The sequence below is a fragment of the Onychostoma macrolepis genome, chromosome 22 (assembly GCF_012432095.1).
Source record: "Onychostoma macrolepis isolate SWU-2019 chromosome 22, ASM1243209v1, whole genome shotgun sequence".
Taxonomy (NCBI): domain Eukaryota; kingdom Metazoa; phylum Chordata; class Actinopteri; order Cypriniformes; family Cyprinidae; genus Onychostoma; species Onychostoma macrolepis.
In genome coordinates, this window is record NC_081176.1 from 11,257,329 (window position 1) to 11,496,428 (window position 239,100).

Genomic DNA, 239,100 nt, shown 5'->3' on the forward strand with positions numbered 1-239,100 from the left:
AAAATTACACCTTTCTAGTGGTCAAACTTTGGTAAACTTTTAGTATGTTATTAAGGACACCTAATACTACAAAAAACAGCTGAGAAACCTTTTGTTAGAATTTTTTTAGGGTTAGGTGTTTTTTTTTCATATATGCAGCCGCCTAATATAGGAGATTCTAATGATAAGATTATTTTTTGACTGATGTTAATGGTACTACACTGAACAAAATTATAAATGCAATGCTTATGTTTTTGCCCCCATTTTTCATGAGCTGAACTCAAAAATCTAAGACTTTTTCTATGTACACAAAAGGCCTATTTCTCTCAAATATTGTTCACAAATCTGTCTAAATCTGTGTTAGTGAGTACTTCTCCTTTGCCGAGATACTCCATCCACCTCACAGGTGCGGCATATCAAGATGCTGATTAGACAGCATGATTACCAAACCTAAAGGTTAAAGTAAGTTTTAATACTTTGATTTTTAGTTGTTTTTTCTGCAAGAAAGTATATGTGTCATGTAGGCGATGTAAGGGTCAATTAGGTCCAATATGCCTGTTCCTGAAGTAGCATATAACGGACGATCAAGAAGTAGCAACAAATTTATCAGACAAACTGTTTGAAAATGACGAGTGCTAAAACAGAAAGATTCAAGTTTTTCTCCACTCTTCTTCCATACAATATTTGTATGTAGCTAGGTTTATTTTTTTACAGTTTGTTAACACAGTGTTCTTCATTTTTATTATTCGTCCTGTTCGTCTTTGTAATATACAGTCATTCTGATTGTCTTCGCCAACACAAATAGTGCTAAAATGTTTGGACTGACTGACTTTGCTGCCAAAATGTCAGAGGAGGAAGGCAAGGACTCTCTGTCTGAGATGAGTCTTTCAGAGGAACAAAGGTAAGACCGTCTGTTTTCGGAGAACCATTTTAAACACAACTGAAATATCTTTTTTTGTTTGTTTGTTTTTTCTGTTAAGTGTGTGTGTGTGGGTATCACAACTGAAATATAAATATTTTCTGTTAAGTGTGTGTGTATATTTATGTATTAATTTCTTTATAAAATGAAAAGAAAGAAAAAAATGCTGACCCCAAACTTTTGAATATCATTGTATATTGTAACACAACATTTCTTTTTTAAATAAATGCTATTCTTTTTAACTTTTTATTAATCAAAGAATCCTAAAATAAAATAAAAATATCACAGGTCCCCAAAAAAATATGAAGCAGGACAATGGTTTCCAACATTGATTATAAATCGGCATATTAGAATGATTTCTGAAGGATCCTGACACTGAAGACTGGAGTAATGATGCTGAAAATTCAGCTTTGATCACAGAAATAAATGATATTTTAAAGTATATTAATATAGAAAACTGTTATTTAGAATATTTCACAAAATAACAGTTTTTTTTCTGTATTTTTGATCAAATAAATACAGCCTTGTTGAGCAGAAGAAACTTCTTTAAAACATATTAAAAATCTTACTGATCCCAAACTTTTGGGTGGCAGTATATCTCTGATTACCCCAAAGAGCAAGATCACAGCTGAGTCTGAAATTGCTGCCTTTACCCTTAAATAGCTAGCTAGCACTATTTAAGGGAAAAGCCAATTGTAGTGGTTTCCAAAACGATAGCAGACATTATTGAGTGCACTTATTCAATCTCAACATGCACCGCAATAATGAGTGTACAACCGACGTAGACTCAGCTGCTAGAGAATACTCATAATGCACTGTGAGGGTTGTGCGAATGAAATCCCCCATCTCTCTAGATTCTAGATAGATGGACGATTTAGCTGCAGGCACCATCTTCTAGAGTTTGTCCAGTACAGACATTGCGGTTTATTGCTCTGGCAACATCTGCACTCCTCATGCCTCCCTGCAGCTGGACTATGACATGTTCAAGCAGGTGATCAGTGAGCCTGGGCATCAGGTTAATTCAGGTGTTTTTCAGAGTCAGTATTAAGGTCTCTTTAATGTCCTAAGATATTGTCACTGTGACCTTAATTATCTTTAAAATACAATATCCTGAAAAAGTGGCTTTTCTTTCTTTTTTTTCTTTATTTGCGGAGTTTAGTATATGATTCCATAAGTCAGAATATGTGGTATTAAGATGAAACATACCTAGATGACCTACTACCTGAGCTCAAATTGAGCGGGGATGTGGGGGAATGGCATATCCCTTGTTGAAAAAATGTATAACAAACATCCTCTCTGTAAAACCACCATCCCCTCTTACCGTCCCCTTTAGATTAATAATGTTGTGTAAAACTTATCATGCAAATTAAATATTAAAATGATCTAATTTAGTTTGTAAATGATCATATGTAATGTTTTTGAATTAATCAAGTGAGCCAATGATTAATAATCGATTCATAAAGACGGTCACTTGCTTTGTTTCTAACTTAATCAGCCGTTTTGAACGAATGATGGAATGATTCAGTGAATCATTTATTAAAAAAGGGACTTGCTGCCACCTACTGGCAGTTTGTTATATTTATTCATCCATGACAGCCCTAAATCAGTCAAGGTACCAGCACAAAAACACATACAGCAATATATTGATTAATTATTGACAAAAAAATCCTCCCATTTAAGGCCCCAGAAGAAAAACAGCTTATAAATCATAGTTCATTTAAGAAAGCTTATTTTTTGTTACATAAAATGTATGACATGCTGCTTTTTGGATGCTTTTATATAGGCCTAAGTGGTCTAAGTCTCTTTCCCAAAATTCAGCTTTGTTGCAGAATTTCAGCCACTACGAGCCAGTCCCACAATGACCTTTCATTAGGACGTGCCATTTCTGTGTCTGTAGCTTTAAATGCTAATGAGGAGGAGAGAGGCGGGGCAGGGTGGAAGACATAAAGGGAAGATTACAAATTGGGTTATCTAAGCTTTCATTTTCTCAAAGGCGAAGCAGGATACCCAGGGCTCGGTTTACACCTATCACCATTTCTAGCCACTGGGGGGGACCATAGGCAGGCTAGGGGAACTCATATTTATGTTAAAAAACCTCATAAAGTGAAATTTTCATGCCATGGGACCTTTAAAGATTAGGCAAATTTTGTAAAACATTGTGTAAAGTTGGCTACAGGACCCCTGCCCCACCATCCCCCCTGAATTTTTTTTTACAATTCAACCACAGCCTACTACTTTTGTTAAAATTCTGAAGTGTTTAGCCTGTGGATATGTGGTGGGGAACAGTGGCATGTCTGATATCTTTGGTAACGTGATAATGCCAATATGGCAGATTTATTGTGTCCAGATTGCATTTATACTAGACACATACATCATTATAGAGTATTTATGTAAGTGAAGAAAGCTCTTAACAAAAGGATTTTGAACATTATTTCAGACAAGGTAAATATGTGGAAATACAAAACTGTTTACAAGTTTGAAGGAGGATGTATTGAGGTTGAGGCATGATCTTATAAGCCACTATGGTTCCCAAAAAGCAATCGGAGAGAAGGAAGTATACCAAGAAAAAAACAAATTTGCCTAGTATACTCTTAAGTTTTAAGACTCTAGGACAGTTTGCAGGGCTCGCAAATTTTCAAAATCCCTGGTAGCCCTTCGGGCAGGTACTCTTCAGGTTTTGGTAGCCCGAAAATTTATTTAACTAGCCCAAATAAAAATAAAAAAAATACCTTTTTTTTTTTTTTAATAGAAAATCAGATAGGAGTATTGTCAATCAGAAATATTTTCAATACACAAATATCAACAAATATGAAGGAAGGAAATGTATTTCACTATTTACAAAGTATCTGCAGATAATTTAAGGCATTTTAAGAGCTGCAGAAGTAAAATGAACACAGTGTGAGCGGGGTTGGACCATGTCTATAGTAACATACAGTATTAAGCCATAAAATTACATGATTTACAGTTCAGATACAGGTTTTCACAAAACAAAAATGTTATACAACAGCATTTCAGATTTAGACCATTTTTATGAAAAGGGATAAATCAAGCATATAAATTATTATATAAAATTAAACATAAATATTAATGTCTAATTGTTGAGATTTTTAGAAAGCACATTAACTTCTTTCTCATTTACAACTCTGTGTTTGCTGCTTAAAAACATGGATCGATATTTGCATTGATCTGACCATAAACAGCAAGAAAGGCTTATTGGAAATGCAAATTCATTCTCTGCCACGAGGTGGCACTTTAGGTGCGGCTTAATATAGCGGTTTCCCCGTTAGAGACTGAACACAAAGCAGCACCATCCGCGCTCATAAACGCTGCTTTAACAGGCATTCTAGGTAAGATGAAATAAAAATGCCAACGACACGTTTCTGAGGACAGTCGGTTACCTTCACATACATTCCCATAAAGACATCTGCGCCGCGTTTTGACTTGAAACTCATATTTATTCAATTGCATTTTGAAGTTTAATCCAGCTGTATCGCCATTCTTGTCTTTCCGTCCCCAACTGTAAGACCTCTAGAAATGATAATTAAGACATTTCTTATACCATTTAACGTATTTAAAACGTTTTATGGCCTTAAGTTTGATAGAACTAAATTGAAGAGTTTTTAAGGACCTGCGGGAGCCCTGTATTTTAAGATAGCCCGTCGAGCAGGGTGGTGAAACATTTTGGTAGCCCGATTGGAAAACACAATAGTCCCAGGACGTCGGGCTAGCGATTTTGCGAGCCCTGGTTTGGTGGTGGTAATGTCAAAGTTTCATTTTAGACAAAGCTACTCGTGGCCTCTAAACCAATATCAAACATGTTGAGATAACAAATGTGACCCTCTCTGTGATATCCAGGCTAAAGTCTCAAAATCTAATTATGAGATAACAAGCGTCAAAGTTGGATTTCAACCATTAATTTCACTATAATTTCAATCTTTCAGCCTTACTCAGTCAATATTAAAGATATGGAGGTTAAATTTTCACAGAATGTTCTTTACCTTATGAAGGATGATTTTGTGTAGAAAACAGTAAATCACAAAAAAAAAAAAAGACTTTAGCTGGGTCACAAAGGGTCACAAATGTGTACAATGCCAAAATTAGCATTATATTGCTGTTTGCTAGTTTCTTCTTCAACTGTTGGAATAAAAATAATACACGATTGTAGTTTAGTAAAACTGTATTTAATTACCATTTGCAACATTAATCTCTTAACTTAGTGGGTACCTCAGTTATTTTATTTTATTTTATTTTTCTCTCTCTGTTCTTTGTGTCTTTAGTGTAAGATCAGGCTCACGTGTGTTCAGCTCTGTGTCTGTGAAGAGTGAAGGACCAAACTTCAGTGAGAAAAAACCAAGGTAGTTAATGTGTTTTGCATTAGTATTGCATTAGCTAATTTCTCTACTGTGTAATCTGCAATAGAATTTAACTAAATGAAACGCAGTGCTAAGTGCTATATTGTATTTAATTACTATTTGCCCCACTAAACCTTATGCAATGGGACTAAACCTTTAATAACATGTTTATTTGTTTCTTTCTGTTCTGTGTGTCTTTAGTGTAAGATCAGGCTCACGTGTGTTCAGCTCTGTGTCTGTGAAGAGTGAAGGACCAAACTTCAGTGAGAGAAAACCATCATCTACCAAAAGGTAGTTAATGTGTTTTGCATTAGCTAATTTATCTACTGTGTAATCTGCAATAGAACTTAAGTTTCAAGTTTAATTTATTTATGTAGCACTATTTACAACAGCAGCAGCTGACCAATGTGCTTTACAGCATCAAATAAAATTAGTAAATAGAACATAAATAAATAAAAAATGGAAAAATGAAAAAGCAAATAAATAAAATCACAGCTAAAAACCAAATTATATCAACATTTAAAATATATAACAAAACATAAGAAATAAAACCAGAATTGTCATCAAAAATCAAATACAGAGATGGAACATCAAGGGACATTGAAAGGGATGGAGAAGTAATGCGTTTTGAGTAGAGAAAAACCTGTAAAGTAGGAGCAGATCTAACATGAACTGGTAGGCTATTCCAGAGTTTAGGGCCTACAACAGCGAAGGTACATTCACCCCTTTTCTTTAATTTAACTCTAGGAACAGTGAGCAATCTAAGAGCTCGAGAGGGGTTATGTAAGGAAAGCAGTTCGGATAAATATGAGGGAGCTAAGTTGTTTAAAGACTTAACCCTTTAACGCGCATGATCACACCGGTGTGATCAGTCTTGGCTGGTCCTTGAAGCATACGATCACACCGGTGTGATTAGAACGTTCAGTGCGTCACGTCATCAACTGCTGAATTCAAATCTGCTTTCTCCAATGGCTGGCGCGAAGCCAGATCGGACCATAGGACGCGCTGAGCGTCATATTATCACAAATATTCAGTGTTTTCAACCATATAATGCTTATTTTAGGTTCCAGACAGTTAAATACACATAAGTACTAGCAAAACCATACATTTATAGTTTGTAAAATATGCGCTGATGTCTATGGAAGCAGCAATAACGATCCTTACAAATATAATCTGACGACATGTTTTATTGATATCATATAAAGATTGTGTAGATAACTTTTAAATTTACTCTGCTCTTCTCCCAGTTTACTGGAGACTTACTTTAACGTGTTTCGGGAGGAGAGGATGAATTTGCGTGTTGTAAATCTCAAAGCTCGGATTCAGTGCGGACAAACATGGCGGCGCCATATCTCCCGCTATAGATCAACTAACACGGTCATTATAAAAGTGTTTAAACTACCCAATACATTTACTTGCACATATTTCAGAATCGGAATATCAGATATTTCATGATATAGTGATTATGTTTGTGAATAATAATAAAAAAAAAAAAAGGAAAAACTAAATAAAAGCGATCCATGTGTCATACAGCGTTATTGTGGCTGTGGTGTGTCACATGACAAGCATGACACGTTGCCATGGAAACAAGGGCATACATTCTAAAATAATGGTCGCCTGAAACTCACGCTGGGGGCTTAGCTAGAATATTTTAAACTCACGTGTGAAAAGGTTAAAGACAAAAACAAGGATTTTAAACTCCACTCTAAAATGCACAGGCAGCCAATGCAGAGAAGCTAAGACAGGAGTGATATGGGTAAATTTACATAGGCCCATTAAGAGTCTTGCTGATGCATTTTGGGCCAAGGTAGTGGCATTCATTCTTCTCGGTTCGGTACACTTTCACAATGCAACATTGCAAAGCGTACTGAACTTTGCTTATGCAAGTGACGGGAGTAGAACTGTGCTCTTATTGGTCAGAGTTCACCGGTTTACGTTTCTCTGCATAATTCATCAAGATGGATTGACAAGTTTGCTCCCTGGGCTTATTGTGGCTTTACGTGAAGAGGTCCTGACATACACAAGCCGTTATTGTCAGATCTGCAAGAAATGGGACCCAGATGCAAATGAGCAGACAAGGGCGTTTTATTAACAAGACAGACTAGAACAGCAGGGAAGAATGGAGGTGTGAAACAGTCCAAAAAGAGGGGCAGGGCAGACGGCACAATACGGGCAGGAGGGATGACCACTGAGACAGTCCGAGATGGCAACAGACTCGAGCATGGGGGAGGCAGCTCCAGACGACGGACTAGGCAGGAACACAGGGAACCTGTAGCTTGAAGTAAAACTCAATGGCCGCACCAGTCTAGCCAGGCAGGTTGGTAGCTGCAGTCTAGCTCTGGGATGACTGGAGAGACTCAGGGATAACTGGAACGGACCTAGGATCCTCTGCAGTGATCGCTTCTACACTGACTGCAGTTAACTCCGTGGACTCGGAAACAGATACGGCAGTCTTAGCTGCTCTCTTCCTCAGTCTACGCTTTAACATAGGGGACTGAAGAGGGTCTTGAACTTGACTCGACATGAGGGGGGAGGGTGACATAGTCTCTGCAGGCTGACTCTGGCGGTGTAAGGACCTGCCAGTCCTTGCGATGGTGCAAATACTTGGAAAAGGTCCAATAATCTAGGCCTCTTAGTTGCTCCATTTCCCATTATGGTAGGGGCCATCCAAGCAGAGATTAAAAGCCTCTTTTAGAGTTGAGTCTGGGTACTCCAAGCCCTTTGCCATGGTCCAGAAGAACTGGGCAAATGAGCCCACCTCCCAGCCCTGCTGGCAGAGCGATGCCACTGCCCGTTGGAGTGCCAGTCTCTCCTTGGAGGTACTGGGAGGAACAATACGGATGCTCATTGCTGGGTCCTGAGTCGGCTGGTTTGTTATGTCAGGGATCTGCAAGAAATGGGACTCAGATGCAAATGAGCAGACAAGGGCATTTTATTAAAAAGACGTAGATTAGAACAGCAGGGAGAATGGAGGTGTGAAATGATCCAAAAAGAGGGGCAGGGCAGATGGCACAATACGGGCAGGAGGGATGACCACTGAGACAGCAACGGACTCGAGCACGGGGGAGGAAGCTCCAGAGGACGGACTAGGCAGGAACACAAGGAACCCGTAACTTGAAGTAAAACTCAATGGTCGCACCAATCTAGCCACCAAGTAAGGATTCACAGAACCAGAGACTTGACACGTGAGAATGGAGAGCTGCTTCCAGGCAGTAGGGGTCAGAGGCCAGGGAATCTGGGTAAGGGCAGGACAGGACAAATCATGATAACAAACAAGACGAGACTAAAGACAACACGACACAAGACAGACAATTGAAAACAAAAGAGAACAAAAGCAGAAGCAATAAATAACCAAAACTAGCCAAAGAAATAAACAGGAAAAACAAAACACCAAGATACAAAAAGGAACTGGAACTGCAGAAAACTGCGGGTAAATTAAAAGAGAAACAAAACTAGATTACAATACACAAAATCAAAAACAAGAACTAGACAGAACTAGAGAAGACAAAAAGAAAACGAGGTTATGAAATAACTAGATAAGAGATTAAAAAAACAACTAGATAAGAGATTACAATAGCTAGAGCAAGATCAAAGGATAAATTCTGGAGCAAGAAACGGGCAAACATCAAAACGAACCAGCAAAGACACAAGGGAAAGGAGCACAATATAAAGGAGCAGAGCACATGAGGATCAGGTGAACACAATCAAGCAAATGAGGACTAGACAAGGACTAAACAAGGGGGCGTGACTGGGGAAACAAGGAGGTGGGACAAGAGGAGCACATGGCAAACACAAACAGAGACAGAGCCATGTGCTCAGACACAAAACAAGCAAAGAAACATTGAACAGGGACAAGACAGACAAGACTGGGTTAACCTAAAATGCAGTTAGGTACCATGTGATATCATCTTTTCTTCTGTGATTTAGTGACAAGGGACAGAAGACCACAGTAAATATCGGTGCAGAATTTACACGGTGGCAGACTCTGAAAGCACAGAAGGGAATGAAGAGTGATGTGGAACTGGCATCTTTTCTTCTCAACAGGTAGGAACATAATATACCACAGTTTACCTTTAACTGTTTAATTCACAATGTATCGAAAATACAACGTCAAGATGTATAATTGACTGAATATGCCATAACAGGCATCTTGGTTTTTAACTATGATGTACATGTGCCTTTGGACGCAAACAATGAAAATGTCATATCGACTGAATTCATTGAAAATAAAATTCACCGCCTTGTAAAAGTGTAATTATAGTAATTCAATATATGTTTGAGCATTTCTATAATTAAATATTAATAGTTAAACTATTAATCATGCTTGGTACCACATTAGCAAAAAGATTCAAGAGGATGGCATGTGTTATTTGATTTCTCATAAGAGTGGGGAAAATTGACTTTGGCTATTGGACATTCTCTTTCCAAAAGATCTCTATAGTAAATTTCTGGAAACATTATAATTTATTTAAATTTACTTTGAACAGTGGCCAAATGTATTTTTCTAACAGGGTTCCATATAACAAATCTGGCTCAGACTTCCAGAATTACCGCTTCCGCAAGAATTTCAATGAAAATCTCCTATGGATCTTCAAGGTAGGGAAAATCATTTATACTATTATTAGTAGTATTATTAGTATCGTTTATTATAGTAAAACAAATAGGTTATTAAATGTTCATTTTTATTTATTTATTTTTTTTAAATGACAGTTAATCAATATTTGCAATGTTTTCCTTTGGAATTTGCTGTTATCAAATAGGGACAGATGTAATCGCTTGTAACCCCATAAATTACCTCAGAAACTATCAAGTAACACCTTTAACTGTGTAATTAGCTACATAATGATTTTTGATATTGTCAATCAGCATCTGTTTGAGTGTCATAGTTGGCTTCAGGGTCTAGTTGCATTCTGAAGTGTTCACGTTTATCTACCACATTTCTGGTAATAGTCGACTTCTTAGACAAAGACAGTAGAATGTAACAAAGTAAAGGCTTTCATCTAAAAGAGGCTCTACCTTGAGTGCCCAGCTTATTTGTTGTGTAGCCTTTATTGGACTGCTATATGAATAGCCTTATTTGGACTGTCAGCAAGTCTGTGTATGAGGTGGGGTCCTTTCATTTCATAACAGTCTTTTCAGAGTAGAAAGCATGCAGCTGACTGTGACTAGCAAGCATTACATTGAGTCCAGAGTAATTATGAAATTTAAACAGTGGTGTTTAATCCTTAGTGTTCAATACATATAGGAAAAAAACACTGGTTAGTCATTTAACTAGGTTAATAATTTTACTTACTGTGTATAAATACGTTTTAGTTCATGCTGGTGTTCTAGAATTTTCAACTGTTGACAGTGGTTAACTTGCACTTGAGCGACCTTCATTTTAGGACCCTACACCAAAAATGAAATACACAAAGTATAGTGGTATAGTGTACAAGTTTATTTATGTACATAATGTATACATGTAATCAGGGTTTGAATTTAACTTTTTCATCCACCTGCCAATTTGGCTACTATATTTAAGTTACCGGCCATTCATAACTTCTACTAGCCAAAAAAAATGTATAAATAACAACAACAACAACAACAACAAAAGGCTGGAGGTAGGGGCGGTTCTAGGATGAGTAGATATCCAGGGCTTAGCCCAGGAGAAATTTTTTTTTTTATAATAATAATTAATTAATTAAAATTAATTTGACTCTGAAAATACCCACAAAAGATTATTTAAAGCTATTTTTGTGTTGAATGATAAAGTATCAAGTTGCAAATTGTAGCTTTAGAAATAAATATTTTATTTGATTCAACATAGAATTTATTACACAAACATTTAGGCTGCAGCTGCCTATCATAAACTATGGAACATAAAATAAAATCATTTTAGAAACATCTAAGTATTTTTGTTCATACAATGAAAGTAATTGGTAACAAAAAAAAAAAACAATTTCGTTACCAACAGTCTTCAAAATACCTTCTTTAATGTTCCACAAAATAAAGGTTTGAAACAACATGAGGGTGAGTAAATGATGACAGAATATATTTTATATATATTTATTTATTTTGGTGAACTATCCCTTTAATGTTTTTATTTTTCTTCTTCTTTTTTTTATAACTGAATATTGGCCTTCAGATGTGTTAAGGCCAGGACTCTTATCAAATATGTCAAGTTTGGGGCAGATCAGACATTGTGTGTTTAAGTTAGTGTGAAACAAGTCATTTCCTGTCACCAGCAGGTGGCGCTATAATTTTAACTGAATATTGGCCTTTTGATGTGTTTAGGCCAGGGCTATTATAAAAGGTGTGAAGTTTGGGGCAGATAAGACATTGTATGCATGAGTTACAACAACTTCCTGTGTCATGGTATTAATAACATGCTTTAGTACTTAGTAAGTGTTACTAGCATGTTTGACCATTATTCTAGCATGTTTAGCACACAATGGCATAATTTACAGTGTTGCTAAAACTACAAACTAGTTTAAGGAAACAGAACCTTTCACACTTCCGCCAGGTATGAGACATAATCCTTATTCTTTTATCATTATTATTTTGTTTTTATTCAGCCATTATCAGCCTTTAAACTGGCAATAAAACGTTTACCAAGCCACATCGCTTCAATCCCATGATACATTTTCCCAACTATTATCAAAAGTATTTCTAAATAAATACAACAAACATTTCTTGCGACCTTACGTGAAGTATTATGACAAAATGCATTATAAAGAAGAATTGGACCTGTTCTGCAGCTGCATTAGAGCTAATATTAGCATCATGCTTCATAAGACAATTTATGAGATTAATAGTACACTTTTACTCGAACTCACTTCAAACCACCATCGAGTGTTTGTAATAACGTGCTTTTACGATCACATGTGGAATTTGGTCGTTTACTGTTGTTAAAATATGCTATTTATAGCTTTTTATATCGCTGCACAAATTAGCATTTCAGATGTACACATTAATCTAAAAAAAAATCATATACAGACCATATCCTATCGTAATCGTGTGTTTATTATCTTATATAATCTATAGTGGCTGTTGTCATGTTTATTTCTGCTGTGTAAAAGCCATGTATGCTGTGGCTGAAACTCACGTTGTTTGTGATGTTACAACCGCCTCTCCGTTCTTAAGTTGCCAGGGATACATTCCAAGTATAATACACATTAGTAAAAGGATCTTTTTCATTTTTATTTGTCTATATACACTTTGGGCGGCTGCGGTAAATTAAAAAAGTAGCTCAAAACGGCTCTGTAATTTTTCCCGCATCTGTATTTTCAAAATAGCCCACTTGTGCCGTCACCCTGGCAACACTGGTTCACTGTACCCTCATCACACAATGGCCGTTTCTCAAACAGAAGGCTGCATCCTTCGGAGGCCGCATTTGTAGGCTGCATACGTCATAAAAAAGATCTTATTTTAGAATATTAATAGTTATAAATTTGACCATTATTCTTAGTTAAGTGTAAATTATTGTAATATGCTTATGACTCGCAAATGTAATGCTCAGTTAACTGAAATAAACCAGGCTTGATGATGTATGCAGCCTACAAATGCGACCTCCGGAGGATGCAGCCTTCTGTTTGAGAAACGGCCAATGATAGATAACTTTCCGCGCTGTGAAGACGGGAAGAAGTTGGGGTCAAACCTTATCAAGCGATTAATTTGCGTTAATTTTTTGATTAATCGCATGCGTTAACGCGTTAACGTTGACACCCCTAGTTTTAACACAGCTAGCACTGTCAGGTGCTTTGATAGATATTTGTTCAATGTGTTAATGCAGTTGAGACATGTTTTCAAAACTTGCCTTTTACAGTTATATATTTTATCTGATTTATTCTTGTAGGTTAAATGATTGTAACTTAACAGACAAAAGCTGTTCAGCTCTGGCTGCTGTTCTTGGATCAGATACCAATCTGAAAGAACTGAACATGAACAATAATAATCTGCAGGATTCAGGAGTGAAGCTGCTTTGCATTGGACTGAAGAATATACAGTGTGAATTGGAGATACCTTGTCGCTCCGTCCCACCGGCTCAGTTGGGCTCCTTCCTCCCGCCAACTCCACCTTGGTCCTCAGTCGCTCCGGCTCCGCCGCGGATCTCCGGAGCTCCGCCTTCGCCTCGGTCGCCAGAGCACTCGGCTCCACCTTAGCCCCCCGGATCCTCGGCATCCCCCTGGCTCGTCGGCTCTCCGTCTCCGCCTCGGGCTCCTCCACCACCTGCTCCGCCGCCGTTGATCGGCCCCCTGGAGTCGGAGGCCATTCCTCCTCCATGGCTCCTCCCTCCGTCGGCTCCACCGTGGGCCATCATCGTGGCTGTGGCCTGGGTCCTGCCAGGCTCCTCCTGCTCCGGGTCCCTCCTGTCACTTCCCTGGCTCCTCCCTCCTTCGTTGCCTCCTTGGTCTCTGTCTGCCGACCTCCTCCCGGTGGTCCGTCCTCCTCCTGAACCTCCGCCATGGTTCCCCAGGTTGTTCCACGGTGCGAGGACGCACCTTCCGGGAGGGGGGAGTAATGTCACGCCCCTGGACTGTCTTGTGTGTTTTGCTCCCCATGTGTGCCCTGTGACCAGTTTCTGTCTCCCTTTGATTGTTTAATTTGATTCCAGGTGTGTCTCCCTAGTCCCTTGATTGTCTTGTCTTTATAAGCCCCAGTCCTTTCAGTTAGTGTTTGTCGGTCTTTAAGTGTCAACCCTACCTGTGATCTGTGTTCCTGTCTGATTATTAAACTCCCGTATTACTAATTCCTCGTCTTCTTGTTCCTGGTTCCCGTGCTCCCCTGTGAAATGTGACAGATGAATACAATCAACACTTTGTTGATTTACAATTAAAGTTGTAACATTGTATAGTTTTTAATGCTAACATTATATTAGATAATTGTGTAGTTAATATTTCTCACTAGAAAACACATTGGATTTTTGTGATTTTAATGTTTTAAAAGTAATAATTCTAGGATCAATGCACTCAATTCATGGAAAATGCCTGCAATATATAATTAAAACATCATCTAAATTTGTATAGCAAATGTCCTTTCCCTTCTCATGTTTGTCTATAACTTTTTTTTTTTTTTTCATTTTAGATCTGATGGAAGAGAATGAGGAGAATGAAGAACTGAAAGAAGTGAACATGTCAAAACTGAAGAAAAGTCTCTCGCAGAATGAAAGTACATTTTTATTGAGAAGAAGAGCAAACAAAAAATGTACTTGCCCTCAGCAGTGTTGGGCAATAACTAGTTACTAGTAATTTAGTTACTGTTATAATATTATTTTTGCAGTAACTAGTAGTGTAACTAATTACTAATAAGATTTCAGTAATAATATTACAGTTACTTTCCATAAAACAGCTTAGTTACTTAGTTACTTTTGATGCCTCAACCCGCTGATTTAAAATCTAACAATCAAATAATTCCTAGATTTACTTTCATAATTTTCATGACTTGCACATGCATGTGATGTCCCCAGTGCAGCAGGCAAGCTTGGAATATGGAAACTTCATACTTTACATGCATTACATCCCTCTGATCAGCATGTGGTACATTATATTAATATATTAAAATATTTTTGGAAAATTAAACAGTTTCTCACAAACTCATGTGATTTGATAAAATACATAAAGAAATTGAATCGCATATGGCTACACATAACAATTAATGAGATGAATACAACACTTCTACTTGAATGCCATTATCAATCACTATTGAGTGTTTCTAATAACATTTGTTCTTTGTGTGGGAAGAATTTTTTATGGCTGGATGTTTTAAAATTACACCAGAAAAGACACAGTGGTGTGAAGAATCATGTTTGCTTTGAGTGTGAGAAGATCTTTATTACAGATGCTGAACTGAAACAGCACCAGAGAATTCACACTGGAGATTCTTAGACTGGTGAACAAACTGTGTTAGTGTAAACTGTGATGAGATTAAATGAGTCGAGTTAAATTTTTTCCAACTGAATCTGCTTGTACTAACAGTAATTTCATGATTTTTGTTATATCTGAGCAATGATTATATCTTTATCATAATTGCTTTTTGGATCTTTCATGTTTTAAACCTTTTAATCCCTAATAAATTCTGTTCTGCCCCAAACTTGACTGAGAATGAATGAGATTTCTGGGTCTGTAGTATTATCGTCTGTCTAATTAACTGTCCCTCAAAAAAGTGAACTGAATTCAGGATCCCAAAATCCTTTGAAACGTACTGATACATTGAAGGCTAAATTGGGTGATAATTGAACATGCAAAACTGATGGAAGTCTGCAAGTATTTTGCAGAGATGGCAATCAATGTGACTTGGCTTTACGATTAAAACTGAAAACAGTTAAAAGTGTCAGTGGTGCGGTAAGTGGAGCAATTTTATATTCCATATCTCAGCTACACTCTTAAAAATAAAGGTGCTTCACGATGCCATAGAAGAACCTTTTTGTCTAAATGGTTCCATAAAAAACCTTTAACATCTGTTTCACAAAAGGTTCTTTGTGGTGAAAGAAGGTTCTTCAGATTATAAAAAGGTAAGGAAGAGATGGTTCTTCAAAGAACCTTTGACTGAATGGTTCTTTGTGGAACCAAAAAAGTTTCTTCTATGGCATCGCTTGAAGAACCTTTTGAAGCACCTTTACTTTTAAGAGTGTAGCACACATCACAGAGATGTATATTTGATGTCTACATTTACATCTGTAAGATGCATTTTTTTAGAGTGTTTGCTCATCTGCATGACAACTAGATGTTTCCCACTAGATGTTATATACAGTGGGTACGGAAAATATTCAGACCCCCTTAAATTTTTCACTCTTTGTTATATTGCAGCCATTTGCTAAAATCATTCAAGTTCATTTTTTTTCCTCATTAATGTACACACAGCACCCCATATTGACAGAAAAACAGAATTGTTGACATTTTTGCAGATTTATTAAAAAAGAAACTGAAATATCACATGGTCCTAAGTATTCAGACCCTTTGCTCAGTATTTAGTAGAAGCACCCTTTTGATCTAATACAGCCATGAGTCTTTTTGGGAAGTCAGAGCTAGGTTTTTCACACCTGGATTTGGGGATCCTCTGCCATTCCTTCTTGCAGATCCTCTCCAGTTCTGTCAGGTTGGATGGTAAACGTTGGTGGACAGCCATTTTTAGGTCTCTCCAGAGATGCTCAATTGGGTTTAAGTCAGGGCTCTGGCTGGGCCATTCAAGAACAGTCACGGAGTTGTTGTGAAGCCACTCCTTCGTTATTTTAGCTGTGTGCTTAGGATTGTCTTGTTGGAAGGTAAACCTTCGGCCCAGTCTGAGGTCCTGAGCACTCTGGAGAAGGTTTTCGTCCAGGATATCCCTGTACTTGGCCGCATTCATCTTTCCCTCGATTGCAACCAGTCGTCCTGTCCCTGCAGCTGAAAAACACCCCCACAGCATGATGCTGCCACCACCATGCTTCACTGTTGGGACTGTATTGGACAGGTGATGAGCAGTGCCTAATTTTCTCCACACATACCGCTTAGAATTGAGGCCAAAAAGTTCTATCTTGGTCTCATCAGACCAGAGAATCTTATTCAGGTGTTTTTTAGCAAACTCCATGCGGGTTTTCATGTGTCTTGCACTGAGGAGAGGCTTCCGTCGGGCCACTCTGCCATAAAGGCCCGACTGGTGGAGGGCTGCAGTGATGGTTGACTTTCTACAACTTTCTACAACTTTCTCCCATCTCCCGACTGCATCTCTGGAGCTCAGCCACAGTGATCTTTGGGTTCTTCTTTACCTCTCTCACCAAGGCTCTTCTCCCCCGATAGCTCAGTTTGGCCGGACGGCCAGCTCTAGGAAGGGTTCTGGTCGTCCCAAACGTCTTCCATTTAAGGATTATGGAGGCCACTGTGCTCTTAGGAACCTTAAGTGCAGCAGAAATTTTTTTGTAACCTTGGCCAGATCTGTGCCTTGCCACAGTTCTGTCTCTGAGCTCTTCAGGCAGTTCCTTTGACCTCATGATTCTCATTTGCTCTGACATGCACTGTGAGCTGTAAGGTCTTATATAGACAGGTGTGTGGCTTTCCTAATCAAATCCAATCAGTATAATCAAACACAGCTGGACTCAAATGAAGGTGTAGAACCATCTCAAGGATGATCAAAAGAAATGGACAGCACCTGAGTTAAATATATGAGTGTCACAGCAAAGGGTCTGAATACTTAGGACCATGTGATATTTCAGTTTTTCTTTTTTAATAAATCTGCAAAAATGTCAACAATTCTGTGTTTGTCTGTCAATATGGGGTGCTGTGTGTACATTAATGAGGAAAAAAAAAAGAACTTAAATGATTTTAGCAAATGGCTGCAATATAACAAAGAGTGAAAAATTTAAGGGGGTCTGGATACTTTCCATACCCACTGTACATAGATGTTTGTAAAATGTTTGAGTTATAATGGGTTCGGTGCCTTGCTCAAGGGACTCACCTCAGTCGTGGTATTAAGGGTGGAAGAGGGCGCTGGTCAATCCCTGCCAGTACCGAGACTCAAACCCACAACCTTTTGGTTACAAGTCAGACTCTCTAACTATTAGGCAACGACTGCCCCGAAAAATACATTAAAAAGACGTGTGTGCTGCGATAATAAACTCAGAAAAGAGACACTTGAAAATATAGGAGATTCTAAAGATAAAAATTAGTTTTGACTGATTTTAATGGTACTAATTGAGGAAATATAATGTGTAATCTGTTAAATGCAATCTTCAAACCATCAAACACAATTAAATCAGAATCAGAAAGAGCTTTATTGCCAAGTGTGTTTACACACCCAAGGAATTTGTCACTGACCCAAATGCAGTGGTTGAATTGTAAAAAAACTTTCAGGGGGGTTGGTGTGGTCAAGTATTTCCTTGCTGGGGGCGGGTGGTCCTGTAGCTAACTTTAAACAATGCTTATGTAGCAGGGTCAGAGGTGGGTAGTAACGAGTTACATTTACTTCGTTACATTTACTTGAGTAATTTTTTTGGGTAACTAATACTTTTAGAGTACATTTAAAAATGGGTACATTTACTCTTACTCAAGTACATTTTTAGTGAAAAAACGGTACTTTTACTTCGTTACTGTGGGCGACGCTCCTCTCGTTACTTTATCTTAATGCAATACAAGTTAAAAATCCTTCAATTTATTCCAAGCGCGCCGTCTACTTTTTTTTCTGGGCAATGAGCGATGCCCGTTCGCGAATGATTCATTCTTTTGAGTCAATTCTGTTCGAAGGCTTGATCAAACCAGTTGGCAGACCAATGAATCGGTTCGCGAATCAGTTTGAATGATTCGTTCAGTTCCCTGCCGCACGCGCTGAGTCGTCTGAATCGGTTCTCACTCAGAGTTGTAACATCAAGAGCGTTGAAGACGTGGCTTTGGATCAACAGTCAGTTGAAAGCAAAGGCTATGGTTTGCTAGCTACGAAGATCTTTATTAGATGAACACGGCGTATGCTGTCGGTTCCACAGGTATAGATTCGATTGCAGTACACGATACCATGACATTACCAGTTTGTTGTACATGTACCTTACACATTAAATACATTGTATAATTTATTCATTAAATAAGCTGTCACAGAGTATGAAATAAACACCCGCCAAACCCGCGTTAGTTCCAGGAGGAATGCCTTTGCCTAGACACAATTAATATTGATATTTTCACAATATTTACGCTTGCAGAAATAAAGGCTACATTTGTTTACATTTTGCAGAACAGACGGAAGAAGATCCGTCAATGTGCATATATTTCGTTATGTTCAGATGTTCTGTAGCGGTCATGTAAGGAGTTTTCACTCTTCTCTGAGGTTATATACATTTATAATACAATTAAACTTTAAAATATAATTTAATTTAACTCAGTGATGCAAATCAGAATTTGTATCAGCTGTTACTTCAGTTTTCAGAGTCATATGGTCCTTCAGAAATCATTCAAATATATTGATTTATTACCAGTGTTGTTGGAAAAAAAAAAAAAAAAAAAAACAGCATATGCTGGTTAGGTATGTTTTGAGGCTGGGATGCTGGTTTATGCTGGTCTATATATCTAAATAAAATCAGCAGTATATAGTATAATCAGTATATGATCCAAAGTAACTAGTAACTAACTACTTGAGTAGTTTTTTTATCCAATACTTTTTTACTCTTACTCAAGTAACTATTCAGACTATTACTTTTACTTTTACTTGAGTAAATATTTCTTCAAGTACTTTTACTTTTACTTGAGTACAGTTTTTGGGTACTCTACCCACCTCTGAGCAGGGTGGTATAACACTTATTGCTATTGGCTGGTGTCATGCTAAAGCATTAAACCTATCAGAGCTCATTCTGGGGATTATAAAAATGAGTGTTCTGTGGCTTGGGATGCGCCATCAGTGGTACCGCTCCCTTTTTGTGGACCTTTCCAGTTGTGAAATGACAGTAGGTGTAGTGGCTGGAAGCTGCAAGTTTGTGAAGCTTTTCGAAGCACAGAGGCTTTCCCCTCAACTGTATCGTAAAAAAGTCTCTTGTAATCTTTGGTTAACATTCTTTTATCACTGAATTTATGTTCAAATGTAGACACCCACTTCATTCTGCTACATTAATCATGTATGTGTATATGTGATATTACTTAAAAAGCAGCTCGGGAGGAACAAAACATCAACATTTTTGGTCCATGGATTAATCCCATTGAAAACTTGTCAATCTGCAGGTGCAAACAAAAACCCAGAAATTCTGACAAATTCCAAGCACTGATTATGCAAGAATGGACTGCCATCAGTCAGGATGTGGCCCATAGGTGATTGACAGCACGACAGGGCAAATTGCAGAGGTCTTGAAAAAGAAGGGTCAACACTGCAAATACTGCGTCTTGACATAAACTTAATGTGAAAAGCAGTCTCTGCGAAAATGAATATTGTGTCATTCTCAAAACCTTTGGCCACGGCTGTATTTGAACATCATAGCCCTATACTGATTCAATATTCTGTTGAAATCATAACCTTGTTTCAGCATTAGTTTCAGGTGCCAAAGTGATTTTGAACCAACATCACTTTGTAACATTAATTCAATGCAATTAGCATTTACGCATTAACACTGACTTAATGTTTCAATGATTTCTCGCTATCTGGGAGCGTTTTGAGCCACCTTTCAGCAGGAGCGGAATAGAGATTGCATTGCATAAAATAAAGCATTAAGATGAAGAGAGAATTTAAAAAAAATAATAATAATAATAATTCAATCCCTGTCCCTGGAATTGCACTACTGGAACCAGCTGTGTTTAAGTGAATACTTGGCAAGCAGGAATTTTGACTTTTTTTTCTTTTTTCTATAGTCAAACTTTTTTATATAGGCACAGTGGAAAATACTGCATATACAAATAAAAAAAATAAAATAAAATAAATCCGACAGCAGTATATGGATTAAACTATATGCTCAAGTGTCATAAACACCACTGTAAGAAAAAGTGATGAGAATGTTGAAGATATTGATGAAGATGTTTATTGCAGCATAGCAGTGACATGGTACGTTGGGTCTCTTACACCACTGTATAAAACCTTGATACTGACCAAAAGTAAATGGAACAAATGAATTCTGGCCAAATAATAGATTACTTGATAGATTACACTAGATTACAAGACATGGCTCATACCCTATTGGTGTATCAGAAAAGGAGAAGACTTGAACCTTCCTTATTTTGTGGTGTAACTTGGTTTCAAAAAGCTTTGAAGAGCAAACAGTGCAGAACTTTTTTATTTATACATTCATACAAATGTATGATATGTTGGTCTTTACCATTCAAATTTTAGTTTTCTGTATTGTATAATACACTCCATTTTTCTGTTAATATATAATTCCAAATCCTTCCAAAATAATCTTGAGTAAACACAATAAAAAAGAGATGCAAAATAGTTTCTTTTTCTTGACCACAAAATTCACAGGTATATGAAATAATAAGCTTAAATCTTTCCAAAACATGCTTAGCAGGATAAATTCTATGAAGTATTTTGTAAGACACTTCCTTAATTTTGTTATTGATACAAAACTCATTTGGCAATTTGCATGTTTTAACTCAAGAGATATTATCAAATAAAGAAGACCAAATCTTGCTGCAGGTAATGACACAGAAGCACAAAGAGCATTCCTAATCTTATTGCTACAATGTTGTTTTAGTACATCAGCATTTTCAATGAAAATGTTTCCACAAGAATTCTTTCTGAAATACAGTTTTTTAAAATATATTAAATTAAATTTGACCGCACCGATGTCAGCACATGACGTCATGCGCTTGCACGCGGAGGGTAATCTGATTCTGGCACGGAGTCGAAATTCAACACCTGTGTCCAATCAGAAAACCCGTAATCAAGCACACCTGAACAGCGCTAATCACGGTCTTCAATATTAGGCTTCAAACCTGCAGACAGGCGAGTATCGGGGTTGGAGTTGCGTCAGACCTTCTTGGATCTCTGAACTACCAATTTAGTGTGTTTCCCCTGTGAGAGAAGGTCGAGAGGATGACAGCTCGGGTGTGCTGCTCGTTGACTGCGGTTTTGTTGTGTCTCTCTGTGTACTTGAGCACAATAGACGCCCAAAGACGTGTCATAAGTGAGGTCTTAATTTACTTACACAGCGCTAAGGAATAGCTTATGTATAGGTACACATTAAAGTGACTAGGCACATGTCAGAACATTATAAATGCACAGCATCTGTATTTAAATTACACCAATATACAAAGTTTAACTTCAGCTGGACCTCTATTGTATGTTGGTGTAGTTTAAATCTAAATCCTAAATTCTTGTGTACTTTTCTATACAAGGAAAACACAATAACTTTTAATTTTTTTTTTTTTAATTTTTTTTTTTTTTTATATAAATTCAGTGACTATGGTTTTTCTTACGTTTTGTACATCAGCAAAGCCAGGAGTGTGTCCAAGCAACAACCTCAGATATTGTGTTATGAGTAAGAGTCACTGTTTCCATGACAGTAACTGTCCTGATGATCAGAAATGCTGCAACGATGGATGTGGACGACAACAGTGTATGGCTCCATATAGAGGTATTTAAGGTGGTTGTTGTTGTTGAAATGCAGTGTGGCATTCAGTGATCTGGGTTCTTTATCATGTGTTTTATAGCAGAGAAGCCAGGAGTGTGTCCAAGCAGCAACCCCCGATATTGTGTTATGAGTAAGAGTCACTGTTTCCATGACAGTAACTGTCCTGATGATCAGAAATGCTGCAACGATGGATGTGGACGACAACAGTGTATGGCTCCATATAGAGGTATTTAAGGTGGTTGTTGTTGAAATGCAGTGTGGCATTCAGTGATCTGGGTTCTTTACCATGTGTTTTATAGCAGAGAAGCCAGGAGTGTGTCCAAGCAACAACCCCCGATATTGTGTTATGAGTAAGAGTCACTGTTTCCATGACAGTAACTGTCCTGATGATCAGAAATGCTGCAACGATGGATGTGGACGACAACAGTGTATGGCTCCATATAGAGGTATTTAAGGTTGTTGTTGTTGTTGAAATGCAGTGTGGCATTCAGTGATCTGGGTTCTTTATCATGTGTTTTATAGCAGAGAAGCCAGGAGTGTGTCCAAGCAGCAACCCCGATATTGTGTTATGAGTAAGAGTAACTGTTTCCATGACAGTAACTGTCCTGATGATCAGAAATGCTGCAACGATGGATGTGGACGACGTCAGTGTATGGCTCCATATAGAGGTATTTAAATGATGTTAGTGTCATTATTTATCTTCACATGCAGTGAGTCATTCAGTGATCTGGGTTCTTTACCATGTGTTTTTATAGCAGAGAAGCCAGGAGTGTGTCCAAGCAACAACCTCAGATATTGTGTTATGAGTAAGAGTAACTGTTTCCATGACAGTAACTGTCCTGATGATCAGAAATGCTGCAACGATGGATGTGGACGACAACAGTGTATGGCTCCATATAGAGGTATTTTTGTTGTTTGAATGCCTCACTGCATTTCAACGTGATCTGGGTTCTTTACCATGTGTTTTTATAGCAGAAAAGCGGGGAATGTGTCCTACAAATAATGAAGCAATGTTAGGAGTTTGCGCAGAGATGCGTTTCCATGATATTAACTGTCCAAATGATGAGAAATGCTGCAGCAATGGATGTGGCCATCAGTGTATGGCTCCATATAGAGGCATTTATGATATTAAGGCTTTTTCTTTTTTTCCCTCAGGCTAATGGAAAGAAAACATCCCAAATACACCTTTTAGTATTTGTTTTATTGCACTTTTTCTGTCTATAGATTTCTATTACAGTACATATCTTTTGAAGGCTGTCTTCTCAAATTAGTCTTTCCTCCTGCACCGAGCCATAAAACTCCACTTAAGTACACAAACTTTACAGTTTTGCCATCTATATTCTGAAGGCTTTTACCGAGTGTGTATGTGCCTGGTTTTATACAACGTATTTAATTTTTTTTTTTTTTTTTTAATGGAGTGATTTAAATATCCCAAATCCACTGTCTAAAAATGCTGGAGTCTAATGTCAATAGAATGAAACAAGAATTTTGAACCTGGCTTCATCCAAAAAATAATAATTTTCTAGAAACGTATCCAGATTAGTGCACGTTTAATTAGATTACACCTAATTTGCCTATTTCAACAGCAATTCAGAAAACATTTAATATACAGTTTTTTTTTTTTTCTTAATGTCAACTTTATTTTATTTTTAAACCCTATTCACTGGGGGTGTCTCACCTTAATGTGTGGGTCTATTTATTTCCTTTTCAAATGCAGTGAGGGGTTTATTTGAGGTTTGTCATGTTTGTATAGCAGAAAAGCCAGGAGTGTGTCCAATGAGTTTCGTTGGTGGAGTAGGATTCTGTCCTGATTTGTGTTCCCATGATAGTGACTGTCCGAACTATGATAAATGCTGCAGCTCTATATGTGGAGGACGTGTATGTACACCTGTGCATAAAGGTATTTGTTATATTGATGCTTGGATCCCGAACAGACACATGAGTATTATAATTGTCAATGCCAAAGTACCTGAATTTGGCCCATAGCACCATTTCAAGCACATGGCTTTTCAAAATAAAGATTAATAATACTTTGAATACTCTCTCTAAAATAAAACTTGTGGTTCATGCTCTGTTTTGTAATGTTTGAATGCCTCTAAACGAACCGACTAATTATCTATCCATGCAGTGTAGCCTGGTCTGTCTCCAACCAAATGTGTTCTGACAACTCTTCCCGTGATGATCAACATCCTGCCAGACTGACGTGTTGCCCAACCACCTGTGGACATGCATGCAGCTAACCATGCCGATTTAACCATTGGGGGAAAGTCCTTGTTTTTTGCGTACCATACTTGAGGTCTTCTACTGTCATCAAATAAATCTCATAGTTTGGCAAAACTTCTGTTGAGTGTTATTTACAAGTGCTTTCTCCAGGAGCTTGGCTGCAAAAGTAGTGGGAAGTCCTTGAACTGAAATGAAATCAAGAACACGGGTTAACATTGATGTGAGAGACATTTATGTGTAGATTTTAGTTTAATATAGCTTTGAAAAACGTTCAGTATTTAGCGAGTCAGTATGTCTCTAAAGACTCCCGATTTGGTGATCTGTTTTTGGAATCTAGTCCTAATGATTAATGTAGAACAACTGATACTTTTGACTCCTCCCTTTTCTTAAATGCGGTTTAAACTGAAATGTAGAATTTCTTAAAACTGTTTTTGTGAACCTGTATTGGAACTTGCAAGCAATGGGCTACTGACTAAAAAGGTAAAGGCTAATCCTGCACCCTCCGACTAAAAGCAGACTGATAAATTTGTGCTCGTGAGATCGGTGTAAATTGGCCCAAGTGTAAATACATTGTGTCCCTGATGAAATGGTAACTGAAATTAAGGCTTGCCCAGAAAGATCAAATATCCAAATTGTTAACGCACAACTAGTCTTATGATCTGCTATAAATTTAAATATTAATTGAAATTGGATTTAGAATAAATTACCAATGGAGTCAGATTTTAAACTGGGAAACTAAATTAAGTGACTTTTACAGAAGCAGACAAGACACACACCGAATCTTTCACCCCACTCCATTGGATTCTGTCGTTGGGCCGGTGGGTGGTCATTATAGTGGTCTGGCTGGCTAATAAAGGCAGATATGTTCTCGTATGTACAGTATACTGAAAGGGACTGTTCCCCTTTGACATTTTGAGATGTCTTTGTTATGGGCTAGGTTAGGTAAAATAATGTCGTTGTTGCATTAAAAATTACATAACTGAGTGAATTGCACTTAATGACAGTTGTCGTAAACATGCATAAAATCTCCTTCATATTCATGACGTGTCATGATTATGAAGGTGTCATGTCAGTCTTATGCACACCCCTTCAAATAAAGTGTATTTGAGAACAGGAAAGAGGATTGTTTTAATTTCAAGAATGTGTATCGGACCTTGATCTTTAAATATCTGAATAGAATAGGGAAACATGAAACTGGAAATTATGACAAATGTGGACAAGTAGAAACTGTAGAACAAATACTTATGAAATGTGATGCATGTAAAAAAGCAATATTTCAACTAATTCAAGCTTTAAGCTCTTTGGGAATAAATAACTTGTCACTTCAGGTTTATTTATTACAAGAGCAATCTTTTAACATCACTTATTGTTTCCCAACTTCCCAGTATCAACTCCACACTCCTGTCCACTTTAAGGTAAACTGACCCGATTCCCTCACACATTCAAGTTAAATCAAGACTGAACACTGTATGGAGGAATCAAGCTCTAAATATAACAAAAAGATAATCATAACTAAAGGAGACACGGAACCTAATAAGTAACCAAGAGAACAGATAAGAACAGATAAACTAATGCAAAGCAAGACCATTTTTTATAATAACGTTATATCTATTTATTTTTATTCATTATAATAAAGTGCAATTATGAGTAAATATTTAAATGTATTTTTTTCAAAATTCTCTCCATTTTTCTCACAAGTTTATGGACACTGAATGTATCTTCTGCTATTATGTGACAGTGTTTGCTAGCTGCTGTCTTTCCGTGGTTGAAACACCCATTGAGTGATTACATGGGACACTATACATTAAGTTGTAGTGTATCTTTCAACATGGATCGGATGTGCATTCAGTGTTTACTTCATGCTAATAAGAATGCACTCCTGCTTCACTTGAACTTAAGCAAAGCGGGAGCACGCATGATCCGTCACGCCACTAAAAAGCTCCAAAACTGTATTTATCGTTCAAAATTCTTAATAAAACTAACAGAATTTGAATGCTGAGACTTTGTTTCCTATTGTCAAAAGTGACCTGCTCTGTCGTGTCTGTCAGCTCGTTGTCTGTGTCCTCTCTGCTCTGAGATGTTTTTCACTCCTTAAATGAACGTGTGGCGCGAGAGGCTGGAAATGGACGAGATGAAGCACCATGCGGAACACCAGAGCGCCATTTACAAAATCTCTCTCTCAGTCTAAACTTGAATAGAATCCACTGCAGAACTGACTTGACTCAAATTTGCACATTGTTTGTGCCTGATTTTATTTTATGTATTTTTGTGTGACTTTGAGCTCTATTGACCATGTTGAGTTGTTTGACATTATCTCACCAGACTCAAATTGACCCTTAACATTGTTGTTGTGCATTTAGAGAGATTTTAAAGTTCGGACTGTGTATTTATTCCCTACTAGTATTAAATTAATCACTTATGTCATGATATTCTGCACTTTTTTTTTTTTTCTACAAAACTAGTAACCTATCTGTTCATATATGGAATGTTAAATACAATTGAAGATGCAAAAGCCTCTAAGTGCCGTCTGAAATTTCCTTCTAAAATGAGCATTTTTATCAGGCTCCTATGTTTAGGTTCAGTAATTTTACTCTAATAGCTATGTATAGGTCCTTTTCTATGCGATTAAAGTGAAATAACTAAACATAAATATAGGAGCCTGATAAAAATGCTAATTTTAGAAGAAAATTTCAGATGGCACTTTGAGGCTTTTGCATCTGAACTCTTCAATTATATAACAGAAATATTATATTATTTTAAATAATTTATTTTTAAAAAATGTCAGATTTCTGGCAGCAACAATAATAACCATGTAATAAAGTCAAAAATGTAAAGATAGCAAAATAATTTCATAATTTTAAAAAATATGAAAAATTTGGAACATGGAATGCCTTTAAAACTGTTATTAAACTTCTAATATTAAACTTCTTTTTTCAGAAGCTTGTGTTAAGCAAATTGTAATGGTAAAAACAATTCATAACAGAAATAAGCAGCTCTGGCCAGTCATGGACTCATCACGGTTCAGGATCCCATTGTCCTCTAGTCTCTAAATTTTGAATCTTAAAACAAATGATATAGCCCCATTATAAGCTCAAAAATTAACAAAAATACATATATTTAACTTTCTTAATGCACATTTTATCAATTGAATAACACAGTATATTTGACTGTCCCACATTAGTCAAAACATGCTGTCCCACTTTTGAAAACATCCATTTCTAAAGTGGGACGACAAGGATTGCTTCAAATAGAAAATATTCTTAACACATTTTAACAATATTATTGCAAACTTTGATGTACAAATACATCACAAAAATAATCTGATAACAATTTAGAACATTGTTTTATTTATAACAGATTTATATCCTTAACATTAATTTTGTCTAAATCCTATGTCACTGTCACTTCAGTGAACCTTACAAGAGGTACTTCCTGTTTGATGATTTTCATGGCCACACTCTAAAAAGGCTGGGTTAAAAAATAACCCAACCTTAACCCAGCCGCTGGGTAACTATGGGACAGAACACGCGCTGGGTTGTTTTGACCCAAGTGCTGGGTTTAACCATTTGACCCAGAATGCTGGGTTGTTTATTTAACCCAACCAGTGGGTCAGATTAACTGTGTTGCTGGGTTAAACATTACCCAAACATTGGGTTATTTGTTGTCTCATTGCCTTGCTACGTTTATATTTACCAATATTACTAATAATAATAAATAATCACAAAGGAATGTAAAATTATTATTTTTCTGTAATACAATTACACAATACAAAAAAATGCAACTGTAAATATAAATTTAATGAGTTTTTACATTTCTTTTAAAAAATTTTTTTAAATGGGTGCTACTGTTATACATTACATCCAACCCCTACAGACACAAATAAAATTAAAACATTACAAGTGGCCAGAAAAAACAGTTGCCCTCAAATACTTCACACATGAAGACTCATGTCCATCAGTATGATATACTGCATGCTGGAGAAATTCCCAGGAAGGAAGATGTTAGTGTAGCTAACATCAAGCACAAAAAAAGGACTTGAAAAAGATAAACAGCCTCAAGCAACAATGGCACGGCCCGAAACAATGGCGAAGGTGTGGTATGTCGTTGTCTCGTCACCAAGGCACAAAATGTACAGGAATGCATCACCATGTTGGTCCCCACCTGCTAATTACACGACACTTAGTCTTGCAACATAACTTACATTTTTACAAGTTGTAACATTTAAGTTTACTTAAATAAATAACATTTAAGTGTATTTTATGGAAATCAGCCAAACCATCAGGGTTTTCCTGTGAACTGGGTCTGGTAAAGGTTGGTAAATATTTATTGCGTTACTGATTTAGGTTTCTTTCTGCTTACTGGCACTTCTTGGTTGTCTATCTAAATTTCATCCAACCAACATGGCATAAATTATGGGGTATTTAAAGCCCCCAATATATATATATATATACATACATATATATATACATACATACACACACACACACACACTCATGTTTGTTTTTGTGAAAAGTGGGGACATTCCATAGGCGTAATGGTTTTTATACTGTACTTACTGTATGTGCTATTGTCCTACACCAACCCTACACCTAAACCTACCCCTTACAGGAGACTGTGCATTTCAACTTTTTTGAAAAAAACTTAATTCTGAGTGATTTATAAGCGTTTTGAAAAGTGGGGACATGGGTCAATGTCCTGAGATGTCACCTTCACCTTGTAATACCTATGTCATACCTTTGTCATTATACAAATCTATGTCCTGATTTTTCACAAAAGCAGCACACATATACATATACATATATATATATATATATATATATATATATATATGTGTGTGTGTGTGTGTGTGTGTGTGTGTTTATATATATATATATATACACACAGTACTGTGCAAAAGTTTTAGGCCACTAGTATTTTAGCCAGCTAAATAAAAAAAATGGTTTGAAGTCAGTTATTTCTATCTTTTGCTGTAATGTGTCTGTAGAAAATATCAGTTTACATTTCCAAACATTCATTTTGCAATTAATTGTAATAATCCAGTGAGATTTTTGTCTGATCTGATCTGGTCATCATCCAGTCTGTCTGGATTGGAATGACATGAAGAAACAGAATAAACTGAGACAGACTAAATCCAGAAGAACTGTGGCAAAATGCTTCAAGAAACCTCCTGCAAAGCTCCTGAGAAACTCTACTCAAGTGCACCGAGGGCAAAAGCTGCTTTAAATTTAAAGGATGATCACACCAAATGTTGATTTAATTTAGTTAATAGAAGTTAATTGATAAAGAAAATCTATTTATTACATTATTTTTGACAGCATCCTCATTTTACAGCATTTTTTCACAAGTGTCTAAAACTTTTAACAGTACTGTAGGTTTGCAGGTAGGTTCTTGAAGCGTCTTGGAGACGTTGCCATAGTTCTTCTGGATTTAGTTTGTCTCAGTTTCTTCATGTCATTCCAGACAGACTGGATGATGATCAGATCCGATCTGTGTGGAGCACTGGCTGTTGTCAGACATTCACTGGATTATTACAATTAATGACAAAATTAATGTTTGGAAATGTAAACTGATATTTCCTACTGACACACTACAGCAAAAGATAGAAATAACTGACTTCAAACCATTTTTAACTGATGAAAATACTAGTGGCCTAAAACTTTTGCACAATAGGGTACAACGGGGCTAAAGGCGCCCCGGGGTAAAAGGCACCTTTGATATTATTTTCATCTACACCACTAGATGGCACAAAAACGTGGCGTAGCACTTTGCAAAACATTCGCTTTTCAACATGCACTATTTTATTTGTCTGATCTTTGACGCGATCATGCGCAGCAGTGCAAAGTTGATTCTGTGCTTACTTGATCTTATATTTTATGTTTTTTAAAATGTTGTAGATTTAAGTAGCAAATGAGAATCGCTAAAATAATGCAAATATTTTGAGACAAAGGCCTTCTTTATGATTTTCAGTTTTGCTTAAGATAATTAAAGCAACAGTTTTTAAATAAAGAAAGAATATGTAAAAGTATGTATTTGGGGTAAAAAGCGCCTCTGCTGTTGGGGCTAAAGGCGCAGTAATTAACATGATAATTAATAGATGGCTGCCTTTACCATTTGTTCATATGACATGGTTAGATTTAGATGGTAAATATCTATTACGTTGTTATAAATATATATTATGTATGTGTTCATATTAGAGATAATCACAATGTTTAGAATTAAACCATCATATTTAAAAACATGATATTTATCATATGATAAAATATCACTTGTTGTTAGCCTACTACTGTAAATATAGTTTCAATTATTAATGAATCTCCTTCAATACTTTCAGAATCTTTACTTATTAAAATGACTTTATTTCTGCATTTTAAAATATATTTTTATATTAACATATTTTAATGACAGTAGGCCTATATTTATTTTTTTTTTTTTTAAATTAAGCAGAAAACAGTACAAACTTTGCTAAAGTGATTGTTTTTAACAAGTATTAACTTAAACATTATATATATAAAAAAACATTATTTTAGCAGAAGTATTTGTATCAATACTGTGTGTGTGGGGTAAAAGGCCCCCTTTGTCACCTCATACATTTATAAGATTTTTAAACAAAATAAACAACTTGAATGATTTATTTTCACACAAAATCTGTTGCTCCATTAATGTATATACAACGTATATATTGTTTCGGCAATTATACATTTTAATTGCGCAGCGCAGTGAATACCACATTTTTTCTTAAGGTGGGCCTTTAGCCCCGTTGTACCCTACTGTGTATAGAGTAGAAAAAGTAAAAGAAACTTACAGGTTGTACGCAGGGCCACATTAAGACCTCACTGGGCCCCGGGGCTATGACTTACTGCAGGGCCCCCCCATCACAAAAATTATATATAGCTTCAAAATAAGATTTTTATCCTATCAACATTTTTGATGCACTGAAATTTCATAATTCTTGTTACTAATTACAATATCACAAAAAATAATACTAGCCTAAGTAAAACCAAGCTTACTTAAGACAAGTAAACAGTCATGAATGACAAAAGAACAAAGATACATAAATCGACCTACTTGAAAAACTTAAAGCACTGAATAAAAAAACATTATATTGTGTAAAGTAAATGTACAAATAGACTGAATGGTCTTCACTGTATAAATTCAATATAGATTCATTCTTATTTTACAAAAGTGATTCAGTCAAGGACATGGAGTGATGTTTGATTCACATTATTGACACAAATGGCAACAGCAGCTATATCAGGCTGCTTTCGAGGAATAGTTCACCCAAAAATTAAAATTCTGTTGTTTTTCTTAACCTGAATGAGTTTCCTTCTGCTGTTGAAGGCAAAAGAATATATTGGGAACAATGCTGGTAACCAAACAGCTGCTGCATGACTTTCATAGTATGAAAAAAAAAAGTCAATGGGGCCCAGAAACCTTCTTGTTATGAACATTCTTCAAAATATCTTCTTTTATGTTGAGGTGAACAAAGAAATTCATAAAGGTTCAGAATAACTCGAGGCTGAGTAAATGATGACAGTATTTTAATTTTTGGGTGATCTATCCCTTTAAAATCTCATCATACAATGCCAGGAACTCACATAGCCTACTACACTTCACATGCATGCTTTATCTTTAACTATAATGTTCATGAAAGACACAAATGACTGTTTACGAGGATACTCGCATATTGACACGTATGCTTAACCATATTTGAACGCTCAAGGCGCGAAAAAGAACTCAAGTTTAGGAAGGTGCTTAGCACCGCACGTTTTAGGCTGTAACGCGTGCATTTGCCAAAATAAATTCTGCCCGCTTCTTAATGTCCCTGAACAGTTACATTTGTTTTAAACCACAAAGTTTAAAATGAGTTTAAATGATAAGCTAACATCATGACGCGATAAACGATTGACATATTTCTACCGGATTATTTCTCAACCCAAAAGCGAATATAGGCCTATAGAGGTTGTTCAAATACAACAAGCAATAAACATCCATCAAGTTAATAATCAAACTAACCTAAAATCTGTGGCAACGATGACGCTATGTTTTTATCTACTCCATGTGTCTGGTCCACTTGCTGTTCCACAACTTCCACTCCATCATCAGCTTTAGTAAAATAGTCTGATAGCTGGGAATTTTACTGACTAACTCGTGTTTTTCCCCTCTCTCCTTATTTTAATTTTATTTTATTTTTTGAATAGTTGACATTTTTACTTTTTGAAGATTGTTCTTTGCATGAGATTAAGCCAGAAGGAAGCGAAGAGAGAGAGATGAGTGCGCACGCAGCGGTCACCTCATAGATAGGCTACACAGGTCTTTCAAAAGCAATATATAAAATAAATGCATTTGATTGGTAAAACAAATTCAAACGTGACGTTTCAATTTCTAATGTTACTGCAATGAAATTTATGGAAAAGCTCCACTAAATAATAGCGCTAATAAGTGGGGGGCGTGGTGGGGCTTTGGCAATCGGCGCTACCAATGACCAGTCAATCTTCTCCACAGCCAATCACGGGCCCCCTCCTTGCTCGGGCCCCGTGGCTTCAGCCCCGCCTTATTGCGCCCTGACTGCGTTTATTTCACTCATCTCCTCACTGCAGCCCACTCTCACCTACATTTCAGGCGAGGCGCATCTCAAACAAGCCTAATCTGTTCTCTAGTCTGTCATCATTGCTCTTAGGTCTCTGCTGGATGGAGGAGACGGCTGTCAATCATCATTAAGGGCGTCGTCTCTGTAGCCAATCCGGTGTCATCCTGCTGTTTAAAGGTCTACCGCATGTCATGCTGAAGAAGCTCAGTGTGTGTGTTCAGGTGTTTTGAGTTGAAGCCTGTATTAGAGTTAGTAGTCTTTTTGGTTGTTGCTGTGTTATTGAGATTCTGAGTGGAGTGTTGATAAGAGTTAACTGATCTTTCTTTTGACTGGAGAAATGAGGAACAGGTTAGCGTATCGTGCGCCCTAGGATACATTCTGCCCGCGGTTAACAAGTGTTAGACACACCAGGTAAGAGGTGAGCGCCTTTTCTGTACTTTTGTTTGTAGTTCAGTTGTGGCATCGCATACGCCGAAGATTTCGAGTTTGCTTTCTACATTTTTCTTTGGTTAGTTAGGTTAGCGGGTTCTGGGAACTCGGTTTAGAACGATTTGTGTTTTATTCTTTTTGTTGATTTGGCGTCACCTTCGTTCCTCAGTTTTCTTAGTTTAATGTATTCTTATTCTTGCTTTCTAAATGATGCATACACATAGCTCACACATTGTTTAGTGGCTTTTGGCTTAAAGAAATTAAAACATTCAATTGAATTAAACGTACTTTGTGCCTGTTTTTTTTTCTACAGCCTGTACCCTCACAGCAATATTAAAGACTAAATCTTAAATAAACTCCTTTATTCATGTTCTTCCTGATGGTCTGAATGCAGGTCTTTCTATGGAAGCCCGTTTCTGCCACTGAATAAAAAATAAAACAAGGTAATTGCGACTCTCACAATTCTGAGATATAAACTCGCAATTCTGAGACATAAACTCGCAATTGCGACTTTTTATCTCACAATTCTGACTTTTTCCTCGCAGTTGCGAGTTTATATCTCACAACCAGGGCCGTAGCTAGTGGGGTGAAAGGTGGTGACAACTCTAGGGGCCCCCACCGCCCAGGGGGCCCCACAAAATCCAGGAATTATACTATATAGGCCCATGTTCTGTGAATAATTCTAATATTTTGTATTAGAATATATACTGAGATATTATGAAAACCACAAAAAAGCATGCAATTGGGTTAAATAAATTTTCTAATATCTGCTCCTCTACCTAGGCCTGTCACGATAACAACTTTTTGTTGTGCGATATATTGCCCCAGAAATAATTGCGATTAAGCGATATTATTGTCATTTTAAAGACCATTTTATGTCACTGAATATATAATCATAATGTAACAGCATAATAATGCAAGAAGGCCTACACACTTCCAAATGCCAACAAACGTTTAATTCTAAAGAATATTTAGATCATGGAAATTAAGTATCAAAATATTACATACCTTTAAAATCTTGAATAAATAGTAAATAATCATTTAACAATAAGTGCAAAGTAACAAGTAGAAAAAAAGAAAAATGCACAAAGAACTTGTATGGAGATTTTTCCATCTACAGACTTTTCCCTGACTCTTTTCTCTGTAAATTAAGGGTGCACACTATTGCTGAAAAACACAATCACTACTTAGCTGTCAGATAACTGTATGCACAAAGGCACAGATTCCTAAACAAGACCATATCTGCAGATGAAACTTTTTTTGTAGAAGCAGTTTTTAAATTTGAACTAGCAACTTGACTACGTTATGTACGAGAAGCTGCAAAAGACACAGGCGCAAGTGGAATGTACAAAACATGGTGACATTAATTTTTAAGTAAATATAATGGGCGATATATTGCGTCACCAAAAATTATTGAGGTTATGTACATATACTGCGCGATGAGTCGATATATTGATTATTGCGACAGGCCTACCTCTACCCTCCCGAAAAATGGTTTAGTCTGATACGAAGTATCCTCAGAAGTCCCACCCCAGATTGTGAACAAGACAACCAATCAGAGTTGAGACGTCAGATGAAGTTAGCGATGTACATTAGTGATGGGAAGTTCGGATCATTTTACTGACTTGGACCTTTGAGTCTCGTTCAGCAAAATGAACGAATCTTTTTTCGAGTCATTTCGTTCATTTTAGCAAAATATAATTAAAATGTTACGTGCTACTTCCCTAACACATCTACTACTTATGCAAATGTTGATCACACTACAAACAGTACAAAACTAATGCTATAAGAAACAGAAAAGATTAATTCATTGTTTACCTGGGTCTTCTATTATTAGCTCACCTCTTATCTGACAAGTCTTCGGGTTTGAGTCGTTCGTTCATCACGTGACAGCCTCATAAGCTAAACCTATGCAGTCAGAATAAAACTGATCGTGCAGCCCAAATCGTAAGAGTTAGAGAGCTGAAACTTGGTCAGATGGTTGTAGTCTGGCTCACTACTCAGGCGCAAAGGCTTTAGACATTAGGTTTAGTAAAAACACATCAATATTTTTTCAGGGGGCCCCCAATCCTCTAGCTACGGCCCTGCTCACAACTCTGACTTTCTCGCACAAAAGGAAACCACTCTCCGTGTAAGGCTTTGCAGTGCTTTGTTCAGTTTGCACTATCAAAATGAACTAGATGAATGCTGCGTCCGAATATGATTTTTGAACAAACATACAAATGACTAATTATTCTCCATTTCTGTGTTTTGCGCTCGCGGTTGGACAGTACCATTACCGCCGGGCAGGGTGCAGGAGGGGGGACGGCGCACACAGCTTTCAGACACAATAGAGTCGCTAAAAACAGGAATGTTCACCCAAAAATAACTCATTTACCCTCGTGTCACTTCAAACCTGTATCTTTCTTCCCTACGTTCTTTTGTCTGTGGAACATGGGTTGGGGGAAAAAAAAAAAAAAAAGAAACCCAACATGCGCACACAAGAGATTTATTTGAATACAAAAAGGCCTCAAGTATAACATGGGGGGGGCAAACAATCGAGGACTTTCCAATGGTTAAACTGGCATGGGTCGCTGCAGGCGTAGTCACAGGTGGTTGGGCAACACTTCGGTCTGGCAGGACGTTGATCATCATAGGAGTTATCAGCACATTTGGTTTGAGACAGACCAGGCTACACTGCATGGATAGAGAATTATTTGGTTCATTTAGAGGCATTCAAACACATTACAAAACTCAAATCATGAACCACAAGTTTTACTTTTAGAGAGAGTTGTATTCAAAGTATTATTAATCTTTATTTTGAAAAGCCATGTGCTTGAAATGGTATATGGGCCAAATTCAGGTACTTTGGCATTAATTCTTTCCCCGCCATTGACGAGTTTTTACGGCAATCCGTGTTCTAGGTGTATTACGGTAAGGAAAACCCTAGCGCATGTCCTGAATGAGTTACGGGACTTCCGGGTCTTTAGGGTGCGAATAGAAGACGATTGGCATAAATGGAAGGATCAGAGAAAATGTAGATCATATATAGATCATAGCCTATGTAGATCATGTTTTGACCATTTTGAATCTGATCGGGACGATGTAGTCCGTGAGAGAGAGAGACACAGAAACATCTGTAGTTATAACCGATCCGTCGATCTGAATAGGGGTGTGTGTGTGGGCTCCATCTATCTGTCTGCATGTACAGTATATGCATGTAGCCTGTGTGTGTGTGTGCGCGTGTCTGTTCCGTTTATTGAATGCAATTTAAATTCATATAATTATTTACAGGTGAAAGAATGACATCTGAATGTATTTTGCATGAAAATGCACTACTTTGATAAAAATGCGTTTTTCTCAGTTTGTCCAAAATGTTGTATTTTTGATGGTACCCACCTGCATTCAAATGGTCATAAAACATGAACACATGAAGATAGAATAAAATAGTTTGTTTTTGTTTAAAAGCAGAGACTTGGTTCTTTATTTTGATATAATAATACGTTCTTATATTCATAGCAGAAAATATTCTGAGGGCCGTCAAAGTTAAGTGAAAATCATCAAAAACGCTGGCGGTGAAAGAGTTAAATTATAAAATACTCAAACTGCGTCTGTTGGTGACCCAAGCATCAATATAACATACCTTTAAATGGAGATGTACATTCACGTCCACATATATTCCTGCAGCATTTCTCATCGTTCGGACATTCAATGTCATAGGCACACAACTCAGCACAGAATCCTACTCCAAAGAATCTCCTCGGACACGATCCTGGCTTTTCTGTTATACAGACACACAGAGAAACCAGAACGCTGAGTGGCTCACTGTAATGGAGAAAAACGTGACCAGTGCATTAGTATGCAGTAACGTACCTTTATGAAGATCCATACACTGATGTCCACATCCATTGCTGCAGCACTTCTCATCATTTGGACAATCACCATCATGGGAACACATCTCAGCACACACTCCTATTCTGAGGGTTTTGCTCGGACACACTCCTGGCTTTTCTGCCATACAAACACATGACAAACTTCAAATAAAAACCTCACTGCACTTGAAAAACAAACCGACCCACAAATCAAGGTGAGACAACCCAGGTGAGTTTATTTACAAATACACTAAAAAAAATGCTGGGTTGAGACTTTTGTGTAAGGATGCTAGGTTGATGTAACCCAATTTGGGTTGAGAATCGTTCTTAATCTGTAACCCAGCGGTGCTGGGTTGGGAACGCGGACGTGAAAGAGAGCACGCACGTCACGCAACAACACAGACTACACCAGTCGGAGAAGCCGCCATTTTCTTAGCGCCTTCAGGTGGAAGCAAATAAAAGACGTTTATGCAGTTTATGGTAAAAACATACACATTTCAAGTAGTTATCAATTGTTTTTTTATCCAAGAGTATTTTGAGATTTCGTGGAAGGTGGAAAAGTCAGAAAAGAGCTTATATGGAAATATTCGCGTTTTTTTCCTCAAGTCTTAACTGCCGCTTTTATTGGTTTTCTTATGTCTTATTTCCAAAAATTCTGTTAATAGAGTTTTTGTTATCAACATTTATTACATGGCTTGGTTGAATTATAATGTAGAATGCGGTATGTTATTTCTTGATAACAGACCGCTGCCTGCCAAGTATAACAGACCGTTGGTTGAAAAAAACTGATGAAAAACAGAGCGTTGCCGTGGAGACGGGGCGGACTATTTTCTTTAGCGGAAGCCATATAAATCGGTTTTAAATAAATAACTTTCTTTTTAAATCAATATTTTGTGCCAAATTATTTATTTATTTGGTAGGTAGCCATGTAATAAGCGGGATACTGTATAGCGAGGTGGTTGTTATAGCGAATACAACCCCTGGCTTCAGGCTGATTCAAGACCCCTCCGCTTCGAGCGGGCTCTTAATCAGCCTGTCAACAACCGCCTAGCTATACATTCTCCCTTACATACCGGTATTCAGTATTTCTCTAACGATTTTACTGTAAATGCAGTTTTACTCTCAGATTAACGTTACCTCACGGCCGAATGACAGCCGCGCTGCGCCTCATAACGTTACAACTCTGCTCAGTGGACTAGGAAGAAAGTGCGCCACACTGTCATCGCGACGCTGGCCTTAGGAAGGGAAAAGGTAAGTCCATTTTCTGAATAGGTTACCTTTACTTTATTATATATGATTTGCTGTATTAGCTACGGGTTTGATTCGGTGAAGTTTAACATAAGTTACTTTGCCAAATTATTTGGTTCTCTAAAAAGAGCCCTCACGTGGGTTTAATGTTCGCACCGTCAGAATTTATTTGGCAAATGCGTTTCCATCTCCCATTATTTGCTTGTTTTCGCACTAGTCAAAAACCACCTCAAGCGAGCGTAAAAACTTATTTGCGAATTAAAGAATTTTGTTTCTAATTTTGGTGTTTCCATCACTCGTTTCTGATGCGATACTTAGTTAATAAGGACTGCCTGATTAGCCAGGGTCAGCATGAAAGATGCTCGGGATAGTTGACGGAATTATATATATATATATATATAATGTGTGTGTGTATATATGTATTTGTGTGTACCTCAGCTTAACATTTTCCCATTCAAAATTCCTGTTTGTGATTTACATTTCTGCTCTCAACGGAGTCAAATGTAGATTCAGAAAGAGCTACTCAAATGACAGAGTGGCTTAAAAATAATATCTGGCCACTAAGTCAGGTTGAGCAATACATGAAGGAGACGTCTATCCATAGGGCCAAATGGATTCGTGACAATGGAACCAAGACAATGATGGAAATATTCAAGGAGTATCCACGTCTCCTCGACACTCCAGGCATGGTGGGTTTACATTTAAGAAATAAAAACATTGGCTCAGTATTTTCTTTTTTGTTTTACAACTTTGTTTGCCATGTTGGCCTTTGTTTTGTATTTTTTAGATATCCCAGGATTTCTTAATTTTGAATCCAGACTCCGCTTCAAAACTCACCGAAAATTGGGTACCTGTGTTTAAGGATAAGATTCTGCAGTTTGCCAGCAGAGAGAAACAATCTCTTGATCTACTTTCCAGTGTAGAATTGATGTCAGCAGGTAATGGGTATCAAGAACACTGTTACAAATTAATAATTCAGTCTAAAAATGAATTACTATCTCTCATGTCATTCTAAAAAAGGAGAGATTTTCCCTGTTTACAATTACTGTTAACTAATTACTGACAACTTTAATTTATTAAATTGTGTTACAAAGAAATAGTTAACAAAATGAATGTCATACATCCAGATTTATTGCAGTCAAATTTTATTGCAGTTGTATGAAGACTTTTTTTGTTTTAATTTTGAGTGATTTTTGTGAACATCTTTTCATTGTATTCTAAAGAGACGCAGAGCGATGTCGCCCTGCAAGTACTTCCTGTAGTCCTTCCCACATCAGTGTACAAGATTGGAAGGAAAACGTTTAAACCAACTTTCATTGACACCCGGAAGGCCTTCATAGACATACAGCCTGTAAGTTAACAGACATTGCTAAAACTACATGATTTAAGTATTTACAATATATTGTATGGATCCTTTTCACAGACAGACACATTTTAACAATTATCAATGTCACAAATCTAGTAATGTTTTTAATTTTATTTTTAATTTGAGTGAAAAAATACATTGAGTAGTGTCACCCAACAATGAAAATTCTGTCATCAATTACTCACTTTCCTGTCGTTCCAAACCTTTAAGACTTTTGTTCATCTTAGGAATGGAATGATGATATTTCTAATAAAATATGAGAGCTTTCTGTCCCACTATTGACAGTCTATGCAATTACCACTTTGATGCTACAAAAAGTTAATAAAAAGACTGTAAAACTAATTCATATGAATCTAATGTATTCCAAATTTTCTGAAGAGACTTGATCGCTTTATATGATGAACAGATTTAATTTAAGTATTTATTTTTGGGTGAACTAACCCTTTAAGGCCATGACACACCAAGCCGACATAAAAAGAAACTAGTGACATTAAACGGTAACTGTGTTGTTGCCATGAGTCATTTGCATCTGGGCCAAAAAGTTGGAACACACTGCAAAGGCTATGGTCAAGGGCCACCCCCTGCCAACAGGGGTCCGACTAGTGCTAACATTGGCCGATGGTTGGCTTGGTGTGTCATAGCCTTTACTGTTCCTAAAGGTATTTACATTAGTTTTACATTTTTGTGTTCTAAATTGATGCCAATTCTCTCTTTTTCCCCTCTTCTTTTTTTGTTTTTGTTGTCAGATTGGGACCAATATGGCTGAGTACCTGCGCTCAAAAAACTCAGAATTTCCACATGTTCTCATGCTTGGAGACAACCAGTGCTTTCAAGCCTTTGCAGTTATAAACGGAGAGGCACTTGAGCAAAATACATTGCTTGCTGCAGTTGATGTTTGCTTTAAGGCGTTCTACGTATTTGACAGACTACCCGAAACAGTGTTCCACAGTGTGGCAGTTTTTACAGACTGTGGTGTATGGACTTTCTGGGGATGAAACGCCAACAATGAGAGTTTTGCGAGCATTCATTTTTGCTGACAAACAGTAGTTTTTGTTATTACTGTCTGTGACCTTGCCTCTTTTATGCTGTTTGTTCTTTTCATATTTACTTCTAAATACTTTTCTTCTACAGTACAATTAATTCTTATTGTGAGTATTTTCTCACATGCTAGGTTATGCTCAAGATGTTGATGTAAATGCTTTGAAATGTTTTAATATTTCAAATTCATATTTTCTTCAAAAGATACATTTTTCTAACTCATTTTTGCTGACAAACAGGTTATTACTGTCTGCGATCTTGCTTTTATGCTGTTGTTCTTTATTTACTACTATTACTTCTAAATACTTGTACTTTTCTTCTACAGTACAATTACCAGTGTTGGGAAAGTTCACTTTCTACATGAACTACTTCAAAGTTCAGTTCACAAATTTTAAAATGAACTAGTTCAGTTCATACTCAATTTTTAACTAAGTTCACATATTAAGGCCTGTTTACGGTGTGTTTTAGTCGGGATTTCGCCTGGAAGACTATAGAAATCTGGCACTCTAGAGTGCGTGTCGTTCAACAGAGCGCGTGCCGTTCACACACACCAGAATGAACGAGTTCACAGTATCGTTCATCAGGCAGTAATACAGTACGTTCAGTTCACATTCACCCAAAATATGAACGAGTTCATGAACTATCGTTCAATGAACGCGTTCAGGCACAACACTGACAATTACACTATACAATTGATTCTTACTGAGTATTTCTCACATGATATCTTGCTTAAGATCTTGATCTTTCTGTGATGGTTTCATGCATTTTCATTGAATTTTGTCATGGGACATTTAAAAAAAATGTATTCACAAATGGACAATTTTACCTGATAAAACAAAATAAATTTTCATATTTTGATTACTGAAGTCTGTATTGCTGTAGATGTGTTATTTTAGTCATTTTAATTACTAAAATTTCTAGTTTAAATTTCCAACCCATTTTGGGTTACATTAACCCAGCACTGTAGTAATTTCTAACCCATAATTGGTTTAAAATGGCAACCCAGCATGCTGGGTCAAACATATAACCCAAATAGATGGGTTAAAACAACCCAGCGCTGGGTACGTCCCTTTTTGACCCAGCGCTGGGTTGCCAAAATAACCCAAATTGGGTTGTTTTTAACCCAGCATTTTTTAGAGTGTACCCAAAAAACAACACACCCACCTCAACTTTGGATGAATCCAGGTTCAAAATTATGGTTTCATTTTCTTGACATTAGACTCAAATGTTTCTAATGAGGGGATTTTGGATCACTTTTAAAAATCACTCCATAAAACGGTTTTTATTAATAAAAAACAAAAATGTAAATAGTGTGTACCAGGCAAATTGCATAAACAAAACCTTCAGAATATAGCTCGTAATAAAACTGTAAAGTTTGGTTTACGTAAGTGCTGCTGAAGTGGAGTTTTGGCTTGGTGCAGGAGGAAAAACTAATTTTGAGAAAACAGCCTTAAAAGACACGCATTTGTAACAAGTCTACAGACAGATATACAGTGCGCTATAAAAACACTTAAAGGTGCATTTGAGATGTTTTCCTTCCATTAGTCTGAGAAATCGCAAAGTTGACAGGTGCATGGAAAAGGACTTCTTACTTGCAGTGTCTCACGTTAAGATCAGATAAATACCTTTATATGGATCCATACACTGATGTCCACATCCATTGCTGCAGCATTTCTGATCATCAGGACAGTTACGATCATGGGAACACATCTCCACACACAGTCCTACACCGAGGTTTTCACTTGGACACACTCCTGGTTTTTCTGGGTCTGCACACATAACAGAAAAGCCATAATGATTATATTACACCATGACCACCACAGTTACATTAAGAATTTTAGTACTTCATTAAAGGCTTACAAGTTATGATTAGCCCCCGATGATAAAATTGCAGGCAAAGAACAAAACATTTGGAAATAATAAAGAGTTCAGGACAGGAGTGATGGCCGGTAACAACCCTGCAGCCAAATGAATGGATCCATTTACAGTAATTTAATAATTCATATATAATTCTGTAGCAATAATAATAATAATAATAATAATAAATAATAATAGCCCATCTTGGTCATTGTGTTTTTCTCATATTATGGAAGAAATATAAACAGATAATCTTAACGACTTGAACTACACCAACACAAAGTTTAACTTTCACTGGACGTCTGGCTAATGTATATTTATACGTTCTGACGGGTGCCTAAAGTCCTATAAGCTCTTATTTACATATATTTCTTCACGCTGTGTGATGAAACCGGAAGATCTCACCTGTAGCTGCTCCTTCAGTGTCTGTTGTGCTCAAGCATACAGAGAGACACAACAGAGCAGCAATCAACAAACAACACAATCGAGCAGTCATCCTCAACCTGAGACCTCACAAGACACTCTCCTGAAAAACGCGCTGAATTAGTGGATCAGGAGGCCTTTAAAACGCTTCTTGAAAATGTGCTTTTAAGGATTCAAGGAGGCCTGGCGCAACTCCAACCCTGATGCAACTCACCTGCTAGGAGCGTGATCTTGAAGACCCTGATTAGGTTGTTCAGGTGTGTTTGATTAAGGATGGAGCCAGTTGATACACGGCAAAACACAGTCACTTGTCGAGCTGCTTATTTCCAAGTGTTTTGACCATTACAATTTGCTTAACACAAGCTTCTGAAAAAAATAAGAATTAGAATATTAGAAGTTTATAGAAGTTTAATAACAGTTTTAAAGGCATTCCATGTTCCAAATTTTTCATATTTTAAAAAATTATGAAATTATTTTGCTATCTTTACACTTTTTATTATTTTATTACATGGTTATTATTGTTGCTGCCAGAAATATGACATTTAAAAAATATATATATTTTAAATAATATAATATTTCTGTGTTATATAATTGAAGAGTTCATGCAAAAGCCTCTAAGTGTCGTCTGAAATTTTCTTCTAAAATTAGCATATTTATCAGGCTTCTACTTTTATGTTTAGTTATTTCACTTTAATTGTGTAGAAAAGGACCTATACATAGCCATTAGAGTAAAATTACTGAACCTAAACATAGGAGCCTGATAAAAATGCTCATTTTAGAAGGAAATTTCAGACGGCACTTAGAGGCTTTTGCATCTTCAATTGTATTTAACATTCCATATATGAACAGATAGGTTACTAGTTTTTTAGACTCATGAAGACAGCAAACACACTGTAGGCCTACTAAATTAATTAAGCAAACATATGCACATTTAACCATGAGTGTAAAGTTTACTTTACACTTTAAAAATTGGACTATTTATAACCCAAAACATAGTGTCCCAGATTTGAGCATGAGCTGTCCCACATTAGAAAATCCACAAATTCTTAAACAATTTGGCACAAGCAGCACTATTATATGTGCCATTTCCCCTTTAATTACAATATCTGAAAAAAAAGTGTTCTTCTGATTTAGATAGGGAACATCTTGGGGATTTCATGATGATATAACATTTTGATACGTTGTTTTGGCTTCATGTGGAAATATGATGCACAAGTCAAAATTTCAAAAAGTGTCCCACATTACCCTAATCATAATAATAATAGGCTAATTATAATAATAATAAAGTTTGCAGTTTGCTTGTTATTTCTCAATATACGGCCAACTTCTGTGAATTTGAATTTAGTAAATTCAAGTAGGCTACCTAAATATATGATTAAATAACATTTAGCATGTAATGTGAGTAGGCTATATGCTAAGAAAACCAGCACTCGTCGTTTAAAAAAAAAAAGGAAAAAAATGGTTTTAAAATAAAAGTGAATAGGTCTCTAAACGGGGACCACTCGCATTCTAGCAATTATAAGCAACATGGCACTTTAAAGAAATAACATTGCAGAAAATATGTTTTCATGTTTAGTCACCGGGTGCTCCAGGAGCGAGACCAGCGTCCAATCAGAGGTCAAAAAAGTGCCTGAATGCAGTGTAGCAAAAATACTAAATGTAGTTTCATATGATTTTAAACCATAATAAAATAAGACCCATCAATAAAACCGCACAGTTGTCCCCTCAGAAATGTAGCTATCATTAGGTCAATCAAAATAATTCAATTCAACAAAAAAAAAAAAAGTGCAGAATATCATGACATATGTAACGAGGCTGACAAGACGTGAGGATCCATGTGCAAGCTTTTATTGATTAGAGACGCGGTCATAACAGGCAGGGTCGAAACAATGGCAAACAGGTATGGCAGGGACAAGACAAAGAGTAATCCTAGGACAAGCGTGGGTCGACGATCGGCGAACAGTCTCCAGAGGGGCTAGAGGAGAGAGGTAATCCAAACCATAAGCAATAGTCGAGGCAGGGGGAAAACACAATCCGAAACAGGCAAGACTAGGAAACCAACAGGGCTCTGTAGAGTAGCTAACAACTAGAACAGTGATAAATGCATACAATACTCGGCAGTGAGGCAGAGAAAGTCCATGGTTTAAGTAGGGGGTGAAATGGGAATCAGCTGTGTGATCAGACTCGGGTGTAAGCGTGTGATTGGCTTCAGCTGAGCGTAATGAGTGCAATGGATTGTGGGAACTGAAGTTCAGTGTAAGTGTCCATGTGGTGAGCGAGTGACCTCTGGTGGAGGGTGAATGGACGTTCATGGACAGGATTCGTGACAACATAAGTGATTAATTTAATAATAGTAAGGAACAATCCGAACTTTAAAATCTCTCTAAATGCACAATAACTATATTAAGGGTCAATTTGAGTCTGGTGAGATAATGTCAAACAACTCAACATGGTCAATAGAGCTCAAAGTCACACAAAAATACATAAAATAAAATCAGGCACAAACAAACACAAACAATGTGCAAACTTGAGTCAAGTCAGTTCTGCAGTGGATTCTATTCAAGTTTAGACTGAGAGAGAGATTTTGTAAATGCCGCTCTGGTGTTCCGCATGGCGCTTCATCTCGTCCATTTCCAGCCTCTCGCGCCACACGTTCATTTAAGGAGTGAAAAACATCTCAGAGCAGAGAGGACACAGACAACGAGCTGACAGACACGACAGAGCAGGTCACTTTTGACAATAGGAAACAAAGTCTCAGCATTCAAATTCTGTTAGTTTTATTAAGAATTTTGAACGATAAATACAGTTTTGGAGCTTTTTAGTGGCGTGACGGATCATGCGTGCTCCCGCTTTGCTTAAGTTCAAGTGAAGCAGGAGTGCATTCTTATTAGCATGAAGTAAACACTGAATGCACATCCGATCCATGTTGAAAGATACACTACAACTTAATGTATAGTGTCCCATGTAATCACTCAATGGGTGTTTCAACCACGGAAAGACAGCAGCTAGCAAACACTGTCACATAATAGCAGAAGATCCATTCAGTGTCCATAAATATTTACTCATAATTGCACTTATAACGTTATTATAAAAAATGGTCTTGCTTTGCATTAGTTTCTATTCTTATCGGTTCTCTTGGTTACTTATTAGGTTCCGTGTCTCCTTTAGTTATGATTATCTTTTTGTTATATTTAGAGCTTGATTCCTCCATACAGTGTTCAGTCTTGATTTAACTTGAATGTGTGAGGGAATCGGGTCAGTTTACCTTAAAGTGGACAGGAGTGTGGAGTTGATACTGGGAAGTTGGGAAACAATAAGTGATGTTAAAAAAAAGATTGCTCTTGTAATAAATAAACCTGAAGTGACAAGTTATTTATTCCCAAAGAGCTTAAAGCTTGAATTAGTTGAAATATTGCTTTTTTACATGCATCACATTTCATAAGTATTTGTTCTACAGTTTCTACTTGTCCACATTTGTCACAATTTCCAGTTTCATGTTTTCCTATTCTATTCAGATATTTAAAGATCAAGGTCCGATACACATTCTTGAAATTAAAACAATCCTCTTTCCTGTTCTCAAATACACTTTGTTTGAAGGGGTGTGCATAAGACTGACATGACACCTTCATAATCATGACACGACATGTCATGAATATGAAGGAGATTTTATGCATGTTTATGACAACTGTCATTAAGTGCAATTCACTCAGTTACGTAATTTTTAATGCAATTACATTTTTACCTAGCCCATAACAAAGACATCTCAAACAATGTCAAAGGGGAACTGTCCCTTTCAATATACTGTACATACAACGAGAACATATCTGCCTTTATTAGCCAGCCAGACCACTGTAATGACCACCCACCGGCCCAACGACAGAATCCAATGGTGTGGGGTGAAAGATTCGGTGTGTGTCTTGTCTGCTTCTGTAAAAGTCACTTAATTTTGATCTTTCTGGGCAAGCCTTAATTTCAGTTACCATTTCATCAGGGACACAATGCCGCAGTTACACTCTGGCTGATTTACGTGGATCTCACAAGCACAAATTTATCAGTCTGCTTTTAGTCGGAGGGTGCAGGATTAGCCATTACCTTTTTAGTCAGTAGCCCATTGCTTGCAAGTCCCCAAAAAAAACCCAATACAGGTTCACAAAAACAGTTTTAAGAAATTCTACATTTCAGTTTAAACCACATTTAAGAAAAGGGAGGAGTCAAAAGTATCAGTTGTTATACATTAATCAGGACTAGATTCCAAAAACAGATCACCAAATCGGGAGTCTTTAGAGACATACTGACTCGCTAAATACTGAACGTTTTTCAAAGCTATATTAAACTAAAATCTACACATAAATTTGTCTCTCATCAATGTTAACCCGTGTTCTTGATTTCATTTCAGCTCAAGGACTTCCCACTACTTTTGCAGCCAAGCTCCTGGAGAAAGCACTTGTAAGTAACACTCAACAGAAGTTTTGCCAAACTATGAGATTTATTTGGTGAATGTAGAAGACCTCAAGTATGGTACGCAAAAACAAGGACTTTCCCCCAATGGTTAAATCGGCATGGTTAGCTGCATGCATGTCCACAGGTGGTTGGGCAACACGTCAGTCTGGCAGGAGGAGTCACGGGAAGAGTTGTCAGCACACATTTGGTTTGAGACAGACCAGGCTACACTGCATGGATAGAGAATTAGTCGGTTCGTTTAGAGGCATTCAAACATTACAAAACTCAAAGCATGAACCACAAGTTTTATTTTAGAGAGTTGTATTCAAAGTATTATTAATCTTTATTTTGAAAAGCCATGTGCTTGAAATGGTGCTATGGGCCAAATTCAGGTACTTTGGCATTGAAAATTATAAAGTACTCAAATGTGTCTGTTCGGGACCCAAGCATCAATATAACAAATACCTTTATGCACAGGTGTACATACACGTCCTCCACATATAGAGCTGCAGCATTTATCATCGTTCGGACAGTCACTATCATGGGAACACAAATCAGGACAGAATCCTACTCTTCCGCCAACCAAACTCATTGGACACACTCCTGGCTTTTCTGTTACACAAACACAACAGAGAAACCAGATCACTGAATGACTCACTTTAGGGGAGATGGAGAGAAATCTGACCAATGTATTAGTATACCATACCTTTATATACAGACATGCACTGATGTCCACATCCACTGCTGCAGCATTTCTGATCATTCGGACATTCAACATCATGGGAACACAAATCAGGACAGAATTCTCCTACTCCGCCAACCAAACTCATTGGACACACTCCTGGCTTTTCTGCTATACAAACATGACAAACCTCAAATAAACCCCTCACTGCATTTGAAAAGGAAATAAATAGACCCACACATTAAGGCGAGACACCCCCAGTGAATAGGGTTTTAAAAAAAATAATAAGTTGACATTAAAACAAACTATATTAAATGTTTTCTGAAATGCTGTTGAAATATGCAAATTAGGTGTCATCTAATTAAATGTGCACAAGTTTCTAGAAATTATTTTTTTTGGATGAAGCCAGGTTCAAAATTCTTGTTTCATTCTATTGACATTAGACTGCAGCATTTTTACAGAGGGGATTTGGGATCTTTAAAATCACTCAAAAAAAATCTTAGATACATTGTATAAAACCAGGCACATATACACACTCGGTAAAAGCCTTCAGAATATAGAGGGCAATAAAACTGTAAAATTTTGGTGTACTTAAGTGCTGCTGAAGATGAGTTTTTTGGCTCGGTGCAGGAGGAAAAACTAATTTGAGAAGACAGCCTTCAAAAGATATGTACTGTAATAGAAGTCTACAGACAGAAATAAAGTGCAATAAAACAAATACTAAAAGGTGTATTTGGGATGTTTTCTTTCCATTAGCCTGAGGGAAAAAAAAGAAAAAGCCTTAATATCATAAATACCTCTATATGGAGCCATACACTGTTGTCGTCCACATCCATCGTTGCAGCATTTCTGGTCATCAGGACAGTTACTGTCATGGAAACAGTTACTCTTACTCATAACACAATATCTGAGGTTGTTGCTTGGACACACTCCTGGCTTCTCTGCTATAAAAACACATGGCAAAGAACCCAGATCACTGAATGACTCACTGCATGTGAAGATAAATAAATGACACTAACATCATTTAAATACCTTTATATGGAGCCATACACTGTTGTCGTCCACATCCATCGTTGCAGCATTTCTGATCATCAGGACAGTTACTGTCATGGAAACAGTGACTCTTACTCATAACACAATATCTGAGGTTGTTGCTTGGACACACTCCTGGCTTCTCTGCTATAAAAACACATGGTAGAGAACCCAGATCACTGAATGACTCACTGCATGTGAAGATAAATAAATGACACTAACATCATTTAAATACCTTTATATGGAGCCATACACTGTTGTCGTCCACATCCATTGCTGCAGCATTTCTGATCATCAGGACAGTTACTGTCATGGAAACAGTGACTCTTACTCATAACACAATATCTGAGGTTGTTGCTTGGACACACTCCTGGCTTCTCTGCTATAAAAACACATGGTAGAGAACCCAGATCACTGAATGCCACACTGCATTTCAACAACAACAACAACCTTAAATACCTCTATATGGAGCCATACACTGACGTCCACATCCATTGCTGCAGCATTTCTGATCATCAGGACAGTTAGTGTCATGGAAACAGTGATTCTCATTCACAACACAAATTCCTACTAGGTTGTTGCTTGGACACACTCCTGGCTTTGCTGATGTACAAAACGTAAGAAAAACCATAGTCAATCTCCCTAAAATTTCAAGTGCAATTTAAACTTGTTGCTTGCAGTTTCTTTGCAATTACTTATGAGAGTTAATAGTACCGACTGAAAATCAGGGTTTCTTCTGGGAGACATCTAGCATCCACTATTAATTGAAACTCATTGAAAGCAGGGAGTAAACAGCCCCACACTGCTACAGTATAAAGCTATTAAGCCCATTATGATTCATCAGTAGTTCTTTGTAGGGCAGTGATGCTATACACACAGTAGCACCTTAACGACCCCAAAGACCTCATTAAGCCCCTCTATAGTTCTTTAAGGGTTCTCAAACTGTCTCTTAGTTTAGTTGGGGAAAGGGTTATTTAAAAAAAAAAAAAACGAACTAGTGAAATAAGAAACGTTTTACCAACTAACATTTTGAAAATTAACATTTTCATGAATATGAAATTGTGTCAAAGGCTTCACAACCGATTTACACACAATGTTTCACAAATGAGGCAAATGTTCTGCGTTATGTAGTCAAATAATTAGATATAGAAGAGATAAATAGTATATAACACCTTTAAAGTGAAGCAGCACTACAAGTGGCCAATGAACCACTTTTAAATATTATTGCACCACTTTTGTTTAGAGTTAGTTACATTAAGAATTTCATACACAAGAATCAAAATATAGTTTGCAGCAAACCAGACAGAACACATTAAACCCACTCCTGGCTTGAACAAGTGGCTTGTTAGGTATACTTCATTAAGGTTATAGCCCAAGCTAATTAGCTCCCACGCTAAAGAGTTGTTAAACATGTAGAGTGGAAATTTGGAAGACTTAACAGAGTTTAGCAGTAATGGCAGACATGCATACCTGGTAACCAGGGCCATCCTTGGAAGGATGGCGGTGGAAATGGTGTGGTCGCACCGGGTTTCGCGTCAGCCAAGGACGACCCTACTGGTAAGCACCCTTCATCCAAACGAACGGTTCCTTTTACTGTAAACAAATAAATAAAGCCCACATTCGTTATTGTGTTTTCCTTGTATAGAAAAGTACACATAAGAATTTAGGATTTAGATTTTTAAACTACACCAACATACAATAGAGGTCCAGCTGAAGTTAAACTTTGTATATTGGTGTCATTTAAATCTAAATTCTGTGTATTTATATGTTCTGACATGTGCCTAGTCACTTTAATGTGTACCTATACATAAGCTATTCCTTAGCGCTGTGTAAGTAAATTAAGACCTCACTTATGACACGTCCGTTGGCGTCTATTGTGCTCAAGTACACAGAGAGACACAACAAAACCGCAGTCAACGAGCAGCACACCCGAGCTGTCATCCTCTCGACCTTCTCTCACAGTGGAAACACACTAAATTGGTAGTTCAGAGATCCAAGAAGATCTGAAGCAACTCCAACCCCGATACTCGCCTGTCTGCAGGTTTGAAGCCTAATATTGAAGACCGTGATTAGCGCTGTTCAGGTGTGCTTGATTACGGGTTTTCTGATTGGACACAGGTGTTGAATTTCGACTCCGTGCCAGAATCAGATTACCCTCCGCGTGCAAGCGCATGACGTCATGTGCTGACATCGGTGCGGTCAAATTTAATTTAATATATTTTAAAAAACTGTATTTCAGAAAGAATCCTTGTGGAAACATTTTCATTGAAAATGCTGATGTACTAAAACAACATTGTAGCAATAAGATTAGGAATGCTCTTTGTGCTTCTGTGTCATTACCTGCAGCAAGATTTGGTCTTCTTTATTTGATAATATCTCTTGAGTTAAAACATGCAAATTGCCAAATGAGTTTTGTATCAATAACAAAATTAAGGAAGTGTCTTACAAAATACTTCATAGAATTTATCCTGCTAAGCATGTTTTGGAAAGATTTAAGCTTATTATTTCATATAGCCAGGGCCGCTGCTGGCCAAATGGGTGCCCTAAGCAGGATTGCATTGTTGTGCCCCCCTCGGGCCCCTCCCTCAAATATTATGGAAGTAAAAAAAAAAAAAAAATTATTATCTTAATACTTCTTTGTAAAGTATTATTTGAAGTAACAAAACCATGGTTAATTTGCGGTTACCATGGCTACAAGGACAAATATTTTTTGGTTTTATTTGTGTTAAAACCATGGCTACTTTTCATAAGGGGACATGGAAACTCAGAGAGAATATTAGATGCGTTGGTGGTGAAATTATTTCCGACATTAAAACAGCCAAAAGAGTTTCACAGGATTATGAAGTGATGCACGGGCTTCCTTTTCACTTTTTTTTTTTTTTTTCCTCGGCGCCGGATTGCTCATGTCTTTTCACGGGCATATAGTTGTCCATCAATTACGATCAGGATTCTGTGGTTGTGGGTCTGAAGACCGTTCCTCCGTTCTTGAATATTGATTGGGGAAGCAGAGTGGGCAGGACTTTGAAAGCACCAGTACCGCCGCTCCCTATGCGCAGAGTATGCAGTTTGCGTAGGGCACCAACTCCCAGGGGGGCACCATCCCAGTTCAAAAAAAAAAAAAAAAAAATTGAAGCGCCATTCCCGCACCTGCGACCGCTCGCACCTCATGTTTGCGGTTGAATGCAAATGATCGTAATTGATGGACAACTATATGCCCGTGAAAAGACATGAGCAATCCGGCGCCGAGGGAAAAAAAAAAAAAAAGTAGCCATGGTAACCGCAAATTAACCATGGTTTTGTTACTTCAAATAATACTTTACAAAGAAGTATTAAGATAATAATTTATTTATTTTTTTTTTTTACTTCCATAATATTTGAGGGAGGGGCCCGAGGGGGGCACAACAATGCAATCCTGCTTAGGGCACCCATTTGGCCAGCAGCGGCCCTGGCTATATGAAATAATAAGCTTAAATCTTTCCAAAACATGCTTAGCAGGATAAATTCTATGAAGTATTTTGTAAGACACTTCCTTAATTTTGTTATTGATACAAAACTCATTTGGCAATTTGCATGTTTTAACTCAAGAGATATTATCAAATAAAGAAGACCAAATCTTGCTGCAGGTAATGACACAGAAGCACAAAGAGCATTCCTAATCTTATTGCTACAATGTTGTTTTAGTACATCAGCATTTTCAATGAAAATGTTTCCACAAGGATTCTTTCTGAAATACAGTTTTTTAAAATATATTAAATTAAATTTGACCGCACCGATGTCAGCACATGACGTCATGCGCTTGCACGCGGAGGGTAATCTGATTCTGGCACGGAGTCGAAATTCAACACCTGTGTCCAATCAGAAAACCCGTAATCAAGCACACCTGAACAGCGCTAATCACGGTCTTCAATATTAGGCTTCAAACCTGCAGACAGGTGAGTATCGGGGTTGGAGTTGCTTCAGATCTTCTTGGATCTCTGAACTACCAATTTAGTGTGTTTCCACTGTGAGAGAAGGTCGAGAGGATGACAGCTCGGGTGTGCTGCTCGTTGACTGCGGTTTTGTTGTGTCTCTCTGTGTACTTGAGCACAATAGACGCCAACGGACGTGTCATAAGTGAGGTCTTAATTTACTTACACAGCGCTAAGGAATAGCTTATGTAAATGGGTACACATTAAAGTGACTAGGCACATGTCAGAACATATAAATACACAGAATTTGTATTTAAATGACACCAATATACAAAGTTTAACTTCAGCTGGACCTCTATTGTATGTTGGTGTAGTTTAAATAATCTAAATCCTAAATTCTTATGTGTACTTTTCTATACAAGGAAAACACAATAACGAATGTGGGCTTTATTTATTTGTTTACAGTAAAAGGAACCGTTCGTTTGGATGAAGGGTGCTTACCAGTAGGGTCGTCCTTGGCTGACGCGAAACCCGGTGCGACCACACCACTTCCACCGCCATCCTTCCAAGGATGGCCCTGGTTACCAGGTATGCATGTCTGCCATTACTGCTAAACTCTGTTAAGTCTTCCAAATTTCCACTCTACATGTTTAACAACTCTTTAGCGTGGGAGCTAATTAGCTTGGGCTATAACCTTAATGAAGTATACCTAACAAGCCACTTGTTCAAGCCAGGAGTGGGTTTAATGTGTTCTGTCTGGTTTGCTGCAAACTATATTTTGATTCTTGTGTATGAAATTCTTAATGTAACTAACTCTAAACAAAAGTGGTGCAATAATATTTAAAAGTGGTTCATTGGCCACTTGTAGTGCTGCTTCACTTTAAAGGTGTTATATACTATTTATCTCTTCTATATCTAATTATTTGACTACATAACGCAGAACATTTGCCTCATTTGTGAAACATTGTGTAAATCGGTTGTGAAGCCTTTGACACAATTTCATATTCATGAAAATGTTAATTTTCAAAATGTTAGTTGGTAAAACGTTTCTTATTTCACTAGTTCGTTTTTTTTTTTTTTTTTTAAATAACCCTTTCCCCAACTAAACTAAGAGACAGTTTGAGAACCCTTAAAGAACTATAGAGGGGCTTAATGAGGTCTTTGGGGTCGTTAAGGTGCTACTGTGTGTATAGCATCACTGCCCTACAAAGAACTACTGATGAATCATAATGGGCTTAATAGCTTTATACTGTAGCAGTGTGGGGCTGTGTTTACTCCCTGCTTTCAATGAGTTTCAATTAATAGTGGATGCTAGATGTCTCCCAGAAGAAACCCTGATTTTCAGTCGGTACTATTAACTCTCATAAGTAATTGCAAAGAAACTGCAAGCAACAAGTTTAAATTGCACTTGAAATTTTAGGGAGATTGACTATGGTTTTTCTTACGTTTTGTACATCAGCAAAGCCAGGAGTGTGTCCAAGCAACAACCTAGTAGGAATTTGTGTTGTGAATGAGAATCACTGTTTCCATGACACTAACTGTCCTGATGATCAGAAATGCTGCAGCAATGGATGTGGACGTCAGTGTATGGCTCCATATAGAGGTATTTAAGGTTGTTGTTGTTGTTGAAATGCAGTGTGGCATTCAGTGATCTGGGTTCTCTACCATGTGTTTTATAGCAGAGAAGCCAGGAGTGTGTCCAAGCAACAACCTCAGATATTGTGTTATGAGTAAGAGTCACTGTTTCCATGACAGTAACTGTCCTGATGATCAGAAATGCTGCAACGATGGATGTGGACGACAACAGTGTATGGCTCCATATAAAGGTATTTAAATGATGTTAGTGTCATTTATTTATCTTCACATGCAGTGAGTCATTCAGTGATCTGGGTTCTCTACCATGTGTTTTATAGCAGAGAAGCCAGGAGTGTGTCCAAGCAACAACCTCAGATATTGTGTTATGAGTAAGAGTCACTGTTTCCATGACAGTAACTGTCCTGATGATCAGAAATGCTGCAACGATGGATGTGGACGACAACAGTGTATGGCTCCATATAAAGGTATTTAAATGATGTTAGTGTCATTTATTTATCTTCACATGCAGTGAGTCATTCAGTGATCTGGGTTCTTTGCCATGTGTTTTATAGCAGAGAAGCCAGGAGTGTGTCCAAGCAACAACCTCAGATATTGTGTTATGAGTAAGAGTAACTGTTTCCATGACAGTAACTGTCCTGATGACCAGAAATGCTGCAACGATGGATGTGGACGACAACAGTGTATGGCTCCATATAGAGGTATTTATGATATTAAGGCTTTTTCTTTTTTTCCTCAGTCTAAACTTGAATAGAATCCACTGCAGAACTGACTTGACTCAAGTTTGCACATTGTTTGTTTGTGCCTGATTTTATTTTATGTATTTTTGTGTGACTTTGAGCTCTATTGACCATGTTGAGTTGTTTGACATTATCTCACCTGACTCAAATTGACCCTTAATATAGTTATTGTGCATTTAGAGAGATTTTAAAGTTCGGATTGTTCCTTACTATTATTAAATTAATCACTTATGTTGTCACGAATCCTGTCCATGAACGTCCATTCACCCTCCACCAGAGGTCACTCGCTCACCACATGGACACTTACACTGAACTTCAGTTCCCACAATCCATTGCACTCATTACGCTCAGCTGAAGCCAATCACACGCTTACACCCGAGTCTGATCACACAGCTGATTCCCATTTCACCCCCTACTTAAACCATGGACTTTCTCTGCCTCACTGCCGAGTATTGTATGCATTTATCACTGTTCTAGTTGTTAGCTACTCTACAGAGCCCTGTTGGTTTCCTAGTCTTGCCTGTTTCGGATTGTGTTTTCCCCCTGCCTCGACTATTGCTTACGGTTTGGATTACCTTTCTCCTCTAGCCCCTCTGGAGACTGTTCGCCGATCGTCGACCCACGCTTGTCCTAGGATTACTCTTTGTCTTGTCCCTGCCATACCTGTTTGCCATTGTTTCGACCCTGCCTGTTATGACCGCGTCTCTAATCAATAAAAGCTTGCACATGGATCCTCACGTCTTGTCAGCCTCGTTACATATGTCATGATATTCTGCACTTTTTTTTTTTTTTTTTTTTTTTTTTTTTTTTTTTTTTAAACGACGAGTGCTGGTTTTCTTAGCATATAGCCTACTCACATTACATGCTAAATGTTATTTAATCATATATTTAGGTAGCCTACTTGAATTTTACATTTACTAAATTCAAATTCACAGAAGTTGGCCGTATATTGAGAAATGACAAGCAAACTTTATTATTATTATTATTATTAGGGTAGTGTGGGACACTTTTTGAAATTTTGACTTGTGCATCATATTTCCACATGAAGCCAAAACAATGTATCAAAATGTTATATCATTATGAAATCCCCAAGATGTTCCCTATCTAAATCAGAAGAACACTTTTTTTTTTCAGATATTGTAATTAAAGGGGAAATGGCACATATAATAGTGCTGCTTGTGCCAAATTGTTTAAGAATTTGTGGATTTTCTAATGTGGGACAGCTCATGCTCAAATCTGGGACACTATGTTTTGGGTTATAAATAGTCCAATTTTTAAAGTGTAAAGTAAACTTTACACTCATGGTTAAATGTGCATATGTTTGCTTAATTAATTTAGTAGGCCTACAGTGTGTTTGCTGTCTTCATAAGTCTACAAAACTAGTAACCTATCTGTTCATATATGGAATGTTAAATACAATTGAAGATGCAAAAGCCTCTAAGTGCCGTCTGAAATTTCCTTCTAAAATAAGCATTTTTATCAGGCTCCTATGTTTAGGTTCAGTAATTTTACTCTAATGGCTATGTATAGGTCCTTTTCTACACAATTAAAGTGAAATAACTAAACATAAAAGTAGAAGCCTGATAAATATGCTAATTTTAGAAGAAAATTTCAGACGACACTTAGAGGCTTTTGCATGAACTCTTCAATTATATAACACAGAAATATTATATTATTTAAAATATATATATTTTTAAATGTCATATTTCTGGCAGCAACAATAATAACCATGTAATAAAATAATAAAAAGTGTAAAGATAGCAAAATAATTTCATAATTTTTAAAATATGAAAAATTTGGAACATGGAATGCCTTTAAAACTGTTATTAAACTTCTATAAACTTCTAATATTCTAATTCTTATTTTTTTCAGAAGCTTGTGTTAAGCAAATTGTAATGGTCAAAACACTTGGAAATAAGCAGCTCGACAAGTGACTGTGTTTTGCCGTGTATCAACTGGCTCCATCCTTAATCAAACACACCTGAACAACCTAATCAGGGTCTTCAAGATCACGCTCCTAGCAGGTGAGTTGCATCAGGGTTGGAGTTGCGCCAGGCCTCCTTGAATCCTTAAAAGCACATTTTCAAGAAGCGTTTTAAAGGCCTCCTGATCCACTAATTCAGCGCGTTTTTCAGGAGAGTGTCTTGTGAGGTCTCAGGTTGAGGATGACTGCTCGATTGTGTTGTTTGTTGATTGCTTCTCTGTTGTGTCTCTCTGTATGCTTGAGCACAACAGACACTGAAGGAGCAGCTACAGGTGAGATCTTCCGGTTTCATTACACAGCGTGAAGAAATATATGTAAATAAGAGCTTATAGGACTTTAGGCACCCGTCAGAACGTATAAATATACATTAGCCAGACGCCCAGTGAAAGTTAAACTTTGTGTTGGTGTAGTTAAAGTTGTTAAGATTGTTTGTTTCTTCCATAATACGAGAAAAACACAATGACCAAGATGGGCATTAATAATATAGCTACAGAATTATATATGAATTATTAAATTACTGTAAATGGATCCATTCACCTGGCTGCAGGGTTGTTACCGGCCATCACTCTTGTCTTGAACTTTTTTTTTTATTCTTTTTTTTTCCTCCAAATGTTTTTTTCTTTGCCTGTAATTTTATCATCGGGGGCTAATCATGACTTGAGCCTTTAATGAAATTTTAAAATGCTTAATGTAACTGTGGTGGTCATGGTAGGATATTAATATAATCATTATGGCTTTTCTGTCATGTGTGCGGAACCAGAAAAGCCAGGAGTGTGTCCAAGTGAAAACCTCGGTGTAGGATTGTGTGTGGAGATGTGTTCCCATGATCGTAACTGTCCTGATGATCAGAAATGCTGCAGCAATGGATGTGGACATCAGTGTATGGATCCAAATAAAGGTGTTTATATTATACGTGTGGGTGTGTGGGGCGGGTCAGCTTGCTTTCCACTTGTGGTTTATCCCCCCACCCCCCCCACCCCCCCTTATGGCTTTTGTCATGTGTTTTGTATGTCAGCAGAACCAGACAAGCCAGGAGTGTGTCCAAGTGAAAACCTCGGTGTAGGACTGTGTGTGGAGATGTGTTCACATGATAGTAACTGCCTGAATGATCAGAAATGCTGCAGCAATGGATGTGGACATCAGTGTATGGATCCATATAAAGGTATTTATCTGATCTTAACGTGAGACACTGCAAGTAAGAAGTCCTTTTCCATGAACCTGTCAATTTTGAGATTTCTCAGACTAATGGAAGGAAAACATCTCAAATGCACCTTTAAGTGTTTTTATAGCACTTTATGTATATCTGTCTGTAGATTTGTTACAAATGCGTATCTTTTAAGGCTGTTTTCTCAAAATTAGTCTTTCCTCCTGCACCAAGCCAAAACTCCACTTCAGCAGCACTTACGTACACCAAACTTTACAGTTTTATTACGAGCTATATTCTGAAGGTTTTTACAGAGGGTTTTGTTCCTATGTAATTTGCCTGGTACACATTGTTTATCTGTTTTTAATAAAAACTCTTATAGAGTTGTGTTTTTTTTTTTTTTTTTTTTTTTAAATCCAAAATCCCCCTCTGTAGAAACATTTGAGTCTGTCAAGAAAATGAAACCATAATTGTGAACCTGGACTCATCCAAAGTTGAGGTGGGTTTGTTTTGGTTTTTAAATAAACTCACCTGGGTTGTCTCCCCTTGCTGTGTGGGTCGGTTTATTCACTTTTTCAAGTGCAGTGAGGTTTTTATTTGAAGTTTGTCATGTGTTTTGTATGGCAGAAAAGCCAGGAGTGTGTCCGAGCAAAACCCTCAGAATAGGAGTGTGTGCTGAGATGTGTTCCCATGATGGTGATTGTCCAAACGATGAGAAGTGCTGCAGCAATGGATGTGGACATCAGTGTATGGATCTTCATAAAGGTACGTTACTGCATACTAATGCACTGGTCACATTTTTCTCCATTACAGTGAGCCACTCAGCGTTCTGGTTTCTCTGTGTGTCTGTATAACAGAAAAGCCAGGATTGTGTCCGAGGAGATTCTATGGAGTAGGATTCTGTGCTGAGTTGTGTGCCTATGACATTGAATGTCCGAACGATGAGAAATGCTGCAGGAATATATGTGGACGTGAATGTACATCTCCATTTAAAGGTATGTTATATTGACGTCACCTACAGACGCAGTTTGAGTATTATAATCTTCAATGCCAAAGTACCTGAATCTGGCCCATAGCACCATTTCAAGCACATGGCTTTCCAAAATAAAGATGAATACAGCTCTCTCTAAAAGTAAAACTTGTGGTTCATGATTTGAGTTTTGCAATGTGTTTGAATGCCTCTAAATGAACCAAATAATTCTCTATCCATTCAGTGTAGCTTGGTCTGTCTCAAACCAAATGTGTGCTGACAACTCTTCCCATGATGATCGATCTCCTGCCAGACAGAAGTGTTGTCCAACCACCTGTGGACATGCATGCAGCTAACTGCCAATTTAACCATTGGAGGAGAAGTCATTTTGTTTTTGCATCCCATACTTGAGGTCTTCTACATTCACCAAATAAATGTCATTGTTTAGCAGAACGTGTGTGTGTGTGTGTGTATTTTATTTTAATAAATGCTTTCTCCAGGAGCTTGGCAGCAAAAGTAGTGGGAAAGCCTTGAACTGAATTCCAAAGCTGCCAGAAATTAAAGCTCACAGGTTAACACTAATGCAAGAGAAATTGACCTATTTGTGTAAATCAGGGGTTCTCAACCCTGGTCCTGGAGGGCCACTGTCCCGCTGATTTTTGCTCCAACCTTGATCAAACTCCCCTGCCTGTAGCTTACTAGTAATCCTGAACAGCTTAATTAGCTGGTTCAGGTGTTTGGAGCTCAAATTTGCAGGACTGTGGCCGTCGAGGACCAGGGTTGATGAAGCCTAGTGTAAATATTGGTTTAATAGTGTTGAAATACTTTCAGTGTTTAGCCAATCTAAATGTCTCTAAGGACCCCAGATTGGGTGAATGATTTTCAAATCTAGACCTTTCGACAAATTTATAACTGATACTTATAACTCATCCCTTTTCTTAAAATATGGTTTAAAAGCTGAAATGTGTCATTTTCTAAAACTATTTTTGTGAACTTGTGTCTGAATTTTTTTTTTTTAAATGGTTGTCTTGCTGTTAAATGTTGCGACCATTACCCGTCCCCATTTTTTTTTTATTGTCAGGTATTTGATTCCTGACTAGAAAGGTAATGGCTAACCCTGCATCCTGACTAAAAGCAGGCTGACATATCTGTGCTTGTGAGATCTGTGTAATTCAGGTGGTGTGTTACTATGCATCGTGTCCCTGCCGAAATGATTGAAAGCAATAGCACCCAGATCAAATATCCAAATTGTTAATGCACATCTAATTTTCTGATCTTCTATAAATTTAAATATTAATTGCAATTGGACTTAGAATATTGCCAATGCAGTCGGATTTTAAATCTGAAAACAATTTATATCTTTTTTAACACCGAAGCAGCAGACAAGTCTCAGGCTACATGCAGAATCTTTCTCCCCATTGCATTGGATTCTGTTGTTGGGCCAGTTGGTGGTCCTTGGAGTCTGGCTAATATAAAGATATGTTCTTATTGTATGCATTTTTAAAGGGACAGCCCCCCCCCCCAATAAGCTAAAATAGCAATATTTTAGTTAAGGACAGTCTGTTGCAAGGTAGAATTTCAGTTGGTCGCTTAAGTGTGCTCCCCCACCCTAATATGTAAAATTTCTTGCACTACGAAAGCAAACGCGAAGGCTACGAACATTGCAAAAGGTTGTATATTGCATTAACCAATTTCACAATGGACATTTGAAAATGGATTGAAAAAGAACCTACAGCAACTACTACTACCTCTAGGTCTGAGCTCCAAATAAGCAGTGTGTACATTGACAGTGCAGGCCTGCTTACACCACTGACAAACCACCGTGTTGTCCAACCACCTGTGGCCATGCATGCAGCTAACCATGCTGATTTAGCCATCAGGGTAAAGTCCTTGGTTGCTGCTGTTTTCATTATAATTTTTTTATATATGGTCAGCTATTCATTTGAAATTGGAGTCAGAATAACTCACCGATAGAAAGTTTATTAAAAAAGAAAAGTGAAAAAAAATAAATAACCTACCTTTTTAATAACTTAACTACCTTTTTAATATTTGTTTTTGGGTTAACTTTCCCATTTTTAGCACTTTTATCTCAGGAACTTTGAAAAGTTTTGAAAGCAAAATTAGACCATACCATCTAAATTGGATCAGCCTATAATCATCAGAGACTGTCACATGAAATCTCTATAAAATGTCTATCAAAGTAAGAGTAAATCATTGTGTTTGGAAATTACTTAAATTTGGATGGAGAGTCGGTGACGTTTGTGAAGTGTTTAGAAAGAAGAAAATTTGGAAAGGAAAGAGAACATTTAAATTTCAAGAATGCATATTGGACATTGCTCATTAAATAAATGTTTGCATAGAATAGGGACAGGAAGAGCAAAGTTGGCACACCACAGCTTCAAAAGCAGAAAAAATATTTCTCACCACAGGTGACATTTCGTGCCTATAAGGTCTTCATCGTAGAATAGGGATATGCATATGCATAGAATAGGGAAACATGAAACTGGAAATTAACAAATGTGGACAAATAGAATTTGTAGAACACATACTTATGAAAATTAACCCTTTAAGCCCTGAAGGCATTTTCAGAGGTTTTTTTTTTTTTTTCTTCTTCCTGAGTGACATAAAGTAAAGTCTTGTAACTCCAGAACTATAGCAAAGAGAGTCAAAAGGTTGGTATCGTTTGAAAGGAAACTTTTTAAATTTTAAATTGTTTTATTATTTAATTTGGACATTCTTATGCTGAGAAACTGCTTATAAACAGCAAAAAAAAAAAAAAAAAATTTATCGAAAAATTACATATCTTTCCAATTTGACATACAATATGGTATGGTCCAGCGCGCACAAGGCTGCTGGACCAGACAACATCCCTGGTCGTGTTCTCAGGGCATGTGCGGAGCAGCTCGCTGGGGTTTTTACAGACATTTTCAACCTGTCTCTTGCCCAAGCAGCCGTACCAACATGCTTTAAATGCACTTCCATTGTGCCAGTGCCAAAACACTCTAGTCCGATGTGCCCTAATGACTACCGCCCTGTAGCACTCACACCCATCGTCATGAAGTGCTTTGAGCGGCTGGTCCTGGAACACCTAAAAGACTCTCTACCATCCACATTGGACTCACACCAGTTTGCCTACCGTAGCAATAGGAGCACAGAGGACGCAGTTTCCATGGCACTGCACTCTGTGCTCACTCACCTGGACAATAAGAACACTTATGCACGTATGCTGTTTGTTGACTTCAGCTCAGCATTCAACACTGTCATCCCAACCAAGTTAATAGCCAAACTTGGAGACCTGGGCATCAATACCTCAATGTGTAACTGGATTTTGGACTTCCTGACCAACAGACCCCAAAATGTTCGATCAGGATTCACCTGCTCCACATCCATCACACTTAACACTGGTGTACCACAGGGCTGTGTGCTAAGCCCGTTTCTCTACTCCTCTTCACCTCCGACTGCAAGCCTGTGTATGGATCTAATTCCATCGTCAAGTTTGCAGACGACACCACGGTGATTGGCCTCATCAGTAACAACGATGAGACTGCCTATAGGGAGGAGATCCAGCACCTGGCCACATGGTGCACTGAAAATAACCTGCTCCTCAACACCACCAAAACGAAGGAGCTCATCGTGGACTTCAGGAAGGAGTCAAGAGGCACACACGACACCATCCACATCAATGGAATGGCTGTTGAGCGTGTCTCCAGTTTCAAGTTCCTGGGGATCCACATCTCGGCGGACATGTTGTGGAAAACCAACACCTCCAGCCTGGTCAAGAAGGCTCACCAGCGCCTCTTCTTTCTGAGGACACTGAGGAAGAATCAGCTCTCCTCAGCTATCCTGGTGAACTTCTATCGCTGCGCAATAGAAAGCATCCTGACCAACTGTGTCACAGTATGGTATGGGAGCTGCTCTGTTGCAGAGCGCAAGGCACTGCAGCGGTGGTGAAAACTGCCCAGCGCATCACAGGGACTCCACTACCTGCCATCGAACACATCCAGAGGAAACGCTGTCTGCATCGAGCTCGCAGCATCCTTAAGGACTCCTCTCACCCAGCCCACAGACTGTTTTCTCTCCTGCCCTCCGGCAGGCGTTTCAGGTGCCTCCGGACCAGGACCAGCAGACTAAAGAACAGTTTCTTCCCCAGAGCTGTCTCTTTACTGAACTCTAACCCGTTGATCCACTTCCTCATATATTATTAACTCTTCTCTCCTACCTCACATCTGCCTTATTTGCACTACTGAATGTAAATTTTTATTACAGTAACAACTGTTTACTTTTGTATCTTGCACTACCATACCTAAATTGGATTATGCTCCTTTGCACTGCCGACTGTTGTTACATTATCAATGCTTACATTAATATTTTGCACCGTATGTCTAATTGTAATACGCAATCACTTCCACTGCACTTTTACACCTTGTTTATAGTAACAGTCATCTGTATATATATTATATTGATAGTACATATCACCTGTAAATTCTGCTTATAGTAATAGCCATCTGTATATTTTCACTATACATATTCACCTGTAAATTCTGTATATTTATTCACTATACATATTCACCTGTAAATTCTGTATATTTATTCACTATACATATTCACTTGTAATTTCTGTATATTTATTCACTATACATATTCACCTGTAAATTCTGTTTATATTAATAACCATCTTTCTATATATATTTATACATATACTCAGTACATATCCTTGTCCTGCACTTATTCAACCATTGTATATACTGCACTTGCTACTATTGCACTTCTGGTTAGACCTAAACTGCATTTCGTTGCTCTGTACCCGTACTTGTGTAATGACAATAAAGTTGAATCTAATCTAATCTAATCTAATACAATATCTCATGAAGGAAATAAGGTATATAGGGGGGTCATTCTTTTTTGGTGATGTTCCTCTATATGTGATCTGTATCTGGATCTGAATTTTGTGGTGATCACAAAAACAAATCAAACTTTACAGCATTTGGAACATAGGTAAACATAGGTAGGCGTTAATAAAAAACATTCTGAGTGACATGCACCAAATTATTGACTCATAACTCAACATCTCTAGCAAGGAGAGTCAAAAAGTTGATATTGTTTGAAAAAAAACTTTTTACATTTTTTAATTAAAAATAAATAAATTTGGACATTTTCATGCTGAGAAACTGCTGAAAAAATAAAAAAATAAAAGTTTGCTCAAAGGAAATTTTACATTATCTTTCTTATTTGACATGCAATAACTCAGGTAAGAAATAAGGTAGAAGGACAATTCTTTTTTGGTGATGTATATATGTGAGCTGTATCTGGATCTGAATTTTGGCTAATGGCTCGTTTCCACTGAGCAGAACAGTTCGGTTCAGTACAGTACGGTACGGTACGCAATTATTTCCATTTCCACTGTCAGAAGTTGTGAATGGTACCAAAATAGCGAACCGTACCGTATCACGTTTTTGGTATCCTTCCGTTGGGGTACCTAGCACAGCAAAGGGTACCAAAAGGGTGGAGCTAAACTCACTGCAGAAGTTCATTGGCTGAAGGGGATGAAGCGTCTCCTTCACTCCTTCCGCTCGATCTGCTGTCTGTGTTGGGTTTATCGAGGGGCACAAGGACAATCTGGAGGGGCACAAGGACAATCTGGGGGGGGCATTGCACCGCCTAGCCCCCCCTTAGACCCGGCCCTGCTCTGTAGTGATTAAACATGAGATACAATTCGTTTCGGGTATATTTAACAGGCATTCGTGGTCTCATGAATCTATTGTTCCTGGTCATATCGTTTTGGCTGAGCACAAAAGTTATGTTTAACTTTATATATTTATTTTGAACTTTACCGTAATATTTTGTAGCGTTTGACTGAATTGTTTGCTTTTGTCTTTATTTCCTCTTATAACCCTCTTATACTTTATACTTTTACAATGGCTATTGTTCATTAAAACTGACATTTAACAAAAAGGGGCAGAGTTGTGCTTATTGTTGCGCCTTATTGTCGATCGCTACTTTCCGGTGCGACCGCACCACTTGCACCGCCCAAAGGATGGCCCTGGTTACCTGTCTAACAGAAAAGCCAGGAGTGTGTCCAAGCAAAGCCCTCAGAATAGGAGCATGTGAGGAGTTGTGTTAACATGATGGTGACTGTCCGAACAATGAGATATGCTGCAGCACTAAATGTGGACGTGAATGTACATCTCCATTTAAAGGTATGTTATATTGATGCTTGGGTCCCCAACACACAGCCTTTTTTTATTTTTTAAATAAGCGTTTTATCATTCTCAATGGCAAAGTAACTGAATTTGGCCCATAGCACCATTTCAGGCACATGGCTTTTCAAAATAAAGTGTTTTGACTTTGAATGCCTCTAAATGAACAGACTATTTATCTATCCATGCAGTGAGGCCTGGTCTATGTCTCAAACCAAATGTGTGCTGATAACTCGTCCCATGATGATCAATGTCCTGCCAAACAGAAGTGTAGCCCAACCACCTGTGGACATTCATGCAGCTAACCATGCTAATTTAGCCATCGGGAAAAGGTCCTTGATTGTTGGTTGTAGGCATTGTAGGCTATTTAGAAATGACTTATGTTTTGGGGGGACAGCCAGTGAGGTTTGTGACTCGTTTAAAATAAAATTTGGAAACTGGAAACTGGATATTGGACATTGTTCATTAAATGTTTTCACAGAATAGGGAAACCTGAAACTGGAAATTGTGACAAATGTGGACAAATAGAAACTTTAGAACACATTTGAAACTTGACGCGTGTACTTAACAAGCAGTCTTATAATTAAATCTGCTTGATTTGAAACACATTTGAAACTGATAAGTGTCGTAAAAAATTTGCTATTGCTAAATAAATTTCACGGTTGAATTTTAAAATTACACCAGAAAAGACACAGCGGTGTGAAGAATCATGAGTGCTTTAAGTGTGAGAAGACCTTTAGTACAGATGCTACACCGAAACGGCACCAGAAAATTCACATTGTTAAAAATTCTTAGACTGGTGAACAAACCATGATCTTTCTTCTTCTTTTTTTTTTTTTTTTGCCTATTGAGTCTGCTTGTACTAAAGATATTCATGATTTTTGTTATATCGGAGCAATGATTATATCATAATTGCTTATGGTGTTTTTTATTTTTAAACCTTTTAATGCCTAATAAATTCTCTTTTACCCCAAACATGTTTGAGAATGAATGAGATGTCGGGTTTGTATTATTATTTTCTGTCTGCATTAACTGTCCCTTAGAAAAGGGAATTGAACTTCCAGGAAGCCAAAATCCTTTGAAACTTATACCGATACATTGAAGGCCAAGTTAGGTGATAATTGAACTTGCAAAACTGAATGAATGTAAAATGGACATCTTTATCATCTTTATATGAATGGAGATGTTTGAGATGTTCCAGCTCAAGCAATCTTTCATAGGCATTTTGCAGATGTAGGCTATGTGCTAAATGCAATCTTCAAACGTTGTTCGTTTATTTTGTATGTATGGTGTTTTGCATTTTCTACCAAAATCACGTGCCATTTGGCTGAGACTCACTCAGAAGACAGCATTGAAACAATCACAAGATGAAATCAAGGTATTAATAAATTATTAATAACTTAAAATGAAATTAAGAGATTATTAATAATAATATAGAAATAAAAAACTGAATTAATGTGAGATAACGGAACAAAAGAAAGACTTAGATATGGCAATAGATACTGAGAAAGTTACAGTTTGCACAAAATAGGGAAAAGAAACTGGTAATTGTGACAAATGTGGACACCCAGAAACAATGAAGTAAAATGTATTTCATAAAGAGGAAGCCTGCAGCTATCTCAACAATTAGGTCGTCTGAGGGGAATTATTAAATCATTCAAGGTGATATTAGCAAAACGGGTAAAGGCAATCAAGATGATCTGAGGAAATGTTTACATGTTTTAAAAAGATAACAAATGTACCTCCTGTTTCACAGACAAGGCTTAAGCCTAGTCCTACACTAAAATGTAAGTCTGAGCTGTTTCAACTGAAATAAACTTGCACTGACTGATCATAAAATATATCAATGCCTTTGTTTTTTCTCAAGATGCACCCCAGTAATGTTTTTTTCTAAGCATTTTATAAAACATTACTTCAGTGTCCAAAATGAACTATGGCCTAATCCTGGCTTAGTCTAAACCCTGTCTGTGAAACCGGGCCAAAGATTATAAAAGTATGTCGTCTTTTTCTCCCCCTTTCTCTCATTACTTTATCCCTTTATTAAACTGTGCGCTCCGCACTCCCGACCAGTAGGTGTCGAAAATGCGCCTTTTACGTTGGTTTCCCAGACCGCCAAAAACACCAGAAGAAGAAAGAAGAGGCGAGCTCAGAACTGCTGTTTCAAAACAAAAGATTTGCCAAGTTTTTGAAGCATTACAGATCTGATTTTTAAAGCAATCAGTATTTACATTTTCAAGACATGCATTCAGAGGACCAGGAAGAACATAAATCTGTAAAGATAGAGTTTATTGAAGATTACAGTGAGATCAAAAGTGATCCAGACCCCTTCAGAGTGAAGCATGAAGATACGGAAAAACCAATAGGTTGGTGTTTATTCTTGATTCTTCAGTAATGATGCTGTGAAAAAACTTCTTCAGATTTAGTGTTTGTAGTCAGACAGTATAAAGTAGCCTGTCCGTTTGGCTTAAATGCAGTGGGCGAATTGTAAAAAAATAAAATAAAGGGGGGATGTTGTATTTCTTTGGTGGAGTATTTGGTCCTGTAGCTAACTATAAACAATACTTACAAAATGTGTCTCATTTTAAAACACATTTTATTTAATATTTAAAAAATAATAATAATTATTACTAAATGAACGACGATTTAATGGACCATTTTGCGTCTGGCGCCTCAAACAAAGAAGATATTTTTAGAAAACCCACCTTTTTTTCTGAATGCAATAAAACATGATAGCTGACATAATAAAAGTTTTTACTTAAAGATTAAAAACATATGCATTGATGTTTTACAGTGCTAAAAGTGATACAATGATTATGTGAGGAATGCACATTAATTATGCAGAAATAGAGTGATATTTACCGCTATTTCACACAAAAAAGAGGACACGCATAGTTATTCAGTCACGTATGTTTATTTATAATACAGTACAGTACAAAACAACTTGGGCTTTAGTCCACAAGCATGCACGTTCAAAAAAATATATTGATTAATTCTGTTTACATCACATTTAAGTAAACAATGATGTTTAAGTAAACATGCCCACTTTTGACCTGAAACACGGTTAATCATACTGTAGGAAATGTCCTTTCCATGCACATTTCTATCATATTTTTATGATTTATTTGAAATGAAAATTAACTTTGAATATTAATTTTAATTTTAGACTTGATGGAGGAGAATGAGGAGAGCAAAGAACTGAATGAAGCGGAGGAGAAACATCATGTCAAAACTGAAGATGAATCTTACTCACTGCAAACAAGAGGCACAAAATATTTTAGCTGCCCTCAATGTGAAAAGAGTTTCTTATCCAAACAAGCTATTAAGTATCACATGAGAATTCATACTGGAGAGAAACCGTACGCATGTGATGAATGTGGGAAGAGTTTTAGACAAGCAGAAGCTCTTAAATTACACCAGAAAATACACAGCGGTGTGAAGGAGCATATGTGCTTTGATTGTGGGAAGTCTTATGCTACCGTTACCGTATTGAAACTGCACCAGAGAATTCACACTGGAGAAAAGCCTTACAAGTGTTCACACTGTGAAAAGAGATTTAGTCAATCAGGACAACTAAAAGCACATGAGAGGGTCCACACTGGAGAAAAACCGTACGCATGTGATCAATGTGGGAGGAGTTTTACACAAGCATACGGTCTTAAAGTACATCTGCATTCTCATTCAGATAAAAAAGGATTTAACTGTGATCAGTGTGGTAAAAAATTTGCTAGGGCATCATACTTGAAGAAGCACCTGAAAATTCATTCAGAAGAGAAGCCTCACCTGTGTACTTTGTGTGGAAAGAGTTTTTTATGGCTGAATGATTTAAAATTACACCAGAAAAGACACAGCGGTGTGAAGAATCATGAGTGCTTTAAGTGTGAGACGACCTTTAGTACAGATTATCAACTGAAACAGCACCAGATAATTCACACTGGTGAAAAACCTTAAACTGGTGAACAAACTGTGTTAGTGGTTACACTGTGACGAGATTAAATTAGCCGGAATCATTTTTTTGCCTACTGAGTCTGCTTGTAGTAAAAATTATTTCATGATTTATTGTTATATCTGAGCAGTGATTATATCTGTATTATTATTTTTTTGGGGAGGTTTCAACCTTTTAATGCCTAATAAATTCTCTTTTACCCCAAACATGACTGAGAATGAATAAGATGTCTGGGTCTGTAGTATTATTGTCTGTCTTCATAATTAACTGTCCCTCAAAAAAGGGAATTGGACTTCCAGGGTCCCAGAATCCTTTGAAACTTGCTGATTCATTGAAGGCCAAGTTGGGTGGTAATTGAACATGCAAAACAGAATGAATGTAAAATGACATATTAAAGACGTTTATCAGATGTTCCAGATCAAGCAGTCTTTAAAAGACAGATGTATGTGTGCTATCTGGGATAATAAAGTCAGAAAAGAGACTTGAAAATGTAGGAGATTTTAATGATAAGGTGCTTTTTTGACTGATTTTAATGGTACTGTATTTTGAAGAAGTAATGTGTAGTCTGTTAAATGCAATCTTCAAACAATGTTTATTAGAGTTTATTAATTTGTACAGTGTCTTTTGTGTTTTTAAAGTCCTCGTTTACCAAACTCGCTTGCCTTTTGGGTGAGACTCTCCAACGGCAGCATTGAAACAATCACAAGATAAAATCAAGGTTATAAGTAAAGCTGAAATTAAGAGATTAATAACAATAAAACGGAAATAAAAAAAGGAAAATAATGTGAGATAATGGAATAAAAGAAAGCCATTTATACCAAGTTCAGGACATTTGGGGGTGAGAGATTTATAGATATGGCAATAGAGACTGAGAAGATTACATTTTTGCTCAAAATTGAGAAACATGAAACTGGTAATTGTGACAAATGTGGACACTCAGAAACAGTAAATCATTCTAAAATGTATCACATATGAAAGAGGAAGACTTCAGCTATCTCAACAATTAGGTCTGAGGGGAATTATTATATCATTCTAAGTGATATTAGCAAAACGGATAAAGGCAATCAAGAGTATACAAAGAAATATTTACATATTTTAAAAAGATAACATTAAGAATATAGAAGTATTTCGTTTTTTTCTCCCCTTTTCTCTCATTACTTATCCCCTTATTAAACTGTGCGCGCCGCACTCCCGACCAGTAGGTGGCGCAAATGTGCCTTTTACATGTGTTTCCCAGACCGCCAAAAACACCAGAAGAAGAAAGAATATGGGCGCTCAGAACTGCTGTTTCAAAACAAAAGATTTGCTAAGTTTTTAAAGCATTACAAATCAGTTTTTTTTTAAATTAATTAATTATTTTTTTTTAAAGCAATCAGTATTTACATGCGCGAGCCATGCATTCAGACCATCAGGAAGAACATAAGTCCATAAAGATAGAGTTTATTGAAGATTACAGTGAGATCAAAAGTGACCCAGACCCCTTCAGAGTGAAGCATGAAGATATGGAAGAACCAGAAGGTTGGTGTTTATTCTTGACTCTTCAATAATGATGCTGTGAAATATTAGAGTTATAAAACAAAGCAATTCTTCAGTTTTAATGGTTGTAGTCTGACCGTATAAAGTAACCTGTCCATTTGGCTTACTTAAAGCTGCAGTCTGTAAGATTTACCTCTTTGTCGCCATCTCTGTTTGAAAATCTGGAATTACAGCTGCTTGCGGAATTATCTTTCTTGCAGAAATAAAGTGATATTTACCGCCATTTCACACATAAAACATACAGATACAGATACTTATTCAGTCACGTATGTTTCTGTTTATTTATAATACAGTACAGTACAAAACAACATGGGCTTTAGTCCACAAGCATGCACATTCAAAAAAAAAAATATATATATATATTGATGAATTCTGTTTACATCACATTTCATTAAACAATGATGATTTCTATAATTTTTGATAATGTGGTGTCTTGTATTTACTGTTTACCATGGTAATGGTTAGTGTGCATAGCCTTTTTCATCTCATATAAATAATATAATTCTGCCTTATACAGTGATGAGAATCCACATCGGATTGCAAACAGAAGTTACACTATTTCAAACACTCATTGCTGTCTGAAAGAGAATTTACAGCTAAATGACTTTAAATATCTAATGCTGATGTTAGCTGATAGCTATATGAAATGATCAGCAGCGTTGACCCTCTCCAGACGGAGAAACTCCACCTTTGTTCATAACCACAACTCAAGCCTGAGTTGGTATTCAATAGGCCAAAAACTCTGGCCAGAGAGAAAGCCCTGGAATTTACTGTAGAAATGTGACTGACCCTGACACGCACTAGCATTCCCACTTTTGGCCTGAAACGCGGCTAATCATCATTTTGTATAGCAACTGTAGCAAATGTCCTTTCCATTCAAATTTCTTTCATGTATTTTATGATTTATTTGAAATGAAAATTAACTTTGAATATTAATTTTAATTTTAGACTTGATGGAGGAGAATGAGGAGAGAAAAGAACTGAATGAAGCGGAGGAGAAACATGTCAAAACTGAAGATGAATCTTACTCACTGCAAACAAGAGGCAAAAATCTTTCAGCTGCCCTCAATGTGAAAAGAGTTTCTTATCCAAACAAGGTGTTACGTATCATATGAGAATTCATACTGGAGAGAAACCGTACGCATGTGATGAATGTGGGAAGAGTTTTAGACAAGCAGGAGCTCTTAAATTACACCAGAAAATACACAGCGGTGTGAAGGAGCATATGTGCTTTGATTGTGGGAAGTCTTATGCTACCGTTACCGTATTGAAACTGCACCAGAGAATTCACACTGGAGAAAAGCCTTACAAGTGTTCACACTGTGAAAAGAGATTTAGTCAATCAGGACAACTAAAAGCACACGAGAGGATCCACACTGGAGAAAAACCGTACGCATGTGATCAATGTGGGAGGAGTTTTACACAAGCATACGGTCTTAAAGTACATCTGCATTCTCATTCAGATAAAAAAGGATTTAACTGTGATCAGTGTGGTAAAAAATTTGCTAGGGCAGCATACTTGAAGAAGCACCTGAAAATTCATTCAGAAGAGAAGCCTCACCTGTGTACTTTGTGTGGAAAGAGCTTTTTATGGCTGAATGATTTAAAATTACACCAGAAAAGACACAGCGGTGTGAAGAATCATGAGTGCTTTAAGTGTGAGACGACCTTTAGTACAGATTATCAACTGAAACAGCACCAGATAATTCACACTGGTGAAAAACCTTAAACTGGTGAACAAACTGTGTTAGTGGTTACACTGTGACGAGATTAAATTAGCCGGAATCATTTTTTGCCTACTGAGTCTGCTTGTAGTAAAAATTATTTCATGATTTATTGTTATATCTGAGCAGTGATTATATCTGTATTATTATTTTTTTGGGGAGGTTTCAACCTTTTAATGCCTAATAAATTCTCTTTTACCCCAAACATGACTGAGAATGAATAAGATGTCTGGGTCTGTAGTATTATTGTCTGTCTTCATAATTAACTGTCCCTCAAAAAGGAATTGGACTTCCAGGGTCCCAGAATCCTTTGAAACTTGCTGATTCATTGAAGGCCAAGTTGGGTGGTAATTGAACATGCAAAACAGAATGAATGTAAAATGACATATTAAAGACGTTTATCAGATGTTCCAGATCAAGCAGTCTTTAAAAGACAGATGTATGTGTGCTATCTGGGATAATAAAGTCAGAAAAGAGACTTGAAAATGTAGGAGATTTTAATGATAAGGTGCTTTTTTGACTGATTTTAATGGTACTGTATTTTGAAGAAGTAATGTGTAGTCTGTTAAATGCAATCTTCAAACAATGTTTATTAGAGTTTATTAATTTGTACAGTGTCTTTTAAAATCCTCGTTTACCAAACTCGCTTGCCTTTTGGGCGAGACTCTCCAACGACAGCATTGAAACAATCACAAGATAAAATCAAGGTTATAATAAGTAAAGCTGAAATTAAGAGATTAATAACAATAAAACGGAAATAAAAAAAGGAAAATAATGTGAGATAATGGAATAAAAGAAAGCCATTTATACCAAGTTCAGGACATTTGGGGGTGAGAGATTTATAGATATGGCAATAGAGACTGAGAAGATTACATTTTTGCTCAAAATTGAGAAACATGAAACTGGTAATTGTGACAAATGTGGACACTCAGAAACAGTAAATCATTCTAAAATGTATCACATATGAAAGAGGAAGACTTCAGCTTTCTCAACAATTAGGTCTGAGGGGAATTATTATATCATTCTAAGTGATATTAGCAAAACGGATAAAGGCAATCAAGAGTATACAAAGAAATATTTACATATTTTAAAAAGATAACATTAAGAATATAGAAGTATTTCGTTTTTTCTCCCCTTTTCTCTCATTACTTATCCCCTTATTAAACTGTGCGCGCCGCACTCCCGACCAGTAGGTGGCGCAAATGTGCCTTTTACATGTGTTTCCCAGATCGCCAAAAACACCAGAAGAAGAAAGAATATGGGCGCTCAGAACTGCTGTTTCAAAACAAAAGATTTGCTAAGTTTTTAAAGCATTACAAATCAGTTTTTTTTTTAAATTAATTAATTTTTTTTTTTTAAAGCAATCAGTATTTACATGCGCGAGCCATGCATTCAGACCATCAGGAAGAACATAAGTCCATAAAGATAGAGTTTATTGAAGATTACAGTGAGATCAAAAGTGACCCAGACCCTTCAGAGTGAAGCATGAAGATATGGAAGAACCAGAAGGTTGGTGTTTATTCTTGACTCTTCAATAATGATGCTGTGAAATATTAGAGTTATAAAACAAAGCAATTCTTCAGTTTTAATGGTTGTAGTCTGACCGTATAAAGTAACCTGTCCATTTGGCTTACTTAAAGCTGCAGTCTGTAAGATTTACCTCTTTGTCGCCATCTCTGTTTGAAAATCTGGAATTACAGCTGCTTGCGGAATTATCTTTCTTGCAGAAATAAAGTGATATTTACCGCCATTTCACACATAAAACATACAGATACAGATACTTATTCAGTCACGTATGTTTCTGTTTATTTATAATACAGTACAGTACAAAACAACATGGGCTTTAGTCCACAAGCATGCACATTCAAAAAATATATATATATATATATTGATGAATTCTGTTTACATCACATTTCATTAAACAATGATGATTTCTATAATTTTTGATAATGTGGTGTCTTGTATTTACTGTTTACCATGGTAATGGTTAGTGTGCATAGCCTTTTTCATCTCATATAAATAATATAATTCTGCCTTATACAGTGATGAGAATCCACATCGGATTGCAAACAGAAGTTACACTATTTCAAACACTCATTGCTGTCTGAAAGAGAATTTACAGCTAAATGACTTTAAATATCTAATGCTGATGTTAGCTGATAGCTATATGAAATGATCAGCAGCGTTGACCCTCTCCAGACGGAGAAACTCCACCTTTGTTCATAACCACAACTCAAGCCTGAGTTGGTATTCAATAGGCCAAAAAACTCTGGCCAGAGAGAAAGCCCTGGAATTTACTGTAGAAATGTGACTGACCCTGACACGCACTAGCATTCCCACTTTTGGCCTGAAACGCGGCTAATCATCATTTTGTATAGCAACTGTAGCAAATGTCCTTTCCATTCAAATTTCTTTCATGTATTTTATGATTTACTTGAAATGAAAATTAACTTTGAATATTAATTTTAATTTTAGACTTGATGGAGGAGAATGAGGAGAGAAAAGAACTGAATGAAGCGGAGGAGAAACATGTCAAAACTGAAGATGAATCTTACTCACTGCAAACAAGAGGCAAAAAATCTTTCAGCTGCCCTCAATGTGAAAAGAGTTTCTTATCCAAACAAGGTGTTACGTATCACATGAGAATTCATACTGGAGAGAAACCGTACGCATGTGATGAATGTGGGAAGAGTTTTAGACAAGCAGGAGCTCTTAAATTACACCAGAAAATACACAGCGGTGTGAAGGAGCATATGTGCTTTGATTGTGGGAAGTCTTATGCTACCGTTACCGTATTGAAACTGCACCAGAGAATTCACACTGGAGAAAAGCCTTACAAGTGTTCACACTGTGAAAAGAGATTTAGTCAATCAGGACAACTAAAAGCACACGAGAGGATCCACACTGGAGAAAAACCGTACGCATGTGATCAATGTGGAAAGAGTTTTAAACAAGCAAGCACACTTAAATTACATCTGCGTTCTCATTCTGGAGAAAGACTATTTAACTCTATTCCAGATTCCCTGAAGGACCACCTGCACGATCATTCAAAGGAGAATCCTCACATTTGTACATTGTGTGGAAAGAGCTTTTCACGTCTGGATAGTTTTAGAATGCACCAGAGAAGACACAGTGGTGTGAAAAATCATATGTGCTTTGATTGTGGGAAGACCTTTATAAGAGATGCTGAGCTGAAACAGCACCAGAGAAGTCACACTGGAGAAAAACCGTACAAGTGTTCACACTGTGAAAAGAGATTTAGTCAATCAGGACAACTAAAAGCACATGAGAGGATCCACACTGGAGAAAAACCGTATGCATGTGATCAATGTGGGAAGAGTTTTACACAAGCATACGGTCTTAAAGTACATCTGCATTCTCATTCAGATAAAAAAGGATTTAACTGTGATCAGTGTGGTAAAAAATTTGCTAGGGCAGCATACTTGAAGAAGCACCTGAATGTTCATTCAGAAGAGAAGCCTCACCTGTGTACTTTGTGTGGAAAGAGCTTTTTATGGCTGAATGATTTAAAATTACACCAGAAAAGACACAGCGGTGTGAAGAATCAGGTTTAACCTTTTAATGCCTAATAAATTCTCTTTTACCCCAAACATGACTGAGAATGAATGAGATGTCTGGGTCTGTAGTATTATTGTCCATCCATCCATCCATCCATCTTCTTCCGCTTATCCGGGGCCGGGTCGCGGGGGCAGCATTCTAAGCAGAGACGCCCAGACTTCCCTCTCCCCTGACACTTCCTCCTGCTCCTCCGGGGGGACACCGAGGCTTTCCCAGGCCAGTCGGGAGACATAATCCCTCCAGCGTGTCCTGGGTCTTCCCTGGGGTCTCCTCCTGGTGGGACTCGCCCAGAACACCTCCCCATGAAGGCGTCCAGGAGGCATCCGGAACAGATGCCCGAGCCACCTCAACTGGCTCCTCTCGATGTTGAGGAGCAGCTGCTCTACTCTGAGCTCCTCCCGAGTGACTGAGCTCCTCACCCTATCTCTAAGGGAGCACCCAGCCACCCTGCGGAGAAAGCTAATTTCGGCCACCTGTATCCGGGATCTTGTCCTTTCGGTCATGACCCACAGCTCACGACCATAGGTGAGAGTAGGAACGTAGATTGACCGGTAAATCGAGAGCTTCGCCTTGCAGCTCAGCTCCTTCTTCACCACGACAGACCGGTACATCCACCGCATTACTACAGAAGCTGCACCGATCTGTCTGTCAATCTCCCGTTCCATCCTTCCCTCACTCGTGAACAAGACCCCAAGGAACTCTCCACCAACCTGAAGTGGGCAAGCCACCTTTTTCCGACTGAGCACCATGGCCTCGGACTTGGAGGTGCTGATTCTCATTCCAGCCGCTTCACACTCGGCTGCAAACCATCCCAGTGCATGCCAAAGGTCCTGGTCTGATGGGGCCAACAAGACAACATCATCCGCAAAAAGTAGAGACGAAATTGTGAGGTCCCCAAACCAGACATCCTCCAGCCCTTGACTGCGCCTAGAAATTCTGTCCATAAAAATTATGAACAGAACAGAATACAGAACAGTATTATTGTCTGTCTTCATAATTAACTGTCCCTCAAAAAAGGGAATTGGACTTCCAGGGTCCCAGAATCCTTTGAAACTTGCTGATTCATTGAAGGCCAAGTTGGGTGGTAATTGAACATGCAAAACAGAATGAATGTAAAATGACATATTAAAGACGTTTATCAGATGTTCCAGATCAAGCAGTCTTTAAAAGACAGATGTATGTGTGCTATCTGGGATAATAAAGTCAGAAAAGAGACTTGAAAATGTAGGAGATTTTAATGATAAGGTGCTTTTTTGACTGATTTTAATGGTACTGTATTTTGAAGAAGTAATGTGTAGTCTGTTAAATGCAATCTTCAAACAATGTTTATTAGAGTTTATTAATTTGTACAGTGTCTTTTGTGGTTTTAAAATCCTCGTTTACCAAACTCGCTTGCCTTTTGGGTGAGACTCTCCAATGACAGCATTGAAACAATCACAAGATAAAATCAAGGTTATAATAAGTAAAGCTGAAATTAAGAGATTAATAACAATAACACGGAAATAAAATAAAAAAGGAAAATAATGTGAGATAATGGAATAAAAGAAAGCCATTTATACCAAGTCCAGGACATTTGGGGGTGAGAGATTTATAGATATGGCAATAGAGACTGAGAAGATTACATTTGCACAAAATTGAGAAACATGAAACTGGTAATTGTGACAAATGTGGACACTCAGAAACAGTAAATCATTCTAAAATGTATCACATATGAAAGAGGAAGACTTCAGCTTTCTCAACAATTAGGTCTGAGGGGAATTATTATATCATTCTAAGTGATATTAGCAAAACGGATAAAGGCAATCAAGAGTATACAAGGAAATATTTACATATTTGAAAAAGATAACAAAGAATATGGAAGTATTTATTTATTTATTTATTATTATTATTTTTTTAACTCTCCTGGCCTTTTCTCTCATTACTTATCCCCTTACTTAACTGTGCGCTCCGCACTCCCGACCAGTAGGTGGCGCAAATTCACCTTTTACGTTGGTTTCCCAGACCGCCAAAAACACCAGAAGAAGAAAGAAGAGGCGCACTCCGAACTGCTGTTTCAAAACAAAAGATTTGCTAAGTTTTTGAAGCATTACAAATCTGTGATTTTAAAGCAATAATTATTTACATCTTCAAGACATGCATTCAGAGGACCAGGAAGAACATAAGTCCATAAAGATAGAGTTTATTGAAGATTACAGTGAGATCAAAAGTGACCCAGACCCCTTCAAAGTGAAGCATGAAGATATGGAAAAACCAATAGGTTGGTGTTTATTCTTGATTCTTCAGTAATGATGCTGTGAAATACTAGAGTTATAAAACTTAAAGCAGTTCTTCAAATGTAATGGTTGTAGTCAGACAGTATAAAGTAGCCTGTCCATTTAGCTTACATGTACGTTAGTGGCCAAATTGTAATACTTTTATGGGGGCTGGTGTGGTATTTCTTTAGTGGAGTGTTTGGTCCTGTAGCTAACTTTAAACAATTCTTACAAAATTTGTCTAATTTTAAAGCACATTTTTATTCAATTAAAAATTAACAATTTTAATAAATGAACGATGATTTAATAGACCATTTTGCGTCTGGGGCCTCAAACAAAGAAGATATTTTTGGAAAAAAACTTTTTTTCTCCATACAATAAAGCACGATAACAGACATGATAAAAGTGAATTTTTACTTAAAAATTAAAAACATAAGCATTGATGTTTTACCATTGTTTTACAGTGCTAAAAGTGATACACTGATTATGTCAGGAAAGCACATTAATTATGCAGAAATAAAGTGATATTTACCGCTATTTCACACACAAAAAAAAGAGGACACATACTTATTCAGTCACATATGGTTCTGTTTATTTATAATACAATACAGTACAAAACAACATGGGCTTTAGTATGGAAGACCGTTTCTGCCACTGAATAAAAAATAAAACAAGGTAATTGCGACTTTTTATTTCACAATTCTGACTTTTTTTCTCGCAATTGCGAGATATAAACTCGCAAATCTGACTTTTTTTCTCAGAATTGTGAGATATAAAGTCACAATTGCGAGATAAAAAGTCAGAATTTCGAGATATAAACTCGCAATTGCGACTTTTTATCTCGCAATTTGGACTTTTTTTCTTGCAAATTGCGACTTTATATCTCACAATTCTGACTTTTTCGCACCATAGGAAACCACTCTCCGTGTAAGTCTTTGCAGTGCTTTGTTCAATTGGCAAAAATGAACTAGATGAATGTTGCGTCCGAATATGATTTTTGAACAAACATAAAAATGACTAATTATTCTCCATTTCTGTGTTTTGCACTCACGGTTGGACAGTACCATTACCGCCGGGCAGGGTGCGGAAGGGGGGACGGCGCGCACAGCTTTCAGACTCAACATTCTTAATTTCTTTATATTTCTGAGTTTGAGGCAGCTTCTATCGCGTTATTTTATCAACAGCTGTCCCAGAGACAGCGTATTATTTTTCCACCAAATTCTATCATCTGGAGCTATGAGCACTCTCTCTCCAGTCCCAATATAGAGTTATAATTTTAGCCAGAGCAACAGTGGAAGCTCCAGAACGAAAGGGAATTGAGTTAAGACTGAGTTAAGAGTTAAATATGGATATCTGGGGCCTGTACCATGAAGCTGGATTAGCTGGCTAGCCAGGTAAGTTTCAGTTTAGCTTGCGCCAACTCTGGGTTTTAGGTACCATGAAAGTAGCTTGGCTTTTAGCTGCGTTCATTGCCATAGTAACTTACACTCCACAGCTAACCTGCTCCGGGGCAGGTTATGTTCTGAGTTCGAGATCTCAAACTGAAATTGGACCAATCAGATGTGAGCAAACTGACACATGTCTGACACAAAAAAGTCACTCTCCCAGTTTATCTTGCTCCAAATTAAAGGCCACTAGAACAAAAAAAAACTAAAAAAAGTTGGTCTGGCCTTAATGATAATTACATTATTTTATATGATTTATTTAATTATATGATTTATATTATTATTAATCCAAGCAATTTTAGTTTAACAGTTATTATAAATAATTTATTTTAAATGAATGTTAATAGATACAGATTGTATAAAATATAAATAAGTAGAATCAATAGATTGTAGAATCAATAGATAACGCTTTAAAAATGACCGTGACCTCACATGTTCGAGTCTCTATCGATGTATATTTCCAACAATATAAACTAACTTAAGTTTCACTTCTGACTGCACTGATAAAGCAAGATAATTTATTTTATTTGTCCTCTTTCATGAACAAGTACTTTTTTATTGTAAATGCATTTAAATTAATCATATTTTTCAATCTTTTAACCTTTAGCAAAACCTTTAACTTTTAACCAAGGCTTGTGATTGGCTGTTCGCCACTGATGTCACACATTCATGTGCACATGCTCCACAAACTCAGGATCAAAGCCTGAGTTAACAAAGAAAGTTGATGATCAGCATCATGGTACCAACAAAGTCGGATTGGAGTGGTTTGGTTTTGTCAACTTGAAGCTAATCCTGTAACTCTGAATTTGTTCATCTACCATCATGGTTACAGGCCCCAGGTCTGGTATAAAGAACACACTGACATTTAAAATATGTGACCAAATAAATGTGCTGTTTGATTTGGTAATGGTTAGTGTGCATAGCCTTGTGCATTGCATATAAATAATATAATTCTGCCTTATACAAGGATGAGAATCGGATTGCAAACAGAAGTTATTTCAAACACTCATTGCTGTCTGAAAGAGAATTTACAGCTAAATGACTTTAAATGTCTAATGCTGATGTTAGCTGATAGCTATATGAAATGATCAGCAGCGTTGACCCTCTCCAGACGGAGAAACTCCACCTTTGTTCATAACCACAACTCAAGCCTGAGTTGGTATTCGATAGGCCAAAAAACTCTGGCTGTTGGCCCAAAGAAAGCCCTGACCTTGGCACATACTAGCATGCCTATTTTTGGCCTGAAACGCGGCTAATCATCATTTTGTATAGCAACTGTAGGAAATGTCCTTTCTATTCACATTTCTATCATGTTTTTTATGATTTACTTGAAATGAAAATTAACTTTGAATATTAATTTTAATTTTAGACTTGATGGAAGAGAATGAGGAGAGAAAAGAACTGAATGAAGCGGAGGAGAAACATCATGTCAAAACTGAAGATGAATCTTACTCACTGCAAACAAGAGGCAAAAAATCTTTCAGCTGCCCTCAATGTGAAAAGAGTTTCTTATCCAAACAAGGTGTTACGTATCACATGAGAATTCATACTGGAGAGAAACCGTACGCATGTGATGAATGTGGGAAGAGTTTTAGACAAGCAGGACCTCTTAAATTACACCAGAAAATACACAGCGGTGTGAAGGAGCATATGTGCTTTGATTGTGGGAAGTCTTATGCTACCGTTACCGTATTGAAACTGCACCAGAGAATTCACACTGGAGAAAAGCCTTACAAGTGTTCACACTGTGAAAAGAGATTTAGTCAATCAGGACAACTAAAAGCACACGAGAGGATCCACACTGGAGAAAAACCGTACGCATGTGATCAATGTGGAAAGAGTTTTAAACAAGCAAGCACACTTAAATTACATCTGCGTTCTCATTCTGGAGAAAGACCATTTAACTCTATTCCAGATTCCCTGAAGGACCACCTGCACGATCATTCAAAGGAGAATCCTCACATTTGTGCATTGTGTGGAAAGAGCTTTTCACGTCTGGATAGTTTTAGAATGCACCAGAGAAGACACAGTGGTGTGAAAAATCATATGTGCTTTGATTGTGGGAAGACCTTTATTAGAGATGCTGAGCTGAAACAGCACCAGAGAAGTCACACTGGAGAAAAACCTTACAAATGTTCACATTGTGACAAGAGATTCAAATGGCCATTTCAACAGAAGAAACATGAGAGGATCCACACTGTAGAGAACACATGTGATCAATGTTTCAAGAGTTTTGTAGATGCAGAAACTCTTAAATCACATTTGCATTCCCATTTCGGAACTATGATCTATGATCAGTGCAGCAACGACACAAAGGAGAAGCCTCAAATATGTTTTCTGTGTGGAAAGAGTTTTACTCAGGAGGGTGCTTCAGAAATACACCAGAAAAGTGACAGTGGTGTGAAGAATCAAATGTGTTTCGATTGTGGGAATACATTTATTACAGCTTACACATTGGCTGACTTTACATTGGCACAAAAAATCCCATTTTTTACTCATATCTGAGACAGATCGGAATTAGTTGCACAAGATTCTATTTATTTTTTATTTTTTTCACCCCATCTGAGCTATTTACAAATGTGCATTTAAATCAGGTACATATTCGATATGTGGACATCCAACCTTCATCTAAACACTTATATCTGATTCCCCTTGGATTTCAAAGCCACCACAATGAGAGGGTCAACACGATATAATTTTATCTAGTGCTGTCAATCGATTAAAAAATTTAATCGTGTTAATCACAGTTGTGTACTGTGATTAATCATGATTAATCACAAATTTAAAATACTAGGATCTACATGTAAATGTGTTGAAAAAGAAATGCATGACAAACTAGTTTAAGAAAACGGAACCTTTCACTCCTCCGCCAGGTATTAGTCATAATCCTTATTATTCTTTTATCATTATTCTTTTGTTTTTATTCAGCCATTATCAGTCTGGCAATATAATGTTTACCAAGCCACATCGCTTCAATCCCAGTATACATTTACCCAACTATTATCAAAAGTATTTCTAAATAAATACATAAATTTTTATTTATTTTTTTTTATTATAATGTACCGGCCGCGGTACATTATAAAAGTAGCCCAAAAAAACGCAAACCACGGCTCTGTAATTTTTCCCGCAACTGTATTTTTTCAAAATAGCCCACTTGTGCCGTTACCCTGGCAACACTGGTTCGCTGTACCCTCATCACACAATGATAGATAACCTTCCGCGCTGCAGTGACGGGAAGAAGTTGGGGTCAAACCTTATCAAATGATTAATCTGCGTTAAAAAAATATTAATGTGTTAAAAAATTTTGATTAATCGCATGCGTTAACGTTGACACCCCTAATTTTAACATATGTTTGTAATTTGCACGTGGGACATGCCCCCACCATTTTTTGCTGGGGTCAATATTGACCCACCATTTTTTTACTAATCAAACGACAGTCTCCAGTTGACTACCAGAGATAATAAAAATGATTGTAATGCCCATAAAACCCTGTGGGGGAGTGCTTTCACTGATTTTAATGGTACCATAACTGAGGAAGTAATGGATGAACTGGGATAAGTTTGTCTTGATGGTAGCAGTATGAGACTGGATGTGGTGGATAATTTTATCTGCTGTATTTTTCTTTTTGCTTGGTTTTATTTAGTTTATGTAACTCTTATATTATTGCAACTCAGTTTTTGCCATGAAGATAGCATTAGATGCTAACATGGCAGTACAATAAATAACTATTACTACTGGATGAAATGGTCAGAAAACATCTGTTTTTGTTCAAAAGAGCTTATTCTCAGTATGTCATTTTAGATATATGCTATATGTAGGTATATCTATATCAAGGGTGCCCAAACTCGGTCCTGGAGGGCCAGTGTCCTGCAGAGTTATCCTCACAAAGAATCTTTAGGCAACAGAAACATAATAGGGAAAGACAAAGACAAGCAGCTAAAGAATACATAGCTATCTGCAAAACCCAGGTGCTGCTCCAAAACGTGGCCACCATCTTTGCTCACCATCCACTTTGTTAGTGACAGAAATATTTTCTCTGAAAAACAAGAAGTAGAAATAGCACACTTTTAAAAGGTAAACCCCATACAGAATACACAAACCTCTCAAAACCATAGTTGTTCTCTTACCATGAATTATCAGTCTCAGGGTGGCTGGCCTGCTCATGTCTTTCTTGATGCTTCATTGCAGTTGCCTTTAAAACACAAATACAAAAAATGCAGTAAATCTTAAATTCCATTAAAAACTATAACAAACTAATTCTAAAACTAGAAAGGCAGCTAGCCATAAAACTAGTTTAACCTAGCTAGCATATGATTTTATTTTCTCAGGCTACTGGCCAATAACTACTAACACCTGAAAAAAATTTCACATTAGTTAATCTAATGTTAATATAAGATAAGCGTTGCTCGTTAAAAATAATTTAATTCGGTAACTTAATTCAATAAGATGACAAAAGTCGTTTGAAACGACAGTATATTTTACCATGGTAAAGTTCTGTAACCGCCATGTTGACGAGTAAATGTTACTGTGGGTTAAACTGCAAAACTCTGATACAAACACATAGACAAACGTACATATATTTTTATCTTGCTTGCTGGTCTTATTCTCTCGTAAGGTGCATCGACACACAGCGTAGATGTTCTCCGGAGCTCTTCCACTCTCACGGGTTCATCCCCGGACAAAACCCGCGGTGCTGCCCCGCTGCTTCCGTGTCTTCCTCGGACGCGAGTGGCGCAGCACAACTCGACAACAGTCAACAATATAGAACCCATTTTATATATATATATATATATATATATATATATATATTATCTACAGTGAATGCGGACAGTAAACTGATGCCCCGGTATATTTCTGACCTACAGATGTACTCCAAACGCTCGCGCTGTTTCTGACACGAAGTACAAACGGATTTTCCAATCATTAGAAGCGATGTAACACGTCCAGTGTAGTCAGTCTCAAGCTGTTGCAGTGTTGTAGACACGGTGCAGGGCAAATTGTGTCGATCCAAATGTAAGAAATGAGTTAAATAAAACGACCCCAATAGAATGGTGCCAAAGAGACCGTTACAGCAAATACAGTAGTATACAGCAATTTAAAAAAAATACAGTAAGTCTCTATGTGGGGTCTGACGTCACAGAAAATTCCCATGATGCAAAGGGTATTACAGTTATTTACTGTAAAGGGAATTTGCAGTATTATACTGGGTGATATACAATAAATAACTGTGGAAATTACAGAAATGTCTTAACAGTGTAAGTAAAGGAAAAATAGTAAAGTAATTGCAAAATTCTTTAGGTATGGGGCAGTGGGCAGTCTTGGCCTAATGGTTAGAGAGTTAGACTTGTAACCTAAATGTTGCAGGTTCGAAGGGCGTGGCCAAGTATGCAGAAGTATACACTAATATTTGGTAACATACAATTGAACGGTTTGCCTTAACTTAAAAAAAAAAAAAAAAACTTTTTAAAACATTTTTTATTAAGTAAACTTTTCTATGCTTTGCACTGTGTCAAAAACATAAATGTTATAAACTGAATTTTTGACATAGTAAAAAAAGAAGAACAAGAACAAGGAAAATTGTTTCCCCATTAATAGATAATTAAAAACACCTCACACCTCCTTATCCTCCTGTTTAAATTGCTTAAAGAAAACACAAAAGATACAAAGAGACAAACCCGTAATCAAATGCTGCATTGACACATTGTCGTAATTACTGTGATTTTGAGATGACAACACGCCTACTTGGAGCTGTTCACACCCTTCGAGTCGGACTCAGAACTATCACACTATCAATGCCTAAACATGGCGCCTAGTGAATCTGAGCTGGTCAGTTAGTACAAGTCATAGCTCTTAGAAAACTCCCAGTTCACACTCCTAAACAAATTAATCAGGCTACTAGCCTACAGACAGGTGCGTTTCAGGGTTGGAGTTGCGTCAGACCTCCTTGGATTACGGTATTTAAAAATGTGATTTCACAAAGCGCTTCAAAACCCTCCTGAACTACCAATTCAGTGCATTTTCCACTGTGAGATCGCAGGTTGAGAGGATGGCAGCACGAGTGTCCTGCTCGCTTTTTGTTGTTTTGTTGTGTCTCGCCAAAGGACCTGTCACAGGTGAGGTCTTTTAAATTCATTAGCGCAAAGAAAATATGTAAAGAAATACCCATACAAAATACGACTTTATGCACATGTCAGAACATATAAATATACAGTGTAGAGTTGGTGTAGTTTAAATAGCCTAATAAAGTTTATATCTAAATCATAAGTTGATATGTGTTTATAGTTTTCCATAGTACAAGGAAAACACAATGACAAAAATGAACATTGTTTATTTATTTAGGAGCCGTTGATTTGGATAAAGAGTTGTTACCAGGTATGTATGCCATCACTACTGTCCTTTTGTTAAAGTTTACAAATGCTTTGCATCCTACTTTACCCATTTAACAACTCTATTCAATTTAGCTTGGGAGCTAATTATAACTTACAATGTTAATGAAGTACTACCTAACAAGCCACTTGTTCAAATAGTCCGATCACATGGGTTTAATGCGTTCTGTCTGTTTTGCTTCAAACTTGTTATTACTATATTTTGATTCTTTCTTGAGTATGAAAATGCTTAAAGAGCAGGTCATATGGGTTTTCGAAAAATATCTTTTTTTGTAGTTTGTAACGTAGCTATCCTTCAATGTAAACAGTCTGCAAAGTTGTTAATCAAAAAAGTGCATTATACATAAAGATATTGTCTCTCAAAAGAAAGAGCTGACTCATAATCGCCTTAACGAGTCGTCATATTTTTGACTCGTTATCTTACGCCTGTTACTTATGCCTGTTGATCTACATCACTGGGTAACACATTTACATAATCCCCACCTGCCCACGAAATACGAAGAGTCTGACCTGCCCACAAACACTTCTGCTAGTTAGTGTGTTTACATCATGTCGAGAAGATGCTGTGTTCTGCACCGTGAATGCAAGTTTGTTTTGTTTTCATTGCCGAAAGGTGATGACGTGATTTTTTTCCACAATACCACAGCAATACAATTCAAACCTTTTGTTATGTGCACTTCATTTTACCAAGGACTGCTTCTCTAACCTTGCCAAGTAGGCTTATGGAAGAGAGGGGTTTGCAGACGTTACGAACTAACCTTTTCGAAATCATTCACAAATGACTCTATGTATAAATGTATATTCTAAGAAAATTACAGTGTTTTCTCACCTTAGATGCATTTAAACCCGTTATTATATTAGGACACTTAAAAAAAAACAAAAAAACAAAAAAAAAAAACATGACCTGCTCTTTAAAATGTAACTGTGGTTGTGATGGTACACTCTAAACAAAAATGGTGCTAAATAGCACTAAAAGTGGTTAATTGGCTTGTAATCATAGCGGAACCACTATATTTTAAATGTGCAATACAGCACCTTTGTCAAATGTAGATCCATAAGAGGTGCCATATTGCTTCAACAAAAATAATGCTCAACAGCAGCGGTTCTTTGGCTCGTGATCATAGGGGAACCTCTTTTGGTATTATCTGGCACCTAATTGTTTACCTAATTATTTGACTACATAACAGCAGTTAATATGTGAACACAGGACTGATTTTTTTAATTATGTTTTTTCTGTTATGTATTTTGTACATCAGCAAAGCCAGGAATGTGTCCAAGAAACAATGTTGAAGAAGCAATGATGGGACTGTGTGCCGAGTTGTGTTCCCATGACAGTGACTGTCCGGATGATCAGAAATGCTGCAGCAATGGATGTGGACATGAGTGTATGGCTCCATATAAAGGTATTTATATGATATTAATGTGTGGGTTAATTATTATTATTTTTTTTTTTTCAAATGCAGTGAGGTGTTTTGTGATGAGGTTTCTGTCATGTGTTTGTATAACAGAAAAGCCAGGAGTGTGTCCAAGACAAAAACCTGGATTTGGAGCATGTGTTGAGTCGTGTTTAAATGACGGTAACTGTCCGAACGAAGAGAAGTGTTGCAGCAATGGATGTGGACGTAAATGTACACGTCCATATAGAGGTATTTGTTATATTGATGCTTGGGTCCCCAGCACACACAGTTTTTCATATTTCAGTGGCAAAGTACCTGAATTGCCCATAGCACATTTTCAAATTAAAGATTTATAACACTTGGAATACAACTCACTCTAAAAGTAAAACTTGTGGTTCATGCTTTGTGTTTTGTGCTGTTTATGAGTTTGAATGACTCTAAATGGACAGACTAAATCTGACTATCTCTGTCCATGCAGTGAAGCCTGGTCTATGTCTCAAACCAAATGTGTGCTGATAACTCTTCCCATGATGATCAATATCCTGCCAGACTGAAGTGTTGCCCAACCACCTGTGGACATGCATGCAGCCAACCATGCCAATTTAACCATCGGGAAGTCCTTGATTGTTGATTGTGTTTTCTTCTCTCTCTCTCTCTCTCTCTCTCCATCCTATACTTGAGATCTTTTGCATTCATTAAATACATCTCGTAGCTGAGTGAAACTTCTCTCTCTGTGTGTGTGTGTGTGTGTGTGTGTGTGTGTGTGTGTGTGTGTGTGTGTGTATGTTGTTGGGGTGAAGTACAAATCTACCGGAAATAAAACCAAGAATACAGGGTAACCCTAATGCAAGAGAAATGTAGTGTTTGTGTAAATATTAGTTTAATAGTTCTGACAAACTTTCAGTATTTAGCGAGTCTAAATATGTCTTTAAAGACTTTGAATATTTTTGTATATTAATGTATAATTGATACTTTTGACTCAAAGCTTTTCTTAAAATATGAGTGAAATGTGAAGTTTATCATTTTATAAAACTTTGTTTTTGTGAAAACCTGTATCTGAACTGTAAATCACTTTTTCCCCCAACATTTTATGGTTTAATGTTACCATTGTCGCACCTTGCTAATACGGTATGAAATATTTGTGTAGGTCTTAAATGACTTAATTTTATTTATTTTTTAATTATTTTTTTAATATATGAGCAAGTATAGGCAGCTGACTGAAAAGGTAATAGCTAACACTGCACCCTCTGACTAAGAGCAGACTGACAAATTTGCGCCGGTGTGTGACTGTGGCATCATGTCCTTGATGAAAGTTTAATTAAAAGTAGGGGCCCCCTACTTGATGTGCAACCTGTACGTATATGTTAACATCTCAAATAAAACACACACACACACACACACACACACACACATACAGGTGCATCTCAATAAATTAGAATGTCGTGGAAAAGTTCATTTATTTCAGTAATTCAACTCAAATTGTGAAACTCGTGTATTAAATAAATTCAGTGCACACAGACTGAAGTAGTTTAAGTCTTTGGTTCTTTTAATTGTGATGATTTTGGCTCACATTTAACAAAAACCCACCAATTCACTTTCTCAACAAATTAGAAAATTTCATAAGACCAATAAAAAAAAAAAACATTTATAGTGAATTGTTGGCCTTCTGGAAAGTATGTTCATTTATGTACTCAATACTTGGTAGGGGCTCCTTTTGCTTTAATTACTGCCTCAATTCGGCGTGGCATGGAGGTGATCAGTTTGTGGCACTGCTGAGGTGGTATGGAAGCCCAGGTTTCTTTGACAGTGGCCTTCAGCTCATCTGCATTTTTTGGTCTCTTGTTTCTCATTTTCCTCTTGACAATACCCCATAGATTCTCTGTGGGGTTCAGGTCTGGTGAGTTTGCTGGCCAGTCAAGCACACCAACACCATGGTCATTTAACCAAGTTTTGGTGCTGAGTTTTTTCAGTTGGTGGCACTAATGCACCTAAAGCTGGCCTGCCAACCTCCAACAAACAGAAAAGAAGAAGAAGAAGACATCACCATGGCCCCTCACTCTCTTTCACTCACTCTCTGTTGAGTCAGCGTTGAGGTAAGTTGAGCTATTAACTCACTGTGCTTTGTATATTTACAGTCATAGTTTCTGCTGACTGAAATATACAGTTATCACAGCAGGCAACAATGTGAGGAACTAATGTTAAATTCACTGACCTGAGTGATATTTGTGTTTTTATATGCAATACTTTTATTAATCAAAATATGAATTAAACAAGTATAATCAATGTGAAAATGGTCATGCATACTATCTACTATTATGAACATGGGTTTTCTATATGTAAGGAGGCTACAAAAGAGTGTATTGTAATCAAGTTATTCTGCTATTATAAACGTGTGTGTGTGTGTGTGTGTGTGTGTGTGTGTGTGCGTGCGTGCGTGCGTGCGTGTGTGTGTGTGTGAGGAGGCCTGCAGGCGAGTAATCAAGTTATTCTACAATTATGATCATATGTTTCCTGTGTGTAGGGAGGACTGCAGGAGAATAAAATGTGTACATTGTATGGGGGTAGAAGGACTGTGTATGAAATGGATTGAACAGGCCTTGAGGAAAAACTATATAAAGAGTGTGCAGACACAGACTCGACAGATTCTTTGCAGTCTGTTGGCTTCATTGTCTCTGATAATAAAGTCTATCTTCTGGCATCAAAACCTCAAGACTTTGAGAGTGATTTCTCAGAGAATCTCCAGAGTCTTTGTCTGCCCACACTTTTATACAATGTTCAATACTGCAGACAGGAGGCGTCAATTTATGTTAGGATAAAGGAAGAGGCCTCGCACACAGCTTTATCGAATGGTGCAGCTTTACCATAACATGCATGTCAGCACATTCCATTCTCATGCAAGCATCTGTACACAAATACATAGGCAAATACATGATTATAATAGAATAACTTGATACATAAATGGCTATATTCACATTGATTATACTTGATTAATTCATATTTTGATTAATACAAATCATTTTCAGGAGTGTCAGAGATTCTGACAAGCTTAACTCAATCACATCAATAGTTCCTGTTTTCACCTCATTGGTTATGCCTTCAGATCACTTCTGAATTGCTGCTTAGAGCTCATTTCACTGGCACCTTAAAATACTGACGATGTAAATGAAATTAAACCCAATTTGAGGGAATTACACAGATGTTGTTTGTTTGTTACAAATTTGTATAGGCTATTCTTTATTTATACTTTTATTTTGTCATTCTTATCATAATTTATGGTAGTTTCTTTTAGTTGTAGAATTTATTCATATTTTTTCTATATTTCTATATAGATATCTACCTGAATGTTAGGGGTGTAACATTAATGCTTAAATGTGTCATTTAGTATTTAAAAACAAACAAACACATAAACTGATTTATTTTTTTTATTTCTGCAGATCTGCCCATCCTGCCACACTGCAGTTTGCTTTAAATGAAGCTCCTCCCATGGCAATTCACCAATAAATGCTGGAATATTCCCACTGGTCTATGAGTGAAGAAGGTAGAGTTTGTGAAAGAATATTTGGAAGATCACTGTACCCATTTCATGAAAGTTCCCATATAATTCATTTATTTTAAAATTGTTGTATAGCAGTTGTCTACTTTCTGCTATTACTTCAAGGTTGACTTTTGTCTTTTCCTTCACATTTCTGTCTTTTTTTTAATTGAAAATAAACATTTTAACATTTAATTTTAGGCCTGATTGAGAAAGAGAATGAATGAAGTGGAGAACAATCATGTCTAAACTATAGAAATAGTTGAGTTGCTCACTGAAAAGAAGAGCCAAAAATCTTTGGCCTGCCCCCAGTGTGGGAAGACCTTTATTACAGCTTACAAATTGAAGCTGCACCAGAGGTTTCACGCTGTGACGAGATTCAGGTGATCAGGACATCTGAAAATGCATGAGAGGATCCACTCTGGAGAGAAACCGCACACATGTGATCAGTGAAGAGAAGTTTTGCCCATGCAAACACCCTTAAATTACATCGGTGTTCTCATTCTGGAGAAGAAACATTTAACTGTGATCAATGCGGCAAACAATTTCTTTGGGCAGAATCCCTGAATAACCACCTTAAAGTTTATACAAAGGAGACGCCTCACATATTATCTGTGTTAAAAGGGGTTTTCATGGACTGACTATTTTAAATTACACCAGAAAAGACACAGCAGTGTGATGGATCATGTGTGCTTTGATTGTGAGAAGACCTTTACCACAGCTGATAAACTGAAACAGCACCAAATAATTCACACTGGAGAATTTTTTTTTTACAAGTGTTTACACTGTGACGAGCTTCAGTCGGTCAGAACATTTGAAAAATCATAAGAGGATCCACACTGGAGAGAAACCTTATCACTGCCCTCCATGTGGGAAGAGTTTCACTTGTTCACGGTCTCTACTATGTCACATAAAAAACACCACATGTCTGAAATCAAAGTAGTTCTTGTTCAGATCAAACACTTTCCAGTGCATTGCTGCATCCTCACCAAACGTGACCCAATAATGCATTGAGCAATAAAAGCTCTTTCATATAAATCTGTCCTACGCAGTCAAAAAAAGCATTTATCTAAAGCTGGGCGCACATGTCACGGTGCACACAGCAGGGAGGAATGAGGAACACACAGACGAGGATAAACTCAAATTAACAGTCTTTAATGATGACATCAGGGCATGACAAGGCAAGGCTGACACACAGACAGGAACACTGGGAATAACGAGTAGACCAGACAACACGAAACAGAACGGGCAGGAACTTAAATACACAGGTTAATTGCACAAACACAACTGGAACATAATTAACTAATGATCACATTAAACAAGGACAGGAAACAAACCAAATATGGACACAAGAGGTGGGAACACATGACACACACGACAGAGTCCTGACACACTGTGCAATTTTTTTAATAGTCCTTTACGATTATACTTGTCAGACTGTACGAACACGATGATTATCTAACGATTTTTCTTTACATTTTATAAATGAGGCCTGACCAGCTTGTCTCTTCACCCCTTCACACACACGCTCATCAACAAGTATTTATTGTTGCTGCAGTCTACGATTGTTTGTTGTTGTTTTTGTTGAGATTTCGTATCTTTTTTTTCAACTGTGAAACAATGGCCCAAGTCAGTGTTGGCACCTTGTATGTGCATAAAAACAAAGTATAATTTGGACTTCACATACCAAAAGCAAACAACGAGTGGTTGCTAATATACACTGTCTGAATATTTGTATTCAATATACAATAAACTATTGGAGAAGTAGTATTAAGAAGCTGTGGGAACAAAGGTTATAAAAAGCCAGATGCGTCTGAGAAAACTGAGAGAAACTTATGGCCCACTGAACAGTGACTGGAAAATAAGGTGGTTTCCATAAAACTACTGCTAGTTATTAAAGGTTAAGAAATTATTAGCATCTTACCCCTAAAAGGTCTTCCCACAATCAAAGCACATACGATCCTTCACACCACTGTCTTTTCTGGTGTCATTTTAAAGCACTCCACTCACTAAAAGTCTTTCCACACAAAGAGCACATGTGAGGCTTCACCTTTGAATGAACATTAGGTGACTCTTCAGGGTTTCTGTCCTAGAAAATGTTTTACCACACTGATCACAGTTATATGGTCTTTCTCCAGAATGTGAACAAAGATTAAATTTAAGACTGTTTCCATGTGCGAAACTCTTCCCACACTGATTACATGTGTACGGATTCTCACGTGCATGTTAAGGTGTGCTTTTAGTGTAAAACAAAGTGAAGACGAGTGAAATTTTTGCTGTCCCTTCTTCTCAGTTCAAATTTACTTTCATTCTGTGAGAAAGATTGTTTCTTCAGTTTTGACATGATGTTGTTTCTCCTCTTCTTCATGCAGTTCATTGCTCTCCTCATTCTCTTCCATCAGGTCTAAAAAGAGAGAGGGAAAAGGGTAATTTTCAATAAATCATTAGAAAACCAAAGACAGAAATAAAAAGGACATTTGCTGCAATTGCTATACAAAATTATGCGCTGTAAAAAGTGATAAGTTGACTTAAAAAAAATTGAGGAAACCCGTTGCCTTAAAATTATTGAGTAAATAATAATAATAATAAAAAAAGTTAAGTGAACTTGACAACTCACTTAACTTGTTATTTTAATTATCATTTACTTAAAAATTTCAAGGCAACAGGTTTCCTTAATTTTTTTAAGTTAAGTTAACTTATCACTTTTTACAGTGCATGTTTACTTTGATGTGTTTCTTTTTTTTTTTTTTTTTTTTAAATAATGTCGCAGGCACTTTCCATGAATTAGGTACACTGATCTTCCAAGTATTACTTTTAAAACATTGTAATCAGAAAAATCCAATGTTTTGTGGTGAGAACTTTTAAATGTTTTATTAACTATGCAATTATCTAATATAATAATACATTTGAATCTCAGAAATTTAAGTCAAATTGACAAAGTGTTGATTGCATTCATCAGCCCATTGTATCTGCCTTCTAAGGCTGTTTACACAGTAACAATGTGTTAAAAATTGTTTTTTGTTCTTTTGATGTTTCTACACATACATGCACTTATTTAATTATTTATTTAGTTAGTTAGTTGTATACTTTATAACAGATAGATTGAGGAATACTAAGAAGGTCGATGTCTAACTTTCAGAATGAATGAGGGGGAGGGTGGTGAATGACATCCCGGGTCCCTAAAGACCCAAGATATGTGTTTAAGGGTTTAAAAACAAAGGTGGGTTTTCTCTGTTGGTCAGGGTCACTTCTTGGTCAGCACTAAGCATCAAGTCCATACAGCCCAAGATGAGATCATGCAGATGGAGGAGGGATAATAACTATTATCTGGGTATCGTCATACTTAAGTAGGCTATCGGCATACTTAAGTATGACGAATGGATAGGCTACTTAACTGACTGACTACAACCATTAACTGAAGAACTGCTATGTTATAGGTGTTTTACAGCATCGTTAATGAAAAATCAAGAGTAAACACCAATCTCTTTGTTCTTCAGTATCTTCATGTTTCATTCTGGAGGGTTCTGGATCACTCACGTTCTCACTGTAATAACTATCTTTAAAGATTTCTGTTATTCCTAGTGATGGGCGCTTTCGAAATCTTTACAAATGATTTATTTAGAATAATTTAAATAATTTACTGCACATTTGCGGTTAATAAAACGGTCTCCCAAACAGAAAGGAAGCTGAAACTACTGCAAGAATGCGTGGCATATGTATTTATTTTGATGTTTTATTTATCGCAGACTGTGAGAAATAACATTGTTATAGACTTTTATAGTCTTTCAGCATATATGCTGACTCAAATCATCTGTTTCTACATTGTAAAAAAAAAAAAAAAAAGTTGAGCGAACTTAAAAAAACATTTTTTACCAGCTTCAGCAGATTTTTGAGTTTGCTTAATTTATTTTTGTGGGAGATTCTCAAATTTTTGTTGTATAAACTTAAAACGACAAGTTGAGAAAACTCAAAAATCTGCTGAAGCTGGTTGCCTTAAAATTTTAAATTGGCTCAACTTTTCTTTTTTTTTACAGTGTACCACAAACACTTAGAATAAAGTCAGATCTCCTGATGGTCCTGTAAGGGTTATGTTACTAGTACTTTAACAGCTAGTGTTACTAGCTGTTAAAAGGCCTCTTTTTATCATGTCAATAGTTTCTGTTTTCACCTCATTGATTATGCTGATATGTTTAAAGCACCTGTAAACTGCTACTTAAATCCCATTTCGTTGGTGTCAACAGCCACACCATCACCATAAATATTTTAAGAGCATTTCATTATAGTTTGTGATAAGCAGGTTTCATTTAAAAACAACAAAAAGTTAAAACCAGTGAGCAATAGCTCAGCTAAACGAATAGGTAAGTGATGTTTAATTGAAGTGTTATATTTTGGTTACAAATCTACATTTATTTCTGAATTTGTTTATTATTCTGTTTTTTTATTCTTAATTTTTTTTTTGTAAATTTGGATTATTTTAACTGTGGTACTTATTCATAATTTTCCTAATATTACTTTGTCTATATGTCCATATTAAGGATAAAGAATGTAAAAAAAAAAAAAAAAAAAAAGAAAAGAAAAATCACAGACAAAACAGAAATAGACAGAATATTAAAATAATGAATTCAATAACTTTACATTTTGATTAATGGGTATATACACATACTGCATGCTTAAAATGTGGGAATGAGTCAAAACATCTGTTTTATTTCTGATTTTTGATTTTTTTATTTCTGCAGATCTGCTCCTCCTACCACAAGTACTTTACCTTCAGTGAAGCTCCTCCCACAGAAATTCACCAATAAAAGTTGGAATATTCCCATCAGTGAAGAAGAGTTTTCAGTGACAACAGAAGTGATCCAGAACCCTGCAAAATGAAACCTGAAAATACTAAAGAACAGAGAGGTTGGTGTTTATTCTTTATTATTCATTTATGATGCTGAAGAACATTAAGGTAATACAACTTAAATAATTTGATCAGATTTACTGGTTGTATTTAGTCCTACGAGCTGTGAAACAACAGCAGTAGCAAACAATATACTGAACACTTTCCATGAAATGGGTATGAAATCAGCCTCAAACTGAAATTTATATCTTTTGTTTTTTTGACAAATAATCAGTGAAAGGAGGATTTAATATTATATGAGCTGCTTATTTATTTCTTTTATATCTCATTCAGAAATTTCGCAACACTGTTACTTAAATTTTTTAAATGTGTAAATAATACATTTCCATCTCTGACTGACATCAAAAGTAACTAAAGGTATCAAATAAATAAACCACATTTAGCAAGTTAAGCAAAAGCTGATTTATAGTTAAACTTGCAATTCTCATAAATTGTAAGAAGTTATTTGTAGTTATAGAATATTTATAGTTTATTTTTGGCGCTGGTGATGCAGTCAGATATAAAGTTGTGTAAAAGCTGAGACTGGATAGAGATTATTTTCTTATCTTCCTGTAGAAAGGCTCCAAATGATGTCACTTCCTGATATGAGAGATTGTGATAGGTGTGAAAATTTTAAGAAATGGTCTTTTTTTTTAAATACGCAAAAGTGTGTCATAATAACAGGGTTGAGTGAGCATGCTATTGCTAATAAATTGTTCATTTGAAAGTAGTTCATGATTTTTTTTAAATAAATAAAGTTATGTAATATTACACAATTGTGTAGCTGATAAAATATATTCAATAGCTCTTATGGCTACAAATACATTGGTTTTGAAGCAGTAATATATAAAAAATAATAATTGGAAGACTGATGTTCATAATAACTAATTTATAAAAATTAATCATAAAGATCATATTTTTGTGTAGCAACTGTATTATTTCTGCTATTACATCAGGGTTATTTTTTATGTCCTTTCCCTTCACATTTCTGGCTTTAAAGTTTTTAAATGATTTACTGAAAACTTTTTTGCTTTCATTTTAGACCTGATGGAAGAGAATGAGGAGGGTGAAGAACTGAGTGAAGCAGAAGAAAAACATGTCAAAACTGGAGTAAAACAAGCTCAACGTAAGTTTTTACTGAGAAGAACCCCCCCCCAAAAAAAGAGTTTCCCATACAAGCAAAGTCTTAAAGTTCACATGAGAGATCATAGTGAAGAGAAGCCGTACACATGTGATCAATGCGGGAAGAGTTTTACACAAAAGGGACACCTTAAGAGACACATGATAATCCACACCGGAGAGAAACCATACACATGTGATCAGTGCGAGAAGAGTTTTGCATATGAAAGCACTTTTAAAAGACATTTGCAATCTCATTCTGGAGAAAAAACATTTAACTGTGATCAGTGTGGCAAAACATTTTTTAATGCAGCTCATTTGAAGATCCACTCGAATGTTCATACAAAGGAGAAGCCTCACATGTGTTCCTTGTGTGGAAAGAGTTTTTCACGGATGGGTACTTTAAAATTACACCAGAAAAGACACAGCGGTGTGAAGAATCATGCATGTGTTGATTGCGGGAAGACCTTCTTTACAGATGCTGAACTGAAAAAGCACCTGACAATTCACAATGGAGAAAAACCTTACAAGTGTTCACACTGTGACAAGAGATTCAGTCGATCAGATTGTCTGAAATCACACGATAAGATCCACACTGGAGAGAAGCTGCACATGTGATCAGTGTGGAAAGAGTTTTACACATCAATCAAACCTTAAGGTTCACAAGAAAAGCCACACTGGAGAGAAACTGCACACATGTGATCAATGTGGGAAGAGTTTTACACTAAAAACATCCCTTAACATACACATGCGGATCCACACCGGAGAGAAGCCGTACACTTGCGATCAGTGCGGGAAAAGCTACAGACAGATGGGCATTTTTAAATTACATCTGCGTTGTCATTCTGGAGAAAAACCATTTAATTGTGATCAATGCGGTAAAAACTTTTTTTGGGCGCAATCTCTAAAGACGCACCTGAAAGTTCATACACAGGAGAAGCCTCACATGTGCTCTTTGTGTGGAAAGAGTTTTAGTCAGCGAGGTACTTTAAAAAGACACCAGCAAAGTCACAGTGGTGTGAAGGATCATATGTGCTTTGATTGTGGGAAGACTTTTGTTACAAATGCTGAACTAAAACTGCACCAGAGAATTCACACTGGAGAAAAACCTTACGAGTGCTCACATTGCGACAAGAGATTCAGTCGGTCAGGATATCTGAGAACACATGAGAGGATCCACACCGGAGAGAAGCCGTATCACTGCCCTCCATGTGGGAAGAGTTTTACTCAATCATCTTCTCTACTCAGCCATACATGTCTGAACAAAAAGAAGTTCATTTTCAGATCTAGCACTTTAAAGTGCAATTCTGCATCCTCGCCAATTGTGAAAGCTAAAAAGCTCTCTTCTATATAAATCTGTCTTAACCAGCTGTAAAATGCGACAGGACAAAGACACAATCCAAAATTGTTACGGTGAGATCAACTCAAATTTCCTCCCTAAAATGTGTGAAAATGAAAAAGTGAGCTGACTTCTGCTGTGCTGAAAATGTGATGATGAAGATCAAGTGGATCCCAGTTTCATTTACCGTGCCTTAGCAAATGAGAAAAACTGTAATGCAGTTGAAAGACTACTGTAACACTTGTCGGGTTTTTCAAAGATCTCATTTTCTGATTATTTCAATAAGGTATTAGGCCTACTGTAGAACTGTAGCGAATTGCTGTCTTGTTCATTTTTGTATTATGTTAGGTTTTGAACTTAGGTTTAACACTTTTGAAAAGAATATGTTAGCATGTGCAAATTGGCATGAGTTGTGGCCTTGTTTATATCTGAGTGAGAAAAGAATTCATGTAATTTGAAAGATGTAGTCACTGAATTCAAGTCATTTTGTGCAAAAGCAATTAAATCATCCACAGTTTAGCCCACATAAACTGTTGTTGTGCTCATTGTGTCAAAAGTTTTGAAAAAAATGACCTAAGTTTTGACAAATGTGTTTTAGCGATTGTAAAACACTTTAATTATTTAGTTCAGTGACCGTTTTTGCAGGTTACATAATTACTCCAAGAGATGGCGACAAGTGACTGTGTTTTTGTTGTGTACCGATGCCGAGAAGAGTGTTCCTGCACAACCGGAGGAGCTGCAGTTTCAGGACCGCAGTTCTAGGACCTTATTCTTTTTTAACAGCGCCACCTACCGAATTCGATTTATAATGAAACAAATGTTAATTACAAAGTGTGTAGTACCTGCTTGAGTAACAATTTTAAATTTAAACAAATGAATTTACACTTAAAATACAAATGAAAATGTATTTCAATTTTTAAACAACTGAAAAAGTGAAGTCTTAGCTCCTTGAAATATATTGATTAACCCCCTTAAATGTAACTAATTAGCTCATTATCAGATAGCCTAATAAAGAATCAAATGAAATGGACCCGTTTCACAAGACTGTGACAATGCGTTTAATGGTCATCAGCATCATAAATCCTCAAAAGTTCTTCATATTTGTATTTTTTTTTTTTTAAATGTATGTACATTTATAACACTATTCTTTGTATTATATTACCTTTGCATCAAATTACAAAAAATAGTTAACGCTAATGCGAGGGTGTTTCTAATACAGCGTCTGTGGGAGGGACGGTAAATTTGACATCATTTGCTCTTCTGACTGCTGTTATCAGTCTTTCTCAATTTTTTTCCTTTTATTGAAAGTCATGAAAACATTATCGTAGAGTTTTTATTTTTCTATTTGAGCAAATGGGAATGCAAAAAAATATATTTGTGGTACTCTCTCATTCACTGCTCTTCAAGTTAACCCAACTATGATGACTTCCGCTGCTGAGAAACCCAGAAATGTGAAAAAGGTCCATCAGCATGTGCAGTCATTAAATTACAGCCAGATGTTATAAAGTTTGTAAAGAGGCAAGACACAACTCTCAAGAATGATTCAAGAATTTATATTTATATACTCAAACAACAACAACAAAAATGCATTTGTGACCCTGGACCACAAAACCAGTCTTAAGTCGCTGGACTATATTTGTAGCAATAGCCAAAAACACATTGTGTGGGTCAAAATTATCGATTTTTCTTTTATGCCAAAAATCATTAGGATATTAAGTAAAGATCATGTTCCATGAAGATATTTTGTAAATGTATTACCGTAAATATATCAAAACTTCATTTTTGATTAGTAATATGCATTGCTAAGAACTTCATTTGGACAACTTTAAAGGTGATTTTCTCAATATTTAGATTTTTTTGCACACTCAGATTCCAGATTTTCAAATAGTTGTATCTCAGCCACATACTGTCCAATCCTAACAAACCATACATCAATGGAAAGCTGATGTATAAATCTCAATTTCGAAAAATTGACACTTAAGACTGGTTTTGTGGTCGAGGGTCACATTTATTGGGACATCCAGTGTTATAATGTTGCTTTTTGTCATTGTAGTTGAATGAGGTAAAAATTATTTTTAATTTGAAAGGCAAATTTTTGAATGCTGACTGGAGAATTTTTTCCCACATTCACATTTTCAGAACTATTTTCAGCTTATAGTCTTATGGAAAACTCAAGCTTTAGCAGCAGGTCTAGGTACATTTATTTTAACAGTAATTTTGAGTGAAGTGCCAAGATCTAATCTGCTCTTTCAAGCCAGTGCATGTCTTTTGTAGAATTTGGATTAGTATATTATTTCTTAATGATCAGTCTGAACTGTTTGAATAATCATGTCAGGCATGTTAAAACAGCACAACTCTCTCAGTCTTCACAAGAAATTTAGACACGTAGTTTCCACACATATTTATATATGCCGCAAGCAACAAAGGTCCAGCAGCAGCAGAGATCAGCACGTTCAGAGATGAGTCTGTGGGCCGTGTGCTAGAATGATAAAGAAAGACAATCATTAATAAGAGAAAAATGTAGAAAAAATTAAGCCAAACTGACTTTGTCCTATTCGGCAGATTTTGTGTGCATTTGAGGTCTTGCAGACTTGCGTGTCCCATTCAGGGGCGGTTCTAAGATCTCATGCTCAGGGGGGCTTAGCCCTCAGAGAGAACATTATACAAATTACCTAAATATACTTAACAGTGCTTGTGAAAACAAGTGCTCATAAATGTCTAAATAGTGTAAAGTAAATTCAATTATGTTGGCAGTTTAAATTGAAAACCATACCCCAACATAATGACAATATAATTAATTCATATATCCTTGGCTTCTTGTTGATGCCAAAGTTTCTCAGTGAAATCAATAGGATTCCCTAAAATATAATCCAGTGCCTTAAAACGTGATGCCAAGGGGTCCTAACCAAAAATCCACTGCCAAGCATCCACAAGCTTAACGTAATCAGAACTTGCATTTATTTTATTTTATTTATTTTTAATAAGTTTTATTTTGCCACTTGTTTCATTTTTTTCCCCCTTGTGGCTTGCCTTGTTGTTTTGTTCATTGTGAGTATTATGTTTATTCCTGCCTTGCGAGACTTGCATATCTCTCTGATATTCTCATGTGTCAAGGCTCTGACTCTGTAGAACAGTCTTGTCAAAACACCACCACTGCTCATTCTGCGTCTCTTGCAATTTCCGTGAAAATACCTGCGCATAAACAGGTCTAGACAAGTGGAGCTGGGGGAGGAGGCAGGAATGACTCAAACTGCGCTGCTGGACTGTTATTGCTGTAGTAGGGTTAGTGTCTGCTTATTTGTGATTGATGTAAGTGACCAATAGAAGTCATTTAGACATTTATTACATAAATATTAGAATTGTATTATAGGAACAAAAACACTGTAATACTCACCTATAGCTGACGCTGATTGGTCAGTTATGGGTTATGTATGACGTATTTGTGATTTCAGGGGTTAATGTTTATTTTTTGTATTTTCATGACTTCACAATTTAAATGTGTATTTCTGTGTATGTGTGCTAACTTCATAATTTTTTTGGTATTGTATTTAATTTTCGTTGTACTCCCAGTTTGACTAAATTGAATGTCAGGTGACACTTTCTGATTAACTTAACCTGGAAGTGTTAGCGCAAACTGAATGACAAGATGTGAATTCAGCAGTGATGGGAATAACGGCTTTATAAATAAAAGGCGTTACTAATGGCGTTATTTTTTTCAGTAACGATCAATCAAAAGAATTACTGTTTCCCCCGTTACAACGCCGTTACCGTTACTGACAATAAAATGTGGCGTTACTATATTATTAGAATTTAATTTTTCAGTTCATCTGAATGGATGCGCAGTGTAGCTGTATTTGACGTACCATAAACTCTAGTGTGAAGCGCACGACTCGCCGTCGCTTTCTCTCACATACACGCAAGCAAAGAAAGATACAGAGCAAGAGAGTCTTTCATAACATGCATAATTGACGCGCTACATGTAAACGATATTCTTTGTTGTATTTTCCTGTCAAAATAACGGAGTTCCTTTGGAATTCTTCAGCTTTTAAGAACTGCCGGTTTCTCTGGTAGTGGGCGGAACTAATGCGCAAACGACAATCTCATTGGCTGGCGCTCACCTGTTATCGTCCCTGTTTTGATTTCAGCAAATCAATTCGAGCAAACGCCAACAACGTGATTAATATTCATGAACCCAGCAGCTCATTAATCCTTAGTGCGTTTTATATTGATGACTAATATGCATTCGTACTTGGTTATTCTAATTACTAAAGTTCTATCATCATATAATATTAAATTATCATAATATTATATTATAATGCTTGACTGACTGATACTAAGTGTCAGTAGATAAATAGTGTAGATTAATATACAATGTTTTATAATAATAGTTTATTCTTTTTAGTGTCCATTTCATTCATTTAACATATTTAATATTGGGGGCACCCAAAGTTATTTGACATTTGAACATTTTTTTAAAAGTAACGCAATAGTTACTTTCCCTGGTAATTAGTTACTTTTATAATGATGTAACTCAGTTACTAACTCAGTTACTATTTGTGAGAAGTAACTAGTAACTATAACTACTTTTTTAAAGTAACGTGCCCAACACTGGAATTCAGATACACATAGTGCTTAAAGTTCTGAGGCTGTGGTTATTGTGTTTATGATGGTAAGGGATCGAGTCGATCCAGCTGTAATTTGCCTATGAATCTCCCATCAGTCCCATTAAATAATGAGCTTTGACTGGCCTTTATGAGAGCTATGGGAGCACCTTGATCTCCAAACATCCATAATTTGCCAGGTAACAGAAAAACAGAAACAAAATATACCAAATTACCAACTTTCTTGACCATACAAGCTAAACAAAGATGTACAGGACAGAACAAATGTTATTTTCAAACATTTAACACTTAAAATTACATTTAAAAAAAAAATGTGTAATTAACTCTTTGTATAAAAAGGAAAGGTCAACACTTTAATGTCCATTAATAAAAAATCAAGCACATAAAATCTCATCAAACTGACAAAAGCAGTTGTTACATCATCAAGATTTTTTTATTTTTTCACCAGGATAACATCACTGCAGTTCGATGGAATAGATTCAGTCACATAATCAATAATTACAATTCCAGCCATGACATTCCAAGAAAAAAGAAAGAGACTGTTTATTCTTGTTTTATAATCCCAGATACATTACTGAGTTTTCCTCTCCGGTTCAGTTCTTCTGGATCTGATGTCATGAACCAGTACACAACAACATCAGCAACAGCAGCCACGCCCACCACAGCAGAGACGACCAATTGGATCACAGCTCCTTTTGACTCCAGTTGTCACAGTCTGTAGAAAGACGTAGGCACTAAATTAAAAACTGCATTATAGACTTTTGACATGTCTACTCATACTCGTTTAAGGTATCAGGTACTGGTATTTAAGGTACTGTGAAGAAACACTGATAACACAAATGTTCTACCTGAACATGTCTGACAGAGTTGATAGGTGTCCAGATGTTTGGTCTGGGTGCTGACAGGATTGTTCACTACACAGCTGTAGTTGTTTTTATCCTGATACTCCACCTCCAGAGGAAGAGAGAGACTGATGCTGAGATCAGACACACTGATGCTGGACAATAAACTGTTTCCTTTGTACCAGGAGAGAGTCACATGACTCACATTCACCACTGAACACAGCAGCACACTTTTGAACCCCGAAGATGATGATGATGATGAACACTGAGGAGAGTATCTGGTGATGACAGGAACAGGCACAGGAGCTGGAGAGTAAATAAACAAATACATCCAAGAATAAGTAGCCTACAACTCACAGTAGGTAAGAGGGGCGTTACGTAAATATAAAATTAAGAGTAATAGGCTACTCACCATAAACAGTGACAATTATTTTTTTTTGCAACTCTCTCAGTCCGAGATCGATACTTAGTTCATAAACTCCAGTGTGTTCATTAGTGATATTTGTGACGGCGAGATCTCCAGTCTGTCTTTCGATCAGCACTCTGTCTCTGAATATCGTGATATCGTCTGTAAAAATGTTACCCGCCTGTATTTTGATTATACGAGTTCTGTTCGATCCAAACCTCCACTCGATCTCATGATCGCCCTGCATTTCAGTAAAACCAGTCCGGAGAGTGAAAGAACCTCCCTCCATCGCTGACACGAGCTCATCTGTCTCAGCGCCTAGAGATCAAAATTAAAAGTAGGCTAAATCTAAACGTCAAATATTTAAATAGCCTAATTTAAACCCTTAATATTAGCCTATAGCTAATCTGTACTAACACCGAGGCCTTAAACAGGCTTACATTTATTACTTACCAATCAGAGGAAAAAAACATAAACAGAACAAAACAAGCCCGTGAATCATTTTCTTCAACCGTTTGAGATCCGTTCAATGTCTGAAAAAAAAAAAAACGAGGTCGATTTCAAGAAACACGACAGAATTGCGTTTAACAATGTTTCATTGTCATAAACACTGTGTGCAGATAACTTTTCGGTGAGTCAAGCAGATAAAAACTCTTCAGCCAATCGGAGAAAAAACCAACTCTTTCAGTCTGCGCGCTTCCGTGTGTAGCCTACATCAACGCGACAGTAAGAGCAACAGATGGTGTCGCAGGTCAGCTTCGCATCTCGCTTTATGTCCCTTTATCTAGCCTTTTATAACACCATAAAATAGTAATCCGTGTTTAGTAACTTGCTTCCACAGAAACCATGATATATGATTGATTTGACCGAATAGGGATCCCTGACACACAGTAGAGAAGAAGATCAACAAGGATATATTAAGTGCATGAATTTTGTTTGATAAAAATCAAATCTGACTGTTTATGGATCCACTGCTTTGTTTTATAATGTAAATATTTGTCTAGAGTGGAAATATGTCTTTATGGAAAAGAATCTAGGCTATTACCTATAAATCAACTGCACACATGCAACAGTAAACGTTTGTCCACTCAAGAGAAACCTCATTCATTTGGGTCATTCTGTCACTAAACTGACCTGAGTTAAACACAGACCACAGCAGGTTTGACTCAGATTAGGAGCTGCTAGAGTCTCAAAAGCATAGAGTGCAAATTGAATTAACTCTTTTTATTCCAAAATAAAGTTGTTTTGAGGGGATGAGATTCATGTTAGAAGGCCTTCATACATAATAAAGCTCAGACATAGAGTTTTTCATTTTTTTAAAAAATGGTTATTCATTTAACTTCTTACCAAACACCAATAGTGTTACAAAATAACACCAAGTATGAACAAAATAAGTTTATAAACTTTAAAATATATCTCAAATGTTACAGTTTCGTCGGGTTTTGTTTTCACAGTAGGCTAATTAGGCGTGATATTTACTTTTTTTATTACTTAAAGCAACATTTTTAAAACCTTTTTATTTTGGTCACATTATTATTATTATTATTATTATTAATTTATTCATGAATTAATTAATTTTAGAATTATGCTGAATGTCTGTATTGGATTACTGTGACAGTTTTATTGCAAGGAATAATACATTTTTTTTGCAATAAAAATGGATTACCATAATGATTTTCACTAATTCATCACAAATTTTCACAATCACTTTTAAAGTTCAATTTCAACAAAATATTCAACATTTATTTTACTGACTATTCAGAATATGACAAGCCTCGAATAAACAAGCATTTAATGATTTTGATCTAGCCAAGGTCGACTTTGGAACGTTTCGAAATAGCAGGTGTATGAAGCAACACGCCCGCTTTCTGAAGAAAGCACGTGACTTGGAAGGTTTGATACTAGTCCATCAACCCTGAATCAGTGCTGTTGTAGTTTAGACGCGGTCAGAAGCGACATCAGTATGAGGAATTATACCTTCCTTTTTGGGGTTTTATTACTCGTGAACGGTGAGTAACACTTGGTTTTTAAAAAAATTAATTTAACATAGGCTATTCGTTTTCAGTATAAATCGGAAACAGGCGACAGCAACATTGTAAGGAGATTTTGAGGGTAAGTTGTTTGTGCACGTGTGTGTTTAGTAGTGAACAGTAGAGGGCGTTACTATTTTGCACGAAAACTGGCTGCAACACGAACGCATGCCCTACTGTTTTAACAGAACAGAACAGAAAGAAGAAAAAAAAAAAATAAGTGACTCTCTCAATCAGTTGGTCAGTCACTCTATTGAACTCTAGTCCGGTTGAGTTACTGTTGCTCACATTCAGAGTGCGGCTATATAAAAGTAGGCCTATAAACTACCATCAAGCTCATAATTAGATGACTGATGTTGTTGCAACCTGCCCTTCTAACATTAGGCCTACCGTGGGTGGGTTTTTACTTGGTTTTGCAAGTTCTACTTGTTCAGAATAGGTATGTCACTCCAAACCCCCAATGTTTATTCAAAAAATAAAAGTTAAAAAAAGAAGGATTACATTAAAGCAGCAAATAAAATGTATGCATTTTGCCATTTGTTCAGTCTTTGTGTGTCAGTGTGAAACATCCATGCTTGTGTGCTGAGTTGTGTTGAGTCATTTAATATCCAATAACTTAAATCCAAAGAATCAGAATAGACGTAATTTGCATGCATTGTAGAAATGACAAGACACATTAGGCTTAATTTTCAAGAGACACAATGCAACAAATCTGTTTACTTGCATTACCGACATTATGAAAAACTGAAATACTTCCAAAGCTACTGCATTTTGTAAATATACTAGACTGCTGAAAAAATTTGGTGTATTAAGAGACTGAGATTGAGCTCAGTAAAATGACTGGTTTTATGGTAATTAGGTATTTGCAAGGAGTATTTGTAAACTATGACACAAAATTAAATTTAGCATTGCAAGAACATGTAGTTCAGGGACTAACTTTAAATGAGCTCATAATATCCCATCTGTACTGTACAGTGTGAATGAAAAATGCTCAAACTCGTGAAACTATATTGTCAAATATAATATTGTCATTTCCCAGTACAAATACAGGAATATAACTGTACACAAACAATAGGCTATTTTGTCTGAGAAATTGCTTTCATTAATATGCTGTAATTACAGCACAAATATTACAATAATATACAGGTTTACAATACTATAGTGTTATTTAACAAAATTGTTTCTGTTTGTTTTTCAGGTGTGTTTGGTGTTGATGCAGATGAAGTGTCAGTATCAGTGATGGTGGGAGATTCTGTCACTCTACATACTGATGTTACTGAAGTACTGAAAGATACTAAGATAATATGGAAGTTTGGTGATGAAATCATTGCTAGAATGAATGAAGCAGATGCAAATCCCTCTACATATGATGGTTCCAGTGCGATATTCAGAGACATACTGAAGCTGGACACACAGACTGGATCTCTGACCATCACAAACATCAGAACTGAACACATTGGACATTATAGTGTAGACATCAAGAGCACAGATGCAAAATTGAAGACATTCCGAGTTACTGTCCATGGTGAGTAACTCATGTCAATCACCTGTGGACAGTTTAGATGCTGTGGAATGAATACAAGTTTTAACATTATGGGTTAAGCTATTATTATTAGGTTTGTCATTTTTATGTCAACTTTAAAAGAAAAGAAAAAAAAGATGTTGATGACCAAATCAGATGTCTCAAAATGATACAAAATTAATTTTGTGTTGAATTACAGTTTGTTCGATTGTTTAATTTCTTTCTTATTGTATTTATCTAATATTTTTCTTTAACTACACGAGGCTATGCTTTTAGGGAGATTTGTTCATTCTCTAAACAATCAAAAGCCTTTTTTTGTTGCAAATTAACAATCTTATGTGACGCTATATTGAAATCCGTTTGAAAGGTATACAGGTGCTGGCCATATAATTAGAATATCATCAAAAAGTTGATTTATTTCATTAATTCCATTCAAAAAGTGAAACTTGTATATATTCATTCATTACACACAGACCGATATATTTCAAATGTTTATTTCTTTTAATTTTTGATGATTATAACTGACAACTAAGGAAAATCCCAAATTCAGTATTTCAGAAAATTAGAATATTACTTAAGACCAATACAAAAGAAAGGATTTTTAGAAATCTTGACCAACTGAAAAGTATGAACATGAAAAGTATGAGCATATACAGCACTCAATACTTAGTTGGGGCTCCTTTTGCCTGAATTACTGCAGCAGTGCGGCTTGGCATGGAGTCGATCAGTCTGTGGCACTGCTCAGGTGTTATGAGAGCCCAGGTTGCTCTGATAGTGGCCTTCAGCTCTTCTGCATTGTTGGGTCTGGCATCTTCCTCTTCACAATACCCCATAGATTTTCTATGGGGTTAAGGTCAGGCGAGTTTGCTGGCCAATTAAGAACAGGGATACCATGGTCCTTAAACCAGATACTGGTTGCTTTGGCACTGTGTGCAGGTGCCAAGTCCTGTTGGAAAATGAAATCTGCATCTCCATAAAGTTGGTCAGCAGCAGGAAGCATGACGTGCTCTAAAACTTCCTGGTATACGGCTGCGTTGACCTTGGACCTCAGAAAACACAGTGAACCAACACCAGCAGATGACATGACACCCCAAACCATCACTGACTGTGGAAACTTTACACTGGACCTCAAGCAACGTGGATTGTGTGCCTCTCCTCTCTTCCTCCAGACTCTGGGACCCTGATTTCCAAAGGAAATGCAAAATTTACTTGCATCAGAGAATGTAACTTTGGACCACTCAGCAGCAGTCCAGTCCTTTTTGTCTTTAGCCCAAGCGAGACGCTTCTGACGCTGTCTGTTGTTCAAGAGTGGCTTGACACAAGGAATGCGACAGCTGAAACCCATGTCTTGCATATGTCTGTGCGTAGTGGTTCTTGAAGCACTGACTCCAGCTGCAGTTCACTCTTTGTGAATCTCCCCCACATTTTTGAATGGCTTTTGTTTCACAATCCTCTCCAGAGTGCGGTTATCTCTATTGCTTGTACACTTTTTTTCTACCACATATTTTCCTTCCCTTCGCCTCTCTATTAATGTGCTTGGACACAGAGCTCTGTGAACAGCCAGCCTCTTTTGCAATAACCTTTTGTGTCTTGCCCTCCTTGTGCAACGTGTCAATGGTCGTCTTTTGGACAACTGTCAAGTCAGCAGTCTTCCCCATGATTATGTAGCCCACAGAACTAGACTGAGAGACCATTTAAAGGCCTTTGCAGGTGTCTTGAGTTAATTAGCTGATTAGAGTGTGGCACCAGGTGTCTTCAATATTGAACCTTTTCACAATATTCTAATTTTCTGAGATACTAAATTTGGGATTTTCCTTAGTTGTCAGTTATAATCATCAAAATGAAAAGAAATAAACATTTGAAATATATCAGTCTGTGTGTAATGAATGAATATAATATACAAGTTTCACTTTTTGAATGGAATTAGTGAAATAAATCAACTTTTTGCTGATATTCTAATTATATGACCAGCACCTGTAGATTGGTGTGTTAGATTTAAGTGTGACACTAGAAATACATTCAAAATAAGATATCTAAGATTTCTTTTATAACTTAATACAAATTTATTTCTACATCTTTTGCACAACACCGTTTCAAAGCAGCTTCAGTTGTTTAGAAAATTGAATTTGTATCTGAAGAGCTGAATCTGAAATGCATTTGAATTTTAAATGTACTCTTAAAATGTAAAAATAACTTAATGGGAAGAAAGTCTATTAAACTGTTCAGTCTCAGAATTTAGACTCCTCTTTCAAAGTGTGATTGTGTGGAAATTACAGCATTATAAGCTCAATCTTTGTTTTAAATGTCTTCTGTTGTTCTCCTCATGTGTTTGTTGTTGAGACAGATGTTGTGGAGTCAGTGTCAGTGAGGAAGGGAGATTCTGTCACTCTACACACTGGTGTTAAAGTACAGAGAGATAATCAGATACTGTGGGAGTTTGGAGATGAAGTCATCCTTATTGCTCACTTAACCTTTTAACTGTCGCCCCCACTAGTTGAGCTCAAACACAAACATGACCTACACAAACAAAAACAGTCACAGTTCATGAACCCTCTGGACTACAGACATAACTGGGGTCTCTTTAGAAAGATGCCATTTATCCATTTGATGTTCGAGTATCCAAATGAAATACCTTAGTATAGAAAAATGGTAAGAGAAGCTTAACTATTTTGTAAGGTATTGCTGCATTAATTTAGAATAAGAGATATTCGGGAATAAACATATGAAATTGTGCCAGAGCAGTTTACAAAAGCAGTGACATTAAAGCCACACATCTGCACAAGATATAATTCAAATTTGAAGGGGCACCAATAAAAATCCTGTAAGCTTTATTTTTATTAGTGACAGTACCTTTGAAAAGACATACATTGACAGACAGGGAGAATGTTCAGAAAACATGTTTAATGACACTCATCCTTTCAGTAATTTAGTTTAGTTATGTCAGTGGCGCATAAATAATTGAATACACCTTCAGTAAAAACACAAATACTAAAACACCTATAGGCCTAGGATATACAAATTTGAAAATTTACAGAAGGCTAATCTGCAGAATACAAAAAGTCCAAATATTCTTTGTTATTATGGAGCCTATTCGTTGGCTGCATTTCCAATTCATTATAATTTTGCTAGCTTTTCTCTGGCTGACTGTGTTCAGTGAATATTAATAGGTCGGGCATATGCGGACGTCACAACAGCCGGTTGCACGCTGTTAGAATGTTTTCAATGACTGTCCAATCAGCGCTGCAGAAAGAACGCTGGGGGCGGGGTTACTGTGTTAATAAAACTCGAGAAAACCTTATAGTAGCTTATAGCTTTTACCACTGAAACAATATTGGTGTTCACAATTTAGGCCTACTGGAAAATTTACATGATTATTGTTCAATCTGAAGATATGTAAATGAAGATTAATTAGTTGATATTCCTTTAAATCACACTTTTTGGACTAAAATCTTAAAAACACATTCTGGATTATTGCCATTAAAACTATGCCAATGTTTAATTTATCTTTCATCTTCAATGGATAAAAGCAGTTCAGAACTCACCGCTTTGATGTTGCATGTAGCACTTTGTTCTCGAACTCTTGATACCAATTAAAATGATGTATGCTGTGACATATGTAAATATCGATGCTCGAGCATTTACACCTTTAAATGACATGTTGTTTTCCAATATTAATTAAAATTTTGAATTAAAATAATGCAGTTAATGTAAACTTACAAACTTCGGGACCAGCGATGGTCTGGTGAAAGTTAATGGCTTAAAGGGCGCTGCTGACGAGAGGTGGAGTAACATCAATCTGAATGGTCAGACCGGAGATCTCACCGTACGAAACATCCGAAGAGATCAGTACGGAAATTATAAAGTGGAGATCAACACCAGCAGTATGATTTTACACAGGAAGTTCAATATTGCTGTTGGTGAGTAGATTGTATTAAATTCTATAATATATGGACTCTGTTATGACTTTAGTCAAATGACACTGTAAAAAATAGTGTATTTTAAACTGTAAAATATTGTAAAAAAAAAAAAAAAAGTTCTGCAAAATGGCAAGTTCTCTTACAGGGAAAATTGTAAAAGATTAATTTACAGTGATAGGGTATGGGTCTCTCTCAGTGATTTAGAAATATAGAACGAGGTCATGTTGCCATATTCAAATAAATATTTTAAAATAAAAATTCGACCATATTCAAATAAAGTTTTTATAATGTAGCCTAGGCTATTTCACCAATTAAACAAATATATATTCAGTTAATTGTCAGCTTCTTACATGTTTGCATATCGTAAACAATTAGTGGATATGCATATATATATATATATATATATATATATATATATATATATTAATTAACAAACTACAGTAATCATGGCTGACAGTAAGTCATAGTGCAAATGCAAAAGAAAAACAAACTGGACTCATAGCTGTTAGGCTATACTTCTTGCCCAACATGTACATGAAAAGGACATAATTACTTCAAAGGGAAATTATTGTGAAAAAGCTAATAAAATGTTTAGGCTACTTTCTGAGGCGGATTGTTGGCAAGTCATTTTTGTGATTCGGTCTTAGTGACTTAGGAGTCCTCTTGACTACCCTTAACTTTCCAAAGATTTAGGAGCTGATTTTAGCATTAAAACACAATAGGCTACACTGAAAAAAAAAAAAAAAAAAAAAGTTAAATTTACTTAATTTTTATTTTGCAAGTTTTTGCACGCATATTTTTTAAGGAAAATGTAAAGAAGGAATTACGTAAAATCTACTGAACTAAGTTATCTAAAATTAGTAAAGGAAATAAGTAAATTTAACATGACCAGGTAGAGTTTGATGAGTAATTTCTATTTAATTATTTTAAGTTTACCCTACAATACTCAAGTATATTTCACTCAGTCACGGTTTGTAAACTTTACTCAAACAACGTAGAACTGACTATAAAGCATGTGGTTAAGTTACAAGTACGTATGTAAGCAAGTAGACTGCTTGTTATTCAAGGTAATATATTGACTCAATACAGTTATTAACTGAATGAACAGAGGCCTGAATACTTGGCACATGATACACAATGACGGTGACAATCAGTGAATAGTGTTTGAGTATGAATGGGTCATTTTGAGTAAAAAATGAACTCCAGATGTTACAAAGTTACTTAACCTAACACCAAAAGCAACCACAAAACAGTGTAAATACATCTCAAAAACATCTAATTAACCTTATTAATTATTCATGCCCAAGTGCATGATGGGAACAATGGGATCATGACGTTGATATTTACTTACAATATTTGTAAAAATAACAAACAATTCCAAGTAAAATATACTTATAAGTTCAAACTTTAAATTCTACAAGCTTAAATTGAGTACTAATATTGAATTAACTCTTTTATTTATTAATTCTTGCCTGAACTAAATTATTTAATGTAGAAATTACATTTGTTTTTCTGTAGTATTTATTTCACCACAAAATCATTTTTATCAGTGTACTCTTGGAGCTAAAATTTAGGAGTCCTAAAATTAGGGCTGACATGCCCATTATTTTTAAGCATTTCTCAAGTTAAAAGTTACTTTTAGCCTTAAGATGTTTTGTGATGTTATGGCCCCAGGCTGTTGGCGGTCAGTTGTGTCTGAGCCTAGACCATTACATTCAATGGCTTAATGGTGGATAGATGTGATTTATGAACAGTGCAATACAATAAATCATTGAAATGTAAAATTATTTATTTAATAACAATAGAATAATATCTGGGGAGTGAGCATCTTTTAATATGAATCACCAACTTAACTGTGTGATTAATAATAATTATTTATCTTTATATTTGTTCTCTATATGTGTTTGTTGCTGTGACAGATGAAATTAAGGCAGTGTCAGTGATTGAGGGACACTCTGTCGTTCTACGCACTGGTGTTCTTGGAATACAGGGATACGATCTGATAATTTGGAAGTTTGAAGACCATCTCATGGCTGAAATCGATCAAGAGACCAATCGGTTTTCATTATTTAGTGCTAGTGGGAGATTCAATGACAGACTGCTGCCAGACCATCAGACTGGATCTCTGACCATCAGCAAATCAAGAACCACAGACTCTGGAGGTTATCATCTGTACATGAAGAGCAAGACACACTCTTTACAGAGGACCATCAGCGTTACTGTCAGTGGTGAGTGTATTAAATGAGACATTTGTAGAGAAAATTAACATTATTTCAAATATTGTCACACAGAAACACATTTGTGTTTGAAGTATTAGTTCATTATAAGAAACACAAAAAGTTGTAAATGGTTCAGTGAAAACAAAAGTTGTCACAGAAGTCACACTTTACTGTTTAGTGTTAGCATTTATGATTTTCTCTCTGAATCAGCTTACTATTATTGAGAAATGGGTTGTATTCACTATAGTGGTAATGACTGTCTCTCTTTATCATTACAGTATCAGATCTTCACTCAGGTTATATATAGTGCTGATGTGTTTGTTTTAGATCAGACACACATTCACACCAATGACTGTCTCTCTTTATCATTACAGCTCAGTCAGGTGCTGCATCAGGGATATGTGGTGCTGGTGTTGGTCTGGTGGTTTGGGCTGTAACTGCGTTTTTTGCTGCAAGAAGTATAAGCAACCAAGGCAAAAGTGTAAGTATTTCATGCAAATCATACAGCAAGAGCTAACAATGAAATTATTTAGTCTTTGAAGGAAATTAATAAGTAAAGTTGAGATTTCTCTATAGACATAATTAAGAAAGTTTTTATTTTTTATTAAATTTAAGTATAATTACTGTTGATTTTCCTATTGTAAGTGCAGTGAAGGAGAACATACATGCAGGGGAACCTATAGCTAATATTATCATTATTATTATTAAAACTATTATTTATTCATTACTATTTTCATTTTTTTAACTTGTTGTTTTTACTGATTCTTTCTGTGTTTTTATAACAGGTTTCAGTGAATATAAAGTGAATCACTCTCAGGATCTGAAAAATGAAAAGAAAACAGCAGTTCATAATCACCGTAACAATCTAAACAAAGACATGCTAATGTGTTTTTTTAGTTTTTTTTTTTTTTTTGACACAAATCATGCTTAATGTACTTTTTGCCTCATGTCTGTCTACTAGAACAAAATGAAAAATTGTAAACACCTGAAATGTTCAAGTTACAGAACCATTCATGACTTTTTACAGTTAAATATAAAATAAATCAACATATGCTTTCCCTTGTAAACCAGCAGGGGTTGGCTGCTTGAAATAGGCATTTTCTCTTTTTAGTGTAATCGTAAGGTTACTTGGATTGTGTTTTGTGACAGCAAAGTATAATTTCTATCATTTCCATTCATGTGAAAGTTTATGTTCATACAGTGCTCATATGGATCTATGTACAAACACACAATAAAGCCAATCAATCAACTTGATAAAACTGAGACTATTTTATGGTGCCTGAGTGTGGATGGATTGTAAGTCTCTGAAATCGCCCAAGGCATAAAGAAAGATCAGGCAAGATGTTAACATGTCTTATCAACAGGAGTGGCTCATTTGTTCTTTTACTTACCTTTAAAAAATAAAAATAATATTTACTGATACTATCTCATCACAAAAAAATAAAAATAAAAAAATCTGATAAACAAATCAGCACTGAACATCACAAGATAAGCTAGTAAAAAGTCACAACAAAAACAACGGCAAAAATATAAGCAATTAAGGGGCCAAGCTTAACAGAGGCAGAATGATGAGCAAGCATGGCAGGGAGGATCAGACCAAATGCAGCAATGAGTAATTAAAGACATGGTCTGAAGATGATCTGAGTCAAATTTGGTGAAAATCGGACCAAAGGTCCAGGAGGAGGTTTTAAAAAAAAAAATCAAAATGGCGGATATGAAGTTCACCTAATTATGGCATAATTGGAATTTATGTTCTTGGCATGATCCAAGGAATCTATCAAGACCAGTTGCATGATAATAGGCAAAAGTAATCAAAAGATATAGCATTTTATTTTTTTAATTACATCAAAAATCACATCCAACACCCGCACCATCAACACCGGAGCTCCTCAGGGCTGCGTTCTCTCCCCACTGCTCTTCTCCCTCTACACAAATGACTGCACCTCTAAAGACCCCTCTGTCAAGCTCCTGAAGTTTGCAGATTACCCTAGTCATCAGTCTCATCCAGGACAGCGACGAGTCTGCTTACAGAAAAGAGGTTGAGCAGCTGGCTATCTGGTGCAGTCAAAAACTTGGAGCTCAACACGCTCAAAACTGTGGAGATGATAGTGGACTTCAGGAGAAACCCCCCTGCTCTCCCCCTTCTCACCATCATGGACAGCACTGTGGCTGTTGTGGAGGTTCCTGGGCACAACCATCTCTCAGGACCTGAAGTGGGACATTCACATTGACTCCATTGTGAAAAAGGCCCAGCAGAGTTTGTACTTCCTTCGTCAGCTGAAAAAGTTCAACCTGCCACAGGCACAGATGACACAGTTTTACTCAGCTGTTATTGAGTCGGTTCTGTGCACTTCTATAACTGTCTGGTTTGGGTCAGCCAGCAAATCAGATTTAAGAAGACTGCAATGGACTGTTAGGACAGCAGAAAGGATCATTGGTGTGCACCTGCCCAAACCCCAGGACTTGTACAACTCCAGAGTGAAGAATGGGCCGGTAACATCATCAAAGACCCCTCTCACCTCGGACACAACCTGTTTGCACTTCTCCCTTCAGCCAGACGCTACAGATCTCTGTGGACTAGAACATCTATGCATAAAAACAGTTTTTCCCCCCATGCCATCTCCAGCTTAAACAGCTAACACATGAATCATTACCTGTGTTCTGTACTTCATTCTCCAGCTTTAATCATTGCCTCTTTCTCAAGTTTTATGTAAATACATATGCATATCTGTTTATTTATTCAGCTGTACAGTATATAGAGTAAATAATGCACAAATCTGTACATAAATCTACTGTTCCAGATTCATACACATTATTATTTATTGTTAACACTAGAACTGCCATGACGGTCAAAATGACCGTTTTGAAATGTATATGTACAATAACTTTGTTGAATAAAAAAATACAATCTTGCTGGTTTGTGACTTTTCCTAAAAGTGTTTCTAATTTTACTTACAATAGATTTTATATAAATTACATAAAAGGCAAAAAAAATATGAGCATTTTTACCTATTAAAGCCATAACGGTCATATTGACCGCTTTAAATCTCGCGCGATTCTATTGTTCTTTCCCGCGGTTTATTGTCTCTGTCAGCGTCTCCAGTACTATTAGCATATGCTCATTTGATTATAAATACAAATTCTTGGACTACAAATTATTATTGCCTTTTAAAAAATGGCAGCATCGCAGTTGACACAAGGTCCCAACCAAAAGCACAATCAACCCCGCAACTGACACCAAAACGGAGACAGTGCCAGGTGCGGAGAATCTGCAAACAAAATAAAACGCGACACCTGTTGCAAATGCCACAAACCCGTGTGTGGAAATTGTGCGAGAAGAACAGAAGTAACTTGTGTTGACTGTGAATCTTAAATAGCCGAGCATGATATAGATATATTTATTTAATATAAAATTTGTGGCGTAATTGTTTTATGGTTCCAAACTTCGTTCGTGACTCTTTTAACTTTAGAGCTGCTTGTTTCCAGCTTATGTTCTGTGTTATAATGTATCATAAATGTTGTAAAAAAATCATAATCAAATAGATCATTTTAAATGTTATTTTGTTGTTCTGAGTTATGTAAAATAAATACAGAGAAATACTGAATATGCAATAATTACATTTTACTATGAAATGATGCGAATATTTCTAAATTTATAATTATCATTTTTAACTAAATAAAAAGTCTACATGTTGGTGTTATTTGTTTTTTTTTAACGATATCCTAACACAGTTAATACATTAATCTCTCATTTGGGCAATTTATTTAGAGATTATAGAGTTTATAATATAGCGGTCAAAATGACCGCTCACGGCTGTTCTAGTAGTTTTGGAATTCTGGCGCTTCTAGTGTTAAGTGTTACTATTTAAATGTTTTTTCTGTTCTCATGTCAGAACAGAATATGCCAATGCAGGCGTAAAATACAGCATTTTATGACAAAATTCAAAATGGCCGATCCCCAAAATGGCAGATTTTTGGCCAAACCATACGTAAGTTTTCATATCTCCTGACCACTAGGTGGTACTGCACCGAAACTATGCAGGTAGCCTCAGGTCATGATTTTTATAACACACACCAAGTTTGGTCTCAATATAATAAAACGTTGAAGAGATATAGCGTCACATCCATTTTGGTGTGCTCATCGTCAAATTCGTTCATGTGTTATTCAAGAACCGTTTGATTAATCAACTTGAATTCCATAACTTTTAGCCAGCATGGTCTGAAGATGATCTGAGCCAAATTTGGTGAAAATCAGAATCACGGTTTAGGACGAGTTCGAAAAAAGTAGGGTTTTTTGAATAATTAAAAACTGCAAAAAATCTTGACCCATAGAAATGTACGTTTTGGTGTCAATTTGATTCAGCTTGAGTAAAAGAATCAGAGTAAAAAATTATATTGCTTCTAAACTTTACGGTTCAAATGTTATTATTAGCATAATCTTGCTATGGTATAGATTGAGACTGTCCTCTATCAGTGTGCCAAATTTCATAACATACCTGCAAGCGACTCAAGAGCAGAAGAAGAAGAATATTATATCAACGATTACAGCATATAAGTACTACTAAGTAGCATGAAGCTTTTGTTGATTGTTACTGTTGTTGTGGTTCATATGATGTTTTTTTTTTTTATGTCTGTGTGTGTCTGAATGATGCAGTAGTTCAGAGCTTTCTGTGCATGTTGTGTTTTTGAACTTCTTTAGATTATCACTTTTTTTTTTATCAACTTTTTATTGTTTTTTTTTACACACAACATCACAACATCCATTCAAAACAACAACAACAAAAAATAACAACAACAGACATATAATCAATACTTTAAAGAGTCCAGTCAAAAGAAAGAGAGAGAGGGAGGGAAAAAAGAAAAAAACAAAACAAGTCATTCCTTTATATAATCAAGTATGTTAAAGAAAAAACATTGCCAAGCATCAATAGTAGAGGGCTAGAGCAGCTTCCTACCACAGGCCATCTACCTCTTGAACAGCTGAAAGCTTTAAGGCCTCTCCTACAGTGCAATATTCTCACTGTTTAGAGCATTATGTTTGTAAATCCAGTCCTATTTATTTATATTATTAATACTGTATACTCTCAAAAAAAAAGAAAAGAAAAAAAAAAGCTGTCACTGGGGTTTTACCTTTTCAAAAGGTACTAATATGTACCATTTAGGTACAGATATGCACCATTTAGGGGTAAATTAGGTACAAAAGTGTACCTTTTGAAAGGCTACTGCCTCAGTGACAGCTTTTGTACCATTTTTTCCGAGACTGTAAATATGTTCATAATCTGTAAATATGTTTACTCTGATGCAACCTGTGTCTTAATACTGTTTATTTGTATGTGTTCACTGGAAGCTCTATTAAACATTCCTTGTGTGTGCATGTACACTTCGCAATGAATTTCTCTTTGATTCTGATTCTGATTAATCTAACATTATCCTTAACTGTTCCTGTTTGTTTTTCAGGTATTTTTAGTTTTGACGAGGTGAAGAAAAAAGTAGTGATGAAGGGAGATCCTGTCACAGATTCACATTACTGATATATCTGGAGATGAGGTGATCGAGTGGACGTTTAGACCTCAAAACACTTCCATAGTAAAAACTAACAGAGAGAAAGTGATTCTGTTATATAAAGAAGATGATGATGTGAGATTTACAAACAGACTACATCTCAATATTCAAACTGCAGATCTCACCATCAGCAACACCAAGACTGAAGTCTCAAGACTTTATCAGATAAAGACATTACAGAGGAGCTTCAGTGTTACTGTCAGTGGTGAGTACTTCAAGTCTTTTTAAAATCAATATTTTATTTGTTTTGTTTTTTGTGGGGGTGCGATTGTGTGACTTTGTATGACTTTGAGAGACTTGACTTGTCTTGACTAGTTTATCTTATTATATGTACTAAATTTTAAATATTTAACTTGAATGTTGATTATTTAATGAGTCTTGTTTATATTCACATATGCTTTAATAAAAGATCTTTTCCACTGACCTCATCCTTAATTCTTGTTTGGTCTAAAGTAATTTTTAAAGAACTATGAAATGTAAGAATTTATTGTTCTGTCCACACACACAAAGGATTAAAAAAAATGCAAAATAATAATTTAGGGTACTCTATCCTTTACACAGTTCTGAATATTGAATTATTTAGAGAATATGATTTTTGTGTGTGTGAGTGTGTGTGTGTGATTATACTTTTTTTATGTTCCTGTTCACTTAACCTAATGTGGCTCATTTTCTTAGTTCAATATATATAGTTCAGTCATGATGCTCTAGATGGCGCAGGCTGACGGGTTGTTTACGTAACTGATGATATTCAGAGAGTTAAAGGACTTGGCACAAGCTGATTGATTCATGCTGCATATGCAGCCAATGAGCTTTCTACCTTACATTTATATGGCTAGCTAGCATTCACTTGAGATTCCTGCAGCGTGCTTTCACAGTTTCTCTGAAACCCTCCACCTTCCCCAGCTCCACCTGTATAGATCTGCTACGGGTTATTTTACATGCTATTTGTGCAGCAGCAGTATGTCTTAAATACTCACAGCACCGTATCGCCATATGCATTGACAGTAGCAAGTTCCTGTACTTGTTTGCAGCGGCAGCAGCAGCAGAACCTGTGTGCTTTAATAAAAACAAATATGCTCTATTTTGCTTACCCGTCTTTTAATTTACTCAATAGTTCCTTTACTTACCAGTTTCCTTAACTGTAACTTAAATAGTGAAAATTGTTTGACTGATATTCTCTTTAAAATACATTAATAAAAAAGATGTTTTAAAACAAATGAAAGTGAAAGAAATAAAAAGATAGAGATTGTTTATTCTTGTTTTATAATACTGGGTACATTACTATTTGATGAACTTAGTTTTCCTCTCCAGTTCAGTTCTTCTGGATCTGATGTCATAAACCAGTACAACAGCAGCAGCAACAGCAGCCACGCCCACCACAGCAGAGACGACCAATCGGATCACAGCTTCAGTCATTTGACTCCAGTAGTGGTCACAGTCTGTAGAAAGAATTAGGCACTAATTTAAAAACTGCATTATACAAACTCTTTCAGTTAGACTTTGACATGTCTACTCTTACTGTTTTAAGGTATTAAGGTACTGTGAAGAAACACTGATAACACAAATGTTCTACCTGAACATGTCTGACAGAGTTGATCGATGTCCAGATGTTTGGTCTGGGTGCTGACAGGATTGTTCACTACACAGCTGTAGGTGTTTATATCCTGATACTCCACCTCCAGAGGAAGAGAGAGACTGATGCTGAGATCAGACACACTGATGCTGGACAATGAACTGTTTCCTTCGTACCAGGAGAGAGTCACATGACTCACATTCAACACTGAACACAGCAGCACACTTTTGAACCCTGATGATGATGATGGTGAAATCTCCGGTCTGTCTTTCGATCTGCACTCTGTTTCTGAATATCGGAAGAATGTTGTCCTCCACTGCTTTGTTTATACGAGTTCTGCTCGAGCCAAAGCGCCACTTGATCTCATGATCATGCTGTATTTCAGTAGGCCTACGTGTGAGAGAATCTCCCTCCATCGCTGACACAGTTATATATACTATCTCAGCACCTAAAGATCAAAATTAAATGTAAATGTTAAACGTGAACTTAAACATTTAAAACATTTAAATATTTAATCATTTAACCTAATAATTTAAACCCTTAATCCTAAAATTATATATATAAAAAGTATTAGCTAATCTGTAAACCAAGTCCATAAATACATTTATTAGGCTACCTGCCAATCAGAGGTAGAAAACATAAACAGAACAAAACAAGCTCGTGAATCGTTTCCTTGAGCCGTTTGAGATAGATATGTTCAGTGGCTGATCCGTTAATGTATGGAAAAAAAGAAAGAAAAAAACACTGCATGAAACACGACAGAATCGCGTTGTTTTATGATCTTAAGTATACTGTGTGTAGATAACTTGCGGTGAGGCAAGGAGATAAAAACTCCAGCCAATCAGAGAGAAAAAAAGAAAAACTCAAGTGCGCCTGATTGTGCATGAACGCATCAGCAACAACTGGGGTTGCGGTTCTGTTGAAGTACGTCAGTTTCACATCTTGCTTTATATCTCTAGCCACCATAAAATAGTTAGGCTACAGTGTTTATATTGCTTCCACAGAAACAAGCTTTGTTTCCGAGATATATTTAATAGTGATTTTAACGAGTAGAGATCTCTGACACACAGCTAGCAGTAGCCTATAAGTAGCCTATCTTCATGGACAAACTAAGTGCATGAATTTAGTTTGTTTAAAATCAAATCTGACTGTTTATGCATTCACTACTTTGTTACAATGTAGGCTATCTATTGTGTGTACAGTGAAAATCTGTCGTAAAGGAAAACTATTTCTTTGGCCATAACCCATACATCAGCTGCACACATGCAACAGTAACTAGGAGCAAGACGTTTGTCCTCTCAAAATAAATAGCCTACATTAATTTGGGTCATTCGCCCACTAAACTGACCTGAATTAAACTCAGACCACAACAGGTTTCACTTTGACTCAGAGCAGGAGCTGCTAGAGTGTTAAAAGCAATCAGTTTTATTCCAAAGTAAAAAAAAAAATCTATCTATCTATATTTTTTATTTTTTATTTATTTATTAATTTATTTTATTTTTCCTTTTCCACTTTGAATTCCAGTAGGCCAAACAAACCAGACTTATTATGTTTATAATTTTAGGATGAAGTTGTGTACCCAATGACTAATCGTAGATGTCTGATCTCAATTTAATATTTCCATATTGATGAATTCTTATATATATACACACATATACACACACACACACACAATTCTGTGAGTAAACTTTATTTTATCAGTTTGAGATCCAGACCACATCCTGCAGAACTTTTTGACAGTATCTGTCTCATCAGATGCAAAGTGACCCTTAATGTCCTTTAATTTTAAAATGTTACTGACGTACTTATTTTTATTTGTTTGTTTGTTTGTTTATTCATTGATTGATTGATTCAAACAGACAGTGCCATAAACAACAAACCATGTCACAGACAAATTTGGCCTGGATATATATTATACTGTCATGACATTTTTAAACATCCTTTTTCATTCTGCCGATTATGCTATTTTAATACCTCAATAAAACATCTCTCAAAAGTTGCAGTTTGGTCTGGTTTTGTTTTCATAGTAATCACACAATATTTTCATGTTTTACTACTCACAGCAATATTTTTAAAACCTTTTTGGTTACATTATTATTATTATTATTGTTATTATTGTTATATTTTAGCATTGTATCATTACACTGAATGTTTGTACTGGATTACACTTTTATTTTCAAATTAAAGTATAGTTCACCCAGAAATGAAAATGACCCCTAAAATTTACACCTAGGCATGAGGCTGAGTAAATCATGGGGTATCCCTTTAACATATCCTACTGCTTCTGTGGGCATAATGGAATCTATAAAGGAACTTTCTATATTAAACAAATAATATAAGAAATAAAAGCATGTACTACTTAGTGAATACATGTGGATGTGAATTGTTTTAGTCTTCATTTCATATGTCCATTTGTTGTCTCATTTTTGTCAATTCTTAGCAGTTTAGTAGATTTTTTATTTATTTATTTTTTTTGTGAGTTTACATTTATTGTGCTACTGACTAAGAATATGCTATGCAGAAGATCGCAAACCTCGAATAAACAAACATTTTATTATATGACCAAATCTCTAGTCAAGGTTCGGTTTGGAACACTTCGACATTGTGTGACATGACATGCCCGCTTTCTCAAGAAACCACGTGACTTCAAAGTTTTGATACGAGTCCATCATCAGTAGCCTACCCTGAATCAGTGCTGTTGTAGTTTAGACGCGGTCAGAAGCGAGATCGACATGAGGACTAATACTTTCTTTTTGGGGGTTTTATTACTCGTGAACGGTGAGTAATAGGCTACTACTTTTATTAATATAACATTTTCTTTTTCAATATAAATCGGAAACAGACGTCTTTTTATTTTTTACATCTACAGTTTTTTAAACAAACATTAATCTTTTTTTTTTCTATAAATAGAAGTTACGATAAATCACACTGCGAATAATAACAGACAATGGCAATGACAGGATTTTGAGGGTTAGTTGTTTGTGCACGTGTTTAGTAGTGAACAGTAGAGGGCGCTGACGGCCTGTAATATTCTGAGCGTTACTATTCTATATGAAAACTGGCTGCAACACGAACGCATGCAGTGCTTTAAAAACAGAACAGAAAAACAGAAATAAGTCACTCTCTCAGTCAGTCAGTCAGTCAGTCTCTCTATTGAACTTTAGTCCGGTTGACTGTCGCTCTCATTCAGGGTGTGGCTAGGTCTAATACAAGTCTTGCCTATTTGCCATAAACTATCAAGCTCATGATTATAGCCATTGTTGCAGCCTGTCTTTGTAACATGAGGCCAGCCTATAGGGTGGGTTTTACTTGTTCAGAATAGTTATGCCACCCCAAACCCCCAATGTTTATTCAAAAAGTTAAATAAATAGGAAGTATTTTACATTAAAACATCAGATAAAATGTATGCAGATATGAGTCAGTCATGAAATACTACTTTTTCTATACCTCAGAGTAAAAATCAGAATAGATAACTGAAAAAATATCTTTAAGGGTAAGACTGGATTTTTTATAATAAGCTTAATGAATATTACTCATTTTTGTTATTGTATATCTATATGTATACAACAACCACATACATTTTATGATTTGCATGCCTTGTAGAAACTACAAGCCACAAGCTTAATTTTCAAGAGACACAATGCAACAAATCTGCTTACTTGCATTACCAACATTGTGAAAAACTGATGTAATTTTACAAGCTTGCAAAACAACTGCTGAAACTACTTGTAAACTGTAAGAAACTACTGTATATTTCATAAATACACCAGACTGCTGCCAACAATAGTGTATTAAGAGACTGAAATCATGCTCAGCAAAGAGTATTTGGGAAGGGGTTACGTGCATACATATCTTTTTAAATCTAAATAACGGCAGAGCCACTGTACAGAAGTAGTGATGCAGGCTAAATTCTGGATTCTCTCTTTCATAAACAAATAGACAGATCTCTTTTGCCGTCTTTGTTATGGTGATTAGTGTTGCTTTGATTGTGAGACACAAAATGTAATTTAGCATTGCACAAGAGCATGTAGCATTATGGGAGAATGAAGTAAGTTTAGGGACTGACCTTAAATGAGCTCATAATATCCCATCTGAACTATACATCATTGTGAATGAAAAAGATCACTTTAGAGAAATGCTCACACTCGTGAAACGTCTCTAGGTTACGTAGGTAACCCTAGTTCCTCGAGGGAACTCAAGCTGCATCCGAAAAAGACAGAAGGAACTTTGGGGATGTACCCTGCACAAGGGTACAAAAAGGCTTTGGCCATGCCAGGCGCAAAGTCCAAATGAGTAGGGGCCACTGAGAGGGCCTGCAGATCCCCAACTCTCTTTAGAGAAGAAATCGCCAGAAGAAACACAGTCTTCAGAGTGAGATGGCGATCAGAGATCTCCTCAATAGGCTCGAAGGGAGGCCTACAGAGAGCATCCAACAACACAGCCAGGTCCCACGGAGGAACACGGGACCGTACTGGAGGCCTTAGCCTCAGCGCACCACGCAGGAAACGTGTAACCAGGGGGTGTCTGCCTACTGACTGTCCACAAAGAGAGATGTGGTAGGCCGAAAGCGCCTCTGGGTGAAACATCCATTCCCCGGGCCTTGGCCCCTGTCTCGACAGAATGCCTGCTCCCACACTGAGATGCCCAGGGTTGTACACTCATGACCGCTCCCCAACCGGTGAGGGATGCGTCCATCGCTAGCATTACGCTGCGACACGGAGCTCCCAGCACTGGGCCCTGAGACAAGAACCAAGGTTGTCTCCACATGTCTAAGGCACGTAGGCACCTCTGCGTGACCTTGATCATGTGAAGTGGGTTTCCTCTCGAGGAGAACGCCTTGGTCTTTAGCCACCACTGTAGGGATCTCATGTACAGCAGGCCAATAGGTATCACGTTGGACGCAGCTGCCATCGGACCCAGCAGTCTCTGAAACTGCTTGACAGTGAGTGACTGGCCTTCTTTCACTCTCCTGACTGCCGTGAGGATCGACTCAATCCGAGCAGGCAACATACGTGCCTGCATTGTGGTCGAATCCCACACCACACCAAGATAAGTGGTCCTCTGTAATGGAGAAAGCACAATCTTCTTGGCATTCAGTCTTAACCCCAACATTTTCATGAGAGCAAGAACAACATCTCGATGTTGAGCCGCCATCTGCTCTGAATGAGCGAGAATCAACCAATCGTCGATGTAATTGAGTATATGGATGCCTTTTAGCCTCAACGGAGCTAACGCAGCATCCACACACTTTGTAAAAGTGCGGGGTGAGAGTGCTAGGTCGAAGGGAAGAACTGATACTGGTAAGCTTTGCCCCGGAAAGCAAACCTCATGCTTCCTTCTTTAAGAGAGTAACTACTTCTCATTCCATTACCAGAGCCTGCTCGGGACCCACCAGAGTGGGATACACCCCGTTGAATCGAGGCAGAGGAGAACCGAACTGGATTCTGTAACCTCTCTCTACAGTGTGCAGGACCCACTGAGACACATTTGGCAGTAGTTTCCATGCTGCAAAATAGTCTACTAAGGGAACCAGTCTCTCGAGACTGGCCTTTGGTGTAACGGCCTCCTGGAACGGCACACCGGCAGGAGAAAACCGAATTAGCTGCTCTAGAGATCCACGAAGGGGTGGCGAGCATCTCAGCTCCGCTACGTTTCTGGGCAGAGAAAACTGTGATATGTGCTCGCTGGAGATCGCTGCACCCTGGAACACCGTACGTGGCAGGGTTAGCCCTCTCTCCTGAGGGCACTGAGGAGAGATGGGCACCGTGGACTGCGGTGAACGCCGCTCTTCCCCAGCTGGGGCTACCCTCATAAGCCCTGGGCCATAAGCATCAGGGCTTCTTGGCCGAAGACCTCTTTGCCTGAAGGACGGTCTGTAGATCCGGCTTAGGCTTTGAGGCCCCAGACCGAAAGCCTTTCTTACCGCCCCGGCCCCGCCGCAGAGGAGCACGGGCGGCGACACTCACTTTCTGAGCCTCTCTATATGAGGAGCCAGCACGTGGCACGCGAAGCGGCTTTGTGGGCAAGGTCGGAGCCTTCAGAGACGACGCAGCGTCAGGGGACAGATAGCTCGTGAGCGTCTGTTCCACTCGAGGCATCGCTCAGTAACCGCGCTCACTTGTCCCTGTCACATTACCGTCGTAATCAGACGAGGTGACGAAGAGGCGGGCCGAGAATGGTTTTCCCCACGACCTCGACACCTCGGCAGGCAAAAAACGGCAGGCTCCGATGTGGAGGTGGAGTCTTAAACCGCAGAAAGCATTCGTCCAGCTTGCTTCTCTGCGGTTCAACACAACACTTGGCTGGCCAATCGATGTTTAATCTGCCCACAGCATGAGTGACCACCTCCACAAGCTCCTCATATTGGGGCGAAAGAGAGGGCAAAACATACTAACATACATATATATATATATTAGTGCTGTCAAACGATTAATAGTGATTAATCGCATACAAAATAAATGTTTTTGTTTGCATAATATATGTGCGTGTTCTGTGTATATTTATTATGTACATATAAATACACACACATACAGTATATATTTTTGAAAATATTTACATGTACTTATATATATATATATATATATATATATATAAACTGTTTCTGTTTGTTCTTCAGGTGTGTTTGGTGTTGATGCAGATGAAGTGTCAGTATCAGTGATGGTGGGAGATTCTGTCACTCTACATACTGATGTTACTGAAGTACTGAAAGATACTAAGATAATATGGAAGTTTGGTGATGAAATCATTGCTAGAATGAATGAAGCAGATGCAAATCCCTCTACATATGATGGTTCCAGTGCGATATTCAGAGACAGGCTGAAGCTGGACACACAGACTGGATCTCTGACCATCACAAACATCAGAACTGAACACATTGGACATTATAGTGTAGACATCAAGAGCACAGATGCAAAATTGAAGACATTCCGAGTTACTGTCCATGGTGAGTAACTCATGTCAATCACCTGTGGACAGTTTAGATGCTGTGGAATGAATACAAGTTTTAACATTATGGGTTAAGCTATTATTATTAGGTTTGTTATTTGTATGTCAACTTCAAAAGAAAAAGAAAAAAAAGATGTTGATGACCAAATCAGATGACTCAAAATGATACAAAATTAATTTTGTTCAATTGTTTAATTTCTTTCTTATTGTATTTATTTCATCTTTTTCTTTAACCACACGAGGCTATGCTTTTAGGGAGATTTGTTCATTCTCTAAACAATCAAAAGCCTTTATTTGTTGCAAATTAACAATCATATGTGAGGCTATATTGAAATCTGTGTGTAAGGTAGATTGGTGTGTTAGATTTAAGTGTGACACTAGAAATACATTCAAAATAAGATATCTAAGATTTCTTTTATAACTTTTTTCTACATCTTTTACACAACATCATTACAAAGCAGCTTCAGTTGTTTAGAAAATTGAATCTGTATCTGATGAGCTGAATCTGAAATGCATTTGAATTTTAAATGTACTCTTAAAACAGAAAAATAACTTTGTGGGAGGAAAGTCTATTAAACTTTTCAGTCTCAGAATTTAGACTCCTCTTTCAAAGTGTGATTGTGTGGAAATTACAGAAAGCTCAATTTTTGTTTTAAACTTCTGTTTGTTCTCCACATGTGTTTGTTGTTGAGACAGATGTTGTGGAGTCAGTGTCAGTGAGGAAGGGAGATTCTGTCACTCTACACACTGGTGTTAAAGTACAGAGAGATAATCAGATACTGTGGGAGTTTGGAGATGAAGTCATCCTTATTGCTCACTTAACTTGTTAACTGTCGCCCCCACTAGTTGAGCTCAAACACAAACATGACCTACACAAACAAAAACAGTCACAGTTCATGAACCCTCTGGACTACAAACTGAACTATGGGCTCTTTAGAAAGATGCTTTTTCTCAGTTTCACGTTCAAGGATCAAAATTAAATACCTTACTTTAGAAAAACTGTAAGAGAAGCTTAACTATTTTGTAAAGTATTGCTCTATTAATTTAGAATAAGAGATATTTAGGAATAAATATATGAAATTGTGCCAAAGCAATTTACAAAAGCGGCGACATTAAAGCCACAAGCCTGCAGAAGATATAACTGAAATTTGAAGGGGCACCACTAAAAATTAGATTCTTTCTTAATTTAAGTAAACCAAGAATGTGAGGACGAAACACAATACATCACTATATTTACAACTGAACACAATTGCTGAAGCAGCAATTTATTAACACACAAACTGATGGTACACATTTACACGTTCATACAGCATTGTGCATCCACCAATATACTTTTCCCTCCTATCTTTGACTGTTTATTAAAGTTATAGTTGAACGGAGGATGTAGGTCTTCTATATGTGCATAACCATATGATTGCAGCAGAAAAATGAATTCAACATGGGTATATTAGACATTTAGCAACGTGTTGGCACAGCACACTAGCATGTGTAGCTTTCTCAGCTATACTGTGAAGATTATATGTTGTGCAGGTTTGGGTGACACAAGAGTCAGGTCTTGGAATGCTCGGAATAATTGTCCAATCAGCGCTGCGTCAAAAACGCTGAGGGGCGGGTTATTCTTTACGCAAGACTCTAGAAAACATAGGCCTAATATATCACTGTACTACTTTCACAACTTTAAAGTTTCCTAGAATTTACTAGAAAAATGATGAGGATTATAATTCTGTCTCAAGCTGTGTTACGTAAACGAAGCAGACTTTATTGATATTTTGGACTTTTGGACTAAAAAGTTCTAATTTATTTTATTCTCTGCATTATTACAGTTAAAACTGTGCAGATGTTTGTATAATTTAAACTATCTGTCATCTTTACTGGACAGAAACTGTTCAGAACTCCCTGTTTTGATGTTGCGTGTATTGTTGGGAACTCTCGCTATGAATTAAAATTATGTTACGTCTATGACTTTACAATTATAAATAATGACGCTCAAGCCTTTAAACTTTAACTTGATGTATTATTTGTAAATATTACTTGCAATTTTGATGGTAAAATCATGTAGTAAAAGTAAACAAACAAACATTGGAACCAGCCATGGTCTCAAGCAAGTTAATGGATTAAACAGCCCTAATGATGCAAGATGGAGAAACATTCATCTGAACGATCAGACCCGAGACCTCGTCATCAGCAACATCCGAAGCGATCAGTCTGGATTATATAAAGTGGAGATCAACACCATCAGCATGGTCTTGCACAGAAAATTCCGTATTGCTGTTGGTGGTGAGTAGATTCTATAAATTCTATCATATTTTGAAATCATAAACATCTTAAAGATATTTTTTAAAACGTCTACATAACATCTGACAGGATGAGGTCTGACGTCTTAGAGACATATAGCAGATGATTCAGGTGTCCATTGCCATGATAACTTATGCTATGAACTGTCTTAAACTTTGGGTTTGACAGAGAACATTTGTGTTGTGAATCTATCTAAACAGGGTAGACCTGTTTGAATTTGCAACGTACTTCCAGAGAAAGTCCTTGGGATGTATTACCACACCTGAGTGGATTTGATTGGAAAGCCTTCTCAAACAAAATGTGATGACACTAACCTTTCAAATCCTGTGATTATTTCCTTCTCAGCAGCACTTGTTATATCAACCCTGTACTTTGTAAAAACAACTGACTAATAAAACCACCTGCCTCTCCCTTACTCTTGGAAGTTGAGTAAAACCAGCCAATCATATTAGAGCTTCCTCAATCAAGAAAATGCTTTCAAAATGGTGTGTGCAATGTGCATCAGATGGTTAATCCACGGACATGCAGTCTGAGGCTGAGACTTTATTACAGCCAATGGCAATAATCAAATTTAAACCAGTGCACTCACATCATAGTCACATTATTATTATTTATTTATTTATTTATTTTTTTCAGTTTATTTAAAAATTTCAGTTGGTCAAATTATAAAATTGTGTGCCATTATCCATATCAAAATTCAGTAGTCAATGACCACTCGAAACAAACATGCTCATTTTGTTTGTGCATTTCACCTCTATCACACATCAATTCTTTGTGACTGAAAATAAAGTGTCATACATAAGTTCTCCGTATGTGTTTTTTTTCCTGTGACAGGTGGTGTGAAGGCAGAATCAGTGATGGAGAGAGATACTGTCAATCTACATACTGCTGTTATTGACATAAAGAAATATGATCTGATACTATGGAAGACTGAAGGTAATGTTGTGGCTGAAATTAATAAAGAGACCAATCTGTTTGGACCTCGTGACGAAAATGATTTGAGATTCAGTGGCAGACTACATCTTCATCGTGACACTGGAGATCTCACCATCAGTGACTCCAAAACCACTGACTCTGGAGTTTATCATCTACACATGAGCAACAGCGCATACACCTTACAGAGGACCATCCGAGTTACTGTCAAGAGTGAGTAGATCCAATCTTTCTGTATCAATATCTTTGTACATAAGACATTTTATGCAGAAATTCTGATTATGAAGGTGTTGTAATGGAAAAATAAATGCCTTGGTTAACTTTGAACTCTGCAAAAGCTATACCGTTTTTGTAATATTTTTATAGTGCTGATGTTTCTAGTGATTTTTATAGTGTCTCTCATTATTATTACAGCTCCACCTCAATCAGGTGCTGCCTCAGGGATATGTGGTGCTGGTGTTGGTCTGGTGGTTTGGGCTGTAACTGTGATTTTTGCTGCAAGATTTGTAGACAACCAAGGCAAATGTGTAAGTATTACATTCAAATCATAGAGTAAGAGTTAAAAATGAAATCATTTAGTGTTTAAAAGAAATGAAAAAGTATTTTTTTTTTTTTCTGTTTTTAATTTAAGTATAATTACAGTTGCAAGGATAACAGATGAATGAATTCCCTATTGTAAGTGTAGTGAAGTAGAACATAAGTGAAGGGGATATAATATTTATTCATTACTATTTTATTATTGTTTATTGTTTTTGCTGTGATCCTTTCTGTGTTTTTATAACAGGTTTCAGTCAACAGTAAGTGAATCACTCTCAGGATCAGCATGAAATATGAAGAAAAACTACAGTTCATAATCATTGTAGCAATATAAACTTGGGCTGTGCATTACATACTAATCTGTGTTTAATTTGTTTTGTTTTATGCATATATTTTGACATGAATAATTTTGTCTCATGCTTGACTATTAGAACAAAAGGGAAAATTGTAAACGCTATAGTCTGAAATGTTGAAATTACAAAACCATGCATGACTTTTTCCAGTTAAATATAAAATAAATCAACATATGCCAGAATCTTTCACTTGTAAACCAGCAGGGTTTGGCTGCTTGAAATTGGTGTTTTAGTGTAATCTTAAGGGTTTTTGGGGTTCCATTCACGTGAAAGTTTATGTTTATCCAGTGCTTATACAAATACACAATAAAGCAAAATCAAACTTGATAAAACTGAGACTGTTTTATGGTGCCAGAGTGAACAGTGTGGATGGATTGTAAGTCACTGAAATTGCCCAAGGGATAAACAAAGATCAGGCAAGATGTTAATTTGTCTTATTAATGGGAGTGGCTCATTTGCTCTTTTACTTAGTCATGGCCAAAAATATCGGCACCCTTGGTAAATATGATCAAAGAAGGCTGTGAAAATGAATCTGCATTGTTAATCCTTTTGATCTTTTATTTTAAAAATCACAAAAATCTAACCTTTCATTGGATAATAATTTTTCTCATTGGCCACAATTAACGCACACTTTAATTCAATACTTTTTGAAACCTCCATTTGCCAGTTTCACAGCTCTAAATTTTCTCCTATAATGCCTGATGAGGTTAGAGAACACCTGACAAGAGATCAGAGACCATTCCTTCATCCAGAATCACTCCAGACCCTTTAGATTCCCAGCTCCATGTTGCTGCTTCTTCTCTTCAGTTCACCACTCATTTTCTATAGGGTTCAGGTCAGAGGACTGGAATGGCCAGCAGAAGCTTGGTGTTGTGCTCAGTGACCCATTTTTGTGTTGTTTTTGAGGTTTGTGTTTGGATTAAATGTACGGCTGGAAGATCCAAACATGGCCCATTATAAAATTTCTAACAGAGTCAATCACTTATTGATTTTTTATCTGTTGGCATTTGATAGAATCAGTGATGTCGTGTCTAAACAAGATGTCCAGGACCTCCAGCAGAAATATAGGCCCACAACATCAAAAATACAGCAGTATATTTCATTGTACACATGGGGTACTTTTTAATCCCTGTGTTCACCAAACCCATCTTGAGTGTTTGCTGCTAAAAAGCTCATTTTTCAGTTTCATCTGATCATAGAAGCCAGTCCCATTTGAAGTTCCAGTCGTGTCTGATAACTGAATATGCTGGAGTTTGTTTTTGGATGAGCGAGGAGAATTTTTCTTGAAACCCTCCCAAACAACATGTGGTGATAGGTACTGTTTGACAATATATTTTTTAAGGTTTTCTGACCCCGAAACTCAACTATTTTCTGCAATATTTTCTGCAAATCTGCAAATCAAGCTGTGGTCCTTGGAGAGTCTTTAGCCACTCAAACTCTCCTTCTCACCGTGCATTAGGACGATATAGACACACGTCCTCTTCCAGGCAGTTTTGTAACATTTTATGTTGATTGGAAATTCTTAATTATTGCCCTGATGGTGGAAATGGGAATTTTCTCTGCTCTAGCTCTTTTCTTAAAACCACTTCACACAATTTGTGAAGCTCAATTATCTTTTGCTGCACATCAGAAATATATTCTTTGGTTTTTCTCATTGTGATGAATGATTAAGTGAATTTGGGCTTTGTTTTCCCTCCTATTTATATTTCTGTGAAACAGGAAGCCATGGTTGGATAATTTCATGTTCATAATCACCCTGGAGTGCTCAAAATTGTGAATATGAATGGGAATATATTTCATATATTTTACTCATAAGAATTTCTAGGGCTGCCAATAATTGTGTCCAACGTGTATTTGAGAAAAACATTTATTTCATAATGATATTTCTTATTATCCAATGAAAGGGTAGATTTTTGTACATTTTTTAAATAAAAGATCAAAAGGATTAATTTTCACAGCCTTCTTTGATCATATGTATCAAGGGTGCCGCTATTTTTGGCCATGACTGTACCTTTAAAAACTAAATATGTTATTCACTGACTATCTCATCTGTCTCAACACCAAACAAAAAATAAATAAATAAATAAAACTAAAATTCTGATAATAAACATCACAAAACAAGGTAGTTAAAATCACAACAAAAACAACACCGAAAATAAATGCAGATGATAATTAAAGAAGATAAAGGTGCAATTGAACTGCATGATTAATTGATGCCAGAATGCATGCTGGGAGCTTATTACTATGCTGGCCTGGCAAGCATGAATTGTTGCTTAGACATGTGCCGGTAGTTTGTTATTACGATATATCATGATAATGAACATGCACAATATTGTTATTGTGTGCACTTCAAAATACAGTGAATAATTATTTATTACAAATTATTCAGATTATTTGAATGCATTTTAAGAATATTTTTCCCTCACAGCACTACTGTATGTTGCATCAAAGGAGCATGCGTACAATGTTAACAAGCCCAACATGGAGGGATGATGACCCCCCCTGCTGAAAAAAACAATAGAACCGTGCCCAAAATACAATAGAAAATATAATGGAATTAATGGTTATAATGGGAATTGTATTGGTTTTAATGGAAAACTATAATGGTGTCTACTGGTATGTGATGGATTCTATTGGTGGGATGTTAAATCCTATTGGAAAAATGCCCAAAACACACTACAAAAAGGAATTTTGTAATGGTTTTACTGGAAAAAGCTAATGGTTTATAATGGTATTTTAATGGGAACCACTGGAATTTATGTGATGGTTTCTATTGGGCTTCTATTGTTTTTGTTTTTTTTTAGCAGGGCCAGCACACGTGTCGAACCATGTAAGTCAGTACTGCCGATTCTCCATTTTCAGTTTAGTTCAAGTTCTTTGCACGATATAAAACAGTGAAATGCGCATCTTACCGCAGACTGTCTTACCTGACTACTCGCTTACCGGAGATAAACGCTGCCTTTCACCTTAACCACGCCTCAAGACCCAGATGGCCCACTTTGGCCCAAGGTATTCGCCGGGCCAAAAAACCCTGGCCATTGGCCCAAAGGAAGCCCCGGAAGTGGCCCTGGCGCGCAAAAGCAAAACTCATCTGAGAAGCGCATTCAGGAAACGAACTGAATGAAAGTGCACATTCACTTTCTGACAGCAGATGGCAGTAAAGGAACAGTATAAATGCAGCCGTTACTCCGGTAACCCGTAAAAAAAACAACTATGCTACTTTTTATTTACATGTTTTAACCCTTAAATGCATGAATGTTTCGCCAATCATTATTACATATTCGGGTTTTTAGCGACCCGGACCTATATATCCAGCACGGATGGATCTCTAACTGCTGCAATAGCACAAAACTCTCTTGATATTTTAAGAACAATTACAGAAGAATAAAATAAAGCATATTTCGTTACCTTTTGAAACTTAAAAGGGTTCAGTTTGAGCAGATGATGTTACCATTGCTGTCATCGTCAGAGCGCACTTCCACAGTATATTCAGCATCTGGCTCATATTCACAATCTCAACCATATTCTCAAAATGATCGTTTTCAATGACTTCATATTCATTATTTTGCTCACTGGCAGCTTATTCACCACATCCAGCATCAAATGGAAGTGACATTAATATTTCATTGCGTATAGTAATTGCAGTAAAATCATCAGATATGTAAATAGTTGCGCAGAAAAAAATACTTACACATTTACATACCTTGTGTCTCTAGCAACCCTATACACTTTTTAAAAAAATTAATCAGAAAACAGGCATTCTTTTATATTTTACTTTTTTTTTTTTCTTGTTATATTGTTTATAATGAATAGATTGAGGAATACTAAGACAGTTGATGTCTAACTTTAAAAAATGAAGGAGGGAGATGGTGGAGAATGATGTACCGGGTCGCTAAAGACCCGAGGTATGCATTTAAGGGTTAAACAGCCATTCAGATTTTTGTGTTCGCTGCGGTGTTCATTGCAGCACTGAGTACACTATAGAGATTTAGGCTATTTATATTCAAACTTTTTTTAATGGACCCGAGCTAAGGTTAACTAATATGAGACCTTATTGTAAAGTGTTAATCTGTTTGAAATGTTTGTTTACTTCATACATTTTTTGTATTGTTTTATTGTATTTAAATGTTCAGTTCTTTTTGTTGTAAGAAAAAAAGTTATTAAACCTATTGTATTATGACAACACTTTTTGCAACTTATTTCAATACCGTGATAATACCGTATACTGTGACAAAAGCTTAAAAAATGTTTACCCACTCCAGTCCTCATATTTGAATGTGGCTCAATATAATTCATATTTCTGAGCCACCAAGTGCCCTCTGGAGGGAGATTCTGTCACAGATTCGCATTACTGATATATCTGGAGATGAGGTGATCGAGTGGACGTTTGGACCTCAAAAACACTTCCATAGTAAAAACTAACAGAGAGAAAGTGATTCTGTTATATAAAGAAGATGATATGAGATTTACAATCAGACTACATCTCAATATTCAAACTGCAGATCTCACTATCAGCAACACCAAGACTGAAGTCTCAAGACTTCAGTGTCAGTCTCAGTGGTGAGTACTTCATTATTATTATTATTATGTTCAAGGTCAATTTCTGCAGTGTAGATCATTTCTCCAGGAGATGGCGACCAGTGACTGTGTTTTGCAGTGTTTTTGCTGCGTATGGTTAAAAGGTTAGAAGGGATACAGCTCCGGCCACTGGGCATGCGCACGTCAATATTGAGTCATTTTTGTTACACTGCACAACACAATAATTTCTGTATTTACATTATTGTAAGGGGTAGGTTTACAGTTGGATAGGTGTAGACGTTAATAAAACACAATCTAATAGGTATTTGAATAGTAGCTTACAATGAGCAAACTTGGGCTAAATAAAGTGAACAGTTATTACTTACCAAGCAGATGCCACAAACTCAATAAAAGTAAAAGTTGAGCTGCTAAACAGTTTACAGAATCTTTTGAAATGAGTCTCAAAAGACTGCAAGTGGAAGTGATCGGAGATTAAATATGATAATATCTTAACAAAAGGTAACTGAAAGTTGAGAGTTGTGGTTTTTATGTGATGGGGAGAGAGAGAGACAGAGAGAGAGAGAAAGACAGAGAGATGTAATGTGTGATTATGTGACTTTATGATTTTGTGAGACTTGACTAGTTTATCTTATTTTATGTACTAAATTCTCTTTGTTTAAATATTTCACTTGAATGTTGAATATTTAATCAGTCTTGTTTATATTCACATTTGCTTTAATAAAGGATCTTCTCCACTGACGTCATCTTTAATTCGTGTTTGGATTAAAGTAATTTTTAAAGAACTACCAAATGTAAGAATTTATTGTTCTGTCTACACACACACACACACACACACACACATACAAATAGGATTTAAAAAAAATCTAAATAATCATTTAGGGCACTCTATCCTTTAGTATAAAGTTCTGAATACTGAATTTTTTTTAAATATTCATGTTCACTTAACCTAATGTGGCTCATTTTCTTAGTTCAATATATATATATATATATATATATATATATTTTTTTTTATATATATATATATTTTTCATTACAACCATATCAAATAATTTTTTTTTAAAAAAAGTCAAAAACAAAACAACAAATATGAAATTTACAAAAACACATCTTCCAAATAAAACACTTTATTTGCCAATTTTCTTGAACATACAAGCTTTACAAATGTACAGGACAGAAGAAAAAAAAATCTTATTTATCTATATAATCTTACAAATTATCAAATTTTTCATTAAATAATGACTCATTTGCATATCTAAACCTAACATTTTAGAAAACTTGAAATACAAAAAGTGTTTGCAATTATCAATGTAATCAATCAGCTGGGTAAGGCGATATATATATATATTTTTCTATTCACCTGCAGTGTCTCGCCTTAATAAAAAAAATAATAATAATAAAAATAATGTTTTAAAACAAATGAAAGTGACAGAAATAAAAAAGATAGAGATTGTTTATTCTTGTTTTATAATACCAGGTACATTACTATTTGATGAACTTAGTTTTCCTCTCCAGTTCAGTTCTTCTGGATCTGATGTCATAAACCAGTACAACAGCAGCAGCAACAGCAGCCACGCCCACCACAGCAGAGACGACCAATCGGATCACAGCTTCGGTCGTTTGACTCCAGTAGTGGTCACAGTCTGTAGAAAGAATTAGGCACTAATTTAAAAAAACTGCATTATACAAACTCTTTCAGTTAGACTTTTACATGTTACACTGGTTTAAGGCGAGACACTGCAGGTGAATAGGGTAAAAAAAATAACTAATAGTTTTTGCCTTACTTACCTAATTGATTGATTACATTGATAATTGTAAACATTTTTGTATTACAAGTTTTCTAAAATGTTAGGTTTAAATATGCAAATGAGGCATTATTTAATGAAATATGTGCTAATTTGCATACATTTCTAGAACAAAAATCTAAACACTGGATGAAGTCAGTTTCAAAATTCTTGTTTTTTTTGTTTTTTTTGTTTTTGACATATTAGAGTCAAAAGTTTTTACAGAGGGAATTTTGGGTATCTCATTTTGTCACTCCATAATTCAGAAAATACTTAGAACAGACAGAAAACAATATATTTTCACAATTTTTGGGGGAATAAAATGTTGAATATAATCAAGCAATTTATATATGAACAAATCCATCTGTAAAAACCTTCAGGATATAGACAGGAATGAAAATGTAAAGTTCGGTGTGTGTAAGTGCTACTGAAGTGGAGATTTATGGCTCAGTGAAGGAGAAAAAACTGAAGCGGAGAGAAAACGGCCTTTAAAAATATGTATTGTAATTTAAATCTATTGACACAAATAGATATAGTGCTATAAAAAACAAACAAAACAAACAAACAAAAAACACTTAGCAGTGTCTTTAGGATGTTTTCTTTCCACTAGTCTGAAAAAACACTTTATGAAAAATCAAAAAGCTCAAAATCTCAAAACTGACATGTGCATGAAAAAAAACAGAGTTTTTGCCTGCAATGTCTCCCCTTAAGGTATCAGGTACTGGTATTTAAGGTATTAAGGTACTGTGAAGAAACACTGATAACACAAATGTTCTACCTGAACATGTCTGACAGAGTTGATCGATGTCCAGATGTTTGGTCTGGGTGCTGACAGGATTGTTCACTACACAGCTGTAGGTGTTTATATCCTGATACTCCACCTCCAGAGGTAGAGAGAGACTGATGCTGAGATCAGACACACTGATGCTGGACAATAAACTGTTTCCTTTGTACCAGGAGAGAGTCACATGACCCACATTCAACACTGAACACAGCAGCACACTTTTGAACCCTGATGATGATGATGATGATGATGATGATGAACACTGAGGAGAGTATCTGGTGATGACAGGAACAGGCACAGGAGCTGGAAAAAACAAAACAAAACAACAACAACAACCCAACAATAAGTGACAGCTGACTAGTAGCCTGGTAAGAGGGGTGTTAAGTAAACATTAAGTGCTAATTACATGTATACTCACCATAAACAGTGACAATGAAAGTTTTTGGCAACTCTCTCAGTCCGAGATCGATACTTAGTTCATAAACTCCAGTGTGTTCATTAGTGATATTTGTGACGGTGAGATCTCCAGTCTGTCTTTCGATCAGCAGTCTGTCTCTGAATATCGTGACATCGTCTGGAAAAATGCTTCCCGCCTGTATTTTGCTTATACGAGTTCTGCTCGATCCAAACCTCCACTCGACCGGGTTGCTCTGTATTTCATTAAGACCAGTGCGGAGAGTGAAAGAACCTCCCTCCATCGCTGACACGGTTATATTTTCTGTCTCTGAGTCTAGAGATCATAATTAAATGTATATGTAAATGTAAACGTAAACTTCTATATTTAGATAGCCTAATTTATATAATTTAATGATTTAAATGATTTTGGCTCATACTAACACTAGAATATTTATTACTCACCAATCAGAGGGAAAAAACATAAACAGGACAAAACAAGCGCGTGAATCATATTCTTCAACCGTTTGAGATCCGTTCAGTGGCTGATGAGTTTTGGAGAGAGAAAAAACAAACAAAAAAAAAACACTGATGTCGATTTCATGAAACACAACAGAATGGCGTGTTTAACATTGTTGCATTATCTTAAATAGGCTACTGTGTGTAGATAACTTGCGGTGAGACAAGCAGATAAAAAATTTAAAAAAAATTCTTCAGCCAATCAGAAAAAAACAGGCTATTCAGTCTGCGCGCTTCCGTGAAGTTGGGCTTTATACCCCTTAACCTTCATAGAACACCATAAAATAATAGCCTAGCTAACCACAGAAATTAGCTTAGTTTTGTTTCCATGATATATTTAATGGTGATTTTACTGAACAGAGATATCCCTGACACACAGCTAGAGGTGGAGAAATAAGAAGATCTGCATGGACAAAATAAGTGCATTAATTTTGTTTGATAAAAATCTAATCTGACTGTTTATGGATTCACTACTTTGTTTTATAATGTGGCCTGTCTATTTTGTGAAGAGTGGAATTTTGTCTTGAAGGAACATAATCTCTTGGTTACTGCACGTAAATCAACCGCACACATGCAAAAGGAGCAACACGTCTGTCCACCCAACAGAAGCCACATTCATTTGATTCAGTCTTCCACTAAACTGACGTGAATTAAACTCAAACCACAGCAGGTTTCGCTTTGACTCAGAAACTGAGCTGCTAGAGTCTCAAAAGCATTCAGTGCAAACTGGATTAACTATTTTTATTCCAAAGTAAAGCTGTTTTGAGGGGATGAGATTAATTTAAGAAATCCTTCATACACAGTACAAGCTCAAACACATAGTTCACACTTTTTTTCTCTTGATTGTCTTCTCTTCATTTAGCTTATCTTTGCTTTTATAATACACACACTATTCTGTGAGTGAACTTGATCAGTTTAAGATTCAAGGTCATATCCTGCAGAGTTGACAGTTTCTCTCTCACCAGATGCAAAGTGACCCTTAAAGTTGTTTAATTAAAAATTTTACTGATGTGCTTATTTATTTATTTTTTCTCGGGTGCCATAGAATGGAAAACCTTGGCATAGTTGAATAATAAGGGTTATGTACATGGAAATGACATGCCTCGAGCCTCAAACACCATTGTTTCCTCCCTTTTATGTAAATCTCGTAAATAAAAAAGGCCACTGAAAAATAGGCGAATCAGAACATAACACCGACTGTGATGTTACAGTCGGGATCACTAATAGTTACGCCCCCAACATTTGCATATACCCGGCCCATGTTCTATGCCGGCTGCCAGCCAAGCCTGCACAGCCGAATCATCAGAAGTTCTGCAGGTATTGTGAAGAAACAAGCGAGGACAACAGCGAAAATGGGAGACCATGGAAATAAATGTTATGTTCCAGGCTGTGCAGGGGATGTGAAGTGCAGGGATGGGTCGGTGTCTGTATTCAGAAAGGCACGGAAAGCAAATAACGCGTTCTAATAAAATAATGCGAGCCACTAAAGGGACATGGTTAGCTCCTTGCTAGCGGTAGCCTGTTACATTACAGTACATAAGATTTCACTTACCACATAAACAGAGTAAGGAGAGATGACTGAGGATGATGGCGAATTTGCAGATCCTCAGCACCACTGACAAGCATCTGATCTTGTAAAATGTATGGTAAGTACTCCCGCTCCATAGAATAAACAGAGTATGTGCGATCGCGAATCTCGAAAGTGAAAGTGAAACTAAAAAGCAATCGTGCAGTCCAAAGCAGTTTCAATGCCCTGCATATTAATAGCGACTCCCTGATGCCCACATTTTATTTACAGTATAATTACCCAACATATAACTGCATGAGAAAGTATTGAAATATATATATTTTCCCTGTGTTTCCTTCCTGCTGTGTGAGCTACTGAAATGAGCCGCACTGTGAAACAGCCAATCAGAGCAGAGCTCAACATCATTATTCATTACCCTTCCAAATAATGTAATAACAGACCATTTCATTCCAGGAACAAATCCTAGGATTTTAAATGGAAATGTAAAACCATTTCTGGAGATTTGTTGCCCTTATCTAAGCCACATAGCCAGATAGCACATGTACGTCTGCAAGATGTCTGTTAAAGATCTCTTGATCTGGAAAGCATCTGTTGTCTACAAACGTCTGACAGACGTCTTTCAGATGTCTTTCAGATGTCTTTCAGATGTCAGTTTTACATACTTTCTAAATCATAAACATCTTAAAGACATCTAATAGACGTCTATTTGACATCTAAAAGGAAACGTCCTATAGACGTATTGCAGATGAGCAAACACTCTAAAAAAGACGAGCGCAGACGTCAAATAGACGTTTCCGAGATGTACGTGTGCTATCAGGGTATATGTAGATAGAGAACAATTTAATATTGTATCAATGCATTCTATTGCACCTTTAAACAATCATACAGGGCCATATGTCCATTGGCCTGGATATATTTTGGTACTGACATTTTTAAACATCTTATTTAATGCAGTTTATGTTATTTTAACACCTAAATAAGACATCTCTCAAAAGTTGCAGTTTGGTCTGGTTTTGTTTTCACAGTAATCACACGTGATATTTACTTTTTTATTATTTTTACTATATTTTTAAAACCTTTTTCTTCGGTTACAAATAATATATTTTAATGTAGCCTGTTATTATTATTATTTTATTTTAGCATTATGCTGAATGTCTGTACTGGATTATTGTGACACTTTTATTGCAAGGATTTTTTTACAATCATATTTGTTTTACTAATATATACCTCTTCTGTGGGAATGGGTTGGTAATTGAATCTATATGGAACTTTCTATATCAAACCGATAATAGAAGAAATAAAAGCATATAGCCTACTACTCAGTTAATAAATGTGGATGTAAATTGTTTATCTTTATTTTATATGTTCATTATTGTCTTATTTTTGTAAATGTTTTCGTATTAGTGAAATTTCAACAAAACTTTCCACAATTACCATCTACCGACTAATAATATGCAGAAGATCACAAATCTCGAATAAACACGCATTTCATAATTTCGATCTAGTCAAGGTTCTTTTTGGAACATTTCGAAATAGTAGGCTTATGACACAACACGCCCGCTTTCTAAAGAAACCACGTGACTTGGAAGGTGCTACGAGTCCATCATCAGTGCCCTGAATCAAAGCTGTACAGGTTTAGACGCGGTCAGAAGCGACATCAGTATGAGGAATTATACCTTCCTTTTTTGGGTTTTATTACTCGTGAACGGTGAGTAACACTTATTTTTTATGTTAATTTAACATGTTCGTTTTAAATATAAATCGGAAACAGATTGTTATCTTATTTTTTATATCTACAATTAAGAAGAAAAAAACTCAGATGTATCACTTTTTCATAAATATACGTTCTGACTAATCAAACACTAACACTGTAAGGGTATTTTTGGAGTAAGTTGTTTGTGCACGTGTGTGTTTAGTAGTGAACACTAGAGGGCTCAGATGGCCTTTAATATTATGAGCGTTACTATTTTACATGAAAACTGGCTGCAACACGAACGCATGTAGCCTACTGTTTAAACAAAACAAAACAGAAAAACAGAAATAAGTTACTCTCAATCCGTCAGTCTCTTGGACTTTAGTCCGATTCGTCTGTCGCTCTCATTCAGGGTGCGGCTATACATCTAATAAAAGTAGGCCTAGGCTTATTTGCCATAACCTACCATCAAGCTTGCATTATGGCTATTGTTGCAACCTGTGCTTGTAACATTAGGCAGCTTGGGGTGGGCTTTACTTGTTTTTGCAAGTTTTACTTGATCAGAATAGTTATGCCACCCCAAATCCCCAATGTTTATATATATATATATATATATATATATAATAAGTTAAATATGAATTATTTTACATTAAAACGGCTAATAAAATGTATGCATCATTGTGCCACTTGTTCAGGCTTTGCGTGTCCATGTCAAACATCCATGCTTGTGTGCTGAGCTGTGCTCTGACATTTAATATTCCTTCAATAAATCATAAATAAATCCAGATATGAGAAACATAAATCCAGATATGAGCCAGTTGTGAAATTGTACTTTATTTATACCTCAGAATAAAAATAAGAATAGATTTAACTGGAAACATTTTTTAACATTTAACCTTAAGAATAAGATTGGATTTTTTTCTAGTATGTTCTCAAACTACTGTTGGCAAAAAAAAAAAAATTGTATTAAGGGATTGAGATCAAGCTCGGGAAAGTGACTTTTTTGAGAGTTTTATGGTAAATAGATATTTGGAAAGAGTATTAAAAAACAAACAAACAAACAAATATATTTTTAAGTCTAAATAATGCAGAGCCCAGAAGCAATGCAGACTAAATTCTGGATTCTCTACTTGTCTCTTTCATAAACAAATAGACAGATCTCTTTTGCCGTCTTTGTTATGGTGGTTAGTGTTGCTTTTGATTAACTGAGACACAAAATGTAATTTAGCATTGCACAAGAGCATGTAGCTTTCTGCGAGAATATAGTAAGTTCAGGGACTGACCTTAAATGAGCTCATAATATCCCATCTGAAACATCATTGTGAATGAAATGGGTCACTTTAGAGAACTGCTCACACTCATGAAACTATATTGTCACATATAGTGTAACTTTGTCATTTCCCAGTACCAATACAGGAATAGTGCTGTAGACAAACAATATATTGCCTGAAAATTTGCTGTCATTGATATACTGTATTTAAAGCACAAATATTGCAATATTGTGTATGTTTACAATATTAAATATAAACTGTTTCTGTTTGTTCTTCAGGTGTGTTTGGTGTTGATGCAGATGAAGTGTCAGTATCAGTGATGGTGGGAGATTCTGTCACTCTACATACTGATGTTACTGAAGTACTGAAAGATACTAAGATAATATGGAAGTTTGGTGATGAAATCATTGCTAGAATGAATGAAGCAGATGCAAATCCCTCTACATATGATGGTTCCAGTGCGATATTCAGAGACATACTGAAGCTGGACACACAGACTGGATCTCTGACCATCACAAACATCAGAACTGAACACATTGGACATTATAGTGTAGACATCAAGAGCACAGATGCAAAATTGAAGACATTCCAAGTTACTGTCCATGGTGAGTAACTCATGTCAATCACCTGTGGACAGTTTAGATGCTGTGGAATGATTATTTTTAATTATTTATTTATTGAAGAGATAAAAACAACAGCAGCAACTGGCTAAAACGAGTGTAGTGTGCTAATGCGAATTCAGAGCAAAATGTAAGTAATTTCTTTAAAAATTCTTCACATTATCCAGTGAGGTTTGTTATTTTGGTCAACTTTAAAAAGAGAGAAAAAAAAACAAACATAGAATGTCTATATAGAAACATAGCCTAGATGTTTGTGTTAAAAATACATTTTGTACTGAATTAATTTCTCTTTTTTTTTAATGTATGTATGTCACCTTTTTTAACCACATGAGACTAGGTTACTGTGAGGGACATTCTAACTTTAAGAAATTAAAAGCTTTTTTAAAAACATGTTTCAGTAAGTGTGTTTTAACCCTTTCTGGTATTTTGTATTTTTCAAGCAATAAAAAAAAAACTGTAGTTGTACCATCATTCCCAGAGTCCTCTGCACATGTATATTTCAAGTGTTATTATGTGAAAATTACTTCCAGCATTATAAGTGGTTTTAAACTGCGTCTGTTTGTTCTCCACATGTGTTTGTTGTTGAGACAGATGTTGTGGAGTCAGTGTCAGTGACGAAGGGAGATTCTGTCACTCTACACACTGGTGTTACTAAAATACAGAGAGATGATCAGATACTGTGGAAGTTTGGAGATCAAGTCATCCGCATTGATCGCTTAACCTGTTAACAGTCGCCCCCACTAGTTGAGCTCAAACACAAACATGACATACACCAACTAAAATGGAGACAGTTTTTCAACCGTTTGGATTACAGTCATAACTGGAGTCTCTTTACAAAGATGATAGTTGTCTGTTTGTTGTGCAGTGGTCAGAATTCATTATATTAATACAGAAAAAGAGTAAGAGGAGACTAAACATTCTAGAACATAATCATCCATACATTTTAAATGAAAGATATTCAGGAATTAATATATGTAACTGTGCAAGAGCAATTTAAAAATTAGTCACATTTAAGGGCACAAGTGTGAACAAAATATAATGCAAATTTGAAGAGGCTCAACTAAATATGAGGTACAACTGATCTGTTTGTTTGAGCATCCAGAGTGACGGACTCTGAGCATGTTCTGAATGACTGACCAATCAGCGCTGCAGAAAGAACGCGGAGGGCGTGGTTAATCTGTACGTGAGACCCTAGCAAACGTGATAACACCTCTCCTAGAGTGCATACTTTTGTGTAAAAATGACAGGAATTATAATTCTTTCTGAATATGTTATACAAATGAGGCAGAATTAATCGATAAATGCTCTTAAATGAACACTTTTTGTACTAAAGAGTCTGAACTGATTTTATAGGCCTACTAGATTATTGCCGTTAAATCTACGCATAAATTTGCATGATTTATTTTCTCTGTCATCTTCACTCGACAAAAATACTTGAGAACTATCAGATTCTATGTTACCTGTATTGTTGCGATCTCTTGACACGAATTAAAATGAGGTTGTGGCTGTGACATTGTGGCTGCAAATACTGAAGGTTGAGACTTCAGACTTTCTAATGTCATGTTGCTTGTCAACGTTAATTACGGTTCTAATGGTAAAAGCATGCAGTAAATGTAAACAAACAAATTTAGGAACCAGCGATGGTCTCGAGCAGGTTAATGGATTAAATAGCGCTGCTGACTCGAGATGGAGTAACGTTCATCTGAACGATCAAACCGGAGATCTCACCATCAGAAACATCCGAAGAGATCAGTCTGGAGATTATAAGGTGGAAGTCAACACCATCAATATGATCTTGCACAGGAAATTACGTATTAATATCAGTGGTGAGTAGATTAAACTTTCTATAAATGTTAAAAGATTCTAGAGTCATGTTATTCTGTAAACATGTAAATGTAGTAGGCCTAGGCTAAACAACATTTAGGCTAATATAGACAGGACAAGACATTTTATTTAATTTTGTTTTTTAGTCTGTTGGGGCAGTTTCAGTTTTCTTCTCTGGTGCCAATCATTACAATGTTTACACTTACAAATATATTAAACACTACACTAACAAAAATATAAACAGTTTTACAATAAAACAATCCAAATAAAACACGTAGGTACAAAGAAGGTGGAATATTTTATTTATTTGACTGCATGGCCATCAACCAAGATCAGAGAACAATGAACAATGTGCTGTTTAATGACTGAAATAGGCTATTAACTTTACATTTCACGGGTAGGCCTACTTCAAGAAAAAAATAAAAATAAAAAATGTCGAAGGCCAACAGGAAAAAAGGTTGTGAATCCCTGCTCTATTTGAATGTGTGTGTGTTTTTTTTTATTAATTTATTTGAAATATTATTTTTTTAAAACGAGATTTCGTCTTTCTGAGCCTGAAGCGCCCTCTAGAGGAAGAATACATTACAAATCATACTGTACAATAAAGTTGATGCATTTGAAATACTGCTGCTTTTATAGATTGAACTGATCAAATATATCTGTAATTAAATGCCACCAAAAACTGTATGTGTATATACAGTTAAATATATATATACACACACAGTAGTTACCCCGGCAGTAACTTTCATCAGTTTGAATCATATATGCATAAATACTGTTTTTCTATTTTTCTCTGCCATTAACTTTTTTTATTTTTTTTGTTAGATTTGTTGTATCTGTTTACAGTAAAAAAATAAAAAAATAAATTGACTATTTAATCTAGCAAAAATGAAACTAAATTGAAATTTAATCTAACATTGTAAAACACTTTTCTTGGTTGTTTTCCAGGTGTGTTTAGTTTTGATGGGGTGAAGAAAATTTCAGTGAGGGATGGAGATCCTGTCACTCTACAGACTCGCATTACTGATATAACAGGAGATGATGTGATCAAGTGGACATTTGGAGCTCAACACACTTCCGTAGTAAAAACTGACAGAGAGAATCGAAGAATAATATATAATGAACATGATGTGAGATTTAGAGACAGACTGCATCTCTATATTCAAACTGGAGATCTCACCATCAGCAACACCAACACTGAAGTCTCCGGACTTTATCAGATAAAGATCATCAAAGGCACGTATACCATACAGAAGAGCTTCAGTGTTACTGTCAGTGGTGAGTACTTCAAGTCTTTCAAAAGGAAAGTCTCATTTAGATTTGTGCTTTGTGAGTCAGGTTATATAGTGCTGATGTTTGTAGTGTTTGTTATAGATCAGACACACATTCACACTAATGACTGTCTCTCTTTATCATTACAGCTCAGTCAGGTGCTGCATCAGGGATATGTGGTGCTGGTGTTGGTCTGGTGGTTTGGGCTGTAACTGTGTTTTTTGCTACAAGAAGTATAAGCAACCAAGGTGTAGCAAAGGTGTAAGTATTTCATGCAAATCATACAGCAAGAGCTAAAAATGATTTAGTCTTTGAAGGAAGTTAAAAAGTAAAGTTGTTGTTTGTTTCTACATTTCTGTTTGTAATTTAAGTATAATTACTGTTGAAAGGACAACAGGAGATTGATTTTCCTATTGTATGTGTATAGTGCAGGAGAACATAAGTACAGGGGAACTTATAGCTAATATCATCATTATTATTAAAACTATTATTCTTTCATTACTATTTTCTTATTGTTTAGTGTTTTTTTACTGTGATTCTTTCTGTGTTTTTTTAACAGGTTTTCAACAGGAAAATGAGAAGAAACAACAGTTCACTGTGACAATATAAACTTTGCTTGATATACTAATCAGTGTTTAATTTGTTTTTATGTATATATTCCTGACATATCACTGTTCATGTATTTTTGCATAATGCTTGACAACAAGAACAAATGGTAAAATTGTAAACACCATAGTCTGAAATATTCAAGTTACAGAACTATTCATGACTTTTTCTTGTTAAATATAAAATAAATCAACATATGTTAAAAATCTTTTCCTTTAAACCAGCAGGGTTTGGTTGCTTGAAAATGTTTTCTCTTCGTAGTGTAATCTTAAAGTTATTTGCATGGGGATTATTTGCATGGGGTGATAGGTGCAAAGTATAATTTCTGTACCATTCATATGAAAATGTATGTTCATGTGGTGCTCATAGGCTACATATAGATCTAGGTACAAATACACAATAAAGTCAAACTTGATAAAACTGAGACTATTTTATGGTGTCAGAGTGAACAGTGTGGATAGTGAGCTGTATGTTCTACCGTGTAAGGAAACAAAAGAGTTGGTTATCACAGATGCACACCGGGTAAGAATCCTGCTTGACAGAAACCAAATATTGCTGTTGATGATGGACTGTTTGTGAAGCGTCAAGAGTGAAGCTGTTTTGTGGAAATCTGGCTTAAAGGAAAATATATCTTTGCCCATTTACCTGTCAATTAGCCACACAAGCAATAGTAAAAATATTTTTTAGGAGCAAGATGTTTGTCCACTCAAGAGCTTGTCAATAAACTGATCAAATTAACCTCAGACCACAGCAGATTTCACTTTGACTCAGAAACAGAGCTGCTAGTTTCAAATGCCTTCAGTAGAAGGGGGAAAACTTTTATTTCACAGTTAATCTGTAACATTCTGTCAGATTCATACACTCTAAACCTATAATCTTACAAATCTGAAAAAATAAATAAATAAAATAAAACACATATGATGGGGTGTGTTTTTATGTTGTCAGGGTTTTTTGTCTCTTTATTTTGCTTTTCATTTCATTCACTTTGAATTTCAGTGAGAAAATGTGGATCACTTGTTTTAACAGAAAGATTCTGTGCTCATTGGATGCGAGTCATCTATAAGGATAAGACCTTTGTTCTCAGTTCATGTGGTTTATTTTCAGCATCTTCTGTTCACTGGCTTTACAGACCCTGTCTGAACAACATAAACAGAACATCTCCCTCATTTCCAATACTCACAAATGAAGCTAAATTAAGTACATTGAAAAACTGACTTGACTCAAGTTTACACAGTATAAACAGGCGGTCTTCAGATATATTGCACTGCATAAAATGAGAATGTAAAGCAAGTTTTAGTCTGTGCCCTAGTGTCAGAAATATCTATCATCAGCGAATAGCAAATTGTTTTACGCAATATGCAGTGCTGGGTGTTATACAGAATTTAATTATGAAACTGCATACACACACAGATACATACAGATAGATAAAATGATGAATGCTCATTGGGCAACGTATCAAGACCAGCAGTAGATGGGTTTTAAACTGATTTCTACATAAAGAACTTAATATTTACAGATAAACCGAGCTAGTTTGCATGTGTGAACTTGTCTTGATTGTTTTGCTCTGGCAGGTCTACAGTCATTAGCCAGGTACACCTGTCTCTCTGTGTGAAGATGCTTGATCTTTTGACCTAGCCTAGGTTCACTAGGGACACCGAGTATGACGCAACACCTCCTCTTTCGCAGAAGTCACGTGACTCTGGCAGTTTGACACAAGCCCATCATAACCGTCCTGAATCACTGCTGTCATTCACTTTGGATGCGGTCAGACTTGACATCAGTATGAGGAACAATGCCTTCCTTTTTTGGCTTTTATTGTTCGCGGATGGTGAGTCAGATTTACTTTTTTAAATGATTTTATTAATACTTTCGGTTTCAATATAAACCGGAAACAGAAAATGTTCATTTGCTGTTATCTTATCTACTTACCTCCAGTCTTTCTTAACATACAGACTTTTATTCTCTATAAATAGATGTTGTAATAAATCGCAGTGAATTATGACTGATGACAACAACGTAGGGTATTTGTGGGGTACTCTGGTTCCGCGTGTGTTTTTTGTAGTAGCTACACACTAGAGGTCGCTGACGGCCTGTATTAATATTGTGCGCATCTCAACACACACAAACACACGCACACAAAAAAAAATCATTCTCGCTATTGTTTTTTATTCAGGTGGATATAAAACACGTATTTGCAGTAAACCGCCATCAAACTCGTAATTATCGCTGTAGAGGAGTGCTGTTGTCACAACCTGATCTTGTAACAGTAGGTGGGGTGGGTTTGAATTACTACATTTTACTTCTTCAGAATAATTATGTTAACCACAACCCCAGCCCTATTTAATTTGAGATATTTTTATTCATTAAAGTAACAGGAAACATTTTTATTTTTTTATTTTTATCAAAACAGCAATTTGAAAGGAATAGAGCAAATACACAAGCCAGTCTGACTGTTGGGTTGGGTGTAGCCCGTATATGTGAAAGTCTGGTCATTTTGAGCGATTTTGTATTTTACACGTACTACAAAATCTTCAACTTCAACTTTCGATGAATTGCAATAGTGATCTTTCAGAAAATATCTTTACGTTCAGGGGGAGTGTACTCATTTATGCTCTGTACTGTATATGAAAATTACTGGCCGCATTAATAGCATAATCTCTGTTTAGAAATGGTTTCTGTTTGTTGTGCAGGTGTGTTTGCTGCTGATGTACTGAAGTCAGTGTCAGTGTCAGTGATGGTGGGAGATTCTGTCACTCTACACACTGATGATACTGAAACACATGGAGCACTAGAACTGGTATGGAAGATTCAAGGTGAAAATAAATTCATAGCAGAGATTGATAAAGAAATTAATACAAACCAAGTACCTGGGAATGAGGAAGAACGATTCAGAGGCAGACTGAAGCTGGATGGTCAGACTGGATCTCTGACAATCATGAACCTTAAAACCACAGATTCTAGAGTTTATGAACTACACATCAGGAACAGCAAAGGGAATAAATCCAAGATATTCAGTGCCATTGTCCGCGGTGAGTAAATCAGTGTGATCATTATGTGATTTAACTGTCAGTAAAGATGCTTTGGAATAATCTCAATAATACACAATAATCATTTAGCTGTTATATATATATATATATATATATATATATATAGGTTAAAAGATAAAAATTACAGTATGTTAATAAACACTCTCAAGATGTTCAGAGCAGAATTTGTTCAAATTCTGTACAAAAAATTGATATTTTCAGAGGACCTGTAACAATGAAGAGTTAAGATGACTCTTTTCCCATCAAAATGTTATTTATTAGATGCCCTAAACATGGTAACCATGCTATATTAAATACTTACAATGAGTAGTTACATGGGCTCAAGGTTTTGCACTTTAGCATGGGTCAGTTACCCCCTACTGCTAGATGCAGCAACTACACCATTATTATTATTATTATTATTTTTCAAACATCATTCAGAGATCAAATAGTAGCCTATTTCATTATATTATATACAATTTTCCATTGACAACCTGGAGGGCTCTTAAAGTCAAAGTGAATTGGCATTCACTATCTGTATTTCATAATGTGATGTAGTGAAACAGAATATTCTGAGGGAATCAATTCAAAATATAATCTTTACAGATTTCTTATAGTCTAACAAACCAGTGTGCCATATATGAAATTCCTTTGTAAACTGGTGTGCAAAATTGTGTGCAAAGTGTTGCTGTCATTCTAGAAATATCACAAACAAATACAATTAAAAGATTTTAGACTTAGTGTTATGTGATGTAGAGCTTCTATCCAGTAAGCTTTTTTTGTTTGTTTGAAACATTGGCACTGGCAAAATGCACACTATTGTGGGAAAATATAATGATTACTATAAGGAAGATCAATAATTGAATTGAATTGAATTGGATTTTTTTTTATTAACCTTCTGGTGGTATTTGGGTCATTTTGGCTTGGATAGGATTTGCTTTTTCCAGAAAATTCAGGTTAATGTCATTGCATTAGGCTAAAAAATAATGTCTTTGCTCACACAGGGAATAACAACTAGTTTCCACTTTGTTACACTTGTGGTGTTCCCGGTCAAAAATGACTGGCCTACAAAAAATAACTTATAAAGTTCTTGTTATGCTATATTATCACTTTAGAAAAAGAAATCCAATATTTGGTAATTACAAACTTTTTTAAAAGGGCTGGCTGTTTTTGACCATGAACGCCAAGACTATAGGGTTTTCAACACAGGACAAGGGTTAGACATTTTATTAACATTATAGTGTAATTTAATTTTTTGGTAACAAAAATGTTGATTTCAGTAAAATAAGTTTATTTGTATGCCCCTGCCATTTGTTCTTTTATATTCTGGATTCTTCAAACAAAAAAAATAAACCCTGTTGTAGCAAACGAAGTCCTATGTTGTTTTGCGTTACTATTTCTTCATTGGCTGAAATGCAGATCACTGATTCTGAGCTCCTTAGATAACCCAGATTTGAATCTGTATTTTTTTTTTTTTTTTTCGCATTTCTTTATTTATTTAATTTTTTTTTTTTACAGAGGAGACATAGACTTCATGTAGATACAGCATCATTTTAAGTCTTAAAATATCATCTTGACCTCCAACAAAAGCCATACAAAGAGTCACATGATAATGTCTTACATTTTCTTCATGTTACACCTTATTGTTTCTTTGTTTGAATCTTTTAAAATATTAATCCTTTGTGTTTAGAGTATTACACATTTAAATTATAATTGGAGTCACATTTTCAGGGTCTCAGCCATTTGGATTTCACTTTACATATACATTTTAATGTGTATTGTGTGAAAATGAATTACAGAATGATAAGCTTAATCTCTGTTTTCAACAGTTTCTATTTTGTTCTCTTCATGTGTTTGCTGTTGAAACAGATGTTGTGGAGTCAGTATCAGTGCTGGAGGGAGATACTGTTACTCTACACACTGATGTTATTGAAGTACAAAGAGATGATGTGATACAGTGGTTTGGAGATCAAGGCACCATCATTGCTGATTTAACCTGTTAACTGTCGCCCCCACTAGATGAGCTCAAACCCAAACCTTACATACACAAACTAAAACAGTCACAGTTCATGAACCCTCTGGACTACAGACATAACTGAGGGCTCTTTAGAAAGATAATAGTTGTGTGTTTAATGTTTATGTATCCGAATAATCTATATTAGTATAGAAAAAGAGTAAGAGAACCTTAAATATTTTGGAAAAGTTATTATCATTTTATTTATGCAAAGTAGATTTAGAAGTAAATATATGGGACTGTGCCAGAACAACTCAAAAAGCAATGAAGTAAAAGCCACAAGTCTGACCAAGTTATCATTAAAATACGAAAATAGAGCCACTAAAAATGAGATTCCTGTAATCCTTTTCTTAGTTTAAGTACATTTTAAAAGGACACCTGGAGACTCCAAAATGGCCACTAGTAATTAGCATGAGGGAAACACAATATAACACTATTTAAAAAAAATTAAGCTGCAATTAATGAACACTAAAACAGTCTTGTTTTGATTTATGTCTTTGCCTGTACGTCAAACTTATAGTTCAGCAGAGGATATAGGCCTTCTATATGTGCTAAACCATAAAGGATGTGGCAGAAAAAATAATTCTGTTGGCTTATATCATACTGTATAAGGCATGTAGCATAGTGTTGGTACAGCACACTTTTCACTACCACATGTAGCTTTCTCAGCTACTTTTAAAATAACATTTTTCATTTTGTGAAATGAATCAGGTCTGGCTATATTCTGGCATGGAATACTCACTTTTTCACATCCAATCAATTCTGATTTTAAAATTAATACCTGCCCTTTTCCCCCCATGAAAAATTCTGTTTCACTTGGAGATGTTACATTTATGGAAGTAAAATAGGTTTTGCAAGCTTTTTCACATGTTGTTATTTTAACAGTTTGAAGTGATATTTGTTAAGGAGATGTGTGTTTTGGGTGTTAAAATATTAATATTTTAATTTAATTACCATGTACCAATTTTATATGCAGAATCAGCAATAAATAAACCATTTTATGTTGATTCCCTGAAGGGTTGAACACTGTTTGATGCTATTAAAACACCTATTTGTTTGCGTATCCAGCGCAGTCTGATATGGCAACACTGGCTCAACCAGTGGAGAGTGAATTTGGGGTAGGACAATCTGCTTATAAAGACCACGGGGACACGACAGTTAAAGCCAGACAGAGGAAATGTTCAGGAAACATGGATGATAACAGTAGCCTACTTATTTTGAGAATTCCGTTTTGTTAGAGTTATTTGTATAAACAATGCAACACGCCTTCAGTAAGAATAATGTTACAATTCCTATATACAAATTTGAAAACTTTCACACGAGACTGACTGCAGATACAAATCCACATAATCTCTGTCATAATATATTTGTTGGCTACATTTTCGTCCATCACAACTTTACCAGCGTTCCCCTGACTGCCTGAGTGCACTGAAGATTGTAGTTTGTGTTTATTAAGTATGTCACAACAGCCGGTGGCGCTGTTAGAATGTTTTCAATCACTGACCAATCAGCGTTCCACGGAGAACGCTGGGTGTGGTGTTATTTTGTACGTAGGACTCTAGCAAATATGAAAATATAATGTTTTACAACTAAAACACCACTCGGAGTGCATAATTTATTAGAAAATTAATAACAATTACAATTTATTCCGAAGAAACAAAGTATAAACAAAACAAAATTACTAGCAATTTCTCTTAAATTACATAAGTTTGGACTAAAACATCTAACTGATATTTGTATCTGGTTTTTGTCATGAAAAATTCGCCGATGTTTTTTAAGATTGCATTTACCTGTCATCTTTACTGGTCAAAAACAGTTCAGAACTCCCTGTTACTATGCTGTGTGTATTAATGCGATTTCCTATTACGAATTAAAATGATGTGATCGCTATAACATTACGCTCCTAAATATCGAAGCCCGAGCCTTTGAACTTTCGAATGACGTAGTGTTCGTTAAACTTAATTAAGACTTTGATGGTAAAATCATGCGGTAAATGTAAACAAACAAACTTCGAAACCGGCCATGGTCTCGAGCAAGTTAATGGATTAAACGGCCCTGCTGACGGGAGATGGAGTAACATTCATCTGAACGATCAAACCGGAGAACTCACCTTCAGTAACATCCAAAGCGATCAGTACGGAGATTATAAAGTGGAAATCAACACCAGCAGCATGATTTTATATAGGAAATTACGTATTAACATTAATGGTGAGTAGCCCAAATACTATTAGATTCTGGGTCATTCCGGATTCAGTATCGCCTGACAAAATTGAGTAGGGCCTATTACAAGCTTTTCACAATACTTTGGCCTATTATAATGAATACAAATAATTATTGCATTTAAAAGATCTCTTTAATAGTGGTAGCCTACAGAAAATGGTAAGTAGTATCATACAATCCATAATCATCTATTTGTTGGCCACATTTTTCATTCATCAAAACTTTACTAGCTTTAGCCTACTCTGGATGCCTGTGTGTAGTGAATTATTATAGGTTGTGCATCTTTGGACGTTACAACGGCCTGTGGCGCTGTTACAACTTTTTGGAGCACCGACCAATCAGCACTGGACAGAGAACGCTGAGGGTGGGGTTATTTTGTTCGTAAGACTTTAACAAACATCATAATATAGCGTTTTACTACTGAAATATCTCTTAAAGTCCATAATTTATTGCACTAATTACAAGAATTATAATTTACTCAGAATAATTATTACGATACAAAACAGAATTCATCGATATTTGTCTTAAATAACAACTATTTGGACAAAAATTTGGAACTGTTTTGTGATCTGGGTTGTTGTCATGAAAAATACGCCAATGTCTGTATGATTTCACTTGTCTGTAATCTTCACTGGACAAAAACAGTTACGAACTGCCGGTTTCAGTGTTGCATGTATTGATACGAACTCTTGATAGACATTAAAATTATGTAATCGCTGTGACATTTCGATCGTAAATATCGAAGCTAGACCCTTTCAGCTTTCGAATGACATATAGTTAGTGAACATTAATAAAGTCTTTAAGGGTAAAAGTATTCAGTAAATGTAAACAAACAAACTTCCGAACCGGTGATGGTCTCAATCAAGTTAATGGATTAAACGGCGCCACTGACTCGAGATGGAGTAACATTCAGCTGATTGATCAAACTGGAGAACTCACCATCAGAAACATCCGAAAAGATCAGTCTGGAGATTATGAAGTGGAGATCAACAGCAGCACTGTAATTTTACACAGGAAATTCGTTATTACCTTTGGTGAGTAGCCTAGCTCAAACTTTCTAAAAATTATAGGCTATACATTTCTGTAATTACCCAATTTTGATCAAATATAGCTAGTTGTCGTTCTAGTGAAAACTTTAGATAATCTAATTAAATTTTACATTTACACTAAATTAAACAGAAATTTAATGTTTAAGATACAGGACAATGTAGCCTATTTAATAATTTGCTGAGGTGGCTTTTCATTTGTTTATCAGGTGCCAATCCTGGAATAGGCTACATAAAAATTCTTTAAAATATACAAATGTCTTCAGTGACTGAGACAATATTAGGTTGGGGCTCTTTCTTGAATGTGGCTAATATAATTCGTTTTTCTGAGCCGTAAAGCGCCCCCTGGAGGAAGAATAAGTTCACGTCCCATAAAAAACACGTGCGAGTCGAGTCTGCTTCAGTGAAGTTGTGGTGATTGCTTTCTTTATCGCAGACGAAATGTATTTGACAGATAAACAACCGTTTGAGACGTTTATGTATAGCAACAAGAAATACTCCTTAGGGAAAAAAAATAACCATGATTTTATTATAGTAAATGTGTAGTAACCATGCCTTTTATTTATTTATTTATTTATTTATTTATTTTGGCCTATTGATTACCTACCATTTGTATAACCACAGTTTTATTACAGTTACCATGGTTAAACTGTGTTTAGTGTAGCAAAACTATGGTTAATTTGCATGGTTTAACTATAGTAAACATGTTTTGTTGTTTGTTTGTTTGTTTGTTTGTTTGTTTGTTTGTGTTTTGTAGTAAAACCATGGTTATTTTTCGTAAGGGACATTTCAGTGAATAGGTTATGTTGTAGAAAGTTCAAGATAATCTATTATTTTAAATGCAATTAATAAATTGTGTTCGATGGAGTCGAAATGGACACTGAAAATCCTAAACTAAAGGATACTTGATGCACCTGATTCCAAATATGCCAAATGAAGGCTGATTTCCAAGGATCCTCAAAATCGAGCTTTCAGCTATGCTTGATGATGTGGCAGCTGAGATATGTAGCCATTCTAAGATACAGCCTTCCGACTGAAAAGCACCTCACATAATTTTCTGCTCACTGCAAATGTCTCAGTTTAAGATAAACAAACTCAAAGTTGAGCATAAATGTCACCTCTATCACTCATTCTATTCAGTTATTTTTTTTATGGTATTGTGACCAAAATTCCTCGGTTCACCCCTTTTATAAATTACATTTATATTTTGGTTACAACAGAAACAAAACTTATAACCTGATTGTCCTGTCACCAGACTAAAAACAAGACCAAAGTCTTGACTCGTGTTCTTTTAAACTAAACTTAACTGTGTTATTATTCTTTGAAAATCTTAATCTCTGGGTAACTTGCTTGTTCTCTCTATGTGTTTGTTGCTGTGACAGATGAAATGAAGACAGTATCAGTGAAGGAGGGAGAACCTGTCTCTCTTCACACTGGTCTTATCGAAATAAAGGGATATGATCTGATATTGTGGACATTTGAAAACCATCTCATAGCTAGAATAAACAGAACTACCAATCAATTTTCATTATTCAGTGCTGAAGGGAAATTTGAGGGCAGACTACAGCGAGAGCATCAAACTGGATCTCTCATCATCCGCGACTCTAGAACCACAGACTCTGGAGATTATCATCTAAACATGAGCAGCAGCACATACACTTTACAGAGGACCATCAGTGTTACGGTCAAGAGTGAGTAGATTAAGTTTCTTCATTATGAATATTTTATTTACATATGTGAGCATTTAATCGAAGAAGCAAGATCTGACATAACTGAAACAATGACTTATCAAACATTCCCAAATAAATTCTTTGCAAAAGAGGCTTCTGTAGAGGATATGAATATTATTTGTCAAAACTCTGCTTATAACATGGATTTGTAAGTTATGGATCAGAAAGATCACACACACATTAATGATTGTCTTCAGTTGTCGTTACAGATTCAGGACTGTCTCCAGGTGTTATAGCAGGAGTATGTGTTGCTGTTGCTGTTGCTGTTGTGCTGATTCTGATTGTTCTTTGCTGCTACAATAAAAGGAAGAAACACTGTAAGAAAAAAAGTTAGATACTGTGCTCTAGACCACAAAAAATATAGTATAGGACAAAAGACTACAAAGCTGCAATATTCAGATTCTTTCAAGCTGAACATCCTGCTTTTGTGATGTTTTCAGTAATATCTGATGACTAGTGAACAGTTCAGTTCTGTTTTCCCATTTAACTTAATTTTCTCAAGATTTGGTGACTTCCATCTTTGTTTTTGTGTAGCTTTACAATATGTGATTCTTTCTGGTTTCTTACAGATGACCCCGCAGGTCAAGGTAATGGAACACAAACATAAGGAGAAGCCTAATATTTACAAGTATATAACCACTTTAATAATATCAACTGTTTGGAATCAACTCTGTGCACTGATGAGCTGTAACTGGGAAAAAAAAAATAATAATAATAAATCTTGGAATAAAATAAATATTGTTTAGTTTAATTCACATCTTTACAGCTGATTGCACATGATCCATTTATTCTTAATCTGAATATAAATGAAACAGTTTTGAAACATCTTTGTCTGGTCCAATGTAATGTGATGTTCTCTGTAAGATATATTTTCCTTACACATTTGCTGATGTTTTACTCCATTAAAAAAAAAAATAAATAAATAAAATAAATAATTATTTTTGTTTGCATTCATTGTTATTTTGAACATTGTGATTATTTTTTTTCCCATTCATTAAACCAAACAGTATATATTTATACTGTATATTTCTTACAGTGAGAGTCTACTAGTAATTTTTTTTTTTATTTAATGTTTTTGTAATTTAATACTTTTTTCATTACAAATTATGTTATCAGTTGAAATATTAACACAAATTTGAGAATATTGGACCTGAATGTGAATTTTAAATGTGAGCTTAGAAGTGAACCGGATGAAAAATAATCTTTGATGTTTACAGTAGATTTTAATTAGACCTTCATTCTGTAATCTCCAATAAAAAAAGTGACTCATCTTGTCCTCGTATCCTTGCATTTATACATTACCCTGTAAAGGCCAAAAATAAGTGGTATTTCAAAATGTGAAATTCAGGTGAAACATTCAGACATGCATGTTATAAATGAAATGCAAGTGAACGCACATTGAGGCTACCTGTCAAAATTGTCTCAGTTTATTTGCAGTAAAGTTGATCTGATTATTTAAAAGTTTGTTTGGAGCATTCACAATAATATGAAAATCAATATGAACCACTCTCAGACCCTTGAAACTATGTTTGAAAACACACTGCTATATGCTACTACAACTTTATCATCTTGATGTCTGCCCTGTAGTGGACTAATGTGGACTACAGGTAGGATTCTTTGTTCATTTAGTGTAATAGTTGTTGCAACCAGTTTATATGAATAAGCATGTAATAAAAATGCACAATAAAATTGCTTTAATATTCTAATTGACTTTTGGAATTTTGTATTTTTGTGGTAGAGAATCCTTTTTTTTTCAGCAGAACATGAACAAGTCAGGAATTTTTAATGAATATCATCCTTTATAAAGTTACTATTTCTAATGTGAACATGTCTATTTTATATAGTTAACTAAAGTAAATACCCAAATGCTATAAATCTTGACCCTAGTAAACCAGGAGGGCCTGATGACCCAAATCTTCTGACAATGAATCTTCAAATGGACTTCTGACTGACTGAAAGTTTTTCTGTATATTTGAGCTTTTTATATTAATTGTTATTTTCACCAGTCAACCTGATTTATTAGCAGCTATCAGAGCTACATTTAAACACAAAGTGTTTACACATTTTTACACTGTTTACACTTCTGATTGGGAGTCATTGAACTTATGAACACATGGAGAAAGGATGTTGGCTTATTATTAGCAGTGGCTGATTACATACTTTACCTACTTTTCCTAACTGCAACCTAAATGCAGACCTATCTTTTATAACTCAGTCTTATGTTGGTAACAAAAAAAGTATAGAAATTAGACAGGACGTAAACTGCAACATTTCATGTTCTTAGCTTTATGGACATCAAATTTGCATCATTATCATTAGGAATACAGATGAAGAATTCTGCCACAACACAATTTCATCTAAACATAAAAGTACTCAAAAGAAAAAAACCAAAAAGACAGTTTAACATTTTTATTATCTGATTGATCGTTGTCTTAAGCTGATGTCTGTTCTCTTCTCTCCTGTTCTGGATTTGATGTCATAAACCAGAACAACAATGGCAGCCACGGCAGCCACGCCCATCAAAGCAGAGACGACCAATCGGGTCACAGCTTCAGCAGTGCCACAATAGTGGACAGAGTCTGAGGAAAGAAAAGAAATCCAGATCAGATCAGGGCTGTGTTTCCTAAAAGGATCGTAAATGTAAGCACATCGTAGACCCATTGAAACCAATTGAGCTACGATCAACTTACGATGCTTTTGGGAAACGCAGCCCAGGTCAGTAAAAATATCTATAAACTCCTCAAAAAAACTCTAAAATCACATACCTGAACTTAACCAGTAGAGTTCAGTGTTGGTGAGAAGTTGAGTTTGTTTGCTGATGGGATTGTTGATCACACAGCTGTAGGTGTTTTTATCCTGATATTCCACCTCCAGAGGAAGAGAGAGACTGATTCTGAAATCAGACTCATTGATGCTGGACAATAAACTGTTTCCTGTGTACCAGGAGAGAGTCACATGACTCACATTCACCACCGAACACAGGAAGATCCTCGATGATCTTTCAGATGATGAAGAAGGTTGTAAAGTGTCAATGAAGATTACTGGAATGGGCAGAGGAGCTGGAAAACACAACATGCTTTATAAAGGTGCATCCTGAAACATCATTTTGACAATGATGTAGCCTATTCTCCATGTAATAGGTTACATAATAACCTACTCACCGTACACAGTAACTCTGTAGCTCTTGGGTATCTCTGCATTTCCAACCTTCATACTTAGATGATAAACTCCAGTGTCTTCAGTTGTGGTGTTTCTGATGGTGAGAGAGCCGGTGTGGTCCAGCTGCAGTCGGCCTCTGAATCTCCAAACCTCATCATAATGTGTACCATTCACTCCCTTGATTCTGGCGATCCGCTCCTCTCCAAACCTCCACTCTATCTTGTCATATCCCTGTTTATCAACATCGGTCTTTAAAGTGACAGAATCTCCCTCCATCACTGATACTGACTTCACTACATTTGCCTCCACAACAAACAAACCTGGAGAACATGTTTAAATAATGTTGTAACACTTATCAATAACGTTCAGTTTGTTCAGGTATCATGAACTAACAATATAGCATATAGGTTAATATTAATGAATAAGCCTATGCTAGTTCATTGCGAAATAGTTTTTTTCATCTTCTTCACATTAACGCTAATTTATACTACTATTTTAGTTTATGACACCTAATGCAGTATTGAACACTACTGAAGCGTTCGCAATATTGTAAATCATTTGACTTCATCGTTATTACGCTTTGATTTCAGTGACGTCATAAAAACACTAAACTTACCAACCAGATGAGAAAAACACAAACAGGACAAGACAGCCTGCATCTGTTTTCGACAAGAATGTGTCATTAATTCTGTTTCACTATCGTAAATACCATCTGTAAATAAAGTCCTGCAGACAGCGCGCCTCCGTGAACGTGCACGCAATTTTATACGAGAACGCGCTTTGTTTAACAACAGCTCAGCCAGTTTCGCACTGTAGCTCAGTTTCACATCCCATAATGCTATTTTTTTTTCATTATTACTATACTAAATCATTCTGTGTCTCTCAATATATTGTCTTTACTTAAAAGTCTTACTACTTTTACCTACTTTTTTAGACTACTAGCCTATCTTTTTTTCCCCCCTCTTACTCATATGTGGTGCTGTTATTTTTTTTCTGTCTAGAATGTTGCAGTTTGTTTCAATCTATTTTCAATCATTATTTCAAAGGAAAAATGGCTTTGCCCATTTACCTGTCAATCAACTGCACGCATGCAATAAGTCAACACTGTTAGCAGCTAGAGACATTTGTCCACCCAACATAAACCACATTCATTTGGGTTATTCTGCCATTAAACTGGCCTGAAGTAAACTCAGACCGCAGAAGGTTTCATTTGACTCAGAAACGGAGCTGCTAGAGTCTCAAAAGCATATAGCGGAAAGATGCTTCTTGCAAGAGATTTGTGTGTGTGTTTGTTTACTGTTTTAAGTTTTAAATGGAATTCAATTATGTTAGCAGGAAACTTTCTTCCATACTAAATCTACAAGCTCAGACATTCAGAAAAAGTTCGCATAGGCTATTTTTTGTGGTATGGTCTTTTTTCGGTTCTTTGTTTTGCTTCTCAGTTTTCACTTTTTTACTTAGAATTCCTATCATCTAGATAAATCATTAAGATAAAGGTATACTCATCAAATGATATCTGTTTTTCTGATCTAAATGCAATGTCTGCAAACGTCTTGGTTCTTGTGGTTTATTTTCAGCCATCTTCTGTTCACTGTGGGTATAGGCCCAAAGGAACAACATTAGCAGCATTAACAAATCTCTCCTTCATTTATAAGCCTCACGAAACAAGTTGGATGGAAAACACTGGAGAACTGAATTTAACCGTTTATATATTTATTCTGGGTTCGTGCTGTTATTTCACTTCTCATTTCATACAGACTGAACTTTTTTTGTTGAGTTCCAGTACACCACATCCTGTAGACAGTATCAGCAAATTGACCCTTAATGTTCTGCACACATGTAAATGTGTATTCAGAGAGATTTTAGTGTTAAGAGTGTGTATTCATTCCCTGTTAGTAGCCTATTTTAAACATATTGGCGTGACATTCTACAATAAAACTTGTGATTTTTATTTATTTTGGTGACTCACTGATGTTGATATCATCGGGCTTGTCCAAATACCCCCACACACTTGCGGTGCTTACACTTTGCCATTTGTCTACTTACATAACGTATTTCCTGTTTTTGGCCCAAGTGTTCAAGTAGATGTGAAGACCACAAGTGTGCGTCGAACTTTCCATTACCTGATGGGACACTCTTACAATGTTGTAAAAAATGCAAGTGTTTGTTCAGTATAGATGACACAATTTAGTAATTGTGGTGCTTCTAATGAAGTAGTTGCAAATGTTGTACAAAATAAACATACTCATCTTTGCACCAAAAAAAGTGCAACACTTCATGTTTTGCTACCAAATTATAAGTAATACATTATTATTAATAATATTTAATGTACACTGCAAAGGTTTCCACAACCTCTAGTGAGATCTTCTAAAAAAAGTCTTAATTTATTTCCATGACATGATGCATGCTGGGATACACCTAGCCTTGAATACCTCTCTGGAGAGGTTTGTGGATTCAGTGTGCATTAAGGGCACTGTGCGCTGCCATTTTTAAGACCTGCGTGCACATGCTCTCAAGTGGCCAAGACGGCAAGTGTGGGTATGTTGTCATGGTTCAAAATCTGCAGTAGGCCTATTACCACAGACAGTAACTGAGAGCTAATGAGGGCGTATGAGAAATAGCAATATTAGAGCAAAGATGTTACATCCTTTAACCACTAGATGGCGGCACTTGACTGTATTTTGTGGTGTGTTTCAGTCATCTCCTCCGTGGCTGTTGGCTTGAGATGGGAGAATACGACACTTTGGGTAAATGGCTGATGCTCAGTGTGTTTCGGGGGGCATTTGGGAAATTTTTTATAGCCTATAGTGAACTTAAGCAGTTTGAAATGGCCGACTACCTGCCCTTATAAAAATTAACCATGGTTTTACAGTAAGTGTAATAAGCATGCTTTTTTTTTTTTTTTTTTTGTGAATATTGATTGATTACCTTTTGTATAAACAATGGTTAGTGTAGCAGAACCATGGTTAATTTGTGGTTACCATGGTTTAACTTTTGTAACCAAGGCTTTTTTGGTTTTATCTGAAGTAAAACGCTCTGGTTAACATAACCTCAGTTCCCTGGGATACAGGAAGGAGCATTGCATCCAGGGACACTTATGGGGAAACTCCTGTTTACTCTGAATACTAAAGCCTGATTTGTTCACGTTCGTGTAGCTGCAAAAACAAATGGCACTTCAATCCACCAAAAGGGGTGGAGCCGACGTCTATGTAAATCGGCTCTGAGCACCATTTTATCACAATCTTTTGACTGAATGAAACCGCTCTCCCGGAGCGCCCGTAATGAGGCCTCCTACAAGCATGAGCTAATTATGAGACCAAAGCCACCAGGCTGGGGTCTACAAAACAGAACCATCTCCACTTACAGAGGGGATTAGGTAAATTAAGCAGATAAAATCCATGCCTGGAGGGCAGGGACATCCAAATTATAAAATCTAGTGAGGGTGGATGGCGATGACCAGCCGATGGCCGCACAGATACCACCAATCAAAATCCCACTGGACCAAGCCCAGGAGAAGGTCATTCTCCTGGTGGAGTGGGCCCTCACCACTATAGGACACCGAAATGGGCAGAGTGGATTGGGACCTTGCTCATCCTCTGAATTGAGAAGAGCTAGGAGGGTAGTGACTTGTGCTCTGAATGGAGTGGAGAGCACCTTAGGCACGATTCTACAGTCGTTAGGCCCAAACTCAAGACACGAAGTACCGACTGACTGCAGTGCATGCAGGTCACCCAGTTGCTTGCAGGGAGACCCCCTGTAGGGCCTTGAGGACTATAGATAATTCCCAGGTTGGCACAGTATGACGATGAGGCACATTTAATCTCTGAGCTGCCCTCAGAAACTTAACAACAAGGTTGTTTTTGCCGAGTGACTGGCCAGCCACGAGACCATGATTTGCCATGATGGCTGCCACATATATTTTGAGTGTGGAAGGGGTGCGCCCCTTATCCAGTAACACTTGCAGAAAGTTTAACACGGAAAACATTTCACAAAAAAATGGGTCTTCACTCCATGCTGCACACCAGTCAGAAAAGACTGACCATTTAAGATCATAGTGACATCTCGGAGAGGGGGCTCTTGCCTCATAAATGGTATTTGTCACACTTGCAGGGAGCTATAAAGACTCCTGTCAAGAGGCCAAACATGAAGGCTCCACAGCTCAGGCCAGGAGGATCGTTGACGGCGTCCTCACAGGTACCACTCGTCTAAGCGGCCGCGAGCAGGCTCTTAAGAAGCTGACCAGGTCCACCATAGCCTTGGAAAGAATGCGTATCAGCTCGCTGTCCATGCTGGGCTGTGTTTGTTGCTTCGGAGGGAGGGTTTCAGGGTCTTCGCCAGAACACGCCCACTCTTCGGTGACAACTTCCTCCTTAGACCCACTGAAGGAGATCAAGCTGCTCACAGCCGACGAGGGGCACTGATCACTGGCTTTGTGGGGAGAGTAAAGTATGCAGGACCTGCGCAGGTGTGAGTTAAACGTTGCTCAGAAATTTTGCACTATATACACCGGATGGCTGCAGAGTAAGCGCTTGTTAGAGGCAATCTTCCATTGCCGGGGCCTTTCTACAGAAAGCAGCAGCAGGCTTTGAGCTTCTTCCTTCTGGCTTCTTGCTTCTTAGCCAGAGTCCAGCAAGGAGATGATCTTCGCGCTGAAGGAGAAAAATTCTGTTGAAATGGTACTTAGAGTCGACATATATACTGTAGCTGTTGGCTTCACCCTTGTTGGTGGGTTGAAGTGCCATTTGTTTGTGCAGTTATATGAATGTGAACAAATCAAGCTTCAGTATTCAGAGTAACAGGAGTTTCCCAATAAGGGTCCCTTGGCGCAACGGGAGAGACCGTTTTTCGTAAGGGCACTGATTCAGAAACGCCATCTTTGCATTAGTACGCTACTAAGTACAAGCTGCATTAAAAAGTGTTTGTTTTGTTTAATCATTCATTCATTCATACAATTCCACCACTATGGTCTGAATCTACAGTGTGAAACAAACAGCGTCACTGGTAAAGTCCAATTATCACGACCATGATTCCAATTAATCGGTTCACTTTAGTGAATCAAAACATAGTGCCCAACCATTGTAGTCCGACACTAGAATGAATGAATTCATGAATGCGAATCACACATATACAGCTCATTATGGGACTCAGTGTAATTACTGACTGGCTTCTTTTTGGGCTCACAGGAGAAATTGCATGCGACTGTAAGTAAATTTGTTGATTTTATGACCAAAAACTGGTTTATCATCAAATAAGTAGAATTTTTGTACAATTATAAAAATAATACAATTATTTTTGCATAGCAATCATTAAGTTGTGGATACATTTATTTAACTTGCATGACGTGAATTAGCTGTTTCTCTAATTTAATCTGATGCTTTGCATTCATGCTAACTTGTGTTGTGGCTGTTTAGGTTGGGAACAGTTGTAACAGTTTATTAAAAATGATACAACCAACCACTATGATGATTCCAATGAGTCCAGTTATTGATCACATCCTCTGTTGAGACAAAGTCGCATGAAGCGACAGCTGTTTTGTGCTACCATTAAAGTTCTAAAAAATACAATATAATGTTGTTGTTGTTTTTTTAAGGGTGTTACTTCAGTGATCTTTTAGCGAAAATTTCATTTTCATTCAGCATGGACAATGCAAAATGGGACATAGCCTTCAAGATCTTGCAGTACTGTTAAATTAAAGGCAAAATGACTGAATGAAAGGTTTTCAAAATGAAAATATGTAGTTTATGTGTATAGGCAAATTGGTGTTAACTAATAGTAATAAAACCACACAACACAAATAATAGCAGAAAGGCATAGTTATCATGACCAGAACATCGAGGAAACTGATAATAAATATATTTGATTAATGTCTTGTGACACGTGTGTACACCACCTCATCCTACTCTTTCTGAAAGAAACACAAATACAAAAGACACAAATGCTTTAATAGCTAGATATTTTTGTTTTTAAGGACAGTCTTTATCACTAAAGAAAACCAAAGAAATGTCTCTTGTATCACAACACTCACCACTTTAAAAACACGGTTGAAAATTGAATTCACAGATGCATGTTCAAGAGAGACAGACCTCTTTCCACTGTAAATTCTCCTTAATAGAAATATGGACTTTTGTAAATGCTGTGGAGCTCAGATAATGTGATTTCCTTCTAATATTGCTGATTTCACCATTAACTCTTCACCTGAACAGTTTATGTTGCTGTATATGGTATCATAATCCACAACAACACACAAATTCAATAAAACTAACACTCAAAATTCATTCAAAACATAAAAATCATAAATGTATTATATACTGTGCCATTAAATATTCCTTTAAAACATTTTTAAACCTCATTTATTAAAAATATGTAATGTCCGATGGCAAATCATTCCGTATTTTGATTCCTCTATACATTACAGTATGTTGCTTTGCATTAGTTTATCTGTTCAATTGGTTACTTAGGTTCCGTGTCTCCTTTAGTTATGATTATCTTTTTGTTATATTTAGAGCTTGATTCCTCCATACAGTGTTCAGTCTTGATTTAACTTGAATGTGTGAGGGAATCAGGTCAGTTTACCTTAAAGTGGACAGGAGTGTGGAGTTGATACTGGGAAGTTGGGAAACAAGAGTGGTTAAAAAAAAAAAAAAAAAGATTGCTCTTGTAATAAATAAACCTGAAGTGACAAGTTATTTATTCCCAAAGATTTTAAAGCTTGAATTAGTTGAAATCTTGCTTTTTTACATTTCATAAGTATGTGTTCTACGGTTTCTACTTGTCCACATGTCGTCACAATTTCCAGTTTCATGTTTTCCTATTCTATTCAGATATTTATTTAAAAGATCAATGTCCAATACACACTTAAAATTAAAACATCCTCTGTCCTGTTCCCAAATGTTCTTCTTTCTAAATCCTCAATGAGTCATAAACCTCACTGAATGTCCAGACTACATTTTTTTGGATTTAAGGGGAGACACTGCAGGCAAAAACACTGTTTTTTCATGCACCTGTCAATTTTGAGATTTTGGGCTTTTTTGTTTTTCATAGTGTTTTTTCAGACTAGCAGAACGAAAACATCCAAAAGACACTGTTAAGTGCTTCTTTTATAGCACTTTATCTATTTGTATCAATAGATTTCAATTACAATACATATTTTTAAAGGCCGTTTTCTCAAAATGAGTTTTTTCTCCTACACTGAGCCATAAATCTCCACTTCAGTAGCACTTACACACACCAAACTTTACATTTTTATTCCTGTCTATATCCTGAAGGTTTTTACAGATGGATTTGTTCATATATAATTTGCTTGATTATATACAACATTTTAATCCCCCCAAAAATGTCAAAATATAGTGTTTTCTGTCTGTTCTAAGTATTTTCTGAATTCTGGAGTGACAAAATGAGATACCCAAAATTCCCTCTGTAAAAACTTTTGACTAATGTGTCAAAAAAAATTAAACAAGAATTTTGAAACTGACTTCATCCAGTGTTTAGATTTTTGTTCTAGAAATGTATGCAAATTAGTGCATATTTCATTAAATAATGCATCATTTGCATATTTAAACCCAACATTTTATAAAACTTGTAATATAATTTTTTTTTGCAATTATCAACGTAATCAATCAACTAGGTAAGTAAGGCGATAACCATTAGTAAAAAAAAATTACCCCATTCACCTGCAGTGTCTCACCTTAAGTGGATCTCAAGGGCATAAATTTGTCAGTCTGCATTTAATCAGAGGGTGCAGGGTTAGCCATTACCTTTTGAGTCAGTAGCCTATTGCTTGCCAGTACAAAAAAAAAAAAAATTTTCATAAAGTCTTACAAAATGATAAACTCTACATTTCAGTCTTTAAACCACATTCAAGAAAAGGGACGAGTCAAAAGTATCAGTCGTTATACATTAGTCATCAGGACTAGATTTGAAAAACAAGTCACCAAATCAGGGGTCTTTAAAGACCAGTGTTGGGGAAAGTTACTTTTAAAAGTAATGCATTACAATATTGCGTTACTCCCTTAAAACAAAAAAAAAAAGTTACATTACTTACTTTTTAAGGAAAGTAATGAGTTAGTTACTTTCACATTTTTAATATGAGCAGGGCTTGTTTGTTTTTAATATAAGGGCCATTTATAGCAAATGTAAAAGCTGTACAGTAGGACAGAAGGTTCAATCTTCAGCAAAAAATAAAAAGCACAATTGTTAGTTTATCTAAAGTCACTTTTGCTTAGTATGGTTGAACTGGATCAAAAAGGTCAGCAGCAAAGACATTGGTTAATAAAATGGGATTAGATACATTTGTGTTATTTAACGTTTAATTGTAGGTTTGCATTTCACCGTTTTAAATTGATGAATACCAAATTTTTTTTTGAGTGCGAGATGAATTAGTGCAGTCACATTTAGTCTAGAACTACAGCAACATGTTCACACAGCGCACACAACGCCTCTGTACTTCCGATTTCTCCCAAATGAAGACAGGAGACTTGTCAGTCAAGAAATGGGAAGGCAAAGTAACTGGCCTTACTTTGAAAAAGTAATGCATCTTGTAAACAAAAGAGTAATGCATTACTTTAACTAGTAAAGTAATCTGATTACGTAACTCATGTTACTTGTAATGCGTTACCCCCAACACTGTTAGAGACTTACTGACTCGCTAAATACTGAACGTTTTTCAAAACTATCAATCCAAGAGTTACACATACATTTCTCTCATTAATGTTAATCAGTGTAACCTTGGTTTCATTTCTGGTAGCTTTGTACTTCAGTTCAATGAAGTCCCACTACTTTTGTTGCCAAGCTCCTGGAGAAAAGCATTTATTTAAAAAAAAAATAAAAAAAAAAAACACACACACACACCACAAGTTTTGCTAAACTGAGATTTATTTTGTGAATGTAGAAGACCAAGTATGGTATGCAAAAAAAAAAAAAATTCACCCCCCCAATGGTTAAATTGGCACAGTCAGCTGCATGCATGTCCACAGGTGGTTGGGCAGGACATTGATCATCATGGGAAGAGTTATCAGCACACATTTGGTTTGAGACATGGACCAGGCTTCACTGCATGGATAAAGATGGTCAGATTTAATCTGCCCAATTAGCGGCATACACAGCACAAAACTCAGAGCATGAACCACAAGTTTTACTTTAGAGCGAGTTGTATTACAAGTATTATTATTACTCATTTTGAAAAACCATGTGCTTGAAGTGGTGCTATGGGCCAAATTACCACGGAGAAAACAAAAAAAAACAAACCCCAACCCACATGCATGTGTTGGTGACCCAAGCATCAATATAACATGCCTTTATGTAGAGGTGTACATTTAAGTCCACATTTAGTGGGGCAGCATTTCTCATCCTTCAGACAGTCACCATCATGTGAACACATCTCAGCACACGGTCCCATTACGAGGTTTTTGTTTGGACACGCTCCTGGCTTCACCGTTTTTACTGTTGTGCAAAAACAGGGAAACCAGATCACTGAATGATTCAATCTCTGTAATGGGCAAAAAAGCTGACCAATGCATTAGTATAACATACCTTTAGATAGAGCCATACACTGGTGTCCACATCCATTGCTGCAGCATTTCTCATCATTTGGGCAGTCACGGTCATGGGAACACCTCCCATTACACTCCCCTAAAACTGCTACTTCAAGATTTTTTGGACACACACTCCTGGCTTTTCTGGTTCTGCTGACGTTAAAAAAAAAAAAAAGCCTTCAACATTTCAAGTTTAAATCAAGGTGTTGCTTATGGTTTCTTTGCAACTACATGAAACTAGCAATTTGAGGGAATTAATTTTTTTTCCCCCAGCGTTTCTTTTGGAAAACCTCTAACACTCACTACCTCTAACATTCAACTCATTGGCGTAAACACGCAGCCCCACAATCATATCAAAAGCACGCGTGTCTTCTAGACCAGTCTTTATTAGAAACATCCTTGACAAGACAGCACAACCATCAGTTTGCCAGATTCTGACAGTCCACTAATGAAGAGGACTCAAGAGGATCATTAGGGGAGAACAGAGACTGCTGAAATATCTTTTTCTCAGCACTTGCAAGTCAGTGGTTGTGACACGTATCAAACTTAAGTATAACAGCCACAAATTACTCTGCGTCAAATCAAAAAGAAATGTATCGGTATCAAACCATAGTTTAAAAATCTACCATTTATACCTAAACAGTTTCAAAAGCAAGGAGTAACATTACATAGAACCTATTGATGGTGTAGTGCATAGCATGCCAGCATAAAACATGGACATCAGTCCATTTTAATACATTATATGAATAAATACGTATAATATACCATGATCACCACAGTTGCATTAAGCATTTTAATACTTCATTAAAGGCTTACAAGTCATGATTAGCCCCCGATGATAATTGCAGGCAAAAGAACAAAACATTCAGAAAATAAAAAGTTCAGGACAGGAGTGAAGGCTGGTAACAACCCTGGAAGCAAATGAATGGATCCATTTACAGTAAAATAATAAAGCTATATTAATAATGCCCATATTGGTCATTGTGTTTTCCTTGGACTATGGAAGAAATAAACACAATAATCTTAACGATTTAAACTAGGCCTACAACAAAGTTTAACGTTCACTGGACGTCTGGTAGGCTAATGTATATTTAGAAGTTCTGACGGGTGCCTGAAGTCCTTTTTTATAAGTTCTTGTTGACATTTCTTCACGCTGTGTGATGAAATCGAAAGATCTCACCTGTAGCTCCTCCTTCAGCGTCTGTTGTGCTCAAGTATACACAAAGACACAACAGAGAAGCAATCAACAAACAACACAATCGAGTAGTCATCCTCTCGAACTACGACCTCACAATACACTCTCCTGAAAAAAAATGCGCTGAATTAGTGGGTCGGGAGGCTTCTAAAGCATTTTTGGAAAATGCGTTTTTAAGGATTCAAGGAGGCCTGGCGCAACTCCAACTCTGATGTAACTCACCTGCTAGGAGCGTGATCTTGAAGACCCTGATTAGGTTGTTCAGGTGTGTTTGATTAAGGATGGAGCCAGTTGATACACAGCAAAACACAGTCACTTGTCGCCATCTCCTGGAGTAGCCTAATTACGTAACCTGCACAAATTGACACTGAACATAGGGTGGATTAGTGTAATGTTATTGAAATCACTTGACTTTCTGGAAATTATGTCAGAAATGTGGCTATGAAAATCATCAAACAAAATATATGAAGGTACGTCAAAAAGATTCGCATGCGCAGGGTAAGATTTGTGAAAGTGTACATGAGATAGCAAGCGTAAATTAATTTTGCATGCGCAAGAAAAGATTTGTTAAAGTGTAAATCGCGTTTCAAGCGTAAGAAAAAAGATTTGCAGCCTTTTATTGTTTTTTGTAAGTGTATATCATGTATTGTGAAACTGCAACTTCATGCTAAGGCAAAATAAATTGATCTGCATTCTTCTGACTTCCATTTTTCCGCGCTTACACTTTTGGCACTGTTGTTTCGCCCAAATACAGGTGCTGGTCATATAATTAGAATATCATCAAAAAGTTGATTTATTTCACTAATTCCATTCAAAAAGTGAAACTCGTATATTTATTTTAATTTTGATGATCAGAGCTTACAGCTCATGAAAGTCAAAAATCAGTATCTCAAAATATTAGAATATTACTTAAGACCAATACAAAGAAAGGATTTTTAGAAATCTTGGCCAACTGAAAAGTATGAAAATGAAAAGTATGAGCATGTACAGCACTCAATATTTATTTGGGGCTCCTTTTGCCTGAATTACTGCAGCAATGCGGCGTGGCATGGAGTCGATCAGTCTGTGGCACTGCTCAGGTGTTATGAGAGCCCAGGTTGCTCTGATAGTGGCTTCCTCTTGACAGTACCCCATAGATTCTCTATGGGGTTCAGGTCAGGTGAGTTTGCTGGCCAATCAAGCACAGTAACACTATGGTCATTGAACCAGCTTTTGGTACCTTTGGCAGTGTGGGCAGGTGCCAAGTCCTGCTGGAAAATGAAATCAGCATCTCCATAAAGCTTGTCAACAGAAGGAAGCATGAAGTGTGTTGACTGTGGACATCAGAAAACACAGTGGACCAACACCAGCAGATGACATGGCAGCCCAAATCATCACTGACTGTGGAAACTTCACACTGGACTTCAAGCAACATGGATTCTGTGCCTCTCCACTCTTCCTTCAGACTCTGGGACCTTGATTTCCAAATGAAATGTAAAATTTACTTTCATCTGAAAAGAGGACTTTGGACCACTGAGCAACAGTCCAGTTCTTTTTCTCCACAGCCCAGTTAAGATGCTTCTGACGTTGTCTCTGGTTCAGAAGTGGCTTGGTAGCCCTTTTCCTGAAGACGTCTGAGCGTGGTGACTCTTGATGCACTGACTCCAGCTTCAGTTCTCTCCTTGTGAAGCTCTCACAAGTGTTTGAATTGGCTTTGCTTGACTGTATTCTCAAGCTTGCAGTCATCCCTGTTGCTTGTGCACCTTTTCCTACCCAAATTCTTCCTTCCAGTCAACTTTGCATTTAATCTGCTTTGATACAGCACTCTGTAAACAGCCACACCTTTCAGTAATGACCTTCTGTGACTTACCCTCTTTGTGGAGGGCGTCAATGTTCGTCTTCTGGATCATTGCCAAGTCAGCAGTCTTCTCCATTATTGTGGTTTCAAAGAACAAGAGATACCCAGAATTTATACTGTAGGGATGGTCATTTATTCAAACTCAAATGTAAATATTCTAATATTTTGAGATACTGATTTTTGACTTTCATGAGCTGTAAGCTCTAATCATCAAAATTAAAAGAAATAAACATTTGAAATATATCAGTCTGTGTGTAATGAATGAATATAATATACAAGTTTCACTTTTTGAATGGAATTAGTGAAATAAATCAACTTTTTGATGATATTCTAATTATATGACCAGCACCTGTACAGCCAAAAGTATTGCAAGCCTGTGCACAGCGTTTTGCAAGCGAAAACATCCGTATCAAGAACTGCAAAACGGATTGACTGCGTAAAACCAATATGTGTGTGTAGAAGAAAAAAAAATCGTTGCAACTGTTTAAAAGACTTCTTGTGTGCATAGAGCAAAATGTTCCCCAAATAACCCGCTATGTACATCTGCGTCTTTGCGCTTGCAGGTTTGGCACGATTCTCTCACTGATTTCAGATTTGCAAGCGCGTGTGGAAGGCGGGACCTTCTTCTTGCAGCCAATCAAATGAGGCTTTCGCTGACTCTCGATTTACTCTTATCTGATTGGTTCAATAAACACTCCAGACGTGAGAACACATCTTTATCTTAATTTGACTCAGCGTCATTCTTATTGCGGGGATGGTATTTTTAATGCACACATATATATTAAAAGATAAATAAATGCAATAAAATAAAATAATAAAACAAAAAGAATGATCCTTAGAAGCTGTGTACCATTAGGCTGACTACCATGTGCTCATATACTGATTTTCAAGCTAGAGTGAACATTATTGGATTGGTTCGACATTGCATTGAAATTTAAGATTTTAGATAATCTGCCTACACCATTGAAATGATGGTAAACTTTACAATCAAAATGTTTAATAGCGATTTGTCTCCAGATTTGACTGTAATGCAAACACTGACACTTCAAACCAAAATCAACATTTAAAAAACTACAACTACTTTGACAAAATATAGTCTTTAAATATATGCATCTAAATGAAAAACCAAATGCAAAGTAACTGTCTGAATCAAATATTCCCAGAAACCATGAAATACACAGTAATGTTGATATTTTTATATGGTTATAAATCCATCTAGTGGTTTCACATGGCATTACAGATGGTAAATGCATAATTTAGGGGTAAATATTTAGTACAGTAAAATATCCTTTAAATACATGTTAAAGGAAAAACAAAAATCTGGCATCAACACTGATCAGGAGACATGGTGAAATTATGCATAGTAGTGCAGATACTTTCAGTAGCATCAATATTACAAACTAATATCATATGGTCTGCTGAAGAGGAGGAGGATGATTAGGATAAATAGAGTGAATACACAGAAATGTCATTTCCTAATATTAGCTTGAAATTCAGAATGAACACATGGTAGTCAGCCTAATGGTAGCCTACACAGCTTATAAAGGATCATGCTTTTTTTGTTTTATAATTTTATTTTATTGTATTATTAATTATTAGTTTATTTTTTTATATGTATCTGTGCATTAAAAATACCATCCCCGCAATAAGAATGACGCTGAGTGAAATTAAGATAAAGATGTGTTCTCACGTCTGGAGTTTTTATTGAACCAATCAGATAAGAGTAAATCGAGAGTCAGCAAAAGCCTCATTTGATTGGCTGAAAGAAGAAGGTCCCGCCTTCCACACTCACTTGCAAATCTGAAATCAGTGAGAGAATCGTGCCAAAACTGCAAGCGCAAAGACGCAGACGTACATAGCGGGTTATTTGGGGAACATTTTGCTCTATGCACGCAAGAAGTCATTTAGACAGTTGCAACGATTTTTTTTTCTACACACACATATTGGTTTTACGCAGTCAATCCGTTTTGCAGTTCTTGATAAGGTTGTTTTCACTTGCAAAAGTTTCGAATGCTGTTAATTCGCAACCCCCACCTTCAATTCCTGCTGGCACGAGAATCGAACCAGCAACCTTCAGGTTACAAGCCCGACTCCCTAACCATTAGGCCACGTTTGGGATATAAATCTGTTATAAATAAAAAAATGTTCTAAATTGTTATCAAATTATATTTGTACGTCAAAATTTGCAATAATATTGTTAAAATGTGTTGAGAATATTTTCTATTTGAAGCAATCTTTGTTGTCCCACTTTAGAAAAGGATGTTTTCAAAAGTGGGACATCATGTTTTGACTAATGTGGGACAGTCAAATATACTGTGTTATTCAATTGATAAAATGTGCATTAAGAAATTTAAATATCATACATGTATTTTTGTTCATTTTTGAGCTTATAATGCAGCAACATTGTTTGTTTTAAGATCCAGATTCAAAATTTAGAGATAGAGGACAATGGGATCCTGGACCGTGATGAGACCATGACTGACCAGAGCTGCTTATTTCTGTTATGAAGTTTTTTTACCATTAAAATTTGCTTAAAGGAGTTTAACAGTTTATAGAAGTTTAATAACAGTTTTAAAGGCATTCATATTTTTGACTTTATTACATGGTTATTATTATTATTGTTGCTGCAGAAATCTGACATTTTTTTAAATAAATTATTTTAAATAATATAATATTTCTGTGTTATATAATTGTTTTTAACATTCCATGAACAGATAGGTTACTATTTTTTTAGACTTATGAAGACAGACACACTGTAGGCCTACTAAATTAATTAAGCAAACATGGGTATGCACATTTAACCATGAGTGTAAAGTTTACTTTACACTTTAAAAATTTGACTATTTATAACCCAAAACATAGTGTCCCAGATTTGAGCATGAGCTGTCCCACATTAGAAAATCCACAAATTCTTAAACAATTTGGCACAAGCAGCACTATTATATATGCCATTTCCCCTTTAATTACAATATCTGAAAAAAAAGTGTTCTTCTGATTTAGATAGGGAACATCTTGGGGATTTCATGATGATATAACATTTTGATATTGTTTTGGCTTCATATGGAAATATGATGCACAAGTCAAAATTTAAAAAAAGTGTCCCACATTACCCTAATCATAATAATAATAATAATAATAAAGTTTGCAGTTTGCTTGTTATTACTCAGTATACGGCCAACTTCTGTGAATTTGAATTTAGTAAATGTAAAATTCAAGAAGGCAACCTAAATATATGATTAAATAACATTTAGCATGTAACCATGTGATTAGGCTATATGTTAAGAAAACAGCACTCGTCGTTAAAAAAACTGGTTTTAAAATGAAAGTTAATAGGTCTCTAAATGGGGACCACTCGCATTCTACAGGAATTATAAGCAACATGGCACTTTAAAAAAATGACATTGCAGAAAATATGTTTCAGTAACTAGGGTTCAGTAACTAGGGTAGAGACCATCGTCCAATCAGAGGTCAAAAAACGTGTCTGAATGCAGTGTAGCAAAAATACTAAATGTAGTTTCATATGATTTTAAACCATAATAAAATAAGACACATCAATATAAAATAAAAATAATAAAACCGCACAGTTGTCCCCTCAGAAATGTAGCTATCATTAGGTCAATCAGAATAATTCAATTCAACAACAACAACAAAAAAAAGTGCAGAATATCATGACATAAGTGATTAATATAATACTAGTAGGCAATAAATACACAGTCCGAACTTTAAAATCTCTCTAAATGCACAATAACTATGTTAAGGGTCAATTTGAGTCAGGTGAGATAATGTCAAACAACTCAACATGGTCAATAGAGCTCAAAGTCACACAAAAATACATAAAATAAAATCAGGCACAAACAAACACAAACAATGTGCAAACTTGAGTCAAGTCAGTTCTGCAGTGGATTCTATTCAAGTTTAGACTGAGAGAGAGATTTTGTAAATGGCGCTCTGGTGTTCCGCATGGCGCTTCATCTCGTCCATTTCCAGCCTCTCGCGCCACACGTTCATTTAAGGAGTGAAAAACATCTCAGAGCAGAGAGGACACAGACAACGAGCTGACAGACACGACAGAGCAGGTCACTTTTGACAATAGGAAACAAAGTCTCAGCATTCAAATTCTGTTAGTTTTATTAAGAATTTTGAACGATAAATACAGTTTTGGAGCTTTTTAGTGGCGTGACGGATCATGCGTGCTCCCGCTTTGCTTAAGTTCAAGTGAAGCAGGAGTGCATTCTTATTAGCATGAAGTAAACACTGAATGCACATCCGATCCATGTTGAAAGATACACTACAACTTAATGTATAGTGTCCCATGTAATCACTCAATGGGTGTTTCAACCACGGAAAGACAGCAGCTAGCAAACACTGTCACATAATAGCAGAAGATACATTCAGTGTCCATAAACTTGTGAGAAAAATGGAGAGAATTTTGAAAAAAATACATTGAAATATTTACTCATAATTGCACTTTTTTATTATAATGAATAAAAATGAATAGATATAACGTTATTATAAAAAATGGTCTTGCTTTGCATTAGTTTATCTGTTCTTATCTGTTCTCTTGGTTACTTATTAGGTTCCGTGTCTCCTTTAGTTATGATTATCTTTTTGTTATATTTAGAGCTTGATTCCTCCATACAGTGTTCAGTCTTGATTTAACTTGAATGTGTGAGGGAATCGGGTCAGTTTACCTTAAAGTGGACAGGAGTGTGGAGTTGATACTGGGAAGTTGGGAAACAATAAGTGATGTTAAAAAAAAAAAGATTGCTCTTGTAATAAATAAACCTGAAGTGACAAGTTATTTATTCCCAAAGATCTTAAAGCTTGAATTAGTTGAAATATTGCTTTTTTACATGCATCACATTTCATAAGTATTTGTTCTACGGTTTCTATTTGTCCAGATTTGTCATAATTTCCAGTTTCATGTTTCCCTATTCTATTCAGATATTTATTTAAAGATCAAGGTCCGATACACATTCTTAAAATTAAAACAATCCTCTTTCCTGTTCTCAAATACACTTTATTTGAAGGTGTGCATAAGACTGACATGACACCTTCATAATCATGACACATGTCATGAATATGGAGGAGATTTTATGCATGTCACTTAATTTAGTTTCCCAGTTTAAAATCTGACTCCATTGGTAATTTATTCTAAATCCAATTAATATTTAAATTTATAGCAGATCATAAGATTTGTTGTGCATTAACAATTTGGATATTTGGTCTTTCTGGGCAAGCCTTAATTTCAATTACCATTTCATCAGGGACACAATGCCGCAGAGTTACACTCTGGCCGATTTACGTGGATCTCACAAGCAGTCTGCTTTTAGTCAGAGGGTGCAAGATTAGTCAATGGCGCCTGCAGGTGTACGGCTGTATGCACTGTGCGTACCATGAGCGCTCAGACTGTCCTGAGATTTGCCCCGCAAACATTTCAGCAGTAAATTATAGGCCCGTTTGTCCCGTATTTCTGTCGACTGTACCAGCCATTCCATTAATAATGAATGTATCAGTCTTTTGCATGCCAAAGTCAATTTCTGCTTATAAACATTGAGTCAAGTAGAAAGAGAAAATCGTGCTACATGCACTTTCACGAGATCGGGTTAGACTACAACAATTAATCTGTAGCCTATTTTACAAATGGGAACGAATTCATGACAGTGTTTTACATTCAAGCTACCCGTAAAAGTGAAAAGTTCTTTAAAATCATCTGGAATGCAATAAAGTAATTTTTAAAGCGGTTTTGCTGCATGGATTAAAAATAGGTTAATAAATAATTCACATATCAGACACAATTGCGTTGCAGAAAATCCTTTAAATTTTAAGGAAATTCTAAGGAATTCAGAGCAGAGCAACATAAAAATCAGAAAAAAAATATAATCGGGCCTGTTTTAGGCTTATTTTAATTTGTTTCCACTATCAAGAAAAAAATGCAAGTGACCGCTCTGGCGCCTCCATGTCCTGCAAAGTGTTTTCAGCTTCCACTCTTCACACAAACGATTAGATATGCACCTAGCGCACATTTATATAGTTCAAACATTGTGATATGCTTGAACTGTTTATATCTATAGATTATATTTTAAGCAAGTCGTGATGATTTGAGAAGGCTAAATTGATCACTGTCTGCCGCTGGCTTGGTCTTTACTTAAAAAAAAAAAACTTACATTTAACGAACAAAAATTGCTCCAAACGTTTTTATAAATTAGCTTCATAAACTAAACGAACAATCCCCCCCGTGCGTACCCTCGGAAGAAATCCTGCACGCGCCCCTGGGATTAGCCATTACCTTTTTTTAGTCAGTAGCCCATTGCTTGCAAGTCCCCAAAAAAAATAAGTTCCAATACAGGTTCACAAATAAACAGTTTTATAAGAAATTCTACATTTCAGTTTAAACCGCATTTAAGAAAAGGGAGGAGTCAAAAGTATCAATTGTTCTACATTAATCATTAGGACTAGATTCCAAAAACAGATCACCAAATCGGGAGTCTTTAGAGACATACTGACTTGCTAAATACTGAATGTTTTTCAAAACTATATTAAACTTAGATCTACACATAAATTTGTCTCGCATCAATGTTAACCCGTGTTCTTGATTTCATTTCAGTTCAAGGATTTCCCACTACTTTTGCAGCCAAGCTCCTGGAGAAAGCATTTGTAAATAACACTCAACAGAAGGTTTGCCAAACTATGAGATTTATTTGGTGAATGTAGAAGACCTTAAGTATGGTACGCAAAAAACAAGGACTTTTCCCCAATGGTTAAATCGGCATGGTTCGCTGCATGCATGTCCACAGGTGGTTGGGCAACACGTCGGTCTGGCAGGATGTTGATCATCACGGGAAGAGTTGTCAGAACACATTTGGTTGGAGACAGACCAGGCTACACTGCATGGATAGATAATTATTCGGTTCGTTTAGAGGCATTCAAACATTACAAAACAGAGCATGAACCACAAGTTTTATTTTAGCGAGGAGTTGTATTCAAAGTATTATTAATCTTTATTTTGAAAAGCCATGTGCTTGAAATGGTACTATGGGCCAAATTCAGGTACTTTGGCATTGACAATTATAAAACTCATGTGTCTGTTCGGGATCCAAGCGTCAATATAACAAATACCTTTATGCACAGGTGTACATACACGTCCTCCACATATAGAGCTGCAGCATTTCTCATAGTTCGGACAGTCACCATCATGGGAACACAAATCAGGACAGAATCCTACTCCACCAACGAAACTCATTGGACACACTCCTGGCTTTTCTGCTATACAAACATGACAAACCTCAAATAAACCCCTCACTGCATTTGAAAAGGAAATAAATAGACCCACACATTAAGGTGAGACACCCCCAGTGAATAGGGTTTAAAAATAAAATTGACATTAAGAAAAAAACAAACCATTTTAAATCTTTTCTGAAATGCTGTTGAAATATGCAAATTAGGTGTAATCTAATTAAACGTGCACTAATCTGCATACGTTTCTAGAAAAACATTTTTTGGATGAAGCCAGGTTCAAAATTCTTGTTTCATTCTATTGATATTAGACTCAAGCATTTTTACAGAGGGGATTTGGGATCTTTAAAATCAGTCCATTAAAAAAAAAAAAAAGCCAAATTTCTTAAATGCATTGTATAAAACCAGGCACATACACTCGGTAAAAGCCTTCAGAATATAGATGGCAAAACTGTAAAGTTTGTGTACTTAAGTGCTGCTGAAGTGGAGTTTTTGGCTCGGTGCAGGAGGAAAAACTAATTTGAGAAGACAGCCTTCAAAAGATATGTACTGTAATAGAAATCTATAGACAGAAAAAGTGCAATAAAACAAATACTAAAAGGTGTATTTGGGATGTTTTCTTTCCATTAGCCTGAGGGAAAAAAAGAAAAAGCCTTAATATCATAAATGCCTCTATATGGAGCCATACACTGATGTCCACATCCATTGCTGCAGCATTTCTGATCATTTGGACAGTTAATATCATGGAAACACATCTCGGCGCAAACTCCTAACATTGCTTCAACATTATTTGTAGGACACATTCCCCGCTTTTCTGCTATAAAAACACATGGTAAAGAACCCAGATCACGTTGAAATGCAGTGAGGCATTCAAACAACAACAAAAATACCTCTATATGGAGCCATACACTGTTGTCGTCCACATCCATCGTTGCAGCATTTCTGATCATCAGGACAGTTACTGTCATGGAAACAGTTACTCTTACTCATAACACAATATCTGAGGTTGTTGCTTGGACACACTCCTGGCTTCTCTGCTATAAAACACATGGTAAAGAACCCAGATCACTGAATGACTCACTGCATTTCAACAACAACAACAACCTTAAATACCTCTATATGGAGGCATACACTGACGTCCACATCCATTGCTGCAGCATTTCTGATCATCAGGACAGTTACTGTCATGGAAACAGTGAGTCTTACTCATAACACAATATCGGGGGTTGTTGCTTGGACACACTCCTGGCTTCTCTGCTATAAAAACACATGGTAGAGAACCCAGATCACCAAATGACTCACTGCATGTGAAGATAAATAATGACACTAACATCATTTAAATACCTTTATATGGAGCCATACACTGTTGTCGTCCACATCCATCGTTGCAGCATTTCTGATCATCAGGACAGTTACTGTCATGGAAACAGTTACTCTTACTCATAACACAATATCGGGGGTTGCTGCTTGGACACACTCCTGGCTTCTCTGCTATAAAAACACATGGTAAAGAACCCAGATCACTGAATGCCACACTGCATTTCAACAACAACAACAACCTTAAATACCTCTATATGGAGCCATACACTGACGTCCACATCCATCGTTGCAGCATTTCTGATCATCAGGACAGTTACTGTCATGGAAACAGTTACTCTTACTCATAACACAATATCTGAGGTTGTTGCTTGGACACACTCCTGGCTTTGCTGATGTACAAAACATAAGAAAAACCATAGTCACTGAATTTATATAAAAAAAATAAAATAAAAACTAAAAAATTAAAAGTTATTGTGTTTTCCTTGTATAGAGAAGTACACACAAGAATTTAGGATTTAGATTATTTAAACTACACCAACATACAACAGAGGTCCAGCTGAAATTAAACTTTGTATATTGGTGTAATTTAAATACAGATGCTGTGCATTTATAATGTTCTGACATGTGCCTAGTCACTTTAATGTGTACCTATACATAAGCTATTCCTTAGCGCTGTGTAAGTAAATTAAGACCTCACTTATGACACGTCTTTGGGCGTCTATTGTGCTCAAGTACACAGAGAGACACAACAAAACCGCAGTCAACGAGCAGCACACCCGAGCTGTCATCCTCTCGACCTTCTCTCACAGGGGAAACACACTAAATTGGTAGTTCAGAGATCCAAGAAGGTCTGAAGCAACTCAACCCCGATACTCACCTGTCTGCAGGTTTGAAGCCTAATATTGAAGACCGTGATTAGCGCTGTTCAGGTGTGCTTGATTACGGGTTTTCTGATTGGACACAGGTGTTGAATTTCGACTCCGTGCCAGAATCAGATTACCCTCCGCGTGCAAGCGCATGACGTCATGTGCTGACATCGGTGCGGTCAAATTTAATTTAATATATTTAAAAAAAACTGTATTTCAGAAAGAATCCTTGTGGAAACATTTTCATTGAAAATGCTGATGTACTAAAACAACATTGTAGCAATAAGATTAGGAATGCTCTTTGTGCTTCTGTGTCATTACCTGCAGCAAGATTTGGTCTTCTTTATTTGATAATATCTCTTGAGTTAAAACATGCAAATTGCCAAATGAGTTTTGTATCAATAACAAAATTAAGGAATTGTCTTACAAAATACTTCAAAGAATTTATCCTGCTAAGCATGTTTTGGAAAGATTTAAGCTTATTATTTCATATACCTGTGAATTTTGTGGTTAAGAAAAAGAAACTATTTTGCATCTCTTTTTTATTGTGTTTACTCAAGATTATTTTGGAAGGATTTGGAATTATATATTAACAGAAAAATGGAGTGTATTATACAATACAGAAAACGAAAATTTGAATGGTAAAGACCAACATATCATACATTTGTATAAATGTATAAATAAAAAAGTTCTGCACTGTTTGCTCTTCAAAGCTTTTTGAAACCAAGTTACACCACAAAATAAGGGAAGGTTCAAGTCTTCTCCTTTTCTGATACACCAATAGGGTATGAGCCATGTCTTGTAATCTAGTGTAATCTATCAAGTAATCTATTATTTGGCCAGAATTCATTTGTTCCATTTACTTTTGGTCAGTATCAAGGTTTTTATACAGTGGTGTAAGAGACCCAACGTACCATGTCACTGCTATGCTGCAATAAACATCTTCATCAATATCTTCAACATTCTCATCACTTTTTCTTACAGTGGTGTTTATGACACTTGAGCATATAGTTTAATCCATATACTGCTGTCGGATTTTTTATTTATTTTTAATTTGTATATGCAGTATTTTCCACTGTGCCTATATAAAAAAGTTTGACTATAGAAAAAAAAAAAAAAGTCAAAATTCCTGCTTGCCAAGTATTCACTTAAACACAGCTGGTTCCAGTAGTGCAATTCCAGGGACGGGGATTGAATTATTATTATTATTTTTTAATTCTCTCTTCAGCTCAATGCTTTATTTTATGCAATGCAATCTCTATTCCGCTCCTGCTGAAAGGTGGCTCAAAACGCTCCCAGATAGCAGTCAGTGTTAATGCGTAAATGCTAATTGCATTGAATTAATGTTACAAAGTGATGTTGGTTCAAAATCACTTTGGCACCTGAAACTAATGCTGAAACATGGTTATGATTTCATTTTCGCAGAGACTGCTTTTCACATTAAGTTTATGTCAAGACGCAGTATTTGCAGTGTTGACCCTTCTTTTTCAAGACCTCTGCAATTTGCCCTGTCGTGCTGTCAATCACCTATCCTGACTGATGGCAGTCCATTCTTGCATAATCAGTGCTTGGAATTTGTCAGAATTTCTGGGTTTTTGTTTGCACCTGCAGATTGACAAGTTTTCAATGGGATTAATCCATGGACCAAAAATGTTGATGTTTTGTTCCTCCCGAGCTGCTTTTTAAGTAATATCACATATACACATACATGATTAATGTAGCAGAATGAAGTGGGTGTCTACATTTGAACATAAATTCAGTGATAAAAGAATGTTAACCAAAGATTACAAGAGACTTTTTTACGATACAGTTGAGGAAAGCCTCTGTGCTGAAAAGCTTCACAAACTTGCAGCTTCCAGCCACTACACCTACTGTCATTTCACAACTGGAAAGGTCCACAAAAAGGGAGCGGTACCACTGATGGCGCATCCCAAGCCACAGAACACTCATTTTTATAATCCCCAGAATGAGCTCTGATAGGTTTAATGCTTTAGCATGACACCAGCCAATAGCAATAAGTGTTATACCACCCTGCTACATAAGCATTGTTTAAAGTTAGCTACAGGACCACCCGCCCCAGCAAGGAAATACTTGACCACACCAACCCCCCTGAAAGTTTTTTACAATTCAACCACTGCCTTTGGGTCAGTGACAAATTCCTTGTTTGTGTAAACACACTTGGCAATAAAGCTCTTTCTGATTCTGATTTAATTGTGTTTGATGATTTGAAGATTGCATTTTACAGATTACACATTATATTTCCTCAATTAGTACCATTAATATCAGTCAAAACTAATTTTATCTTTATCTCCTATATTTTCAAGTGTCTCTTTTCTGAGTTTATGGCAGCACACACATCTTTTTAATGTATTTTTCGGGGCAGTCATTGCCTAATACACTCTTAGAAAAGATGTGTTAAAAAATACACATTATTATTATTTACTATAGTATTATTTGAATTCATTGTAAAATGAAGTTAATGTTAAATTAATAATTTTCGTTTCTTGAAAAAGAAAATAGGAGTAACTTCTGTAATTAAAAATGTCATCAAATCAGGAGTCTGTTTTCAGCATTTAAACATCAAAATCATGATACCCTTCAATAATATAATTGAACATATAGGCTAAAATTAGGTTTATGCCTTCCCCATGCATGAAGAAAATAAGGTTGCAGGAGCTCTAAAAGAATGTTATAGAGTGATGAATGCAGCCAAGAAAAACATGAAGAAAAGAAAGAGGAAAATAACAGGTAAGACATATAAATTAATTATTTCCATTTATATATTAAACTGTTGGTAAGCCGACAAGAAAAGTTATTTAGGAAAATTATTATTTTAGTTATTGCATTTAAGACTGCTATACCACGTGCAGCTCAAAAAAAAGAAAAAGAAAAGAAAAACAAATTGTGTAATATAGCCGCATTGGGAGACAGGCTACAAGCAAGTGTCGATCAAATGAGCACATGATCGAATGACGTCACTTTAGGGCACGCGCAGCATGTATCCATGGCAACGCTCAGCTGCGTAACGGTTCTCCCGGTGATTTCCTCAGACACGGCCTTGAGTTTTAGCTTTCATCGGTCGAAAAGGTATTTATACTTTTATGTTTGTGGACATTAGCTACTGTAACCAATGTGTATCTCGTAATGCTTACATTTCATGAAACGTTTACCTTTTTAAACGTTTGCTGAAGTTGTCTGTCGTGTACGGCTGCTGTGAACACTTTCGAAGCTAACATTAGCATGTAAAGCTAAAATGATTAAACTTATGTAATATTGACAGATATTGAACTTAAATATTGAATTTCCATATGGTAAAAATACACACAGAGACGCCTATATGAGCAAAAAAGCCCATTTGGGACGGCCTATCTTCATATGTGCGCTAAATTTCGGACCGCTTGGTCTAAATCCAAATTGTCAACAACCTTACAAATCTTTTTTCAATGAATAAATGGTAGTCCTAGACATATTAAATCAATCATAGCCATTACCTTTTTAGTCAGTAGCCCATTGCTTGCAAGTCCCCCCCCCCAAAAAAAGTTCCAATACAGGTTCACAAAAACAGTTTTAAGAAATTCTACACTTCAGTTTAAACCGCATTTAAGAAAAGGGAGGAGTCAAAAGTATCAATTGTTATGCATTAATCATCAGGACTAGTTTCCAAAAACAGATCACCAAATCGGGAGTCTTTAGAGACATACTGACTCGCTAAATACTGAATGTTTTTCCAAACTATATTAAACCAAGAGCTACACATAAATTTGTCTCGCATCAATGTTAACCCGTGTTCTTGATTTCATTTCAGTTCAAGGATTTCCCACTACTTTTGCAGCCGAGCTCCTGGAGAAAGCATTTGTAAATAACACTCAACAGAAGGTTTGCCAAACTATGAGATTTATTTGGTGAATGTAGAAGACCTTAAGTATGGTACGCAAAAAACAAGGACTTTTCCCCAATGGTTAAATCGGCATGGTGGTTGGGCAACACGTCGGTCTGGCAGGATGTCGATCATCACGGGAAGAGTTGTCAGAACACATTTGGTTTGAGACATAGACCAGGCTACACTGCATGGATAGAGAATTAGTCTGTTCGTTTAGAGGCATTCAAACTAGGGGTCGACCGATATGTGTTTTTCAGGGCCGATGCCGATACCGATTATTACAGACCAAGTGGACCGATAACCGATATTTTTAACCGATATATTATGTCTAATGTAAAAATGAAAATTAATGTCAAAATTAAGAATAACAAGGGCTCTGACAAAAACTGCCTTCCCTGGTGTTGATTGCACTTCTTACTCTTGTCATCCTCCATGCATCTATCTACAATAAGGGTAATATAAAGAGAGAGTTAAAAGTGGGGCCACTGCATGCTTCTTGATTAAGCCTATGAATACTGTACTACAGCTAAACAGCTTGGGGAAATGTAAGTATTTGGCTTCAATAATTTACATGTTAGAAATGTATGTGGAATAGCATAACTTCTCATAATTATAATATAAAAGTGTAAATAATTTAATTGTCTTCATAGCTCCATTGTAGAAGTTGTGAAGAAGACTGCAACTATTTTAATTAAACTATAACACTAATAGCCTGTTATAGGCACACTTGGTTCAATAGCCTATTGAAATGTTGCCCTAATCTTGGCCTGTGTGACAGTATCTTAATCTTGGCCTATGTGACAGTAATTTCGATTACTTTTAATTTACAGTGCAGTGCAAATGAAGCCATAAAACATTAATTTCAGTTATCTTTTAATCAAATGAGAGTTAAACTCAATTTTTTGGCAAACAAATGGGTTTACCATTAAAATTAAAACATGGAATAAATAGCGTATTGTGTGATTTATTATTTTAAGCAAAAGTTGTTGTTGTAGTAGTAGTAGTAGTAGTAGTAGTAGATAAACCGAACTTTTATTTTGACGGGTTGCCATGAGGACCTCTTAAGTTTCTGTATAGCCCATGTATGTGATATGACGATCGTTTTACTCAAATGAAACGGTCAAATGCTCATGAAGCAACTCTCAGAGCAGTTCTGGGGATGTTGGTCATGCATTTATGTCCTCATTTAGTGAGACGGCAGATGCTGAAAACACCGCGAGCGTCGCGCACTTCAGTGTGTGTGTGTGTGTGTAATCAAAACCGCGTGTCTGTGCCATTCACATATACAGAGACACGCAGAACATACAGAATTCATATTTAAATAAGTCTTTTTGCAGCTTAATATGTACAGATACTAGTCCATAGCGAGTCGATTTAAGTGTACTGACCTACTTTTGATTAATTCATCCAAACTTTGACGAACTCTGTGACTCCGCGTTATACAGTAAATTCCTTTATATGACTGGATTCATGATTCCGTCTGTGTTTTCCCCATCGCGGAAACCATAAATAGATAATATTGAGGTGTTTTGCAACTTCAGTGTAGTGGATTGTGATTCATTGCAACTTGAGCAAGGTCTGCTGCTGCCTTTGAGAGACAACTGATGCGTGATGATCACTGAAACTGTAGCAAGCGCTTTCAGTGAGAGTGCCTTAGTCTTCCACATTGATTGGTCTGACTCGTGACTCCCAACAAATCAGATGCGCGGTGGGCGGAGACTGCTCGAGGCCACAGAGTGGTGAGTTCTGACAGGCTGCATCAGAGCCAAATAGCGCGTTTCAAAATTAAATAATTTTATCGGCACATCGGTTTTAAAAATGACCGATACCGATAATCATAAAAATGCTTAATATCGGCGCCGATAATCGGCCAGGCCGATAATCGGTCGACCCCTAATTCAAACATTACAAAATACTCAAAGCATGAACCATAAGTTTTACTTTTTTTCAAGCAGGGATGTCAAGGTATTGAAATCACTTGACTTTCTGGAAATTATGTCAGAAATGTGGCCATGAAAATCATCAAACAGGAAGTACCTCTTGTAAGGTTCACTGAAGTGACAGTGACACAGGATTTAGACAAAATTAATGTTAAGGATATAAATCTGTTATAAATAAAACAATGTTCTAAATTGTTATCAGATTATTTTTGTGATGTATTTGTACATCAAAGTTTGCAATAATATTGTTAAAATGTGTTAAGAATATTTTCTATTTGAAGCAATCCTTGTCGTCCCACTTTAGAAACGGATGTTTTCAAAAGTGGGACAGCATGTTTTGACTAATGTGGGACAGTCACATATACTGTGTTATTCAATTGATAAAATGTGCATTAAGAAAGTTAAATATATGTATTTTTTGTTAATTTTTGAGTTTATAATGCAGCAATATTATTTGTTTTAAGATTCAAAATTTAGAGACAAGAGGACAATGGGATCCTGAACCGTGATGAGTCCATGACTGGCCAGAGCTGCTTATTTCTGTTATGAATTGTTTTTACAATTACAATTTGCTTAACACAAGCTTTTTAAAAAATAAGTTTAATATTAGAAGTTTAATAATAAAGGCATTCCATGTTCCACATTTTTCATATTTTTTAAAATTATGAAATTATTTTGCTATCTTTAAATTTTTTACATGGTTTTTATTGTTGCTGCCAGAAATCTGACATTTTTTAAAAATAAATTTTGCAAGTTCAATTATCACCTAACTTGGCCTTCAATGTATCGGTATAAGTTTCAAAGGATTTTGGCTTCCTGGAAGTTCAATTCCCTTTTCTAAGGGACAGTTAATGCAGACAGAAAATAATAATACAAACCCCGACATCTCATTCATTCTCAAACATGTTTTGGGTAAAAGAGAATTTATTAGGCATTAAAAGGTTTAAAAAGAAAATAACACCATAAGCAATTATGATATAATCATTGCTCCGATATAACAAAAATCATGAATATCTTTAGTACAAGCAGACTCAATAGGCAAAAAAAAAAAAAAAAGAAGAAAGAAGAAAGAAGATCATGGTTTGTTCACCAGTCTAAGAATTTTTAACAATGTGAATTTTCTGGTGCCGTTTCGGTGTAGCATCTGTACTAAAGGTCTTCTCACACTTAAAGCACTCATGATTCTTCACACCGCTGTGTCTTTTCTGGTGTAATTTTAAAATTCAACCGTGAAATACTTTCCACACAAAGCACAAAGGCGAGGCGAGGCGAACTTTCAGGTGCTCCTTCAGGTATTTAGCAATAGCAAAAATTTTTACGACACTGATCAGTTAAATGCTCTTTCTCCAGAATAAGAAAGCAGATTTAATTATAAGACTGCTTGTTAAGTACACGCCTCAAGTTTCAAATGTGTTCTAAAGTTTCTATTTGTCCACATTTGTCACAATTTCCAGTTTCAGGTTTCCCTATTCTGTGAAAACATTTAATGAACAATGTCCAATATGAGTTAAATGTCCTTCCAGTTTCCAAATGTTCTTTTAAACGAGTCACAAACCTCACTGGCTGTCCCCCCAAAACATAAGTCATTTCTAAATAGCCTACAATGCCTACAACCAACAATCAAGGACCTTTTCCCGATGGCTAAATTAGCATGGTTAGCTGCATGAATGTCCACAGGTGGTTGGGCTACACTTCTGTTTGGCAGGATATTGATCATCATGGGACGAGTTATCAACATAGACCAGGCCTCACTGCATGGATAGATGCATAGTCTGTTCATTTAGAGGCATTCAAAGTCAAAACACTTTATTTTGAAAAGCCATGTGCCTGAAATGGTGCTATGGGCCAAATTCAGTTACTTTGCCATTGAGAATGATAAAACGCTTATAAAAAAAAAATAAAAAAAGGCTGTGTGTTGGGGACCCAAGCATCAATATAACATACCTTTAAATGGAGATGTACATTCACGTCCACATTTAGTGCTGCAGCATATCTCATTGTTCGGACAGTCACCATCATGTTAACACAACTCCTCACATGCTCCTATTCTGAGGGCTTTGCTTGGACACACTCCTGGCTTTTCTGTTAGACAGGTAACCAGGGCCATCCTTTGGGCGGTGCAAGTGTAAAAGTAGCGATCGACAATAAGGCGCAACAATAAGCACAACTCTGCCCCTTTTTGTTAAATGTCAGTTTTAATGAACAATAGCCATTGTAAAAGTATAAAGTATAAGAGGGTTATAAGAGGAAATAAAGACAAAAGCAAACAATTCAGTCAAACGCTACAAAATATTACGGTAAAGTTCAAAATAAATATATAAAGTTAAACATAACTTTTGTGCTCAGCCAAAACGATATGACCAGGAACAATAGATTCATGAGACCACGAATGCCTGTTAAATATACCCGAAACGAATTGTATCTCATGTTTAATCACTACAGAGCAGGGCCGGGTCTAAGGGGGGGCTAGGCGGTGCAATGCCCCCCCCAGATTGTCCTTGTGCCCCTCGATCATCCACTGGATACCTAAAAAAATAAATTGAAACAATAAAATAGTAACATATTAAAATGACCAGAGATATAGCGCAGTTTTTCTTGTGCGGTCTACAGCTCCACACACTGACAGAATTTCATGTGAAATGTTCAAGCCATATTACCGTAATTTTAATTTCTGGCGCCATGAAGATGCTATGTCATCATAGTAGTTAAATGTTCACAAATCATGTTATAAACATTCATAAGAGCACTAGACAAAGTTATCAGCTAGAGCAATGGTTATTAATAAAAACTATAACAGCAATACATTGTTGCATGAATAATAAAAAACTGATAAAATTATCCACCCCAAACTATAGTACAGTAGGCCTATTAACAAATTTTGATGCAATAGGGTGTGATTTAAAAGCGATCATCCCTCCAAAACAGAGAAAACATCTTCCACAAACATCATGTCTGTCTCTTTTAAAGTGTTTATAGTGCATATAATGAGTTGTATTTGTTTGTTATTATAGCACAATTCTCTAACATTTCTCTGTTTTTTTGGGCAATGACGTTTCACAAGTCCACAAGAAAGTAGAACGGCTATTGTCTGTGTGAAAATATAAAATCATAAAATACACTCTGATGTAAATAAGCCCAACACAGACAGCAGATCGAGCGGAAGGAGTGAAGGAGACGCTTCATCCCCTTCAGCCAATGAACTTCTGCAGTGAGTTTAGCTCCACCCTTTTGGTACCCTTTGCTGTGCTAGGTACCCCAACGGAAGGATACCAAAACGTGATACGGCACGGTTCGCTATTTTGGTACCATTCACAGCTTCTGACAGTGGAAACGGAAATAATTGCGTACCGTACCATACTGTACTGAAACGAACCGTTCTGCTCAGTGGAAACGAGCCATTAGCCAAAATTCAGATCCAGATACAGCTCACATATATACATCACCAAAAAAGAATTGTCCTTCTACCTTATTTCTTACCTGAGTTATTGCATGTCAAATAAGAAAGATAATGTAAAATTTCCTTTGAGCAAACTTTTATTTTTTTATTTTATCAGCAGTTTCTCAGCATGAAAATGTCCAAATTTATTTATTTTTAATTTAAAAATGTAAAAAGTTTTCTTTCAAACAATATCAACTTTTTGACTCTCCTTGCTAGAGATGTTGAGTTATGAGTCAATAATTTGGTGCATGTCACTCAGAATTTTTTTTATTAATGCCTACCTGTGTTCCAAATGCTGTAACTTTTGATTTGTTTTTGTGATCACCACAAAATTCAGATCCAGATACAGATCACATATAGAGGAACATCACCAAAAAAGAATGACCCCCCTATATTCCTTATTTCCTTCATGAGATATTGTATGTCAAATTAGAAAGATATGTAATTTTCCATTGTACACACTTTTTTTTTTTTTTTTTTTGGCTGTTTATAAGCAGTTTCTCAGCATAAGAATGTCCAAATTAAATAATAAAACAATTTAAAAAGTTTCCTTTCAAACGATACCAACCTTTTGACTCTCTTTGCTATAGTTCTGGAGTTACGAGACTTTACTTTATGTCACTCAGGAAAAAAAAAAAAAAACCTCTGAAAATGCCTTCAGGGCTTAAAGGGTTAATTTTTATAAGTATGTGTTCTACAAATTCTATTTGTCCACATTTGTTAATTTCCAGTTTCATGTTTCCCTATTCTATGCATATGCATATCCCTATTCTACGATGAAGACCTTATAGGCACGAAATGTCACCTGTGGTGAGAAATATTTTTCTGCTTTTGAAGCTGTGGTGTGCCAACTTTGCTCTTCCTGTCCCTATTCTATGCAAACATTTATTTAATGAGCAATGTCCAATATGCATTCTTGAAATTTAAATGTTCTCTTTCCTTTCCAAATTTTCTTCTAAACACTTCACAAACGTCACCGACTCTCCATCCAAATTTAAGTAATTTCCAAACACAATGATTTACTCTTACTTCGATAGACATTTTCATAGAGATTTCATGTGACAATCTCTGATGCTTATAGGCTGATCCAATTTAGATGGTATGGTCTAATTTTGCTTTCACAACTTTTCAAAGTTCCTGAGATAAAAGCGCTAAAAATGGGAAAGTTAACCCAAAAACAAAAAAAATATGTCTGGTGCTTCTGTAAAGATCACTAAGTTATTAAAAGTGTTATTTTTTTAAGTTATTTTTTTTTTTTCACTTTTCTTTTTTAATAAACTTTCTATCGGTGAGTTATTCTGACTCCAATTTCAAATGAATAGCTGACCATATATAAAAAAATTATAATAATGAAAACAACAGCAACCAAGGACTTTACCCTGATGGCTAAATCAGCATGGTTAGCTGCATGCATGGCCACAGGTGGTTGGACAACACGGTGGTTTGTCAGTGGTGTAAGCAGGCCTGCACTGTCAATGTACACACTGCTTATTTGGAGCTCAGACCTAGAGGTAGTAGTAGTTGCTGTAGGTTCTTTTTCAATCCATTTTCAAATGTCCATTGTGAAATTGGTTAATGCAATATACAACCTTTTGCAATGTTCGTAGCCTTCGCGTTTGCTTTCGTAGTGCAAGAAATTTGACATATTATTAGGGTGGGGGAGCACACTTAAGCGACCAACTGAAATTCTACCTTGCAACAGACTGTCCTTAACTAAAATATTGCTATTTTAGCTTATTGGGGGGGGCGTCCCTTTAAAAATACATACAATAAGAACATATCTTTATATTAGCCAGACTCCAAGGACCACCAACTGGCCGAACAACAGAATCCAATGCCATGGGGAGAAAGATTCTGCGTGTAGCCCGAGTCTTGTCTGCTGCTTCGGTGTTAAAAAATATATAAATTTTGTTTTCAGATTTAAAATCCAACTGCATTGGTAATATTCTAAGTCCAATTGCAATTAATATTTAAATTTATAGCAGATCAGAAAATTAGATGTGCAATTTGGATATTTGATCTGGGTGCTATTGCTTTCAATCATTTCGGCAGGGACACGATGCATAGTAACACACCACCTGAATTACACGGATCTCACAAGCACAGATATGTCAGCCTGCTTTTAGTCAGGATGCAGGGTTAGCCATTACCTTTCTAGTCAGGAATCAATTACCTGACAGTAATTAAGACAAATAAATAAAATGGGGATGGGCAATGTCTCAACATTTAACAGCAAGACGACCATTTAAAAAAAAAAAAAAAAATTCAGACACGAGTTCACAAAAATAGTTTTAGAAAATGACACATTTCAGCCTTTAAACCATATTTTAAGAAAAGGGATGAGTTATAAATTTGTCAAAAGGTCTAGATTTGAAAATCATTCACCCAATCTGGGGTCTTTAGAGACATTTAGATTGAAATACTTTCAGTGTTTAGCCAACACTATTAAACCAATATTTACACTAGGCTTTATCAACCCTGGTCCTCGGCCACAGTCCTGCAAATTTTAGCTCCAAATCTGATCAAACACCTGAACCAGCTAATTAAGCTGTTCAGGATTACTAGTAAGCTACAGGCAGGGGAGTTTGATGAAGGTTGGAGCAAAAATCTGCAGGACAGTGGCCCTCCAGGACCAGGGTTGAGAACCCCTGATTTTACACAAATAGGTCAATTTCTCTTGCATTAGTGTTAACCTGTGAGCTTTAATTTCTGGCAGCTTTGTAATTCAGTTCAAGGCTTTCCCACTACTTTTGCTGCCAAGCTCCTGGAGAAAGCGTTTAATAAAATACACACACGTTCTGCTAAACAATGACATTTATTTGGTGAATGTAGAAGACCTCAAGTATGGTATGCAAAAACAAAATGACTTCTCCTCCAATGGTTAAATTGGCAGTTTGCACAGGTGGTTGGACAACACTTCTGTCTGGCAGGAGATCGATCATCATGGGAAGAGTTGTCAGCACACATTTGGTTTGAGACAGACCAAGCTACACTGAATGGATAAAAAAAATTATTTGGTTCATTTAGAGGCATTCAAACACATTGCAAAACTCTCAAATCATGAACCACAAGTTTTACTTTTAGAGAGCTGTATTCATCTTTATTTTGAAAAGCCATGTGCTTGAAATGGTGCTATGGGCCAGATTCAGGTACTTTGGCATTGAAGATTATAATACTCAAACTGCGTCTGTTGGTGACCCAAGCATCAATATAACATACCTTTAAATGGAGATGTACATTCACGTCCACATATATTCCTGCAGCATTTCTCATCGTTCGGACATTCAATGTCATAGGCACACAACTCCGCACAGAATCCTACTCCAAAGAATCTCCTCGGACACGATCCTGGCTTTTCTGTTATACAGACACACAACAGAGAAACCAGAACGCTGAGTGGCTCACTGTAATGGAGAAAAATGTGACCAGTGCATTAGTATGCAGTAACGTACCTTTATGAAGATCCATACACTGATGTCCACATCCATTGCTGCAGCACTTCTCATCGTTTGGACAATCACCATCATGGGAACACATCTCAGCACACACTCCTATTCTGAGGGTTTTGCTCGGACACACTCCTGGCTTTTCTGCCATAAAAACACATGACAAACTTCAAATAAAAACCTCACTGCACTTGAAAAAAATAAACCAACCCACACATCAAGGGGAGACAACCCAGGTGAGTTTATTTACAAATACCCAAAAAAACAACACACCCACCTCAACTTTGGATGAGTCCAGGTTCAAAATTATGGTTTCATTTTCTTGACATTAGACTGAAATGTTTCTACAGAGGGGGATTTTGGATTTTTAAAAATCACTCTATAAGGAGTTTATTAATAAAAAAACATTACGTATACCAGGCAAATTACATATGAACAAAACCCTCTGTAAAAACCTTCAGAATATAGCTCATAATAAAACTGTAAAGTTTGGTGTACGTAAGTGCTGCTGAAGTGGAGTTTTGGCTTGGTGCAGGAGGAAAGACTAATTTTGAGAAAACAGCCTTAAAAGATACGCATTTGTAACAAGTCTACAGACAGATATACATAAAGTGCTATAAAAGAAACACTTAAAGGTGCATTTGAGATGTTTTCCTTCCATTAGTCTGAGAAAATCGCGAAGTTGACAGGTGCATGGAAAAGACTTTACTTGCAGTGTCTCACGTTAAGATCAGATAAATACCTTTATATGGATCCATACACTGATGTCCACATCCATTGCTGCAGCATTTCTGATCATTCAGGCAGTTACTATCACGGGAACACATCTCCACACACAGTCCTACGCCGAGGTTTTTACTTGGACACACTCCTGGCTTTTCTGGTTCTGCACATATGACAGAAAAGCCATAATGACTGGGAGAGGGGGGAGCCACACATGGAAAGCATGCTGACACCCCCACGTATAATATAATTACCTTTATATGGATCCATACACTGATGTCCACATCCATTGCTGCAGCATTTCTGATCATTCGGACAGTTAATATCATGTGAACACATCTCCACACACAGTCCCATGTTTTTACTTGGACACACTCCTGGCTTTTCTGGTTCTGCACACATGACAGAAAAGCCATAATGATTATTTTATATTATATTAATATCCTACCATAACCACCACAGTTACATTAAGCATTTTAATATTTCATTAAAGGCTTACAAGTCATGATTAACCCCCGATGATAAAATTGCAGGCAAAGAACAAAACATTTGGAAAATAAAGAGTTCAGGACAGGAGTGATGGCCGGTAACAACCCTGCAGCCAGGTGAATAGATCCATTTACAGTAATTTAATAATGTATATTTAATTCTGTAGCTATATTAATAATGCCCATCTTGGTCATTGTGTTTCTCATATTATGGAAGAAATATAAACAGATAATCTTAACGACTTTAACTACACCAACACAAAGTTTAACTTTCACTGGACGGCTGGCTAATGTATATTTATACGTTCTGACGGGTGCCTAAAGTCCTATAAGCTCTTATTTACATACATTTCTTCACGCTGTGTGATGAAACCGGAAGATCTCACCTGTAGCTGCTCCTTCAGTGTCTGTTGTGCTCAAGCATACAGAGAGACACAACAGAGAAGCAATCAACAAACAACACAATCGAGCAGTCATCCTCAACCTGAGACCTCACAATACACTCTCCTGAAAAACGCGCTGAATTAGTGGATCAGGAGGCCTTTAAAACACTTCTTGAAAATGCGCTTTTAAGGATTCAAGGAGGCCTGGCGCAACTCCAACTCTGATGTAACTCACCTGCTAGGAGCGTGATCTTGAAGACCCTGATTAGGTTGTTCAGGTGTGTTTGATTAAGGATGGAGCCAGTTGATACACGGCAAAACACAGTCACTTGTCGCCATCTCCTGGAGTAGCCTAATTACGTAACCTGCACAAATTGACACTGAACATAGGGTGGATTAGTGTAATGTGGGACACTGACTAATGTGGGACACCTAAGCTTCAGTGCATTTATCTCTTCTTTTACAACATTAAAGTGAACATGCTTGGTGTTGAATTTAAGCAGGGATGTCAAGGTATTGAAATCACTTGACTTTCTGGAAATTATGTCAGAAATGTGGCCATGAAAACAGGAAGTACAGGAAGTACCTCTTGTAAGGTTCACTGAAGTGACAGTGACATAGGATTTAGACAAAATTAATGTTAAGGATATAAATCTGTTATAAATAAAACAATGTTCTAAATTGTTATCAGATTATTTTTGTGATGTATTTGTACATCAAAGTTTGCAATAATATTGTTAAAATGTGTTAAGAATATCTTCTATTTGAAGCAATCTTTGTCGTCCCACTTTAGAAAATGATGTTTTCAAAAGTGGGACAGCATGTTTTGACTAATGTGGGACAGTCAAATATACTGTGTTATTCCATTGATGAAATGTGCATTAAGAAAGTTAAATATCATATGTATTTTTTGTTAATTTTTGAGTTTATAATGCAGCAATATCATTTGTTTTAAAATTCAAAATTTAGAGACGAGAGGACAATGGGATCCTGGACCGTGATGAGTCCATGACTGGCCAGAGCTGCTTATTTCTGATACAATTTGCTTAACACAAGCTTCTGAAAAAAATAAGTTTAATATTAGAAGTTTATAGAAGTTTAATAACAGTTTTAAAGGCATTCCATGTTCCAAATTTTTCATATTTTTTCATACAAACACACTGTAGGCCTACTAAATTAATTAAGCAAACATATGCACATTTAACCATGAGTGTAAAGTTTACTTTACACTTTAAAAATTTGACTATTTATAACCCAAAACATAGTGTCCCAGATTTGAGCATGAGCTGTCCCACATTAGAAAATCCACAAATTCTTAAACAATTTGGCACAAGCAGCACTATTATATGTGCCATTTCCCCTTTAATTACAATATCTGAAAAAAAAGTGTTCTTCTGATTTAGATAGGGAACATCTTGGGGATTTCATGATGATATAACATTTTGATACGTTGTTTTGGCTTCATATGGAAATATGATGCACAAGTCAAAATTTCAAAGTGTCCCACATTACCTAATAATAATAATATTAGGCTAATAATAATAATAAAGTTTGCAGTTTGCTTGTTATTACTCAATATACGGCCAGCTTCTGTGAATTTGAATTTAGTAAATTCAAGTAGGCTACCTAAATATATGATTAAATAACATTTAGCATGTAATGTGAGTAGGCTATATGCTAAGAAAACCAGCACTCGTCGTTTAAAAAAACAAACAAACAAACAAACAAAAAAAGTGAATAGGTCTCTAAACGGGGACCACTCGCATTCTTGTAATTATAAGCAACATGGCACTTTAAAAAAATGACATTGCAGAAAATATGTTTTCATGTTTAGTCACCGGGTGCTCCAGGAGCGAGACCAGCGTCCAATCAGAGGTCAAAAAAGTGCCTGAATGCAGTGTAGCAAAAATACTAAATGTAGTTTCATATGATTTTAAACCATAATAAAATAAGACCCATCAATAAAACCGCACAGTTGTCCCCTCAGAAATGTAGCTATCATTAGGTCAATCAAAATAATTCAATTCAACAAAAAAGCAAAACAAAAAAAAAAGTGCAGAATATCATGACATAAGTGATTAATATAATACTAGTAGGGAATAAATACACAATCCGAACTTTAAAATCTCTCTGAATGCACAATAAAGATATGAGTCTGGTGAGATAATGTCAAACAACTCAACATGGTCAATAGAGCTCAAAGTCACACAAAAATACATAAAATAAAATCAGGCACAAACAAACACAAACAATGTGCAAACTTGAGTCAAGTCAGTTCTGCAGTGGATTCTATTCAAGTTTAGACTGAGAGAGAGATTTTGTAAATGGCGCTCTGGTGTTCCGCATGGCGCTTCATCTCGTCCATTTCCAGCCTCTCGCGCCACACGTTCATTTAAGGAGTGAAAAACATCTCAGAGCAGAGAGGACACAGACAACGAGCTGACAGACACGACAGAGCAGGTCACTTTTGACAATAGGAAACAAAGTCTCAGCATTCAAATTCTGTTAGTTTTATTAAGAATTTTGAACGATAAATACAGTTTTGGAACTTTTTAGTGGCGTGACGGATCATGCGTGCTCCCGCTTTGCTTAAGTTCAAGTGAAGCAGGAGTGCATTCTTATTAGCATGAAGTAAACACTGAATGCACATCCGATCCATGTTGAAAGATACACTACAACTTAATGTATAGTGTCCCATGTAATCACTCAATGGGTGTTTCAACCACGGAAAGACAGCAGCTAGCAAACACTGTCACATAATAGCAGAAGATACATTCAGTGTCCATAAACTTGTGAGAAAAATGGAGAGAATTTTGAAAAAAATACATTGAAATATTTACTCATAATTGCACTTTTTTATTATAATGAATAAAAATGAATAGATATAACGTTATTATAAAAAATGGTCTTGCTTTGCATTAGTTTATCTGTTCTTATCTGTTCTCTTGGTTACTTATTAGGTTCCGTGTCTCCTTTAGTTATGATTATCTTTTTGTTATATTTAGAGCTTGATTCCTCCATACAGTGTTCAGTCTTGATTTAACTTGAATGTGTGAGGGAATCGGGTCAGTTTACCTTAAAGTGGACAGGAGTGTGGAGTTGATACTGGGAAGTTGGGAAACAATAAGTGATGTTAAAAAAAAAAAGATTGCTCTTGTAATAAATAAACCTGAAGTGACAAGTTATTTATTCCCAAAGATCTTAAAGCTTGAATTAGTTGAAATATTGCTTTTTTACATGCATCACATTTCATAAGTATTTGTTCTACGGTTTCTATTTGTCCAGATTTGTCATAATTTCCAGTTTCATGTTTCCCTATTCTATTCAGATATTTATTTAAAGATCAAGGTCCGATACACATTCTTAAAATTAAAACAATCCTCTTTCCTGTTCTCAAATACACTTTATTTGAAGGGGTGTGCATAAGACTGACATGACACCTTCATAATCATGACACATGTCATGAATATGGAGGAGATTTTATGCATGTCACTTAATTTAGTTTCCCAGTTTAAAATCTGACTCCATTGGTAATTTATTCTAAATCCAATTAATATTTAAATTTATAGCAGATCATAAGATTTGTTGTGCATTAACAATTTGGATATTTGGTCTTTCTGGGCAAGCCTTAATTTCAATTACCATTTCATCAGGGACACAATGCCGCAGAGTTACACTCTGGCCGATTTACGTGGATCTCACAAGCAGTCTGCTTTTAGTCAGAGGGTGCAAGATTAGTCAATGGCGCCTGCAGGTGTACGGCTGTATGCACTGTGCGTACCATGAGCGCTCAGACTGTCCTGAGATTTGCCCCGCAAACATTTCAGCAGTAAATTATAGGCCCGTTTGTCCCGTATTTCTGTCGACTGTACCAGCCATTCCATTAATAATGAATGTATCAGTCTTTTGCATGCCAAAGTCAATTTCTGCTTATAAACATTGAGTCAAGTAGAAAGAGAAAATCGTGCTACATGCACTTTCACGAGATCGGGTTAGACTACAACAATTAATCTGTAGCCTATTTTACAAATGGGAACGAATTCATGACAGTGTTTTACATTCAAGCTACCCGTAAAAGTGAAAAGTTCTTTAAAATCATCTGGAATGCAATAAAGTAATTTTTAAAGCGGTTTTGCTGCATGGATTAAAAATAGGTTAATAAATAATTCACATATCAGACACAATTGCGTTGCAGAAAATCCTTTAAATTTTAAGGAAATTCTAAGGAATTCAGAGCAGAGCAACATAAAAATCAGAAAAAAAATATAATCGGGCCTGTTTTAGGCTTATTTTAATTTGTTTCCACTATCAAGAAAAAAATGCAAGTGACCGCTCTGGCGCCTCCATGTCCTGCAAAGTGTTTTCAGCTTCCACTCTTCACACAAACGATTAGATATGCACCTAGCGCACATTTATATAGTTCAAACATTGTGATATGCTTGAACTGTTTATATCTATAGATTATATTTTAAGCAAGTCGTGATGATTTGAGAAGGCTAAATTGATCACTGTCTGCCGCTGGCTTGGTCTTTACTTAAAAAAAAAAAAAAAAAAAAAACTTACATTTAACGAACAAAAATTGCTCCAAACGTTTTTATAAATTAGCTTCATAAACTAAACGAACAATCCCCCCCGTGCGTACCCTCGGAAGAAATCCTGCACGCGCCCCTGGGATTAGCCATTACCTTTTTTTAGTCAGTAGCCCATTGCTTGCAAGTCCCCAAAAAAAATAAGTTCCAATACAGGTTCACAAATAAACAGTTTTATAAGAAATTCTACATTTCAGTTTAAACCGCATTTAAGAAAAGGGAGGAGTCAAAAGTATCAATTGTTCTACATTAATCATTAGGACTAGATTCCAAAAACAGATCACCAAATCGGGAGTCTTTAGAGACATACTGACTTGCTAAATACTGAATGTTTTTCAAAACTATATTAAACTAAGATCTACACATAAATTTGTCTCGCATCAATGTTAACCCGTGTTCTTGATTTCATTTCAGTTCAAGGATTTCCCACTACTTTTGCAGCCAAGCTCCTGGAGAAAGCATTTGTAAATAACACTCAACAGAAGGTTTGCCAAACTATGAGATTTATTTGGTGAATGTAGAAGACCTTACGTATGGTACGCAAAAAACAAGGACTTTTCCCCAATGGTTAAATCGGCATGGTTCGCTGCATGCATGTCCACAGGTGGTTGGGCAACACGTCAGTCTGGCAGGATGTTGATCATCACGGGAAGAGTTGTCAGAACACATTTGGTTGGAGACAGACCAGGCTACACTGCATGGATAGATAATTATTCGGTTCGTTTAGAGGCATTCAAACATTACAAAACAGAGCATGAACCACAAGTTTTATTTTAGCGAGGAGTTGTATTCAAAGTATTATTAATCTTTATTTTGAAAAGCCATGTGCTTGAAATGGTACTATGGGCCAAATTCAGGTACTTTGGCATTGACAATTATAAAACTCATGTGTCTGTTCGGGATCCAAGCGTCAATATAACAAATACCTTTATGCACAGGTGTACATACACGTCCTCCACATATAGAGCTGCAGCATTTCTCATAGTTCGGACAGTCACCATCATGGGAACACAAATCAGGACAGAATCCTACTCCACCAACGAAACTCATTGGACACACTCCTGGCTTTTCTGCTATACAAACATGACAAACCTCAAATAAACCCCTCACTGCATTTGAAAAGGAAATAAATAGACCCACACATTAAGGTGAGACACCCCCAGTGAATAGGGTTTAAAAATAAAATTGACATTAAGAAAAAACAAACCATTTTAAATCTTTTCTGAAATGCTGTTGAAATATGCAAATTAGGTGTAATCTAATTAAACGTGCACTAATCTGCATACGTTTCTAGAAAAACATTTTTTGGATGAAGCCAGGTTCAAAATTCTTGTTTCATTCTATTGATATTAGACTCAAGCATTTTACAGAGGGATTTGGGATCTTTAAAATCACTCCATTAAAAAAAAAAAAAAAGCCAAATTTCTTAAATGCATTGTATAAAACCAGGCACATACACTCGGTAAAAGCCTTCAGAATATAGATGGCAAAACTGTAAAGTTTGTGTACTTAAGTGCTGCTGAAGTGGAGTTTTTGGCTCGGTGCAGGAGGAAAAACTAATTTGAGAAGACAGCCTTCAAAAGATATGTACTGTAATAGAAATCTATAGACAGAAAAAGTGCAATAAAACAAATACTAAAGGTGTATTTGGGATGTTTTCTTTCCATTAGCCTGAGGGAAAAAAAGAAAAAGCCTTAATATCATAAATGCCTCTATATGGAGCCATACACTGATGTCCACATCCATTGCTGCAGCATTTCTGATCATTTGGACAGTTAATATCATGGAAACACATCTCGGCGCAAACTCCTAACATTGCTTCAACATTATTTGTAGGACACATTCCCCGCTTTTCTGCTATAAAAACACATGGTAAAGAACCCAGATCACGTTGAAATGCAGTGAGGCATTCAAACAACAACAAAAATACCTCTATATGGAGCCATACACTGTTGTCGTCCACATCCATCGTTGCAGCATTTCTGATCATCAGGACAGTTACTGTCATGGAAACAGTTACTCTTACTCATAACACAATATCTGAGGTTGTTGCTTGGACACACTCCTGGCTTCTCTGCTATAAAACACATGGTAAAGAACCCAGATCACTGAATGACTCACTGCATTTCAACAACAACAACAACCTTAAATACCTCTATATGGAGGCATACACTGACGTCCACATCCATTGCTGCAGCATTTCTGATCATCAGGACAGTTAGTGTCATAGAAACACTGGTTCTCATTCACAACACAAATTCCTACTAGGTTGTTGCTTGGACACACTCCTGGCTTCTCTGCTATAAAAACACATGGTAAAGAACCCAGATCACTGAATGCCACAACGCATTTCAACAACAACAACCTTAAATACCTCTATATGGAGCCATACACTGTTGTCGTCCACATCCATCGTTGCAGCATTTCTGATCATCAGGACAGTTACTGTCATGGAAACAGTGAGTCTTACTCATAACACAATATCGGGGGTTGCTGCTTGGACACACTCCTGGCTTCTCTGCTATAAAAACACATGGTAAAGAACCCAGATCACTGAATGCCACACTGCATTTCAACAACAACCACCTTAAATACCTCTATATGGAGCCATACACTGTTGTCGTCCACATCCATCGTTGCAGCATTTCTGATCATCAGGACAGTTACTGTCATGGAAACAGTGAGTCTTACTCATAACACAATATCGGGGGTTGTTGCTTGGACACACTCCTGGCTTCTCTGCTATAAAAACACATGGTAGAGAACCCAGATCACCAAATGACTCACTGCATGTGAAGATAAATAATGACACTAACATCATTTAAATACCTTTATATGGAGCCATACACTGTTGTCGTCCACATCCATCGTTGCAGCATTTCTGATCATCAGGACAGTTACTGTCATGGAAACAGTTACTCTTACTCATAACACAATATCGGGGGTTGCTGCTTGGACACACTCCTGGCTTCTCTGCTATAAAAACACATGGTAAAGAACCCAGATCACTGAATGCCACACTGCATTTCAACAACAACAACAACCTTAAATACCTCTATATGGAGCCATACACTGACGTCGTCCACATCCATCGTTGCAGCATTTCTGATCATCAGGACAGTTACTGTCATGGAAACAGTTACTCTTACTCATAACACAATATCTGAGGTTGTTGCTTGGACACACTCCTGGCTTTGCTGATGTACAAAACATAAGAAAAACCATAGTCACTGAATTTATATAAAAAAAATAAAATAAAAACTAAAAAATTAAAAGTTATTGTGTTTTCCTTGTATAGAGAAGTACACACAAGAATTTAGGATTTAGATTATTTAAACTACACCAACATACAACAGAGGTCCAGCTGAAATTAAACTTTGTATATTGGTGTAATTTAAATACAGATGCTGTGCATTTATAATGTTCTGACATGTGCCTAGTCACTTTAATGTGTACCTATACATAAGCTATTCCTTAGCGCTGTGTAAGTAAATTAAGACCTCACTTATGACACGTCTTTGGGCGTCTATTGTGCTCAAGTACACAGAGAGACACAACAAAACCGCAGTCAACGAGCAGCACACCCGAGCTGTCATCCTCTCGACCTTCTCTCACAGTGGAAACACACTAAATTGGTAGTTCAGAGATCCAAGAAGGTCTGAAGCAACTCCAACCCCGATACTCACCTGTCTGCAGGTTTGAAGCCTAATATTGAAGACCGTGATTAGCGCTGTTCAGGTGTGCTTGATTACGGGTTTTCTGATTGGACACAGGTGTTGAATTTCGACTCCGTGCCAGAATCAGATTACCCTCCGCGTGCAAGCGCATGACGTCATGTGCTGACATCGGTGCGGTCAAATTTAATTTAATATATTTAAAAAAAACTGTATTTCAGAAAGAATCCTTGTGGAAACATTTTCATTGAAAATGCTGATGTACTAAAACAACATTGTAGCAATAAGATTAGGAATGCTCTTTGTGCTTCTGTGTCATTACCTGCAGCAAGATTTGGTCTTCTTTATTTGATAATATCTCTTGAGTTAAAACATGCAAATTGCCAAATGAGTTTTGTATCAATAACAAAATTAAGGAATTGTCTTACAAAATACTTCAAAGAATTTATCCTGCTAAGCATGTTTTGGAAAGATTTAAGCTTATTATTTCATATACCTGTGAATTTTGTGGTTAAGAAAAAGAAACTATTTTGCATCTCTTTTTTATTGTGTTTACTCAAGATTATTTTGGAAGGATTTGGAATTATATATTAACAGAAAAATGGAGTGTATTATACAATACAGAAAACGAAAATTTGAATGGTAAAGACCAACATATCATACATTTGTATAAATGTATAAATAAAAAAGTTCTGCACTGTTTGCTCTTCAAAGCTTTTTGAAACCAAGTTACACCACAAAATAAGGAAGGTTCAAGTCTTCTCCTTTTCTGATACACCAATAGGGTATGAGCCATGTCTTGTAATCTAGTGTAATCTATCAAGTAATCTATTATTTGGCCAGAATTCATTTGTTCCATTTACTTTTGGTCAGTATCAAGGTTTTATACAGTGGTGTAAGAGACCCAACGTACCATGTCACTGCTATGCTGCAATAAACATCTTCATCAATATCTTCAACATTCTCATCACTTTTTCTTACAGTGGTGTTTATGACACTTGAGCATATAGTTTAATCCATATACTGCTGTCGGATTTTTTATTTATTTTTAATTTGTATATGCAGTATTTTCCACTGTGCCTATATAAAAAAGTTTGACTATAGAAAAAAAAAAAAAAGTCAAAATTCCTGCTTGCCAAGTATTCACTTAAACACAGCTGGTTCCAGTAGTGCAATTCCAGGGACGGGGATTGAATTATTATTATTATTTTTTAATTCTCTCTTCAGCTCAATGCTTTATTTTATGCAATGCAATCTCTATTCCGCTCCTGCTGAAAGGTGGCTCAAAACGCTCCCAGATAGCAGTCAGTGTTAATGCGTAAATGCTAATTGCATTGAATTAATGTTACAAAGTGATGTTGGTTCAAAATCACTTTGGCACCTGAAACTAATGCTGAAACATGGTTATGATTTCATTTTCGCAGAGACTGCTTTTCACATTAAGTTTATGTCAAGACGCAGTATTTGCAGTGTTGACCCTTCTTTTTCAAGACCTCTGCAATTTGCCCTGTCGTGCTGTCAATCACCTATCCTGACTGATGGCAGTCCATTCTTGCATAATCAGTGCTTGGAATTTGTCAGAATTTCTGGGTTTTTGTTTGCACCTGCAGATTGACAAGTTTTCAATGGGATTAATCCATGGACCAAAAATGTTGATGTTTTGTTCCTCCCGAGCTGCTTTTTAAGTAATATCACATATACACATACATGATTAATGTAGCAGAATGAAGTGGGTGTCTACATTTGAACATAAATTCAGTGATAAAAGAATGTTAACCAAAGATTACAAGAGACTTTTTTACGATACAGTTGAGGGGAAAGCCTCTGTGCTTCGAAAAGCTTCACAAACTTGCAGCTTCCAGCCACTACACCTACTGTCATTTCACAACTGGAAAGGTCCACAAAAAGGGAGCGGTACCACTGATGGCGCATCCCAAGCCACAGAACACTCATTTTTATAATCCCCAGAATGAGCTCTGATAGGTTTAATGCTTTAGCATGACACCAGCCAATAGCAATAAGTGTTATACCACCCTGCTACATAAGCATTGTTTAAAGTTAGCTACAGGACCACCCGCCCCAGCAAGGAAATACTTGACCACACCAACCCCCCTGAAAGTTTTTTACAATTCAACCACTGCCTTTGGGTCAGTGACAAATTCCTTGTTTGTGTAAACACACTTGGCAATAAAGCTCTTTCTGATTCTGATTTAATTGTGTTTGATGATTTGAAGATTGCATTTTACAGATTACACATTATATTTCCTCAATTAGTACCATTAATATCAGTCAAAACTAATTTTATCTTTATCTCCTATATTTTCAAGTGTCTCTTTTCTGAGTTTATGGCAGCACACACATCTTTTTAATGTATTTTTCGGGGCAGTCATTGCCTAATACACTCTTAGAAAAGATGTGTTAAAAAATACACATTATTATTATTTACTATAGTATTATTTGAATTCATTGTAAAATGAAGTTAATGTTAAATTAATAATTTTCGTTTCTTGAAAAAGAAAATAGGAGTAACTTCTGTAATTAAAAATGTCATCAAATCAGGAGTCTGTTTTCAGCATTTAAACATCAAAATCATGATACCCTTCAATAATATAATTGAACATATAGGCTAAAATTAGGTTTATGCCTTCCCCATGCATGAAGAAAATAAGGTTGCAGGAGCTCTAAAAGAATGTTATAGAGTGATGAATGCAGCCAAGAAAAACATGAAGAAAAGAAAGAGGAAAATAACAGGTAAGACATATAAATTAATTATTTCCATTTATATATTAAACTGTTGGTAAGCCGACAAGAAAAAGTTATTTAGGAAAATTATTATTTTAGTTATTGCATTTAAGACTGCTATACCACGTGCAGCTCAAAAAAAAGAAAAAGAAAAGAAAAACAAATTGTGTAATATAGCCGCATTGGGAGACAGGCTACAAGCAAGTGTCGATCAAATGAGCACATGATCGAATGACGTCACTTTAGGGCACGCGCAGCATGTATCCATGGCAACGCTCAGCTGCGTAACGGTTCTCCCGGTGATTTCCTCAGACACGGCCTTGAGTTTTAGCTTTCATCGGTCGAAAAGGTATTTATACTTTTATGTTTGTGGACATTAGCTACTGTAACCAATGTGTATCTCGTAATGCTTACATTTCATGAAACGTTTACCTTTTTAAACGTTTGCTGAAGTTGTCTGTCGTGTACGGCTGCTGTGAACACTTTCGAAGCTAACATTAGCATGTAAAGCTAAAATGATTAAACTTATGTAATATTGACAGATATTGAACTTAAATATTGAATTTCCATATGGTAAAAATACACACAGAGACGCCTATATGAGCAAAAAAGCCCATTTGGGACGGCCTATCTTCATATGTGCGCTAAATTTCGGACCGCTTGGTCTAAATCCAAATTGTCAACAACCTTACAAATCTTTTTTCAATGAATAAATGGTAGTCCTAGACATATTAAATCAATCATAGCCATTACCTTTTTAGTCAGTAGCCCATTGCTTGCAAGTCCCCCAAAAAAGTTCCAATACAGGTTCACAAAAACAGTTTTAAGAAATTCTACACTTCAGTTTAAACCGCATTTAAGAAAAGGGAGGAGTCAAAAGTATCAATTTTATGCATTAATCATCAGGACTAGTTTCCAAAAACAGATCACCAAATCGGGAGTCTTTAGAGACATACTGACTCGCTAAATACTGAATGTTTTTCCAAACTATATTAAACCAAGAGCTACACATAAATTTGTCTCGCATCAATGTTAACCCGTGTTCTTGATTTCATTTCAGTTCAAGGATTTCCCACTACTTTTGCAGCCGAGCTCCTGGAGAAAGCATTTGTAAATAACACTCAACAGAAGGTTTGCCAAACTATGAGATTTATTTGGTGAATGTAGAAGACCTTAAGTATGGTACGCAAAAAACAAGGACTTTTCCCCAATGGTTAAATCGGCATGGTGGTTGGGCAACACGTCGGTCTGGCAGGATGTCGATCATCACGGGAAGAGTTGTCAGAACACATTTGGTTTGAGACATAGACCAGGCTACACTGCATGGATAGAGAATTAGTCTGTTCGTTTAGAGGCATTCAAACTAGGGGTCGACCGATATGTGTTTTCAGGGCCGATGCCGATACCGATTATTACAGACCAAGTGGACCGATAACCGATATTTTTAACCGATATATTATGTCTAATGTAAAAATGAAAATTAATGTCAAAATTAAGAATAACAAGGGCTCTGACAAAAACTGCCTTCCCTGGTGTTGATTGCACTTCTTACTCTTGTCATCCTCCATGCATCTATCTACAATAAGGGTAATATAAAGAGAGAGTTAAAAGTGGGGCCACTGCATGCTTCTTGATTAAGCCTATGAATACTGTACTACAGCTAAACAGCTTGGGGAAATGTAAGTATTTGGCTTCAATAATTTACATGTTAGAAATGTATGTGGAATAGCATAACTTCTCATAATTATAATATAAAAGTGTAAATAATTTAATTGTCTTCATAGCTCCATTGTAGAAGTTGTGAAGAAGACTGCAACTATTTTAATTAAACTATAACACTAATAGCCTGTTATAGGCACACTTGGTTCAATAGCCTATTGAAATGTTGCCCTAATCTTGGCCTGTGTGACAGTATCTTAATCTTGGCCTATGTGACAGTAATTTCGATTACTTTTAATTTACAGTGCAGTGCAAATGAAGCCATAAAACATTAATTTCAGTTATCTTTTAATCAAATGAGAGTTAAACTCAATTTTTTGGCAAACAAATGGGTTTACCATTAAAATTAAAACATGGAATAAATAGCGTATTGTGTGATTTATTATTTTAAGCAAAAGTTGTTGTTGTAGTAGTAGTAGTAGTAGTAGTAGTAGATAAACCGAACTTTTATTTTGACGGGTTGCCATGAGGACCTCTTAAGTTTCTGTATAGCCCATGTATGTGATATGACGATCGTTTTACTCAAATGAAACGGTCAAATGCTCATGAAGCAACTCTCAGAGCAGTTCTGGGGATGTTGGTCATGCATTTATGTCCTCATTTAGTGAGACGGCAGATGCTGAAAACACCCATGACGTCGCGCACTTCAGTGTGTGTGTGTGTGTGTGTAATCAAAACCGCGTGTCTGTGCCATTCACATATACAGAGACACGCAGAACATACAGAATTCATATTTAAATAAGTCTTTCTGCAGCTTAATATGTACAGATACTAGTCCATAGCGCGAGTCGATTTAAGTGTACTGACCTACTTTTGATTAATTCATCCAAACTTTGACGAACTCTGTGACTCCGGGTTATACAGTAAATTCCTTTATATGACTGGATTCATGATTCCGTCTGTGTTTTCCCCATCGCGAAACCATAAATAGATAATATTGAGGTGTTTTGCAACTTCAGTGTAGTGGATTGTGATTCATTGCAACTTGAGCAAGGTCTGCTGCTGCCTTTGAGAGACAACTGATGCGTGATGATCACTGAAACTGTAGCAAGCGCTTTCAGTGAGAGTGCCTTAGTCTTCCACATTGATTGGTCTGACTCGTGACTCCCAACAAATCAGATGCGCGGTGGGCGGAGACTGCTCGAGGCCACAGAGTGGTGAGTTCTGACAGGCTGCATCAGAGCCAAATAGCGCGTTTCAAAATTAAATAATTTTATCGGCACATCGGTTTTAAAAATGACCGATACCGATAATCATAAAATGCTTAATATCGGCGCCGATAATCGGCCAGGCCGATAATCGGTCGACCTAATTCAAACATTACAAAATACTCAAAGCATGAACCATAAGTTTTACTTTTTTTCAAGCAGGGATGTCAAGGTATTGAAATCACTTGACTTTCTGGAAATTATGTCAGAAATGTGGCCATGAAAATCATCAAACAGGAAGTACCTCTTGTAAGGTTCACTGAAGTGACAGTGACACAGGATTTAGACAAAATTAATGTTAAGGATATAAATCTGTTATAAATAAAACAATGTTCTAAATTGTTATCAGATTATTTTGTGATGTATTTGTACATCAAAGTTTGCAATAATATTGTTAAAATGTGTTAAGAATATTTTCTATTTGAAGCAATCCTTGTCGTCCCACTTTAGAAACGGATGTTTTCAAAAGTGGGACAGCATGTTTTGACTAATGTGGGACAGTCACATATACTGTGTTATTCAATTGATAAAATGTGCATTAAGAAAGTTAAATATATGTATTTTTTGTTAATTTTTGAGTTTATAATGCAGCAATATTATTTGTTTTAAGATTCAAAATTTAGAGACAAGAGGACAATGGGATCCTGAACCGTGATGAGTCCATGACTGGCCAGAGCTGCTTATTTCTGTTATGAATTGTTTTTACAATTACAATTTGCTTAACACAAGCTTTTTAAAAAATAAGTTTAATATTAGAAGTTTAATAATAAAGGCATTCCATGTTCCACATTTTTCATATTTTTTAAAATTATGAAATTATTTTGCTATCTTTACATTTTTTACATGGTTTTTATTGTTGCTGCCAGAAATCTGACATTTTTTAAAAATAAATTTTGCAAGTTCAATTATCACCTAACTTGGCCTTCAATGTATCGGTATAAGTTTCAAAGGATTTTGGCTTCCTGGAAGTTCAATTCCCTTTTCTAAGTGTAACCAAGGTTACCAGGGAGTAACAGAAAAACTCGTTATTAAAATAACAAAGTGATAATGGAAGAATTATTAAAAACTATTCAAAAGAAGTAACTTCATAAAAGAAAAATATTAATTTCATACAAACGTATATTTTCATTGGGTATTAGTGTGACCAATGGTAGTGAGTCTTGAACTTGAGACGATCCAATGCGAGCGCAGAATGTGCTGCAGCGGAAAAATTGTTTTCCGGTTTTTTTTGCACGAGGTTCATGCGTGAAGTTAGAAGCTCTCTCTCTCTCGTGCACGGATGCCTGATGAGCGCGGTGTCACGACGCTCCGAAACAGAAATAAAGAAAATAATCTTCTAGATGAGTTATATCGATGGATTGATGTGAGTAAAATGAGGTATATTATTTCCTATTAGTTATGAGTGACTTTGGTATTGTTATGAGAGTGAATCGGACATTTAGCTTGATGATATAAAACTGTATGGTGATTATAAACATACTTGAGTAGCATCAGAGTATTGCTAAAGTGTTTATGGAGTGTATTTTTGATTAAAAAGGGTAAAGAGAGGGATTTAAACGAGACGTGCTGTACCCGCACCATTCTGGAATTTTCCGTGAGTTAACGATCTCCTTGGTGAGTCAAATTTGCTTTGTGATTGTTACAAGTCAGACTGTTATCAATGTGTAAAAGGAAAAGCAAGAGAAATTAAATCTGTGAGTGGTTTATATGCATAAATAACAGCCCAACTGCACGAGTAAGTGACGAAAAGTGATATATTAATGAGTGTGTCATGTTGAGAAAATAGTCACAAACCTTCACATGTAAAAGAAATATTCTTTATTTGAAAAATGCCATTACATATGTTCAAGTTATGTGTAAAATGTATGATTCATTCACTTTCATGTGTTGAAAATGTTTATTGTAAGTTGTTGTAATAATGAAGATATTAATTATATTTTTGTGACCTTGTCTGTTCAAGGTCAGGTTTTTGTTGTTCTGTCCTTTTCCGAATTCAATTTCGTGCCTGTATTCTGGATCTGTCCCGGCCTTCCAGTGGTTCTGCGGAGGGTTTGGACTGGCGAGCCTCCTTGAGTCTGTTCTCGGATCTTTCACTTGAGGAAAGACAAGTCTTAGCACTGATTTGAACTGCGAATGGTAGGAAAAGAATAACTTTTCTCATCTTTTGTTTTTCTCGGATGGACACCCTTTTTCATCACCAACTGATAAAGGACAATTAACTTTTCCTATGGACTTTTCAAAGGACTCTTTTCACAAGGACTGAATATTTTGATCATATTCAATTGAAATTGTTCAAATTGATTGTATATTGTTTATTTTGAGTTTGAAAATTTATATTGTGCTTATCCAAGATATAAGTGTGTACAATTACAACACATGAGTATATTTAACTTCAATAGAGTTAAGGGAACATTGCAGAAACCGTAGTGAGCTGACTTTACTTTGTTGAAACCCAAAGAGAAAAAATTGAGACCTAAAGAAACAAAGGGAACAACCACAATATTTGAGAAGTTACATTCTGGTTGAAAAAGAAATGCGTATCTATATTGGTTTATTTTATTTGTTTATCAATTAATGTGACTCACCTGTTGAGTTGTTATATTGAAAATACACATTGTGTACTCAAACGAGTGTTCACTGTTGTTGTGGCATCTTTCTCAGCAGCGAGTCTATTTCTTCTGAAACGCTGGTCCATTGATTGAGTTATTTATTAATCTACGAATTAATAGCCAGAGAGTAAGCGCTACAAAAAGTTGGCGAGCCAGCCAGGAGATTGATTGCCTAACAACAGTGACTTCTCAGTACAACAAAACAAATAGAATTCTTACTGTGAAACAAGCTATCCCAGAGTTAACAGTATGGATATAGTGGAACGAGAAAACGTGAATGTTTCCAATGCTGTCATAGTTGGTGGCATAACACTCAGTGAATCTGACCAAAACTTAGAAGCATGGCTTGCGGTATGGCAGCATTAGTCGTACTCTGCTTATTGATGACCCAACATCTGAATTTCATCGGCAAGCTATAATAGAGTTTGCACATAGCTCTGCAATGACAACACTGAAGTTTCTGTTGCCTTTGAGTATTGTTAGCACTTCAGATGCAGATGTCATATTCACTGTGCGTGCCTTAAGCAGTGTATATACCCCTGTAGTTAAAGAGGATTCTACTAAGGGTTATTTGGCAAAATTGAAAGCCATTGCTGATGCTACTGGCAAATCTTTTGAAGAAGTGCTTCAAGAGGAGTTAGTAAAGATGAGGTCAGTTGGCCCTACCACTGAGCAGTTGCCCAGCTGTCATGTAGCAGACTCCCAAACTCGGGGACCCAGCACTGCCAGTTCCCTCAATGGTCGTGGGTCACCCCCTACATCACATAGGATGGGAGAAAGCCGAGATGGAACTTTCTCACCAAACGTTTCTCCATTGCTGGGTGGTGAAAGCCTGAAAACTCAAAACCTGTCCAAGGAGAATGAGAAGAACACTATACCTAATGCTGGTGGAATTAACAATCCTTCAACCTCAGGGATGTCGCATCTGACTATGGATATGATAGATCCTCCTGCTGTGCAAAGAGTCGTGGTTGAGCATGTTGTGAGGACAAGTGACGTGACAGCCCAGCATACTTCCCTACGTCTCAGATCTTTCTCAGGGAAAATTCCACGTCCACCCAATGAGCCAGACTTTGATGCATGGCGAGCAAGTGTGAAATTCCTACTGGATGATCCATCTGTTTCAGACTTATCTCGTACAAGAAGAATCCTTGACAGCTTGCTTCCACCTGCAGCTGACGTAATCAAACACGTTAACCCACAATCATCGCCTTCTGTATACTTAGAGTTGCTGGAATCAGTGTATGGATCAGTGGAGGATGGAGAGGAGCTGCTGGCTAAGTTCATGACGATGTTGCAGAATCAGGAGAAAAGCCTTCCAGCTACTTGCATCGATTACAAGTGATGTTAAGTGCAACGGTGAGGAGAGGTGGCATTGCAGAGAGGGAGCGTGACCGCAGTTTGCTGAAGCAGTTCTGTCGTGGGTGCTGGGATCACGACTTAATCGTCAATCTTCAGCTGGAAAGGAGAACGAATAACCCACCTACCTTTGCTGAACTAGTAGTGTCTGTCAGAACGGAGGAAGACCGGAGAGCTTCAAAGGAGGATCGGATGAGGAGTCATTTTGGGATGACTAAACAAGGTCTAGCCCCTTCCAAGCCACGAGCTGCAGCTCATCAGTTGTCTGCTTACTCGCATGAGGTAGCCAGCGGAGCAGCCCCTGAAACAGACTCCATGAGAAAGCAAATATCAGAAATTCGTGCTCAACTTGCCTCCATGCAACCATTGACTCACCAGAAGTGCCAGTCTGCCTGTTCCAAAGTGGTGGATGTGACTTCACTAAAAAAGGAACTGACTGAACTACGAGCCCAAGTTCAAGCTGTGGAAGCTGCAGTCTCTCCAAAGATCCAGAACAGAAGCTCAGAGGCTGAGGAAATTGCTGATCTAACAAAACAGGTTGCAGAGTTGAAAGCTCAATTAACTGTCTCAGATTCACAGAAGCATCAGTCAGGAAGAACATCTGGGTTCAGGAGTCCTTCTGCGACGTCACAGCCCAAACAAACTAGACAAGAAGAAAGTTACTCAGTCAGTAGTGGCGGATTGACCTCAGCTAGACCTCGTCCAAGCTACTGTTTTCGTTGTGGAGAAGACGGTCATATTGCCGTAAATTGTGAAAATGATCCAAATCCTGCCAAAGTAGAAAGCAAACGACATGAACTGAGAGGAAAACAGGCTCAGTGGGATCTGAAAAACAGAGTTGCACCCCCACGGTTAAACTCCAATCAGTCTCTGTAGCAGGGCGTACAGAAACTGAGGCAAACCACACATGCCCTAACAAATCTAGAAGAGTGTTCAACAAATGTAGTGAAGAAGTAATGCAGAAAAAAATACCAAGAGGATTGGTTGGAATGAAATGTACTGCCCAGCTGGTTGTCGAAGGAACTCCAGTGAATTGTTTGCTAGACACAGGTTCCCAAGTAACCACCATTCCGTTTTCCTTTTACCACAATCATCTGTCAAAACACCCTATGAAGTCACTTGAGTCTTTAATGGTAGAGGGAGCAAATGGGCAGTCCGTCCCCTACTTGGGCTATGTAGAACTCACTCTGACATTTCCTACAGAGTTCTTGGGAGTAGAAACAGAAGTTACCACGTTAGCCCTAGTGGTCCCTGATTTGATGCACGTGTCTCAGGTCCTTGTGGGAACAAACTCCTTGATGCTCTTTATGCGCACCATGCTCAAGAAGGCGCAGGAAACCTCAACCCAGCTTTTAATGGATATCGAGCAGTTCTCAAAATTCTGGATGTCAGACATAGACAAATGAGCACTGAAGTTCTGGGATGTGTAACGCTGGAAGGGACTACTCCAAAAGTTGTGTCAGCAGGGAGTGTAGCTGTTCTTGATGGAGTGGTTCATCTAAGTCGCTGCTCTCCTGAGAGCTTGACAACATTAGGGCAGCCACAAATGTCTTCTATGCCAGGCGGATTATTAGTGGCTAGCGGACTGTACACTTTGCCCGCTAAGCGCTCTTTTAATTTACCTGTAGTGGTGAGAAATGACTCCCAGAATGACATAGCTGTTCCACCAAAAGCTGTGATCGCTGAAATCTACACTGTTCAGCACGTGGTTGAGATGCAGCCAAGACATGATGCCTCTCATATTCAATTGAACTCTGGCAGCCCACCGATAAAATTTGATTTTGGTGATTCCCCTTTACCAGCAGAGTGGAGAAGCAGAATATCAGCTTTATTAAACACAATGCCTGAGGTGTTTGCCTTACATGACATGGATCATGGTCATACGGATAAAGTGAGACATCACATCAAACTTAGTGATGAAACCCCTTTTAAACATCGAGCTAGGCCCATTCACCCACAGGATGTCGATGCTGTCCGCAAACACCTGCAAGACTTGTTGGCTGCTGGAATTATTAGAGAATCTGAGTCTCCCTTTGCCTCCCCTATAGTGGTGGTGAGGAAGAAGGATAATTCAGTACGCCTTTGTATCGACTTCAGAAAACTTAACTCACAGACGATAAAGGACGCCTATGCGCTTCCCAACTTGGAAGAGGTGTTTTCCGTATTAACCGGCTTGAAGTGGTTCTCCGTTTTGGATTTGAAGTCGGGGTACTACCAGATAGAGATGGAGGAAGCGGATAAACACAAGACAGCCTTTGTTTGCCCGCAAGGATTCTGGGAGTTTAATAGAATGCCGCAAGGGATCACAAATGCTCCCAGTACCTTTCAACGGCTCATGGAGCGCTGTATGGGTGATCTGAATCGAAAAGAGGTGCTAGTTTTCATAGACGACCTTATAATTTTTTCAGAAACCCTCGAAGAGCACGAACATCGACTGGTGCAGGTCCTTACCCGTCTGAAGGAATATGGCTTGAAACTCGCCTGAAAAATGTAAGTTCTTTCAGACTTCAGTGCGATATTTGGGACATATTGTTTCTCAACATGGTGTAGAAACGGACCCAGTGAAAATTGAGGCCATAAAAACCTGGCCAAGGCCACAAACCCTCAAAGAACTGAAATCATTCTTGGGATTTGCCGGGTATTACAGGAGGTTCGTTCATGACTTTTCTAAAATAGTCAAGCCACTCAACAACCTTACGGCTGGATACCCCCCAATTCGGAAAGGAAGAAAATGTAAAGACACAAGTCGTCATTACTATGATCCAAAGGAAAAACTGGGAGACAGATGGGATGTTTCTTGTCAGCAGGCGTTTGAGACCATTGTGGAGAAATTAACAACTGCCCCAGTTTTGGGATATGCTGACCCTAGATTGCCATATGTAGTACATACTGATGCCAGCACCGTAGGCATAGGTGCCGCATTATATCAAGAACAGGAAGGCCAGTTGAGGGTCCTTGCATATGCTAGTCGAGGACTAACTAAGAGTGAAGCCAGATATCCTGCTCATAAACTTGAGTTTCTGGCCCTCAAGTGGGCGGTTACCTCAAAGTTTAGCGACTATTTGTACGGGGCTGAGTTTACTGTTGTAACCGACAGTAACCCCTTAACTTATATCCTGACTTCGGCCAAATTGGACTCTACCAGTTATAGATGGTTGTCTGGGTTATCAACGTATAATTTCAAGATCCACTACAGAGCAGGAGCCCAAAACCAGGATGCCGATGGGTTGTCCAGGCGTCCAAATGGTCAGCTGTTGAATGATCTGGAGTCTCAAAAAGAACAGGAGAGGATTAAACAATTCACTCTGAATCATCTCGCTGAACTTGACAAAGATTCGTCTCTGATCCTGCCAGAAGTAATGAAGGCGGTGTGTGAAAAGCATCAGGTTAGCCAGGCACAGGATGAGCATCGCCCTGTCTTGATGACATTAGTGGAGTCCTTGACGATGGATGCTGATGCATTACCTCAAGCATTCCAAGAAGAATATGTCAATGGCTTACCTGTGATCCCTCACCTCTCTGAAGAAGATTTAGCAGCCCGGCAACGAGCAGATCCCGAGTTGAAAGTGGTCCTTGAGTACCTAGAGTCTGGTGAAAAACCCCTTGGTAGGAAGTCCCAGTCACCTACAATGGCGATGTGGATGAGAGGGTGGAATAAGCTCGAAGTCAAGAATGGAGTATTGTATCGAAAAAGATTGGATCAAAGTAGAGCGCTGAGTCAACTAGTGTTACCCAAGGATCTTCGAGAGATGGTACTCACCAGTTTACATGACGACATGGGTCATCTAGGGCTGGAGCGAACTCTTGACCTCCTTCGCTACAGGTTTTATTGGCCTAAAATGGCTGATGCTGTGGCGACAAAGATCAAAACCTGTGAGCGTTGTATTCGAAGGAAATCTCCACCACAGAGAGCAGCTCCTTTAGTGAACATACAGACCAGCAGGCCTATGGAGCTGGTCTGTATGGACTTCTTGTCGGTAGAGCCAGACAGTAGCAACACAAAGGATATATTGGTCATTACAGACCATTTTACAAAGTATGCCATTGCGATACCTACCAAAGATCAGAAGGCTCGGACCGTGGCCAGATGTCTCTGGGATCATTTCTTACTTCACTATGGCTTTCCTGAAAAATTGCATAGTGATCAGGGCCCGGATTTCGAATCCCGAACAATTCAAGAGCTGTGCAAAGTCGCGGGTATCCGTAAAGTGAGGACAACCCCCTATCATCCAAGGGGGAACCCAGTGGAGCGGTTCAACAGGACCTTGCTGCAAATGCTGGGAACCCTGGAGAATGACAAGAAGGCCCACTGGAAGGAATTTGTTAAACCGCTTGTGCATGCATACAACTGCACAAAGAACGATGTTACGGGGTACTCACCTTACGAAATGATGTTCGGACGCCAGCCTCGATTGCCCGTGGATCTTGCTTTTGGACTTCCAGTCAATGACTCCTTCCAGTCTCACTCACAGTATGTCAAATCTCTGAAGGATCGGTTGGAGGAGAGTTACCAGCTCGCAACTCGCAACGCCATGAAGGTAGCAAAGAGAAACAAGAGGAGATTTGATAGGAATGTAGTTGCCTCCGCTCTGGATATAGGTGATCGAGTCCTAGTAAGGAATGTCCGGCTAAGAGGAAAACACAAAATAGCGGACAAATGGGAACCTGACGTCTATGTCGTGTTAAAGAAAAGCAGTGGTATTCCTGTCTATACAGTTCACCCAGAAGGAAAGGAAAATCCAGTGCGCACTTTGCATCGCGATTTACTTCTGCCCTGTGGGTTCTTGCCCAACACTGAGTTTGAAGAATCTGTCCAGCAAAAAGAACATCGTGGGCCTAGGACAAGAGCCCAGTCCAGAGTTAAGGATGTTGCTGAAGCAGAGATGGTGTATAGTCATTCTGAATCTGAGAGTGAATCTGTTCACTTTGATGTACCTGAAGAGTCCTTGGAGTTCACTACTAGAGTTATTTCTGAAGCAAGACCAATTCATCACTCGGAGAGTTCATTGGTTACAAGGAACATACCTCAAGTTGAGTCAGAGAGTTCACTATCTGTTGTCCTGGATGCGTTAAGAGAGGATTCATCTGTTGAACAAAATCCGATCAGTGATGGAGTAGAGAGAAACTCACCTGTGACGCATCACATAGAACCGCACACCTCTGGGGTTGAACCTGAAGGAGATGGTGAAGAGGATTAGCAAAAGTAACTTCAGAACAAGAATGTAACGAATCAAGTGAGCTACCTGATGAATTATTTGAAGTGGTGAATGAAATTGGACCTGATGCAAATGTAGAGAACACCACTTCTCCTCTATCCCCAGTCAGACAATTTCTAGACATTCCAACTGTGAAAGATGATGCAGGAGATATGAGTCCAAGACGTTCAAAAAGACAGAGTAGACCACCAGACAAGCTGCAGTATGCACGGCTGGGAAATCCATTGATTTCAGTTATTCAGTCTTTATTGCAAGGATTGAGCTCTGCGTTTTCTGAGTCAATGGAGGAATCAGATTATATTAAATACCACAATTCTGGACTCAATGCAGCTCCACCTGTGTGACATAGCCACTCCTAAGCACAGGGACGTGCTTTGATTCAGGAGGGAAAGTGTAACCAAGGTTACCAGGGAGTAACAGAAAAACTCGTTATTAAAATAACAAAGTGATAATGGAAGAATTATTAAAAACTATTCAAAAGAAGTAACTTCATAAAAGAAATATTAATTTCATACAAACGTATATTTTCATTGGGTATTAGTGTGACCAATGGTAGTGAGTCTTGAACTTGAGACGATCCAATGCGGCGCAGAATGTGCTGCAGCGGAAAAATTGTTTTCGGTTTTTGCACGAGGTTCATGCGTGAAGTTAGAAGCTCTCTCTCTCGTGCACGGATGCCTGATGAGCGCGGTGTCACGACGCTCGAAACAGAAATAAAGAAAATAATCTTCTAGATGAGTTATATCGATGGATTGATGTGAGTAAAATGAGGTATATTATTTCCTATTAGTTATGAGTGACTTTGGTATTGTTATGAGAGTGAATCGGACATTTAGCTTGATGATATAAAACTGTATGGTGATTATAAACATACTTGAGTAGCATCAGAGTATTGCTAAAGTGTTTATGGAGTGTATTTTTGATTAAAAAGGGTAAAGAGAGGGATTTAAACGAGACGTGCTGTACCCGCACCATTCTGGAATTTTCCGTGAGTTAACGATCTCCTTGGTGAGTCAAATTTGCTTTGTGATTGTTACAAGTCAGACTGTTATCAATGTGTAAAAGGAAAAGCAAGAGAAATTAAATCTGTGAGTGGTTTATATGCATAAATAACAGCCCAACTGCACGAGTAAGTGACGAAAAGTGATATATTAATGAGTGTGTCATGTTGAGAAAATAGTCACAAACCTTCACATGTAAAAGAAATATTCTTTATTTGAAAAATGCCATTACATATGTTCAAGTTATGTGTAAAATGTATGATTCATTCACTTTCATGTGTTGAAAATGTTTATTGTAAGTTGTTGTAATAATGAAGATATTAATTATATTTTGTGACCTTGTCTGTTCAAGGTCAGGTTTTTTGTTGTTCTGTCCTTTTCCGAATTCAATTTCGTGCCTGTATTCTGGATCTGTCCCGGCCTTCCAGTGGTTCTGCGGAGGGTTTGGACTGGCGAGCCTCCCTTGAGTCTGTTCTCGGATCTTTCACTTGAGGAAAGACAAGTCTTAGCACTGATTTGAACTGCGAATGGTAGGAAAAAGAATAACTTTTCTCATCTTTTGTTTTTTCTCGGATGGACACCCTTTTTCATCACCAACTGATAAAGGACAATTAACTTTTCCTATGGACTTTTTCAAAGGACTCTTTTCACAAGGACTGAATATTTTGATCATATTCAATTGAAATTGTTCAAATTGATTGTATATTGTTTATTTTGAGTTTGAAAATTTATATTGTGCTTATCCAAGATATAAGTGTGTACAATTACAACACATGAGTATATTTAACTTCAATAGAGTTAAGGGAACATTGCAGAAACCGTAGTGAGCTGACTTTACTTTGTTGAAACCCAAAGAGAAAAAATTGAGACCTAAAGAAACAAAGGGAACAACCACAATATTTGAGAAGTTACATTCTGGTTGAAAAAGAAATGCGTATCTATATTGGTTTATTTTATTTGTTTATCAATTAATGTGACTCACCTGTTGAGTTGTTATATTGAAAATACACATTGTGTACTCAAACGAGTGTTCACTGTTGTTGTGGCATCTTTCTCAGCAGCGAGTCTATTTCTTCTGAAACGCTGGTCCATTGATTGAGTTATTTATTAATCTACGAATTAATAGCCAGAGAGTAAGCGCTACATAAGGGACAGTTAATGCAGACAGAAAATAATAATACAAACCCCGACATCTCATTCATTCTCAAACATGTTTTGGGTAAAAGAGAATTTATTAGGCATTAAAAGGTTTAAAAAGAAAATAACACCATAAGCAATTATGATATAATCATTGCTCCGATATAACAAAAATCATGAATATCTTTAGTACAAGCAGACTCAATAGGCAAAAAAAAAAAAAAAAGAAGAAAGAAGAAAGAAGATCATGGTTTGTTCACCAGTCTAAGAATTTTTAACAATGTGAATTTTCTGGTGCCGTTTCGATTGTAGCATCTGTACTAAAGGTCTTCTCACACTTAAAGCACTCATGATTCTTCACACCGCTGTGTCTTTTCTGGTGTAATTTTAAAATTCAACCGTGAAATACTTTCCACACAAAGGCGAGGCGAGGCGAACTTTCAGGTGCTCCTTCAGGTATTTAGCAATAGCAAAATTTTTTACGACACTGATCAGTTAAATGCTCTTTCTCCAGAATAAGAAAGCAGATTTAATTATAAGACTGCTTGTTAAGTACACGCCTCAAGTTTCAAATGTGTTCTAAAGTTTCTATTTGTCCACATTTGTCACAATTTCCAGTTTCAGGTTTCCCTATTCTGTGAAAACATTTAATGAACAATGTCCAATATGAGTTAAATGTCCTTCCAGTTTCCAAATGTTCTTTTAAACGAGTCACAAACCTCACTGGCTGTCCCCCCAAAACATAAGTCATTTCTAAATAGCCTACAATGCCTACAACCAACAATCAAGGACCTTTTCCCGATGGCTAAATTAGCATGGTTAGCTGCATGAATGTCCACAGGTGGTTGGGCTACACTTCTGTTTGGCAGGATATTGATCATCATGGGACGAGTTATCAACATAGACCAGGCCTCACTGCATGGATAGATGCATAGTCTGTTCATTTAGAGGCATTCAAAGTCAAAACACTTTATTTTGAAAAGCCATGTGCCTGAAATGGTGCTATGGGCCAAATTCAGTTACTTTGCCATTGAGAATGATAAAACGCTTATAAAAAAAATAAAAAGGCTGTGTGTTGGGGACCCAAGCATCAATATAACATACCTTTAAATGGAGATGTACATTCACGTCCACATTTAGTGCTGCAGCATATCTCATTGTTCGGACAGTCACCATCATGTTAACACAACTCCTCACATGCTCCTATTCTGAGGGCTTTGCTTGGACACACTCCTGGCTTTTCTGTTAGACAGGTAACCAGGGCCATCCTTTGGGCGGTGCAAGTGTAAAAGTAGCGATCGACAATAAGGCGCAACAATAAGCACAACTCTGCCCCTTTTTGTTAAATGTCAGTTTTAATGAACAATAGCCATTGTAAAAGTATAAAGTATAAGAGGGTTATAAGAGGAAATAAAGACAAAAGCAAACAATTCAGTCAAACGCTACAAAATATTACGGTAAAGTTCAAAATAAATATATAAAGTTAAACATAACTTTTGTGCTCAGCCAAAACGATATGACCAGGAACAATAGATTCATGAGACCACGAATGCCTGTTAAATATACCCGAAACGAATTGTATCTCATGTTTAATCACTACAGAGCAGGGCCGGGTCTAAGGGGGGGCTAGGCGGTGCAATGCCCCCCCCAGATTGTCCTTGTGCCCCTCGATCATCCACTGGATACCTAAAAAAATAAATTGAAACAATAAAATAGTAACATATTAAAATGACCAGAGATATAGCGCAGTTTTTCTTGTGCGGTCTACAGCTCCACACACTGACAGAATTTCATGTGAAATGTTCAAGCCATATTACCGTAATTTTAATTTCTGGCGCCATGAAGATGCTATGTCATCATAGTAGTTAAATGTTCACAAATCATGTTATAAACATTCATAAGAGCACTAGACAAAGTTATCAGCTAGAGCAATGGTTATTAATAAAAACTATAACAGCAATACATTGTTGCATGAATAATAAAAAACTGATAAAATTATCCACCCCAAACTATAGTACAGTAGGCCTATTAACAAATTTTGATGCAATAGGGTGTGATTTAAAAGCGATCATCCCTCCAAAACAGAGAAAACATCTTCCACAAACATCATGTCTGTCTCTTTTAAAGTGTTTATAGTGCATATAATGAGTTGTATTTGTTTGTTATTATAGCACAATTCTCTAACATTTCTCTGTTTTTTTGGGCAATGACGTTTCACAAGTCCACAAGAAAGTAGAACGGCTATTGTCTGTGTGAAAATATAAAATCATAAAATACACTCTGATGTAAATAAGCCCAACACAGACAGCAGATCGAGCGGAAGGAGTGAAGGAGACGCTTCATCCCCTTCAGCCAATGAACTTCTGCAGTGAGTTTAGCTCCACCCTTTTGGTACCCTTTGCTGTGCTAGGTACCCCAACGGAAGGATACCAAAAACGTGATACGGTACGGTTCGCTATTTTGGTACCATTCACAGCTTCTGACAGTGGAAACGGAAATAATTGCGTACCGTACCATACTGTACTGAACCGAACCGTTCTGCTCAGTGGAAACGAGCCATTAGCCAAAATTCAGATCCAGATACAGCTCACATATATACATCACCAAAAAAGAATTGTCCTTCTACCTTATTTCTTACCTGAGTTATTGCATGTCAAATAAGAAAGATAATGTAAAATTTCCTTTGAGCAAACTTTTATTTTTTTATTTTATCAGCAGTTTCTCAGCATGAAAATGTCCAAATTTATTTATTTTTAATTTAAAAATGTAAAAAGTTTTCTTTCAAACAATATCAACTTTTTGACTCTCCTTGCTAGAGATGTTGAGTTATGAGTCAATAATTTGGTGCATGTCACTCAGAATTTTTTTTATTAATGCCTACCTGTGTTCCAAATGCTGTAACTTTTGATTTGTTTTTGTGATCACCACAAAATTCAGATCCAGATACAGATCACATATAGAGGAACATCACCAAAAAAGAATGACCCCCCTATATTCCTTATTTCCTTCATGAGATATTGTATGTCAAATTAGAAAGATATGTAATTTTCCATTGTACACACTTTTTTTTTTTTTTTTTGGCTGTTTATAAGCAGTTTCTCAGCATAAGAATGTCCAAATTAAATAATAAAACAATTTAAAAGTTTCCTTTCAAACGATACCAACCTTTTGACTCTCTTTGCTATAGTTCTGGAGTTACGAGACTTTACTTTGTCACTCAGGAAAAAAAAAAAAAAACCTCTGAAAATGCCTTCAGGGCTTAAAGGGTTAATTTTTATAAGTATGTGTTCTACAAATTCTATTTGTCCACATTTGTTAATTTCCAGTTTCATGTTTCCCTATTCTATGCATATGCATATCCCTATTCTACGATGAAGACCTTATAGGCACGAAATGTCACCTGTGGTGAGAAATATTTTTCTGCTTTTGAAGCTGTGGTGTGCCAACTTTGCTCTTCCTGTCCCTATTCTATGCAAACATTTATTTAATGAGCAATGTCCAATATGCATTCTTGAAATTTAAATGTTCTCTTTCCTTTCCAAATTTTCTTCTAAACACTTCACAAACGTCACCGACTCTCCATCCAAATTTAAGTAATTTCCAAACACAATGATTTACTCTTACTTCGATAGACATTTTCATAGAGATTTCATGTGACAATCTCTGATGCTTATAGGCTGATCCAATTTAGATGGTATGGTATAATTTTGCTTTCACAACTTTTCAAAGTTCCTGAGATAAAAGCGCTAAAAATGGGAAAGTTAACCCAAAAACAAAAAAAAATATGTCTGGTGCTTCTGTAAAGATCACTAAGTTATTAAAAGTGTTATTTTTTTAAGTTATTTTTTTTTTTTTCACTTTTCTTTTTTAATAAACTTTCTATCGGTGAGTTATTCTGACTCCAATTTCAAATGAATAGCTGACCATATATAAAAAAATAATAATAATGAAAACAACAGCAACCAAGGACTTTACCCTGATGGCTAAATCAGCATGGTTAGCTGCATGCATGGCCACAGGTGGTTGGACAACACGGTGGTTTGTCAGTGGTGTAAGCAGGCCTGCACTGTCAATGTACACACTGCTTATTTGGAGCTCAGACCTAGAGGTAGTAGTAGTTGCTGTAGGTTCTTTTTCAATGCATTTTCAAATGTCCATTGTGAAATTGGTTAATGCAATATACAACCTTTTGCAATGTTCGTAGCCTTCGCGTTTGCTTTCGTAGTGCAAGAAATTTGACATATTATTAGGGTGGGGGAGCACACTTAAGCGACCAACTGAAATTCTACCTTGCAACAGACTGTCCTTAACTAAAATATTGCTATTTTAGCTTATTGGGGCGTCCTTTAAAAATACATACAATAAGAACATATCTTTATATTAGCCAGACTCAAGGACCACCAACTGGCCCAACAACAGAATCCAATGCCATGGGGAGAAAGATTCTGCGTGTAGCCGAGTCTTGTCTGCTGCTTGGTGTTAAAAAAAAAATATAAATTTTGTTTTCAGATTTAAAATCCAACTGCATTGGTAATATTCTAAGTCCAATTGCAATTAATATTTAAATTTATAGCAGATCAGAAAATTAGATGTGCAATTTGGATATTTGATCTGGGTGCTATTGCTTTCAATCATTTCGGCAGGGACACGATGCATAGTAACACACCACCTGAATTACACGGATCTCACAAGCACAGATATGTCAGCCTGCTTTTAGTCAGGATGCAGGGTTAGCCATTACCTTTCTAGTCAGGAATCAATTACCTGACAGTAATTAAGACAAATAAATAAAATGGGGATGGGCAATGTCTCAACATTTAACAGCAAGACGACCATTTAAAAAAAAAAAAAAAATTCAGACACGAGTTCACAAAAATAGTTTTAGAAAATGACACATTTCAGCCTTTAAACCATATTTTAAGAAAAGGGATGAGTTATAAATTTGTCAAAAGGTCTAGATTTGAAAATCATTCACCCAATCTGGGGTCTTTAGAGACATTTAGATTGAAATACTTTCAGTGTTTAGCCAACACTATTAAACCAATATTTACACTAGGCTTTATCAACCCTGGTCCTCGACGGCCACAGTCCTGCAAATTTTAGCTCCAAATCTGATCAAACACCTGAACCAGCTAATTAAGCTGTTCAGGATTACTAGTAAGCTACAGGCAGGGGAGTTTGATGAAGGTTGGAGCAAAAATCTGCAGGACAGTGGCCCTCCAGGACCAGGGTTGAGAACCCCTGATTTTACACAAATAGGTCAATTTCTCTTGCATTAGTGTTAACCTGTGAGCTTTAATTTCTGGCAGCTTTGTAATTCAGTTCAAGGCTTTCCCACTACTTTTGCTGCCAAGCTCCTGGAGAAAGCGTTTAATAAAATACACACACGTTCTGCTAAACAATGACATTTATTTGGTGAATGTAGAAGACCTCAAGTATGGTATGCAAAAACAAAATGACTTCTCCTCCAATGGTTAAATTGGCAGTTTGCACAGGTGGTTGGACAACACTTCTGTCTGGCAGGAGATCGATCATCATGGGAAGAGTTGTCAGCACACATTTGGTTTGAGACAGACCAAGCTACACTGAATGGATAAAAAAAATTATTTGGTTCATTTAGAGGCATTCAAACACATTGCAAAACTCTCAAATCATGAACCACAAGTTTTACTTTTAGAGAGAGCTGTATTCATCTTTATTTTGAAAAGCCATGTGCTTGAAATGGTGCTATGGGCCAGATTCAGGTACTTTGGCATTGAAGATTATAATACTCAAACTGCGTCTGTTGGTGACCCAAGCATCAATATAACATACCTTTAAATGGAGATGTACATTCACGTCCACATATATTCCTGCAGCATTTCTCATCGTTCGGACATTCAATGTCATAGGCACACAACTCAGCACAGAATCCTACTCCAAAGAATCTCCTCGGACACGATCCTGGCTTTTCTGTTATACAGACACACAACAGAGAAACCAGAACGCTGAGTGGCTCACTGTAATGGAGAAAAATGTGACCAGTGCATTAGTATGCAGTAACGTACCTTTATGAAGATCCATACACTGATGTCCACATCCATTGCTGCAGCACTTCTCATCGTTTGGACAATCACCATCATGGGAACACATCTCAGCACACACTCCTATTCTGAGGGTTTTGCTCGGACACACTCCTGGCTTTTCTGCCATAAAAACACATGACAAACTTCAAATAAAAACCTCACTGCACTTGAAAAAAATAAACCAACCCACACATCAAGGGGAGACAACCCAGGTGAGTTTATTTACAAATACCCAAAAAAACAACACACCCACCTCAACTTTGGATGAGTCCAGGTTCAAAATTATGGTTTCATTTTCTTGACATTAGACTGAAATGTTTCTACAGAGGGGATTTTGGATTTTTAAAAATCACTCTATAAGGAGTTTATTAATAAAAAAACATTACGTATACCAGGCAAATTACATATGAACAAAACCCTCTGTAAAAACCTTCAGAATATAGCTCATAATAAAACTGTAAAGTTTGGTGTACGTAAGTGCTGCTGAAGTGGAGTTTTGGCTTGGTGCAGGAGGAAAGACTAATTTTGAGAAAACAGCCTTAAAAGATACGCATTTGTAACAAGTCTACAGACAGATATACATAAAGTGCTATAAAAGAAACACTTAAAGGTGCATTTGAGATGTTTTCCTTCCATTAGTCTGAGAAAATCGCGAAGTTGACAGGTGCATGGAAAAAGACTTTACTTGCAGTGTCTCACGTTAAGATCAGATAAATACCTTTATATGGATCCATACACTGATGTCCACATCCATTGCTGCAGCATTTCTGATCATTCAGGCAGTTACTATCACGGGAACACATCTCCACACACAGTCCTACGCCGAGGTTTTTACTTGGACACACTCCTGGCTTTTCTGGTTCTGCACATATGACAGAAAAGCCATAATGACTGGGAGAGGGGGGAGCCACACATGGAAAGCATGCTGACACCCCCACGTATAATATAATTACCTTTATATGGATCCATACACTGATGTCCACATCCATTGCTGCAGCATTTCTGATCATTCGGACAGTTAATATCATGTGAACACATCTCCACACACAGTCCCATGTTTTTACTTGGACACACTCCTGGCTTTTCTGGTTCTGCACACATGACAGAAAAGCCATAATGATTATTTTATATTATATTAATATCCTACCATAACCACCACAGTTACATTAAGCATTTTAATATTTCATTAAAGGCTTACAAGTCATGATTAACCCCCGATGATAAAATTGCAGGCAAAGAACAAAACATTTGGAAAATAAAGAGTTCAGGACAGGAGTGATGGCCGGTAACAACCCTGCAGCCAGGTGAATAGATCCATTTACAGTAATTTAATAATGTATATTTAATTCTGTAGCTATATTAATAATGCCCATCTTGGTCATTGTGTTTCTCATATTATGGAAGAAATATAAACAGATAATCTTAACGACTTTAACTACACCAACACAAAGTTTAACTTTCACTGGACGGCTGGCTAATGTATATTTATACGTTCTGACGGGTGCCTAAAGTCCTATAAGCTCTTATTTACATACATTTCTTCACGCTGTGTGATGAAACCGGAAGATCTCACCTGTAGCTGCTCCTTCAGTGTCTGTTGTGCTCAAGCATACAGAGAGACACAACAGAGAAGCAATCAACAAACAACACAATCGAGCAGTCATCCTCAACCTGAGACCTCACAATACACTCTCCTGAAAACGCGCTGAATTAGTGGATCAGGAGGCCTTTAAAACACTTCTTGAAAATGCGCTTTTAAGGATTCAAGGAGGCCTGGCGCAACTCCAACTCTGATGTAACTCACCTGCTAGGAGCGTGATCTTGAAGACCCTGATTAGGTTGTTCAGGTGTGTTTGATTAAGGATGGAGCCAGTTGATACACGGCAAAACACAGTCACTTGTCGCCATCTCCTGGAGTAGCCTAATTACGTAACCTGCACAAATTGACACTGAACATAGGGTGGATTAGTGTAATGTGGGACACTGACTAATGTGGGACACCTAAGCTTCAGTGCATTTATCTCTTCTTTTACAACATTAAAGTGAACATGCTTGGTGTTGAATTTAAGCAGGGATGTCAAGGTATTGAAATCACTTGACTTTCTGGAAATTATGTCAGAAATGTGGCCATGAAAACAGGAAGTACAGGAAGTACCTCTTGTAAGGTTCACTGAAGTGACAGTGACATAGGATTTAGACAAAATTAATGTTAAGGATATAAATCTGTTATAAATAAAACAATGTTCTAAATTGTTATCAGATTATTTTTGTGATGTATTTGTACATCAAAGTTTGCAATAATATTGTTAAAATGTGTTAAGAATATCTTCTATTTGAAGCAATCTTTGTCGTCCCACTTTAGAAAATGATGTTTTCAAAAGTGGGACAGCATGTTTTGACTAATGTGGGACAGTCAAATATACTGTGTTATTCCATTGATGAAATGTGCATTAAGAAAGTTAAATATCATATGTATTTTTGTTAATTTTGAGTTTATAATGCAGCAATATCATTTGTTTTAAAATTCAAAATTTAGAGACGAGAGGACAATGGGATCCTGGACCGTGATGAGTCCATGACTGGCCAGAGCTGCTTATTTCTGATACAATTTGCTTAACACAAGCTTCTGAAAAAAATAAGTTTAATATTAGAAGTTTATAGAAGTTTAATAACAGTTTTAAAGGCATTCCATGTTCCAAATTTTTCATATTTTTTCATACAAACACACTGTAGGCCTACTAAATTAATTAAGCAAACATATGCACATTTAACCATGAGTGTAAAGTTTACTTTACACTTTAAAAATTTGACTATTTATAACCCAAAACATAGTGTCCCAGATTTGAGCATGAGCTGTCCCACATTAGAAAATCCACAAATTCTTAAACAATTTGGCACAAGCAGCACTATTATATGTGCCATTTCCCCTTTAATTACAATATCTGAAAAAAAAGTGTTCTTCTGATTTAGATAGGGAACATCTTGGGGATTTCATGATGATATAACATTTTGATACGTTGTTTTGGCTTCATATGGAAATATGATGCACAAGTCAAAATTTCAAAAAGTGTCCCACATTACCCTAATAATAATAATATTAGGCTAATAATAATAATAAAGTTTGCAGTTTGCTTGTTATTACTCAATATACGGCCAGCTTCTGTGAATTTGAATTTAGTAAATTCAAGTAGGCTACCTAAATATATGATTAAATAACATTTAGCATGTAATGTGAGTAGGCTATATGCTAAGAAAACCAGCACTCGTCGTTTAAAAAAACAAACAAACAAACAAACAAAAAAAGTGAATAGGTCTCTAAACGGGGACCACTCGCATTCTTGTAATTATAAGCAACATGGCACTTTAAAAAAATGACATTGCAGAAAATATGTTTTCATGTTTAGTCACCGGGTGCTCCAGGAGCGAGACCAGCGTCCAATCAGAGGTCAAAAAAGTGCCTGAATGCAGTGTAGCAAAAATACTAAATGTAGTTTCATATGATTTTAAACCATAATAAAATAAGACCCATCAATAAAACCGCACAGTTGTCCCCTCAGAAATGTAGCTATCATTAGGTCAATCAAAATAATTCAATTCAACAAAAAAGCAAAACAAAAAAAAAAGTGCAGAATATCATGACATAAGTGATTAATATAATACTAGTAGGGAATAAATACACAATCCGAACTTTAAAATCTCTCTGAATGCACAATAAAGATATGAGTCTGGTGAGATAATGTCAAACAACTCGACATGTGGTCAATAGAGCTCAAAGTCACACAAAAATACATAAAATAAAATCAGGCACAAACAAACACAAACAATGTGCAAACTTGAGTCAAGTCAGTTCTGCAGTGGATTCTATTCAAGTTTAGACTGAGAGAGATTTTGTAAATGGCGCTCTGGTGTTCCGCATGGCGCTTCATCTCGTCCATTTCCAGCCTCTCGCGCCACACGTTCATTTAAGGAGTGAAAAACATCTCAGAGCAGAGAGGACACAGACAACGAGCTGACAGACACGACAGAGCAGGTCACTTTTGACAATAGGAAACAAAGTCTCAGCATTCAAATTCTGTTAGTTTTATTAAGAATTTCGAACGATAAACAGTTTTGGAGCTTTTTAGTGGCGTGACGGATCATGCGTGCTCCCGCTTTGCTTAAGTTCAAGTGAAGCAGGAGTGCATTCTTATTAGCATGAAGTAAACACTGAATGCACATCCGATCCATGTTGAAAGATACACTACAACTTAATGTATAGTGTCCCATGTAATCACTCAATGGGTGTTTCAACCACGGAAAGACAGCAGCTAGCAAACATTGTCACATAATAGCAGAAAATCCATTCAGTGTCCATAAACTTGTGAGAAAAATAGAGAATTTTGAAAAAAATACATTTAAATATTTACTCATAATTGCACTTTTTTTTATTATAATTAATAAAAATGAATAGATATAACGTTATTATAAAAAAAAAACTGTCTAATATTAACTTGTATATAAATCAATTGTTACCTTTAACCTTCACAATAGGGTCCCCGTATAGTTTAGTTTAGTAATAAATACAAAATACACTGAAAAAATGTAATTACTTTTAATACTTTGGAGCAACCTAAAAAAAATTACTGTAATTTGTTACAGATAAATTTATTCATTTTCCTCGAACTAAAATTTTGATTTGGTTGAAATTTTTTTTTTATTATTTGATATCAATCAAAGTAGTTCTTCTGCCCAAGAAAAAAAAAAATTACATTCACACAATGTTAAAATATTTTTTATTATAGAGACCAAGAATATTTTTATTTTTTTATTTTGGAAAAACCTACATTTTCTGTAACATCCACGTTTAATTTTTACTTTGGACTAAACTAAATAAAATGCTGTAATTTTGTTACAAGCAATTTTATTAAATTTACTCAAGTCAAATTTTTGATTTAGTACAAACTTTATTTTTAATAATACCTTAATCAGTTTATTTTCTTTAGTCACGACTCACAAGACAAAACTTTACTTAATGTAGGTCAATATAATACATTTTTTGGCTTTGTTACAACATAACTTATACATTACATTTAGGAATTTAGCAGACACTTTTATTCAAAGCAACTTACAAATGAGGACAATAGAAGCAATTAAAACCAACAAAAGAGCAATAATATGTAAGTGCTGTGATAAGTCTCAGTTATAAGTCACAAAAAAAAAAAAAAAACATTTCATATGGAATACTTTTAAAAACACCTTTACGACCTTCTAGGATATTCTAAGGTTTGGTTACCTGAACTTTCAATGGACAGAAATCTCTCAGGTTTCATTAAAATACCTTAATTCGTGTCTCAAAGATGAACCAAAGTCTTAAAGGTTTGGAACAACATGAGGGTGAGTAAATGACATAATTTTCATTTTTGGGTGAACCTAACTTTTGAAGTTTCTGTGTCCATCTGTAGAAACAAACAAACAGAAAAAAGTCAAGTCACCATTATTTATCTAGCGCTTTTTACAATGCAGATTGTGTCAAAGCGGCTTTACAGTTTTAAAAAAGGGAAATAGTGTGTCGAAATAGTGTGCCGTTCTCCTCTGGCCAGACGGGACCAGCAGTTTAATTCTAGGTTGCAACAACGTCAGATTGTGCAGAGGATCTGGTTCCTGTGGTCTTGTCCCGATGGCTGTCTAGGAGACAGGGTCCTCACTGGGGATCTGTCTCTGGGGCTCATCTAGGTGTCCTGATCTCCGCTGACATTCAGGGCTGTAGAGGTCATCTGTAGATGCTGATCCACCATCTGATCTGGATACGGACTGGATCCGGGTGACTGCAGTGACCATCTGATCTGGATACAGTCTGGATCTGTTGGCTACGATGACCTCGGAATAAGAAAGAAACAGACTAATATTAGCATAGATGCCATTCTTCTTACGATGTAACAAGTATATCAGGTGTTATGGGAAGTGTTCCTGGTTCTGTTTGACCTAATTAATGCAGCCTAACAACCCTTTAACGGATTTGAATATTAGAAGCGTATTAGTGTGTTATGTGTAAGCCAGGCTAAAGAGATGGGTCTTTAATCTAGATTTAAACTGACAGAGTGTGTCTGCCTCCCGAACAGTGTTAGGTAGATTGTTCCAGAGTTTAGGCGCTAAATAGGAAAAGGATCTCAGGAGTTTTGAGATCGCAGTGGACGTGGAGGACTATAGTGTGATAAGAGCTCGCTCAAGTACTGAGGAGTTAAGCCATTCAGGGCTTTATAAGTAATTAACAAGATTTTAAAATCTATCCGATGTTTAATAGGGAGCCAGTGCAGTGTTGACAGAACCGGGCTAATGTGGTCATACAGTACTTCCTGGTTCTAGTAAGAACTCTAGCTGCTGCATTTTGAACCAGCTGGAGGTTGTTTATCAAGCGTGCAGAACAACCACCCAATAAAGCATTACAATAATCTAACCTTGAGGTCATAAATGCATGAATTAACATTTCTGAATTTGACATTGAGAGCATAGGTCGTAATTTAGATATATTTTTGAAATGGAAAAATGCATCAGAGCTTATCACGTTCTCTGCTGTGAGAGATTTTGAGAAAAAAATAATTAGAATTAATAGTAGTATACACATAAATGTCTGAGATCAATACCTTAAATAACAGCAGCATAATTGTCATTAAATCATCTCATACACTTTCGTAATATATTAAAGAACCTTACCTTGAACATGTATGTATTGCTTTGGAATTGTCCGGATATTGGCTGGTATGGGTCTGTAATATTATGGTACAGATGGAAAAAATCTCTTAGACTTAATTTAGTACAGCAGATATCAACTGGCCTCAAATTGACAGCCATTACCATCTGGATTAAAGGAACATAAAAGCATAGACAAATAAACAGTAGTACACATGAACTAATGTTATTAGAGTGAGCAACAGGAACAGTAAATACAACAGAACAAAGATACAAATGTGCTTAACAGTAATGATAAATACTACTGAATAAACTTACCAAATGTTTAAAATTTTTTTAAAAATAAATAAATTCCTTTACATTGTGAATTAAACATAACTTGCACATGTTTTTCTTTTATTGTTTGATTAAAGGACAGGGACAGCAGAAGCAGAAGCTGCTTTTAACTTTTACTCCCAATTACCTAAATAATATACTTTAGAGACAGAAAAGTAAATATTTTAAGTCGGATCAAGTATTTTTTAGAGTAACAACAAGGCATGTGCACTTTTTTTTTCATTGTAATAAATCTCTTCTGCTCACCAAGCCTGATTTATTTGATCCAAAATACAGAAAAAGCAGTAATATTGTGAAATATATTTACTATTTAAAATAACTGCTTTATTTTAAAATGTAATTTATTTCTGTTATTAAAGTTAAATTTACTTAGGCTATTCGCTGCTCAAGAAACATTTTATTATTATTATTAGTATTATCATCATCAATATTTAAAACAGTTGAGTAAAAATCTTTTCAGGATTCTTTTAATGAATAGAAAGATCAAAAGATTAGCATTTATCTGAATTAAAAATCTATACCTTGAGGAACTACCGTCAATCTATTTCAAATAGAACATAAAGATACATGCTGGAATAGACTTAAGTAAAGAAGTCTGTACAGTTTTATGTTTCTCTCGTCACTGTTTTGACAGCAGCCCAACATTACACAGTTCCATATTAATGTTATATTCACTAAGTAATATTTCTAATGAAGGCTATATTCACACCCTTTGTCTCTCACTGTCATGGTTTCAGTTTGTACCTTGTCCCTGGTCTGTTTGCTGTCAAGGTTATTGATTTGATTTCATCATTCTGTTCAGGTGTGTGTTAGTGTCCTTGTTTGCTTGTGTATTTAAGTTGCTCCCTTTCTGTTGATTATTTGTCAGGTCTCGTCAATTCTACGTGTGTCACCAGCTTACCTTTGTTTGGATATTACCTGTCTGTGGATTCATTAAAGGCCTGTTTGATCGCTCTCTCATCTGCGTGTCTGTTCCTCAACACAGTGTGTGACACTTACAGACACGCTAACACTGCTTCACAGTTTTTTGATCCGGAAGGCCACAGTTTCCTGTGAAACTGTCTAACAGTGTCTGTTTTCTGCAGAAACACCTTGAACTATAACATTTATACCGGTAAAGAGTATGAACTCCTGTTTTATAGAAATAAGGCACTTTATTTGTTCTGTTCTCTTTTATTTCTATCCTTAATTTAAATGCCATTTACTTTTCTCTTCAAATGGCTTCACACTATGCACACTTAGTTTGCTGTATATAACATCTGTCTGAATACCACAAAATGCTCAGCGGGATTTCCTCATTTAAGGCAGCGCTTTTTTTTTTTTATTGTTTTGTTTTTTTTATTATTAGTTTGTAGTTTCACTGCTATATACAGTATATGTGCCTGTCTGTACAGATGTTTAATGTCAGTGGTGCCTGTTTAATTGTAACTAAATTGTCTGTCAACAGCATAGACCTGTAAAAACTAACAATTTAAAAACTAAACTAGTTAACAATTTAATAATTCAAAACCCTGTTTGATATTGAGAAGTGGAAATAAAGTGCATATAGTTATTTAATAGACATTAAATGATAATTAATAGACCTTAATTGTGATGATTGGACATCCTGACACATTGACTACCCTTACAGA

The 239,100-nt window shown here is 36.5% G+C and overlaps 16 protein-coding genes, 1 long non-coding RNA gene and 1 pseudogene across 42 annotated transcripts; 10 read left to right on the plus strand and 8 right to left on the minus strand.

Annotated features, from left to right (window-relative positions):
* Window positions 1-791: 791 nt before the first annotated feature.
* On the plus strand, window positions 792-15,308 carry LOC131530988 (uncharacterized). The gene is made up of 8 exons (XM_058761540.1): window positions 792-880; window positions 4,201-4,245; window positions 5,176-5,253; window positions 5,452-5,541; window positions 9,178-9,294; window positions 9,762-9,846; window positions 13,191-13,667; window positions 14,314-15,308. The coding sequence occupies exons 1-7, from the start codon at window positions 792-794 to the stop codon at window positions 13,389-13,391; spliced, it is 705 nt and encodes a 234-aa protein (XP_058617523.1). The 3' UTR covers window positions 13,392-13,667; window positions 14,314-15,308.
* Window positions 15,309-21,600: 6,292 nt separating this feature from the next.
* Window positions 21,601-57,603, plus strand: LOC131530391 (progranulin-like; annotated as a pseudogene).
* On the minus strand, window positions 35,935-43,419 carry LOC131530430 (WAP four-disulfide core domain protein 2-like). The gene is made up of 5 exons (XM_058760700.1): window positions 43,242-43,419; window positions 42,605-42,748; window positions 37,329-37,466; window positions 37,099-37,236; window positions 35,935-36,152 (listed from the first exon to the last, which is right to left on the minus strand). Exons 1-5 carry the CDS (start codon window positions 43,330-43,332, stop codon window positions 36,148-36,150), a joined length of 516 nt encoding a protein of 171 aa, XP_058616683.1. The 5' UTR covers window positions 43,333-43,419; the 3' UTR covers window positions 35,935-36,147.
* On the plus strand, window positions 37,484-41,963 carry LOC131530421 (uncharacterized). Of its 3 annotated transcripts, none has more exons than XM_058760686.1 (6): window positions 37,484-37,807; window positions 38,442-38,578; window positions 39,073-39,264; window positions 39,363-39,513; window positions 39,799-39,926; window positions 40,688-41,963. In XM_058760686.1, exons 3-6 carry the CDS (start codon window positions 39,103-39,105, stop codon window positions 40,934-40,936), a joined length of 690 nt encoding a protein of 229 aa, XP_058616669.1. In that variant the 5' UTR covers window positions 37,484-37,807; window positions 38,442-38,578; window positions 39,073-39,102; the 3' UTR covers window positions 40,937-41,963. The 3 variants fall into 3 exon arrangements, with proteins under 3 accessions (XP_058616669.1, XP_058616670.1, XP_058616671.1); XM_058760687.1 differs by having other exon boundaries at window positions 39,141-39,264; XM_058760688.1 differs by having other exon boundaries at window positions 39,180-39,264.
* LOC131530380 (prestalk protein-like) lies at window positions 47,701-207,434 on the minus strand. Of its 17 annotated transcripts, none has more exons than XM_058760619.1 (16): window positions 207,243-207,434; window positions 206,791-206,934; window positions 206,567-206,710; window positions 206,333-206,479; window positions 206,112-206,258; window positions 205,891-206,037; window positions 205,668-205,814; window positions 184,008-184,154; window positions 183,777-183,920; window positions 183,554-183,700; window positions 49,649-49,795; window positions 49,414-49,560; window positions 49,179-49,325; window positions 48,406-48,552; window positions 48,165-48,311; window positions 47,701-47,929 (listed from the first exon to the last, which is right to left on the minus strand). In XM_058760619.1, exons 1-16 carry the CDS (start codon window positions 207,331-207,333, stop codon window positions 47,925-47,927), a joined length of 2,145 nt encoding a protein of 714 aa, XP_058616602.1. In that variant the 5' UTR covers window positions 207,334-207,434; the 3' UTR covers window positions 47,701-47,924. The 17 variants fall into 17 exon arrangements, with proteins under 17 accessions (XP_058616602.1, XP_058616605.1, XP_058616601.1 ...); XM_058760622.1 differs by having other exon boundaries at window positions 206,112-206,255; window positions 206,333-206,476; window positions 206,567-206,713; XM_058760618.1 differs by having other exon boundaries at window positions 206,333-206,476; window positions 206,567-206,713.
* On the plus strand, window positions 57,734-60,221 carry LOC131530426 (whey acidic protein-like). Of its 2 annotated transcripts, none has more exons than XM_058760694.1 (6): window positions 57,734-57,910; window positions 58,399-58,536; window positions 58,654-58,800; window positions 59,410-59,547; window positions 59,640-59,777; window positions 59,997-60,221. In XM_058760694.1, exons 1-6 carry the CDS (start codon window positions 57,820-57,822, stop codon window positions 59,999-60,001), a joined length of 657 nt encoding a protein of 218 aa, XP_058616677.1. In that variant the 5' UTR covers window positions 57,734-57,819; the 3' UTR covers window positions 60,002-60,221. The 2 variants fall into 2 exon arrangements, with proteins under 2 accessions (XP_058616677.1, XP_058616678.1); XM_058760695.1 differs by having other exon boundaries at window positions 58,657-58,800; window positions 59,997-60,220.
* Window positions 68,031-70,464, plus strand: LOC131530400 (zinc finger protein 239-like). Its single transcript, XM_058760652.1, has 2 exons — window positions 68,031-68,312; window positions 69,113-70,464. The coding sequence occupies exons 1-2, from the start codon at window positions 68,189-68,191 to the stop codon at window positions 69,895-69,897; spliced, it is 909 nt and encodes a 302-aa protein (XP_058616635.1). The 5' UTR covers window positions 68,031-68,188; the 3' UTR covers window positions 69,898-70,464.
* On the plus strand, window positions 74,430-76,727 carry LOC131530396 (zinc finger protein 664-like). Its single transcript, XM_058760648.1, has 2 exons — window positions 74,430-74,661; window positions 75,628-76,727. The coding sequence occupies exons 1-2, from the start codon at window positions 74,646-74,648 to the stop codon at window positions 76,725-76,727; spliced, it is 1,116 nt and encodes a 371-aa protein (XP_058616631.1). The 5' UTR covers window positions 74,430-74,645.
* On the minus strand, window positions 76,839-77,982 carry LOC131530397 (uncharacterized). Its single transcript, XM_058760649.1, has one exon. The coding sequence runs from the start codon at window positions 77,853-77,855 to the stop codon at window positions 76,839-76,841; it is 1,017 nt and encodes a 338-aa protein (XP_058616632.1). The 5' UTR covers window positions 77,856-77,982.
* On the plus strand, window positions 78,719-89,530 carry LOC131530392 (waprin-Rha1-like). 4 transcript variants are annotated; one of them, XR_009268368.1, is made up of 6 exons: window positions 78,719-78,988; window positions 81,798-86,542; window positions 86,769-86,801; window positions 88,072-88,218; window positions 88,324-88,461; window positions 88,691-89,525. XR_009268368.1 is itself a non-coding variant. In XM_058760643.1 (5 exons), exons 1-5 carry the CDS (start codon window positions 86,476-86,478, stop codon window positions 88,726-88,728), a joined length of 423 nt encoding a protein of 140 aa, XP_058616626.1. In that variant the 5' UTR covers window positions 82,945-86,475; the 3' UTR covers window positions 88,729-89,530. The 4 variants fall into 4 exon arrangements, 2 of the variants coding, with proteins under 2 accessions (XP_058616625.1, XP_058616626.1); XR_009268367.1 differs by having other exon boundaries at window positions 81,798-86,801; XM_058760643.1 differs by lacking the exon at window positions 78,719-78,988 and having other exon boundaries at window positions 82,945-86,542; window positions 88,691-89,530.
* Window positions 89,778-98,485, plus strand: LOC131530418 (zinc finger protein draculin-like). The gene is made up of 4 exons (XM_058760681.1): window positions 89,778-90,305; window positions 91,647-91,750; window positions 96,481-96,646; window positions 97,669-98,485. Exons 3-4 carry the CDS (start codon window positions 96,616-96,618, stop codon window positions 98,361-98,363), a joined length of 726 nt encoding a protein of 241 aa, XP_058616664.1. The 5' UTR covers window positions 89,778-90,305; window positions 91,647-91,750; window positions 96,481-96,615; the 3' UTR covers window positions 98,364-98,485.
* On the minus strand, window positions 104,124-105,669 carry LOC131530420 (CD48 antigen-like). 3 transcript variants are annotated; one of them, XM_058760684.1, is made up of 5 exons: window positions 105,408-105,669; window positions 104,961-105,272; window positions 104,754-104,854; window positions 104,555-104,657; window positions 104,124-104,421 (listed from the first exon to the last, which is right to left on the minus strand). In XM_058760684.1, the coding sequence occupies exons 1-5, from the start codon at window positions 105,454-105,456 to the stop codon at window positions 104,390-104,392; spliced, it is 597 nt and encodes a 198-aa protein (XP_058616667.1). In that variant the 5' UTR covers window positions 105,457-105,669; the 3' UTR covers window positions 104,124-104,389. The 3 variants fall into 3 exon arrangements, with proteins under 3 accessions (XP_058616667.1, XP_058616666.1, XP_058616668.1); XM_058760683.1 differs by having other exon boundaries at window positions 104,555-104,854; XM_058760685.1 differs by lacking the exon at window positions 104,124-104,421 and having other exon boundaries at window positions 104,555-104,676.
* LOC131530408 (uncharacterized) lies at window positions 138,647-140,935 on the minus strand. Its single transcript, XM_058760665.1, has 4 exons — window positions 140,803-140,935; window positions 140,363-140,674; window positions 139,939-140,247; window positions 138,647-139,019 (listed from the first exon to the last, which is right to left on the minus strand). The coding sequence occupies exons 1-4, from the start codon at window positions 140,849-140,851 to the stop codon at window positions 138,862-138,864; spliced, it is 828 nt and encodes a 275-aa protein (XP_058616648.1). The 5' UTR covers window positions 140,852-140,935; the 3' UTR covers window positions 138,647-138,861.
* On the plus strand, window positions 143,943-150,173 carry LOC131530395 (uncharacterized). Its single transcript, XM_058760647.1, has 7 exons — window positions 143,943-144,092; window positions 145,627-145,953; window positions 146,560-146,684; window positions 147,632-147,794; window positions 148,741-149,070; window positions 149,214-149,325; window positions 149,624-150,173. The coding sequence occupies exons 1-7, from the start codon at window positions 144,047-144,049 to the stop codon at window positions 149,640-149,642; spliced, it is 1,122 nt and encodes a 373-aa protein (XP_058616630.1). The 5' UTR covers window positions 143,943-144,046; the 3' UTR covers window positions 149,643-150,173.
* Window positions 157,144-161,376, plus strand: LOC131530434 (uncharacterized). Its single transcript, XR_009268381.1, has 4 exons — window positions 157,144-157,964; window positions 159,359-159,667; window positions 159,916-160,023; window positions 160,276-161,376. It is a non-coding gene; the product is annotated as an uncharacterized LOC131530434 (long non-coding RNA).
* Window positions 161,973-163,705, minus strand: LOC131530407 (hepatic and glial cell adhesion molecule-like). Its single transcript, XM_058760664.1, has 4 exons — window positions 163,482-163,705; window positions 162,868-163,185; window positions 162,472-162,765; window positions 161,973-162,285 (listed from the first exon to the last, which is right to left on the minus strand). Exons 1-4 carry the CDS (start codon window positions 163,546-163,548, stop codon window positions 162,119-162,121), a joined length of 846 nt encoding a protein of 281 aa, XP_058616647.1. The 5' UTR covers window positions 163,549-163,705; the 3' UTR covers window positions 161,973-162,118.
* On the minus strand, window positions 197,052-199,352 carry LOC131530427 (whey acidic protein-like). The gene is made up of 6 exons (XM_058760696.1): window positions 199,152-199,352; window positions 198,532-198,669; window positions 198,297-198,440; window positions 197,561-197,698; window positions 197,328-197,465; window positions 197,052-197,100 (listed from the first exon to the last, which is right to left on the minus strand). Exons 1-6 carry the CDS (start codon window positions 199,240-199,242, stop codon window positions 197,096-197,098), a joined length of 654 nt encoding a protein of 217 aa, XP_058616679.1. The 5' UTR covers window positions 199,243-199,352; the 3' UTR covers window positions 197,052-197,095.
* Window positions 207,435-229,776: 22,342 nt separating the features above from the next.
* On the minus strand, window positions 229,777-232,197 carry LOC131530429 (WAP four-disulfide core domain protein 2-like). 2 transcript variants are annotated; one of them, XM_058760698.1, is made up of 6 exons: window positions 232,041-232,197; window positions 231,421-231,558; window positions 231,186-231,329; window positions 230,450-230,587; window positions 230,217-230,354; window positions 229,779-229,987 (listed from the first exon to the last, which is right to left on the minus strand). In XM_058760698.1, exons 1-6 carry the CDS (start codon window positions 232,129-232,131, stop codon window positions 229,983-229,985), a joined length of 654 nt encoding a protein of 217 aa, XP_058616681.1. In that variant the 5' UTR covers window positions 232,132-232,197; the 3' UTR covers window positions 229,779-229,982. The 2 variants fall into 2 exon arrangements, with proteins under 2 accessions (XP_058616682.1, XP_058616681.1); XM_058760699.1 differs by lacking the exon at window positions 231,186-231,329 and having other exon boundaries at window positions 229,777-229,987.
* Window positions 232,198-239,100: the final 6,903 nt, after the last annotated feature.

Coding starts and splice junctions, on each gene's coding strand:
- LOC131530988 (XM_058761540.1), top strand. CDS start 792: ATGTTTGGACTGACTGACTTTGCTGCCAAAATGTCAGAGGAGGAAGGC. Junction 4,246..5,175: donor TGCTTTAACAGGCATTCTAG/GTAAGATGAAAT, acceptor TTGTGTCTTTAG/TGTAAGATCAGGCTCACGTG. Junction 5,254..5,451: donor TTCAGTGAGAAAAAACCAAG/GTAGTTAATGTG, acceptor GTGTGTCTTTAG/TGTAAGATCAGGCTCACGTG.
- LOC131530429 (XM_058760698.1), bottom strand. CDS start 232,131: ATGACTGCTCGATTGTGTTGTTTGTTGATTGCTTCTCTGTTGTGTCTC. Junction 231,559..232,040: donor CACTGAAGGAGCAGCTACAG/GTGAGATCTTCC, acceptor TCATGTGTGCAG/AACCAGAAAAGCCAGGAGTG. Junction 231,330..231,420: donor GTGTATGGATCCATATAAAG/GTAATTATATTA, acceptor TCATATGTGCAG/AACCAGAAAAGCCAGGAGTG.
- LOC131530397 (XM_058760649.1), bottom strand. CDS start 77,855: ATGTCATTTTACATTCATTCTGTTTTGCATGTTCAATTACCACCCAAC.
- LOC131530407 (XM_058760664.1), bottom strand. CDS start 163,548: ATGACACATTCTTGTCGAAAACAGATGCAGGCTGTCTTGTCCTGTTTG. Junction 163,186..163,481: donor GTGTTTTTCTCATCTGGTTG/GTAAGTTTAGTG, acceptor CATGTTCTCCAG/GTTTGTTTGTTGTGGAGGCA. Junction 162,286..162,471: donor ACTCTACTGGTTAAGTTCAG/GTATGTGATTTT, acceptor TTCTTTCCTCAG/ACTCTGTCCACTATTGTGGC.
- LOC131530427 (XM_058760696.1), bottom strand. CDS start 199,242: ATGACTGCTCGATTGTGTTGTTTGTTGATTGCTTCTCTGTTGTGTCTC. Junction 198,441..198,531: donor GTGTATGGATCCATATAAAG/GTAATTATATTA, acceptor TCATATGTGCAG/AACCAGAAAAGCCAGGAGTG. Junction 197,466..197,560: donor GTGTATGGATCTTCATAAAG/GTACGTTACTGC, acceptor TCTGTATAACAG/AAAAGCCAGGATCGTGTCCG.
- LOC131530426 (XM_058760694.1), top strand. CDS start 57,820: ATGACTGCTCGATTGTGTTGTTTGTTGATTGCTTCTCTGTTGTGTCTC. Junction 57,911..58,398: donor CACTGAAGGAGCAGCTACAG/GTGAGATCTTCC, acceptor GTGCGGAACCAG/AAAAGCCAGGAGTGTGTCCA. Junction 58,537..58,653: donor GTGTATGGATCCAAATAAAG/GTGTTTATATTA, acceptor TTTGTATGTCAG/CAGAACCAGACAAGCCAGGA.
- LOC131530421 (XM_058760686.1), top strand. CDS start 39,103: ATGACAGAGTGGCTTAAAAATAATATCTGGCCACTAAGTCAGGTTGAG. Junction 39,265..39,362: donor TCCTCGACACTCCAGGCATG/GTGGGTTTACAT, acceptor TGTATTTTTTAG/ATATCCCAGGATTTCTTAAT. Junction 39,927..40,687: donor CCTTCATAGACATACAGCCT/GTAAGTTAACAG, acceptor TTTTGTTGTCAG/ATTGGGACCAATATGGCTGA.
- LOC131530408 (XM_058760665.1), bottom strand. CDS start 140,851: ATGATTCACGCGCTTGTTTTGTCCTGTTTATGTTTTTTCCCTCTGATT. Junction 140,675..140,802: donor ATGTTTTTTCCCTCTGATTG/GTGAGTAATAAA, acceptor TATGATCTCTAG/ACTCAGAGACAGAAAATATA. Junction 140,248..140,362: donor TTTCATTGTCACTGTTTATG/GTGAGTATACAT, acceptor TGTTTTTTCCAG/CTCCTGTGCCTGTTCCTGTC.
- LOC131530380 (XM_058760612.1), bottom strand. CDS start 207,333: ATGACAGCTCGGGTGTGCTGCTCGTTGACTGCGGTTTTGTTGTGTCTC. Junction 206,935..207,242: donor CGCCCAAAGACGTGTCATAA/GTGAGGTCTTAA, acceptor TTTGTACATCAG/CAAAGCCAGGAGTGTGTCCA. Junction 183,701..183,776: donor GTGTATGCCTCCATATAGAG/GTATTTAAGGTT, acceptor TGTGTTTTATAG/CAGAGAAGCCAGGAGTGTGT.
- LOC131530400 (XM_058760652.1), top strand. CDS start 68,189: ATGCATTCAGAGGACCAGGAAGAACATAAATCTGTAAAGATAGAGTTT. Junction 68,313..69,112: donor AGATACGGAAAAACCAATAG/GTTGGTGTTTAT, acceptor TTTTAATTTTAG/ACTTGATGGAGGAGAATGAG.
- LOC131530430 (XM_058760700.1), bottom strand. CDS start 43,332: ATGACTGCTCGATTGTGTTGTTTGTTGATTGCTGCTCTGTTGTGTCTC. Junction 37,467..42,604: donor GTGTATGGATCCATATAAAG/GTATTTATCTGA, acceptor TTTGTATGGCAG/AAAAGCCAGGAGTGTGTCCG. Junction 37,237..37,328: donor GTGTATGGATCTTCATAAAG/GTACGTTACTGC, acceptor TCTGTATAACAG/AAAAGCCAGGATCGTGTCCG.
- LOC131530392 (XM_058760642.1), top strand. CDS start 78,865: ATGCATTCAGAGGACCAGGAAGAACATAAGTCCATAAAGATAGAGTTT. Junction 78,989..88,071: donor AGATATGGAAAAACCAATAG/GTTGGTGTTTAT, acceptor TTTGTACATCAG/CAAAGCCAGGAATGTGTCCA. Junction 88,219..88,323: donor GTGTATGGCTCCATATAAAG/GTATTTATATGA, acceptor TTTGTATAACAG/AAAAGCCAGGAGTGTGTCCA.
- LOC131530418 (XM_058760681.1), top strand. CDS start 96,616: ATGAAACCTGAAAATACTAAAGAACAGAGAG. Junction 96,647..97,668: donor AAATACTAAAGAACAGAGAG/GTTGGTGTTTAT, acceptor CTTTCATTTTAG/ACCTGATGGAAGAGAATGAG.
- LOC131530395 (XM_058760647.1), top strand. CDS start 144,047: ATGAGGAATTATACCTTCCTTTTTTGGGTTTTATTACTCGTGAACG. Junction 144,093..145,626: donor GGTTTTATTACTCGTGAACG/GTGAGTAACACT, acceptor TTTGTTCTTCAG/GTGTGTTTGGTGTTGATGCA. Junction 145,954..146,559: donor ATTCCAAGTTACTGTCCATG/GTGAGTAACTCA, acceptor TTGTTGAGACAG/ATGTTGTGGAGTCAGTGTCA.
- LOC131530420 (XM_058760683.1), bottom strand. CDS start 105,456: ATGATTCACGGGCTTGTTTTGTTCTGTTTATGTTTTTTTCCTCTGATT. Junction 105,273..105,407: donor ATGTTTTTTTCCTCTGATTG/GTAAGTAATAAA, acceptor TTTGATCTCTAG/GCGCTGAGACAGATGAGCTC. Junction 104,855..104,960: donor AATAATTGTCACTGTTTATG/GTGAGTAGCCTA, acceptor TTTACTCTCCAG/CTCCTGTGCCTGTTCCTGTC.